Genomic DNA, 253215 nt, shown 5'->3' on the forward strand with positions numbered 1-253215 from the left:
AGAGAATTTGGTAGTCATAGGTGGTACATCTATGTTACCAGGATTTCTCCACAGACTACTTGCAGAGATAAGGTATTTGGTAGAAAAACCAAAATATAAAAAAATACTTGGTACCAAGACATTCCGAATTCATACTCCACCTGCAAAGGCTAATTGTGTAGCCTGGTTGGGAGGTAAGTATTTAGTTTTTTAAAAAATAATGATTATATAGTAATTGGTTCCTGAATGACATTACTAATAAATGTATTAGAATAGATGATTCATTGTTCAAAATTGCCTACTTAATAAACTAATAGAATTATTAAATAATTTTCTTTGAACATTGACTTTCCCTTAAATTATTAAGTTTTGAAATTATATAACTATTTCTCTTGACTTTTGTACTTTGATTTTTTTTAAACTTCTGTATCCAATTAGTCATCCTAAATAGCAATAGTGATAGCTGTGCATTTATTCCAGTTTTTCTACCATTGCTCAAAACATTCGTTTTAATTCCTTCCAAAGCTACTTTGTGAGCCTTATATGAAAATTGATCTCTTATTTTATAAGTACACTTTATTTTGTGACTGAGTTCATTGAATGTTTTAGGAAATGATAGTTTTATTGAAATAGGGAAATAACCTAATAAAGAGACTACTGTGAAGAGAAAACAATCATGGATGTGTATATTTGTGTAAGTTCTGATACATGTTTTATGATGCAGTTACAGTTAATGGGTATCAGGATCATTCAGAGAGAAAAATCAAGTCTTTCCTGAAAAGTAGCATTTGCTCAAAATGGTATTTTCATCTAGGACAGGTGGATTTAGTTACAAAGTTATTTTTTTGAGACTGCCTTGTGTGTCTTCATTAGGTCTTCAGCATAGACTCTAGGATAGTATGATTGGCGTGTTGGGTTTTGCACTTCTGTTTTGTTTATTGGCATATAATCTTAGAGTTGTGGCAAGAAAACTAAGGGTGTTATTTATTGCATTTACACAGAGTTGAAAATACTTTCTACCCTACTCTACCTCACCTGCATCTAAACACAGTAATACTTATTTTCACTGTAATCTAGCCCATTTAAGTTATTTTCAACCCAAGAGTTATGGCTTACTCTATTATTCAAAATGGAGAATATAGAACAACTTTATTTTGAAGAGTGAATATGCATTACAGAATTTTACCTGTTCTCTCTTTTTGTATAATGCAGTGGATGTATGTGTACATAAAATTTTCCAGTAAGTTTTCATCTCGGCTGAAAAAATATTTTTACCACACAGGTGCTATTTTTGGAGCACTGCAAGACATACTTGGGAGCCGTTCAGTCTCAAAGGAATGTTATAACCAGGCAGGCCGTATACCTGATTGGTGTTCTCTTAATAACCCACCTTTGGAAATAATGTTTGATGTCGGGAAAGCTCAGCCACCTCTGATGAAGAGAGCATTTTCCACTGAGAAATGAAAGTTTGATTGGAATTCAGCTTTGCTTCATTTCAAATATCTAATCAGTTACAAGCAAACTGTACAAAGTATGTGCGATGCTGTTAGAGATGACTAGTAGAAGTGAAAGCTTTTCTGTAATTATTCTTCACATTAATATTTAATTATTTTGACTCTGATTTCTCTTGTGTAGTAGTAGAATGGTAGCTGATGCTTATGAAATTAGTTGTATTTATGTCAATAAAATATAGTAAAGCTGTTTAATTTTGAAAGTTTTTTACATAGTTCATTTTTCAAAAAGAATAAAAACGTTGTCCCTCCACAATTCACATAATCTGTCCTGAGCTTTGGAGACTTCATTAATTTCATTATTTTCAGCAATTATTTCATTTAAATAATAATGTTACTATTTCCAGTTATTTCAAATATTAACATGAGTCTATTTCTTAAAACCCTTTTGCTTTGATATTTATGTGTCCATGTTATAGTAATGCCATTTTTCCAGAAATATATTTGACTTTTTGGACTGAGAATATTGGGTAACATAGTTAAGCATTTGGTAAGCAAAATATGGAAATGTTCACTTTTAAACTTTATTTTATTAATTTCTAAGAGAAAAAGATAATTCATTTTTATGCAAAGATACTTCATTTTATGCATTTTTATGCAACTACTTTATAAATGTATTCATAACGTCTTTAATCTCTTTTGTGCTTTTTATCTTCTTAAGACAGGGGATCTTTGAAATATGTGATTAGTCATTACTTAATTTTTATTTTTGTTTGTTTTTCTTCATTTGTTTTTAATGAACTACCTCTTACTAGAATTCTACTGGTTTCATTTTTTCTAAGTACCTGTGAAGATGGAAAATACATACATATGTGTGCTCAGTCCTGAAGACTGAGTAGGAATTTATACATTTTCTAGACTATGTATCCTAAGTCCGTTCTTACTCATAATTTAATCATTCTGCCTTTTTCTGTATCCTTCCTAGTTTTGCCATATGCTTTATGTATGAAGATAGCACAAACCAACACCTGAAAGAGCCAGTTCCTAGCATTAAGAATAGGAAAGGGTTCATTTTCATATTTATGTGTGTGTTACTTTTTAAAATACTTCTAGGTCTACTTTGTCACCATGTACTACTATTTTAATAGCCCCAAACTAAGATTCATTCAGTATTTATTGATTCTCTGCTGTGTACCTAGTATAGTTTTAGACACTGTAAGTGCTGCAAAAGTAGGACATGGACCTTTGCCCTTAGAGGGATGACAGGTTAGTAGAAGTGGATGTGTACACAATTGATGATACAAAGCAGAATGTGGTGTGTGCCATAATGGGCATTAATTGCTTTTTTACTGATGTAGTTAGTTCTGACCAGGGAGTACAGGAGGCTTTTGACTTTGTTCCTAAAGGATGAGGAGAATTTCAGTAATTGGGGGTTATTCCAGGCTACAGGCTGTGTGAACTGAATTCTCTACACAAAATCTTAAAAGCATTTGGCACTGAGATGTGACACTGCTAATTATAATTTAGGATTAGATCACAAAGAACTTGAAAACCATATTAAACCAGCGAATAAAACTGAAAACCCAATTTTGCCATCCAGTTTCCTAATATATTCATTCCTGAAGTGAGATGACTCCATCCTCTGGGGCTTACCACTTTTCTGCAGCACCCTTTCTCCCAAGTAAGACTTTTCCCATAAGCATATTATCTGTAATTGAAGCACTTACCAATTTTCAACTTGCATTTGTTTTTCTGCAGGTTTTATCTTTCTGGAGTGTAAGCTCCATGAGAACAAAGTCTTCCTTTCTTAACTTTGAAATCTCTCGGTGGGATGGCCATGAATAGATGTACTACTAATTATCAATTGTATGGATTCACTATTTTATTATTATCTTTTGTAGTAAACATAAAATTTTTTGTAGAATTTGGATTACTTATGGGAAGTTTTTCATCATTGAATAATACAAAAATAAGATCTCAGGCGGAATATAACTTTATAGATAGTTGTAAAGTGGCAGACACCCAGTGGCTAAGGTTAAGGAATGGGGTCCTCTGTTGGAGACTGAACTGTGTGCCTCAGAGGGATATGTTGAAGTACTGACTCCAAATACCTGTGAATGTGACCATATAAAGTCTTTGCTGATGAAATCAAATTAAGATGAGGTATTTGGGTGGGCCCTCATTCACTATGACTGGTGTCCTTATATGAAAAGGAAAATGCCATGTGAGACAGAGAAACACAAGGAGAAAACGTGTGAAAAACAGAGGCGGAGATTAGAGTTCGGCACCTGCAAACCAAAGAACACCAAGGGTTGCTGATGACACCAGAAAGGTAAAGAAGCAAAGAATAAACTCTTCAAGAGAGCCTTTGAGAGCATGACTCTGCCTACACCTTGTTTCAAGCTTCTAGCCTCAAGAATTGTGAGACTACTTTTCTGTTCTTTGAAGCTACCTAGATTGGGGTAGTTTGTTATGGCAGTCCTGGGAATACACCTTTTTCAATTCACTAGTTCAACACATAGTTACTGAACATCTGCCAGATACTGATTTAGGTGCTTCAGGTACCTTAGTGAGCAAAGAGAAAAATCTCACCTTTGTGGACCTACATTCCAAGGGTGTGGGAGAAAGTGAAGAGAGAGAAGTTAAAAGGTGATACCCTCTGTGGAAGAAATAGTGTGGGATAAAGTGGATGGTGGGGTAGTTGCGAGTTAGAATAGGGTGACTGGGATTGGGCTCATTTCTAGTTACTCAAAGACAAATTAGGCAAGCATAACAATACATATATATTTGGTCACTGCCCTCAGTTCCTGTCACAAAGCTCCTTAAAACCCTTGTAAATTCCTTAGTGATGGAGGTGTTAGGAGCATTTTATGTCTTTCTAAATCCCTTGGAATTTTTTGGGTAATACAAGTGTCTTTTATTCTAATGAGGCAACTCTTGGGCTCCTGAATGGCTTCAGGATGGGGGTTGGTCACCAGAAAGTCTTAAGCCATGATTAGAAATAGAACTTTCAGCCCCATCCTCAAGAGGAGAGGGGTTGGAAATTGAGTCAATAATCATGCCTGTGTGATGAAGCCTACTTAAAAATCCCTAAACTACAGAATTCACAGAGCTTCCAGGATGGTGACCATACTCAGTGCTGGGAGAGTGGCATGCCAAAGAGGACATGGAAGTTCCATGCTCCTTTCCCATACCTTGCCTTGTGTACCTCCTATTTGGCTATTCCAGATTTGTATCCTTTTTAATAAACCAAGAATAAGTAGTTTTCCTGAGTTCTATGAGCTATTCTAGGAAATTATCAAACCTGAGGAGAGGATTGTGAGAACCCCTGATCTACAGTGGGTTGGTCAGAAGTGGAGAGGCCTGGACTTGACATTGGCATTCTGACAACATTTAGACAAGTCGGTCAGTGTCTAGCTCAAAACACCAAATATCATCCTCTCTTAGCTAAATGAGTGACTTTTGCCAGTTTCAAGTTTATCCCTCCTTTAGTCTGCTTTCCCTATAGATAAGATTTATTAAGATCATAGGATTGCTCTCGCTTTCTGAGAACACCTAACCCAGAAGGAACCCCTACTTCTTTAGACCCTTCCCAAAATTACTCAACTAACGCCCAAATCCTAAAATAGTTTCTAACACTCTTCCTGAGACACTCCAGGTCTCCCTTGCTGCAAGTAGTAAGCCAAACTTGTTCAACCACAGGTGTTTTTTGGTCTTTGGCTGCAGGGCATTGTCAGGATCAAGAGATGGGAGGAGAGGAATCCTGAACGTAGGCGACTGTGAGGTAATTTGCTCCAAAGAGGAAAAAGAAATACAATGGTAGCCTGCAGGGAAACTAGGTCAAAGGTTTTGTTTTGTTTTAAAATAGAGAAATAACATACTTGTACGTTGAAGGCAAAAACCGAGAGAAAATTGGTCGTTTATTTAGTAGGAGGGAAGGTAGTGGGTAACACTCTGAGTACACAACTAGTACTTCAGGTAAGAGCTAGCTAGCATTGCTCACCTACACGGTCCCGGAAGTGAGAGTCTGGAACGTGCCTGGCTGTGGTTTGGCCGTTCTTTTTCAGATTACTCCAAAGTTGTCAGTGAAGAAGGGAGAAAGGCGGAAGTCCTGTCTCCTACAATATCTAATTGCCCATCCCAAATTTCACATCTCGGTTCTTTCGTGCTTCTGTTTCAAAGCGCCTCACCTTTACCAGAATATTGACTTCCTAATATCTATCCAGTTGGATGGATAGCTGCCAAATATAGTCCCAGGAACAATGGAAGAAAACCTGATTCCACCCTGGTTGTCTACATCTGACCACAGAAAGAAACATTTCTCACTATTTCTCCGGAGGTCATTCCCTCCACCCCTACCCCAGGACAAGCCTTATATCGAGAAGAAGAAAAAGTAAAATAAACAAGAAAGGAAGGCACATTCTCTTCGAAGTCCTCCTCCTCTCTGTTTTTACATCGGATCGCGGAAGTTTTATAAAAGCTGCCAAACCGAGGCTTATGATAAAATAAAAAGCCTCCCTCTATCAGCAGTTTTGCAAGTATACAGTAACACACAAAAATCAGTTTCAACTTTAAACAGTGGCCTTTCAGTTTCCTCTGTGCTTTAGGAGGCGGTGGGGAGGGAAGGAGGGATCGCGGAAAGGAAGAGGAACGAGTGATTCTTAAGCGCGCAAGCGCAGTTTGAGACCTGTTTAGTTTGCAAAATGGCCTTTTTTCCAGAGATCTGGTTAATATTGAAAGTATCTAAATTAATCTGGTTTAAAAAACTCTTCGTAGTTATAATGTTGCAGAGAAACCTCAAAACGTTTAGGGGAAGTAGAATCCTTCAATAAAAAGAGCTACGCACGCCCAACGTGGGGCTCGAACCCACGACCCTGGGATTAAGAGTCCCATGCTCTACCGACTGAGCTAGCCGGGCACCTGAGAACTCACTTTATTTTTTCTTCTCTTGATGACTGTTGAACGACATATACTTTTGTTTTCCAATTCTTTGTTTGTATTAAAAAATTGTTTCATACTATTCGATATTAACTTCCAAATTAGTTATAAGAATTCTTTTAAAATATTTTATACTTAATCTAATTGTACTTAGATTTAATAATTTTTGTTTCTTGTGTATCCCAAGATAACTGAAAACTTACACAAGTCCTTATCACAGAATAACTGAATCTTTTTTTCCAAATATTTGCTGCCGAATATGGTATCTTCTTTACATAAATTCGTATCACGGCTATTCACCTTCTATCAAATGGCATAATGGTTTCCTACAATTTTGGGCGCAGCATTTAAAAAGTCCAACCTCTAAGAGTTAGCTACGCGGAAAAAGAGTGGAGCCTAGCTATTTTCCTTTAATATGATCCAGTCAAGGAAAGTTAAATTACGGAAGGGGATGCTGGTTCAATTAAAATACGGCCTAACAATTGAGAGATAGGACCCACAGCGATTGTTATTACTATCTAACTCAAAAGACAAGCTGGGAGGAAAGTATTATAGAGTCACTGCGTCTTATGGTAAAGAATGTTAATTATAAGAGAAAAGGAAAACTGATTCTGAACAAATTATGACAACCTGGGACAATGTAATAATCTCCTGCGGAAATATATATATATATTCTGTGATGCTAGTGAAATTCTCTAGATAAGGAATTCTGCAAATTTCTGTGATGGGGTTGGTGTCCATCCTACTGCTCAGAACAGCCAACTGAAGCCTAGTTGTAAACCTGGGAGTTACAAAGAACTCTTAGGATACTACCCCTAAAACACAGTATTTAGAAGTTAAACATGTTGCGCATCACATTTCCTGAGCTACTTAATTAAAACATAATAATAAAAAAGTATGGCATTACATAATATATGTTTAGATTCCTCAAAGTGCCCCTAGGATTTAAGTAGAGTATTTAAAATTTTCCAACTTCAAATATTAACACAATTATTCACTAATACTTTTTTCTTGAAATTGCAGTCTATGGTTTATTTAGACTCTTTTATAACTTGGCAAAATGTAACTGGGAAGTGAATTTGTATTTATATGCATTTTCAACACATTTATTAAGTACTTACCATGCGCAAAGCACTGTTACATATTCTAATAGATGGATGTATAAAACAGACTCTGACAACCTCAAAAAACTTACCACCCTATAAGAAAGATATGTGTAAATTACATACCAATTTTATATGCACTACTTCCTAAAGTAATTTGGAGTAATTAAAACAAACAAATACATCCATACCCATACCTTTTAAGTTTTCTAATGAATCAGGTAAATAATCAAGAACTTCAGACAAATATAATTCATTCTATTCTTCCAAGATACAAGATAAATCAACAATCCAGCCCCCAAATAGGCAGTTCATCTGACAATGAGTTCAGAAAGAACTCCAAATTCTTGATTATTAATGGATATACAGTAGGCACTAGGCACTCAGTTTTTATCACATAAAAGCAGGAAAGTTAATTAAGAGTTTAACTGGGCCCCTAAACAAGTTAGGAGTACTTGTAATTTACCTTCAAAGTAAACCCTCCTAGGACTATACTCTTTAGCTTTCTTCAGCACTTTCTTGGCTTACCCTGGTTTGAATCAAGACCTCTTATGAAAAAATTGCAACTAGAATATTTCAGTGAGAATTAGGCAAATTAAATGACTAGTCTTCCAAGTGTATCTAAATACATTTATTCAAGAATAAAAACTAACATTTAATTATAATGCTTCATTATCAAGGAGAAGCAATTGAATTTCCTCTTTCCCCCTTACTGTCTACATCCAATTTTTCAGCAGGCCCTGCGTATCTAAAATCCATCTCCATGTTTTCACCTCCACTGCTACCACTCTAGTCCAATCACCCTCCACTACTGCTTGCCTACCGGACTGCAATAGCTTTCCAACTAATCTCTACTGGTATTCTTCTCTGTAGCTATCATTCTTCACACAAAAGCAAGAGAGATCATTTAATAACTAAATTAGATCATGTAATACTGCTTGAAAAACTGCTGATGACCTCATAGTAGAAAGCCCATAATAACTATGGAAGGAATGATAGAATTAAAAAATCATGATTTGGCAATCATCATAATAATTTATTCTAATAAGAATCTGCGATACTATAGTGAGTGAAAGGTTGAGTAGCAGGATATTTACATAGTCTCAAGGTATTTCTTTATAAGATATTAACCACAAAGGGCAAAACAGAAACAAACTGACATCATGTGCTCCTAACATAAGGTTCTAATATGATTACAAGGTTACTTTTGTGTCATTCCTGCCAAAAAAGCTTCACTTTAATCTATCATGAAAAAAGTCATACAAACCTAAACGGTGGAATATCCTACAAAGCAAATGGTTTGTACTCTTCAAAAGTGTTAATGTCATGAAACCTAAAGAAATATTATAAAACTATTGTCCTTATTAAAGGAGACTAGAGACATGACAACTGAATGCAAAGTGTGATCCCGGATTTTCTTTTGCTATGAAAAGCATTACTGAGAGATTTGCTAAAATCAAAATAACATCTGTAGACTAGAGAAAAAAGTGTTAATTTTCTGATTTTCATACTTGCACTGTGGATATGTAAAACAATGTTTTCGTTTTTGGGGAAAGACACACTTAAGTATTTAGCAGTTAAAAACATGCTGCTGGCTTTCCATTTAAAATCAGATTAAAATCCAAACCACAAGATCTGATCCCATGTCTACTTCTCTGATTTCACTTCTTGTCACTCTCCCCTACTTAGTCACTATGACAGGCCACACTGACCTGCTAGTTCCTACAACAAGCCAAGCTTATATTCCTGTAAGAACCCCAAGTTTCAGTTTAAATACCACCCATTTTGAAAGTCACTCCATAAGTAACAGGTCTAAGTTCAAACTTCCATTGTTTTTTTCTCTTTCACCACAAGGTGCAACTACTTTGCTTGTTTACTTTTTGTTGCCTATTTTTTTCCTATTGAAAATAAACTCATTAAGGGATGAGAAAGTCTCGTTCACCGTTTTATCAGCAGTGTTTAACTGAGTACTTGGGACATATTAGATCTTATCAATCTTTAGTCTTATCTTCTACTATTCAGAATTATACTCACAAAATGAATGCTAATGCTTTTGTAAAGTTCCGAGCTGAGTTCAAAGGTGATACCCTTAGTGGACAACTACCTTCCTGTGAGGTTAGGTGAATGGTGGGGATACCGTCAAGATACTCGGTTAGAACCAGGACGCCAAGGGTGGGGGGAGACCTCTCCCCTATCGTTTTCTCTGGTCTTTGTAAGAGTATGAGAATCTCTCTCCGCTTTGCTTTAGAAAGAATAAGGCAGCGAAAAAGATGGGAAGAAGATAAATAATAATTTCTAGGAAATGGAACGGAGCAGCTTCTCAGGCAACACAAAGATTCAGTCTCCCCAAGATACTCAACACCAAAATTGGAAAGGACGGAACGGCCTGCCTATCTCCACCTCATTACTTCTGCACATGCGCGTCGTCTGCCACGCGCCTCACCTCCTTTTCCCACAATCCTCTGTTCCGGAACGAGCCAAAGAGAAGAAGGCTATTGGTTGAAAGAAGAGCCAATGAGAGGGCCTGTTACTAGTCTGCGTGCTGCGGTGTAGGGGGAGCGCTTTAGGCCGTGAAGCCCCAGGCGACCCACTGGTTTGAGTACGATGAGCTCCATCGGCACCGGGGTGAGTTCGTTGTTTCTCGGTGTAGTAGTCTAGACTAAGGATTCGCGTGGAAGGGAGCGCGGACAGTCTGCTTGGGCTGTGCGACTCGGGGTGAGCTGGGACTGCCTGCGGGCAAGTGGGCCGCTTCCAGGATGCGGTGCCCGGCGGTCTTATCTACGCTGATTGCTAGGCCTGCGTCTGCGGTGACCGTGACCTGAAGCTTCTCAGCTCAGGTGTAGCGGGCTCGGGGAGGCAGCAGGGAGGTTTGGAGCGGTCTTGGATTGCTGAGTCACTTTCCTTAGCCGCTTAGGGAAACCGAAAGTGGAAACTCGGGGGACCTGAAATAATGTGTTTGAAGGGTATAGGCGACGGTTAGCCTCTTGAGAATCACTGAGGCAGGGCGGCTTGAGATTCTAAGGTCTGGACGGCCTTTGCAGTTCCTAAGGTGCTGCTGACTCACGGGAATCCTCTCTCCTCCCTTCGAGTGTACTGATGGGTCACTCAGTATGAGTCCCTTCCTGGAACCCTGTCAGAACTAATAAGAAAAATTGTCTAAAAAGCGGAATCTGAAGTATCCTCTCTATTTTTCCTTTGTCCCAGCTTTTCCTGCTCAAATTACTTAGCAGTACTTTTGAGGTATCAGTACCGGAAGCATTTAAATGATTACTTTCACTAGACTGTTCAGGATTTTCGTGTTGGATTTGTTAACTTGTTCGGGTTACTGCTTTCCTTTGTTAAGCGTACTGCATATATGAACTCTTTTGCTCACTCCTTTTATGTATTTCTCCATATTGAAAATACAGCTTTTGTTTAGAAATATTTATTGGCTGATTGCACTAGAGGCATTGAATAATGGGTTTCTCACTTTTTCTATTCCCATTGTTCACAAGATTTTGATACTCACCGTTAGGCCCAAATACTGGTTTTCTGAATTTGAAAATAGGCAACTTATGGTTTAATTCATTCAGGAATGAGATGCTAGGGTTGTCATACTGTTTTTGGATTAGTAGATGCTCAGTACTACCTGTTGTAGCAAATTGACTTTGCAACCACATTCATACACTGTAAATTCATAGTATTTAGTTCTACAGTATTTATAAATACAATACTTATAATACAGTATTTATTTTGATACTCCAGCGGTAGAGTTAAGAATCTTGGTATAACAGGTTCACATACTGAGAGTCAGAAAGCACCACTGTTGAAGGCTTATATCCTGTCTTCACTTCAAGAACTCCAGATATGAAGACCTGTCTTCTTGATATTTCTCTCCACCTGATTGCTTAATAGACGTTTCAAGCTACATGTCCAAAGTAGATCTATGGGTTTTCTTCTTCCCTTCCCATTTTGCATCTCCTGCAATTTTCATTTCAGTGACTGGTCCAATACTAGTTGCTCAAATGAAAAAAATTTATGATGCACTTTTAATTTCATTTTTGCTTTGGTCCAATCCATTGGCAAGGTTTGTTTGACTGTACCCTCAAAAGATAACGCCTTCCATCTCTTTTTCTCTAGTCTAAGCCACTACCTTTGGAATACCTGATCTCTGCATCTACTCTTACTCCCTCTAGAATTCATTTTCCAGATGAATGGTGTTTTTAAGAAATTAGGTATAACCCCTCCAACCCACTCCCCCAAACTCCAATGACTTCCTGCTGCATTTAGAATAAGAAGTTAGCTTCCTGCTCTAGCCTAGAAGACCTATGGTTTGGCCTTTACATACCTCTGATACAGTTTACTCTTCTGTCTACCACTTACAGTGCTCAAGACACAGTGGCTTTACTTCTTATTCTTGATTGTGCTAAGCTTATTTCTACCCTAATGTCTTTTATAAACTAGCTGTTTAGGATAGGGAAGAGGAGCTGTCCAAATGCCAGGACAGTTCCTCCTACCTATCTTGAATGGCTGGTTACTTGTTACTTAGGTCTGGCTCAGCCTCAATAAATATTAACTGCCCCAGCAACACCTTCCCTGATGAGGTGGTCTGTGGTAGTCCCCTTCACCCTGTCTTATTTTCATCTTAGTACCTTTTCTGGTTTACTGCTGTATCTCCAGCACCTGGATTTGTTCATGATCTGATTTGAAAATGAAGGACATGTAGAATATGTATTCTTTGCATTTCCTTATAGTGACTAACATATAATAGATGCTAATTAAATGTTTGAGTGCTCAATGATGTGTCCAAGGTCCTTAAGTTTATTAGTGCCACAGCTATGAATTAAAATTTTCTGACTCCCGTGCTATTTCTACCATAGTAATTTTGTAAAAAAAGGAGCAGTGTTCTGTGTGGGAAGAGTTCTGACTTTACCCAGGACTTACATCCATTGCTTTTCAATAGCAGAAATCTAAAGTGTGTAACTTTCTCTTAGTCACTGTTGTTGCTCTGACTTGTTTCCCCTTTTCAAAGCAAATCTTTCTTGAGATTTAACACGTTTGTAATGTGTAAGTCATTTAGGGAGAAAAGTTGTAAGGTATTTACTACCAAAGATACACCATTATAAGCTTACTGTTGTCTTTTTCCTCCTAGTATGACCTGTCAGCCTCTACATTCTCTCCTGATGGAAGAGTTTTTCAAGTTGAATATGCTATGAAGGCCGTGGAAAACAGTAGGTAAGAAACATTGTTTTACTTGAAATTAGCATGTTTTAAGCGGGTATTAATTGTCTCTTTATCTGTGTTTTTGGTAATTAGGCTTTGTTATTGTTACTTTGGCACAAAATGATATATGCCCTAAAATAATTCCAATTTATTTGTAATTTCCAGATCTCTGTTTAGGTCATATCTTTCCGTGACCCTCAGTTCTAAAATTCTAGTTGATTCCAGGATTATGAAATGAAATGAATTGGACTTCTTTAAAAATTTTCTTTTATAACATCTCATTCAGATATCTTAAAAAAATTTTTTTAGGCCTACTAAACAAATGGTATTGGGTGTTTGAACTCAGATTTTGTCATCATAATGAAAAGTTGTACATAGGGAAATGTTTCAGAATTTTTGAAAAGCTCACATGTAAATTTTTTTTTAATATCTACTAGTACCTTCAATATTTGATGATGGATGTTTCATGAGGGTAGAGACTGAAACTGATCTTTGCATATGCTAGCACACAGACCTCAGTAGTTACTGAATAAATAAATGTTCATTTTTTTGTGCCATCTTTTGACTGGTAGAAAGATATATGGATTTCTACTGGTTTATGAAATAGTATTTAAAATTTTTTGAGCAAAAATACATTTTAAGTCTTCTTACAGGATTTGTTAATGAAGCTAACTTATTTTGTGTTTAAATGTATTATTAGAGATAGTGGTACTTAGAAACTGTCAGTGTCTGATAATATAATAGAAATAAGGCTGATAAGAATTTTAGGCTGAATTGTATTTTATTACTGTATACAAAGCTTGATAGAATTCAGAAGAGAATCAAATTTAAGAAAAAGTTGACACATTTTTTCCCCTATTGATAAAGGAAGATAGACTGTAGACCAAGGAGCTGGAGAAAGACTTGAGGAAGTTACTGTTTTTCTCTTCCTCCTTTGCATTCTCGAATTTTCATTGGTGTAAAAAACTGGTAAGAGATGTCTCGACTAAGAAAAACTGGAGATATATTTTGAAACCATCTGTAATCCAGATAATTGAGACTAGGCTATGAGGATCTGTGTATCTTAGCAATTTGTTTTCCATAAAATATTTCTAAATATAGTTTAAAACAGTTACATTTAAGCAAACTTTAGGAAATATAATTTTCAAAAAATGAAACATTAAAAGTCAATGTATTTTTTTCTGTATAAAGAAAAGATACCAGCAAAATCCCTCTTTTAAAGGGTTCTATGTAACCTGGTATGGTAGAATATTGGATGAGGGTCAGAAGCTGTGAATTTTCCTCCTAGCTGCTGCTTAGTGGTAATGTTATACAGGGTTCCACTGTTCAGTTCTCTGAATGTTACTTTTTTGTCTGTAAAATTGGGATGTGGACATTTAACTTAATTACTTCACATACCTTATTACCATACAGATAGAATACATGGAAAAACATTTGAAAATTTTTGTTTTGTGGGCACAGAGAGTGGAAAATAGAAAAATTAGATTGCATATGAATTTTCTTAAGAGTGTGGCATATAAATTGATAGAAAACATTTACTCAAATAATTTGATATAAGATTATATTCTTGCATCAAAAGGAGGTAAATTCTTTTAGAGAAAGAAGTTTAATCTTGGGGTTTTAAAAGTCAAATATTTTTGAGTACCTGTTCTGTTAAGCATAGGAACTACCAAAGCAAATAATTAATGACATATATGTGAATACTTAAAAGCATTTTATTAAAAATATATAACATGATCGTAACTATTTTATAAAAGTATGCCCTTAGAAGGTAATATGCAAAAGAAAAAAAAGGGGAAGATTGAATTGTAATCTTCCCCTTCAGCCTCATTGAGGAGCCAAGATACAAAAGGAAGATTGTGCAACATGACAGTAAGGCTAGATTGTTTAGAACAAAATTGCTTGGAAAAAAAAATCACTGAGAACCTCAAAGAGCATTTATTTATGTATGCTATAGGTTCTGTCAATATTTATCATTACCCAAAAGAGCATTTATTTATGGAGGTTTTGGTTCTATCAGTATTTACCATATTAGAAGTTAAAACTGAAAAACTGAAAAATATTTATAAATTCATTAAAAAATAATAAATACAACTACATGTTAATAAGTAAATTAAATTAACATTTATTAAAATATTTGAGTAACATTAATAACACTTTTAATGAAAATTACTTTTCCAAAACATTAAAAAAATTTAATGAGAAGAGTGGCATTGTTTTACATTTTTGTAAATGTATAATTAATTGAAGCTTGATAGAAGACAGATTCTCATTTCTGCTTCAATATGTTGTTACTTTTGTTGAAGCATGTGAAGCCAGTCAGGTTTCATATAGATATGTGGTTGGAAAAGTCAGGAGTATTTTAATGGCCTTTCATGTAATTACGCATGTTGTTCTTCGATACACTAAAACTGGACAAAGGTTAGTTTCTTAAAGGTTCTTGTAGTGTGGAGTCTGAAAACATAAAAATGTACTTTTTGTACTTTTACATTAAAATCTATTGGGCTGTCTTGCACTTTGCATGTTTTACTCTTGCATGATTTGTAACACTGTGAGTTGGTCATTTGGAAAGTATTAGTTCACTGAGTTATAACAGACCTTCCAAATTTGACATGTTATAAACTATCAGAAACATTACACTTGTTAATATCACCACTAATCTGATCATGAAAGTTTGGGAAGCATACAAGCTCACAGTAGTGAATATGTTTCCTAAAATTCCAATTTATGCTTGAAAACTCAAATTTTATCACTGGCAACAAAATACTGTCAGTTATTTTCCTTGAAGTGACAGGCTCACTTTGTTCATTTTAGAAAAAAAGGCTGCCACAGATGTAAATGGAAAATAACCATAGTTGTCTGACCTTCTTTGTGGTAAAAACAGATGTTCCATGAAGAAATTCATAACTCAGTACAGTTTTATCAGTGCTTTTTCCTTTAGGTAACCATTGTATTTTGATGCACAGCAGAAGTACTTTGGCTAACTTCCATTTTATTATAATAATAAAAAGGGTGGTACTCAAGGGTTGACATCTAATAAAATTCATTATTACTGCTTTATCAAGGACATTGTTAACTAAGAATGGCTTAAAAAAGACCTGTGACAGCATAGCAATGGAGAATACAATTCTTAGCTTACTACTAACCATTTGTTGTCACTGCTTTATTTGTGTTCAAGTGCCAGCAGCTTTACCCACCAATGCTTCTGTATCATCAGTGCAAATGACCACACAGTGGCTAAGGAAGATGATGTCTCTGTATTTTTATGAAAATAATTTTGACCTCATAGACTACACTTTGAGAACTTTTAATTTGGAAAAAAGAATGTTTTAAGTGCTGAAAAGTGAGGAAGATGATGAGCTGGAATAATTGGGAAAGGCTACCTGAGGTTGTAGAGCTTGAGTTCAGGTGAACTTGCAAAACTTTGTGGAAATGTATTTAAATATGCAGTGGTGAGAAGGAAGTGTATTCTAGTACCCAGGATAACCTCAATAAAGACATAAAATAAAAATGAACGGTAAGGTATTTGAGAGATGACAATGAGGTTGAATTTCGTAGAGCACAGGATTTATAATAGGAATCTGAGTAAGCTAGATGGGCTTTGCAGATTTTCAGGGCTTTTGAAAGCTAGGACAAGGAGTTTAAACCTGAAAGGGGAGCCCCTGGAGATACCTGAAGTATGGGAGAAGGAGTGTCTGAAATTCTTTACAAAATTTGTATGTATGTGGCTTGGTTCATTTTTCTGGTTGTTTCCGATCAGAATTTTCTTTATTAAAGTGATTAGAAGATGAGAGTAATGAATATATTTTCATCTTGAAATGGCAATATATAATTTCTCTGTATTTTACTTAAGAGATTATTTTAAGATCTATTTTGTTTTAAATAGTTGTACAAAATATATATTTTATTTTTGTATACTTATTATGAGCCACTAATGGTTGTTACAGAAAAAGTGAAAGAAAAAGAATTATAATCTTTCCAGCCAGACTAGTCACTGTTAACTTTTTAGTTTGTATGTATGTAGCCTGTCCTTTTAATGCATATTATGTACCATTTTCAATGGACATGACTTTAGTCAACATTTACTAGCATATGGCTAACAATATGGTAGACACTGTGCCATTTGGTACATATTTTATTGGCATCTTTTTTCACTTATATATTAGTACCTTTCTATGTCATAATGTAGATTTTTGTTGTTGTTCACATGATCATTTATATGGCTCTAATTCATCACACTAGGTTGTTTGCCCTTTCTAGTTTTCAGATCTATTTATTTTAAAGAATTGGTATGCTTTGAGAAATGAATTTGCCTATTTTTGTTTTTTTTTAAACTTGGTTTTACAAAGTTTCTTTTATTTTCATTAAAAAAAATTGATTTTCTTCTACTTGTTTCAGTACAGCTATTGGAATCAGATGTAAAGATGGCGTTGTCTTTGGGGTAGAAAAATTAGTCCTTTCTAAACTTTATGAAGAAGGTTCCAACAAACGACTTTTTAATGTTGATCGGCATGTTGGAATGGTAAGGTCACATTTTAAATTGTTCCTTTTTTCCTTGTCCAATTTCTTGTGAAGTAACTAACTGGAATATATTAAAACTGTGATTATAAGAAACCATTGATTACTTTAGCATTGAGGCAGGAACAGAGCAGCCACAGAAGTAATCACAGAGAATTACTGGTTTGTGAATAGGTCACTGTCCAAAAGAAGAGTAGCATTCTTAGAACCTGATTGGAGATAGAAATGCCAAGCTGCCTTAAGAAAAAGGAGGGGAGGATGGTGAGAAGTATGTGTAGAAAAGAAATCTTGGCAGCATAGATCACCAATGAAGGCATATGCTTGAGAGACAAAGAATCTAGGTTTTTGTATCCCTAGTGAGGATCACTGTTACTGTTATCAGAAAGATAATACCTTTATAGTGAGGTGAAACATCCAGAAAGGATGTCTGATGAAAGGAAAAGTGAACACATCCTTTTTAGTAGCTTCATAGGCATCACTATATTTCAGTTATTTTATGCAGCTGATAGATTAAGTGAATGCTTTTGCACAATTGCAGGCCAAGACATAAATATATTACTGGTATATACTGAAATCTTCCTGTATAGATGCCAGACTTTCTTCAGTAAGAACGACAACCAAAAAAAGGAAAGAAATGATTTTTAAACCCTGCTTATTGAAAAGGCAAGGAAGAAAAGAGAACACCTGTGTGCTAGGCAGTATGAATGAGACTCTTTACATAAATTATCTCATTTAATCCTGACAACTCAGTGAAAATAATATTAATCAATATTAATCTCATTTTTTACAGAAAACACACAGCTAGTAAAGAAATATGCTGGGGCTCATACTTGGGTCTGCATGGTCTATGTCCAAAGCCCATTCTGCGGAGTGAGGTCCTATAGCTCTGTCTACTCACTCTGCTGAAATACCAGTAGCTTTAGTTTTTCTAAATGAGATGTGTTATGCACAAACACAAAAAGGACTAGCAAAATATAACCAGTAAACTATAAAGCTGTAAGTAAATTTTTTTGCTTCAATTATTATTTTTTGAAACGGTTTTCTCTCCTGAACAAACTTACTATTGCCAGTGAAACTGGTATGTTTTCATGAAACTTGTCATATTGTAACATAGTTGAATTAGTGACTCCTGCATTCTTTCACTTAATAAACAAAACTTTAGGTTAGGTGTGTTTTGAAAAAAATCATACACGCTTATAGGCACTTTGGTGATGAAAAAGATTTTATTGTTTTAGAATTTTCAAATTTGTCTCATTTGTTATTTAAAGCCAGGAAATTGATGGTATTCCTTGTAGCTGGAAATTGGCAAAACATTAGACATTTAAGAAAGCTGGAGAAAATGAACAATTAATGTTCTGTCTCCACCACTGTCATCTTCAAGTGATAAATTATTAGACTTCACAGTAACTTTTCTCCAAATCAATGGAAGATTCTTTAAATGGTGAAACTTACTAGCTGGGTATCCTTAGGAAGTTATTCTAAACACCAGTCTCACCTGCAAAACTATGGTGGTAAGAGTACCTACCTTCATGCATAATTATATAAAATGCTTAGCATGTAATAAGTGCTCAACGTTAGGGATTTTCATCATTATTACTATCACTAGGTAGCAGTAGACAAAAAGGCAGTTAAAAATCCTGATAGCACTTACTTTAAAATTCTATACATCTTCTATGCCAGTGGTTCCTAGACTTTGTTGATTCCCAGTACCCCTAAGTGTTTTCAATAATTTCTTTTTTGTTTTCATGGCTTCCCTAGATCAAAAGAAATACCTAGTGGTTCTGTTTATTATATATGTAGATCCAAACAACTGTTTATGTCCTAAAAACTTAGTAGCTGTAAAAAAAATACACAAAGAAAAATATTTTTAAAGAACCACAATTACAAATGTGTGCTGCACAATTTCATAAACTTTAGAATTAGATTAGATTCTGCCTCCTGCCCCATTTCCCGTTCCGTATTAATTTTTGTGCAGCACTTATTTATCAGAAGAACCCAGCTTCTCAACAATACGATCACATTGAAAGGAATGTACAATGATCTAATGTTGAAACTGAACTACTTCAACAATTTCCCCCATTTTAAAACATCCCCCAGTTCTTGAATTCACTATAGTGCCCTTGGGATATCTCAGCACATGGTTTGGTAACTGCAGTTCTAAACCACCAGTCTTGGAAGATTCGTGGTTTGTCATGTTTTGGTTTGACATTGTAATTTATTAGTCAGGCTGAAAAAGGAGATTTGAGGTTGTACCTTTTAGGTCAAATCTTTTTAATAACTTTTTAACACAGAAGTGCTTTAAATGAAGGAAAGTCCTGATCAGAGCCAATGGTTTTATTTTTCTTTGTTGTTGTTTATTCTTTATAATGAAGTGGTAAGTGGGGAGACATGGAGTATTTATAGAAATACTCCTTCTGAATGTGATCATTGGACAAAACAATGAAGTCACACTTGGTAAATTTCCAAACTGTAATCCTGTGCTCAGTCATCAAAATGCCAGAATGCCTTGTAAAGACCTTTAAGCCAAAAAAATTTATTCTAATGGTGATCTTTAAAAAAATAATAAGCCTACAATAATTATACTTACCAGATTTGTGATAGGAATGTGATCTATTGAACTAGTACTTTTTTTTTTTTTTTCAGGCAGTTGCAGGCTTGTTGGCAGATGCTCGTTCTTTAGCAGACATTGCAAGAGAAGAGGCTTCCAACTTTAGATCTAACTTTGGATATAACATTCCACTAAAAGTAAGTTGATAAATGTTGAGAAGCTTTTTGAACAGAAAGAGAAGTTTATTAATAAGCTCTTCTGTTTTCTCGCCCACAGCATCTTGCAGACAGAGTGGCCATGTATGTACATGCCTATACACTCTACAGTGCTGTTAGACCTTTTGGTTGCAGGTATGAAATTTTGTGAGATATTCAGTCATATTTGTACTATAGTTATGTTTTCCCAGCATCTTTTATTCAACTTTTATACCCTTAAAAAATGAACTATTATCAGGAAGTATTCACTGACTAAATAAAATGGTGTGCATAAAAATACTTCGAAAAGTGAAAGACTATGCAGATTTGATAAACACAACTCAGTGATGTTTTAATCTGATTATAATAAATTCTCTGAAGGAAGGTGGTCAAAAGGTGTAAACTTTTAAGGTTTAAGATAAATACGTACTTGGGATGTAATATACACATGATGACTAGTTAACACTGCTGTGTGATTAAAAAGGAGAGTTTTTAATAGAGTAGATCCTTAGAGTTCTCATCACAAGGAAGAATTTTTTTCTTTTCATTGTTTCTATATAAGATGATGGATGTTAACTAAACCTAGTGTGGTAATCATATTACAATACATGTAAGTCAAACCATCATGCTGTGTACCTTAAACTTATACAGTGATGTATGTAAATTATTTCTCAGTAAAACTGGGGAGCAATTTTCTCTGGAATTAGACCTAGACATTTTCAGGAAATTGTAAGCTGGTTTTAAATATATTCCATCTTGTCATTATTAGGTAGCCAACTATACTGACACTTGAGTTTTCTCATTAATTCCCATCTGATATACTTTAAGCAATAGGTAAAATCTTCTTAAATGGAAGTTGGCTATTACAGTATTCCGCACATAAATGATAACATAAGATGAGGCTGGTTTCTTTTCTACTTACAATTTCAAAAAATCATTCATGATTACTTAATATCCTAATTTTAATTTGTTGAGCATAAAAAAAAGTGTTGAACCATTTTGGATTATTGCAGAAAATAAATGGAGGAGTACTGGGGAATAACCAAAAAAGAATGAAGGGTGTCTGAGGTGGATTCAGTGTACTCCCTTCAGGATTTGTCCTCTTAGCTTTTTCATGTTTATGCCTTTACCTGTTGGGCCCTGTTATTAATTGTCCTTCTATCTACTGATGTCCATCTTTCTCCCTTGTGTGCACTGCTGTCCTCTCAGGGAAGTTTCATCAGAAAGTTTAATACAATAAAGCCACATGAATTTTGAAGTTTCAAGTATATACCAGTTTTTATCCAAACTACCTTATCAAAGTGCTTACTATGAGTTATATGGGTATTAGTAGTTTATCTTAGAAAGTGTAATTGCATTTTTATCACTGTATATTTTTAATACTATTAAATTAAGAACCATAGTTTAAATTATTAATTTACTTGTATGCAGTTTCATGTTAGGGTCTTACAGCGTGAATGATGGTGCACAACTCTACATGATTGACCCTTCAGGTGTTTCATACGTGAGTAGTTTTGAATCATCTGAAATTGTATTTCTATTTTGCTGGTATCTCATTAGCACTTAAATGATATTTGGATTACATGATGTTTCTTTAAAATTCAAAGAAGGCAACATTTTCTTGTTTAATATTAGTAACAACAGCCTGTGGATATGAAGCAGAGCAGACATTTGTGGCTTTCAATATGCTATTATAGAAACTGCATAGTGAACATAAAATTTGAATGTTATTTCCTTTATAACTACAAATATTAGCAATGTCAAAACAATACAATACCTTCCTTTCTAAAAAAGGATTTTAAATGAGATTTCTTGGACGTTTCTCTAATTACCTTTTCTTAACTGTCTTAATACTTTAATGGTTTTTATACTTGCGAAAAAACTAAGGCTATGTTTTGTCATACACCAATATAGTTGTTACACAAGTAACAAGTATAAAAACCTTTACAATATAAAAAAATGAAGGCTTAAGAGTATTGGACTCAGGAATTATTTATTTCAACTTCATTTTGTTACAATGCTAAAATTTTTTTATTCCTACAGACAAAAAAATGTCTCTAGTTCATGAAGAATATATAATGACATAATTTTTCTTTGGATATACCTCTTGAAAATAATCCAGATTATCCTAGAATTAAGTTTTTTAATCTTTTGAGTCCCTTCATATTCATGTTTTCTGACTATATTTCTCCATACGTGCTTCTGAATGTAATTTAACATCTTTTCATTAACCTTTAAATAGAAACAGTAGTCATTACTTATGAAAGTATATTAATTTAATAATACATGTGTATTTTTGGTGTGTGTTCTTTTTAAATAGGGTTATTGGGGCTGCGCCATTGGCAAAGCCAAGCAAGCTGCAAAGACAGAAATAGAAAAGCTTCAGGTAACATGTATTTATTGCTTAAATTTCTGCTATAACATTATCCTTATGTAGTGATGTTTTTATCACCACAAACTAAACCTTTTACTCCAAGTGTGGTTGGCTGTTTTCAGTAGTTTTCTGAAGGTGGATAAATAGGAATGCTGGCAACATATTTACCTGTAGAGTTGTATCATGGATCCCTTTATAACTTTGATGGCTGCTTATTATAAGCTCTTAATCCAGAAAAATATAAGCAGAAATTTTCATATACTTTCACAAAATCCCTGAAGGTCATTCATGGAGCCCTCTGAACCTTAGGTTAAGAACTTTGGTGTTTTACTGTATCATTTTTTCTTCTCTAGAGCACAGCTTTTGTCTATGGAGCACATTAATACTCTGCTCCTTTGCTTCCCTTTCCTTTGTTCCTATCTAAATGAGGCATGGAACCCTGCCATCTATTAGTGTGAAAATTTTCTTAAAAGCCTACTGGTTTTTGTTTTAGCCATAAATTGATCAACTTAATGGTGAAACAGTATCCACCTGCTTATCAGAAACTTCCCAAAAGACAACTATGTAACTTAGAGTATTTTGGTAAATTACAGTCAGAAAAAATTTCACATACGTTTAATATTAGTGCTGTATTGGAACCTTGCTCAACTAATACTCATTCAACTTATTTAAAGCCAGGTTGTAGAAAACATTTTTTCAGTGCCTGCAACTAATGTCAAGTTCTAGACATTTAAAAGCCTAATTCATGTTTGGTATTTTAGTAAAATTGACAAAAGAACCTTAGAGATCACTTAGCTCAAATCCAATCCAGGGTTAAACACACTGGCTAGAGTCATAAAATACTGCTTATGAACAATTCACAGACCTCACAGTTGTTAAACCAGTGTCCTTTTCCATCATACAATTCCTGGTGTTGTACTAAGTTCCTGTCTTCTATTCTTTTTCCTTTTGCTTTCATCTCTCAGTATTATGTGGAAATCTGAAAATAGAGTATTTAGAACAGTCAACTATCTTTTTGTGCTCTGTGATTAAATCCTAGCAGGGAAAAGGAATACCAACCAATCATAGCTAAGAACTGAGGAAGAGCATTTCAACTGAGGAACATGTACACTTAATGATGAAAAATATGCTCTAAATCAGAGGTTAGCAAACTGTGGCCCGCTGCCTTCTTTTTAAAGTTTTATTGGAGCAAAGCCACATTCAGTCTAGCTGCTTTTGCACTAGTACAACAGTTGAGTTTAATAGTTGGAACAAAGACTGAAGACCCTATCCCATTGACTTCAGTATTACTCTGGTCTGTTTTTTTGCATATGTTCTGTTTAATAGGAATATCATTTTATGAAATAAAAACTTCAACATATGTAAAAATGTATTTGCTGTTTAAGACATACCTTTTTCAAGTTTGCCTTTGTACATTACAATTAATTTACTAAATACAGAGCTTAACTTGTAAGGGCAAAAGTATGAAGATTGGTATTTTCCTTTTCTTCACCCCCAATTTAACATGAAAATTCTAATCATCAGAAAAGATCAGTACAACAAATATCTCCATCTAGACTGAAGTTATTATTTTCCAATATTTTACCTTCCTGAACTATTTGAAACAAAAATTGCAGACATTGTGACATTGCATCTCTAACTGCTTCAGCATTCATCTCCTTAGAATATCATTATCACACATCATCTGATGTTCAGTCCATAATCAAATTGCCTTAATAATCTTGTGTCATTTGTAACTGTTTTTCAAACCATGATATAATTAAGGTTCACATACTGAATTTGTTTTTCTTATCTAAGAGTCTTCCTCTCACCCCCATATTCATTTTTTGAAGAACCTATGCTGGTTGCTTTTGTAGTTGGTCCCACAGATTTGTCTATTCCCTAATAAGACTGTTAAATTCTTGGGGGGAGTGTATAGCTCAAGTGGAAGAGTGAATGCTTAGCATGCATGAGGTCCTGGGTTCAATCCCAGTTCCTCCTCTAAGAATAAATAAATAAGTAAACCTAATTACCTCCCCCCACCAAAACCAAAATGAAAAAAGTATGGTTTAAAAAAAATTGTTCTTCTTAAACTCAGTATTATGATTTTTTTGTCATTGTTTGTCATGCAGCTGTACCAGCAGAAGGCAGAGCTAGAGCATCGAGATTTCTACATACAAAAAAATAGGAAAAATATTAATAAACCTAGTTTAGAGATACAGTAATTGAATCACCTCAAGTCTAAACTGCTGTATGTAACTTTTATTTTTCACCATTTCCCATCCTCCTTAGCATATCTAGAATATGAATACCAGTTTGCTCAAACTTCTTTTAATTTTGTCATGTGTATTCAGAAATGTATATATCTTAAAAAAATCCTGTATCGTTTACTTCCAATATCTATAGTACATAGACTTCTTTGCTGGGCACCTAAGGACTATTTTTCTGCCTGATTTCCAAATGTTCACTTCTGCTTTGTGCAGTTTATTTATCTTCAAAATCCAACTATGTTCTAAGAATCCACTCAAGTCTTGGTTCTTCAAAGCCTTCCTTGACATTTTTGCATTTTTGTCTTGAATAATTTCATGATGGACAATTTATCTCATTCCTTCATCCCTCTGTATTTTGTATATAGAAGGTATCATAGTATATTTGCATTTTATTATCCTAAATTGGCTATAAAGAAAAAACACATTTCTTTGCCAGTCTTTTAAACATCAGGGTCTGCCTATGAATAGGTGCATAGAAGAGTCTGGGTTTTTATAAATTTTAATACTTATCACAAAATTTAGTGGTGTCCACGGGTTAAGACTATGTTTTGGTATAATCATTAAAAAACATTAAACTGTAAATAAAAAGCATATTAAATTCTGGTCATTTTGGAAATTTGGTTATTTTCCTTGGTTTTATTTCTGAGAATCTATCTCAAGAGCATGGGTTACTAATGAAAGTTGTGGGAAGAATCTGAAAAGTTACACAAGTGGAAAGTCTTCCTTTGACTCATAACTTAATGAATATATATTTTTTCTGCAGATGAAAGAAATGACCTGCCGTGATGTTGTTAAAGAAGTTGCGAAAATGTAAGTTGAAATTTTCTTTAGCATTGACAAAAATATTTCACTTGACCTTACCTTATACATCAATTCTAAGAGGCTGTTTTGTTTGGAAATAACTCAGTGCATGATTTTTAGAAAGTGAATCCAACATTCTAAGAAGCGTCATTAAGGAGAAATGTCCATATTTCAAGTGACGAGTGAGATGGTAAAAAATAGCTTTTGACAAAATATATTCCTCTTAAGGTGACAACAGAAGAACGAAAGACATGGTGAACTTCTAGGGACTTCACCTGATGGCTCCCAACGTCTTAAATCTCAGAAATCCCAATAGCCATAATCTTAGCTTGTAACTTTATTTTAGGCCTACTGCTAATTCTTTCTATATACATGATCCATGAAGCTGGCTTATTTATAGCCTCTATTTCTTTAGGCAAGATATGTTAATTATAAAAATTCTTATAACAAGATGAGCAGTATTTCAAAACATTTAGAAATAGCTTAAGAAAGCCTAAAGTGGTTCACAGCGAATGCTATACAACAGTAATAGTAAGCAAAGCCAGTAAACCTGAGTGGCAGTGCTTCAAAATTCGTGATTCCTTTTAACAGACTCACAGATAAACACACTTGTGGTTTCTGAAAGGGAAGAGGGGATAAACTAGGAGGATGCTATTAACAGATACACACTACTATATATAAAATGGATAGACAGTGGGGATTTACTGTATAGCACAGGGAACTATACTTAATGTCTTATAATGACCTATAATGGAAAAGAGTTTGAAAAAATATATATATGTATGTATAACTGAAATCACTTTACTACACCTGAAAGTAATGCAACATTGTAAATCAGCTATACTTCAATATTAAAAAAATCATGATTCTTTTAGATCAAAGAATGCAGGCATTTGGTATTCCAAAAAAGATGTAGTAAAATGCTGGTTTTGCAGCCAGCTTTTCAGATTTTTAAAAGTAATAAATATAATATTCCAGGGAATTCACAGCACCTCTAACTATCACGTGTTAGAACTATATGAACAGGGCCTAGTCAGTATTTTGTGCAAGTGTCTCAGGTTTTACATTTAATACATGGAAGGAAAAAAAGTCCTAGAGGGCTCTGTTATATAATAATAAATATACTATTTGAACGGTACTCTTTATCTCTAAACTGATAGCTTAACATGTAGAATATTAAAATCAAGTGTTTTATTATTTTGTACCAACTGTCCAGCACTCCTGCTACTGTCATCTCCCCCTACCCTCCCACCATGAGACCCCTCTCCTTTCCAGTTTGTGAAAAAAACAGAATCCATTCTATGATTGTCAATTAATAACAACCTAAGGAACCTAGAAAGTAAATATTCCTCACTGAATTGTGCAACATGATAAACTCATGAGTTTATCAGTTTCCTTCACTGGAAAGTCTTTGGGAAATCAGCCCTTACCACACCTTTTGTTTAGATGTAACAGTAGTATAACAGTAGACACTAATTTGTTCTACATAAGAAAGCCATCTGTTCATCATTTAATAAAATGGAGCACTGTGCATCTCCTACTTAGTTCTGGAAAATTAAGATGCTTTCTCATATTATAGCAAGGCTTTAGGAATACCCTCCAAAGGTGTGTAAGATGGTGAAAAGTATAAAATAACAAAGCTTTGCTCTGATACTATTTTTTTTTAACTTCCCTTTTACTGTAATATGTTGTGTGATAGTGCCTCCTTGTTTATTGCAATTTGTCACGTACTATTTGAGGGCCAGGTTAAGGGACATGTAGAATGGTCAAGAGGTTTAAAAATATTCCTGTCAAGAAGGTGCAGACTGAAGAGACCACTAATTGTAAATTAATACATATGTTCGTTTTTTAAAAAATATCAGTTAATGGAAAAAAACCAGATATTCTGTAAAGGAACAGGTAATAATGCTTTTTCCCATTTGAAAATCTTCCTTATGAGGCATCTTTAAGTTATATCTCTCAAAGAATGTATCAAAATAACTTGGGCTGTAAAGGTATATAAGGTATGTTGAATCCTTTGTAATGAGTATTTAATTTTTTACCAGTCCTTGTGTAATTTTCATAATATAGACTATATATAATATGGCTGTATAATTTTATAAATACATTAGGGATGAGTGTTCTAATTTGCTGAGTGCATGAACAAATAGTAGATGACCAAATGAATATAAATTTTTCCTTTTCTGTTCTAGAATTTACATAGTACACGATGAAGTTAAGGATAAAGCTTTTGAACTAGAGCTCAGCTGGGTTGGTGAAAGTAAGTTATTTTTTTCTACATTTATTTGCTCTAGGAGTCACCTGTAGCAAACCTAGTTTACTACTGATTGCCTTTTTCCCTCTCCTTTTAAATTTTTAATGGCGTACACACACACACACACACACACACAAATAATGAATTGATGAAGTATCACAGCATGGATAGATACACTCATGTAACCACTGCTCTGGTCAACAAGTAGACCAGCCCAGTACAAACCACTGGGTGTAACAGGCTACAAGGATAGACTGTACAACATGGGGAATATAGCCAATCTTTTGTAATAATTGTAAATGGAATGTAACCTTTAAAAACTGTAAAGAAAATAAGTAAGAATTAAAAAACCAGAAATTAAAAAAAAAAAAGCCTCCCAGATCACCCCTTAGGCCTCCTTGAAATCACAGCCTTTACCTTCTCCCCAAAGGTAACCACTGTCTTGAATTCTCACTGTAGATGGTTTTTGCCTGTTGTTGAATTTTATTTAAATGGACTTATACATATTGTATATGTATTCTTTTGTTCCTGATTTCTTCAACATTTTATTTGTGTAAATTAATTTTGTTGTTAGGATAGTAGTATTTGTTCATTTGACTTGCTGTATAGTGTTCTGTTTTCTGAATACACCACACTGTTTTCATCTCTCTGTTGCTAGAGAGTTGGGCTCCTTCCAGTGTTTGTGTATGAATAATGCAGTTGTGGACATCTTGTACATTTATTTTAATAGACACATGTAGCATCTCTGTTGGAAATAAACTTAAGAGTGGAATTGCTGGGTCATGAAATACGCGTATGTTCAGCTGCAGTAGGTATTGGCCAAAAGGTGTTCCAGCCACTGGGTGCCTTTCCAATACAAATAAAGCCAGAACAAATTTAGCTGGTACTCTTGTTTTGAAGGAAAAGTTCTGCTTAATAATTGACTAGCAGGGAGGGTATAGCTTAGTTGGTAGAATGCATGCCTAGCATGCAAACATGGGTTCAGTCCCCAGTAACTCCATTAAAATAAATAAAACAAACCTAATTACCTTACCCCCTCCAAAAAATTGAAGTCGTATTTGCTTTTTCCACACATCCATTGCTTATTTTTTAAAAACTGTTACTGGGAGCCACCCTCCTCCCTGCTCTTTTCTTTCTGGTATGGCAACCATAGGGCTTCAAGGACAGCTTTTTAATTCTAATCATGCTATGAATGAATGCTAAGGATTTATTACAGAATCAGGATAAATCATGACATAATTTATTCTTTGTTTCTGTAAGAGCTAAATTTGGGCAAATTTAATCTTACATAGAGAAAACACAAAGATGAGTTTGAAGAATCTAGTATTAACCTGTGGACTGGCTAGACTGTATGGTATTGCAAATCACAACATTGTCTTTTGTTTTTAATTCATATATTCAAAAATATATGGCTTATTTTACAGTAACTAAAGGAAGACATGAAATTGTTCCAAAAGATATAAGGGAAGAGGCAGAGAAATATGCTAAGGTAAGCCACAGCATGAAAACTACTTTAGCTGAAAGTATCATGGGAAAATGTTGATTTCTGTTAATTAACACTTAAGAGTTGAGCTGAACTAAGGATAGAAATTTTCTAGGTTATACTCAATGGGAATAAAGTTGCCCTTGTTCCAAAAAAATTTTTTTGTGTTTGTGAAAATGGTAAGGTGTTTTCAGGACATTTAATGCTTTCATATTGTATGTGTATTCTATCAAGAATATCATCACTGATTTGTTAGAGCAAGATATACTTAGTTATCCTTTACTTGGATGTCTTATTCTAAACCATTGTTCATTTTCACTTAATAAAGAATTTTTAATGACAGGTGCTTAAGTAGATTCAGGTTGTTACAGCAATGATAAAAACTGATTTTAAACACCATTTATCTCTTATAACAGGAGTCCCTGAAGGAAGAAGATGAATCAGATGATGATAACATGTAACATTAACTTCAGCATCTATTTTAAATTTCTAATACAGTCCCGTGTAACTATTTAGCCCTGTGGATTATTACATACTCACTGACCAATTTTCATTAAATTTTTGTCTTGTAACAACTGAAGTTTGGTTAATATCTGCTTGACAAAATTGTGGGCGTAATTGGGCACATACTTATTCAGCACTACAATGTAGATTTATGTCTACTTTAAAATTCCTTAATTAAAATACTGCAGAAAGAGGCTTTGGAATCAAATTAAGTTAAAGCTCCATTTCATCACTCGTCTAGAATCTGAATATCCTGCTGGGCCGTTGTATAAAAACTACCAAGCAACCTAGTAGGCAATTAATTGATACCACTGCCCAGTTTTGTATATAGTGAGATGATTGCTGGTCATCAGCTACTGGTAACCTTTAGGTGTGATGCACAAGAAAGAAGTTTCAGGTTGGAGAGTCAAGAATTTTATTTTTCTTTTGAGTGGATTTCAATAAGGATCCACAAAGTCCTTATTCTGTCACTTAAAATTTTTCTTAATCTGTGAAGTTCAAATAAAAATACCCATAAATTTTATGCTAAAAAATAAATCAGAAATATGTGGAAGTGCTCTGTAACCAGAACTGTTACCAAGTGGAATACTCAGTATCACAGCCTTCAAGGAACAGTAGCACTCACAGCAGGAAGAAACAATCTGAACTCAGGCCAAGTATGCCAGTTACACACACACACCCTTTACTGGGCTCATGCCAGTGTCACTCCACTCAACTGTTATGCTTTCCTAAGAAGGTAATCTAGTCATTGAATTTAGCAGCAGGGTGTTGCTGGACTTTGAGCATCTGTATAGTTGAAATAGCAAATCATTATACGTAAATAATTAATTACTATACAAACAACTCAAAACCAGTATCTCATTATCATGGCTGCTTTTACGTAAAATTACCTGCTATATTTTACAACTGATACATTTAACTCAGAATGACACCAGTGGCCTTGGACAAAACACCTAAACATTAAGTTAGATTTACCTACAGACAGATAACTAACTATCCTAAGCCAGTATCTATCCATTCTTTACTTTTCCAACTTCCAAAGTATAAAAGGCACATGAATCGATGCTGTTTTACAGTGCTGTAACTCTGTTCTTAAATTCACGTCAGTATATTTAACACTCTTTAAAAGAATAGACGATGGTTCTAGAGAAACCTAAATTTGAGCAGCTAAGCCCCCTCAAAACATACATCAGGTAAATCTAAAACTACTTAAGCAGATATACCTAGCTTTTCAGCTATTATAAGAGGAAAGCAATTTATTTTCATACATGCTACACACAGGATTAAAAATAATCTAGGTTCATCTGTAGGAGCACTTTGTAACTACACCATTAGGATATGATTAGTCTGTGAGGGGAAAAAAAAAAAGCTGGTACATTTTACTTTGACAAGATTACAAATTTATTTTCAGAAAAGATTGAATACCTTATTACCATGAACGTTCTTGATACTGGTACCTAAAAAAAATAGTAAAAAAAATTTTAATAAAGTTTTGGCTTAGAGATTATAAATAATAGAATATATTTAGACTATAAAAGCACTTATCTGATAAAACTATCCATTTGCTTTCATTTCTGTTATTTATAAAGGAACCTGAAAAATAAATGAGAAAAATCATGTTGTAGGCCATCAGTATGTTCAACTGATTGAAATATTTAAAATACTCTTCCAATTAAGGTTTGAAGAGCAAATTAAGATTACTAATTAGTACTCATTTAAAAAAAAATCCCCTTACCAAAGTGCTGTTAAGAAATCAGAAGAAATCCACAAATGAAAAAATCAAGTCTTAATGTAAAACACTCAATTCTAATATGGTTTCTCTAACTTTGGAATCTCTCACCTTTGGAAATGAAACCTAGACTGGACCTCTTACTTTCTCGCACTCTACCATATTCATATTGTATTTGCCAAGCCTAGGCTATTTCTTAACTGGTCTTTCCTAAGGACTCCCACCACCTGCGGAAGAAGGGAATGCATATGGTAGATAACTGTTTCTCCATCTGGTTCAGAGACCACCTGCATAAGAATTCTCCATAGACTTGAATTCACTAGATCTGAAGCGAGGCCCAGGAATCTGTATGTTGAACAACAAACTGATGTAATGCTTATGAATACAGTGAAATTTAAGACTTGCTGATTTTGACACTGCTTGTTAAAAGGAGAATATAGCAACAGAAATAGTTACTTTATTACAGTGTTTCAAGAGAATGAAGGATGAAGCTGTAGGGCATGATGGGTATTTGGGAAAATTTTTTTTTTCTCCATTAGATTTTTAAAGAAATACATATCTCAGAAATAGAAGCACATACCTACATGATAAAAAGGGAAGTATCTGGTAAAACCTTTATAGATGGTTTCTAATATCTGATGATTCAGCATCAGCTCTCTAAACGTTTCCAACATGAGGGACAAAGAGCCAGGGTGCTAAGGAAGAAATTTTGCAAGTGTTCAGAGATTAAAAAGCATCTTTCATATTTTACTGACACGACAAAAAAAAAAAGAAACAGCTCTGATTAAGACAGGTCAGGACAATATGGTCAAAGAAAACATCTAAGGGCTTGGTTCCAGCACTGCAAAAATCCCTTAACACAAGATGGATTCCCTTACCAGCAATATGAGGTGATTTAGGTTTACACTGAAAGTATGTTCTACTAACATCTTCTATTAACACCTAATTAGAAGTTCATTTCATAGGATAAAAAATGTGACAGATAATTATTAATTGTTTATATCTAAATGTTACTAACAAAAGATTAACATCATTTTACTGCAATCTTTCCCCGGAAAATATTCACCATTCACTCCATTTCTATTCTAACCACCATTTGACCTTTCACCTGTCCTACTGAAAATAAGAGTAAATGTGGCTGAATGCAGTTCTTACATATTTCTAAAGGAAAAGTCTACTAGAAATGAACAGATACACTTCCTTCACAGGCGATGTAATGAATGACTCATTAAAAAACTAAAATACATTTGACACAGAAAGCCTAAAAGGCATGCCACCAATGCTGGCAAGTCATACACTAATTATTTCTGACAACAAAGTTTTTCTTCCTTCTCCATAACTCTTTCATGATACGAAGCCAAATGAAGCTTTCTGACGAATGACTTAATGTGTAGACATGACATGTCACCCCTCCAATCTAGATTTTTGGACAGCTTCCAAAATGAATTTCAGAAGAGATGCTTTGAACGTGAAACTCAGGCTTGTCTACTCTAAATCCATTCTTTCCCCTAAATGGAAATCTGACAAAACAGGAAGTACTTAGCAGCGTAGAGAAGCAAGTTTTGTGGCTTAAGTATTTACTGGTAACAGTAGTTCTTCGTAACTGTAATAAAATGCAGAACTACAAATTTGAGAAGAAAACAGCAAAAATTTCCCTTGGTTACCAAGGTTCCCTTGACAATTTAAAGGCCTTAAAAAGACAGTATCGTATGATGCATGGAGGAATAAAAAACAGGAAGATGACTTTTCTTTTTGTTACGTTCCTTCACATAAGAACATCCCCCCAAATTAAACAAACACTGAAAGGAGTTTTGTGACTGCATGTGAAGACACAAAGATTCAAAACAAAACCAGAATTCTGGTTTAGTCTGAAGGAACCTACTTTGTGAAAATTTTTTGTTTATGCTTGCTGTAGAATTTGAATATAAATACAATATCCTATCTACAAAAAAATATAAATATACACCTCTAAGTGGGCCATTAGGATTAGCAGTCAGTAACACACTACCAAACATATCATAAACTTACAAAAGGAAAAAAGAATGCCTCCTCCCCCATGACTTCTTCCAGCTGCTTTCCCCACTCTCAATTCCACTGCTGTTGAAACAACTAGAAGCATTTTCAGGTAACAATTACTTTGTATCTTCACTTTAAAACTATCACACCTAAGGGTACAGCAGTATATCAAAGTGCCTAGTAAATGTTAAAACCACCAAATAAATAAAAAGCATTATGATTATCTAGTGCATTTGCCTACTCTGCAAAAGCAGGTTCAGACCCAGAGTAAATCATGAAATCAACTTTGTGGGTCACGACAGATTAAAAAAAAAAAAGACTACAGGAGAAAACACTTGAGTGCACTGTACTTGCATTTATTCTTTGTACGAGCAGTACGTAAACACACAAAATAGAAACTTCACTATAATGAAACTGATCCAATGATCTTGCTTAGCTATTATGAAATACCTGTTTTACCAGAACACTAATATAAAACAGTGAGGTAGGTAGGACATTAAAGTTTCTGTCAATTTGATCCTATGTGTTAAGAATATCAGGAACTTCTTTAAGTGCTAAAATTACCAAGTCAATGTCTGATACTTTTGATTTTCAGGGGTTGTTAAGTATTAATTAACCTTTCTGATACTTAAATACCAGAAGTATGCTTAGGAATTCTTTGAAAAAGATGGTGAAGGGGACTGTTAAGTATTAAGAGTTGTAAATACCTAGCTGTGAATGTTTGTCCCTTATACTCTAAAAGCAAACACTCATATAGAGTAATGTATCCCAACCAATGAGAACAGGCTTATGATCAGAAGACAGAGCACTTGGTCTTCAAATCCAGTGTTCTGTATTAGGACACTAACTCAATCCAATATCCCACTGAACTACTGTAAAATTTCTGAGAATTTTTGAGCTAAGGGAACATAGCTGCTGCTCTACCTCTATGAATGCCCACTATGAGCCTGATATTTTCACTTATGTTCCTATTTCCCACATTGCCATTTCTTCTAAACCTAGAGGCACTCCATTACTATTACAGTAACCAAAGATCAAGTAAGTGTCCTCATGAAATATCCCACCCTGTTCCTATTCTGACTATTCCCACTTTTATGCCTAGAAGCATTATGGTATTGTGGTAAGAAAAAGGTGCTTGTAGAGTGAGATTATGGCTTCAATAACTGAACCAGGTGGTTTGTATATTCTGTTATTGGCAACAAATGTACCCTTAGTCCTGGCCAAACTTTTCACAAATTTGGACCACTGTGGGTGAGGAAGATCAGTGGGTGGGCAGATCTAAGAAAAATCAGCTATGGTCAGAAAAACAATCCCTCCTCTAGTGGTTAATTAGACATATCATCCTTTAAAAAACAGTAAGAAATCATTCTAATGAAAATTCTTAACCTATGGATAGTCCCCAGAGTTATCTACTCTCTATACATTATGGAATCTGACCCAATTCCTAAACCGCAAGTGATCTCATTTGAAGTAACTGATCAGGCAAGGAGTTCCTGGTATACAAAAACTGACAAAGCACATTTTACTGGCAAGCACTTGTCCACTAAATGTCACCTTTTAGCTTGCTGTACCTTTTATAAACCGTGAGTCCACAAATGAGTGCCTACTAAAGCCAAGGCCTATGACAGATTCTAAACTTACAAAGGTGAATAGGTAACAGTTCTGTCTGTAAGATGTCATAATTTAGTGAATATAAATGGACAAAAAGCTAAAATATACAAAGTGGTAGGAATCATGTAAAAGGAAATACAAAAATTCATATGGGCAGATTACCTATAGTTGCAGAGGTATTAAGGAAAGCTTTACTTAAAAAGCAGCTTTTGAACATGTGGTAATAGGGCAACAATACAGATGGCTGGAAAAGTATGAATGAAAACAAAGAGGTGAGAAAACATGGAGCTTGTACAAGAGAGCCATGATAGTTTTAGTGTGACTGCAGCAAATAATACCTGAAAGGAAGAAGTAGAAAATAAGTTTGGGGAGACGTTGACAATGACCTTCTGGAAGTTCTTGAATAGGAGGCAAGATTCTAGATGCTTTACTTTCAGTATATAGGGAGGTATGGGCGCAGAGGGTGGGACAGGAAGCTCTGCTTCTAGTGGCAGGGTCTGGGGAAGGGGTGGCAAGTGCCATGCCTAGCTGCGAAGGTGTCAAGGAGTCCCTGAAGCAGCCCAAAGAGATGAACGACAGAACCAGTTCTGCCTCTCCCCAAGAAGATAAGGCATTCAAGCAGAAACAGCAAAGAAACCGGAGGAGCTACAAGCTGTGGGGAAAGGCCCCTGGCCACAGGTGGAATTAAGCAATCTGGCAAAAAGTAAGCTGTTCCTCATGCCTGAGGCAATGATGATCCTTAATTCCAGTCTTGTTTAAACATTTGGAGTCCCTGCTATAACATCTATTGGCCACCTATAGCTAGGATGAAGTCTTGTCTTGGAACCTATTATACACCTATGAATGAACTTTTTGTTAAAAAAAAAAAAAAATGAACTTTTTGTTAAAACTCTCCTGGAATGAGAGACATTATGTAGCAACACTATACACACTACCACCACCACCTAATACCTGGCATCATTCTAAGCACTGTACATGTACTGAACTCATTTACTACTAATCCCAACCAGGTCCGTTCTATTACTATCCCTATTTTACAGATGAGGCAGAGGTTAAGAAATTTTTCCTAAACCACCCATCTCCACAAAAAACCCTGGCCACACCCACACATTCTAAAACTAAGTATCTTTTTTTGCTATCTCTGAACAATTTTAAAAGTTATCATTCTAATGGGGGTTTGGGGAAGACCTAAATCCTGTAATTCAAATGACTTAATCTTCGAAAAATAAAAGATATCAAGGTAAGAGATTAATAAAAGAGAAGCAATGAAAACACACACAACCACATATTCACTAAAAACTAAAAATGCTGAAAAATGCACAAACGTTATTTCTGAATGTAGTAATTATTTTTCCCTCAATCTGTAAATCTCAACCTGTAAACAGATTATAGCTTTGTAACTCAAAGCTAGTGTTAACGATAAACTTTTTAATACCTATTTAAATGATATCAATGATGGTCTTAATATATGTAACAAAGTAGCTCAAATTTCATAAGCTCATATATTACCCCAAAAGGGTTATTTAGGTTTTATAAAAACAGATTAAAAAGCCAAATCAAAAAGAGAAAAAGGAAAAAAATAAAGTATTACCTAACATTAGTAACAAAATCATAAACTCTCCCTTGCTAAAAAGCAGAGAAGAAAACATTTTTAAAGCCCTAGGAAAAAAAGAGCAGATGGGACTACAGAAGGTTAACTGGTTAAACTTAGCTCTTCCTTGCAAGAAACACTTGCAAGTTAGCCTATTCCATGTTTTGATATTCCTAACTGTTAAAGGCCTTTCTTACACTGAACATGTCAATTTCATCTGCTGAAATAAAAGTGGTTTCCAAAAACAAGACAATTAACATCTTTACTTAGATGTTTGAAGAATCTTAGATAAACATCTGTGTTCCACAAACATACATCTCTTGTTACTTTCCTATATTTTGTTAAAATCAGACTAAAACAGAACATACAAAACTCAGTTCACTGAGGAAGAGGGAAAGATATTTCACCCTATAAACAGTTTAAAAGCACACATATATTTTGTAAGATACTCTCTTAAAACTACATATTTTTTTCAAGAATGAAAAACTATGGGAACTAGACTTATTAATTATCAAGATGCTGGCTTTGAACTGTACAGAAATATCAAATGCTATGTCATATACCAGAAACTAACACTGTTGAAAGTCAATTATACTTCAAACACACACACACACACAAACACACACACAGAAAAAGATCAGATTTGTGGTTCCCAGAGGTGGGGAGTGAGGGAAGGGGGAATCAAATGACAATACAAACTTCCAGGTATAAGTACTACGGATGTAATGTGCAACATATTAAAATATAATTAACACTGCTGTACATTGTATGTGAAAGTTGGTAAGAGTAAATCCTAAGAATTCTCATTGCAAGGAAAAAAAATTTTTTCCTATTTCTTTAATTTTCCATCCGTATGAGATGATGGATATTCACTAAACTTAGTGCGATAATCATTTCAAGATGTAAGTCAAATCATTATGCTGTACACAAATTTACACAGTGCTATATGTAAATTATCTCAATAAAACTGGAAGGAAAAAAAGAATGAGAAACTAACCTCTTTAACTTCGTTCGAGACTCATCTAGTTTTCCTGCACCTATTTTACTTACTAATCCACTATAACTATTTTTTTTCAAGTTGTACTTTAAAAATCAGAAATAAGAAAGCTCTAATAAAAGCACAAAAAGTCTACTGGAAGAATGGAATTAAAAATCAGAATAAAGAAAACAATGTAAGGTCCGGCATATGCCTTATCCCCAGGTAGGGACCCCATAGGCAGTATGACGAAAGAACAGATGCTTACTGGACATTTCAAGCTCTAATTAGAACGTTTAAAACTGTTTTCAACTTCTTTACCAATCAAGGGCCTCTCCTAACTTTCCAAATTAATTAACGGCACAATCTACTTCCCATTTTAAAAAATCTTGAATATCTTGTTTTCTTCTTTACCTCTATAATCAATTAAAGATCAAATGCTATTAACTTTTTTCCCCTCACCATCTCTTGCTCACCTGTTCCTTCCTCTCCAGGTCCTACTCTAGTTTCATCTCATGCTGACACCACTTCATTATCTCCCAAACTCCAATTCTTGTGTCATTTCTTCAGTCACACTAAACACTGCTTCCAAGTAATTTCCTACTAATACATTTTGTGTCTATTTAAAAGCCTTCAAAAAAAAAAATTAAAAGGAAAGTCTTTATGGAAAAATATCTGCAGCAATTACTACTAAATATTATACAATAAAGTCAAAGAATTAGGGAATAAAATATCAAAGCTACTACATAAATGAACCTAAGTCTTGAATAGACAACTTGTCAATTACTAAGAATCATTCAGTGAAATTATGGAAAGAGGTCCCATTTCACTAGTTAACAAAAATATTACAAAAGAAAAAGAACATATTTTGCACTATTAACTTAACAAAGATGATTATAATTATAGACCAACTAATGCTGGTAGCTAAACTCCCATGGAAGGTGACAGAGTAAACAATAATCCTTTTGGAAAATAATATGGCAACGTTTCAAGAGTCATAAAAATTTTCATACAATGACCTTTTAAATCAATCCTAAAAGAACAGTAAATACTGTATGTGCATAAATGATAATTACAGCACAATATTTAAGAACTAGAAACCTGAACAGTCAAGCAAAAGAAAAATGAAGTTAAAAACAGCTTGATGGAATATTTTCAGACATTAAAATTACTGCAGAGACTGCAGGTATTCTAAATGCCAATGACAATGTTAAGGAACAAAGAAAAATAAAAATCTCTCTAAGTCTAAAAGAAAGAAGATGCGTACAGACAAGGAAAAGGGAAATTTAAAAAATTTAATGTTGACAGGATTAGAAATGATTTTTTGTTTGTTTAGTTCCATTTTAACTTATAAAATCTGAAAACAAAACAAAACAAAAATCTTTATTTTCTGCTCACATCCCGGCTTTCAGGATCCTCTAGAAGCTCCCTAACCTATAAAGGACAAGCATCCCCAATAATTCGGATGCACAGCTAACTCTAGAAACCTTGACAAGTTGGCTTCACACAATTTTCTCAGTGTTATCTTTAATCAGCCATTTTTTCCAAACTTGTTTACCCACTGTCCCAAACATAGCTTTCTTATAACTGCATCCTTGCTCACAACCTTCCATCCACTTATAATGACTTCCTTTCTTCTACTTTTACATGTTACATATCACTAACCTTGAAAAGCCTTCAACTATGGCTAAATTTCTTTTTGTTCTGTATTATAAAATTTGTCCTTCTCAAAACAATTAGATCCAACTGTTTTTTTTTCTAAATCCAAATGTATACTAAACTTACTAATCAGTTTTTCTTGTGAGCCATGATTTAAAACTTTAAAAAGTTAAATCAATCTAAGCTGACTGAATCTTTTGAAGTAACTATTTACGTTAACTTTCCACATGTTTAATTATGCTCTTCCTTTATTGACAATAAGCTCCTTAGCACAGGCCCTTGCCATGTAAAAATGCCACTAGTAACCTATTATCGGCTTGAATCTAATCCTAAAATACGCTCTTATTTGCGTTATGTATGGAAGAATATCAGTATTTATGACTTCATGTGACCATTAAGAAAGTAATGACATTTAATAAGGCATTAGACTACACAGAAATTGCAAAGGTTGATTTGGTTGCAAATAAGCAAATTATGTAACTTTCCAAAAAATAACAAAATCACTAGAAAAGCAGCTACATTCAACGTAACAATCTGTTCTACTTCTCCAACACAGACATTTACAGAAATAAACTATACAATGGAACAAATTCTATCATTTTTCAAAAGATACATATAATAGTAACATGGCCAATCTTGATTACTAAAGAATAGTTAAGTAAAACTGCATCCCTGAAACAGAATTTTCAACAGATAGCAGATCCAGGTCTTTTTAAGACTGGGACACCGTTTCATTTTTTCACAAAATGAGGCTTACGCTAGAAAACAAAGACTTTTTTTTGTTTTGAGTATGCTATATAGTCCACACACTCAGAACAGACTGGTCTGCCTCACTTCTAAACATTTTTCCTGATGAGATCTCTGTATGTCAAGTATTTTACCATGGATTAAAATTTTAAAAATCATGAAAATGTTCAGTGTTCTGTAATTAAAAATCCAGAAATGGCAACCACATGAATGGGTAAAAAAAATCCATAGGTATGTTCTAATTTTGAGGCTTGTCCAAAATATCATGTTGGGATGCTAAATATATAGCCTCACTTGACCCTTTACCAAATAAAACATTCTGCTCAAAACAGTTTTTCTTCATAAAAAATTACTAAAAATTTAACAACTTTGATTTTGTAGGAAACATTATTCTACCAGTTTGGGCTCACTGAAATAGGTTACAAAATTCTATGAAAATTTTCCTTCATTTATTCCTAAGAGATGATTTAGTGACTGTTCAATTAATATTCATCTATGGTTGCCTTCCATTATGGTATCATAAAATCCTTAAAAAAATTGAGAAAACAATCATCAATAACTTCTTAATGAGTTTCATAAATCTACGTTATATTAGCGATTACAAGTCAATTCAGTATTAAATCAAGTTCTGGAACACCAAAAAATTTTTGAAAGTTAAGACAGCATCTGCAGAACATCATGAATTTTCAGGAGAGAACTAGTATGAAGGAAAACATAAGTTAGCTTATTTCACATATCTTGTATACTAAAGGTGCATAAAGATTGATAAGAAATATTGATAGAGCATCTATCATGCATCTGTTGTAGGGAAACATACAGTGATTAAAACTGCAATTGTTACCCTCTGGGAGTAGAGTCTCAAGACCGGGAAGAGCCAAATACAAAACATTGTGAAGAGAGGGACGTAAAGGATCCTGTGAAGGTACAAGAGCGCCAAGAGAATGCAGGTAAGAATGGAAAACTTTAACGCAGGCTATGAGGAAACACAGTTAAACTCAACTAACTCTACCATAAAAAACAATTTGTTTTTAGTATCCTCTAAGTGCACTTCTGTAGCAAAATACTTCACCGTATAAATGCCTAACTATTCTAGAACAAAAAATAAGTTTTAAGAAATTACTCCTAAGGTCTAAATAAATTCTCAAGTTTATTTCACTCTATGTGTGATTTAAAAGACTGTAACAATTTTACTTGGATAAACTGAGACCCAGGAGAGAAAGTTCAAAAATAAAACTAAATTAAAAAGAAAGTTGGGGGCAGGGAAGTAATAAAAAGAAAAATGACAACAAATGCAAGTGCAGTAAGAGCAAAAACTTTCTGATGGACAACAGTATAATCCCTTTGGCCTTGTATTTCTGACTTCTGGGAATTTATTCTAAAGAAATAATCAGGGATATGAGGAAAGATCTAAATGCCTAGAAATGTTAGCCATAGATGTCAGTTCTTAGATAAAATATTTTGTAAGACACGAGCAAGGATATTCAGACATATTACTGCTATTATAGAAATATTAAAAGGTCAGGTTACGTAAATTATGGTACATCTATGCAGAACACAATGAGGCCATGAAAAATACTTAGCATGCTCCCAATATTTTCCATAAAGAAAAAACCAGAATGACAAAATGAATACAATGACAGAATGATCTCTATTTTGTAAAACAAAACCAGAGAAAATGAGAAACCCCTCTATATAATGTACAACTACATTATAAATGGTAATCACCTTTTGCAGGAGGCAATACAAGAGATTCTGTTTTCTTCTTTTGGCTTTTTGGTAATTTCCAAATGCCCACTGACATGCATTATTTGGATCAGATAACAAAAGTTTTAAGTTGGGTTGTAGAATTACAGGTGATTACCCTTGCCCTAGCTGGGACGTTCAGCAGTATCGTTTTATAATTTTCTTAAGAGAAAAAAAAATCGCTTCACTTCTAAATTCTTACTTAAATATTTTTCCTACATGCCAAATTTTTAAATAGGGAGGAAAAAAAAATCACTAAAATGTTCGTATTATTCCTTGATGAAAATATTAAGTACTTAAAACCCCAGAAATGGGAATGGCATGAATGGATAAACAAATTCATTAAGTATGTCCTAATTCTGAGACTTCATTCTAAAGTATCACATCAGGAAGCTAATTATACACTCATTTGAACCCCTGACCAAACACTTTTCAACTACTTCTCTTCCATTTTGCTATTTATGGTTTTACTTACTGATCCATACAAAAAACTTGATCAGGCAGTCTCACGAATTCTAAAGATTTTTTTTTTTTTTACAGATATCAAAACTCACCTCAGTAACTCTTTCGGATATTCGTCTCTGAAACTTTCCAGTTTTCTTCAGACCAACTGTCAAAAAAAAAACAAAAAAAAAAACCAAAACAAAACCAAAAAAACCTCAACCCAATAAATTCTTAAATCACTCAATCATTTTCTAGTGTGGAGCCCCACCAATACAGCAATAGGTTCAAAACAGAAATATGAGGATAATTTTAAGCAGCCATTCAGATCCGTATGACTAGGTCATTTAACAGAAATACCAACATGCATTCCATTTTCTTAGTTAGTAACTAAGAAAATTCATCGCTGAAATGAAAAATTGACTCAATTAGTTAAGAGGTTTTCTTAACGAGTAAATTTGGTCAACGTGGATAATGGTCCATGGATTTATTTCACTCTTTAAAACAACTTGTCAACTATTACTCTATTTTCGCCATTTCAAATGCATTTTTGCTTTATTTAACAGAGGACAAGACTTTGCTAGTAGAACAAGATTAATGGCTGCCCTGAACAAAGTCCTATGGGGGAGGTCCTTTTATCTAAGGTGTTTTCAGTCCTCGCAAAACCACTGCCATTTCCTTTCAAATAGCAGCATAAGCCTCATGCAGTGTGGCAGTCTCCTAAGGTCAGAGGAGCGGCATCTGTGCGAGCAAGCGAATTCCTCAGCACCCCAAAACCCAGCGTTTTCTTTCGTTTCCTCATCGCTTAACCGCGTGAGGAGCACGCGGAAATACCTCTCCCCATGCACGATGGGTCTAAGAACCTCGCCTTCCTCTTCTTAATCAAGGACGCGCCCACAGCCGGTGGCACTTGGTTGCAGAATATGGCAAGCTCCCGAAACCCACTTCCAAAGGGAGAAAGCACTGCTCTGAGATGGGCAGAATCCAGAAAAATCTCTCACAGTCCCGAGAGGAGCCAAAAGGATCAGCCCTGGGAAAAAGACGCGCTCGTCCCCTCCGCCCCTTTCTCTGGGGCAGCGGGAGAGGAAGCCTCGCCCCCTTTCAGCCCGCCCCCTGCTCCCCACCCAGCCGCAGACAGAACTCCCTCCGCCATGGCTGCCGCGCGGCCCCCTCACTTCCGGTGCCGGTGCCGCTAGAGCTGCGCCATCCCCCAGTCCACCGGACAATCATAGCTTCCAACTGACCTTTTTGACAGACCCACGACTCTTCCAACCTTCACTAGGTGCTGTCCTGGCAGGAACGGTGGATGGGTGCTGCAGTAAAATGAATCTACAGGATGAAGACTCCGCTCTCGCCTAGCCAGAAACATAAAATGCGATAGTGCTGCGGCCACCGCTGCCCAGACAAAATGGCGCCGAGAAGCTGGTTCGGCGCAGGCGCCTTGGAAAGACCCTGCCCCGCCCCCGTGCAAGTCCTGGCCGCAGCTCCGGGTTCGGTTTCCATGGGACATTCCATCTCCAATCCTAGTGCGGAACTGCTCTTCCTGACCCCTCAATTGACCAATCAGTGCTCAGTCAAGCACATCCGGAGTCGTCTTTACCAATCATTTCTCAGGAATTGCTTACTCAATACCTGATTCTCCAGTAACGTTAGTCTTCGGAGACAGCCAATCACAAGTGGAAGATGTCCTACCTGCTGTTTTTCGCACCAATCCATGAAGTTTCAGAGCTACATCCAATGAGGACGGCAGGTAGCGAGCTCCAATCCGAAACTCTTCGGCGTCATGAGCAGCCAATAGGAGTTCGTGTAGAAGCGAGTCTGCTCAACAGCTTGTTATTTGGTGGATTGTGGCAGTAAATCGGGCGAGTGGGGAACCGGGCGCAGGAACTGCCGCCGCGGCCGGGAGTGGTACTGCCCGGACGGGGGCTCACGGGGGTCAGTGGGGCGGAGGACACGGGAGCTGACAGCGCGCACTTCACCCGCAGGTAATAGGTAGGAAGAAGGGAAGCGGGGGATACTGAATGGACGAAGCTGCACTAGCATCTGGTGCTACTGCCCGGGGTCCCGGTGCAGTTGGAAGCTTTGGAGGTGGGGAGTGGGATGCTAGGCAAGCGGGGCGGCGAGCGCAGGGGAAGCGGCAGGTCGTGGGGCAGCGGCAGCAACTGCAGGAACCGCCGCCGCAGCTGCCTCCTTGGCCGCTGCCCCGGGTTCCCCGGGAAAATGGCTGTGGGGCTGGCCGCGCCGCTAAGTTTGCTTTCGCGCGGCGAGGAGCGGGCTACTTGGGGAAGCCGGTCCCCAACTCGGCGGCGCGTCCTCCCCTGTGGAGTCCGTGGCAGGACCCGGGAGACTGGGGGCTGGTATCGCTCGGGGCTGTACAAAAAGTTGAGGCGGGCGCGGGGAGGAGGCGGTGGCTGCCGCTGTGCGGCTCCCCTCCCCTCCCACACCCTGTCCGGGCCACCTCCCCTCCTCCTCTCCGCCCGCCCCCCCCCCCCCCGCCTGCTCCCCCTTGCGGGTCTTTCCTCCCTTGCGCGCCTCCGGGCTGAAGGCCGCGGCCCTTGCCCCTTCGGGTGAAGAAGCGCTTCTCCTTCCTGACATGGTGCAGAGCCGAGGAAGGAGAGCAATGGCGCCGTGACACTCCGCTGCCGCCACCGCGGGCCCGGGGCGGGCCGAGGGGGCCGAGCAGTGGAGGCGGGGCGCGGGCCGAAGTCGGGGTATCCGGGGGGCGGCGAACCTGAAGCCCGGAGGCCGCGCCTGCGGGGGGCCCGGGGAAGCCCAAAAGGTGCCCTGCCCTTCTCCAGGGCGAACCGTCCTGGGGCTCTGAGTTGAGCATTCCGGGTCAAAGTGGAGAGCGAGACAGGGGCGCGGTGGGCCGCTGGAGAACTCCGCGGCGGAACCCGCTGCCCTTTGGCGCCCGTGGGGTTCTCGCCGCCCCCTCCGCTCCTGCGTCCTGGCTGCCCTCCGGGGGATCTTAGCCCTTCACTGGTGAGGGTTCTGCCCCTCCCCGCTGGCGTTTGTTTACTTTCTTTCTCCGGGTCGCTCCCCTCTGTTGATTGATTCTGTGCCTGTCTTTCCCCGTGTTTCTAGCGACGGAGAAGATAGCTCGTTGAGCTGGAACCCCACAGATCACCAATAAAAATGAAGGTAAGTGGAGTCAACGCTGCTCTGAAGCTCGCGCCCTGGACACTGCCTGGCGTGAGGCTGGTGCTGTGGAATGTCATTTCCTTTTTTCTTTCTTTCTTTTTTTTTTTGCTACTCAGAAATGATCTCTCTCCTAAGCAGCGCTTTCTGAAAATGAGGACGTGTTGAATGGGTGAGAAATGATCATTGTGTCTAAATGCGGTCAGTTCAGCCCCTCTTCGAAGCAGTTAGCACTTTGGAAAGGCTGGTGCAGGCTTTCCATTGTTGTCCATTGGGCTAGTATTTTTAAACACTTCCTGTGTTGGCAGCAACCTTTGCAGAAGTAAATCTTTTGTCCTGCTTTGGTTCTTTGGGGGATTTTTTGAAAATTTTTTTTGTCCCCAGTGCCAGTGCGATTTTCTAAGGAAGGAATGTGTGGATTGTATAAGGGAGATACCATTTCTTCTGGGGATAAAGTGAAATTCTGTGGCTAAAATATTTAAAGGTGAACTAAAATTAAGTTTTTAAATATTATAACTATAATTAGTAATGCTTAACTTTAGTTCAGTCGTTATAGTAAATATTTTAAACATATATCCGATCTGAAAATACTCTTCAGAAGACAACTAATACTGCAAACATATCGTATGTGATGTTTAAAGGGAAAGGAAGGTATAGCATCCTACATTTCTCTGGCATTGAATGTTTCAGGTCAGATATTTATTTGCCAAAAGTATTTCTCTTCGATTTGCATTATTTGTAAATGCATCAACTTTAAAAGATGCTTGATTCCTTACTGTTTCAATGTATTAAGCTCTGAAATGCAGTATTTTTCAAATTTTCTCTTCCGTTCCTGTTTCTTTGGAGTGACACATGTAACCTTCTTTAACGTTAGTTGGGAAAACTTAGAAACTGAGAAATAATTTTCTACTTGAAAGTATTTCTCTAAAGTGTACACTGTCACCTTTGCACTTAGCGATGTTGATTTGAGCTTCTATGAATACACTTAAATTTAAAAAACGTTGGTAAAATGATGGATGGCAATCGTTCTGTTACTGTCAAGATTAAAATGAATGGTGGAGTGAAATGTCTCACATCTTTCAATGTATCCTTCTTGATCGTGGCCATTTGTTAAAAGTAGATGTTTCTTTGTGAAGCTTTTTTTTTTTTTTGTATACTGAGATTAGTGTGGTAAATGAGGTATGGATGCAATTTCTGAGCCATCGGGTCATATCTCTGTGATCATCAGCTAATTTAGACAAAAACCTTTAAAATGCAGCTTTTGGCCAACGATTTTTCTCAATAATGCTTCTTTATCAAAGGATCGGCTTCATTTCCTTTCTGTACAGTTAGTGTATCTAAAAAGATGTCTTTATGTAGCTGTATTAATAAACATTTACTTATGTAATATTACTGTTAATTTTAATAGCAATATTTCTTTTAGTTTGAAAACAAAAATTTCAGGAGGCCATCATTAAATAATTTAGCTTTATGAGACACTTAGTATGAACGTACCTTTTCTGATTTTTCTTATTTTTTCATTTCTTAAATAAATTGTAAAATTGTTGAATTATTTTGTAGCTGGAAGAAAAACATTATGTTTCCCTACTGATACTTTCAAGTTACAATTTAAAATGTTTTATTTTAGCAAGATACAGTTTATAAAATAAAGAATTGTTAATAAAGTGTTTGCTTTAGGGGTATTTTTCAAATTATGTAATGATATTAATAAGCAAATACTATTAATTTTCCTATTACTTTAAATACAGAACCTTTTGATGAGACTTGGGGTTGGAGCAGGGGAAATAGTAGTGACATTGACGTTTTGTGTTCCTTTCATCAGGCGGCGGATGAGCCTGCCTACCTGACAGTGGGAACTGATGTCAGTGCCAAGTACCGAGGTGCCTTCTGTGAGGCAAAAATTAAGACTGTGAAAAGGCTGGTAAAAGTTAAGGTAATTTTTCTTTTTTAATGCAACAGCTTTATTAACTCGATTGAAGAGAGTTGGGGGTGGGGAGACTGCAAATCAACATTTTATTTATTGAATCATTAATTACTTCACTTACTAAATCATTACTGTATGAAAGCACTGTTATATATAAAACTATAGGAATAGCACATTAAGAATTGAGAAATAACTCAAAATGAGAGAATATTCCAAAGTGCTTCTATGAAAATATTGTACTCATGATACTTCCCATCATTTGGATCTTTCCTGTTTGTGGTAGCATGCTTACTTAGGCTATAATTTATCTTCTCACCTTTCACATTATGCAGGTAGAGACGATTTCAAGTGATTAGGAAAAACAATACAGTGTGAATGATAATTTCAAAGTGGCATTAAAAATGATTTAAGAATTTTATTTTTAAGATGATTTTATGGCTAGAAAAAAGTTAATGCATTATTCCTGTACACTGTTTGGAAACTGAGGAAAGTACTGAGGGGTTAAAAGCCCTTGTTTACAACGTTAGAGAGCTGTAGAATAAAGTTCATGCATGTCCTCTTTGATACTACTCCATAGAGATTTGATACGTTCTACCAGATTTTGTGTGGTGCTTTCTGTAACAGTGTTGTTGTTGTTATTGTTTTTGGATCATGCTGTACTTTCAGTTTGCTTTTCACTTACATATGAAAGGAGGAAGTGTTTGCCTTGTTCCATCCCCAATACCTGGAGTAGTGCCTGATACACACTTGGCATTCAGAATATGTTGAATGAATGAATGAACAGTGATTGTCAAAGTGTGGCCCAGGACCAGCAGCATCAGCCTCAACCTGAGAACGTGTTTAAAATTAAGCAAATTCTGATAGGGCCCAATGATTGTGTTCTAACAAGCCACCCAAGTGTTTCTGATGCATGTTGAAGTTGGAGAACCACTGAACCAGAGGATTGTGATTTGTGTTGTAGACAAGTAGACAAAATCTATGACTACTTTAAACTTTCTGTTTAAATTTTCATCTACTGGTGAAACTTTTCAAGTATTACTAAGACATCATTTGACATTCATTTCTTGTTTTATGTAGCCCTTTTACTATGTCAGCCATCCAGGATTTGATTACTACATACTTATGTGGAATTAACTTTTTGTTAGTATTGTGGCTCTTTATAGATTTACTCATTTAATTTAAAGCCAGTACAGTGATTGGGGAGGTCTTATCATACATAAATTACCTAGAATTTGATGTTTCTCCTTATTTGGGTATTTGCTCCTCCACCGTATGTGGGGGAATCTGTAGTAGAAAGGAGCACCTACATGTGATTGAATTGCATATCAGATTATTATTCAGGTATATTTAATAAAGGACCAGAAGAGCGCTAGTTTTAATTTATTTACCTTGCATGTAGACAATAAAGTTTGATACTTTTTGGTTTGTTTTATATATACTTGGTGACAACTTTTTATAGGTTGTTAATAAAAAGCAGTGAAGGCAGTTTTAAGGTGTTACAATAAACACTACAGATTATAAATCTTCTGTAGTTAATTCAGCAAACATTTATTAAGTGCCCTTAATACGCATAGACACTTGCTAACTGCTGGGGATATAGTGATGAAGGAGGACTCTAGCCCTCAAGGGGCTCACAGTTAATGAGACAGTAAACATAAATACAAGACAATGTAAAAAGTATAATACCAAAGGTAACCATAGAATGCTAAGAAAACAGACATTTTTGTTACAGTGTTACCATAAATGTATTCTTTTAAAAGTAACATGCGAACTATTGTGCAAAAATGTTTTTTAGGTACTCCTGAAACAGGATAATACTACACAATTGGTGCAAGATGACCAAGTAAAGGGTCCTTTAAGAGTACGTATGTTGTACAGTTCAAAATCTGAAATGATGAATCATAAATTCATACAGTGATTTATTGAATTTTACATTTGTAGACACACTTTAAAAATGTTGTAAGAATGTTAATCAGAAAACAAAAATATAAGTGAGGTTTTGAACAGTTACTATAAGTTATGATATTGCAATGGCTGTATCCTTAGTGTAAGAATGTTAAATGAGTTTCAGCTACCTTTTTTGGAATTCTTGGATTGGAATACTTCATTTTGTTTTTCATACTGTTGCCACAGATGTTTAGCTTACTAAGTAATATATGAGTTTCATAAATCTGAATCTTCTGTTGTTCTAACTTACCAAGTAAACTATGTTGACTTAATAATTCAATTTAATGAATACCTATATTATGTTTTCCATCCATTTCTGGCCATTTGTTTATGTAATAAATCTTTGTTATGTCAGAGTACCACTTCAGTTAATATCTGATATACAAAGGTCTGGAAGCTGAAAGAAGGTCAACTGGTCCATCCCTCTGTTTCCAGGTGAACCTTTATCTAAAAGGTCCCTTAAATACAAATGCTGAATCCAGTATTCAGTATTTCTGTGAAAGAAAATTGAAGCTATTTTTTCTATCTTGTGGTTTTTCGGTTCTTACGTTCTACAGTTTTCTTGAAGTCAATATAATGTAATAAAAAAAATTATTAAATAAGACTTAAAAGACTGGGTTCTCATCCTGGACTTTTTTGCAAATTATTTTCTCTTACTGGGCCACAATTTTCAGTGTGTAAAATGGGGGTAATAGTGACTATTTTATCGATGCCTAAGTGTGTGGGGCTTGGATTGCATGATAAATGTATAAACACTATAAAAGATAGAGATTTAAGCCATTAAAAGGTAGATTTATCATAAATAGATTTTTTTGTACTCAGGTCATATAGTTGGTAGGAGTGATTTGGTTTGTTTATTGGTGATGAAATTTCGATTTTGTGTTTTAGGTTGGAGCTATTGTTGAAACAAGGACATCTGATGGATCCTTTCAGGAAGCTGTTATCAGCAAGTTGACAGATGCTAGTTGGTATACTGTGGGTAAGTAGTTAAGAAATTTAATTTGGGTGTTTCATAGCCCTCTTTTTTGTAAATACATTGAATTGTTATGTTAGCAGAGAAATATGTATTTTTTTCCTGTCATTTTACTTGACGTAAATGGCTAAAATTTTAATGACACCCTGGTGATAAAAACATACTTACCTTTTAATGATTGCCATAGCCACTTATGGCTGTTTCATCCAAGAATATACTTCTTTTTTAGGTTATCATGATAGTTCTCTTAAAGAAAGTAAATTATATGGTTTTCTTCCATTAGAAAATGCAATATAACTTAGTATTTTAAATAATCAGACTTTTAAACTTTTCCTGTAATTACAATTAAAATTGCATAGTTGCAGTCTTTTGTTTTATTGCTGCCTATTTTATATATGGGTAATGTAGATGTTACCACAAAATTTATAGAGTAAAAAAATTCTGACTAGAATAGATTCAGGCCTATTGCACTGGCTTTAAAAAACTTTACTGTGGTGAGTAGCAACAAGTGTCATAATACATGTAGATTGAAACCTAAATGTAGTACCTATATAGTTGCTATCATTATGTTGATGAGAATAGCAATGATTAACATTTCCAAATCTCCTCAGTCTTTTCAGACCACACAATCCTGTGAATAACATCCAGTCCTTTGCTTTACACTGAACACCTATAGCATTGTTTGATTTTTACATCTGTGTCTTGGTATAAGAGATGTAATTATAGTGTTGTGGTTTCCTTGTAGAAGGAAAAGAAATGACCCTTTAGATTTATTTTTAGTGTACTTGATTTTTTGCTTTGGGTAAAAATCATTCATCTCTAGTTGATGCTCAAAACTGTGAAGAACATGCTTTGGTTGAAAATTGTACTTCCTGTGTCTTACTCTGTGCCTTCTATTTATAGTAGCAGTTTTCTGTATGTAACTACTATTTTCTAACCTTTTTTATTCTTCTTGGACCTCCTAGAAGTTGATGTTGGTTCACAATGGTGCTATTATTCTGAACGATACATTTTTAGGAGGCTTAGTTGTCGCTCTTGACAGTTGTTAGAGATTTAAAAACTAAGCCTAATGTTAACTTTTAAAGATTAAGTAAATACAATTTTGCTATATTAAATAAGGCAGTGATAAAAATGACAGGAGTGGATGTGTGCAGAGTCATGGGAAGTTGTATGATGCATGTTCAAATAATACTATTAATGCTATTTGGTGCTCAGTATCAAGGCTGCATTCATGATACTTGTGAAATTTTACTGATACAATGCTTATGCTTCTGCAGAAGCAATACTTTTCAGGTCTTCACATTTTAGATTTACAAATAGCAATCTGTATCCTTTACATAAATGACATTTTAAAATTTCTAAGAGCTAGTTGCTACTGAGCCTTCTCTATGATGATTTTCTGTGGTAGGTAATTACAGAAGAAATAATAATACAATTTTTGTTCTCAAAGAGCTTAGAACCTTAATTGCACATGATTCATACATTAAGCATTAGTTCACATAAGAATCACTTGGTGCTTGTTTAAAAAAATGAGGATTTGAGGACCCCAAATCTTTCCAATTTAGGAGGTGTGGAATGGCAACCCAAGAATCTTTTTATAAGCACATTGAGTGAATCTAATGCAGGTAGTACACACTTAGAAAAAACAGACCATACTTTGTAGAAAGAGACTAATACAGGAGAAAAATTCAAAATACTTAGGATTTTTTTCTGTGTAATGAGAGAGTGACTACAATTTTTTAAGATGTTAAGAGGCACTGTTCTTTCAAGTATATTCAGTATTACACTAGTACAGCACTCTGCTGTAAAGAACATTTAAGTATTGAAAGATGTAGACCACATAAAGAATGATCAGTTTTAAAGATACAAAATAAAATGTGTGATCTCTCACAGGTCATGAACTTTCTGTATTTTTCTTTAATTGAGCACCTACTACCTACTGGGTTTAATCGCTCTTTTCTGGAGTTTTTCTTGATTTCTGCTTCTTAGAGAAGTGTTATGTAGGTAGTATCAGAAAATTATCTCGAGTACTATTAATGGTCTCACCGACATTTTTTGATTTTAAGGGATCTTGAAATTATGTCAGATTACTAAAAATGAAACACAAAGGGATACCACTGCTGGTTTAGATCAAATATGAGTTATGATCATTGTTGATTAAAAGTTATTGGAGTCAGTGATATTAACTCCTTATATAATGTATGTATGTATTTTTCCTATAATAGTTCAATAAACAACTTTGAAAGACATTATGTATCTAATGTAACTCAATTTAAAAAAAATCTGATAATACCTTGCCCTGTAATGTTGAACAATAAATAGCACCAGTTCTTGGATATTTCTTGGTTTTTTTTTTTTTTTTTTTTTTTTGAGACTTGGAACTATTTCCTCTTCCTATCATAAAACAGTTCCTCCAGCATAGTTTATTCATTTGATAGTTCTTATCCTTGCATTGAAGATAAGGAATCTGTAATGTATGGAAGTGTGTTGTTATCTGTCCAGTCATTTAGAAGATATCAAAATTGAGATTAGAATTCCTATCTCCACTTGTATGTTGCCTTTAATTCCTGGCAAATATGACTGTCAGTAAGACATTCTGAAACTGTTCTTCTTTTGCTTTTTTGGAATATAAAAATAACACATTGTATTTGAAAAATAAGGAAAATGTAAAGGAAAAAGTTGCCATTAATTTAAATAATTTTATATTTAAATGTACATAAACCTATACTTCACATATCAAGTTTAACAATAAAATCTTTTCCATCATATTTTTGCGACAAATGCTTTTTAAGATTCGGGATTTTTCATGCCTTATAGTTAGTATTTTGCACATCAGTTATGTCAACTCTCATGGAAGTTAAAGGAGTAGAGCAGGGTTAAACTGGTGAAGGATTGACTTTTGTAGAATGTGCTGCAGGCTTCCAAGGTTTTTTAATTTGGTTAGAACCTCTTACGACAAATGTTGTTATAACCAAAATCAACCACAAAATCTTTTCAAAACCAGATGTTTATTCTGCTGATTAGAAAATCATTCATTAAGAAAAAAGTACTAAGTAACAAAAAAATCTGTTCAGTCCTGTGATAGACTCTAACCCATTGTTTAAATGGTTTTCCATAAGACTAAGCATTCCCATATTTTAAACATATAATTATACATTTGAATGTTAATTTCTTAAGTTCACAGATTCCTCAAGTTTTTCATCTTAGCTGCTGAGGGACTTATACAGGTATCACAGGTGATTTTATGAGTAACAGAACTAATGGTTTTACCTAGGGTACGCATATATTTTTAATTTTAAAGGTTTTACTCCATTATGGGAAAAAATCATAACTGCTATAAACAGATAAAACAGTAAGACTTATTTTTACAGAGTCAGAATTCTTAACTTCCTCCCCAGTGTTCATTTTATGCCTCTGCTTCTTACCTATTTATTATGTATTTTGATTTCCCCCCTTTACTAAATTGTAGCTCACAGATTAACCTTCTAATTGTCAATTTCTTTATCTATAAAAGGAAGATAGTGATTCCTACCTTGTAGAGGCTGCTGTGAGGATTAGGGACATGGTAGAAACTTAAAGTATGTCTTTGGATAGATAAAGTTGATGTACTATTTTTATTATCTTACTGTTCTCCAGCATCTAATAGGCCATGATAACAGGAAGATTTTCTGTATTTAGTAGTTAGAGAACAGATCCCTGTGGCTTTTGTTTCTTTGAATTCTAACAATTTAGGGGTACGCTTTGTATAGGCTTTGTTTGAATTAGCATTATTTTGTCTAGTATAACTAATGTTATGGAGAGAGTCTTAACTTTGTCATTTTCCTCAAACTAGGTTTTAGTATTTATATGTAATATACTAACAGATACTACTTTTGTAGTATCTGTTCTTTTGCACTCAGTGAATAATCTATTCAAATGCCATTTTTGGCAAATATAAGACATTTCATGCCTCATAATTACTAAATCCGTATAGGCTGACTTTTTTTCTCTTGGCATGCTGTAGTATATGTCTTGAACCAAAAATAAGCTACATTTATTATATACACCAGGTAAATATTTAACTCTTATCAAAAAGCCAGAATCACTCTTCAGTACCTACAAATTTTGTGTTCTTTTAGATGATACTTCTAACATGGAAGTTACAGAGGAAACTTCTTGTAAATGGAACTTCTTCATGATTTTTTTTTAATTTTTTATTGATTTATAATCATTTTACAATGTGTCAAATTCCATTCATGATTTTGATAATCAAGGATGTCATGATTAAATAGGTCCCCTGTGTTACTGGGCTTCGTCTATGTTTGTGGAAAAGATTTTGTTGCATAAATTTGATATTAGTGATTGGTCTTACATTCTCGTTTTTCTTCCTCCCACCTCCATCACGTAATGATGTGGTGTATATGAGTGTATGTGTGCGTGTCCAGTGTCACCATCTTTGGTACTGTAGGCATTAAGGAAAATTAGAACTTTTAAGGTGTTATTCTTTAGTATACTTGTGACATTAATAATAAGATGAAGAATTATTTAAAGTATGGTATGATAATTTCATGATTTTGAATTTTTAAAAGAACAGTGGTTTATTTAACAGACTTGATAATATTATATGAATCATAATTTTGATACAGAGGTTTACAGTACTGTTAATTCAGTGTAGATTAGTGATGTCACTGTTGGAGGATGTTGTGTTTTATCCTGTCATTGTGTCTGCAGGTGGTCCTTAATTTCTGTATCATTGACAGTGTGTAACACAGCTGCTTTTGTGGAATCATTGTGGGACTTTAAGTATGTGCTTCAAGAGCTTTTAATTTTTTCTGGACTGTTTCCTACATGTAAGAGGATCTAAACTAGGTGTCTTTAGTCTAAGAGAAAGAACTGACTGCGGTAGATAAATATTGAAGAAGTTGAGCACTCTTATGTAATTAAGTTTCTAACGTGAAAAAAATTAAGTTTATGATTTGAAGGCAAGGTGTTTACTTATGAAACAACCCTTTTTTTCAAAAAAAGTGAGGATTCTAACTATATAGATAGATGACAAGGTAAAGTTTCTAAGATACTAAATCAAGATAATGTAGAATTTTCCATTCTTAACATTAACCTATTCTGTTAGAATGGGAAAACGTCTGTAATTGTAAAAATTAGGATTAAATCTTAAAGTAATAATCATTTTCTTGTATGCATTCCTGTGTATATGTTTTTTCCATGATTTATACAAACATTTGTTGATGTGTATATGCATTTTAAGTGTCTGAGGTGAGGCGTCTGTCTTTTTATTTTTTCATAATGCTTGGTGTCAAGTGTCTTCTGAGAGCATTATCTTTGTACATCTTAGGTATCAAAACCAGAGTACATTTCTGAAAAATTAAACCTATAAAAAAGTTATCAAAATAATATATATAGCTAGATATATGGAGAGCACTGGTGATAAATTGTTAAATTCCTTATCCCCATTTCCTTGAAATATTTACATATAGTTTCCAAGTAGTACGATTTTTTTTTGAAATGTACAAGTAAAAACTTGAGAAAGCTTCTGTGCAATTATGACTTATGTTTTAGAATTAAAAAAAAATCATCCTTCTGATGTTTCCTTTCTTTACCTTTTGTACTTAAAACTTCTTGCACCGTCTTCTATAAAAAGAAACAAGTTCAATTTTATGACTTTAGAATTTGGCTGCCAGTACTTCTGTTCCAGCAGGTTATCATGCACATAAGTAGAAGCATTAGAGTAAACCAGCAGCGTTACCAGAAATCAAGCAGTTTCTGGACATTAGAGATACTCCATTGATAACTGTTGCGAAGAAACCTGTAATACGTCTTTTTTTAAACCAGGTTTTTGTTCATTTTTCTAGGATTAAAGATTATTTAATATCTGTGCGTTGACTAAGTTGCTGATGGTTTAAGAAGGTGGTTCTGTAGTGATATAAACAGAAAAAGTGAATAGAGACACTTACACAGTTGGGGCAGCCATTAACCTGTTTGGTATCTACAGAATGAAAAATGTGTGTATATTTTAAAAGGTTTGGGGGCATAACTAACAAATAGTGGATCTTATAAATATTAAGCCCCAGATAAACAGCAATGATAGCATTATGTGCAGTTAAATTTTATTAATATGCATAAATTCTCTGATCTCTTTTGCTTATTGCAGTATTTGATGATGGTGATGAGAGAACATTGAGACGCACCTCACTTTGCCTGAAAGGAGAGAGACATTTTGCCGAGAGTGAGGTAGGGTGACATGGATGGGCTTTCTGAGTTTGAACAGCAGCTACTGATGTAGAGGCGAAAAGTGACTTAATCTGTTTGTTTCTTATCCAGACACTTGACCAGCTTCCGTTAACAAATCCAGAGCATTTTGGAACTCCAGTAATTGCAAAGAAGACAAACAGAGGAAGGAGGTCCTCTCTGCCTGTGTGAGTGTTTTCATATACAGTGACATTACAATTATTACAACGTTCTACAAATGGTTTTTCTAGGGTGGCTAAACTTGTTTGGGTAACCTTTCCATAGTCTCATATCTGTGTTTTAGGCACTGTGTTTTAGCAGAACTTGTTCTTAATTCTTAGACAAAGTAATAGGAATAATGATCACAATCCCTTTTTCAAAAAGGCTGTTTTTGTTTTGAGTTACTTTGCCAAATTCCTTAATTGATATGATGATTTTCCTGTTTTAAATGAGTATATGTGTTTTTTAACCTTTTTATTTCAAAAACATTTCAAATTTAAAAATTATAAGAATAATACAGTAAATTTCATATACTCATCATCTAGATTCACAAATTGTTAAAATTTTAGGCACATTTGCTTTATCATTTCCTCTCAATATATATAACTATTTCTAATTTAATAATAATAATTTTAATTGGCTGAACCATTTGAGAGGAAATTATAAGCATCATGACCTTTTACCCCTAAATAATTTATTTAAGAACAGGGACATTCATCGTATATAACCAAAGTATGGTTATCAAATTTAGAACAGTTAATATTGATAGAATGCTATTATTTAATAATAGATAGTTCATATTTCAAATTTTGCCAGTTGTTCCAATAATAGCCTTTATACTATCCCCTTATTCCAGGATTCAATCCAGGATCATGCATTGCATTTAGTTTATGTGATTCTTAAGAAGTCTCCTTTAATCTAGAAAAGTTCCTCAGCCCTTTTTTTTTTTTTTTGCTTCTTCATGGCATTGACGTTTTTGAAGAGTACAGGCCAGTTGTTTTGTAGACTTTTCCTCACTGTGGGATTGTCTGACTGTTCAGTTATGCAGCTAGGTTATCTAAATAAACCTTCTGATGTGTTTTATGAGATCTTTTTCATTACCTGTTAGAAAATTAGAGTTATATTATCTGGCATTCGGCATACATAAAAAGTAGAAGGACAGTCTCTTGAAATGTATTTGGCACAGTAAGTACTTTATGGTGGTACAGCTTTTCTGTCCAAGCCGATGGTTGGCATGAGTCCAAGTCCAGATCCTCAGTGATGTAGTGAAGTGAACTCATAGTTCCGTGGACAGCTCAGGACTGCTTCTGTGGGGCTAGGGAAGTATCCACTTCTTCAGTTCCAGTATAGATGAAGAGGCTACTACTCTGGGGTAATGCAGATTAGAAATTGAATTGTACACACTAAAATTCACACCACTTTGACTAAATAAAAAATGCTTTATGTTCAGATCATGATAAAGTTATTCTTTTAGTAATGAAGATGAAAAAGAAGAAGAAAGTAGTGAGGAGGAAGATGAAGATAAGAGACGTCTCAATGATGAATTATTAGGAAAAGTTGTAAGTGTGGTATCTACATCTGAGAAGACTGAATGGTATCCTGCTTTGGTAAGTAAGGTTTCTTTGCACAGCTAATTCACCATTTAAAATAGTTGTGTAGCAGGGATTTTTAAAAAGCATTTAAAATATTTTGAAAGTGTTACACAAATTTAATATGGACTTTATTGCAAAATTGAGCAGTCCTACTCAGGCCCCACCTACTTCACTGTCTTCTTTTGTTATTTCCTTTGTTTAATTCTCTGTAACCAAGTATTTATTGGGATCTTTCAGTTTGTCTTTCAAAACATGTCCAGTGGTATATTTTTATGCTGTTTATATTATCATTTTACATATGATATACAGGAACTACCTCCAGCTTCCCTTAACTTGATTCCTGAATGCCTTCTTTATTAAATCCAGACTAATTTTCTAGAAGTCACTTTTATAGAGAAATCTTTAAACATTGAATTAATCATGATAGTCCCATTCTCAAAAAAAACCTGCATTGACTCTGCCTAATGGATCAGTTCTGCATTCTTTGGATGGATATCTGAGGTCATCCCTAGCTCTCTACTTAGGCTCTTTCTTAACTGTTCCTTGTGTAAGAAACTTCTCTTCTCCAAGCTTTTACACCTTATATCAATTCGTATTTTCTGAGGATCTGAAGTGAGTTCAGCTTTTCTCTAAGCCCGTTAGAAGAGAGAAAAGTATAAGACTTGTAACACATTGCCCTCAAGAAGTTTACTATACATACCTAACAGATTATGCCATAATTAAATACTATATAGTAATTTAAAAAAATTTTGGTGTAGACACTGGAGCAGGACAAGTATTAGGGAAAAGAAGGGTATACCTAGGCTTTAGAAATGGCAAATATTGGATAGGTTGGTAGAGAAAACTAATCTTTGCTTACTTGGGGAAGTGATGAGAAGGGATGGGCAAGAGAATTACTTCATGAGAGAAATCAGTAGTACTTGGTAATAACCTGTCTCCCTTTTCTCCTCTTCCTATGCCTCTCCTTTTAAACATCTCTTAAGGTTCAGCTCAAGTCCTACCTTTTATGCGGAGTCTCCCTTAACCACTTTAACATACGTGTGCTCTTTCTTCTCTGAGTTTTGATATCACTTATTATCTCCTATGATAATTTTGGCACAAAATGTGTCCCAAAATAGATTAGACTCCTATAAAGAACTGACGCCATTTTTTAGGTTTCTATGTGCATGTAAATACATTACTCAATTCCTACTTAACAGACTTACTTTACATAGGAGAAGTCTGAAAATCCTTTGAACCTTTCAGCTATACAGGCAAACAAATAAATGGGTTTAGATTCAGAATACTCAGGTCGTAATTTGCCAAGAGATTTAAAAATAATAATAAATCCCTTTATTGATTCAACAGGTTTATCATTTCACAGGTGATACAGAAAGTAAAAGATGAGTAAGAATCAGTTTTACACTTGATGATTTTATAGTGTAATGCAGAGAATAACCCAAGTAACTGTAATATAAAATAGTATACATTCAGTATTAGGACTTCTTGTCCTGAGACACGGCATTTATTTGAAGGAAATCCAAAAAAAAAAAGACTTAACCTTTCCCCCTGAAAAAAAGCCTTCATGAAGCCAGTGCTTTTGAGCTGAGCCTTGAAGGATTTAAAATTAGTAAGCAGAGCTTCACTAGAGGACCTTCTTAGAGGAAATAAAATAAGTAATAGCAAAAAAGCAAAGGGTTTGTTCATGGAACTAAGTGCTCTGGGAATCCATTTTGGCTAAATACTAGATGTGAGTAGGGACATGATAGGAAATAAGACTGGGAAGATAATTTGGATCTATGGCAGAAGTGTCTTTAAAATTCTGTCTAAAGGATTTGGACATGATTCTGCATAGTATTTTGCAAAAAAGTGACATTATTTGAGCTGCATGTTTAGGAATGTTAATGAGCAGTGGTACAGTGGATGGATTGTTTTTGGAAGGAGTGGAGGTGGCAGGAATCAATTTGGAGGCCATAAGCATAAGAGTGGTTCGCATGTGAGGTGACTTAAGTCTTGGGTTGTGCCTACTCATCCTATAAGACTTAACCTTGATCCTTTACTGCCACACATTATCCTTCCCCAGTTTGGGTTAAATCTTCCTCGTATGTGCTTTTATTTTATCTTACGCCTCGTTGTATCACTGTACTTCCCCTCCATTATGTTCTTTCTGTGTATCTTTTTGTATTTACCCCTCCATTACAGTCTTAGCTCCTTGAGGGCAGACACAACTACATTATTAGCCTAGTAATTACCAGCATCTAAGAAACAAACATTTACGACCATCTGATGTGAAGACAGTTGATAGGGCTGCCAAGAATTTTTAATTGTCTGGACATATGCTGTTTAATACTTTAGCCATTAGCACATTTAATATTAAATAGAAATAAGATTGAGTCTCTCAGTTGCACTGGGCACATTTCAAGGTGATCAGCCCCATGTCATTGCTACTGTATTGATCAGTGCAGACAGAGAACATTTCCATCATTGCAGAAAGTTCTGTGGATGGTGCTAGATTATCGCAGGGGGACTAATGTTTAGCAGGTACATTTCAGCAATTTATTAGTAGACTTTAATTTTTTAATATATTCAGTTCTATAAAGAATATACAGAGATTGGTTAGTTACTAATGTTAAGATATTTTATCTTTAAAAGTTAAGAAATTTAAAAGTTCTTTACTCAGATTTTCTCTGATTATTTTTATTTAAGTACTAAAAATTCTGCATGCCTTGGTAAGTATGGGAACTATAGGTGCATATTTTAAACAGATTTCAAAATAGATCTGTTTCAAGTATATTTAAAAAAATTATAATATGCCATATTTTCATCATATCATATATTTTTTGTACAGTAAATGAGTTATTATTTATTGTAGTATGAATCCTAACATTTAAGTTGCCACGTTCTAATTTATATTTCATTAATTATTCATTTTATAATCTAATGACTGGATAAATTAAATATCTAGAAAATCAGTATGCTAAAGAAAAATTATAAGGTGATCTTTTATAAGTAATTCATTAGTAATGGAAGCTATTGACAATGAACCTATTTCTTGTCAAATATAATCCTTTCAAGAAGTTAGGAATCCAGAATTGTTATTTTAAAAAAATATATTCTTTTTTTGAGCAGAGGAAATAGATATCACTCTGTTCTTATTTTATATTTCAGGTAGTATCTCCCAGCTGTAATGATGATATTACCGTGAAAAAAGACCAATGTTTAGTTCGGTCATTTACTGATTCTAAATTGTGAGTAATGAATCTCTTTATAGTGTTAAATTGGGAGGAAAAAAAATGGAATCACAGTCATAGACTCTTCCTCACTCCAAGACTTTGTTTTTAAAAGTTTAATCATTTCACGAACTGAGTTGTTACCTAATAAGTTTTGAGTTTCTGTAACTGTAGGTGGTTTTTCACTGAAAATTTTTATATAAAAACTGAACAATATGTGAGAATAATATTTTACTTATTTACTTATTTTTTGTTTAGAGGGAAGGTAATTAGGTTTATTTAATGGAGGTACTGGGGATTGAACCCAGGACCTCGTGCATACTACGCATGCACTCTACCACTGAGCTATACCCTCCCCAAAAAAGTTTTTAAATAAAGCAAAGTATTGATTTTCTCCTTAATTGTAAGAATTCTGTATTTTTATCGTGTGTATTATTTTTTATGAAATGAAACATGAAATTTACTTTTAATAGAATTTACATTACTAAAATAACTATTTTGACTTTTTTCCTGATTAAAAGTCAGATTTTTACACTTCTTTAACCTTAACTTTCGTTTCAAAAAAAAGACGTAAGATTATATTTTTATTGAGTTGTAATTCTTTGTAAAAAATTGGATATATCTTACAATGATAAAAATGTTTTAATATTATTTCTATTAATTTTTTTTACTAAACTGAATAGTAAATTTGAGAAATATGAAAGATCAAAATAGACACTATAAAGAAAACATCATGCTGATACAAACTACCCCATACTGTGTATAAAGAGCTTTGTATAAATTGAAATATTATGAATGTGAGGCTCTCATATTAGTGTACTTTGAGTATGTGACTCTTTATAATTATTAGCTTTGTGTATAATACTTCTTGCCATTTATTAAGGATTATGATATACATGGTCTTTTTTAAATAATTTATAGGCAAAATAATTTTGAGTTTTTGAGATTTACATTTTCTGTGTATTAACATGGACTGTTTAAGTGATCATTTTTATTTAATAATGGTTTCCCTCCCCTTTATTCTTCTCTAAAATTAGTTATTCTATAGCAAGAAAGGATATCAAGGAAGTAGACATTCTCAGTCTACCTGAATCTGAGCTCTCTGCCAAACCAGGTAAAAATAAGGATGAATCAATCCATTATTTCATGATGTGGCTCTTAATGTCAAATTTAGTGACTCAGACAAGACTGAATATTCTCTGGTGCTGTTTTACCTGTTTAGAATCGTTTTTAATGCCTTTTAAAAATATCTAGATAAAGTATTTGATTTGTAATTTTTAGATAATTTTAACTTTCTATGTTTTACCATTAACATTTCTGACAGTATTCCCTAAAGAAAAATAAACATTAATATGTTATAACTTATGAAATATGTCCAAATTTACTGTATCATCTTAGAACTGACAGCTGAATTTGAATCCAGATCTTTTGACTCTGAATGTCATGCCTTCCTATTCTGTGCTGCTAATTCCATAATAACTGCTGAAGTACCTTTTACCCGTAGGGCTGCAGAAAGCAAGCATCTTCTTAAAAACAAGAGTTGTTCCTGATAATTGGAAAATGGATATAAGTGAAATCCTTGAGTCATCCAGTAGTGATGATGAAGATGGCCCAGCTGAAGAAAATGATGAAGAGAAGGAAAAGGAGGCCAAAAAGGAAGAAGAAGAGATGGTAGGTGAAATTTCATGTTTGTAACATATAAAAACATTTTAATACTCTAAAAATAATACCTTTGTATATTTTCCCTGTGTTAAGATTCTTTATATTATTTGTTTCTGTCTTTCCTAGCTCAACTTTATTGGGGAAGGGGGTGTTTTTTTGGCTTCTAGCTTAGTGAGCAAATCAGAACTAATTTAAGGACTTTTCAGGTTAAATGAGCAACAAATGCAAACTTTTTTTTTTCTTTTTATGTGTTTTCCAAACAACTAAGTAGGAAGGGAATGTAACTTTTAGGTATATTACATGTGTTCATTTAAATTATTGCCAGATGGAGTAACTTATTATTCTACTTTAAACAGGAAAGTCAGGGTCAGAAAGGTTAAATAACTTTACCAAGGTGGCACAGCTCAAATGTGGAGAACTGGGATTTGAACCCAGGTTTGGTCTGACTTCAAAGTCTCACCTTTCAGATATTTGACTTGTTTCAGACATTTCACAGTATCTCAAGGATAATGGGGATTCAAAAAATCCTATCTAAACAGAAAGAATATTTCATTTGGCAGTTTGATAAAAGATTTAAATTGCATTTTATAAGTGCTAATAGTTTTCTTTGTAATGTCACTGTGTCATTGAGAATATATATGTAATTGTAGGAAATCATTCATGAGGTACCACATAATTGCTTACATGAATATTGCTGTCTATTTATTCAGCAGTGTTTTGTCAAATGGGATAAATTGTCGAGTATATTTTTGGTTGTTATGTGGTAAAGGAGCTTAGGGCCAGACAAAGAGAATGAGTTTACTGAAAAAGAAGACCTATTTGAGCATGAAAAATATTTGCTTGGAAAATGTGGAATGCTTGTTTCTTTTTTACACACACAAATATAAATTTATGAAACAAAATGAGTATACTTGTATGTGATGAAGGGCATATGATATTTCTTTCCTTTTACTTCCCCTGCGGTATTTGGTTTTTTGCACTCTGAAATCAGAATGGCGGTTCATACTTACAGGCTGCCTACAGAGTTGCCATAGTAACGTGCTGTTGGTTTTAAGTGAGCATGCTCGGAAAGACAGGAAGGTTTTGCAGAGGCTTGGCAGGTTGCCAATGGAGGTTTGCCAGATGCTTTGAAATGGGCTGTCTTTCTTTTCCTTTCATGTAATGTCTGATTTTTATGTGGAAGAGAATGTAAGTAGTGCTGTATAACCCTGCGGATGCTATGCCCTAAGAGGGAAAGCAAATATTTGCAAGTCAGACTGAAAAATGTTCAGACACTGTACTGATTAAGTAGAAGGGGAAATCTAACCATTTTGCATGTGAAAGAAAATGCAGCATATAGGTAAGATTTTTTTTTCATATTACCATTTTGACTGCCAAAAGTGAGGTTAAATAAGAATTTTAGGTGTTGATGATGTGGCTGATAGGGTAGGACTCGGAACCAAGCGTAATTGTTTCTTGTGAAAGAGACAGTAGGAGTCTATTTTTAGAATATCAGAGGATAAAGGCTATTTTTCTGAAATAGAAGATAGATTTTGAAATGAAAATGATAATGACAGTTTGGCAACATTCAGGATTTAAAGCCTAAATATTAAATGTGATTTTTGTATTTTATTTGTATTTATTTATAGACATGTTTTCAAGGTAAATAGGCCACATTTTCAGGGTGTGAACTGTTGCAATCTGGTTTTGCTTTTTTTTTTTTTAATTAACATTAAAGTTGGGATCTTACATTGCCAAATATTGAAAAAGATTAGTCTCTTCATTTTTGCTTATACTTTTAATTGGTATCCCTTTCAGACTGCATTTTCCCTACTCCCCAACCCCCCCAGAAACCTGAAATTTTAAACAAAGAGGGTAAAAAAAGCTTTGGAGTAGGTTAGAGAGGATGGCTATAAAATAGTAAGTAGTAAATAGTGCTCTTATTATGGGTATTAATTTCATAAAAATCACAGTGTTTTATTCAAGCTGTGAGTAAACGTTGGTAAAAAAATAAGAGCAGAGGGAAGCTCTGTTACCTATTGTTTGAAGGTAATAACTAAAGGAATTAAAAAGGTAAGGACCATTGTAAGGATAGTGTCTTCTTAAAATGTATTACTTAATTTATGAACCTGTTAAAATTAGGTGAACCAAGATGCTTTTCATCTACCGAAAAATAAAAGCAAAATCACAAAATGTAGGTATTCGTTTATATTATGATGATTTGAGATTATTTTTCAGATACTCATTTTCATAGCATATACTTTGTTGAATAACTTGATAGAAACCAATTCCTCTTTTTCTCTGGCCATACAGTAGATTCCCTTGGGTGAGATTTTGGTTGCTTTAGAAAAAAAAAAATCAGCTGCATTTCTTGCTCTTGGATTTAAGATTTAGATGCTGAATCATTCTAACCTGCCTTGAATAGTAATTTTAAAAAATTTAATATATTGTAAAGCTGAAAAACAATTTAATCTATATATAGCAAAGAAAAAAATGATTATAGTATAAAATGAATTAAAATCTGACAAGCCAGGGCCTGCCTGGCTTAGTCATTATAGGCCTTTACTACATCAGTGAGGCTAAGCTGTTGTATTACATTATAGATCATATTCTTAACAAAATGTAATGATGTTATGCTTTTCATAAAGATTTAATGTTGCTTGACAATGATCAAAAAGAGCTTTTATAACATTCTGTAAACCACTATACCCAGTACTTTAGCCTGTCATTTGGTGTTTGTAAATTTTATGCAGTAGAATCGTACAAGTGTTAGATACTTCTGCAGTGTTAATGGGCAGTGAACATTGTTTTTGTATTTGATGCTTTGAGTACCCTAACATAGCCTTAAGAGATTTGAGATTCCATGGCTTTACCATGGAGGAGCTTTACCATCCTTTTTATTTCATATTGTTTTTAATTTCTAAGCATTGGAGTTTAGGATTTGAGTACCAGAAATATATTTTATACTATTACTGGGTTGGAAAAGCCTTGAGAGTCTGCCGTGAAGTAGGTCCTATCTATTTTGGTGGCTTTAAATTTTAACTCATTGACAATTATATTGAAAAAGATCCTGGAGAATATTTTTGTGGGTATTACTTAAATGTCTTTTGTTAAGACATTTTTATGTTAGAAAAGATATGTTAATTTCCCTTTGAGCTTTGAAATTGAGAAGTCCATGTAAACATAAATAGTAATGTGAATTATTCATTTACTCCTGACTTATATTTAATTAGGATGAATGTAGGAGTTTTGTCTAAGGATAAAATAAATACGGGATTGTTAGAAGACTGAATATCAGGTAGGAATTTGACTAGTCTTAGCTCTTTTATCCTTTTGATTTACTATAGGTAGGCTTATATATTGGGCCCTTTCAAAAATCTCTAATTTCATATTTTGCTATGAAAATTAGAATTTAGTGAATTTTTATAAGAAATACTATTTTTTGTTTAGAAGTATTGACACCCATTTCTCCAATCATTGAAGTTCTAGGGATCACTGTTACATGCAATTCCTAGGATTATATTCCACTATTATAAAAATAATAAGTGCTTGAACTTTTTAATTCATGGAAATGCAAAATTTAAAAAATGCTTAAATCAAGTGTTATTTGTGCATATCTATGCCTTTTTGTAGATGAACCATAAAGGCATTTGTTAGTGATCATTCCAGATCAGTGTGGGTATAAACCTATAGTAAATGTTTGATAACTCTGGAAATTATGTTAAGTCAATAAAATTTACAGGAAAATTTAAAGGTTATGTTAGTATTTTAGGTGTATCTAGTAACTTCAGCTGCCAATCAAGTGTTTCTAAGTAGGCCCTATAAAGCCAACCTTTAATGAATAATTGAGACTAGCTTGCAATTCAAATATAATAACTTACTTGCTAAAATCTTAAAGTGTAGCCTGTTAAATAAGCAAACAAAAGTCCTAATGTGTTTTAGCAAAACCTTTCTTCAAAGTGGTAGCATAAGGCTCTATCCAAATTAGGATCATCTAATCAGATTAATGAGGATTGCACATTTGTACACACAAATACAGCCACATTTTTATGGTTTATAGGAATACACTTCTCATATCAAAGTATTTTATAGTTGTGGTAGGATGACTGATTTTAAAGCCTTAGATTTGATAGCATCTGAACCACAGCTTGATTAAAAATGGGGTGCGTGTGCCTTTTCAAATAGGGGGAAAATTACTTACTTGTTTTAGGCATGTTGTTAAGTTTTTTCGTGAAATTTCTGAAATTGTCTTACCACATGATGACTGTGTCATTCATGGCATCTTATGTGATTTCTGAAATTTTCTGTTTTAATTGTACACAAAAGAAAAGAATGGTACCACTCTAAATTTTATAATTAACAAATTTCATTGGGCCTTCAACACTGCTGGTCAATTCTTGGGTTTCTATAATCTAATCATTATCTCCATTAAACCAGCAGCCCTACCCCAGCTCCAGTTCCAACTTCAGAAAAAAACTATGAGCTTCAGATTGGGAGCATGCTCTAAACCCCACCTGCCGGTTCTCCTTCCCTTAATGTACAATTGATGATATGCTGTCTTCTATAAGATGAGTCCCTTCTTTTATGCTCCGGACCTCATTCCCTTATTTCATGTTTTAGACTCTGAACTGTCTCTTTTCTTTCCAGCATCTTTCACCTATTCTTTTCTGTTGTATCCTTCTTAACAGCTTTTAAAAAAATACTTGTCTCTCTCCAGCCTTCCAGCAGTCTGTCCAGATTCCTTCCACCAACTCCTCCCCTTATAGCCAGATTGCTCAGAGTTATATACACTGTTCTATTTCCTGACCTCCCATTCACCCCTAATTCACTGTCGTGTGTCCTGTACTCCCACTACAGTGCAAGCAACTTTACTAAGATCACTAGTGACATCCAACAAATTTTTGTGCTAACTCCAACAAATTTTTGTGGTAAATCCAACAAATTTTTGTTATGATCTCATTTGACTCCTTAGTAGTACTCAGCATCTTTGACATGCTTACCTTCTTAAATCACCTGACATCTGTGACATTACTCTTTTTTTTCTGGTTTACTTCCTAACTAAATGATGTAATGATTCCAAATCTATATGTGCATCAAAGATGTCTCTTAGGTCTCTTCTTAACTCCAGACATTTATATTAAACTTCCAATAATGATTTTTTCTTATTTTGTAAGTCCTCAAACTTAATATGTGCAAGATTGCACTCATCCTTCCCCCAAAACCTATCCTTTCCTTGTTTGTTCCTAATTCATTTGAATAGATGCCCCATCCTCCCAATTACTCAAGCCAGATAGATGGAAGTCGCCTTAATTCTCCCACTCGTGCCCTGCTGTCTAATGAGATACCAGATCCTGTCTCTTCTATCTACTTTATTGCTCTCAAATTTGCCCAGTTCCTCAGTTTCTACTCTCTCTGTCACCCTGGTTACCAAGCCATTATTCTCTCCCTGGCCAGCCTAGCACAGTAGCAGCCTGCTCTTCCCACGTAACTGCTTATCCTCCTCCAATCTATTCTCCGTTCTGCAGCTAAGTAGGATTTTTAAAACTAGAAATATAAAAATGTGATTCCTCTTGGAATAAATTAATTTTAGAGCACAAAATGAAAGTAAAACTAAATGCCAATCATTGATGATAAAATTATGACCAAAATAGGCACATCTCTAACCTCATGGAACTTATTGAGCACTTATATTGTAACATGTTGGAACTTTGAAGACTACAAACATGACTGACTTGACTTAAACTTAAACTAAAAAATAAAAATCTCAGCATTGACGCCTCTCTCTCACTCTTGCATGCTCTCTCGCTCTCGCTCTCTGGGGGAGGGGTCATCTTTTCCTCACCAGGTGGCAGGGCTAATTCAGGCACTGACCCTCCTTGTTGTGAACTGTGACAGTAATTCCCCTTTCACTTCCAATCCATCAGACTCATTCTTGGCAGAGAACTTTTAAAAACACAAATCTGATCTAATTCCTCTCTAGCTCTCTCAAGCCTCACATCTACCCACAGTATCCCATTCTGATTCTCTAACATATCATTACAAAATCCTTTGCCAATCACAGCCTGCCTTTGCCAGCCTCATGTTTATGCTCTTTGCTCTAGGTCCCGGGCAGTCTGTTCTTTACATTCTGAGGCTTTCCCTGATGTTACCACCATTACCCCATCCCCAGCAGAACCATTCATCCCCTCTCCTTGCTCCTATATTCTTTCATATATTTTACAACACTTATTATTACATTGTGTCAAATTGGCTTGTTTTACATTTCTGCACCTCCTGCTAGACTTGAGGGCCAAAAGTAGAAGGTACCATGTCTTCTCATTTTAACTGCAGTACTTAAGCAAAAATCTGTGATTTGTGGTTACTACAAAAACTGTTTGAACAGAATTTGAAGACATAGTGTGCATAGTCAGAAAATTCGATCTAGTAGTGTAAACAGATACACAACTACCTATAAAACTGGGTAGTGTGTTAGTGTATTTAGTCCTGCTAACTAAAATGATAAATTTCTTGAAACTATGATCATATTCATGTCTCTTCTATATCATTAACCCACTTCCCTGCACTGGCATTTTACTGGGTGCATAGTTTACTCATCACATGCTTGCTTAAATGAAGGGAAGAAGGCTCATCAGCAGTCTAGTGGACTCTACCTCCCATTATTAAAACCCTCTCCCACTCTAAAATCCTTGAGGGATGCAACACCCTCTGGCTCCCAACCAGGAAATGCTATAGGTACGAAAATACCATGAACAGAGAAAGCACACTGTGATAGCCAATACAAGCCCCAGTACAAGTCATAAAGGTAGAGTCTTTTTGTTGGCATTTTCTACCATATGCAATTTTACTCTAAGGTGACTAATAACACAGCTATTTTTTTAAAAGATGATGGTAAAGAATTACTTATTGTAAGAGATTAAACAGTTTTGATTTTTGCAAAGACTATCAGCTAAATTTAAAGCTTTGTTTATAGCCTCATTTCTTCCTTTTTTGTCAAAAATAAACTTCCTCTCAAGCAGGCAGTTGTTTTTATGTAGAATTCTTTACCCATTTGATTCTTGTTTTTCACCTGCTAACTGCATCTGAACTTAAAGTTTTATGGCTATGGTTTCTCATGACACTCAAAACAATCTTGGATCCTCTAACTTTTAATTCCAATGAATTTAAACTACCAATTTTTATCTATAAAACTATATTCTTAATCATTAAGAATTTATCAGATGTTTGGTACACCTTAATAACTACCTAATTTGCAGTTGATGGATTCATTTTGTTTACTTGTTTTTGGGAGAAACTGATTTCAACTCTTTTAAAAGAAATTGTTTTTACATACACTGGATACAACAGTCTTCTTTGAGCTTGGTAAGATGATAAATACTAGAAATGAGGGGTTAGTGTGAGGAGAGGCTACGATTAAGAGGGTCAGGCACAGCATAGAGTCAGTCTGGCATAAACTGTTTTTGTTCTTTCCTCATTCCAGAATTCCTTAAAATTAATATCTGAAATGATTCTTAGGCTACCAGATTCCTTTTTTCTTGCATTTACTCATTGGCAGTTGTTTTAATAGCCTTACAAAAGCAAGATTTTTTAAATTCACTTGGGGAAAAGACTGCCATCTCCTGATTTAAGCATTTGGTAAAGACCTCTGTTAACTCTGCAGTGGTTATTAAGTCTGTATATTGCTAAGTTTTGAAGCTTACTAGAACTGAAACTTAAGTTTCTTTGTATTTGGTTAAACTGCAATGTTATAAATCATTCTTACTGAATGTACTAAAAGGAAAAAAAAAGACTGTTACTTAAAGATCTTACTCACTTTCCCTTGATTGCCTCATGCTTTTATTATATATTTTAATCGATCTTGATTGCCTCATTTTTTATTATATATTTTAATCAACTACATGTTTATTGATCATGGCTATAGTATTACCTATTAAAATTCTTTAAAAATACATAATTTTAATGGGACTACTGCCCTCTGGACTGTGAACACTCAGTATTTTTTGCTTGACAGTTACCTTTGCTTTGAATATGGTTTAGAAAGACAAAAGTCTGAATTCTTCTTTTAGAATATAGAAAAATAGTAGTACTCTGAAATTAAATTATGATACTTTATATGGAAGAAATATATCAGTGTTTTCTTTGTTTCTCCATAGTATTGTTAAACTTAAAGGATTTTCCCAAATATTAGTTTATAAGTAGTCTATCAGAAAAGGAAATATTTTATTAAAACCCATAATCCATTGGTTTGACTAGAGCCAAGACCTTGGCAGAATAAGAAGAAATCATTAGGTTTATATAATTAGTAAAATGTAACACATAAATAGGTGTTCATGGGGATAGTTTTTCTACATGAATATTTCTATTAGTTTTTTTTTCCCCCATAGAACTAACTTAGTAGTTATGTATCTAGTTTACTTCCCTAAGAAATAATTTTCATTGTCTTCTTTTTAGGGGTTGCAAAGTCAACTGCAGAGGCCATGCAAGAAAGGCAAATGAGAAAAGTAGGCTAGTGTGATACAAGAGGGGCTAGTGGAGTCTGGACAAAATAAAATTTATTGACTCATTTAAATGCATTTAAATTTCTTTAAAACATTGTGCTAAACAAACAAAAACCCTTTGCCACATGACTTTGCAACCTCTGGTTTATAGTCATTCAACAGTAACGAAATTTTAAGTGGATTATTTTAAAATAATAAGTACATTTGTAATTATTATACTTATCTATAAATATATTTTTATGGGGCCACATAATATGTTGAGTGTTTTTTAAAAAAAATACCAAATGAGGTCGGGGGAGGATATAGCTCAGTGGTAGAGTGTATGCTTAGCATGCATGAGATCCTGGGTTCAATCCTTAGTACCTCAATCAATCAATCAATCAAATTACCCACTCCCCCAAAACAAAACAAAACAAACAAACAAAAATTAGAAAAACAAACAAAAATACCAGATGAGGTGAAAACACTCACCCCATTCCTGAACGTTTTCCTCATGGCTAATCTTAGTCCCAGTGGTGTTACTCAAGGGGAAGTTTCAATAGATAAGTGGGGTGAAGAGTAGAGATTATATATCTTCACAGTTGTTTCAAATCAGCTCTATGAAAATATGAATTAAAACCTGACATTGGAGGATTTTGAGAAAATTCATATTTTATGGCTTCATTAAAATTTTACCCCTTACCTTGTGTTCACAAAACAAAAAAACAAAACAAAAAAGAAGACAGTGTATCTCCTGTTCATTGTTCTATATGTTCGTATATCTTACCTTTACAGCCTGAGGAAGAACTTGATCCTGAAGAGAGGGACAACTTCCTCCAACAGCTTTATAAGTTTATGGAAGACAGAGGTATTTTCATGCTCATTATTAAAAGTAGTCATTCCTTTTAGAGTTTTATATTCTAGGTTTATGCATTATTTTTGTTAGAATTATGGGTATATGGATTTGGAGTTCAAGCCTAAGAATCAGTTACAGCTGATAATAATAACTATTTGGACTAAAAACAACTACTAATATTTATTTTGAGTAGAAATATAGAGGAAAGTAGTTCTGGTATAATTAAATTTTATCTCCTTGGGAAAATATTTTAATAATATTCCACTAATAAGAAGTGAACAATCATGGTGTTAATCTGCATACCCCTAATGCTCTTTTTGTGGCAAGTAAACTAGTCTGATTCTTGGTCTTAACAAATCAAACATAATCAGCCTCTATGTAAATAGAGTAGGATCTCTAACAGAGTTAGAAGAAATAGAACCTTTATAAGTCATCATACTTCTTGACATTATATTAGTCCTAGAAATCCTCAGATGAATTGGTTTAGGCATTCTGTCGCCTTCAGAAATGATCCTTCAGATTACTGTCAGCAGTCTTAACGTTTGTGTTAAAGCAGTGAAAACGGAACTGTGGCCTAAAATGTGCCCTTTCCGTTAAATGTGTTCTTGCTCAGGCTTCTTGAACCAGAAATATTGTTGGCTACACTTTGCAGGCCCAAGGTTTGATTTAGTTTTACCTAGTTCAGTGGCAGTTATAGAGGTGATTTTGTTAGTTGTGGAAATAAATCTAAAGACCATAATGCTGCATAAAGAATATAGAGAATATTTTGTGTTGTCTTATATAATTTGAGGTTGTTTAAATATACGCCTCTGATTAACAAAATTTGGGAAATTAGAAATTGATAAGCTTTGTTTTCAACTTAATATTTTCCATTTGAATTAACATTGTATTTCTGCTCTCTGATACTAAAAAGGTACTCCAATCAACAAACCACCTGTTTTGGGCTATAAAGATCTCAATCTCTTCAAACTGTTTAGACTAGTTTATCATCAAGGTGGATGTGACAATGTAAGTAAGACTGTAATGAAAAGTTAAATTGTCTAATGTTGCACTGTTAAATGCACTTCAGGTAATAAACACATTTTCTTAATGAACATAGAATATTAGTGTAAAGATTATTTCCCTTTGCAAATGTTAACAAATAAAAACTTAATTTTCCAGATTGATAGTGGTGCTGTATGGAAGCAAATTTATATGGACCTTGGCATTCCTATTTTGAATTCAGCTGCTTCCTACAATGTAAAAACTGCTTATAGAAAGTAAGTAGTATAGTTTATTCATCAAAGAATATATATTTACAAGGAGTATTTTCCATTTAATTTGTTAACAATTAAACAAGAACATACCAATCAAAAGAACATTAAAGTTAGAGAAAGTATAAAAAGGTTTAGGTTAATAGTTACTTGTGACTAAAATTCATTTCAGTGCACTAAGTCTGCTTTACTTCATTTTTCATGTTGTTACGATTTTCTTTTCAAAATCAAAGATGCACGCAGTATTTACAGTATGAAATTACAATACATGTTTTATCTGTGGTAAACAGCCTTCATATCAAAACTGTAATATCTATGGTTAGTTATCACAAGCACAGATTTTTCAGGAAAGAAATTTTTTTATGATCAATATTCTGGCTATAATCCTATATAAAACACCAAGAAATTAGTAACAGAAAAAGTACTTTTTTAAAAAAAAGGCTTGACTTTCACTTTTCAAAAATATATGTGCGTTTAATAATGTAGTATTTAGGTTAAATGTAAAGACTAAGATTTCTTAAAATGACATATTGTTTGTTTAGGTATCTCTATGGTTTTGAGGAATACTGCCGTTCTGCAAATATTCAGTTCAGAACTATTCACCACCATGAACCAAAAGTAAAAGAAGAAAAAAAAGACTTAGAAGAATCCATGGAAGAGGCTCTCAAAGTAGATCAAGAAATGCCTTTAGTCGAAGTGAAGAGTGAACCTGAGGAAAACATTGATTCAAACAGTGAAAGTGAAAGAGAAGAGATAGAATTAAAATCTCCAAGAGTAAGTAGTTAATACTAGTTTTATCTGGTTTGTTTTAAGCATTATTTTAATATGGACATTTTCAGATATACACAAAAATACCCCATGAACCTAGTTTAATTTGCAGTATTTAGCTATTTCAGCCAGGCTAACTAACCTAGCTGCCTTTCTTCTCCCTGAAAAGCCATTCCTCCTCTTCTTCTGTATATATGTCTGTCCCAGTCATTCTCATCTGGGGTCCATCTCAAATATTCACCACCTTCAAGTCTTTTGCTAAAATGTCACCTCACTGAAGCGTATCCTGGTCACCTTATCTAAAATTGTGATCTACCTCCTCTCTTTGGCACTTGCCATCCCTCTAATGTTGTCCTTTCTATCTGTAGTTTACTTCCTTATTCTCTTTATTATTTATTGTTTCTTTTCCCCATTCTGCACTACAATCTCACTCCACAGGGCAGGGATTAGTGATGATTCCATTTGTTGACAGATCCCAGGCATCTAGAATAGATAGTGCCTGGCACATAGTAAGGATATTATTAAATAGTTGTTGAGTGAATGAATCTGCTCTTCATAATACTTCTGACCTCAACCAAGTGGGATGTTTTCTTTCTCTTTACTCCACAGCACACTGAACAGCTCTGTGGCAGCTTTTCATGTCTGCCTTGTTTCCTAGTCATGTGTACAGTGACTGGTTTTAGCTTCTAACTCTACTCTTCTCCCTATTAGTATATAATTCAAAGCAGGAGTTCTCGGCCACTATTTTGATCATTGTCTGATCATGTCTACATAATAGGATTTATCAAATTTTGGAAGTGGAAAGAAATTTTATCACACTATCAAAGTTCAGTTACTGTAATGCATCTTATTTTTTAGTGAAATCAAATGAAAGAGAAGATGAAACTACCGTCTCTTTTATTTGCTCAGAAAACAGTTTTTAAAACTGTCCATTCTATCATCTAGTAAATGGACTCTTCTGGTGAATTTCATGAAACATCCAAATTGGTTTATTTTATTTCTTTTTTGAGTTTTAAAAATTATGGTAAATACACATAAAATTTATCATCTTAACCATTTTTACGTGTACAGTTCAGTGACATTAACTACATTCATATTGTTGTACAACCATCAGCACCATCCTGCTCCAGAACTTTTTCATCTTGCAAAGCTGAAACTATACCCGTTAAACAGTAACTCCTCATTCCTTTCTTCCCCAGCCTCTGGCAACCACCATTCTACTTTCTGTCACTATGAATTTGACTACTCTAGGTACTTCATATAAGTGGAATTATACAGTATTTGCCCTTTTGTGACTGGTTTATTTCACTTAGCATATAAGGTCTTCAAGGTTCATCCACGTATGCATCAGAATATCCGTCCTTTTTAAGAATGAAAAATATCCCCATTATGTGTATTGTGGACATACTTCCTTGTCATTACATAAAAACCTTCCTCATCTTTATGTAAAACATCTGCAAAGTAGTGCATAGTATTGATGTACCATAAATTTCACTTCCTCAAGATTTTCTCCAATTTTTTATGATTACAAAAAGTGCTGCAATAAATATGCTTGTAAAAATGTCGTCCCCATTTATCTAAATACAGAGGCTTGTAAAAATGTCCTCCCCATTTTTCTGAATACAGAGGCCAGACTTCTAAAAATGGGATTTCTGGGACAAAGGTGTAAGTTATACAGACCTAAATTTGGTGGATAACAGATGCTTTCATCCATTTATGTACAGATACTAAAGAGCACCTACTACATGCTGGGCACTGTCTGGATTTGAGGACACAGGAGTGAATAATACACAGCTCCTGTCCTTGTGGAACTTACATTTAAGTTCTTTTTTTCTACTTCCGATGTTTAAATAGCACATAGTCATGAACTAGGGAAAACGTCTGTTATACTGAGATACTAACTGTAAAGCATTCTAGTGCTCCCAAAGTTGTTGGCTCCTTTTTATCCTAACTTTATCCCAAGCAGAGAGGAATTCTGTCAGTGCGTAGAGGCTGACTGGGAGGAGAATTTAGCAGGTAGTGAAATGGCTCACAAGTTTCATGGTCAGTTGAGCATGCAACAAGAGGCTGGATTTTAAAAGCTGCTGGGGATATAACAAGTTACTGCTGGCCTGGTGAGCTCTTCAGATACTCATTCAAAGAAATCAGCTCACTTTTTAGCCACTGAGACAATTCAGTTCTTTTAAATGTAATCACACAGAATTACAGTGATACATAAATTTTATCTTCAACAGTGGAATTAGAGATGACAGAGCTTTTAAAGAGTCCATAACTTAAGGGATTTATTTATTATTGTTATTTATTTATACCATGGACACTTAGATAATTCTTTTAAAACCTTTATTGTTTTCGAGAAATAGTAAAAATGAGATAAAATAATATAGTGGACAAAGGGGAAAATTTTTGTGTTATGTAGGATGTAGTCCAGGATCATAGTAGACCTGGATATAATTAAGTAATTTACATTTTCTTTCGAGAGGAAGAGACATAATTAAGTAGTTTACGTTTTATTTTCGAGAGGAAGAGAAAATTACACAAGAGTTAAATGGTTGTCAGCGTCTCAAGCCAGAGAGAAGACTAGTCATTGCTGTAAAGGTTTAAGGAAAAGATAACATTTTTCTCCTTTGTGGTGATAGTTATTTTAAAGCTCCTATCCCCTCTACTAGGGACGACGGAGAATTGCTCGAGATGCAAATTCAATTAAAAAGGAAATTGAAGAGGAGAAAACAGAAGACAAATTAAAAGATAATGATATAGAAAATAAGGATGTAGATGACGACTATGAAACTGCAGAGAAAAAAGAAAATGAGCTACTACTGGGGAGAAAAAGTACACCAAAGCAAAAAGAGAAGAAAATTAAAAAGCAGGAGGATTCTGACAAAGACTCAGAGGAAGAGGAAGAGAAAAGCCAAGAGAGGTACATTATCTTATATTTGCTCTCCAGAAGTACCTGTCTGGGGTACAGCAGCGCTCTGTTCCTGCTTAGAGATTCAGGTCTGAGGGAATGTTTTCTTATTGGGACTTCCGTTCCTCTTGTCTAATGAAGGTGAGACACATTGTGAAGATGATGTGTATCGCCTTTCGGAATTGGAGAATATACTGGTCGCACCATTTTAATAGCACTTGTGCCCTAAACAGTGGCCTCAAAGAAGGCTGCGCCACCCAGTCAAAAGAAAGGTCCTGCACTTGACAGCAGGGAAGGGAGCTGGAGAAAAATGGAGGAAGTGGACAAGAGGAAACAGCGACAGCAAAAATTCCATTTTAAAAAAGGTACAATGTGGGAAAGCTAACAAACACATGGGTGCACAGTACTAGCAGACGTTTCTGTGTGTTAGCTTTATCTAAGACATTTTTCATTTTCAAGTTACTGTATTAGAGTAAGTGGCATGCACCCCTGATTCTAGCCGGGAAAATACATTCTTGCCCCACATCACAACAATTAAATTTCAGCTTTTTAATGTTCATCCTGTTTGCTGTTGAGTGAAAACTGTTTCTGTTTTGGGTTTTTTTTTTTTTAATGTATTATACATGTATGGGCTGAATTGACTTAAAAATAACCAAAGATTAGGCAGTGCAGCTAGATCAAGGTAATATCCAGCTGTGTTCAGTTGGCCATTTCTGTGTTGTCAAATGGATTTACTAATTTTTAGACATTACTAAAAATATGAATTTTAATTCAGCAACAACAGCATAACACACTTACTTGTAATACAGGCTCTCCTCCACAGTTAGTTTTCAATTATTATCTGGTGCTACATTTTCTACAAATGTGAGTTAAGCAAAATGAGCAGAAGTGACCTGCTGCATCCAACTAGTGGCTGACGCCCATCTGAAAATTAACCACTGAGAAAATATTTGAAAAAATAGGAATGATCAGTGAGTAGGAGAGAGATAACTTTATGATTTAATACAAATAGGTATAGGAGCTGTCACAATTACATGTGAATTAGATTAGTGAATAAAGTTCTCTAGTGAAATATGATTAAAATTAGGGAAAGTGGGTGGAAATAATTGGAGTTGAGTATAATGATATGAGTGCAGTATTTCAAATATTTGGAGAATAAATTTAGGCAAATGTAAACCACTTAAAAAGTACAGCCTAATTATAGTTAGAAGAATCGTTAAAAATAAGCATCAAAATATGTATATTTTATAATACCTATAATACATAAAACATGTAATACATATATATACATACATTATGTGGTTTTAAAAGCCTTTATAATTGATATGTAAATAGAACAAATGTTTATTTTAGAGAGATAAAATTTCACAGACTTGATTACGAAGAACAAAATTTCCTTTTGTTAAATAAAAATTGAATATACAAACGAAGTCTGTATTCTCATTCAATTGCACGAATCATGGAAATGGGAAACTTTTATCTGTAGAGATGTCTATTTTAAGTAGTTTCTTATAGTGTTTTGAAATTACTTTATCAGGATATAATTGGAAGTTCCCTTGGAAAGAAAACATTCCCACTGCTAAGAGGGTTGTCAGAGCTTCTTCATGTTGGGTCCCCAGTTGGTCCCTAAAATAATAATAGAGCACAGTACCTCTTCTTAATCTTTTGAAACTCTTGTGACACAAGAATGATCTTTGATGCAAATCTCCTCTGAATCCTTACAGGGCTAATGAAGAATGTTTTATTTGTAAAAATACTAAAAAATATTGTTGGACATCCCTATGTGAATCTCCCTCATACCTGATAATCAAAACAAAGAAAAACTGATGGTAGATGTGTAAAATCCAGTAGAAATCAACACAAGATATGCAAAGCTTTGTTCTCCTGATGTTATCCCACAGTTATAACAAGAGATGTAATTCTCAAATATCTATTGTTTCTTTTTAGGGTGGGGAAACCTTTGAAGTATAAACTAGTTTAAAAGATATAGTTACTCAGGTATTTAGCCCTTGCCCATCAATTTGCCCACCAAAAAACTAGTCTTGGTTAAGAACCATTCTGAACTGAGCAGAAAGCAGTAGTCAAGAAGATTTAAGACAGCCGTGGGAAGTTACAAACTATCTTTAGATCATTTTCATGTATAAGGTGGCACTTGAGTATGAATCCTAAACACTTTTTCAAAGCATGTTGTTCTTACTTTGTTTTATCAAAAGTGACTCCACATCCTGATTAACTGATTATTGACCTTTAAGAAGTACGGATTTACTTTTGGTACAGTGCACCTTTACATAATAAATAAGTTCCTTAGTAAGTAGTCTATAAATATCTTCTCCTTCTCCTCCTTCTTCTCCTCCTCCACTGACATGTTATTAAGGTAATACTCATCTACATGTTGGACTCTTTTAGCATATGTTATTTTCCATTAAGTTATAAGTAGCATTATCAATGTTATAACTTACCACAGGGAAGAAACTGAAAGCAAATGTGACTCTGAAGGGGAGGAAGATGAGGAAGACGCAGAACCCTGCCTAACAGGAACCAAAGTGAAAGTAAAATATGGACGAGGGAAAACGCAGAAAATCTATGAAGCCAGTATTAAAAGCACTGAAATTGATGATGGCGAAGTTTTATACTTGGTACATTACTATGGATGGAATGTCAGGTAAGCAAGAAATGTATTTTCTCTTTTGAGATTTCTTTCATTGGTTCAAAAAGATCGATTTAATGTTTTGAAGAACTAAAGCAAATAGTATATATGTGTATATGTGTTTACTATTTGTATCTGAATTTTCCAAGATTTCTAACATTCCCACTGTTCTGTTAGCTACGTCAACACTTCCAGCCAAAGGTTACCAGAATCATACATACCTATAGTTGAACAAATTGGGTTTATTACTCATTTGCAGTGAGGAAGAATGCACGGCTTGGGGAACCACATGGCACCTCAGTAAGAGGGTGAATAAGTGAAAGCTTAGGGTACCGCCTTTGGGAACAGCAGTAGTCCAGGATTCCACGCAAACATTCTTCAGGGAGCCAGGCCTGTAGCTCCCAACAGTACAAGTCAGGTTTGTTTTTTGTTAGTTTCTTTATCACATTTATCAGAAATCAGGCCTATATCAAACACTGTAATAATTTTAAATTGGCTAATTAATAAAGAAAGAATGTTAGGTAGGACTTAGATCTAAGCTTCTATTAGGTAATTTTGGGGAGCACTTAAGGAAATGGGGCTTTGCTCTACATTGGATCCTGTCAAGATGTGGTGGGGTAATTCTGTGATTGGTTATCTTAATTTTACCTATAAGGAGAGAAGACTAGACCAAGGTTAATTCTGTCAATGGTAAATCAGCAGAGAAAAGGGATGCTTGGTCATTTTTGTGGCTTGGGCAGTGTTCCTGTTTTTTCTGTGTTGAGACATGATTAGGAAGTGATCTTGTTTTTATCTTGATCCATCATGGTCATTGGATAGACCTATCTGGTGTTGACGTTCTGTGAAATTTTTCGTGTTCACCAGGAGAACAACATGCCTCAGCTGTGAGAGGCAGGACAGCTCTGTAGCATCAGCACGGTCCAGCAGATAGTACCAGGCCAGTTCTTGAGTGTCAGGGACTACTTTTCTTTCTCCTTTAGAAAGTCTTGTGTGTTCAGTATCTGCTTGCCCTGTAGGTGACTGGCACCAGAACGCTTCACAGTTTCCCTACATACCCAATGTATGTTTTGTTACACCTCAATTCCCTCATCACCAAATTGGGGAAGATAAAGTACCTACTTTACAGAGATGTGAGAAGTAGTGCTAATGCCTATTTTAACATGCAGAGTTAACATAGTGCCTGGGACTTAATAAGTGCTCAATAAACATTAACTTTTTTTTTTTTTTTTAGTGAGAGTGAGTTTGGTTTCTGTTGTCTCACATCATTTTAAAAGAGCGTGGGTTTAATGGATAGCATATAAAACTTTAATTTTTTTTCTCTTTTTTCATACCAGCCCCTGTGCCCTTCACATTTATGCCAACACTAAAAACAAGCTTTTTCATCCATCTGACAGTTGTTTTGTATGTATGTATGTATTGACCTGAGGGGGAAGGACTACACTTACCAACCTTGAGTCCCTGACTTCGCAGCTGCAGCCCGTTGTAGCCTTCTTTCTCCTTAGATTCTGTTTAGTTCACAACCATCCACTCTCACCTACCGTCAGTGTGCCTGTTGTACTTTCCAGAATTTCCCCTTCCTGTCACCCGTCTCTCATCTTTTTAATGTTTCATCATATGACTCTTCTTTCAGTGATTTTAGTGTATGCTCATGTTCTTCCTAACTGGTTATTCGCATGGTTAATGGTTTTTCATTGGCCTTCTGTACTTCTAGATACTGGGTAAATCCAGGAGGAGATTGTTTTTAAACCTCAGTATAGGTGCTCTCGGTACTGTGTCAGCTGAACTTGTGCATATTGGAACTGTGCCCTTCTTTTGTGTGGCCTCATGGTAATTGGGTTACAAAGAAAGGGTATGGTTTCCATCATTGTGGTGCAGTTCAAGGCAAGGCCTGCCTGTAGTTTTTTTGTTTAAATGTTCAGATTAAGGTTTTTTTGAGCTCTGTAAATACCTATATATTTACATATGGTAAGAACTATTATTTAGTTCTCGAAAGTTTAATTTCTTATTTGCCCCAGATTAGTAACTTTGACTGTATTGAAATTCAGAGTGATGTCAGTAGTTTTGGAAAGGAGAAGTTTTCAAGTTGAACTAAACAGAATAAACTTAGATAAAGGAAATATCTCTTAGATAAAGGAAATACTTTTTTAATTTCAGTCTTAGAGGTGACATACTTTAGAATAAGATTTTATTAGAAATACTGGAGGCTAGAGATAGCTCTGGGAGGAAGAGAGTTGAAAAGAACTTCATAAAACAATCTGGAACTGATCATATTACAGATTTGAATTTACCTGACTTATTTTTGTATTATTTGGTCAACAGAATTTAATTCCAGTGCAGAATCAGCTTATTTCATCAAGTTCAGATGTGTGGGAGTTGTGGAAAACAAGGTGGTTCAAACAATCTTGAATCTATTTAGAGTTTGCATACCCTGCTCTCCCTCTAAGCCTGTTTACCCTGAGAAATTCTCCTGCCTTGCCCTTTGGTGGCAGGTACACAAAACACTTAGTATGGCACCTGCCTGGTACATGCTACCAGCAAACTAGCACCTGTGCCTTTCACATTTCTGCCAACACTATAACCAGACTCTTTAGTCTGTCTCACTGTTGTTTTTCTTTGGTGAATACATTTCAAATAAGGTATTCTTGTGAATTTGTAATATATTCTTTATTTTAAGGTATGATGAATGGGTGAAGGCTGACAGGATAATCTGGCCGTTGGACAAAGGTGGACCAAAGAAAAAACAGAAGAAAAAAGCTAAAGTATGTACATAGATTGATATCCTTTATGATAGGTACAGGAAATTATCCATATTGTGTTTTTTAATAAACCTTATTTTGTCATTGATTCTTTCAAAGTAATTGTGATTTTCTCTCTTATAATCCAGAAGCTTAAAAAGTGAAAAATTTAAACACATTACCACACTGTTTCACGCAGGAAAGGTGTTAACCAGTGACCCCCAGGGCATAGGTTTTAAACGCAAAGGCCTATAGAGTCTCTAGAAAAGGGGTAAAGTAGGACTGAGAGCAGCACAAAAGAGGTCACCTTCCCTATCTAGAGAGAGTAGAACTAACCACTCTGCTGTGGGATGCAGGTGCAGGGTTGCCAGATTTTAGGACTTTTCAAGACAACTGTATTTTTTAAAATGTGAAATCTGATCTTTAAATGCTGGAAGCTAATACTAAAGTTTAAAACATATCGCCTGGCCAACTGTACCCTCATCCACACCCTCAATTCTCAGTCTTTGCTTTAGAGATGAAGGCAGGTATCTTTCTTTTCCTCAGGGAATAATAAGAAACATGGGGGTATGCTGAGTAGTTATGTATCTCTCTAGTATATATCCTTGGTTGGAGAAGTAGAATGCTGATTTTTCATAAGGTGTTCCTTCTCATACATCTTGTTCTTGTTACCCAGAATAAAGAAGACAGTGAAAAGGATGAAAAGAGGGATGAAGAGAGGCAGAAGTCAAAACGGGGACGACCTCCTTTAAAATCTACTCTTTCATCGAACATGCCATATGGTTTGTCTAAGACTCCAAACAGTGAAGGAAAATCAGGTACCAGAAGTGCTCGCAGCAATATGCCAGACAGCTCACCTCTGTCAAATGGAATGGAAGGTGCTCAATTTTGAGGATCATTGATTTTTTTAAAAATCAATAATATAAATAATAAAACTTCAGTTATGTGAGAGATTCACAGAAAGTCATCTAGGTTTTTAATCTTTCTTGATTTAAACTACAGAATTTGACTTGAAGATAGTGTTTTTTTAGCTATATCATGTTCATTTAAAATTTAGTGGTGTTTTACTTTAATTAGGAAATACCTTTTTTTGTCAATACCATAGGAATATTCTACTTTAATAGAGGGTAGGTTGACAAGCCATGCATTCTCTGTGTGCTGCCATGCCCTACAAAGCATGCACCAGTGTCTCCTGTAACCCAGTGCTGTTCCCCTAGGATTGCTCAGTAAAGCTGAAACTCTGTTGTTCAAAGAAAGCACAATCTAATGTGGTAAAGGCATGTTTTGTGATGAATATAGGTGAACAGATTTTATTCTGCTTTTACCTTTTCCCCCACTTTCCCACTTTTCTACCTTTATATGTAGAAATTTTGTGATTTAAGAAATGTTAAATAGTCATCTTATATAAGAATTTCCCTCTCTTCAAGAAAAATGCTTTTCTGAACCACAGGATTATCGTTGAATCCATGTGGAGCTTCTGTGCAAATTAGAAAAGGGCACCTCCCTTCTTTACTGCCATCTACTGGAAGCTTGTCATAGTACATAATTGCGACATTTCCACAAGTGGAAGATACTCTTTTAGATGCATGCCCTTGTGCAGTGTGCAACTTACGAAACTATACGTAGTCTTGCTAAACTACCTTATTAAAGCAGTTCTTTTTTTATTACGAGAAAAAATTAATTGTAAATTCTGTATATAATAAAACCACAAAACTGCATACCTCTTTATTTAAAAAGTACATTGAAGCTTGCCTTTTTGCACCTCTTTAGAATATGAGCACCATGTGGGCAGAATTTTTATATTTTACAACTTCTATACAGTATTAGAACCCAACTTTATTATTTTAAAAATTCTCTGACTTAAAGAAAATGATTTCTTTTGCAAGAAGGTAACTGGCCTATACTTTTATGTCTGTTAATCAGAGGAATATTTAAAGTTTTGAGAATTCAGACTTCTTATTTTCTACATATCTTTTCAGAATTATTTTAAGTAGAAGTAAATGTCATGTTCTTTTCTAAGGACACAAAATGGGCATTACTTTTATTAATCAGTATCTACTAGATTTCAGATCAAACCTCTTAATATATTAACGTCATATTTCAATACTAGTCTTTTGATTTTTCTAAGTGTTATAGCCTAAATGTGATGCTAGTAAAAATTGCAAAATAGCTCTTTTACAGAATTGAGATAGTAATAGTTTCTACGTAATGTATTTTCACATGAAATTTGAGATCATCCCCCTCCACTTTTGGCACAAATGTATTTCATAAATGTCTACAAGGAGGTATTCAGAGGTACATGATTAAGAATTTTGTCTTTGGTAGAATTTTTTTTTTTTTACAAAATTACATTAGTAATTAAGATAGAAACCTTTGTAACACAATAATTTCCCCTTGCAGACTCCTGTTCATCTGATAGTGAAGCAGAAGACCTTTTAGAAAAGAATTTGATGAATGAAGAACTTTCTCCTGATATTAAAGAAGAATTAGAAAAGAGTGAAAATTTAAATGATGATAAACTAGATGAAGAAAATCCAAAGATTGCTGCACATACATTAAAAGAAAATGATAGGACTCAAATGCAACCTTTAGAAACCTTGAAGTTGGAAGTTGGAGAGAATGAAATAGTACAGATTTTTGGAAATAAAGTGGAACAAATAGAAGAAGTTAAGAAAGAGGCAGAAAAATCTCCCAAAGGAAAGGGAAGACGAAGCAAGACAAAAGATCTTTCTTTAGAAATTATGAAGGTTTCATCGTTTAGCCAGGATGAAGCAGGAAGTGAACCCCATACAGATGCTCAGAGTCTAGAATTTTCTTCGTTAGATAGTAAAAACGTTTCTTCTGCTACTGAAGATGAAACCGATCAATGTGCAAAAGAAAAAAAGTTGAAACGGAAAATACTGGGACAATCATCACCAGAAAAAAAAATAAGAATTGAAAATGGAATGGAAATGACAAATAGCATATCTCAAGAAAGGACCAGTGATTGTGTTACATCTGAGGGAATGAAAAACTTAAATTTTGAACATCACTTTGAAATAGAAAATGAAGGAATGCCATCATTAATAGCAGAGCCAAACCAGTGCATTCAAGAACTGACTAATGAAAAATTTGATAGTCCAGCTGAAGACACTGTAAATACTCCATTAAAAGATGAAGAGGATGCAATGCCTCTGATTGGACCTGAAACTCTGGTTTGCCATGAAGTAGATTTGGATGATCTGGATGAGAAGGATAAGACCAGCATTGAGGATGTAGTCGCTGAAAGCTCTGAGTCTAACTCTCTCGTTTCTGTCCCACCAGCCCTACCTCCTGTAGCACAGCATAACTTTTCAGTAGCTTCACCACTTACTCTCAGCCAAGACGAGTCTCGAAGTGTAAAAAGTGAGAGTGACATAACCATTGAAGTTGACAGTATTGCTGAAGAATCTCAGGAAGGTCTCTGTGAGAGGGAATCAGCAAATGGATTTGAAGCCAGTGTTGCCTCTGGTCCCTGTAGTATAATTGTTCAAGAAAGAGAGAACAGAGAGAAGGGTAAGGACTTTCTAGAGAGAAAATGAGCCTTTATATTAAAACGAAAAATTAGTAAGCTGAAGAGTTTTAGGAACTGTTGATCTGTTGAGTACTCTTCCTCCCTCCCCTCCACCCCCTCCCTTTTTATAAACATAGACATAGAAATTCATGTGGAGTAGACAGGTGAATACATATACTTGCTCTCAGTTTTTTTTCTAATTCTCTCTTTCCCTTTATTTCAGGTCAGAAAAGGCCAAGTGATGGAACTAGTGGATTACTGGCAAAAAAGCAAAAGCGAACCCCAAAGCGAACAAGTGCTGTAGCCAAAAATGAAAAGAATGGAGCAGCAGGTTGGTGCTTTTCGATGCTGGCTTTGGTATGGTGTTAGGATTTTCGGCAGTTTGCTGGCTTAGTTATTTGCGTCAGTGTAAAAATAAGTTTGGTTTATTATGTTCTAAAAATAGCAGTTTTTCCATTTATAATCTGAAGGTGTTTGTAAATTTTATTTAGAGCTGGGATAGCTGTGATTTTTTTGTGCTTATTTCACTTGTATTTCTTATGTGAAGTGATTTAATATTAGAGGAACATAACTGGGAATTTTGAACAAAAGAAAAACAACATTTGCTGTTGTAGTAAAAGCAGATTATGTTTACATTTCTGAATGGAATGTTTTCCTTTAATCTAGAAAAACTTTTTTCTAAATAGCATCATGGTAACTTTAAAACATGGGGAAATAAAATTCTTATTGAAATAAACAAAATTAATAAATCAATAATAATAGAATAGATTACATGAAAAACAGACTTCTGTACAATCAAGAATAAAATTAAGTTATAGAATTTAATAGAAATAAACATGGTTGACTCTGAGGAATTAAAATGTTACCTCCAAAACATGCCTTTGTACAAGTGTGAAAGGGAAATTCCACATTACAGTAGCTAGATATTCCAAGGAAGGAGTATGTAATTTATTTAAGATAAAAGGCGTTTCAAAGAAGCTTTTGAGTCATAATTCAGGTTCTAAGTAGCCAGATATAGCTAGTGACAGGACAGTACAGGTCTAGAGTACAGAGAAAGAGTGATGGGAGATGAGACTACGAAGATAGCAGGAATTACAAAAGGAAAATGGGTAACTTTACAGTGGATAAACCCACCGCACACCACCTTAATCAGATGATCAAGGTGAACACCATCAGTAATGGGACACCACCTGCCAGGATACAAGAACACAGCTGCACATCTGTAATATTCCTGTCAAAGATGCATAACCTGAATGTAATCATGAGGAACCATCAACAAATTCAAACTAAAGGACATTCTATAAAATAACTAGTCTGTAATTTAAAAAACTGTCAAAGATGATGCAGAATAGATAAACAAGATTATACTGTATAGCACAGGGAAATAAATATAAGATCTTGTGGTAGCTCATAGCAGAAAAAAAATGTGACAATGAATATATATATGTTCGTGTATAACTGAAAAATTGTGCTCTACACTGAAATTTGACACAACATTGTAAAATGACTATCACTCAATAAAAAAAGTAAAAAATAAATTAATTAATTAAATAAAATAAAAATAAAAAATTGTCAAAGATGAAAGTCAAGGAAAGAACTATTCTAGATTGAAGGAGACTTACGAGGCATGACAACTAAATGCAGTATATAATTCTCAACTGGATCCTTTTGCTATAAAGGACATTATTGGGTCAGGTAGAGAAATTTGTATGGGATCTGAGGATTAGATGATAGTAATCTGTGTTAACCTCCTGACTTTGATGGTTGTGTTATGGTTCTTTAGGAGTGTGGTTGTTTTAAAAACATATTCACAAATATGTTGAAACTCTTCCCTTCAACAGACAAAACCTAGTTTCTTCCTCTTGAGTGTGGGTTGAATTTAGTGACTGAATTCTAACTGATAAAATAAAATGGACATGATGGAATATGACTTCAGAGAATAGGTCATAGAAGGCACTGCGAATCCTCCCTGCTCTTCCTTGGATCACTTGCTCTGGGAGAAATTAGCTGCCATGTTGTGAGGACACTCTAGCAGTCTCAGGAGAGGCCCACATGATAAGGAACTGAGTATATCTTGCAATGAGCCATCAAGGAACTGAGGCCTCCTGCTAACAGCCGTGTGAGTGAGCCATCTTGGAAGGATATCCTCCAGTTCCAGCCAAGTCTTCAGAGACCAGAGTCTTGGCTAAAAGCTTGACTGTAGCCTTACAAGATTCCCTGAGCCAGACCACACAGCCAAACTGCTCCCTGATTCTGACCCTCAGAAACTGTATGAGGTATTAAACATTAGGTTTAAACTGCTAAGTTTTGGGCTAATTTGCAGGTAACTAACACAAGGAGAATGTTCTTATTTATAAGAAATAAAGTACTCAAATATGGCAGGGGAACTTACCTTCAAATATTAGAAAAATATTCTTTGGTAACTTTTCTTATAACTTTTTTGTAAGTTTGAAGATTATGTCTAAATAAAAAGTTAAAAAGATTAAGAAGGAAAAAAGATGATCAGTTTTACTTTTTGGAGAGAATCTTTGGTTTAATTAAGGCAGTGAAAGAAGGAATGAATTAAAGAGATTTGGGACAAAAATCACTGGGACTCAATTATTATTAGTTAGATATGAGGAACTGGTTAACTGACAAATGGCATACAGGAGTAGCAGTAGGTTTTGAGAGAGTAATTTAGGGAATGTGTAGTTAGCGGCACCCAGTATTAGAAAATAAGGGTCTGGAGATTAGAAGAAAGTCTGTTTTTTAGAAGATAGTTGTCGAAGGATTGTAAGATAGATGATAAAGCTGCTATTGGAGAGTCATAAAATGAGAAGACAAAGGACCAGAAGTACAATTAGGTGGCAGATCCCTTTACGTGGGCCAAAAAGAGTACAGTAGAAACTGATCAGAGATAAATGAAAATGAGTAAACACTATTTGGTTTGAATAAAAAAGTTTCAAATGCCACAGAATATTCAAGTAGGATTAAAATATTTTCATTGAACAAAGAATTTCTCTTTCAGGAAACTTGACCCTAAAGAGAAGGAGAGAGTTGTCAGCTAAAAGGGGAAGTTTTCCTTTCCTTCCTTCCCTCTCTTTCTAAGGGTGGAAAAGTTTTAAGCATGTTAGTAGACTGGGAAGAGAAGATAAAGTGATGTTGGGATATTCCAGAGGAGCTGGGAATAAATGCTTTCAAGAGTATAGTTGAAGAGATTAATTTATCCAGAATAGTCTCTTCTTTTTGAGGCCAAAAAAGGGTGATAGAGACAGATACAGTAGGGGAGGGGCTGGGAAATTGTATAACCCTCAACTTTGCCTCTTCAGTAGAAGGCAAAGTTGGCTGGTAAGAGCGAATCAGGTGGAAGTAGGGTTTTCAGCTTGGAAAAAAGGAAATTAAATTGAGAGAGAATACTCATTTGTTATTAAGTAAAAACCAAAAGCATTTCTAAATACAGATTTGGTGAGGAGGGATGTAGAGTTGCAAACAAATATCTGCTCTCATTTTCTTATACATATGTTTAATGTATATGTTATTTTATATGTTATGTATATGTTATATTTTATATATTATATAATATAATTTATTATATATATATGTTTAACAAAAGTTGAATGTGTATATATCAAGGTTTTTTTAATTATATATTTTGGGTTTTTTTTTTTTCTTTCAGTAAAGGTACTGGGGTTTGAATCAAGGACTTTGTGCATGCTAAGCATACTCTCTACCACTGAGCTATACCCTCAGCCCCCTATCAGCATCTTTTGTGGATTTTCATACATATAATTTGGGCTGGTCCCATTTTGGGTTGTTTTTATGTTTTGTTTTAATCATAGATGGGGCAATACTATGCTTATTGTTTTATTAACTTTGCTTTTTCATTTCACAATATATTTTGGATGTTTTGCCTTTTTTTCCTAAGGAATGCTGGCTCATTCTTTTTAACAACTTTAGCACAGTATTCAGTAGCATATAATTTTTAGCCACTTCTCTCTTGGTAGGCATTTAGTTTATTTCCATTTTCTTTTTTTTTTTTCTATTTTTTTTCTTTTTTTTTATTCTTTTTTGGCAGGGGAGGTAATTAGGTTTATTTATTTATTTTAGTGGAGGTACTGGGGACTGAACCCAGGACCTTGTGCTTGTGCATATTAGGCATGCACTCTACCACTGAGCAATACCTTCCCCCCTCATTTTCTTATTGTTATAAACTTAGCACATTTGTGCATGTATTTCTTTAGGATACAAAAAAAGGATAATTGCTGGGTCTGTTACATTTTAACATTTGAGACTTTTATCATTTATAATCTGAGTCATTTTTTTTTATTATAGGACAAAGCAGTGATAGTGAAGATCTTCCCGTCCTAGACAATTCAAGTAAATGTACCCCAGTAAAGCATCTTAGTGTATCTAAGCCACAGAAGCTTGCACGATCTCCTGCAAGAATATCCCCTCATATCAAAGATGGAGAAAAAGATAAACACAGAGAGAAACATCCGAATTCATCCCCTCGGACATATAAGTGGAGCTTTCAACTCAGTAAGAAGCTTATAGAAAACTTGAGCATATATTATAAAGTGGTATATATTTTAAAATGTCAAAGTAAGGAATAATGATTAGCCATTTTATTTATTTAGATATTCCAAATACTGTCTTTATCAATAATCAGTACTTATTATCTTAAATACAGATCTGTGTCTTTTCATGGTACTGACTTGATAAATATTGACTGACAAAAGATCTCCAGTTATGGAATAAGACATATATAATTTATATAAATTGATAAAACTTAGACACGCTTTCTTGCATTGACAATTGGAAATAACTAATAAATGAGGAAAACAACAATACAAAGGAACTATTTGGATAACTACAATTATAGATCAGGGTGGCCTGTGTGTTGATTTTTATTGTATTTTTCTGATCATTTAAGTAATACAAGTTTAGTATAGAAAACTGGGATATATATAGAAATCTTATTCATGAATTAATATCTTCCCTTTTTATAGAGCCTTATTTAGTTTACTGTTAAGTTGTAATAAACTTAAGCTTTTGTTGATTTCTGAATTGGACTTTTGATAGAACTGCCATCTTTTTTTCTCATAGAATTATTTTATAATCCAAGTTATCCTTTTTTCTCTTTTAGATGAATTAGACAATATGAACAGTACAGAGAGAATCTCTTTTCTCCAAGAAAAACTACAGGAAATCAGAAAATATTACATGTCTTTGAAGTCTGAAGTTGCAACCATAGATAGGAGGAGAAAAAGATTAAAAAAGAAAGACAGAGAAGGTAATTTGCTTATAAATTTTCTTACCTTATTTTTCAAATATATATTCTATCATTTTAGAAGATTTAGTTTTGTCACTCTTTGAGTACAGTACCTATTTATTATTGTTTTTAGATTCCTAGTGTTTTCTTCTTTGTTGTTGTTGAAGTGGGTCAACAACTGAATTAATCAGAATGAAACTATTGAAAGGAACTATGGACTGTTTTACAAAATGTGTGATTTTACTAAATGTGGGTTCTCAAGAAGAGCCTGCTTCCTCTGAATTTCACTTAAGGCTCAACAGACATTTATTGGCTGCCTGTTAACAGGCACTGTATTTTTTATTATGGGATTCATGAGTAAGCATATGGCTTATACTCAAGGAGATTATCTTGTGGGATAATAAGTCAATTCCTAAGCAACTGCTATACAAGATAGTTCAGCTCTACAACATTAATGCACACGTACCAGATGCCAGGCCCTCTTTCAGGTGGTGGAAGTACAAAGATGAATGAGATATATACCTTGATCTCAAAGTCTTAACGTCTAGTGGAGCTGTGTGATGAGGGCCCTGAGAGAGGGATGAACGAGTCTAGGAGTTGGTGGAGGGAGAGATGACTGGAGTAATCATGGAGAGAGAGTAGTGTCTGACCTAAACCTTTAAAAGGTATAGGACTGATTTCTTGTGAAACTTTGACATGCTCATGTCTACCCCAAGCCACACTAAAATAATAGTAAATTAAAATTAAAAGCCCTGTACCCACAAGGAGAAGATAATGGGACAGCAAACTATGACAGACAAGAAATGTCAGCAGCATATCTTTTGGAAGCTGAGAAGCACATGGACTGGAACTGTCCCAGCAGATGAGAGAATGCTAAAAAACCTAAGCTTGTTTTATCCTTGCAGTTGGACAAAACAACGAGGAACAAGCTAATTCATACTACATCACCCCAGAAAAGCACTGAAGGCAGGGATACAGTGTGAGGCTGAAAAATGAAGATTGGTTGAAAATGGAAAGAGAAATTGGATCCTTTCATCCCACCCTGTGAAGCAAACTGCCTTTTCCCCTAACTCCAGCAGAAAATAGAGATTAAGTTATTGGAGGGGGAGAGGGATCAATAGGCTTGTAGGTAGACTCAGGGACACCAGCCATAACTGAAGGTGAGGGTCAAGTGATAAACCGAAAACAATGAGCTTGAGTGAAAGCTTGTAGTACTGAATGATGAGACTCCTATTCCTTTTCCAACCAAAGATCTTATCCTCTTGGCTCTCTGAAAGCTGGTAATCAAGCTTATGTTCATTCCTGGGAGGAAATTGAAAGATTCCTCTGGAGAAACTGGTCAACTCAAGAGAAATGATCTAACATAGATATCAGCATTTGGAGGTTCCTGAAGCAAAAAAAAAAAAACGATTTTTCAAATCACTACATGTGCACTGCCTAACATTTAAAAGCCCTGCATACTCATGTACAGCTTCCAGTTAGCTTTTTAATGTTCCCCTCTGAAATATGGAAGCCACAAGACGAGATGTTTGAGGAAAGCCTCTGCATAAAGACAGAAACCAAAATAGAAAGTGAGAATAAAAAGGAACTTGGAAAAAACAGTGTATCATATAAAAACAACAAACTGTAATTAATATCCAGAGTTATAGGAAAGATACTGCAGTCTTGAAACAAGAATATGATTCTATTAATAAAATTCAGAAAACATGAAGAAGCTCTTAAAAATGATAGTGGGAATAAAAAATTTAATAGAAGTATTAGACAGCACAGCTAAAGAAATCCCAGCAGAAGGTCAAGAAGACAATAGGAGAGAAGAGAACTAAGAGAAGTATAAGATCTGGCCAGGAGATCCAACTTCTGAATCGTAGAGTTACTGGAAAGAGCACTGAATAAACAGGAGGAAATTGTCATCAAAGAAACATATAAGAGAAATTTCCAAAACTGAAGGATATGAGTCAGAAGATTGAAAAGACCTCTATTAAAAACGGGGAGATAAATCACACTAAAGCACATTATGAAATTTCAGAACCCGGTGGTAAAGGTAAGATTCTAAAAGCTTACCATATAAAGGTACATATCGCAAACTGGGTCTCAGAACAGTGTTGGATTTCTCACGTCAGATTTCTCAGTGGTGACACTAATACTAGAAGCCAAGCTACAAAGGTAACATGAGATCGCAAACAAAGAATCCCACACAGGAAAACAGTAAGGAAGATCTCAAGGTGATCGTGAGTGGAAGCCCTAGGAAGACCATTGCAAAGCTGGCCTACAAAGCATCTATTTCAGGAATAGGATGGAACAGGAGAGGGGGGCTCTAGGAGGGATGTCTCTTTAAGGAGAAAAAAAAAAAGATATATTAACTGATTGGCTTGCCCATATTGAGAAGAGTGTTCTGCCTATGGCAGAGAGTTAAGAGGATGAATAACTGATAAGAATGGCTTGTTATACATGGTCTTAAATCATCCTACTCCAAGTCTAGCAGTTTTTAATTCCTGGAAGTATGATGAGCAAGTGGAAAGAGATCAGACTTTCCATGTTTGTCCTTTTCTATAAAAACTGTAATTTTTTAATACGGAATTTTTAAATACAAAAAGAAAAAAAGAACAAATTAACAAATTGAAATTTCTTCAGAGAAAGTTCAACTGCTTTAAGGTTTCCTTAGGTTTCCTAAGTTTCAGACAACCAAAAAGATTCTTTTCTTACAGTCTTCTTTTTTGTTTTCTTAGTTTTCTGTGTGTGAAGTGAGTTACTAAAGTGAGACATCTGACTTCTAGACATTACATAATAGAATTTGTAATAATGAGTTACATGTCATATTGGCAGTACAAACACACTGAGGGAGATATACTTAAATAAACAAAAATTAAAGCTTTACGTAAGATAGGATTAATTGGGCAAAGATTGACAGGAGAGCCCTGCAAAGAAAAGAAGTTAAAAGTAAAAACTGAAAAATGGCAAAGCACTTGATGCTGAGTGGTGATCCTTAATCCACGTTATGTGCTCCTGCAGAGTTATGTTAAAGTCGTTTGACGGCTATTTTCTAATCTCACACCCACATTTCCATCCTGATCCCAAGATTCTGTACCTGACCTAGATTACTGCCCTTTGCTTATGAGGATGTTGTGTCCATTGAGTGTACTGGGGCAGGATAAAGATAGGAAGCCAATGATTAGCTGGTTACGAGAAATTCTCTAGGATAAGTGAATTCTTTTATGGTCCTATAAGCCAGAGATAAAGCAGGAATTTGCTATAGTGAGCATTTATCTCAGGTTGACCTTGTTTCTGATTTGGGGCAAGGTGACTTTTTTCAAGGATCTTTGAAGTCTTTAGTCTTTACATTTTATGCTACTTTTTTTTTTTTTTTAATGGAGTTAGTTTACCAGAGACTGATCCCATTCAATTGAGCCAAACAAAATTTTTGCTGACAAAGTTTTGTTATTCCTTCATGCACCATTTAAGAGGACTATAATTGAAGTAAATAATGTTAAGAAATGTATTTCTAATTTGCTGGGGGCTGGGTATCTGTGTGTGATAGTTTAAGTCTGATGTAGTTCTTTTGATTCCACAGTGTCTCATGCAGGAACCTCCATGTCATCGGCTTCGTCAGACACTGGCATGAGTCCCTCCTCGTCGTCTCCCCCACAAAATGTGCTTGCTGTAGAATGCAGGTGATAAACGTTTTCTCTGCCTCCCTAGCAGTTTGCTGCCATGGACATAAATCCCCAAACCCTAAAATACAACCACAGAAAGCACTCAACTGGTTTGACATTGCTAAGTATATCCTGTACACTTTTCCAGGCTGGATTGTATCTATTCCCTTCTCTTTTCTTTTTTTCTGTTGCCAAAAAAAAAAAAAAAAGCTGATTAATAATTGAAGTTTAGGCAGCTTGCCATATTTGTCATAATTTTTCCTTTTTAATTTTTTTTTTTTCATTTTTTGTGAAGATAGAAAAAGGGCACTTAGCAAATTTGAATTTGTATAATAAAGCTTTCAGGAGTTAGAGAAATCATAGACAAGCAAGTGCACACGATAAACATCAAAATATTATCCAGCTGAATAGTTACTGCTGCACTTTCACTAAGATGTATATGAACACTTGGTGAGTTAGGGGGTTTATGTTGTGGTTTTTTTTTTGTTGTTGTTGTTTTTTTATTTTTGTGGAAGCACTTGCTATTTAGAACTGCCAAAGTATATGTTCAGCAGTGTGCCCAGGTTTAAGGTGTAAATCGGACAAAATAAATTGTGAAAGGAAGTGTAGTTGACTGAAAACTACAGTTGTAATAAGTCTTCCACTTTTTATAGGATTTTTGAGCACACAATTATGCAAATATTTTAATGTTTATTAATGTTTACAGTGGAATTGTGAATAAGTTTTCAGTGGACTATCTTATCCCTTGACAAAAATATTTTGTCTTTTTTCTATGTAATTTCAGAGTTTTTATTTTGTTACAAAAAGACAAAAATGAAATATATAACAACAATGAAGTTATTTAACAAGATTTCTAAAGCTGAAAATTTTGTGTAAAATAAGGTATTATCTTGCAACTTGTTAAATATATTTATTCAGACATTGGATGTTGTATTTTTATGTATTTTTTAAAATATTAATAAAATTGAAAAAAAGAAAATTCTAGGTTAATTTACTCTTCAAATGACAATAGCTCTCAGCTGTCCCTTTTACAGGCGGCTGCATCCAGCAGCTTTCCCTGTAGTGAAGGGAGTTTGTTTCAGTCCTTCAACAGTGTAGAACTATAAATGGGCATCTGGATCATTAAAGTATGTCCTCATTTAGAAACTTTGGCAGTCCTAGTATTTAAACTGTTTTGAGGATCAAATTTTTGGTTGCCCTTAAGATATTCTGTCACAGTTTTTATGTTTGCTATACTGCCGAATAAATTTATATCTCCCAAAGTTGAGATGCAACAACTAAGTAAAGCAACTATGTATGCTTTGTTTGTGAATTGTTTCACAGACTGATACATTTTGTAAATAATTCTTCCAAAATCATGTATTTAAAGCAGTTTTGCCATATACATTATGTAAAAAGGTGATTTTTTAAAATCAGTTTTTAAAGTCATGTTTGTACATTGAAAGGGGTTTTTTTTAAACCTCCTTTTCTGTGTTTAATATGCTGTAGAGTAATAACCTAGATGCTCTAGACTGTATATCAGGATCTGATTTGCAAGAACAGAGTCAGAGCCAAACACTAGTGATGGCATAGCATTACTGAAATCATTGTTTCTTAATTTCATTTTACCACATTGTGAACTTGTGATTCAGATTCCTTCCATTTTCGCAGAGAATTAAAAACAAAAAAGTACTCTTGTAAAATGCACTTTTCTGTCTTTTCTTTGCAAAGCAGAGTATTTCACTGTAAAATAAAATGGCGCTCAGTGGGCAGTATTAATAAAGGCCATGTTTTAAACATAGGCTTTATATTTTTAGTTTTCATTTAAGTGATTGTTTTTTTCCTAAGTGCCAGTAACTTACAGTTGGAAAACTAGGTTTCATAAAAACAAAGCATATTCAATATATTCTTTAGTCTTTACAAGAAAATATTTCTAGTACTTAATTGTAAAAATTTAAAAAGTGTGTCATTCAAATACAGTTGGAACTTGCAGGCAACCTTAGATTCACACATTAGATATCTTAATGGTTTATCAGCTTGAATATTGTCCCTTGTAATCAATATAAATCTGGTAATCGAAGTATTGGGACCTCGCTATAGGGAACAAAGTTATACATTCATTGAATGGGTATATGGATACTGTTAAAATACTTTTTTGCTTGAGCTGGAAAAGATTATGAAAGTAACTGAATTCTGAAAGAATACTGACTAGGTATTAAATTCAAATATTGGGCATATTTTGAGTTTAGCTAAACTTTGAGTAGATAGCTCTTACATGTGATTTAAAAAAGTAAAATATAAAGATAATCTTTAATATCTAAAATGGAAGATGCTATCTATACAATCAAGTTATTTGAAGATTATGGAGATTTCTGTTTCAGTATTCCATTGTGTGCTTTTATTGTTATTTATGTTAAATTTCTAGCTTTCTTGTCCTTCACTAAGAAGGATGTTTGTACTTAGCACATAGATGCTATGTCTTCTGTGAAATTGCTTTAAATTATGGAAATCTATATGCATCATGCTATTCATTTGCTTATATACCTTTCTTAAAAGCCCTGTAATTTACCTATCAACACTGAAAGCATTTGAAGCTTATTTAACCACACATAAAAACTATTACCAGAAATCATTCATCAACAATTTATTGAGTATTTTCTATGTGCCAGGCATTGTGTTAAAGCCCAGGAGACACAACAGTGAACAAGACAGAAAAAGGTCCCTGTCTTCATAGCGTGTATAATCTAACGAGCTAGATGTTAAACAGTTAACCTGTGTAATTCTTAACTGCAGGTGTGATTTAGCACATCAAGAGAAGAGAAAAGGATACAGAACCCAACTAGTTTGAAGGCCAAAGTGGTTTGGGAAGGCTTTGCAGAGAAAGTAACAATAAAACTGAATCCTCCTCCCCGGTGAGGATTGTAAATTGGCTAGACAAATGGGAGGAGAAATACGGAGAGTCGAATGCTCAGGTACACTGGGGAGGAGAGATTGGTGGTAATAGAACAGAGCTGAGGCAGAAGAGACAGGAGCCAGGTCAAGCAAAGCAATTCAGGCTGCCCATCTCTGCCTCTTGCTCCTCTTCCCCTCAGCACTCTCATCCCTACTTGTCCAGAGCTATTTCAAGAGCCATTTTTCCATGAAGCTTTTGCTGACTTCTCACCTCAGAATGTCACCCTCTTTTATAAATGCTCTGACGGCAATCTCAATCTGTATTATTCTACCTGACGGCTTACCTTGTATTGTGTTTACTTATGCATGTGTCTCTCTACCCTGCTAGGTGTTTAGTTCCTAAGTACTCCTCAGTCACAGGTGTATCCCACAAAGTGCCTGGTCCAGCATCTAACAGAGTAAGACAGTCAAAAACTATGTTTACTTAAATTGATAAAAATTACTTTTGAATTGTTTTTGTTTCTGTTTTTTACTAGTGACCCTAGTGCACAAAGTCAGACATTTAAAAGTTGTCTTTGGTGTTCTTTTCACAAAGTGATGATAAAAAATCATTTGAAAAGTATAGATTTGTTTAACAGTCTAATCCTCAACTTAAAATATTCTTAAACTTTTTCTCCTTGTTTTGTCTTCCCTCTTCCATTGCTGGGAACAGAGATTTTTATCCTATTACAGGAAGACTACAGTATGTGATGGCATTTATCACTAATGAAGGCTGAATGATTCTTACAATGGAGTTTGCACTAAGGGGGAATTTCTAACAAATATATGCTTAGCATTTTCAGAGTAGAAATTTTTTTTTTAGTCTTTTCCATTTTATTAACAAAATCAACTGAGGTTTTTCCTTGTTGAGAAGCACAGTAAAACCTTGCTTATTCATATAGATCCATTATAACTTTTTAAACAATAAGAAGGGCAGTGTTTATAATTTTGGAATTTGTAGTTAACATCATTATGAGGACAGTTTCATTTTGTAATCTGTACCATGCAAAATTCATCTTGAAAAGTTCTGTGAAAAGCTTAAATAACTTCCATGTAAGTATAATAAATGGTTATTGTGCACAAGTGATTGGATTTCTTCTCAAGGTTAAGTTACTTTAAACTAAGACAATCTGATTTTCAAGAGTCTCACCAGTTTAGGATTGTCAGGTTTAGCAAATAAAAATACAGGATACCCAGTTAAATTTGAATTTCAGATGAACAATAGATTCTTTTCAGATAATTTTTTTAGTATACATATGTCCCATGTAAAAATTATTTATCTGAAATTCAAATTTAACTGGGCATCCTATATTTTAACTGCAAATCCTACAACCAGTTTCTTTCTTGTTATATTCCAAGACATATTTATTATCCTCTAGAGAATCTTGGTCCCTGGTGGAGGATTATAGACAGCTGAAGTTTCCCTTGGTTACCAAGGATGAATGAGCCTAGGAAGTCCATAAGAGATTTCTTAGAATTAACCATTTCCTCTATGCAGTCATTGTCTCCTACAATAGCTAAGCTTTGACAAGATAGTTGCGAACACAGATACTGGTAGTATTCCTTTGATAGGGTACCTTTGTCACCAAGTGCTGACTGTTCTCCAAAATTCCCTTTGATCCCTATCCAGTCCTGCTCTCAAATAAAAATCTAAACTAATTCTGACTGTCAAAATAAAAAACTTCTCTATGACAGACATTTAATAATTATGAATAAAGCCACTATAAATAGTTACAAACAGATTTTTGTGTGGATATAACGTTTTCATTTCCCTTGGGTAAACATGTAGGAGTAAGGTATATGTGACTGTACCATTTTGCATTCCCACCAGCAATACATAAGAGTTCCCAGGGGCACTATACATCCTTGCCAGGACTGGATATTATCAGATTTTTTGTTTCTTTGTTTTTAGCAATTCTAACAATATTGTCTCACTTAGAAAGACAGAGTGATTTGCCCATGTTCAGTTAGCTAAGTTATAAATGACTGCTTATAAATTCTACTAAGGAGAATCCTAGACCCCATAACGTTCTCCTTAACCATACCAAGTGTTGGGGCGGATGTGGAACTAGAACTCTTAATAGTCTGCTGGTGAGACTACAAAATGATACAACAACTTGGGAAAATTTTTGGCGATTTATTAAAAATTTAAACATGACCCAACCATTCCACTCCTAGGTCCTCACCCAAGAAAAATGAAAGCATGTCCACACATAGCAACTTTATTAATAACAAAAACTTGAAACAACCCAAATGCCCATCAGCTGGTGAATGGATAAACTGTTGCATAACCATCGAATGGAATACAACCCAGCAATAAAAAGGAACTCATGATGTAGGCAACAAATTAAATGAATCTCAGTTATGCTGGGTGAAAGCAGCCAGTCAAGAAAGAGTATACACTTTATAATTTTATTTATATAAAGTTCTAGAAAATACATACTAATCTATAGTGACAGAAAGCAAATCATTGGTTTCCTGGAAACTTGGTGGTGGGTGTGAAGTGGGGAGTGGGGCGGGAGGGAGACATTACAAAGTGGCCAAGAAAACTTCCGGGGGTGATGGTTGTGTTCATTATCTTGGTTGGTTTTGATGGTTTTAGGGGTGTGCATATATGTGATAATTAATAAAATGTATACTCTCAATGTGTGCAGGATTAACATAAAACAGTCTTCTAAAACAAAAAAAGCTTAGGAAGCATGCAAACCCAAGTTCACTGTGGTTGGCTAGTGTGGAACTCAAGTTTAATCAAGTGAGTGATTTTTTTTTTTTAGCCTGGTAAAAGCAAGGAGAGATTTGTGCTTTTTCCTACCTACATATGTTATGACCCTTTTGAGGTTCCTTTGACCCAGAAATCTTAAGATCTTCCTGCTAAAATAGGTATATGCCCAGTGTATTATTTTTCAGTGTTGAGTATAAATAGAAATACTATGTTTCATAATTTAGCTAAGCTAATTTATGTACTCTTTTTCTTTTTCCTCCAAATATATGAACACTTCTTAAATATCCTTTGAAAAAGTGATGCTCTTGAATTGAAAATTTTACTGTAATGACTTCGGGTAGTCTGTCTTGAATTAGATTTTATGTGACCTTCGTTTCTTATCATTAGAGTTTAAACTCTTTCATCCTGTCTAAATTGCTAGTTTAATATCCCAGGATTCCTGCCTTATAGTTTTATCACACTTTCTGATTCTGTGTCTTTAGTCTCTGTTTTCTTTATTGCCTCAAGGTTCCTTCCCTCCTCAGTGCTTCACCTCCCTTTATTTAGCCTTCTCTTGGGACACGTCCGCAAGCATTTAACCTGGCCTCTGGAGATTCTTCTTAGTTATATCTTCTTAGTACTAAATAACTGACATAAGTAAGAGATGAGGAAATGGCTAATGTCTAAAAGAGAGTAATAATGTTAAAAGGACTTTATATGCAGAAATCAGTGGTTCCTTTTTTTTTTTTTTTTTTCATTCATTGGTTCATTTGGCAAGTATCAGTAGGTTGTTTTCTGTATACCATGTACTGCTCTGGTAGAGTAGGATTTTAGGACAATAGATTCAACTTGCCAAGAATAGACTTAAAAATAAATAACTGTCTTTAAAATTGATAAACCTCTAGTCAGGCTGATTAGGAAATAAAGAAGACACATATTACCAACATTGGGAATGAGAGAGGTGGCATTGCTGCAGATTGTATCTATAGCTGTTACAGGGATAATAAAAGAATATCCTGAATATCTCTATGCTAATAAATTCAACAGCTCAGATGAAATGGAAAAATTCATCAAAAGACACAAATTACCAAAATTCACTCAAGAAGAAATATATACCCTGAATAGCCCTATATCTATTATCAAATGGAATTAATATTAAAAAACCTTCCCACAAAGTAAACTCAAGGTCCAGCTTCACTGTGAATTCTACCACCAAACATTTGAGGAAGACAAAATATGAATTCTACTCAAACTCTTCCAAAAAGTCAAAGACAAAGGAATGCTGCCAATTCACTCTTTGAGGCCAGCAAGACACTTCAGAAAAGGCAAAACTATGGAGACACTAAAAAAAATTAGTGGTTGCCAGGGGGTTGGGGAGAGAGGGGTATGAATAGGTGGAGTGCAGAGGATTTTAGAGCAGTGAAACTATTCTGCATCGTGCTACAAGGATGGAGACACGTTATTATATCCTTGTCAAAATCATTATACATTTATACACCACCAAGAGTGAACTCTAACATAAACTATAGACTTTGAGTGATAATGATGTGTGAATGTAGGTTCATCAGTTACAACAAATGTGCCACTCTTGTGTAGGATGTTGATAGTAGGGGAGATTGTGTTTATATGGATTCAGGGGGTCTGTGGGAACCTTCTGTACTTTCCACACAATTTTTCTGTGAATCTAAAACTTATCTAAAAAGATAGTCACTTAAAAAACATGTTCAATATCATTAGGCATGAGGGAAATGCAAGATAAAAGCACAGTGAGAATCCACTACCTGCCTATTAGACTGTTAAAAAAGGTTGACAATACCAAGTGTTGGCAACAATATGGAGGACCTGGAACTCTCATATACTGGTATAGCCATTTTGGAAAATGTTTGGCAGTTTCTTAAAAAATTAAACATATTCCTCTATCATATGATCCAGCCATTTCACCTTTAGCAATTTACTTAAAAGAATAAGAAAGATGTGTCCATATAAAGACCAGTATACAAATGTTTATAGCAGCTTTATTTGTAACAGCCCCAAACTAGAAATAATCCAAATGTTCATCAACAGATGAATGGTTAAGCAAAATGTAGTATATCAATAAAAATGAACTACTGATAAAACAATATGGATGAATCTAAAGTTATGCTGAGTGAAAGAATCCAAACAATAAAAGAGTACATATATGATTCCGTTTACAGTTGACCCTTGAGAAACATGGATTTGAACTGCATAAGCCACTTAAGAAGATTTTTTTAAACAGTAAATGCTCTAGTACTACATGATCCAAGGTTGGCTGAATCTGATGATGTGGAACTATGGGCACAGAGGGCCAACTATAAGTTATATGATTTTCCACTGCATGGAGGGTTGGCACCCTAACCCCCACATTGTTCAAGGTTCAACTATATATAATAATATAGAAAATGCAAACTAATGTATAGTGACAGAAAGCAGAGGATGATGGGGGAGGCAGGGATGGATGAGTGGAGAATGGACTAAAAAAGGGGCTGAGGAAACTGGGGGTGATGGATATGACTATTTTGATTTTGGTTATGGTTTTATGGATGTATACATACATCAGAATGTGTCAAATTTACACTTTAAATATATGGAACTTATTGTATAACAAGTATAACCTCCATAAAGCTGTTTAAAAGCAAGAAAGCTATCAGGTAGGAGGGTATAGTTCAAGTGGTGGAGCACATGCTTAGCATGTAGGAGGTCCTGGATTCAATCCCCAGTACTTCCTCTAAAAGTAAATAAATAAACTTAATTACCGCCACCCCCAATAAGAATTAAAAAAAAAATCAAGAGAGCTATTATCCATCATAGAACCATGCTTGTGGGACAATTATTAATGTTACCTCAATTTGGAAAATGACCAAAGCATTGCAGGAATTCTTATCACCAAATTAGCAAGAGTGGTGTCTTTATTTGAGAAGAAAAATCTACCCTTACCATAGAAACTTGCTTGATAATTTTTCATTTACTTTACAGTATGGTCTCTGTGACAATTTCAACTTCAGTAAGTTGTTTTTGCTATAATAATTCTCCTACCTTTACATGTCACTGTTTATTTTGTCCCTGAACACTCAGCTAGTCTCCACAGTTTCCGTGGCGCCCACCCCTCCCCATGCACTACGCGGATTAACTATGAGCTCACTGTAAGTGAAGGATGGGAAGAGGCGGGGCGGTAGAGTGGTTTTATTAGAAGACAAGAGCAACCAGCCTAGAAAAAGACGGTCTGGAGCCAGACTAAACCCATCTCCAAGATTCTGAACTAAAAAGCACTCCCAGGTCACCAGTAACAGTGGATGCTGATACCGTCCTCTCGTCTGTTAGTGTTTACAATCAGGTTTTGACAATAGCCCAGACTCCTAAATAGAAGAGTAACTTATCATAGGAAGAAACATAACAGTACTCTAGAAAACAATTCTGTAATTGTGACTTACATCTGCTAACTTTTAAATACTACGGGTGGCTTCTCAGCCCCAGGGGTGGTCGCAGCAGAGATGATCATCTTGCTAGGTAGTACACACTAGTAATATCAGTAAACCGTAAGAAGCAGTTGAATAACCAACCAAACAAAAAAGATGAAGTTAGGTCTTAAGCTTAAGCCCTCTCTTTGGCTTAAAAATGAAAACTCTGGTGTTTGGGGCGGGGGTGGAAACTCTTCTTTCTGTTGTGCCTGCTGAATAAGGCAAATACTTAAAAAGCATCTAGGTCTGCAAGTATCCTGGGTCTCTCAGAGTTGATTCTGCTCTGGGACCCTGGGCTTTCAGGCCAGCCCAGCAAATTTACGTTTTTTCTAGGCTAAATAATAGTAATAATTTAAATAATCGTTTCTAATTAATAATAAATAATTACTTCAACACGCCTCCTTCCTCCTGCTATTGGGCTAAGGTGGCTGGGGACTTTGCACTGCTGGGTTTGTTCAGGTGACAAAGCAGACCGGGCTGGGGAGTACGGACTAGTGTTCAAGTGCTCGGCGGGCAGTACTGTGAACTAGGAGATGACCAAAGTTATGGCTCAACTTAAATCTGCCACTGAGGGAACAGAGGCCAAAGGAGGATCAGTTCCCCAGCTAACCGTAATCTGACATACCGCGATTTGCTAGAATGGGTGCCGTGGGCAGGGGGACAGGGGCGCGTTTGGGTAAGGGGTTCAGAACTTGCAGTGTGACCTACCTGGGTTCGAACGGAGCTCTGCTACTCGGTGGCTGAGACACTCCCACACACGTCCCTTCGGACCCTCGGTTTCCTTCTCTGTCCGCCCGCGGCGGTGCGAGGCGTCGAAGCGCCGCTCTTCACACCTGCGGCGCGGCGCACAGGAAGCTCCGAGGCCGGAATGGGCGCCGCGTCGGCGCCCCGTCGGCGCCCCCTGCCGGCCCGCCGGGCTCTCCGCGCTCGCGGGCCAGCGCCCAACGCTCGGCTCGTGGGACGCCCGCGGCCGGATGCCCTGCGTCCGCAACCTCCTGGGTGTCCTGGCGGCCCTGGCGGCCTGTGGCGCCGTCGCCTTCCTCGGCTACTGTCTTTACTTCGACCAGAGGCGGCGTGGCGACCCCGCGTTCAAGCGCCGCCTGCGGGAAAGTGAGTGTACGACGGCGCCGGGGAGGGCCGGGCCGGGCCGAGTCGGGCCAGGCGGGCGGCGGCGGGGCTGACTCGGCCCACGGGGTGAGACGGGGCGGCGGGGCGGCCTCCGCCGAGGGGCCCGCGGGGCGCACGCCGGCGTCGGGACGGCTCCCGACCAGCACGTGGCACGTTGTGTTTGCAGAAAGAAGAGCCCAGCAGCAAAAGGCTGAGGGACGGGGCGCCCAGGTGAAGTGCTTTAGAGACGCCGAGGTGGCGTTACAGTGAGTAACCTCTCGCCGATGCAGAGGCAGGCTCTGCCTCAGGGTCCCCGCTGCTCCCGGAGCAGCCATTGCCTGGCGCCTCTCTGCCTGCGCTCACCCCGCTCCGTTCAGCCTCGGCTTAATTTCTGGTGTCCGCTTACGAAAGCAAGGGAAAGAAGGAAGGACCTTTTGGGGCCATGAAAAGGCAGCTAAGCAGTAAAAGGAGTGGGGAAAAGCCTTCTTTCAGTATTAAAAAGAAAAAGAGGACCCTTTGCCCTTCCTGAGCCGCACCAGACTCTTAGAAAGCCAGGCCCGGCGAAGGCCAGGTGGCGTTGCTGCACCCCCGACTTCAGTCCCACAGGGCGTTTGTTCTAGCGCAGAAGCCTAACGAATCCTCATTTTCTCCAAAACGGAATTTGATTCGTCGTTTTTAAAGATAATCACAATCATCTTGGCGACCGATCCAACTTCACGAATGCACATCAACTCTAAAGCAGAGAGTTCTTAGGTTCTTCCGTGAGTTTTCATTCATTGTCAGTCAGCCAGTCATCGCGACGACTCTGCTTGAGGCCTTGTTCTAGGTCAGCAGTGGGGACCGAATATCCCCCATGTAACAGGAGCACAGAGGGCTAGGGTGTCATTTTCAGGGCAGGATTATTATGGAGGTGTTCTACTTACCTATTGCTGCTTTAACCTTAGTGGCTTTAAACAGTATCTATTTTGCTTCTGAATCTCCAATTTGAGCAGAGCTGGGTGGGGATAGCACCTTTCCACTCCACTCAGCTTTAGCCAGGTTGACCCCAGGGCTAGGTGCTGGATCACCTGAAGACTCACTCCCTCATATGCTGGGCAGTTAAATGCTGGCTGTCCACTTAGCTGGGACTGTTGGACAGAACACCTACACTTGTCCTTTCCGTGTGGCATGATTTTCCTCACAGCATGTTGGCTGGGTTCCCAGGGGGACCAGGCAAGTGGCAGGCAAGTGGATAATACATTTGTGTGTGTGTGTGTGTGTGTGTACACACAGTTGACCCTTGAACAACACGGAGGTTGAGGCAACAACTTTTCCTCAGTCCAGAATCTGAGTATAACTTTATAGATGGCCCTCTATATCTATGGTCCCAAATCTGACGATTCAACCATCCACAGATTATGTAGCAATTATGTAGTGCCTATTTATTGAAAAAAAAGAATCTGCATATAAGTGGACCCAGGTAGCTCAACCCATGTTGTTCAAAGATCAATTGTGTGTATATATTTTTATATATATATATATGAGAGAGAAAAAGTGGGAGAGTGTGCCAAGGGGTGCCACTTCTGCCCTGTTGAGGCCCACTCAGTTTCAAGGGGAGAAGAAACAGACTCCAGCTCTTAAAAGGGGAGGCAAGGCTCTGGGAGTGCATGTGGGCCTGCTGTGGCTGTTTTTGCAACATACAGTTATTCACAGAAGACTTTGGAAGAGAAGTGGCATCGAGCTGAGCTTGAAAAGATGTGTTAAATGTGGTTCCTAGTTTCGGGGAGATGAAATTCAGGATGAAGGGAACTGAATATACATAAACATGCAAAATGGGGGATCTGCCAGGCCTATTCAGTAAGTCAGTCTGACAAAGGAGTCACCGTGAGGGATGGTGGGAGGTAAGGTTGGAGGGCTAAGTAGGGGCGTGTGAGGGAAGGCTTTGAAGGCCAGGTTAAGGAATTCAAACTCAGTAGGGGAATTACTAAAGATTTCTGAGTTTTTTTAAAAAGAAGGACAAAAAAACTTTTTAGATTAGATCAGGCAGGAGTTTGCTGGATGGATTGGAGGAAAAGACATTTTTGTAGTCATACAGGTGAGAGGTAATCAGTCCTGAACAGTGGTGTCGGTGGCAACTGGTGGTGGGAGATGTGAGCCAAACTGTCCAGAAAGAATAGACACTTCCTGCTGACCGATTGAAGGGTCATAGAGAGCAGGAGTCAGAGATTTTCGGAGTTTCAAAATGGAGTCTCTTGGGAGAAAAAAGTTAAACTGACATAGTTAGGAAAGCAGGACGGAGCGTATCCACAGCTGGGCAGGAGAGGGCGATGCTTACCCTGGGGCAGAGCCTGGCTTAGCACACATCGCTTCCTTCGTTGCCCTCATTCGTGGTTACAGTTCCACTGTTTGTTTATGTGATTATTTGATTGATGCTTTCTACTTAATAGAATCTGCTCCGTGAGGGCAGACCTCATCTGTGTTTTTACTTTCCATTATCTCTCCAGTACCTGGAACAGTGTCTAGTACATTATAGGTGCCTAGCAAATATTTTTGAATGCTATTTATTGTAGACCGAGAGAAATAGCTTGTGCAGAGGTACAGACCACAAAATTGCAATATCCAGAGTGTTGTGGCCAGAGAGATAGCTGAGTGGTGGCTTGGTGTCTTATCGTGGGGGGCTTTGAATGCCAAACTGGAAAGTTTTGATATTCTTCTGTTGTGGTGGATAACCAGTAATGATGACTTTATTTCAGAGAATGGACGCAATTATTATTATTATTTTTGGAGGATGGGATGGAGGAGGGAAGTTGAAGAGAGGAAAACTAGTGGCAGTCCAGATGGGAAATAATGAAGATCTCAATTATTTCAAACGAGAAAGAGGCAGAAGCAGGATTTTTCAAATGTTATTTAATATAATCCTTAAAACAACTGTATTCTTCAAATTTTATAGATGAATAAACTAAGACACAGAGAGATATCTCTTCCCACCTCTTCTAGGATCTGTCTTCCTCCTCACCCCAGGCCCTTTCTGTTTCCCAAAGTATGGTCTATGGTCAATCTGCACTAGATTTACCTGAGGTATTTGTTAAAATTTAGATTGTCTGACCCAAGCACCAGCCATTCTGATTTAGGGGATCAGGAGTAGCCCAGGGGTTATGGGGTCAGTGATTCTCAGACTTCAGAATTTATAAAATCATCTGAGGAGCTTGTTAAAATGCAGATTCCTCAGCTCTCCTCATAGAGATTGATTTAGGAGGTCTGGGTGGAGCCCAAGAAGCTGCAGGTGTAATAGCTCCTTCTGCCCATTCTCTGTGAAACACTGCGCTCAGATTCTGCATAATCCCTCATCTCCCTGGAAGCTCCTTCCTGTCTCCATAAGTGATCTCCAGTATACCACTCTAGACCTGGGGCCCCACATTTCTCCTGCCTGCCGGACTCTGAGGCCTAGACACCCTATAGGCACCTCAGTTTAGTGTGTTTAGAAGTAAACTCATCCTTCATCCCTTGCCACTGCTCCTCCTCTGTTCCCTTGTGATGCTGCTGCTATCGCTAGCCTCCCTGCTGTGACCCCAACTCATCTGGCTTAAATATCAACCTCATCTTTCACAGTAGTCCCCAGTTCTTATTTGTCTATGCTCGGTCTCATATCCTATTCCCTTTCTGTTTCTATCGCTTCTACATTACTTCAGGCTTTTGTTACCTTTTACCCAGGAAGTTGTAATAATTTCCTAGCTTGTCTCCCTGACTGTTTTCTTATGCTATCAGTTTAAGTCCTTTTAAACTGTGGCTCTGGGTATGTAACGTTTTGCAGTAGCTCTCTACTCTGCAGATGAAAGACCAGTCCTCTTAGCTTGGCACCGTGGACTTCCATGGGTGCTTTCCGTATTGACAGGCTGATTTTCCTAAGGATTAGAAATAATATATACAAAGTCCTCAGTCCATAGCTGGCCTTCAATAATTGGTAATTATTATTGTTGCTGCATTCACTGTATCATAATCCAGCTCCGTAAGATCATTTGATATTTTCCCTGCAATTTTGGGTCACTTGTACTTTCTTTCTTTTTTTTGGTACTCTTTGTTCATCAGACTTTCACTGAGCTTCTCCACATCTCATATGCCATCTTTTCTGGGAAACTTTCCCCAGTCTCCCAGCCAGATGCAATGTCTGTACTTTAAGCCCCAGAAGACATTGGACTTCATTGTTAATGTGTTCCTGATGTAACTGTACTTATCTTTTCCCCTGGTTAGACTCTGGGCTCCGTGGGGATGAACACAGGGGTCTTGGTCTCCTTCCTCTTCAGCTCTCCCTAGAGTGTCCTGCTCTTGCTCACTAAGTATCTGTTGAATGAAACCTGTGGCTGCTACAGATCATCAGCATGTTTACTGGTAAAAGCTTAAAATATGACCTCATCTGCAGGTTCATTCCATTTAAAAAAGAGAATTCTTGGGGAAAACAAACATACAACTCTCTGCATAGAAAAGACTGGAACTGAAGCGACTGCAGTGCAGTTGATACTTTGGGCTAGGGATTGCCCACTTTACCTTTAAAGACCAGCCCTCGGCACGGTACCGTGATGATGCCATACTGTGAGTCTGGTCACCTTCATCCACCAGGGTGCAGCAAACCACAGCATCCTTCTCAGTATCACCAACTGCCCTGCCAACCCCCCACCATGGTCTCTGCTAAATCAATAAGCACTGTTAATACCCTAGGCAAGAAAATAGGTTTGCAACATATAAAGAAATTACACTAATTACAATGGGATTTCTCCTATGAGTACTTAGAAAGCTGGGTAAAATATGGATGAAGTTATTAAAAGCATCTCAACCAAACTTGAATATGCCATGTTTTTTGGGGGGGGGTTCATTTTTTTTATTATAAGATGAGGTAAATTTAAGAAATTAGTCTTCTGACTTTATTTCTCAGAGTTGTTAAAAGAGCTAAATGACAATGTAACTCATGAAAATATATTGAAAAGTACAAAAGCTGAGGTAAAATAGTCATCAGGGCTCCAGGTTTTAAGGAATTAGAGTAACTGAAAAATAAAACTGGCTGGGCTTCAGCCTGAAAGATGATGTATGTGCTTGTTTAACAAAGAGTCATCTAGGAAGGCCATCAAAAACGTGTGGTGACAAGTCACAGCCACTGCCCATCATGTATTTTTTATCTTTTGTGACCTGACATTATAACTCCATTTTAAGAAATTGTTTTAAATAATATAATGAACAACTGCATTTGTCATACTTTGGATATAGAGAACCAGGTTCAAGATGTGCTTTTTAAATAAAAGTTAAATATTTTTTACCAGTATTCATATACCTTACATTCATTACTCACTGTTAAATATTCTGTGACTCTTAGTTGTGGGATCCAGCAAAGAATGAAAAATCGCAAGAACTTTTCCTGCAAGAGGTACGAATGGGAGAACTTTGGTTATCCAGAGGTAAGAATGTAAACATTCCTTTATGAAGAGTTATTTATGATGATTTATGTTTGAGAAATATTTATGGATTCGTATTTGTATGTCAAATGTGTTAACCAACTTGCTTTAGTTAAACTGTCCCAGTGTTTTTACTTCATCACACTGTCTAGCTCCACTGTGTTACAGGTAATGTTCAAGCTCACGTTGCAGTCTTAGAAGTGGGCAGATGGAGAAGCAAAGCCAAATACAAGAACACCTTGTTTGTTGTCAGATGAAATTCTAAGTGAATGAGTTTTCCAAATGACTAAATGTTGTATGAATCAAAACCTAAAAAAATTTTAACTGCTTTACAAAAATTTTCCTGCCTTAGAGTATTCTTAATAAAATAATTACTTGTTTTTGATGATAAAATTATTATGAATGACCACTCTTGTACTGTGTCTAATGTAGTGATGCCTGTAGGGGTACCTTGCACTTAATGGCCAGGAGTTGTATTTTGAATGATAATTTATCCCTACCAAATTCCAGATTTGAGAAAACGTCACAATATGGTCGGGTAAAATGATAGATAGTGTAAGTATTTTACAGATATTGTATATAATAATCATGTCTTTATTCTGGTGTTAAACCTTAGAAAGAAAAATAATGTTTTGAGGCTTCTTATGTAAGGGATAAATGAGCATTACACCAATTTATGTGTCTTTTTTTTTGAAGTGTTGAAAATTCCCTTGCATATCACAGTGCCTGTAGCTGTTTTTGCTTCTTTTTATTGTCTTTTTTGAAAACATTTTTTCAGTCTGCATTGAGAGAGTAGCATCCTCCAGAATTTATAAAAATGAAGAGAAAGTCAAAATCCTGGACAATTCATAGTGATACCCAAGAACTTTACTTTAATCCAGTGGCTTAATGGTTTTGAGAAATGAAAAAGCCATTCAAAGGGACTGCACATTAATCACTACAATTTGAAATTTTAATACTTTATTCAGTACAATATTTTCTCTTGGTAGTTTTATAAATGGACTAAAAGTATCTGTTAAGTATTAATGACACAATGAATAGTTAGGACTTAGATAATATAAACAGAAGTGATTTTACACAAGTTAATAAAGCGTAAGTTTTAAGGACCTTCATTTGCCTGGGCCTCCCTGAAGGTTCTGGGAAGGGTCTTGCCAATCTTGTATTTTTTTGTATAAATTAATTAGCACTTTTAGGATTATATAAGTCTACTATATTTTACTTCTAATGCAGTTCTCATTTTGGTTGCTTTTCTTTAAGTCCCAACCAAACCCCAAGCCAATTAAATAACAACCTCTGGAGTGGGACCCAGGTGTCAGTATTCTTTAAACCTCCCTAGGTTATTACAATATACTGGTTGAGAACCAGTGTTTGGATGCAATCATTTTTAACCCAGAGTATCAGTTTCCTCTGCTCCTTTCTGCCACCACTCCTAATTAGCACTACTTTGCTGATGGTTATAGGACTATCTCAGTTGTGTTTATGTCTGTATAACCAGAGGGACTATACAGCCAAAAATTTTTATTGAAATCTGATTAGCCAATTTGATTGAATTTATTGTTTGATTGACTTAATCGACCAAGTTGATTACTGTTTTTGGGTCACATTAGCTCCATCAACTTGAGAGCAGGCACTATTATATCTTTTCCTTTTTCTTTAAAAGGTTCGATACAAAGTGTTTATTTCCTACCTAGTTATGTTAAACATGTCAAAATTTCAACTCTGTTATTTCATAACACCTGAAGGGAGGCAGCACATAGTAGTCCCAGGGTTCAGAAAATTAGGTTCTATTACTAATTCTGGCATTAAATAGCTTTGAAATCTTATTTCATTTATCTTTGCCTCAGTTTCCTAAAACAAGGTAGTGAGACTAAGTGATTCCATGTTTTAACTTAAATAGAAATTCTATGATTAGTTTCCACTCTTCACGAATTTTCATTCTACTTTACAGCCAATCATTCTAAAACTCATTTTAAAACCACTTAGAAATCAAAGTTCATAAATCTCTTTTCTTCCCCTGAATATGTAATTCATATTACACTAAATCTTGTTTCAACTCTTTGATAATACAATCTATTTTTAAAAAGTCTCATTTAGCTAGAACATCAAGATGTTTCATCTGTTACATCAATTACACATGCAGAGTTTAAGGATAACTTGTGTCAGTAACACCACACGACAGCCTTTTAAAAAAACTCAGTACCTCCCTCTTGCATACCCAAATTGCAAAAAATGAACATTTCCAATGCAGGAATACAGTCTGAAATAATAATCTGGGTCATAAAGTTACTGTATGGCAGCCTGACCACAGTGAATCTAATTGGCAGCTCAACATTTCCCCTTTATACACTTTACTCTTTTTGAGACTTGTTTAAATAGTCTTTAGTTTGATATGCTTTTGTAGTTTTAATGTTGGTGCTTACTTGGTAATCTGTAGAATGTATATTTTGAAGAGCTTTAAAATCTTGCTCTAAACTCTGTTTCAGGAGAGCATCGAATGGGGGTTGAACATCTCAGCAATGCCCTTTTGGTGTGTGGGCAACCACGGGAACTTCTGAAAGTTTTCAAACATACACTTCCTCCCAAGGTATTTGAGATGCTGTTGCACAGAATTCCCCTTATTTGCCAGGTAAGCATATAGTCAGTTATCTTTGTGAAACAAACACAGCAAATAACCATGTTGGGCTTGATTACACAGAAATAGCAGTGTGTATGTGAATGGCCCAAAGTTTTAAATGAGTGAAATCTCTAAATTTTTGTTTGCTTTTCTTGCTGTAAGATGAAACAAGCTTATTCTTTCATGTTCCTTTGACTATAATGAATTTTATATTTTGTTGAATATTATACATGTTTCAACATTTCAACTTTAAAGATAGCATTGTTAACATTGTTTATCTTTGTACTTTCAAAGACATTAAAATTATTGACTGCAGTGTCAACAGAGGCCTATAAGTTAAATGCTACTGTTAGTTAAATGACCTAATGGCTTAAAAATTAGATGTAATACAGAAAAATGTAAATTATCAAAGCAGAATAATACTTCTACTTTCCAATATGACAAAACATAGAAATCACTTCGGTAAATTTAAACATACAGGCTAGTTAGTGTTCTCTTAAGTACAAGTTCATAAGAGTATCAGATAAAATCCATTCATAAGTCAATTTATTAATAGGCGTTAGTCCACTTGTACTTACCAAACTGCTGGGTGTACTTATGCATCAACTAGAATTTCCTGCAAATGCCTGAATTTGTTTTAGGATTCATTTTGTCATAAGACACAACTTTAACTTTGGTTTATTTTTTATTACACTGATCAGATGCAATGGCTGAGAATACACTGTATATTGTTAGTCTGACTTTGAATCATTCATGTTGGATTCTCGGCTTTTGAACAAAACACAAAACAACACAGTCTCCCCTAAAGTGTAATAATCAACTCTTAAACATTCCCAGGGTAGTCTCAAATGGGGTGTTTCCTGAAGATACATGAAAATGTCGCTAGCATAAGAATATGTAGTGCCCACCCTGACATAAGAAGGGAGGCAAGAAAAGGATTGTGCATTGAAATGATTAGTAAGTAACTATTTTATGTATTTACCAGCAATTTGAGGCAGACATGAATGAACAGGAATACTTGGAGGATGATCCTGATTGAAAAACATTTCAACGTATCCACAGTCCAGTCAGAATACTATGGTCCCACATAGAATAACAACTGCTCAGTGATATTTCCATTTATCTTTCTCTTAGTAATAAAAATTTTTTTTCCATCTCATACATGATTGAACACATAATTTGCTTTAAAATTAACAGTCACAATTGAAGAAACAATGTTTTATTTTTCTAATCAAGTGACCAAGCTGCTGAGTCTTAAGGTCTCAACAGATACTATATCTTATTATTTTCATTGAACAATGAGGCCTTCTATTTTAATTATTTCCAGTAAATAGCAATTTTGTTTCTCCAGTGGTTTCCATTTGCCAAACAGTCATGACAGATGGTTTAACATGGTGGCTACTGCTTTCAGGGGATTCTATCAGGGGAATCCTCATTTCCAGTGCAATAGCTATTGGCAATCTTTCATCAAAAGTCCATCCATCAGGACTTCTCTATCGTGGTTGGCCAAGGAGTCCTGCTTTAGCAGCCAGGGCTTCATTCTGCTGAATATGATATTCCTGAAATCTCATGGATATTCGTTGAGTCATTTTTAAATATTTCTGTAAGCAATGTTCTGAACAGGTGATCTAGAAATAAAAAGACCCAAGAGGCAACCCCAAATATTAATTTTTTTAAAAAAGATGCATGTGTTCTAAAAGATAACTAATGGGCACTTTTCTCTAAATATATCTGAGAATTAAATGGTATTAGTGAGTAGCAAGTGATCATAACTTTCAATTGTTAACTTTCATCCATTTACAAAAATATGTATTGAATGCTTACCAGTTTAGAGGCACTAGAAACAATGGTAAGTAAGTCCCTGCCTTCTGGACTAGATTTTCTGCAGGTATGTTTCAATATTAACTGAAGACCCACATTCCCATCCCTTATTCTAATTGTTAAAATGTAGGTCCAGTAGCAGGTTTGTTTCTTTTTATAAGAAACTCCATTCTCAACATTCTTAGTTTTCAACTTTTTATTAAGAAGACTACTATACTTAGCATCTCTCATGCTTCGTCATTTATTTAACGAGAACTTATTGATTGCTGGCTATATGTTTAGTTCTTGTTGTGAATGTTTGTCAACATCTTCCACTGGAGGAAGTTTATGTCACTTTTAGCCAATATATAAATGTTTTGAAGAGGATATTAAAAATTAATACTTCTAATAGGATTGGGTTTTCAGAGTCCACCTGTGCGATATGAGCCACTGAATTCAAGCTCTGCTTTTTCCATAATTAACCTGAGTTCTTAGGGTCAGATAGGAAAGCCATCTCAAGTTTCTCTAGCCCGGCCATCTTGACTGATTCTAATTATTAAGAACCTTTGATGGAACAAAATATTCAGCAAGTCTCAGGCATCTTCTCTAAAAAAGGCCGCCATAGGACAATGTGACCATCATTAAATTTAGCATTGTTAAACTCAATTCCATGGGCCCTGGCCTGCTTCTGTTCCTGAGCTAAGGAACATATAAAAGGTAACCTAAATTCCTGTAATAACTAGGAACAAGCAAAAGGCATAGGGAAATCCTATTTATACTGTTTCTGATGAGCTTAGAGAATTTTTAGTGGGCAACGCTTTTCATACCTCTTCAGGTTTTACTTCTCTTGTTGTGAAGTCTTTAACACAGTCCAAAAAGCAGGTTTCTGTAAGTTTATTGTAGGTTCCAAGAAATTCCTTAAACTACAAACAAATCAGAAGGTTCTTTAATATTTGGTTTTTAAAACAAAGATGTTTTGAAAGTTTAGTTACTGATATATTTAGGCAAAATATCCTGTAATAACTTGAAATCAAAGGTTCTTTTGCTTAACTTAAATGGGTATAATATGATATACAAAATATAGTCAGACTTTCTAGTTGAATATTTATTCTTTCCTGGATTATCTTTAAAATAATCTGAAAAATAAATATGCTTCATATAATTAACTGTCTATTTTTGGAAATGAAATATAAACAGTTATTTTGTGAGATCACTGACCAACATGGTTGTATCCAGTAGTGCCTTAAATTTTTTTGCAAAATCCCCTTTCCTTAATTTTGATAACTTACCTGTTTTATCTGATCAGATTCTGGTATTTGTGCAGCCATATTCTTATGGTATGTGTGTTAGTCACCTGAATTAAAAGTAAAAAGTTTGTCAGTCTGTATACAAATGTTTTTAGGCTAGCCAAAGAGTTAGGTAATCAAAGCAAGAATAGATTATGAAATATAACCGAAACAAGTCTACCTAAAATTACCGTTCATATTTTATAAATTTCTAACTGCTTATATAATTATATGTCATATCCTACCCCCCCCCAATCTCCCAGGTCATTAATGACAACAAAGAACCTTACAGTTTAGAATTAGGTTTTTTTAAATGCCAGCTATGAGATCCAAAGGCCCTGTGTATCTCAACCTCCAGTTTTAGACAGTTTGTTACCTTGCAAAGCCATGTGTTAAAACCTCATTCATAGTACGGTTTTATGGGAAACCAAGAGATCTCTGCTGTTTTCCTATAAGAAATTAAGTTAACTATTCCATTAGCTGCTAATGTAACTTAGCCTGGTGCTACACAAGATCCTTTTACTATCTCTATGTAAATAAAAAGGTTCTATTAATTTTTAAATGCCCTCCACTTATAAATCAACACTAATGAAAGATTCAGAGTTCTGAATCTAAAAGGAAGTTACAGGAGTTGTATGTTCTGCAGTTGAAAAGGGTAATCACAGAGACTTACCAGAAACTTCTGAACATGTGACAACTTGTGATCTAACTTGGGGGCAACAGAGAAGTGAAGATAAGGAAGTCAAAGAGCCTTTCTAATTGACTGTTATTTTCATATATCCTTAATGGAGGACCCAGGCTTAGTTAATTCTGATACAAGAATGTATCATATTATTTACTTACTCTATCCTGGCTAGTTCTAAAGTGATGACTATCTCATATAAAAGATTTATATAAAACAAAACTGTTCAGAATATAAATTAAACAGTATATATTAGGAAGAATAAATACCAATCATGTACACTGTAGACTAACAGAATTTCTATGCATTATATTTAGCTTTGAGTTTCCTGATAACCAACAGATAAAACTGGTTTGATAAAACTGGGTTTATCAAAAAAGATAAACTGGCTTTATCAAACCAGCTTATCAAAAACTGGGTTTATCAAAAAAGATAAACTGGATGAGTATACCATTCTTATTAGCTCATCAATTATTATATAAAGTGGCTGTGAAAGGCATGCGATTTTCATGAAGCTTATATGAAGACTAAGTAGGCAATTCAAGCTTAGGCCAAAGTATATATTACTATCATGGAAAAAAAATTAATTCTCATTTTGATTAACAAATACAATCAATGGTAATTCCATTTCAGCATTCCCAACCATGTATATACCTCCCCCTCTTTTGCATATTCTTCCCTCTTGTCCTTATCATGTAAGTTCATGAGTATTACTGACATTTTCAAAAAGTTATGTTTTCCACATGCAAGGGAAAGCATCAGTTCTTTTCTGTTTGCTATGCCAGTCTTACTCCAGAAGTCTAACTCTTTATATTTCAGAGAGTCTGTGGTTTAGTAGTAACAGGATATAAACTATCTTTTCTCCTAAAGCTCTCCTATGTCTGCTACAAACAATGCAGTAGAGGTTTTAGGTTAGCCCAACATTCAGGCATCAAGTGTTCCATAAACACTAAAAAGTTAACAAGAATGTTCTTTACTCCCATTTTATGTCACAGCTTTATAAACAGTATGTATATTTTAACCACATAAACTACCTGAAAAATACCGAGAATTAACTGCAGGTCACAATTTTTCAGGTATTGCTGTGACTGTCATCACTAATATGTTCCAGGGAAGAGACGTCCATAAGTTACTCTTAGCGCACTTAAATCATGAAACACTGATTCCGTACCCTCCAACTACTGAACTGCACACAAATCCAAACCTCATTATTACATCATATTAACATCAAACTTACTTGTAGTTTGAGATCTTAGCAGTTACCATTCTGCTAGGTAGATATTGGTAGATAATGGTAGATATTCATTCAGTAAACATTTATTGAATGTACCAAGTATTGTGCTAGTTGTTAAGCCAGCCATGCTTCTGAGGTAAGATGCATCCTTATGGCTGCTATAAAATATCACTAACCAGTCAAAGAAACAGAGGATTTTGTAAGTATGTCATACAGTGAGATTTAGGACTTGTGCTTCTGGGAAGATGGGGTAAATGTACTTTTCCCTACTCCTTTTACTAAGTACAACTCAAATCCTTGGACATTACACATGAAACAAACATAAGAGTCTAAAAAGTGGAGAGAAGAAAGTATACTAGCTAGGGCCCTTGGGACCTGAGAAACAATACAGTGGTGAATTCTCTCCTTTTTTGGGCTCTTACATCACTAAGTTGGAGCTGAAGAAATTGGCAATCTGCAAATGCGAGTGGAGGCAGTCAAAAAAAAGCCCCCTATCCCCCCTAGCCAAAAGCCTGCCCTCTCTAGCAAAGGGCTAGGAAAGCGGAAGCCCATAGAAAACTTTTAAAACAATAACTGCAGTACTCCAGGCAAACACAGAAAAAACTGTGGACCTCATCCTCACCCACATTGGCATTAGCCAGGTAGACTTCCACCCTCACCAGGCTGTAATGAGACACTCCAACTCCCACACCAGAGTAGTGTCAGAGAAGCGTGACTGGGGAGCAGGGTCTTGACTTCTTGCTGGGCATTAGTAAGAACCCCTCCCCTAAGTGAGGGGAGCCTTTTCAACAAATGGTGCTGGAACAACTACATCCACAGGCAAAAACATTTAACCTCAAAGTCAGCCTTTCACTTCATATAAAAAATCTTTCAGCTTTAGGGCAAAGAGTTCTTGGACTTGACATCAAAAGCAAACTACATATCTGATAAAGAACTAATAACTAGACAGTATAAAGAAATCTGCAAAATTCAACAGCAAAAACACAAATAATCCAATTAGAAAATGGGCAACACTTCACCAAAAAGGATATACAATGGCAAATAGGCACATGAAAAGATGTTCAACATCATTAGCCATTAGGGAAACACAAATTAAAACCACAATGATACACAGCATTACACACCTATCAGAATGGCTGAAAAAATAAGTTACAACACCAAATGCTGATGAAAATGAGGAAAAACTGGATGACTCAGATATTCCTAGGGGTAATATGAAATCATTTACTTTGGTAAACAGTTTGGCAGTATGTTAAAAAATTAAATATACAGTTACCATATGACCCAGTAATTGCATTCCTGGGCGTTGATCAGAAATGAAAACTTATGTTCACACAAAAACCTATACACGAATGTTTATAGAAACTTTATTTATAATAGTCAAAAACTCGAAGTAATCCACATGTTCTTCAACAGATGAATAGTTAAACTGGTACACCCATACCAGAGAATACTATTCAGCAATAAAAAAGATGAGGTACTGATTGACGCCAGCCTGGACGAATCTCTAAAGGATTATGCTGAGTGAAAAAAGCCAATCTCCAAAGGTTATATACTATATGATTCCATTTATATAATATTCTTAAAATGACAAAATTACAGAAATGGAGACAATAGTAGTGGTTGCCAGGGGTTAAGGAGCGGGCAGGGGAAGAGGAGAGTAGATGTTACTATAGAAAGGCAACATGAGAGACTTGTGAAATGGAATTTTCTGTATCTTCACTGTATCAATGTCAGTATGCTGGTTGTGATATTGTACATAGTTTTGTAAGATGTTACCATTGTGGGAAGCTGGGTAAATGGCAGAAGGGAGCTCTGTTTTTTCTTACAGTTGCATGTGAATCTACAATAATCTCAAAATAAAAAGTTTGAGGTTGTCCAGCTTTCTAATCCTTGCCAAAGAACAAGATACAGTCTCCAGTGTGGTAAATGTTAGAAAATGTTCAGAACTAGAAACCAGCCTGAAAAGATACAAGAACTGGTAAGATAACTTTCGTGGAAATAGGTGCTAAATGAAACCCTTGTTTTGTGGGAACTTAAAACAAGAATTAAAGGAACTTGGTTTACCAGCAGGCCTCTAGCTGAAAGCACAGAAGGTCATCCAAAGACCCTGAGCCTTCTGAACTGTAAAGCTATACAGTATAGTTGCTGTACTTCAGGAGGACGTGCAGCACACTGGACTTTCTACAGGTGGCACCAGAGAAGAAAGATCTGATTTCCTTATTTACAAAACCTTAGAAATTTACTAGTTCACTAATTATAACGCCAAAATTTGTTTCTTTTCCCTATTCCTATCCTAGTATTTCTTCAGGCTAAAATTCACTTATAATATGACTTTTCAACCAGAGGTCAGAGAAGCAGAAAGTATGAAATCTTTAAATGCTGTGCAAGTCTCAGAGACTGGTAACACTGTGCTGACTCTGCCTTACTTCCCCTTTGGTATACAACTCAGTGACAAATGATGATTGTTATTGGGAAGTCTTTGACAAGATATTGAGGAGGAGCACCTCCAAATGTTTGTATGAATTTTCTTGGTATTGTCTTTTAATATACAGTCCTTGACAGTGTATCTCCTCTTTTAATGAAATAAAGTTTATCCTATTACTACAGTAATATAATCTATTTCTTGAGAATTTGGAAAATAAAAAAGTAGTAGTCCTACTACTCAAAGATGACTGTGTTAACATGATTTTCTAGAATCATTCAATTGTGTATTTTTAATATATCTTCCCAGACCTACAACTGAACTCAAGAAGTAACAGTCAGCAATCTTAAGTCTGCCTATATCTCCAAAGCTCTTCTCTGTAGTCACCAATATCAAGATTATGGTATACCTAACTGTAGGCAATTCTTCCTAGAAAATATGGGAGATAACTGAGTGAATAAATGATTTTCAAATTTCAATTTGCTAGTTTGGGTCTTCTGAGTCTCTCAGCTTTCTATTTTGCAGTTATTTAATTCTAGTTTTGCTGATTGACAAAGTCCAACAGCCACACAAACCATCTGATAGAACAGGTAGAAGCAATGTGGCTGCCCTTTTGCTTGGTCCTAATTTTCAGATACCACAAGCAAATGTCTGTTATTGTAGAGGCAAATATCTGATTTACCTTCTTGTTATATCCCTGAAACCTGGAGAAGGAGGGAAGGATAGAGTTCTAGAATTTCTGTCCTACAAAATATATCATAAACCCAGGGAACTTAAGAGTAAAAAGATATTAGTCAAGCTCAAACCTTTTCTGATGCATGAGTTTCCTTTCTGTTCTGGAAAAGTAGCTGTCCAACCTTTGCTTGAATATCTCCAGTTGAGGCCTGATTTCTTACCTGAAAAATGAGGGTATTACAATATAACTTTTCAGGCCCCTTCAAGCTCTAAGTTAATTCGATGAAATCTAAACTTCTGCTGGCTAAATTTTCTGAAAAGCCTTCTCCTTTTCAATAAGAGAAATTAGTTTCCTCAGTCGATTCTAAGGTTACAGTTCTATAGCATATGTGTTATTATATATATTTAAAAATACTTGATACCCTTATCTTTCCAGGTAGTATGTATGTACTGGTGAACACACAAGGTCAAACAATTCCCAGGAACTTGAGTATTAGAAAAAGAACAACAAAACAAACCTAACTAACCAGGATATGATGGGGGAGATAAACTTCTACTTATTTTTTAGAATCATATGCACATTTATACCAAGTCTAGAGTCAATTTCTAATTCTTTTCAAACTTAGTTTATAGTAAGTGATTCATCTTATGTCCTCAGCCACTATCACTATAATTGATTCTGGTCTCAGCATGATTGGTTCAGGTTATTTGTAATCTTGTGATTCAGGCAAGGATCACAGATAGATGATAAAACTACTGGGTAATGGGTTATTGGAAAACAGGATGTGTCCATGGTCTCGATGCATCTCCATAGGTTACTTATCTCATAAAGAAAACTGTACCTTTACATTGGGAAGATCTGTCAGTCACCACCTTAACCAGTGTGGTACCTTTGTGGTATTCTTGCCAAAAATGTTTGATGTGACTCTAGTCATGAGGGAATAATTATGGCCATCCACAATGTGGGACAATTTGTAAGACGACTATACTGGTCTTTTCAAAAAGTTAAAGGGAAAAAAAAAAGTTAAAGGAAAGGGGTAGAAAGGCCTGTTATAGATTATGAGAGTAAAAAGTCATGACAACTAAACACAATTATAAACTTTGATTGGATCTTGAATGGAAAAAAACCCCATTTTTGTTAAAAATAAAGACATTTTTGGGACAATTGGAGAACTCTGAATGTTCTTAGGTGTGATAATCATTTTGTGGCTATGTAATAGTATGTTCTTAAGGAGATACATGCTGAAGAAATTAGGATTAAAGATCATGATGTCTGCAACTTGTAAATGGTTCAGCAAAAAAACCCCTACATATATCTAATGTGTATATTTAGAGATGAGAGTGAGAGAAGTAAAAATGTTAACAACAAAAATAAATAAAAGATAACAATCTTCTGAGCCATATTTTTTGTTCCAGGGCTATACATTCTTTATTTGATAGGTCAGATGTCTAAATTGATATGAACTAATTAGTTAGATTGACAATAAAATAGGATTCCACCATATGTCCCTTTACTTTAGATTGTTTGCAGCAGATTTAGGAAGCTATGCCCCATTAACTGGCAACTCTAACTTACTACTAATCAGAGCAGAAAATAATTTTGAAAGATTACTGCACACTTGGTTTAAAGGATGACTTCAAGATCTAGAGGATGAGCTATAAGCACTGAACTAGAAGAGGGCAAGACTACTTGGGTTTTAACCTTAGCTTGGATAGTAAAGGGGTTGTAAGATCCAAATTAAGTCATTTATTCAAGTCCCTTTAATTAGTTTCTATGCCTATGCGTACACCTTAGAGAGTAGGGGGAAAGGTCACTTTTTCTTTCACATCTAAGTTTCACCTAGAAAATAAGGGAGTTAAATCATCTCCAGTCTCTTACAGCTCGACACTGTCATATCATTAATTTACATACACTATAAAACAGTGAACAAACGGGTACTAAATGATAATGAAGGAAATGTAACTGAAATAATTACAGAAACGCATCAAGGTAGAAAGAATAAAAGGCTATCCAAAGTTGAGCCCTTAAGGTCCCTTTTAATTCTAGGATTTCTTCTATCAAAGTAGACAGCTGAGATGTAAAAATAAAATTTGTTATTTAACTTTTACATCAGATTAATTTTTTTGCTTTGATTAATCTTTTAAAAAGCTTTTAGTAAAGGGAAACGGTTAAGTAACGCACCCTCGAAAATTAGCAGATCAGATAAGGTATGCTGGCCCTAGTATTCTCTGCACAGAGAATTTTTCAGTTAAAGGAGGGTGTCCTGCCTATCAGCTCAAGGTCACGGCGTGGATTCCTTGCAGTCTAACTCAGTGTCTCAAAACAGGACCCTGACTCCCCAAGCCCGGGTTGAAAGTGGCTCAGAGCCTCGAATTACGACCCTCGCCCCAGTGACACGGTTTCGAGGCAGGTCCCAAGTCAGTTCTGGGAACGCGTTCCTCGGCCCGCAGCCCCCCACAGCCCCAAGTACCCGCGGGGGCCTCCTTCAGAGACCCCTGCCACCTTTCCGAGGTATAGCTTGCCGCCCCCGCCTGGGAACCCGGGATTCTGCGGGCAGAGAAAAGAGACCATACTTAAGCACAGGCTTTCGCATCCGACACCAGTACGAGGCTAAGTGGGGCTGAGCCGCCAGTCGAGTCTGGGGGCGGAGGGTCAGGGTCAGGTTGAGCGCCGCAGCCGCTGGATGAAAGAGAACACGTGGGAATGGCGAGATGACAAATAGCTCTTGTACCTCTCGACGCTGATTCGTTATAAAGCCGGGAACTCTAGAGGAAAAAGCCGGTATCATAAGAGAATTCTAAAAATCCCTCGAGAATTAATTTTTGTGATTATCTGCTTAGACAAAGCTCTCTATTTCTGACTTCCTTGCCAATAACCACCCGAATCTGTCGAAACTCTTTGTAAAACTAATTTACTTAATCTCACGTCTGTAACGGTCTCCAGGTGCTACACTGTAAATAGTCCCTAATAAACAAGAGCGGTATTACCAGCTAACTCTGGAGCTCTGCAAGTCTTCGATGAGACTTTCGGGTGTTAGTCAATGTTTAAATTTTGTGGGGCAATGTATTCCTTGAAAAACGACAACGACAACAAATTCACACCCGTGTTAAGCCTTTTACGTTGGGAGTTCGTTTCCACCCGGAGAGGGATGGAAGAGCACCGGAGAGAATCTGGCTTTTTGGTTGGATGTTTTGGACGATTTTCCTGGTGTGCATGCGTGTTGTGTGTCAAGGGCGGGTTTAAAGGAAAGTGGGTGTTGACCCGCGGGCAACTGAAGTTGTTGTCGGCTGAGACTTGTGACTGCGCGGTTGCCGAGCGGCCGGGAGACGCAGAGGAGTAAATTTAGGTGTCCGAGGGTTGCTTCTGGAGGAAGAGAGCTCTTAAGGTTCCTTTGCGGGTGATTTAAAAAAAAATAGCATTTTAGTTTTACATGTTTCACTCCCTCTTCTCAAATTTTAACCCCGCCTCCACATCTGGTTGCTTTTACGCTACCATCTCTCGGGTTGGGGTGGGGGTGCCCTGTGTTACTACTATTTTTATCGCTTATGCGGTCATTCTCTTGTTATCCTCTTTCAGATTGATTGGCACGATGCATTAATAGAGTGAGTGGGATTGTTGGGTAAATGTGTTCTAGTCCTCTCTTATCCTGGGTTAGATCCCAAATTGAAATGTCTAGCTTTGTGGTTAGTCTGTTTAGACATTGTTTTATATAAAAGTTGATGATTGCATGTTTCAAAATCACTTGAAATTCACCTTTTCTTTATCATACTCCCTCACTCCTCCCCCCCCCCCCCCCCGCTCCCCAACCCCTAAAGTCCTCAAAGCGGTGAAAATTTTGTTCTGAAGCTTTATGGACCCAGAAGAAAATTCTATTCAGAACTGTCGGACTAGTTTTGTTACCAATAATATGAAAGGCTCTGAGTTTAGCCCGGAAAAGAAAAAAAAGGTTAAAATACCAGCGAGGAGGCTTCGTGAGGTAGTTTCTCCAAATCAGGGAGATAATTTGGCTTTGCTGAAAGATGAGCTGTCCTGTGTTCCTCCAGCGTTGTCTGCAAATAAACGTCTTTCTGTTAGAACGGGAAAGAACTTGAATGGAACGTTGCATGGTATGTGATTCCAAATAGTTTTGAACCAGTTTTCACGTCTGTAAATCTTTAGTCTTTATTTTCTATTTTTTTTTTTTGTATTTCAAAATTTAGAGGATTTTTTAATGTTTAAATTCCTAAGCATAAGATATGTCTAGTTTGTACAGGAGTTTGAAAAGTGACCCCATTCCCTGGGAAAATGGCCAGGCACATTCTACATTGAATAATATTAAGTAGATGGAATGAATAAAACATTTCCTTCTTTGTTTTTTCTTTGTATGGTTTTTGCACACTATTCTTGTTCACATCTGTGGTGGGCACACTTAACCAGTGTGATGTGTGCTTACTTTTCACCAGTAGAGCATTTTACCTTCTGTTTGGATAGTGCTATCCAGTTTGGCATAGTAGAAAAATCACAACTTCTGCCACTAGATCGTTTCCATGTTCCAATTCACTTAACCTGTCTGGAGCTTCCTGAAAATGAAGATAACATATGCTCTACCCACTTCACTGATAATCAAATTAATGAATATATGTGCAAAAATCAAACAAAAAAGCAGCTTTTATAATGCTGCTTTTTGGGAGTACAGCATAACATAGGCCTGCTGTTAAATCAGGCTTTTGTATACATAGTTTGTCCAGTATAAAGATTTTATTTTATAATATTTTATTCTTAGCTCACTTGACTATCAGTTCTGACCCCTTATTTTTCAAAATATCTGGTGTAAAAATCTTCATCAGGAATATTTAGTTACCTTTTAAGATTTTTGCATGAAGAGTGGCATCCAATTTAGGTCTTGAATTAATAGAGTTTATAGTTCTTGAATCATGCCTGTAGAGTTTCTAAAGGTAACATTTCTGATTTGAAAAATCACTAAAATTGATTCCTTTATTTTGTTAGGTTCATCAGACTTAACTTCTGCTACAAATTATCAGCAGCCTCCATTAGAAAATCCCACTGTGTCTGAAAGTGTAAGCAAAAGAATTCTTAATTATGATCATGTTAAAATTTTAAGTGTTATCACTAATGTGTTTTTAAATTATGTTTGATTAGCAATAGGCCTTGTTTTTATTTAAATTTCACTTACGAAAGACATGTTATTACAAGAAGGAAGGGTATAGGTCAATCGTAGAGTGTGTGTTTAGCATGCATGAAGTCCTGGGTTCAATTCCCAGTATTTCCATTTAAATAAATAAATAAATAAATAAACCTAATTGCACGCTCTCCTCAAAAATAAAAATAAAAAAGAAGAAAAGGAATGTTTTTATATGCTATGATTTTGGCTTGAAGTGTTTGAGACTTTTGAAACAAAAAAAAAACCTTCCATAGGATCAAAAATACTCATTAGTAAGATAATTACCAGCAAGAGAAACATTATAATTAAGAGAAGCTCATCTAAGGAAAAGGCATTCTAGACCAGAGACTTGACATACTGTTAGGTGACGGTAAAGGAGCTGTAACAAAAGTGAGGTGTGAATTTTATATCACTCAAACTGTTGTGAATTCTTTTTTTTAAACATTTTTTTTATTGAGGTACAGTCATTTTACAATGTTGTGTCAAATTCCAGTGTAGAGCACAATTTTTCAATTATACATGAACATACATATATTCATTGTCACATTTTTTTTCGCTGTGAGCTACCACAGATCTTGTATATATTTCCCTGTACTATACAGTATAATCTTGTTCATCTATTCTACATATGCCTGTCAGTATCTATAAATTTTGAACTCCCAGTCTGTCCCTTCCCACCCCTCTCCCCCTTGGCAACCACAAGTCAAAGTGTTGTGAATTCTTTTGGGTGCTTTTGATTTTTTTGAGGAATCTTTAAGAAATAATAACATGAAATTCTTAACATTTTTTATTTATAATGCTGAAAAAATTTTATTGTAAATATCATATTCTGGTCATGCAGTCTGATTAGACATTGACCACTAGTTACAATGTTGGCTTATGTATTGTTAGTTTAACAAGTAAACAAGAATAATATTGAAACTATTTACTTATGAACTTTGTCAAAAACGCACAAAAAAAATTTATGATTTGTGCTGCAGTTGGTCCCTGAATACATGCCTAGCCTTTGGGTTGGTGTTTTTTGTTTCTTTTTTGAGCAGGCCTTATCTAATGATCAATGGTATCTGCATTCCATTATCGAAATGATTTCCCAGATGATCTTTGGAAGATTATCAGGCAGGATTTCATTAGATTTAATATGGGCTCACAGCTTATTTTGTGTAGTTTTCCCTAATATAAAATATGCCTGCAAAGCAAACATAGCTCATTATCATAGCTCATTTTACTGTGAATGCAAACTGCAATCTCTTTGCATTATGTTTTTATTTCATAAGTGAGTGCTAAGATTGCAGTGTGTATTAATGAAACCATGCTATTCAATGAGAAAACTAAAGGAGTCTGTGCCTAATACGTTCACATTTTTAAGCTTATTTGTGTTTGGTCCTGTTCATACCTATTTCTCTCTACTACCTTTTCCTATTAGGGGCAAATCCTTATGCATGTTCAGAAAGAAAACAAAAACTTTAAAAAAAATTTCACTGTAGAAAATACAAAGGAAAAAGGAAAAAAGAAATTAACTAAAATCAACAACTGTAAACATTTGAGTATTTTTCTGTACATATATATTTTATAAAGTAGGACTATACTGCTTTATATCTAAGTAGTAAGATTATCTTTACATGCCATTCATTTTTTTCCCTAGAAACTTTTAATAAGTTTATAGAATTTCAGTGTATGTATTGACTATAGTTTGTTGATATTCCTGTCATTTAACACTAAGGTTCCCCCTCCTCCAATTTTTGATAATACATACAGCCAGGAGATGAACATTCTGGTATATATCCCAGGGCCTTAGATTAGTTTCTACATTTACCATTATTAGAGAAAGGATTGCACACATTTTTTGCAATCTTTCTAAACTGCCTCCAGAAAAACTGTATTAATATAAGTTCTCTGGAATTCATGAAATTATTTCCCCTCATCTTTACTTATACAGAGCATTATAATTAAGCAAAAAAAAAAATCTTTGCCATTTTGATAGATAAAAAAGGCATCTCATTGTTTTACTTTGTATTTTTTTTTTATTACTAGTGAAGGGGAGATTTTTCTCATGTATATTGTTACCTGTATTTATTCTTTTGTGAATTACGTATTTATGTGCTATGCTTTTTAAAATAATGATTTAGCAGGGAAAAATGTATGTTTAAGGAAGGTGACTCAATATAGAATGAACCTAGTATTTGAAAAGTTGTGGTGTCTTAGAACTGAATAGTATCTTAGAGATGAAGTCTAGGGTTATACATGTGAGCAGAAAGGTATTTGCTAGTAGATGTCAGTTATATAGAGAAGTCTTCTGAGAGCACATATGGCTCAGTGATAAGGAATACTGTGATTAATTTGTGATGTTGTGCCGTGCATCCTTACATACTTCATTCCACTCATAGTGAATCACATTTTCACATTTAAATATAGCCACCAAATGTTACATGAGTTGCTCTGCTGGAAGTAGCAAATCAGGATTTGAGTCTGAATTTCAAGGCCACAGTTGTTTGCTTGTTCATTTACCCATTCATTCACTTGTCTGACAGCTCATTACTCACTCAACAAATCTTTGAGTGGCTTCAAGTTACATAAGCATTGTGTTGGTGCTGGGAGTTAAGTATATAAAAACACACAGTCCTGTCCTCCTGGAACACAGTAGTCACATAGCTAGTAAATGGTACTTGATAAATAGTAAATCATAAAGCTTATTTCATTTCTTCCTTTCATATCCTAAAGGGTTTTTCTAAAGATGTTACAGTGCAAAGGTTGCCTTTGAATAAAACGGAGGAGAGCAACAGACAAAAAGGTAAAAGTATAGATTTTATTTTTTTGTATGTGGTAAAATATACATAACATAAAATTTACCATTTTTACCATTTTTAAGCATACAGTGCTGTGGCATTAGATACATTCACATTGTGCCGCCATCATCACCATCCATCTCCAGAACTTTTCATCTTCCTCAACTGAGTCTCTGTATTCTCAAATACTAACTCCATTCCCTTCTCCCACCATTCTACTTTGTATCTCTATAAACTTCACTATAACTTCTCTGTATGGAATCATACAGTATTCGTCCTTTTGTGATTGACTTATTTCACATAGCATGTCTGCATGATTCATCTATGTTGTAATGTGTCAGAACTTCCTTGGTTAGGATAGAATTTTAGATTTTTAGATGTTCGTTGATTTTTTTTTTAGATATTCATTAAATAGCCTTATAGTTTATTCTTATTATTTTCATTTTAAATTAATTTTTTCTTCCAAATTCAGCTACTAATGGAAATCTCTAATGTCCAGAAAACAGTTTATAATGATAAAGGTAATTTTATTATTGCCAATCTGTTGAATAGTTTTGGTATTAGATATCTGTTTACAAATGCTGAATTCAAGTTTTGAATAGTCTTTGGTAAGAGAATAGATTTAAAATATGCTTTGAAAAAATTTATTTCATGACATTTTAAAATTAGTTGGTTTTATTTTCATCTAAGAGTTTGAACAAATGTCCCCAGTTTGACCCCAGGTGTTTTTACAGAATTTTTTTCCTGCAGAATAGGGACTGTTATGACTATTATTACTCAGTCACTTAATTTGTTCCTTGCCTTTTTTTAATTGAGAAATCATATTGCTGAATTCCTAAACATTTTTCTTTAGTTAAAAAGTTTTTCTTTGAATAGCTTAACAAAATTTAATGAATTTTCAGGTGTCTAAAGTATATTTTTGTGTCTTGATTTTGCAGCAAATGACATATTTATTTCTCAGTACACCATGGGACAGAAAGATGCTCTAAGAGCAGTTTTAAAGCAAAAGTAAGTTTCATTTACAGAAAATAGATGGGCCATTTCTTGTGTTTCAATATGGTTCTGTAAAATCAGCTTCATATATACTCTGGACCTGGCAAAAACTTTCTTTTTAATATGTGAAATATGTATTGTGTGGTTAATCTGTATAAAGCATTTTTCATAGTGCTGAGCACGTGTAAAATACTCAGTGGCTGTTAACAATTCTTATAGAAGAGGTACTGTTCTCAGCACTTTATATGCATTAATTTATTTAATTCTCTCAAAGTCCAGTGAAATAGATTCCATTACCATCCCAGTTTTACAGAACCCCCATTTTATATATGAGGAACCTGAGGCCCAGAGAAATTGATTTTTCCAAAGCCATTTCCAAAGCCTGGATTCAAACCCAGGCAGTCTGTCTTTAGAGCTCGCTCTCCTAGTCACTTCATTATACTACTTACAGCAGTGGTCAGGTAGTTCCAGGTATACGATACTTGCTATATACTGTCAAAGGACATTTACACTTTTTCTGGTTATGATTTGAAACAGGGACAGGCTTAGCATCTGGATGAAGTGAAGGGAAACCACAGCTACCACTTTATCTAAATGCTCCCTCCCAACGTTTATCTTAAATACCAATGAAATACAAAACCAACTTCAGAAATAGCAGCATGATAAACATGAAAGACTACATCGCTGGAGGCTTTTTTTTTTTTTTTTTTTTCTCATTAGTGGGGATGGAATGAGATACACATTCTTAGCCTAAATGTATTCTGCTGCTGAACCAGAGCAGTGTGGGCTGGGAAGCCTCTTAGAAAAGAGGAACATTTTTACTTACTTTTGAACTCTCATTTTATTCATAAAGGAAATTTTATATTACTTTTGTAAAATGGAAAGTCAATATTTTGAATAATACAATTAAATATACAACTCTTAAAATAAAGTTTATTCTTTTTTCACCTATAGTTATCTGTGGTGTATGTATTATACTCTAGGAAACACTGGACTAACAAAAATGAATACTGCCTGTAAGCCACAGGAGTGTGATCTGAGCCAGCCAGTTTCACAACTGGTTGTTTGACATAATCATGTTTTTCCTTTCTACATTTGATCAGCCTACAATTCCCAACATGTGATATGGTGGTTAGAAGGGGAATCTGGGTGGTAAATTGTATCCTGGGGTTTATAAATATATAAGAAAAGGCAGAAGTATGGACATGAAGTGTGGTGCAGTTTCTCAAATTCTATACTTGAACTAAAAATTGCAGATTACATCTGACTCATTTGGACAGAAAGTGATTACCACTTCCAACCAGCTAACCCCCAGTAGAAGTGGCTGCTTGCAGCCACAACAGGGACATTATCAGCTTGCCTTCAAGTCAGAACTCTCTGAACTGAAATCTCTCAAACTTCTCAGAACTCTCAGACTGGAGAGGGTGAGGTTGTTCATAAAGAAGTGGAGAGGTAACTGTGAACACTACCCTTCTTACCCGTTGACTGTAGAACTCTTCCCGTTTCAGGATGAATGAAAAGAATTAAAAAGCAAAACAACTATAAGGGCCTTCTGAGAAGGTAATTGCAATGTAGAGAATAATAATTGAATCAGAACTATGAAAATGACTCTCAAGTTATTAAAAGAAAAGTCTGATTATGTCTCAAGATACAGATTTTACTGTAGTCAGTGTCACTTGATTTTTTTTTTTTTTTTGAGAATGGTAGATAGAATCTGGCAAAGTGATTCTAAAATTTATGTGGAAGGACACACAGCTAGGAATATATATATGTACTTTTAAGACTACATATGGTTGAGTATAGCTAATTTTGGAAAAACAAAAGCAGAATGATGGAAAATTTACCCTATTTGATATTATAATATGCTGTAAAGTTGTAATAAAAGGTAACAGACTGGAGCCTTTTAGGAACGAAGAATCTGCCCAGAGTATCTAGAACAAGGGTAGAATGTTCCTACATATGGCTGGAGAGGTGAGCAAGGGGCTAGGTTATTAACTACTTTAAAGAAGTTTGGACTTTAAGGGAAATGGCAAATCATTTAAAAGTTGTAAAAGTATGATACATATTTCTTAAAAGGCTCACACAAGTAGATATAAAAAAAAAAAAAGAGGACTGGAGTCCATGAAACCAACTGGCTATAAATTTTTCAGGAATTTTTTTGAGAGATGAATTAGATTGGCCCTGAATACACTAGGGAGTGGTGGAATGAGGGTCAGAATCATGCTGCGTTGGAGAGAAGTAGGCAGACTTGGAAGGTGATTTGGAGATTGACAGGAATTAATGATTAGATGTGAGAGTGAGGAAAGAGCTAAGGATGAATTGTAGATTTTTGGCTTGTATAAATGCATAATGAGTAGTAGTATTCATTGAGAGAGGGAATTCTTGGGGGAAATGAATCTCATTTTGAGCATGGGCAGGGGTTTGAGGTACCTGTGAGAAATCCAGGTAAAAAATACCGAATAGGAAACTGAAAGTAAAGGTCAAATTCACAAAGGGGGGTTAAAACGCTAGAAATCCAGATATAGAAGGCATCAGGTGTAGGTGGTAGTCTAAGCCCTGGAAATGGGTGAGGTGATACAGTGAGAGTGTAAGTAAGTGAAAAGACAGATGTCATGAGGTAGGGTTCTGAGGAAACCAGACCTTTAAGAGATGTGCAGAGAAAGCAGTCTGGCTTCTAAATGCTACTTAGGAGGTTTATCCAGAGACATCAGACAGTATGGTATTAACAAACCCAAGGGAAATGAGGTTCAAAGTTTGATAGCTGCTTAGAGGTAAAGAAAGATAAGGACTGAAAAATGTCCATTGAATTGAGCAAGGACTCTTGGTCTTGGTGAGAACAGTTTTGCTATAGTACTGGGGTAGATGCCCGATTCAGAGGATTGAGGAATAAAGGAAAAAGTTCCAGAGAAAGACTAGAAGGAAATAGTTTCTTCTGAACGGGAGAGTTAGGTGCATTTTTCTAGCTCTTTACACTTAGAAGCTCTTTACATGTGCTACTTTGAGCATTTATTAATTTGATAATTGGAAATAAAAATTTAAAGCCTATAATGAAGTTGGTCTCTAGCCTTATAATGTTATTTTTCTTGTTGGTTAATTTTATGTATTAATGTAGAATTGAGAGCTTAGAGGGTAAGTCCCATTCAGGCTTCAGACAGGAATTCTAAAAGATATGGATTATCTGAATTGTATTTTCTTAGTACACCAGTCAGTCATTTATATATATATATAGAGTACCTACTGTGTTCTTTTTCATAGTTGTTATTTGGTATAAAAGAAATCGTGTCCCCTTCCTAACCCCCTCCCAGGTTGCTTAGAGCTTGTTGGGGAGAGAATATGTACATATATTGAGGAATGTGTGGCAGAACTGTGAGAGGAGACATTCAGTACATCATTAAACTGTTCTGTACAGATGTTTAAACCATGGGATGGCTGACTATCAAGCCTCAATTGTGTGGTGTAGGCAGGAAATGCAAAAGGAATTAATGAAGGGAGAGATCAAGAGGGAGTGTTGTAAGAACAAGCTTATTGAAAAAGATAAAGCTTGTGTTGGATCTTAAGGAGAAGGGTAGGGTTAGCTGGGTGAAGAAGGCTGAGAGACAGAGTGAGAAAAAGCTGTGGGAGTGGTGCAGCGTAGTCTGAGAGCAGTGTGACTTGGGAGAGTTGTTTTCTGAGGGAACAGAAAGTACAGTGTACTTAGGAACTTAGGGCACAGCCAGAGGATGGAGCGTGTGGAGGGCCAAAGAGAAGAAATTAGCCTATTCAGGTGTCTTTAAGGAATGCTTTTAGACTTTTGAATGGTGGAAAAATGTGTGTGGGAAGTTTTTAAGAAGTAGAAAGTGGAAGAATGAAATAGTTGGCAAGAGACGATGAAGTTTTGTACTGGAGCAGAAGAAGCACGAAGGGAGAAGTGCTCTCTTGAGAGAGAAAGCTTGGTGTCATGGGAAGGTCTCTGGGAGTTGGCCCTGCCTCTGCTAGTTACTAGTTCTGTGACTTTGATCGAGTAAATCCATTACCTCTGTGTGTGACAGTTGCTTCATCTGGAAAATTAGAAGTTAAGAAAGATAGCCTATTGGGTTCCCCTGCCTCTTTAATTCTGTGACACTGTTCCTGCAATTGTGATGAAATAATTGACAAAACTTGATGACTCGGTTGGGTGTGAGAAGGTAAGATAAGTAAGTAAGAAGGTAACTTCAAAATTTTGAGAATGAAGGAAAAATGATGCTCTTAATAGAAATGAGGCAATATCAAAGAGGAGTGAGTTTAAGAGCTCTGGGCCTTCTTTAAAAATCAAAGGGTGGAAATTCAGCAGCCAGAGATGGAGCTCACACCGGCTGATTTTACTTAGTCTTACCTAGGGGCTGTTCATGTTTGTCAGTGTTTCATTGTTTTCTTTTAGGCCAAATACAGAACAAAGTTGACCAGTACCCCCGCCCCTTTTTTTAGGGGTTTAGTTGAATGTCTTATTGTGATAGTATCTATTTGCTGGACTCATTTTTAATCCTGACTGCTCAGTAGTGTGTTCTGTGCCCATTTTAATAAACTAGGTGACATTTATTAAATCTAAATGAGGTAGAATTAAGAAAATTATTTTCATCAGTGTTAACAGCAGTTCCCTCTTGAGTTGTCATCCTTTGGGAGTAAAACTTGATACCTAAATTCTTAGAGCTTTTTCTACATGTTTTAAATTTGGGATTCTTGACTATAAATCACTGTAATTGTGCCCATGTCTTTGGCATATGTGTCAGCCTTACTTTCTGATATGTCATTGTCTTTGGGGAATTATCTTTTTTATTTCTTTAGTGTTTAGTGACTTTGTTAACCAAATGACTGATGAGATGCTGACAGCGAAAAACAGGGATTTAATTTTTTTTTAAATGGAGAAAGCTCACCTTCAGCAGATTACCACTTGTAGATAGTTCTTGTAATGGTTCAATGTAGCTTACTGAATAGATTGTTATTCCTTTTTAATTACAGAGCCCAAAGCATGCCTGTTTTTAAGGAAGTAAAGGTACAGCTTTTAGAAGATGCTGGCACAGAAAAGGATGCTGTCATTCAGGAGACTAGAACTTCCCCCAGTGGAATAGACTCGGCTACAACTGTGGCTGCAGCTACTGCCGCCGCCATTGCAACTGCAGCTCCACTGATAAAAGTATGTATTTCTTCCCAGGTAGTCGTAACTGCTTGGTAAAATGTAAAGATATTTATTAGAAACTGACTCTGAAATTGTGTCCAGCCATAGCCTGAGGACATTCTCATTGCTCTCTGTGGTTGTGCATCATTTCTCAGGAGTTGTGAGACTTCTCCCTCATCCCTGTGTTAGTGCTAGGAAATCCTGGATTTTCTCAGTTTTAGCACCAAAAGTATCTCATCTTAGGAACCCTTTGGTCCTGGCACCTGGGGTGATCGGTCATCCTTATTTTAGAGCTAGAAGAGACCAGAGAGATGATCGATGCCAAAGTCTTCAGTTTGTAAATGGGAGAATCGAGAAAGAGGTCAGAGTCGGCGTAAGGTCTTAGAGCTAATAGGTGGCAGAGCCAAGACTTCTGTCGTCACTCAGTCTTAATAAGTGAAGTATGGAAAGCTACTTTGTTTTGCTATTTCCTTCTTTTTAATTTCCATTAAGTGTTTAATTTCCATTTAAGAGATACAAATTCTGTGTGACAAATTTGGCTTTTTTTTAAATGAGAGAAAAGATCTATTTAAGGACAGCTATCCTCTGCCTTTTATTCTATGGTTTTAAAAATAAAGGCATAAAATCATGAGAAATTTAGAGGATAAAAGCTCTGGTTTGATAATTTCTCAATAACAGTTGCTTAAAGTAAGTTTTCTAGTAACTGTATTTTTGATATCTTTGGATATTTTTATTGTTTTAGGTGCAGAGTGATTTGGAGGCAAAAGTCAATTCTGTTACAGAATTACTCAATAAGTTACAGGAGACAGATAAACAACTACAACGTGTTACAGAGCAGCAGACAAGCATTCAGAATAAACATGAGAAACTACATTGTCATGAGCATGAAAAGCAAATGAATGTGTTTATGGAGCAGCATATTAAGCATCTTGAAAAATTACAGCAGCAACAAATAGATATTCAGGTATCTGTAATAAAGCGAGAACATGTCCCATGACCTTTTATCACTTGTATCTCTAAACTAACATTTATTGATTATTGTGATAGCTTATTAGATTGTAACCATTTTAGTTCTTAAATAATGATTTTCTTGCTCATCATTCTCTGTGTGGAGAACTCTGCACGTTCTAATTCAGATGTTCTGTGAGACCTCTTCTTATAATTAGATTATCCTTCTTTTGTGGTTACCATTTTTAAAGGTTTATATCGCATTGCAGTTATTTGTTTACATTAGTGGTTCTTAGTTTGGGAATGTGCATCAGAATTACTGGAGAGCTTTATACATACACATGCCTGTACCTTCCAGAGATTCTGAGACAGCAGGTCTGAGATGAGTCCTGGGAGTCCTTAAAATCTCTCTTAGATGAGAACCACCTGGTATACATACATATTTGCTTCTCCATTTAATTAATTAAAAAGAATGCATATTTTTAGTGCCTTTTAAATATGAGGCTTTGGGCTAGTATAAAAAAGAAGAGTTAGCCTCATAAGGAGGTGGTGGTATAGTTTCTTACTTATTTTGGAACTTCCAAGTCCTGGGACACTGTCAGCGCCGCTGGTGTAGTGGTATCATGCAGGATTCCCCCCAAGTCCTGGGACACTCAGCACTCAGGTATTCATGTACTTTTTTTAAATGTGTTAATGACCAGCATTGTAAGTACATTGATTTAACTTTTTTCTAGTTAATATGCAATTTTAAAAATGATTAAAAATTAAAATACAATATTCAGAAGAAGATACAAAAATAAATTTATTATAGTTCAAAATGTTATCACAAAGTGAACACTAATGACCTATATTTTTTCAAGACTTCTTTATAAGACTTGTCTTGAACTTTTCGTGTGATTAAGATAGTATTTTTATTGGAATGATTATGGGCATATAAAATAAAATTTTAGTAAGTACTCAATACATGGCTGAAATTGAACGTGCAGCATGTTATCTGGTGAGAGGCAAGGAGTGGGTCTGTCAGAGCCACTGAGTGGGTCCACATCCTACAAATAACTTTACTTCTCTGAGTCTTGAGTTCTTTACCTAGGAAATATTTTATTTTTTTGTTCAGGATAAAATAAAATGACACACTTGAAAAGCACATTGATTTCTTAAAGTGGTCCTAAGTGCCTGGCTGCCATTCATCCTTCCTTCATAACTAAACCCATAATTTATTAACTTTCTGATTTGGAAGAATGGAATCTTTGCTAATGCAGGCATCTTGTTTATAAAGCTTATAAGTACAGAGAAAAGTGATGTTTCAGTGACATACTAGGTGTATTTGTAGTTCAGTACAATGAAATGAAATTTGTTGAGCCTGTCCATCTGTTTTATATAGAGAGATTCTGACACACTTTTAAGGATTTTGTAAAACTATAAATCTTTTTAGGTTTTTCTTTGCCTGGCATAAACTCTCTCTTGAAATCAGTTTTATTAGGTATTTATACATTTCAGATATTTTAATTAGTAGTGCTAGAAACTGTTGTCACTAAGCCTGGCTTCTGTTTTATTTGAATGCTTACTATCAATGGTTTTTAAACCACAGTTCAAATGAAATCTTACCATCCAGGATATAAAAGATGAGATGTTTTAGTTTTAAATTCTTTTTTTGCAGTAGAGGTCTAGGCTGAGAGCCCCTTCCTCCTGGTCCTCTCACAGCTTGCTTCACTGACCCTGAGCTGTCTCTGAGATGAAAAAGAGGAAACGAGATTTATAATGGTTAAATTAAATGACCAAGGTCACACCCCAAAGCCAGGCTTAACCCTGGTCTTTGTGATACTATATCCTTCCAGTGCCATTGCTGCTACAGTGGATAGTTAACATGTAACATATGCATTTTCATTGTTTATTGAATCTAATAGATTGTTTTCAAGTCCTGTAATAAATGTGAATGTATTTTGTCATCTCACTCTTTCAAATGATATTTGAAATTAATAAAGTCTTTTTACATTTTTCTAGACTCATTTCATTGGTGCTGCACTCAAGACTAGTAGATTTCAGCCTGTTATACTACCTCCTTCTAGAGCAGTGGAAAAGTATTCTGTAAAACCAGACCATCTGGATTTTGGTGGCAGTTGTCTATCTTCACAGAACACTTTTGCTTCCAAACAAGGTAAAAATTTGTAGTTCTCTGTGAATGAAAAATGCCAGCTATGAATGAATGTTCTTTGCAGTAAATAAGCTGTAAACTTTCTGACTAGATTGTAGGAGACTAAATCTTTGTTTTTATAAAGCTAGTTCTTTTTTTAGGTCAGATAATTTTTAGGTCATTTTGAAACTTGTTCAGTCAAGTTATGAATTATGTCCTAGTTTATGGTTTTAATTAATAACCTTTTTCAGAAGCACTGATGCATAAATTTAGAAAAATTTTTCTTGTCTAACATCAAAAATCCTTGTCATCAGTTCTCCAATTTTCTGACAAACTGCATATTTACTATTTTTCTTCATTCTGTCAGGAGAAAAACCACCTAAGTACAATTATAAACTATTTCTAAATGTTTTCAGAGAGTTAGTAATGCAAATCTATTTTAATGGAATTTTTTAAATCTCTTTATAATAGCAAAGGAAAACATAGCTTACTTGTATTATATCTTTGGAATTTAAAGTACATGAAAAAATGTATCTCCAAATTATTGATATTTAAATAATGAACTAAGGAAAATTAAAGGCCTATCCCTTTAATGATATATCAGTCCATGTAGTATGGTTTCCTGACATTTGATTTGTTAGAACATTGTTGTATTACAGACATATTAATGATTCCTTATGCTTATAAGGTGCTTTTCGCAGAGTGGGCCTTAAAAAACTGTTGTGAGGTAATGTGAGTCAATTTTTAAGTCATAAAGGGATGAAGATGAAGCACAGAAAGGTTATGACTGCCTGCTCAAGGTCACCTGACTTGAGAGTGAGAATGTCAGAGCCACGATCAGAATTCAGGTTTCCGTGTTCACAATTTATAGTTCTCTAACATGTCTTATAATAACTAGAGTGGGATCTCTATTTTCATTATTTTTCTTTAAGTGATACTTACTAGGCAAATCAGTATGACACAGCCATGTGCCTTCTATAGAAGTCTATATTTGTTTCATACTCAGTTCCAGATAATTACTTGCTCCTAATTTTGTTTTTTTAAGACTTGAGCTTTAAAGGAGAAAGATGTCTGTTTTATTGGTTGTATCCTGAATTTATTTCTTTGTGTATTTTAGTGATAGTAACAGGAATAAAACAAAAAATGAGTAAACTAAAAACTCAACAAATCAAACTTTTTATTTTTCTATGCCTTTTCTTGAGTGTACATCATTTTTATGTGTGTATAATTGTAGCATAAATATAATTCTGTATTGCTTTTTACTAGCATCAAAAATATTTCCCATGTTTTATATAGTTATATTCATAACATTAATTTTTAATGACTAAAGGGTAGTATGTTTAATAACTACTTCACAATTTGCTTGAAAATTGTTGGTGGACATTAAGGCAGTTTTTAGGGTTTTTCTTTATAAATAATACTATAGTGAAAATCATCATATATTGAATGTTTTTTCTTTTAAGTTATTTTCTTAAGGTAAATTCCTGAGAGTAAGATTATTATCAAAGTATATAAAAATGTTGATACTTGCTGTACTTAGTGCCAGATGGCCTTATCAGTTTTCATTGCCATGAGCAGTGTCTGGCTCTGCCATTTTCACAACAACTCAGCACTGAATATTGTCATATTTTTTCTTATTTTTTAGTTATAAGTGAAAGTGTTTATAGTCTGTATTTTTTTTATTTTTAGTGAGGATAAAGTTATTTGTATATATTTGTTAATAACTTGTGTATGCTATATAATTTTGTTTTTATTTTTAAAATATGGGTAAGAGTAACACTGCAATTTAAAATTTTTTTAAAAAGCAAGTTAAATTTATAATTTTCTTTATTTTCTATTAAAGCACCTTCAAGAGAGGTTGAAGATCTGGATTTTAATAAACAGAAATCTCCTTTGGAGACACCAGCACCTCGCAGGTTTGCTCCTATACCTGTTTCAAAGGATGATAAAATATCAAAGAGGGAGAATCCTATGGAAGAAAAAGAAAATATGGAGATGTCACATCATACAGGTAATAAAGCAGTGATAATTAGCACCCACTACTTTTATTAGACCTGTTCAAATTAGGACCAGATTTCTTCACTCCTGATTTATAATTCTCTAATGTGCTTCGTAGTAACTAATGTGGGATCTCTATTTTTAATGCTTTTTTAAGTGTTAAAGTGGTCAAATCAAACTTATTTAGATTCGTTGTAGAAGGAGTTGGAAATACACCTTTATAACTATTCTGACTATCTTCTATAGGTTATTACTTAAACCTTTAATGAACAAATTTTGTTATTAATAAATAAAAAAATAATGTTTTGCTGAAGGTAAGGCTGATCATCATGGTTATTTACATTATTTTAAAGTGTGAATTTCAATAACAAAACTCAGAAATTTAACATTTTTATCATGTATGTATTGGAGAAAGTGCTAATAAACTTTATACATGACAGAAAATTATAATTTGTTACAGACTCTTGAAATAATAGCCCTTCTATAAAAGTAAGTGAAAAAATAAGTTAAAAGTTAAATATAAGCTTTTATTTTTAGATCATTTACATGATTTCAACACTTGTCTTGGACACATTTAGAGTCTTAAGGTATTTAAAAGATAATGAAAACCTTAAACAAACCAACTTCACCAAAAAAAAAAAAGTTGTTATGTATTCTCATTGAAGATGAGGCCAAAGGGAATATTCAACCAGTAGTTGCTGTGAAGAAACAGTTCAATATCCCTTTTACTATTTATAAAATTAGTTCAGTTTACTGTGCTTTGTAATAATGATACTTCATTCAATTCCTTTTTTCTGTAGTGAAAATAAATTCAGGCCTAAACTTTTATCAGTATCATTTTATGAGTTATAAATACTTAGTTTTATTTGACGAATATATTTATAGTCTACATTGTAGAGTGAATTGAGTAGATCATCACTGTAAGAGACTAATTTAGTACAAATATGTGTGAGATATTTTATAAAAGATAAATGAATTAGTACTTGAAAAATGATACTGTGTTTCTTCTCTTGTAGGAAATGTAAGGCTGTTGGAACAAATTTTGAATAACCACGATTCATTGACAAGAATAAGTGAATCTTCAGACAAAGTCTCACTAACTAGATCAAAAATAGGGTGGAATCCTGAGAAGAAAGAAAGGTAAAAACAAGAAATTAGTTTAAAAGCTAAATTGAAAAGAGCTTTGTTCATATTTCTAAAATTTCTTTAGGAATTTTAATAAATTTATTGCATTACTTTAAAAAATTATCTTAGATTTAGTTATTTCCTGCTGCTTATATAGCTTCTTTTTTATAATATAGTTATGAAATGAATATATATAATTTTCTTAAAATATAGATGATTAATTTCTGTTGAATACAGATCATTCATTTTTGATGAAATGAGATCTGAGATTTTCTTCAATGATAATAAATTGCAGGGCAAGGGAAACTGGGTTAGAAATATAGTTAAAATGAAGATAACCACAAGTTAATGATTGTTGTAGTTAAATACAGTATGTGGAGGTCGTTATACTATTCTTTCTACTTTTGTGTATGTTTGAAATTTTACATTATAAAAAGTTTTTTAAAAATCAAGTAGGTGTAGGCCATGATAATTTTATTTCTCCTGAATGTCAGGAGAACTACAATTGTGAAAACTAAACCATAGTTTGAATAATTTCATATGGAGACATTGTATAATTTTACTCTATTACATTTAATGAATTATATGATAAAGTGGGATTTTTGTCTGTCATGTTGCTATATGTTTTATATATGTCTTAGGTCTTTTTTTTATTTCACTATTTCTCCACAGTGCCTTTTTTTTTTATTAAATTATTTTCCAGTATAGTATTTTATTTCCCTTATTGCTTCTTTTACTATATTTTTTGAGTTATTTTCTCAACGATTGCCTTAGGAATCAACGATTAATACCTTAATTTAAAACAGTCTAGTTAGTATTAGTACTAATTTAATCTCTACAGGATTCAAAAAGTTTCATCCAATATAGTTCGATTCCCTCCTCCTTTCTTTCTGTTATTATTGTCATACAAATTACATCTTTATAAATTATAAGCTTGTCTATACAGCTTGATAATTATTGCTTCATGCAGTTATCTTTTAAATCAGATAGTACCAGAAAAGAGTTATAAGCAAAAATGCATTTAATACTGATTTATTTTACCTATATAGCTAACCTTTACCAGTATTCTTTATTTCTTCACATGGATTCGAATTAGTGTCTAGTGTCCTTTTATTTCACCCTGAGGAATTCTTTTTAGTATTTCCTGTAGAGCAGGTCTGCTAGTGATGAATTCACTCAGTTTTGTTTAGCTGGTAATGTCTTAATTTCTACTTTTAAAGGATGGTTCACTGGAGGTAGAATTTTTGGTTGACATTCTTTTTCTTTTTCTTTTTTTTTACGATGGGGTGGTAATTGGGTTTATCCATTTATTTCTACTTGGAGGGGTTGGTGGGGATTGAACCTTGGACCTCATGCACGTCAAGCATGTGCTCTACCACTTGAGCTATATTCTCCCCTCTCTTCGTCTTTTAGTACTTTGAATATGTCATCTCACTGCCTTCTGGACTCAATGGTTTCTCATGAAAAGTAAGCTGTTAATCTTACTGGGGAAACTTTGTATATGATGAGTTATTTTTCTCTTGCTGTTTTCAAGATTCTCCCTTTGTCTTAGGCTTTTGACAGTTTGACTGTGTTGTGTCTGTGGATCTCTTTGAGTTTAAAGTTTGTTGAGCTTCTTGGGTATGTGGATTAATATTCATTAAATTGGGGACTTTTTTGGCCATTATTTCTTTACATAGTTAAATAGTGCACGTGACCTTTCTCTTTTCTCCTAGGGCTATGTTGTATGTTGATATGTTTAGTGGTGTCCCACAGGTCTCTGAGGCTCTTAATTTTTGTCTTTCTGTTTTCTCTCTGTTCCTTAAACTGGATAATCTCAATTAATCTATCTTTAAACTTGCTGATTCTTTCTTCTGTCAATCTGAATATGCTGCTTAGCCCCTCTAGTGAATTTTACATTTCAGTTACTATATTTTCAACTCCAGAATTTCTATTTTTTAAAGTAGTTTTTATCTTTTTTGATATTCTCTATTTTATGAGACTTTATTCTTATACTTGCCTTTAATTGTAATAGCTAATTTATAATCTTTGTCTAGTAAGTTCAATATTTGGGGTTCCTCAGGGACAGTTTCTATTGACTATGCTTTTTCCTATGTCTGAATTATACTTTCCTATTTCTTTGTGTGTCTCATCACTTTTTTTTGAAAATTGGACATTTTATTTAATTAATTTAGTTTTAAATTGAAGTATAGTTGATTTACAATATTGTGTTAGTTTCATACGTACAGCAAAGTGATTCAGTTATATATATATATATTTTCAGATTATTTTCCATTATAGGCTATTATAAGATATTGAATATAGTTCCCTGTGCTACATAGTAAATTCTTATTGCTTATCTATTTCATATATAGTAGTGTTTATCTGTTTATCCCATACTCCTAATTTATCCCCCATCCCTTTTCCCCTTTGGTAACCATAAGTTTGTTTTCTATGTCTAAGTCTGTTTTGTAAATAAATTCAATTTGTATTATTTTTAGATTCCACATATAAGTGATATCATATGAGATGTCTTTTTCTGTATGACTTACTTCACTTAGTATGATATTCTCTAGGTTCGTCCATGTTGCTGCATGTAACATTATTTCATTCATTTTTATGGCTGAGTAATATTCCATTGTGTGTGTATGTGTATATATGTGTGTGTGTGTGTGTGTGTACATATATATATAGATATATCTCACATCTTCTTTATCATCTGTCGATGGACACTTAGGTTGCTTCCATGTCTTGGCTATTGTAAGTAGTGCTGCTATGAACATTGGGGTGCATATATCTTTTTGAATTAGAGTTTTCATCTTTTCCAGATATATGCCTAGGAGTGTGATTACTGGATTATATGGTAGCTCTAGAAAATTGGACATTTTAAATAATAAATTGTGCCAATTCTGGAAATCAGATTTTTTCCAACCTTTCCCCCCTCCCCCGCCCTTGGGTTTGTTGGTTGCTGTTTGTTGTTGTTCTTGTTATTACCATTTGTTTAGTGGTTTTTCTGGAATAATTCTGTAATCTGTATTCTTTGTCATGCCATGTGCAGCAAGTCTCTGTTTGGTTAGTTAAGTCTGCTAATGATTGGAAGGAGATTTCCTTAACTACATTGAATGAGTAAGTCTCCCTCTCTTTGCCAAGGGACTGTGTGTTTGTGTGTAAACGCTGGAGCACACCTTCAGTGCTCCAGCAGTTAGTAAGTCTATCTTAACCTCAACTTCCTACTTGCACAGAGCCCAGGGTCAGCCACATGGGAAAGATTAGGTGCTTCTTAGACGCTTACATAGCCTTGTACATGCACATGACCTTCTAGATCCCCTTAATGTGGTGGAGCTTTTCAGAGCTCCACATGGACATCTCATTCTCCAGATTTTTAGTTTATTGGCTGCCCTCTTATTTGCATCAACTGTATCACCACCTCAGGCAGCTAAGATGTTAAATAATTGCCATTGTTTTTGAAAAATGACCTGGGGATGGGATTTCTCACTGAGGTACCTCAGAGTCAGTTCTAAAAAGAAACCCTGTGAAGGGGACTTTTTGGGGTGCTTCAGACTCGTTCTGCCCATTTTAGTGGTTGTGAGGCTGTTGATTTTCACAGCTACAACAGAGTTGAAGAAGGGGCTCTGGGAATAGAGCAAGTTAAAAATGCCATAAAGCTTGCTGTTCTTGCCAGCCATTTTCTTGATTAAATGTTCCTTGGGTTATTGTAAGCTTTGTTTAATTTCCAGAGTTCTGAAAAGCTGATTTGACTGTTTTTCCTTGTATTCTCTTTGTTGTTATACAGGAGTGGATTTTTAGAAGTTTTTACTCCATCCTTCTGGAAGTGCTTCTGCATGTTAGCTTCTTCAAAGAAAAACCTTTTTCTGCTCTTTTCCTACTAAGCCTAAACCAATCTGGTCAGATTAATTTTGGCTCTTGTGATTGCCTATGTTTCATATGTTTAATTATATAATTGATTAATTCTCTTGTACAATTTTGATGAGACATCGTTTAGAAATCATATAACTAAGAATATATCAAAGATTTATATAATCAAATGTTTGCTGAATTTTTGACAATTTAAAAAACTTAATTTTTAAAATGTTTACAGCATTGACAATCTATCCACTCAAAGATTTCCTTCATATGAAGAGCTAGGAACAGCTGAACTGACTGTGCAGAAGTCTGATGACATTCTTCATGATCTTGGCCAAAAGAGGAAGGAAACAAATGGCATACTCCAGGTAAAGTGGGAGCAAGATATTAAAATTAATGATTAGTAAAGATAGAAATGATGAAGAAATTAAAAAGTAATCAAGACGGAAAGCAAGAGGAAGGGTGAAGGAAGACAAACTGAAGAAGACATGTCAGCCCCGGCTGTTCTCCGTATAGAGCTTTCCTAAAGCCCTCAAGGGATTTCTTCTTAATGCTTCTTGGCTAAAACCGAGCCATGTGGCCTACCTCTAGCTCTCCAGCAGAAGCTGGAGAGGAAGTAACGGGGAAGGAGAGCTGTGAATGGCCCTTGTTTATTCAGTCTACATTGTCTGCCACGCCTCCCTGGAACCAACTTGTTCTTATTTTGTTTTAGCTTTCTTCACCAGATACAGTTTTTATTGACTGCTGGACTGCCTACCAGTGCTGTGGACTTCCCAGCCCATTTCACTGAACATTCACATTAGTACTTCTAAATGGAAAGAGACTTTAATTGCCAAGTGTTCTTTTATAGCTCTTCAGTTTTAACAACTTGATTCCTTATATTGACATATAGTATGCCCCCAACTACAGTAATATCTCTTGTTTAGATTAAACTAATTAATGTGAGTTTTACACAGTAACATTTTTCCTTTTTCTCTTTTAAGCCAAAAGAATCTCTGATTATGTCGGGGCTTGCTGATCTTCCACAGAATTCCATTAAGCTTCAGACAACCAATATGAGATCTGTATTGAAAGATGCTGAGAAGATTTTGAGAGGAGTACAAAACAGTAAAAAAGTGCTTGAAGAAAACCTGGAAGCTATTATTCGTGCAAAGGATGGAGATGCCATGTATTCAATTATCAACGCCCTGTCTACCAACAGGTAGGACAGGATGTTGGCATCCCAAGGTCATTTATGAAACTGCTGGTGTAGAGGCTTTATTTATTTTTTTTTCTAAGCACCTCATTTTGCTTAATGTGTTTTAATGTTTAGAAAAGGTTCTTCATTGCCTTTGGTGATGTGGACTTATTATAAAGTTGGAATTGGGGTATATACATGTTGCTATTTTTCACAGTAAATTTTCCCTTTAGCTTTTTTTCTCTCTTTGGTACATATTTTCTGGAATCTACATGTGCTTTTCAAGTATCCTTCAAACGTTTGATGAAACTAGTATCATTGGTTTTTCCTTTTCAGATGAAGGATATTGGGCAATAGATTCAAAATGGAATGAGAGATCTGATCCAGGTTCTGTTCTCAGGACATTAAATGTTAACTTGAGAAAATGGTTTTTTTTTTTTATAGAGAGATGTCAGAGAAGATTCGGATCAGAAAGACGGTGGATGAGTGGATTAAAACTATTTCTGCAGAAATTCAAGTAAGTATTGGAAAAAACAGAATTAAGTGAATTCTCAGGAGATAGCATTGATTCTAATTTATAAAAATCATACTTATTCTCAGAATATTCCTTATGTATGTCCACATATAATGCTTAACCTTACTCTTTCACTCTTTATATTTACTTATTAATAAATTTCATTTTCCTTAACAACTGCTTTGTCTCATAAATTATATTATGGCTCTTATCTGGCAAATTGTGGACAATAACTAAAATATGAGTAATATGAGAGAAAATTTAGCAAAAAAAGCATTTAGAAAAAAGTATACTTACAAAAGAACTGTTCTTAAAAAAAAAAAGAAAGCAGATTTAAAATCATTGGCTTATTGAAGTAAAAACACCAAAGTTACTTAAAGGAAAACTACTCTGGAAGATTTTTACGGTTACCAAGTTTAGCAAAGTGAGTTCAAGATGGAAGAACCGCCACTTTCTCATCTCCACACAGCTCATGGTGTATCTTCAGATATTAGCATTGCAGAACTGCAGGAGAGTTGTTTTTGTTAGGGGGTCGGTAATTTAAAGGCAATTCTTAAAATTTTATGTATTTGAGGGAGCAAAACTAGGCAAGGTAACTCATTTTTGTCTTGGGGTGCAAAGTGTTTTTTTCCTGACTATGTGTTGTGTGTATATGCTTACAGTGGCAGCAAGATGAAGTGTCAATTTCCATAACAATAAACACTAAAAATATAGTGCTAAACACTATTGTCTTAAGGAGATATATATCTCTAATGTGGGTATAAAGAATGTATATTAGCTACTATATGATGCACCAGAAAAAAATGTTGTGAGTTGAGTCAGAAGATGTGGAGTTCATATCTGGCTCTGTAGACAGCTAGCCATACATGTAAGTCTGTAACTATGAATTTCATGCAAAATATTCAAGTAACTTTAATTTATAAATATTTATTTCAGGATTTATTACAAAATCATTTACTTTTTGGACACTTATTTTTAAGTTTTTGAACAGTTACTATATTCATGGTTTAAACATCAAAAAATGTAAAAAGGTTTATAATTAAAAGTTGCTCTTCTACCCCTGAACCTCATCTACTATTTCTTATTCCTTCTGCTACATGAAACATGTCTTTTTGATTTTGTGTTTATTCTACAAAGAATTTTTATTTGTATATAAGCCTATATCATTTATTTATAAAGCATTTAAAGCTACTAAATTATATTTATGTAACAGCAGAAAATAAATTCTAATACTTTTGATGTGAAAGCATGACTACTTAGATTTTAAGTAATTTTAATCTTGGTTGTTAAGGATGAACTGACAAGAAAAGATTATGAACAAAAGAGATATGGTCAGAAGAATCAAAGGACCAGGAAAGCTCAGATTATGAGTAAAGATATTAAAACCAACACACAAGATAAAACTATAAACAATTCTGTAATTCCAAGAAAACATTCTCAAAAACAAACAGAGGAGCATTTTAGAAATCCACCTACAAGGAGCATGCCTGCTTCAAGCTTACAGAAAGAGAGAAAAGAAGTAAGATCCTAATCTGGTTTTGTGATGTGAATGTTGCATTGTAATTTATCTTTTTTAAAAGACATAAATAATGAAATGACTATGAAAATGTTTTAAAGATATGAAGGACTATACAAATGTAAACCATCTTTAAACTGTTGATATTTAGGGTTTTGGTTATCTGTAATGTGGAAATCACTGCACAAAATACATAATTCCTTCCTTCTGAGATCTCACACTTATAATCACCCATTTACAGTGGGTGTATCTAGAGATCATCTGGTCTAAAAATTAGATTCTCTAGTTCATGGTATTCAAAACTGTAGTTTATCTTTGTATGTATATATATATTTGTTTGTTAATGATTGTGAGGCATGGTACTAGATGCTATGGCGGGCATTTTTTGCTACTCTAATTAATCTGTAACTTTGCAAATGCCCAACGTGGATTGTTGGGCAGATTAATAAAGCATCTAATTCAGTGCTTAGCGCTTAGTGATGCTCAATGAATGCTACCTTTCTGTAGCCTTTAGATTATGATTGGAGGTGGGATCAGGAATGTAGAAAATTATTTAAGTACTTGGTTTATGTTATGATATTTGAATGTAATACATATGTTAAATGCATTTGAACCTTACTTTTTGGTGCTGAAAATATACTTAGTAGTGTAAGAATCTTCATGTTTCTTGAATGGATGATTTTTGTACTGAATTTCCATGCTTCTCAAAACTATAAAACTTTAAAACTATAGTTTAAAAACTATCTTCAGAATTTAAGAGCCATTTAAAATAGGGGACTTTGTTAACCTGATCATTCTTACTATATATTGAAGCTGACAAAAGGAGGCTTAGACAAATGAGATAAGTGTTTGATGACTATTTTGCTGGTGAGTTGAATAACTTTGTGTTCTTAGGGATTTTTGAAAGCACCTCCGGTGGTAAAAGACAAGGATTATATGTTACAAATTTATGGAAAACCAGTTTATCAGGGTCATCGCAGCACTCTTAAAAAAGGGCCATATCTCAGATTTAATTCTCCATCTCCTAAGGCCAGACCACAGAGGCCAAAAGTAATAGAACAAGTTAAAGGTAAGGAACCTCATTTTTGTGGTAAACCTCATTTTTATGGTATCAGTTTAATAGGTAAAGTTTAATTTTTGCTTTTTATTTATTACTTATAGAGTTTAAATTATGTAATGGCTTTGCATTATATTATTATATATTAAATATATAATTTTTTTCCACACACAATTTACTTCACTATAACTTGGTGTTTTCTTTTATTCAGTCATGCAGATTTGAATGCGGATTCCTGAGTAAATCTTTCACTTAATTTACCTTTGGCAGAAACAATAGTTTTCAAAACATTTAGTCGCTTCTCATTTATATAGCTTTTTCTCTTTTCAAGTTGTGTAGCATATTAGTATTTTCAAAACAATGCTCTTAAACAGATGTGCTTTGAAAGTTAACTGGTAATGATTTGATTTATATGATAGGTTTATATTATAGCTTATTTAAGAGAATAATTACTTAAAAAGGACATACTAGACATAATTATATAAAGCCTTTGGAAAAAATAAGGTTTTAAAATACTTTCAAATCCAAAAATCACTTTATTGAGTAGCCCTTTTAATGGTAGGAGAGGATTGAGAATTTTGGACACAAGCTCGTCCTTGGGCCTCTATGCCTGTTCATTCCTCTACCTGGAGGGCTCTTCCCTCAGGCACTTGCACGGCTCACTTTCCATCTCTGCTCTTAGATGTTAGCTCCTCAGAGAGGTCCATCTGGACCATCCTATCCAAATATTATCATCTAACCCCCTCTGTCTCCTTGCTCTGCCTGATTGTTCTTCATAGCACTTTTCACTATCTAATGTTATATTTTTATTTGTTTTTCAAGTTTTTTCCTTACTAAACTGTAAGCTACATGAGTCCAGTTGGTTTATTCAGTACTGTATTTCTTGTTTCTGGAATTATACAATTGAATGAATGAATACTTGAGAACAGGATGAAAAAATGTAGATGTGGTACTAAAATTTTTCTTCCTGGGATCATGAAACTATATTTAAAACTATATTTAGGTTTATAAAACTACTCACATATTAAAAGGAAAAATGTGGTAATGTCAGTAATTTATTTAGAAAATATTTTAGCTTCTTTCCTTTACACTTTTAATTTTCTTTACTTTTCTCAGGCTCCATAGAAATTTATGTTCTCCAGGGAGACAGCTAATCAGAAAAATTTCTAAATTTTTAAGAATTCAGGATTTAATGTCTATATAGATCTACTTCATAGAAATAGGAAAAAATGTACAATGATTTAATGTCTATGTAAATTCACTTTATAGGAATAGAAAAAATGTATAATGATATTAAGATTAAATGATTTAGTAAGTATCGAATATGATATGTACAGATACGTACATGATTTCAAAGATAGAGGCTGGTTATTTAGAATAATGAGAGGATGAAAAAAATTTCAATTCCAAAAATGATCAGTAACTTTTTTATACCTATAGGATAGGATATAGGTATAAAGGCATATGTGCATAAGTTCTGAATATTCTTTTGAATCTTTATTCAACATTTTTTCCTAGTCATTGTGTCTTTTCTGACATAGTTAGTTGTACAAGTTGTTACATCTGTTCAGAAGTTGAGAAACCATGTCCTGTAGGTCAGCTGCGTGTTTTTATAAGTAAAGCTCTATTGGAACATAGCTACACTCATTCATTTATGTCTATGAGTGCTTTCATGCCATAGAAGCAGAGTTGAGATGTTGCCCCTAAGACCACACAGCCCATGGGTCTAAAATACTTACTATCTGGCCAATTAAGAAACAGTTTGCCAATCTGTGGTTTACATGTTACTTTTATTTTGGGGCCCTATAACCTTATTATATACAATGAGATCTTGCTGTGAAGAAGAGTTGCTATATTTCCAGATGGCTGGATAGTAAATGTTCAAACAACATTTTAAAATACCTCTCATTGATGACTGTTACAGGCACTAAAGTCAAGTCAATAAGAACACAAACTGACTTGTGTGCAACCAAACCTACAAAGATGGATTCTAAACTGCAGCATTCCATTGCCACGCTGTCTCCTGGTGAGCAGCAGTATTTGTTCAGCCCAAGCCGGGAAATGCCTACTTTTTCAGGTACACTGGAAGGTCATCTAATTCCTATGGCAATTCTTTTAGGTAAGACCCAACAAAATGTATGGGGTACATTTTAAAATTCTAATCAGCAGCAGCAGAACTTACAGAATGGCACTGACGCAATGGTCACCTACCTTTTCCTTTATGTGTTGCTGATGTTTGTGGGTAGGGGCTCAGAATGTGTCTTACTCTGTAGGAGCAGTCTCTGAAATGATGGGTTCTTGCTACATTTTCACTCACAAGAAACGTTCTTTTGGTATTCTACAGTATGTTACTGTAGATGAAATGAAGTTAAAATAATGTTTAGACATGTCATAGACATTCATAATAATTAAAGAACTTAAGGATTTTGATTGGCTCAATATCATCCTGACTTAGAAGAACTACTTTAAATTACCTTTTATGTACTTTTGGACTAGACTGATAAGTAAAAATTGTGTAGTTGTGTATTCTAAGCTAATAGTTGGTGGTTGACTTATTTGAGGTCTCAGACTCATTGTAAAAGTTGAACAAATCATTTTTGCTCTCACATTAGCTTTTCAAATCTAGTTAGCTATTTTTTTAGTGTCATTGCTGTTTTCCTTAACTTTTATGAATTATTTGAGTTTGAATATTTTCCAACGTAAGAGAGAATGTTTTATTTTTAGTATTATGGGTTAATGGCATGTCAGGTTGTTGGCTAACGTCTGTTCAAACATGCCTTCTACCAAAATAATAGCTAATACTTACAAAGTCCTTACCATGTGTCAGGTACAGATCTAGACAATTTACATATATTAACTTATTTAATCCACCCTATAAAACACATGGAAATGTACTAATTTTACAGATGAAGAAACTGAAGCAGAGAGGGAGTTCAGTCATTTGTCAAAGGCCACATAGCTAGAGTGCAGCCAAGTGTCAAATGTAGGCAGTGTGGCTTTAGAGTCTGTGCTGCCCTGTCCTTCTTTACTTTGAAATATAGTAAACAAGTGGAACTTTTTTTTTGTGATGAAAAGTAACAAAGTTTTGACAGCTATGATAGTTATCAGATAGTTGGTCTACATGCCATTTATTGGTCCTCAAACACTAGTATTTTGTTGTTGGTTTTATTTCTTTCTGTTGTTGCTCTGTGAAGATTTGACAGTTAAAATAATACAATATAATGCAATACACTTTAGTTTTGGCTTTGCCACTTACAAACTATTATGACCATTGGCAAATTATGTTATGTTTCTGTATCTCTATTTCCTCAACTGTAAAAAGTGGATAATATTACTACCTTGAAAGCTTATTTAAGTTAGATAGTGTTGAGTACCTATGAGTGCCCAATAAATGTTAGTCGCTGCTAAAAGGATGACATGGTGGTGATGATGATGGTGGTGACAATAGAGGGAAAGGTGCTGGCAGATAGTGCTTTCCTTTCATATGAGAATTTAGCCATAAAGATCTAAGTTGTGTATTAGATTTTTCACTCTATTTCTGAAATGGTTGACTCCTTTTCTCCCCCACACTTTTTAGGACAAACCCAAAGTAACAGTGATTCCATGCCATCTGCTGGAGTCATTGTAAGCAAGCCACACCCCATAACAGTGACGACTTCTATTCCACCATCATCTCGAAAAACAGAAACTGGAGTAAAGAAACCTAACATAGCAGTTGTAGAAATGAAGTCGGAAAAAAAGGATCCTCCTCAGCTTACTGTACAGGTATGCCCGTGTGCATGAAGAGAAAATTTTAAGGAAAAAAATCTTTGGCTGAACTTTACTACCTAAAATCTATTACATTGCTTCTGAAAACTTTGCTTTCATGATGGGTCTTTTGTTCTTTAAAACTGATATTAATATGATATCACTATCCTTGTTCTGTATGATTTAAGCTACCTTTTTTAAGCCAATGACTCATATCCAGGTGCCTAGATATTCCAAAGGGAGCAACTGAACAGTATATTCAATTAATTAAAAAAAGACTTAATGTGTTTGATGTATGTAATTAATACTTTAATCTTTGCACAAACATACGAGACTTGAATGGAGGGAGAACTTATATGTGAGTTTTAATATTCAAGTTGTCAATTCTTCATAAGTTAATGTATAATTTAAGTGAAATTGTAATAAAAAAATACAAGCCATGATTTTTACTTAATTTTAACTTTAGGATCATTTAGATATTTGAAAGAACAAAGGGTTTAGAAGAGTTAGTGTTTTTGTACTGGTCCTGTTTCAGAAATAGCTTTGGTTATGAAAAAAGAATATAATATGTGATGAATACTTAGAAGGAAAATTGGATTCTTGTAAGTGAAATACTGTATGTTCTAATTGGCTAGCAGTGTGGAAAATCAGTTTTAGAGAGTAAACTTTCACTGTATAGGAGATTAGTTCCAAATAGGCAATAGGCTAAGTATAAATCTAAAATATAAAAACATAGAAGAATTAGCAAATATTACATGTAATCTTTATCAAAACTGAAGCTAAGTGTAGATATGAGAGAAGAAAACTTAGATATGATAGGAAAATAGATTTGAATGTATAAAGTCTAAAACATGTATGTAAAAAATTCCTAAATAAAAAGGAAAACAATATAGAGTGAGAACATATGAAAGAAGTATGATAGAAAGGATTAATTTTTAAATATAAAAACCTCCATAAAATAATAAGAAGGCATAAAAGCAAATCCAGAAATACTCAAAGAACATGAATAAGACTCTACAGAAGAGGTAGCAGAGTTTATAAGCAAGCAAACTGAATAATTTAAATCTTGCTAGCTACCAAGTAATGCAAATTAAAATAACAATCATATACTTCCATTTAAAAACTGCTACTACTGAAACACTTGAATAATCTAATTTGGCTGAAGGTTGGGTAAAACTTATAATTGATTACATTTTTGATAATAGAAATAGAGGTCTTTTGGATTGAGTTTTGGCGGTAATTACCAAGAATCTTAAATATGCATGCTTTGTGGCTCAAGAAGTTGGTCTGATCTCTGACTAGCATAATGAAATAATTTAAAGTTCAAGGGAAAAAATCCCTACATATATAGGAAGTTTTTTGGAGTGATGTATATCTACCTTTATCTATCTAATAGTGACTCTTCTAGAAATATCCTAAATATTTACCAATAGGAAAATTACTTAGTAATTAAAGCATGTGTATTTCTTGAAATATTACACAGTCATTTAAAGTATAATTATAAAGTCTATATGGAAGCATAATAATGTGTTTATGACCTAATTACAATGGAAAATCAGGAAGAAAACTATTTTAGATTTAAGCTATGTGTTAAGTGGATAGTAAAAAGATAAAGTGAAAATGATTCTACTTAGGATGGTAAGATTCTGTGTTTCCCCTTTATTTTCTAAATTTTGTAAAATATGCTTTCATAATTTAAATTTGTTATCCATTGACTTTGCAATAAAAAGTTAAATATTATTGATATATAGATTCACAAATATTTGAGTCAGAATGATGAACTGAAAACTGGATGTTGTGTTATTTTAGGTATTACCCAATGTGGATATTGACAGCATTTCAAATGGTAGTACTGATTTTGGTCTATCTCTGTCTTGTCCCAGAGAAGCATCTCCTCCTCCTCCTCTGAAAACCTGGATACAGGTATTGCTCAGAAGTATATCCTTTAGTTTGACTAGTGTCTGGCTATAGATTTTAACTAATATTATTCCATGCAAACTCTTCCACTATAATTATAACTTACTATAATAATTCAGGCTTTAAGGAAAAGATTCAAAACAAATCTGAAGTTGCTCATGAACTTGAAAAAGAAAGTTTAAGATCCGTACATTTATAAACATTCTGAAAAAAGTAGTAACCCTTAGTGTGACAACTTCATTGCCAGACTCTCATATGTAAAGAAAAAATTTCTCTTTGGAGAAGAATCTTGATTTAAATGGACATTAAATTGTAGTCTTCTTGAATGTGAATTTTATAATGATGATTGGAGTTCATGTTTGGGGATGTAACTGTGTCATCATACTGTTGACATGATGCAAAAATATGCAATTCTTGGGGGTGGAGGGTATGGCTCAGTGGTAGAGCACATGCTTAGCATGCATGAGGTCCTGGGTTCAATCCCCAGTACCTCCATTAACAATAACAACAACAACAACAAAATATGCATTTCTTCCTAGTATTTATTTGCTGCCTGTGACTGAATGACAAAATTATGACTTTTACTACACAGCAAAATAGCACTGTAGCTTTTCCCCAGGTTTCATTTATTGTAAGCAAATTTAGTCATTGAGGATACAGTCTTAAAGAAAGGAAGAACATCAATTTTTCACAATCAGAAATAGTAAAAGAAAAATGACCCTGAATGGCATTTGTGCCTAATTTTATTTTTTCATCAGTAATTTTTAAAATTAGAAGTTTATTAAAATATATATGATTACAAATAGTGATTTTTTAGACTGTTTATTATTCTGCTCTCAGGAAGAATCTATTGTGGTTTTGGGTGACTAGATTATATACAGTGAAGCCTAGAGGCTAAAATTGTAAAATAATTATTTTGTTTATCTTTTAAAATTATTTGATTCTGTTATCTTTTTGTGAATTTGTATATTTATATACTTATATATCTGCACATAGAAACATTTTATCTTAACTCTTAGAGAGAAATCAGTCGTGTTAACTTGATCAGTTGATTTAAGTTGCATTGTTGTGGAGTCCTTTTTAGAAAAACTGATACCTAATTTTTTCTAGCTATTGAAATGATAACCTAATAGCTTAGGGACTAGCTTGAATTTCACTTACTAGCTATATCAATTCTGAGAGGGATGTTAAAATAAAAAATAAGAGCATGTAATTATAAGCCTATGCTGTGGGTGGTATTATGATAAATTATGGATAAATTAAAATGACATTAAGCACAGCAAAAACTTTCTGAAAATCATTTCTTAGACTCCAGAATTTACGAAGGCAGATGAAGAAGAAGTGAAGTTTCCAGGAACTAACTTTGATGAAATAACTGATATCATACAGGTAACCAAGCTTAGAAACCATGAGAATTTGTTTTTCTACCAGTACTTTTTAATGTGACTATCTTTTTTTTTTTTTTTGAGACTTTTTGTATTTTTTTTTTTTTGAACAGTTTAGACTCACAGCAAAATTAAGAGGAAGGTACAGAGGTTTCTTGTATGTTCCCCACCTCCACAAATGCATAGCATCTGCCATTATCAACATTCTCCCAACAGATTGATACTTTGGTTAAAATTGATGTACCTACTTTGACACATCATAATCACTCAAAGCCCATAGATAACCTTAGGGTTCACTCTTGATGTACTACATTCTTATGGTTTTGACAAATGTATTTATCATTATACTGTCATACAGAGTATTTTCACTACCCTAAAATTATCTGTGTTCTGACTACTCATCCTTCCCCCTGACCCATCCCAATCCCTGGCAACCACTGATCTTCTTACTGTTTTCATAGTTTTGTTGTTTCCAGAATGTCATATACTTGGAATCATATGTATGTAACCTTCTCAGATTGGCTTCTTTCACCTATGCACTGAAGTTTCCTCCACATTTGTTCATGGCTTGATACTTCATTTCTTTTTAGGACTGAATAATATTCCATTGTCTGGATGTACCACAGTTTATTTATCCATTTATCTACTAAAGGACATCTTGGTTGTTTACAAGTTTTGGCAGTTATGAATAAAGCTGCTATAAACACCTATGTGCAGATTTTGTATGGACATAAGTTTTCAGCCCCTTTGGGTGAATATCAAGGACTGCAGTTGGCTGGCTTTAGTGGTAAAAGTATGTTTAGATTTGTAGGAAACCACTGAACTGTCCTCCAAAGTGGCTATACCATTTTGCACTCCTACCAGCAATGAGTGAGAGTTCCTGCTGTTTCACATCCTTGCCAGCATTTGGTATTGTCAGTGTTCCAGATTTTGGCTATCCTAATAGGTGTATAGAGGTATCTTATTGTTGTTTTGATTTGCTTTTCCCTGATGACATATGATGAGGAGCATCTTTTCAAGCATTTATTTGTCATCAGTATATCTTCTTTAGTGAGGTGTCCATTAAGGTCTTTGGCCAATTTTTTAAACTGAGTTGTTTTCTTATTATTGAATATAGGAGTTTTGGGGGGGGGGTTGTTTGTTTCATTTTTTTGTATATTTTGGATAACAGTCTTTTATCAGATGTGTCTTTTGCAAATATTTTCTCCCAGTTTGTGGCTTATCTTCTAATTCTCTTGACATTGTTTATCACAGAGCAGAAGTTTTTAATTCTGCAAACAGACAGAATTTTATTTTATTTCTTCCTTCCCAATCTGTGCACTTCTTCTTTTCTTGTCTAACTACATTAGCAAGGACTTCCAGTACAATGTTGAAAAAGAGTGGTGAGAGGGGACATCCTTGCCCAATATTATGTTGCAGTGCTTTGAGAAACTGCCCTTTACTTTTGAGTTAAATATTTTTTTATTTTAAAATTATAAGGTTGTTATTCTATAGTATTATCTTCTGTATCACCTACCTGCCTCCATGAAACTTAATGATTGTTAGCTGTTTCCTACCTGCATCTCATCTCATCTCTCTTGCTTCTTGCTTCCTTCTTTTTGTTACCTTTGGCTTCCCTCCCTCCAATGTATTCTTTCTTCATTCTATTACATTTATCTATGTTCATTTCTGGACTATTGGCAAGGTCATCAGTTAGTTCGTTTTGAGGAAAAAAGTTGTGAGGGGTCTAACATCCAAGGAAAGAGTCCATATAGCAGGAAGGGTTATAGAAATGATAGAAATGGCTAAATAGTGGAGGGGAAAAGTAGGACTAAGTAAAGTAGAAAGGATGGGAGAAAAGATCATAGAACTTAGAGATTACTTGAGTACTGATGTGTCGATAGACTTTAAAGAAGACATTTGTTCAATTTTCTCAGGCTTTTAGAACTAAGACCAGTTTTGTTAATCATAAAATAAAACCGTATTTTAAATATTAAGAGAGATGCAATACATTAAGGTTACTTGCTCACTGGTATGTCTTCTCATGTGAGCTCCACATGAATGTTTTGAAGGCAAGAATGTTGTTTATCTTTATATTCATGCCTAGCAAAGACATTAGACAACTGTTCAATGGACAAGTGAAAGAAACAGTTGTAGAAATAGCACAGAATTTGGAGTCTAAAGACAAGTGTTCCTACCCTTGCTCTGCCACTTAATAGCCATGGACTTCATTTTTCAATGGGAGAATATTACTGAGTTATAATTTTTAAAGAGTCCTAATTTTTTGAGATGCATAATGGGTTATTTACAGATAAAATGGTATAATATCTATGGTCTACTTCAAAATGGTGTGTGAAGGGGAAAGTGGATGGGGGGAAGTATCGATGACACAAAGTTGACTGTGCATTAAAAAGTATTAAAACTGGGGTTTGAACAGATAAGTGGAATTTATATTATTTACATATTACAGATATAGTACATGAGCACTATTTTATTTACTTTTAATTGTGTATGGTGTTTTTCATAATAAAAAGTTTAAAAATTCCAGAAACAACTCTTTTGGTTATGATGTGGTGGTACAAATAATATATAGGCTGACCTGACTGAATATTTAAATGTAAATTATAGATTCTGTAAGAGCAAGCAAGTGCTGTTTGGAAGTATCAGTTTTACTATGATAATAAATTAATAAATTTCTAAAGGGAAACGTTAATAATGTTTTATGGAGGAATAACCAAATTTTCTAGTTTGTTTTATGACTGTTTAAATATTGGGTTTTAAAAAGACAAAATAATTGTGTAAGTTTTCTTCAATGTGATTTATATGAAAAATGTATATGTTATACATAATATGGTACCACCTAAGTAGGAAATGCTATTGATTAGCTTAAAGTGTTGATTAATTCACCAACCTAGGTTCCCTGCCTACACTTGGCACTCAGTAAGTGTTGAATAGATATATGAATATAGTATTTTTGTTTTTTAATATTACCAGGAAGAGGAAAAATGTGATGAAATTCCAGAATACTCTGAACCAATTCTGGAGTTTAACAGAAGTGTTAAAGTTGTTTCCACAAAATATAATGGCCCTCCATTTCCACCAGTTACTTCTACTTTTCAGCCCACTGCTGATGTCCTGGATAAAGTAATTCAGAGAAAAGAAACAGTGGAAAATAGCTTAATTCAATGGTGAGTTTACAGTGGTATTGGGGTGAACAGAATAGTAGTAGCAAGTATAAATAACCAGTGTTAAGTTTTGGTTGAAAATCTTTCTTGTCTCCTTTTGTTTATTAAACTTTTCCTTTGCTGTCGTCACTGGACACTATTTGATGCTGAGAGTTTAACTGTGTTGGAGGTATTGTTTCTGTCCTTCAGTTTTTGTGCGTAGGTTGTCTATTATGACAAAAGAGGCTATTGTTAAGTAACAAAAGCCTTAAAAATGTACATATTCTGTCATCTAGGAATTCACTTAACAGAAATTTATCCTAAGGAAGTAATCCCTTCTGCTCTGAGGCCATAGGATACTTAGCACTTATGGTGCTTACTATAGGCACTGTTCTGTTTGTTACTCTATTTTTATACCTATTTTTACCAGTGAGAAACCTTAAGGAAGTTATGGAATAAACTAAACATCTGAATATTAATACAGTTATCAAGGTTGGGTTTAGAAGAATATTTAATGATATGAAAAATATTAGTAACATACTGGTGCATAAATGAAGCAGAATACTAATACAACCACAGTCTAGAAGAGCTCACTCAAAAACAAGTGGGCATGGGGAAAAATGGAAAAATAATACCAAATTGTTAACTGTGTTTATTCCTGAATCTGAGATTATAAGTAAGCCTTATCTATTTGAAAATTTTTACATATTCTCTGATTTTTCTACAATGAATATCTATTACTTGAATAATAATAATTAAGAAGTCTATTAGCTTCTCTAAAAAAATGTACAGAAACAGTCTCCTCTTGTGTTTCCCTTCCTTTTCCTCTCCCTCTTTCCCCTTCTTAAAAATGACCTTGAAAATAAATTTTCTCTCCTTTTTTAGAAGACAGCTATTGCAGTCAATATATTTACTTCCTTGAAGAGTGTACAGCTGGACTTCTTTTCTAGCTCTGATCCTGTAGGGCTTTCTATGTGCTTTCAGAGTAGGGAACACAACATTCTAGGTACATGATGTGCCAGGTAATCATTGACCTAAACCTTATTTTGAGTTTAGAAGGTCTGTTAATTCATTAGACTGATCTGAAAGATTTAAATTTGATTTAATAAACTATCTTCTATGCAGAGATTTTGTTTCATGTGATTTATTTTGCTAGGAGATACATTTGAGTTCTTTCTTCTTTCCATATTTCAACTTTCAGAATGATTGCTTTCACATGTGAATGTGTCCATGGGTAACAGTTAATTTTAATTGTGGTATTTCTAACCATTTATACATTTCAGCTAAATTTAGTAATGCTTAACATTTTCCACCCCAGGGTAGAGCAAGAAGTAATGTCAAGAATGATCTCTGGGCTCCTTCCAGTGCAACAACAGGCCATAGCTAATGTCAGTGTCTCAGTTAGTGAGGCCAGTGAGCCATTGACTTCTGACATTGGTAAGTAAAATGGAATCTTTTAGGGTTTTTTTTTTTATTAAAAGACAAAACCTATCAGGTCTGTGGATTTATATATTCTGGAGGTCAAGTAGTCCTCAGCTGACAAAACACAAGTCCTTTTCCTTTCAGCGTCACTTCCCAGTTCTCTGTAGTGAAAATTAGTTCTCCCTCGTCCCCTCACCCCATACTGCAGCGTTCAGATCCTTCTGCCAGCCTCCATCTCTCTCACCCCAAATCTGTTGCTTCCCATAGCGCTTTCTGTGTGTGTGTGTGTGTGTGTGTGTGTGTGTGTGTCTTTGTCTTTGTCTTTGTCTTTGTTATAGTAACTATCAAATTGTATTACGATTGGTTTACATATTTGTCTCACTCACTAGACTATATATTACTTAGGAGTATGGACGTTTCTCATTTAGAGCCTGGCCCTTGACTGACACTTAAGAAGAGTTTAAATAAGTATTCGCTGGGTGGGTAAATGAACCTCTTTCTTTATGGCGCCCACACCATTCTCCTCTTCTTCCTCCTCCTCTTTCTCTTCTTCTCTCTTTTCTCCTTCCTTCTTCCTCCTTTTCCTCCTCCTATCTTTCCCTCTTCTTTTCCCTCCTCCATTAGTTTCTTGAGGTATAAGGTACTTGCCACAAAATTCACCATTTCTAAGTATACAGTTGGACAAGTTTTGTTAAACACACACAGCTACACCTTAGCTACATAATCAAGATACTGAAAAATACTTCTATCATCCCCAAAAGCTCCCTCATGCCACTTTACAGTCAATCCCTAACCCTCTCCCATGCCTGCTGGGCACTTATACCCACTAATCTGCTTTCTATCATTGAATTTTGCCTAGAATTCCATATGTATGTAATCATATGGTAGTCTTTTTGTGTCTGGCTTCTTTTATTTAGCATAATGCTTTGACAATCTTGTTGTTGCATATAGTAACATTACACTGTGTAGACGTACCATAATTTGCTAATCCATTTACCATTGATGGACATTTGTAGTCTTTTAGTTTTTGGCTATTATAAATAAAGCTGTGCTATGAATATTTACAAACAAATCCTTTATACACATCTTTTCATTTCTCTTGGTCATATAATAAATAGATATTTAACTTTATAAGAAACTGCTAAATGTTTCCAACATGGCTGTTTTACTTTGCATTCCAGCCAGCAGTGAATGAGAGTTCCAGTTGCTCCACTAATGCTTGGTGTTGTTAGTGTTTTTAATTATAGCCATTTTGTAAGCATGTGGGAATATTTTTATTTGCATTTCCCCAGTGACTAATGATGTACAATTTTTCATGTTCTTATTTGCCATTTGTATATTTACTTTAGTGAACTATCTTTTAAACTCTTTTGCTCAGTGTTTAATTGGGGTTTGTGTCTTACTATTATTGAGTTCTTTATTTATTTTGCATACAAGTCCTTTATTGCATATATGTTTTGCAAATATGTTCTCCTAGTTTGTATCTTCCTTTTTTCTCAACATTATCTTTAGAAGACCAAAGGTTAATTTTGATGAAGTTTAATTTATCAGTTTTTCTTTTATAGCTTTTGGTTTTTTGGGTGTACTATTTAAGAACTCTTTGTCTCGCAATCATTGAGATTTTCTCTTATTTTTCTTCTAGAAGACTCATGGTTTTAGACAGTACATTTAGATCTATGATATGCTTTGAGTTAATTTTTATATATGGTGTAAAGTAATGATCAAGGGTTTGTTTTTTTTTATATGGATATCCAGTTGTTCTAGCATTATTTGTTGAAAAGATTATCCTTTTTCCCACTGAATTACTTTGACACCTTTGTTGAAAATCAGTTGGCTCTATACGTGTGAGTCTGTTTCTGAACTTGCTGTTTGGTCCCATTGAGCTACTGTTATACCAGTACCACTCTTCTTGATTACTGTAATTTAAAAACAAGCTTTGAAATTGGATAGTGTAAGTACATCAGATTTTTTGTTCTGTTTTTCTTTTTTACATTCCTATATGTCATTACCTCTACGTTTTTCTTCCTTTCCAGTTTCCTACTCTTCCTCTTTCCTAAGTTACCCCTTAACTGCCTAAATTCTAAACATTAGAGTCTGTATTTATTGCTTTTACTTTCTCATTGCTCACTTTCTCTTTAGTTCTTATGAGTTGGCTTTCTTCCCTCTCCCTAATGAAACTCCTCTGTCACAGCATTTCATTGTCAAAGACAACCTTTTATCAAATCCTTATTCTCCTAGATGGCTCTGTATGGGCATTGCTGACTACCTGTAATTCTTATAATGTTCTTTCTACTGGTTTTGGTTTCCTAGAATTTATCCTATTGTTCTTCCCCTTATCTTTGTAATTTTGTAAGACCTCATTTTCTCACCTTTTCTTCCCCTGCTACTTGAATAAAAATTTTCCCCAAGTTTCTATGCTCTGTCCTCTTTCTTTTCTGTTTTTCTAGTCTCTTCTTGCCATTAGTTGCTCTGTGTCAGTTGATGGCCTTTAAGCCACACATCTAGTCTGTAAACCTTTGCCTGTTGGTGAATATGTTACTTGATGCTCCACTGGCATACTAACCTTGGCATCCAAAATGTATTTCATTTTTCTAGCCAAACTTGCTCCTGCTTTGTTTCTATTTCTGTTAATCATACCACTGTTTTCCAAGTGCCCAGCCTCCAAAGCCTTGGAGTTTTTGTTTGTTCTACTTTATTTTCTTTGATCTTCTTTAATTCTCACCCAGCCACAGTCTGTATCCTGGTTCCATACAGTTTATTCTTGCATTTGATTAATTCTGTTTAGTGTAACTCAAATGCCTCCTTCACTGCTGCTGTCCCAGGTTTTCTTTCATCATCGCATTTTTTGAAGGAAGGAATAAAATGACCACCAAAGTTATGAGGAAAATTTTTTTTAACTTAAGATTAGCACTTCTTTAATGATAAAATTATTTTGCCATGTTAAAAGGCACTTTTTTTGAAGAAGACAGCTAGGAAAACAAATCAAAAAGAAAACCAAAATCAGTTCATCTAAATAATTGTCTGAGAATATTTCAAAAACCTGTTGAAAAAAGCAGCAGATGGAAAATGCCAGTCAAAAACGAAACACATTTTTAAAAAGAACTAGAAGCTAAAGAGAAAGCAAAGGACCGTGAAATGTGCCTTGGAGTAACAGATAGTCGGACTTTTGTAGCTTTTGGTCAGAATTCTAGTTGTGGAGATAGCATTCAGCAGTCCCAACATAAAGGAGACCAGTCCAGGAAAGCACTGTGGCACTCACAGAAACAAACAAGTGCCTCCGAAGATTTGTCTGGTTTATGATGGATACTGTCAAACTGCCAGGTGCTTTCCCCCCATTACTGGGTCAGATACCGCAATGGCATGTTTTAGAGTGCTTGGATTCCCCACTGCCTCTCCTGCTGGCGCAAAGCAGGCCAATAGTAGTCCTCTTAGTCCTCCACATGGGTCACATGGTGGTTTCAGTGAGAGGAAGTCAGAGTCGATAGCCTTAAGGAAAGATGGTCTAATAGAGAGGGTATTCAGACCCTGTTTGCTTTAAAAGCATGTATGTTTGCTTTTGTTTTGCCTGTATCTGGGGTTTTGGGGGCTTCATAAAAGAGATGTTCTGATTTTTGGTCATGCTGAAACAATGAATTATGGGAACTAAAAAGGAGACATATTGACATATACTTTTTGTTTTTTTTTTGTTTTTTTGTTTTTTTTACATTTTTTATTGATTTATAATCATTTTACAATTTTGTGTCAAATTCCAGTGTAGAGCACAATTTTTCAGTTATGCATGAACATATATGTATTCATTGTCACATTTTTTTCTCTGTGAGCTACCATAAGATCTTGTGTATATTTCCCTGTGCTGTACAGTGTAATCTTGTTTATCTATTCTACAATTTTGAAATCCCAGTCTATCCCTTCCCACCCCCACACCGGCAACCACAAGTTTATATTCTATGTCTGTGAGTCTGTTTCTGTTTTATATTTATGCTTTGTTTGTTTGTTTGTTTGTTTGTTTGTTTTAGATTCCACATATGAGCGATCTCATATGGTATTTTTCTTTCTCTTTCTGGCTTACTTCACTTAGAATGACATTCTCCAGGAGCAACCATGTTGCTGCAAATGGTGTTATCTTGTTGGTTTTTATGGCTGAGTAGTATTCCATTGTAAAATATACCACATCTTCTTTATCCAGTCATCTGTCAGTGGACATTTAGGCTGTTTCCATGTCTTGGCTATTGTAAATAGTGCTGCTATGAACATTGGGGTGCAGGTGTCATCCTGAAGTAGATTTCCTTCTGGATACAAGCCCAGGAATGGGATTCCTGGGTCATATGGTAAGTCTATTCCTAGTCTTTTGAGGAATCTCCATACTGTTTTCCACAGTGGCTGCACCAAACTGCATTCCCACCAGCAGTGTAGGAGGGTTCCCTTTTCTCCACAGCCTCTCCAGCATTTGTCATTTGTGGACTTTTGAATGATGGCCATTCTGACTGGTGTGAGAGGATACCTCGTTGTAGTTTTGATTTGCATTTCTCTTATAATTAGTGATATTGAGCATTTTTTCATGTTCCTGTTGATCATTTGTATGTCTTCCTTGGAGAATTGCTTGTTTAGGTCTTCTGCCCATTTTTGGATTGGGTTGTTTGGTTGTTTCTTATTAAGTCATATGAGCTGCTTATATATTCTGGAGATCAAGCCTTTGTTGGTTTCATTTGCAAAAATTTTTTCCCATTCCGTAGGTTGTCTTTTTGTTTTACTTATGGTTTCCTTCGCTGTGCAGAAGCTTGTAAGTTTCATTAGGTCCTATTTGTTTATTCTTGCTTTTATTTCTATTGCTTGAGTAGACTGTTCTAGGAGAACATTTTTGAAATGTATGTCAGATAATGTTTTGCCTATATTTTCCTCTAGGAGGTTTATTGTATCTTGTCTTATGTTTAAATCTTTGATCTATTTTGAGTTTATTTTTGTATATGGTGTAACGGAGTGTTCTAGCTTCATTGGTTTACATGCTGCTGTCCAGTTTTCCCAACACCATTTGCTGAAGAGACTATGACATACACTTTTGAATATATATTTGGGATTGTGATAGTCTTTGCTGTGGTAGCTCTGGAGTAAATTGCTGTTACTTACCTCTCAACAAGTGATCTCAAGACCCCTATACCTACCTTTTAAGAAATTCTGGATAATGCTGCCATAGTTGTACTAATTAAGGCGTACTCTTTGGAGAGATCACATCTCCATTAAGTTGTATCGATCACTGTTGACATGTTTTCTACATGGAGCTTTAGAAATACAGGCGCTTTAGGTCTAATAAAGTCTGTTTAGACTTAAGTCTTAAGTTTGTTTAGGAAGTTTTACTGAATTTTATATACATTCATACAAGTAAAAAGTACAACCCTTTTGGAAAATTAATATACCTATAGAACTCCTGATATCAAGCACCTTAAATTACTATAAAAGTTTGAGGAGGATTAGCCTGTAATGTTAGTAACTGAAGTATCTGAAACTAGAAGGAAAGATTTGTCTTCATATCTATGAAGAAACCATCATCTCTCTAGAATCCCCCCACAGTCATTGTATCCCTATGTTTTGCCAAGCTCTGTCACAAGGTTTCTTGTTGCCCTGCTCTTGAAAATGTGGATTGTTTTCAGATGAACACTTAATGTGAATGCAAATCCTTTTTATCACTAAATTTCATAGTGGTAGGGAAGAGGCTGTATAAGTAAATTTTCATCTGGATGTTTTTCTCCCACTTTTGGTTTGTTTAGAGAGGATGTTCATTATGCGAGTTACCATCTTATTCTCTTTCATTATAAGTAGATTTTATATTTTTATTTTATTCCTCCGACATCATCTCTCATATACATATGTTCACATCTCTAAAGTTTTAAGAATTAAAGTGTAGAATACAAGCATGTTTCTTTCACATTTATTCTGATATTCTTTCATTTTTTAGTGGAAGGAACAAGCAGTGGTGCCCTCCAGCTTTTTGTTGATGCTGGGGTTCCTGTGAATTCAGATATGATTAGGCATTTTGTGAATGAAGCTCTTGCTGAGACCATTGCTGTCATGCTGGGTGACAGAGAAGCAAAGAAGCAAGGTCCTATTGTTACAGATGTTTCTGAGGATGTTTCAGCAAGCAACACACACTTGCCGGTAGGTGTGACTCTCCTTCATGACTGGGAGTCATGAAACCTTTATTAAAGAACAATAAATTGTGTATCATACATCATAGTTTGTGGTACAGACTGATTCCTGTGGCTCTGATTCCAGTAACATTTCCCCCAGCAGTTTGTTTTTAAAACTTAAATCTGTATAAAAGTTGAAAGTATTATACAGTGAACATCTGTATACGCTTTACCTATATTTACCAATTGATAACATTTTGACACATTTTCTTTATCTCTCTTTATATAATATATATTATCCTTTAAGAATCACTTGAAAGTTGCAGATATTGTAACAACAAACTTCTAAAAGCATCAGCATTATCTCCTAAGAACAAGATACTTTCTTACAGAACCAAAATGCCATTATTATGCCCCCCAATTTAACATTGCTGTGTTAATACTATGTAATATAGAGTCCATGTTTGAATTTCCCCAATTGTTCCAAAGATACACTTATAGCTTTTTTTTTTTTAATTCAAGATATAGCCAATGATCACATGCATTGCTCTTGGTTATTATGTAAGTGGATATTTTAAATCTTTATTTACATCTTTATTTTAAAATGCACACCCCCAAACACATTTTTTTATTTTAAAAATTAAAAAAAATTTAACTATAGTCAATTTACAATGTTGTGTTAGTTTCCGGTATACATAATGATTCAGTTACATACGTGTGTGTGTGTGTGTGTATGTATATATACTCCTACTCATATTATTTTCCTTTGTTGGCTATTACAAGATATTGAACATAATTCCCTGTGTTACACAATAGGACCTTGTTGTTTATCTGTTTTATATATAGTAGTTTGTATCTGCAAATCCCTAACTCCCAATTTATCCCTCCCTACCCCTTTTCCCCCTATGGTAACCATAAGTTTGTTTTTTATGTCTGAGTCTGTTTCTATTTTGTAAATCAGTTCATTTGTATCATTTTTTAAGATTCCACACATAAGTGATAATCATGTGGTATTTTTCTTTATCTTTCTGGCTTGCTTAGTATGACAATCTCCATGTCCATCTATGTTGCTGCAAATGGCATTATTTCATTCTTTTTTATGGCTGAATAGTATTCACACACACACACACACACACACACACACTCTCTCTCTCTCTCTCTCTCTCTCTCTCTCTCTCTTCCTCTCCCTCCCTCTCTCTCTCTCTCTCTCCAACTTCTTTATCCAGTAATCTGTCAATGGACATTTAGGTTGCTTCCATGTCCTGGCTATTGTAAATAGTACTGCTGTGAACATTGGGGTGCATATATGTTTTCAAATTAGAGTTTGAAGATTATTTTTAATCTCTAAAAGAAAATATATTTTAGGCACTTTTGTTATTGTTTGTTTAATCAGCCTTTCTATGTTAGAGTTTCTAAACTATTATAACAACATGAAATGATACAAAACCAAAAGGTATGCTGTATTATGAACTGTTTAAAACTTAGTAGTCAATTCTGATCCTATAGATTACAAAGACTTCATTTTCTAAAGGTGAAACATTTAAACGGACTCATTTGAGGTATAAACATAAGGTTGCATATTTGAATTTTATGGAGATTGGTGTAATGTAATTGGTATAATGTGATTGGTGTAATGTGGTTAGTGTGTGGGAGATTTGGTACTTAGTTTTGTTCTGTGCTTTCTTAGCTCACTAGTAATGTGTACAGTATAGATGTTGTCTAGCTTATGGTTTCCTCTATAATAATTAACTTTGGTTTGTTTTTTGCCCATGTATTACATATATTTTCATAAGGGTGACTTAATAAGAAAATATAGAAACATTAATATAAATAGGAAGTATATGTAATTGTTAAGAGCATGGACTTTGAAGTTGGAAAGATGTGAATTTGAACCCTCAGCTCTTGTTACTTTAGTCTTATCTATATACTGTAGGCAAAATACTTAGAGTTTAAATGACCAGGGCTTTACCAAAGTCTGCTTTCTGAATATCTAGAAGGCCAGGTTCCCTTCCCCCATTGCCATATTTCCCCTTATCTTCAGAATTGCCATGGCTGTTTTTGGCCTTTTGATTTTCGAAATATATTTTAAAATTAGTTTTCAAGTTCTATAAAAGATATTGGGATTTTTGTGGAAATTAATTAAATTTTTATTGGTTTAATTTGGGGGAAATTGACATCTTTATGATACTGTATCTTCTTAGGCATCATGTAAGATTTTGTGGAAGTTTTAATGAGGTGATACGTGAAAGAGCTTAATCTAGTGCCTATCTAGTGCCTGGAACTTGGTAAATATTCATTAACTAATTGTTTATCACTATTACTCATTGCCAAGACTAGTAGAATACCTTTAAATTCTCTCATGGTGACAAGTCAGTAGCATTATTTTAAAACAGCACTCTTATGCTATAGGTTTATACAATCAAGAAGGAAAAATATGTAATGTATTTCTTTCATTTAAAACACAAGCTAAGAATATGCTTATTATTAAGCAATGCTATAGAATTTCTAATATGCTTCATGATTTTTAAATTGTATATCAATTTGCAACTCATAATACAGAAATAATAGGCCAATCACTCAATAAAAGGTTTTAGAAAGAGAAGAAAAAGACAAATAATGTATTGAAAATGGAGAAAAGACATGTCTAGACAGTTCACACACAAAAAAGAAATACAAATGGCCCACATACATATAAAAAGATAGTCTCACTAATAATAAGATAAAAAAAAATGAAATTCTAGTTTTACTGATCAGATTGGTAAAACTCTAAAAGTTTGACAATTTTTCAGCAAACTTTTGGGAGATGGAAATTCTCATACATGATAGTGTAAAATAATACAAGTCTGTAGAGGGAAATTTGGCAATATGTATTCATATTAAGAATGCATTTAGCCCTTTGACCAAGTAGTCCCACTTTTGGGAATTTATTCCATAGATAATCTGTACATATATGAAATGACTTAAGTCAAGATGACGTTTGATAATTCTGGGGAAGGGAATTTGGTAGATAAGATATGGGTAGGAAAGAAGACTTCATTTTCAGTAACATACTTTTGTAATTTTTGAATTTTGAATCATTTGAATTATTACCTATTTAACAAATTGATTTTAAAGTGTTCAGTTTTTTCTTCCCCGGTGCTTTCCATCTCCACATTGTCTTTATTTCATCCCCCCTTTCTTTCATTCTTACCCTTTCACTGCTTTTCATTAGCTCTGTTCCTTTGTGCCAAAAGGCTGATTTTTGATATTTTGTCAATTAGTTAAAATGCTTTCTTTCTGTTATGTGGTCTACCCAGCTTGTGTTTGGGTTTGATCTTCAGCTTTGTCTGTTTAATCTTTCTCTCTGTATTAAGTAAGAGAGCCTTCAGAGGCAGAGCTGTTTCAATTGCCTGAGGCTTTCTGCAGGCTGGTCTTGAAACTAATGGCTAGAAGTTCAAGAACCAGGGTATAGAGGGCCCTATTTTTTCCCTCATACATTTACATTCTATGTGACTCTGAATGAGATTTTATCATTTCAAATTACCTTTATTAGGAAATAATATGCACCATTGATCATGTTTTATTTATTTTAGGCAAGAGTGTGTACCCCAGTGGCTACTCCACAGCCAACTCCTCCTCGCTCACCTTCATCACCTCCTAAGGAGCATGTGGTGGTAAAAACTCCAGATTCTTCTCCCTGTGATTCAGATCATGATGTAGCTTTTCCGGTGAAAGAAATGTTTACTGAAGAAGGTAGAAACCTTATTTCTATAATTCAATTTTAATTTTAGCAATTATTAAATAAAATGTCATGGTTTGTTATATAAGATGCTTTGTACATTAATATTCACATACTTAATTGCTTACTAGATTTTAGTAAATCATTTTTTTCTTGCAAGGAAACTAAGGAATTGGTAGCCACCTTTTAAAGTATATAATCTAGTAGACATTTAGACCATTTTATGTTCATAGTGGCATTGAAAGTGATAAGTCTTTTCAAGATTATTTTCTTGTGCTTTACTAAACTAATTTGGAAATTTTCCCATTAATGGCCATCGTTATTATTAATTATTGCTGCCATTATTTGTATGCCAAAATGTGAAGGGATATCTGAAACAACATATCTTGCCTTCCTATGGACTTCTTACTGACTTTGTTTTTCTTTTGAAAAAAAAACCTTTAGGAAATGATGTGCCTGCCACGACACTTGTTAATACTCCAACAGTTACCCCTGTGACTACACCTCCTCCTGCAGCAGCTCTTACGCCAACTTTGTCAGAGATTTCTATTGATAAATTGAAGATATCAAGCCCAGAGATTGCTAAGCCATGGAGTGATGGAGACCTACCATTGGAAGAAGAGAATCCTAACTCTCTTCAAGAAGAACTTCACCCGAGAGCTATGTAAATAATAATATATTTGATAACTATGCATTTCATCTTAAGTTGACTTAGGTGATCCATTGAGAACATCAGAAATGTAAAAGAAGCTTTATAAACCAAAAGCTACTCTATACTTCAGTAGAAAAAAGTTTCATAAATTTTAAGTTTTTAAAATTTTTACCCAGTTTATTTATACCTTCAGCTCTCTTTTTTTAAAACAATTTTTTGGGAAACATTAAAATAAGGATATCTATAATATTGTTGATAAAATAGAAAATGATTTTTCCCCAGTGTGAGTCTTCATTTACTATGATTAGTTAACTTTTATATTACCATTTTTTCCCATATAGATTTATTTTAGGGATGGTAGAACTTTCAAGATGGTCTATGATTAAAGCATGAAGATAATTCTGGAAAAACAAATCTTGTTCATTAATCATAATAGAGATTATAGAAATATACAGATATATATAGATTGCTATAGAAGTGTCTAAAAGAGGAGACATAGTTTTTTTGAATCTTTTTTATATCAAAATTAATATAGGCATTCACTGACCTAATAAGTTCAAAATATGTTTTCTTCTTAGCATAATGTCTGTGGCCAAGGATGAAGAACCTGAGAGCATGGATTTCCCCGCCCAGCCTGCACCTCCAGAGCCAGTTCCCCTCACGCCACTTCCTGCTGGCACCAAGGCTCCTTCCCCTATACAGATGCCAAGTTCTGGTTCATCAACAATGGAGAGTACATTGAGTGTTACTGTCACTGAAACTGAAACTTCAGATAAGCCCATCTCAGAAGGAGAGATTTTATTTACCTCTGGTCAAAAAGTGGCTCCTAAGAGTAAGTTAACATGTATCAATTGATTTCACTGGTTAGATTGATAATTCCTAAGTAATACTTTTCTATCTAGACTGTTTTTACTTAATTTTCAAAATTCAATATGGAAAGAATATGGACTCTGTGCAAGTTAACTTTTCTAGACCTTAACCTCAGAAAGTAAAATCTCCCTCATAAATCCCACCCTCCAGAAATCATATCATTCTTAATAGCTTGGGGTATACCCTTCCAGTCTTTTTTTTCTTCTTTTTTCTGTGCATGTATAGATATCTAAATATATTTGTATGTGTATGTATTTTTACCTTTAAAAATAAGGTCATACTATGCACATTATTTTGAAATCTGAATTTTTTAACCTTAAATATATTATAGACACTTTTCTGTATCAATGCATATAGTCCTACTTTTTTTTTTTCAGAGGCTGGGGTAATCTGTTAACAAACAGTACCATAGTGGTGGGCATTTAGATTGTTTTTGTTGTTTTCATACTATACATAATTCTCCACTGACCATCCTTGCACATACGTGTATCTTTGTGAACTTATCTGATAACTTCCCTAGAATACACACCTGGAAGTGAAATTGCTAAGTCAGAGTATGCACTTTTAAAATAGTAATACATTGTCAACATGCTCTCCAGAAAGGTGAATCAGTTTTAATTTTTCATCAGCTTTTCATTATAGCAGTAGTATGCAAGAGTGCCTCTTTCTCAATTTCATAGTTACTAGTGATGTTTACAGCTCTTTTTAATTTCTGACAAACTGATAAGTGAAACAAAAATCTCATCTTTGTTATAAAATGTATTTTTAGAGGGGAAGGAAATAGCCCAGTGGTAGAGTGCATGCTTAGCATGCATGACATCCTGGGTTCAATCCTCAGTACCTCCATTAAAATAAATAAATAAATAAAATTTTAAAAAGAAAATAAAGGGTATAAAACAAACAGTTTAAAATTAAAATTTCAATGTAATGTTCTGTGGCTATATGGTCAGATTGGTTACTAAATCTATATTTTTTCATTTTTCTAAATTTTTGCATTTTAATCTCTAGTTTTAGGAGATGAACTGTACCTGACAAACTTAAATGATAGCTTATCTAGCACTCTGCATGATGCCCTTGAAATGGTAAGAAATGATTGACTCTATTGAATTCTGACATGAAGAATATCTTGATGAGCTTGTTGGCACCAATGAGGATTTTTTTCTTCAAGTATTTGAGTTATAGCCATAAAATTTAATAAAATGTTCATGACAGAATTTAGGATTTCTTAACATATCTCATTATCATATTTGCACATTTCATTATCATAACTGTGAGAATGAAAATTATTGCTAATCTCCATGGCTCCAGTAGTTGAAAAGTGCAGTTAATGTAATTAGGTAATGAAAATCTGACTCTGTGCATATTGTCACCTGGATGTGTTGCCTTTACAGTATTTCAAGCAGGACCTTCACTGTTGAAACCAGCTCTCTTATAATACATTTGTTATTTTTCCTTAACCATAATTATAATCTTTTATGCTAAAAAAATTAAATTTAATGGCTTTTAAAAACTAAAATAGAAGCCAGGGGCACTAACTCTTGCTAGTTATTATCTAGCTTTTTGGAAGAAAAATTGCACTTAAAAATGTCATACTATATATTTTAATATATGGTATACATACATGTACCATACGAAAATGTGAATAGGAATATTCTTTTGAAAACTATTAAGAAATAGAAATCTTTATTTTTTATGTTTTCAAACAACCAAAGCAAGGACAGGTAGTTGTATTCAACTTTCATCTATATTTATCCATAGCCTTTCTTTGCTAAGCATTACTGTTATTGTTGCTCTTTAAAAAAATACTTATTTGGTCATTTTTGACATATGTATATATCTGTAAAGCTATTACCACAATTAAGATAATAAACATATTCATCGTCCATTACTCCCAAAAATGTTCTCATGTTCTTTGTAGTTCTTCCTTATTATTTTTTAAATATTTTATTTAATATAGTATTATTCTGTTATTGTATTTTGATCAGGGGAGGTAATTAGGTTTTAATTTTGGAGGAGGTGCTGGGGATTGAACCCAGGACCTCAAGCATGCTAAGCATGCAGCTCTATCACTTGAGCTATACCCTCCCCCCTTATTCTTTTATTGTTCCTCTCATTCCCCATGCCTCTCCCAGCAACCACTGATCTACTTTCTGTAACAATAGATTAGTTTACATTTTCTAGATTTATATAAATGAAGTCATGTGGCATGTATTTTGTTTTTTTATCTGGTTTGCTTTAATTCAGTATAATTATTTTGAAATTTATCTGTGTTGTAGCATGTAACATAGTTCATTCCTTTTTATTGCTGAGTAGTGTTCTACAGTGTCACAGTCTGCCCATTCACCGTTGATAAACATTTGGGTTTATTCCAGTTTGGAGCTATTACAAATAAAGCTGCTATGAATATTTGTGTACAAGTCTTGTATGGACATATACTTTCATTTCTCTTTGGCAAATATCTAGGGGTAGAATGGATGGATAACATGGTAGTAATAAGTTAATCTTTAAGAAAAGCTGTTTAATTTTATCTGCCAAAATTTTGTACACAATTTTTCCACCTGTGTTTTATACTGCTATAAGTATCTTTGACCTTTGCTCAGGCACACGGTTAAGTACGTGGAGACAGTTTTACCCATTTGAATCTTCGTTAGGCAAGACCAGAGCAGTACTCAGTCTAAGACTATTTATTCCCCACTATGGAGTCAAGACCTTTCTATGTACTCAATCCAGTGCCTCATTAATGAGGTTTTCCAGCCTGAGCCAAAAACATGATGACACTGTATATAATAGATTTGTGAATCATTGTAACTCAGTCGCATGGGACAGAGGTTCCAATTTTCATATGTTTTAATAGTAAATCTGCAGTTTAAATTTAACCAAATAATTTTGTATGTTTATATTTGAAGCAAACATAAAGGGTAGTTAGTATAGGCTAATGGAAGTGAGAACTAAATAAAAATGAAGAGTCTCTCTTCTTTCCAACAAGTGCTAATATTCATGACTGTTAAGTTTTATTAATCATAAATTATGAAAAATGCAATTGTTTTATAGATTAATTTTTGTTGCTGTTGTATTAATTTTCTTTATATTGTATTTAGGAAGATGATCCTCCCAGCGAAGGACAAGTGATTAAGATGCCCTGTAAAAGAATTCATGCAGATACAATTCTTCCTCTTCTTGCTAAACAAAACCAGGAACCATTAGTTTCACAGCAAGCAGTCTATCATTCAGAAGTATGTTTTAACCTTAATTTTTTTGTTGTTAGATCTAAATACAGGAAAAAAAATAACAAAAATAGTCCTACTTTTAGCTAAAGAAGGCTAATACTTCAGCTTACTCAGGGATCAGCCTTGTAGTAACTTTAACCTGGAACTATAGAGCTATAGAGTTTTATAGCTGAAAGAATTTAGGCCATCTGTTTCAACTCTCTTATTTTACAGATGAAAAAACCTGAAGCCCTTTTAAATGCTTTGTGAGGATCATTCTTTCTTTCTTTCTGAGTGTCTGTTATATGCCAGACACAACCTCAGAAAAGGTATAGAGATGAAAGAGGCAGGTTCCAGTCATTCAGGAAGTTAAGGGCCTAGACAACTACTCTCCCATGTAATAACTGATCAAATTTGTTTTTGAGGAGAGGAGGGAAAACTCCGCTTGAAATTGGCTAACACTTTATACAGGATATAGGTGGGTCTTTAAAGATCCAGTAGGCTTTTTCTAGGCAGCAGAGAAGGGGAAAGACATTTCAGAAGCAGAAATAGCATATGTTAAAGGATAAAAGCCAAGAAAGATTAGGGCATATTTAGAAAAGTGTTGAAAATCTCAGTGTGGCTAGAGCTTTAGATAGAGATAAGTGTGGAAAAGTAGATTGAACCAGATGATCATAAGGAACCTTTTAGGCCATGGTGAAGCTTGGGCACTGTGGAGCCCCTTAAGATATTTTTGGGCAAGAGAGTCACAAGCTAAGATATTTAGGAAGGAGTATGGTGCCAAGGACAAGTGAGGGGAAGATGGGTGTCTTTCCGAATACCACTGGAGTAGTCCAGAAGGAAAACAGAGGCAGTTAGGGAGAAATAGAAAAGAGAGAGATTTAAATTTAAGAGCATAGAACTGACAGTAATTGGTCACTGGTTAAGGGACGTTGTGGTTGTGCAGTTGTTGGCTTAGAAATGTAGAAGATCGCCAAGTCTTGTGGGGAAGATAATGAAGTTGATTTGAAACATTAAGTTTAAGGTGCTTAAAGAAATTCCAGGTGGAAATGTACAGGATAGTCACTCAGGCTGGGTTATGACAGATGTGAGAACAGGATTCTTGATTTCTATTTAGGGTTCTTTCTGTTATATTTGGTTGTCTTGAACAAGTGTGAAACTGGCTGTAGATGAGCTGGAGATCTGATACCGTACCCAAGGAGGTGGCTGGCTTTATTTTCTATTAATTTTTATTCTTAAAAATTTAATGCTTAGGAAATGTAGGGGGGAAATCTATAAAACTTAGTAATGGGAAAAAAGGAAATTTAACCTATCGCTGCTTACTGAAAAATAACTATTGACCAAAAACTGATTTCACTGGAAAGATACTAGCTGAGATTACTGTTGCTAAACTCAAGAAAGTACTCTGTAGCTGCAAAAACCAAGCTGCTTAGTACAAAAATGAGTAAGCTGAGACAGAGAGAAAGAGAAGAGAGAATGTGAGACAAACAAATGGTACACACACAAAAAAAGAGGTAGAAAATAGAAGAAATGTCAGCATAATTTAAAGGTTCCACTAACTAGTCCCTGTTTTCTTTTTGGAAATCAGTAATACCGATTCATTTATTTACTCTATTTCAGACTTTTCCATCTTTTTAGTGCTGGGAAATTTGTTTCTATCATTTTTTCCATTTCTTTCTTCCTCTCGTTTCTTCCCCCTTCTCTCACTAGAAGTCTTATTTCCAGATATTAACACTTCACCTTCTGTTTGTTTTGTCTCTTAGATTTTCTATCTCTTCATTCTTTCCTACTGTCTTCTGGGAGAGTTCTTCAATCTGATCTGACAACCACTGATTTGTTCTTTAGCCTACTGTTTATCTGATTTATTATATTTTTTTATATCTGATACTCTCACTTTGTTCTTTTTTAAAAATGATTTTTTGCTTCAAATTATTATTATCTTTCCTTATTCCTTGTGTGCATGTGTGTGTGTATTTTTAATGTTACTCACTTTTTTTTTTTAAAAACACTTAATGACTCCTTGGGCATCTAGTTCTTTTGGTATATGAACTCATGTCCTGTGAGGGGAGAGGGGAAATCAGCTATTCTGTTTGTTTGGCTTTTTGAGAGGGGGTGGTAATTAGGTTTATTTATTTATTTGATGGAGGTACTGGGGATTGAACCTGGGACCTTGTGCATGCTAAGCATGTACTCTACCGCTGAGCTGTACCCACTTCCCAGAAATCAGGTGTCCTGTCTGAGAATTTGTACTGGATGAGAACTAAAACCAGGTCATGATTCAATGACTATAAGAAGAGAGGAGGAGATGAGCCCCAGGGACGGGTGCCCCAGGCAGCACAGAACCACGGTTGATCCTGGCCACTGCTGTTTGCTGGTACTCTACTGTTCACTTCTTCTGGGGATTGTTGTCTTTAGACCCTTAGGGAGAAGTTTCTTTGGGAGGTTTTGTAATTCCAGTCCTGGGGTGATCAGGAGAGGGTGAAGGAACGAATGTCCATGGTTTCCTGGTAGTTTTTCACCTGTAAAATTTTTCACCCCAGCTGGGCCTTTGTGCTCCCTGATGTCACTCTGGGGTACTAGTATCTGCAGTCCAGATTGTTGCCAAGGGGCAAGGCGTGATGATCTCCAGTTAATGAGGGAAAGAGGGAATAACAGCGCATATTGCTTTAGTCATTCTTCTCACAAACCCCCCTCCAGCCCCTCTCCCCTTCAGGATGCAGCCCCTTTTTTCCCCCACACACCAGGTCCAGTTAGCCAGCAGTCTTTCCTAGTGGTTTTTTCAGTTTTTACTTAGTGCTCAGAATCCATGGTTTCTTCTCACTTCTATACTTACTCTAACAGTGATTTGAGGATAGGGAGCTGGCAGCCTTTGTTAGTGTGCCATCCTGGCTAGACTAGGAGTCCAGAGGATGGAACTGTATCCTTTCCAGATCTTTTTCTAAGCATCTAAGCATGTGTGTGTGTGTGTGTGTGTGTACTCACATGTGGGTAATTCTGAGGTGTATTATTCTGCAACCTGGTTTTTTAAATTTAACTATAAATTCTAAAGATCCACCATATCCTTTTTATTTACTATGTAGTATACCATTGTTTAATTATTCTCCAATTGAAGGATTTTTATATAATTTTTTTTTATTGAGGTATAGTCAGTTTACAATGTGTCAATTTCTGGTGTACAACACAATTCTTAGTCATACATAAATATACATATATTCATTTTCATATTCTTTTTCACCATAAGCTACTACAGGATACTGAATATATTTCCCTGTGCTATACAGTATAAACTTGTTTATCTATTTTATATATACCAGTTAATATCTACCAATCTTGAACTCCCAGTTTGTCCCTTCCCACCCCACTCCCCGCTGGCAACCACAAGTCTGTGTTCTATGTCTGTGAGTCTGTTTTCTGAAATTGATGGATTTTTAGACTGGCTCCACTTTTTCTCTGTTCAAACTATACTAAAATCCTTTTCTGTACTGTGAGAAATTGCCTCTCTATATTAGATAATGAGGGGTGGAATTACTCAAAAAGCACAAGCATTTATAATTTATATAGACACTAATAAATTGATTTCCAACTGTAAGAGACTCCTTGTCAACACCACAGCAGGATATTTTTCATCTTAAATTTTTGCCAGTCTGATTAACAGTGACATTTAGTATATTAGACTATGTTCAGAGAACTATTAAACATGCTTTGTTTGTAATAAGAACAAGTAATAATGATGCATTTGTAAATAAAAATATTGCATTGGTAAGAAAATAGCAGGTCTTCTTTTTACTTAAAACTCTTTGCCCAGAGGGCACTTCAGGTCATTGAGAGTAGTCCTATGGCAGAAGTGCAACTTGTACATTTATGTAGATGGGCGAGGTGTACTACTACTGTAGATTACAGACAGCCTAACTTAGAACTGACGTGAGTCTGAGCTTTGAGTATAATATAAAAATGATGGATACTTAAGAGTATGAGAGTGTCTTGCGAATAGGGAAACTGAATCTTCCCTAGGGCCATAGAGTATTAAGGTATTAAATAATTTAGAAGTTACAAGTCCTCTAGAAAATTGGTTCACAATAGAGAAGATGCTGTATATTGCACATTTTATATGATAGTGACAGTAATATAGGCACTGCAAAACATTTCTAATTAATCTCTAGGGAAAGTGTATCTGCTGTCATTCTAAACTTTGCCCCAAAGTCTTCAAGGGTTTCATATTAATTGCAAAACAATCCTTTTCTGTTTAAAGGATGTTGAACAACTGATATTCTTAAAGAAAAGTCAGATTAGGGAATAAGAGGAGCTACAAATCTATGGAGGCTGATTAGGGGAAATTGTAGAAAATCTTGAATGTTGAGCTAAGAAGTTAGATTTTATTTTGTAGTCAATAGAGTCATCAAGGATGTTTCAGCAGTGATTTCTTCCTATATTCTAGTAAGAGGGAAAAAAACACTTAGTTGAAATTAAACTCCTTTTAAATAAAAAAAAATGAGAGCTTTCATATATTGGCATTTTTATTCAGTTCTTGATTAGTAAATGCATTAATTAGAGTTATCTCCAAGTCATAAAATGTGCTAGTGATTAAAGCACATAATTTTTAACACAGAAAGAAAATAGAAGTCTTCATTTTTAAAATTTCATATATTTAATGACCATATTTGTGCTTTTTGTGGATTTTTATCAGCTGTTTCCCTACAAAGTTCACACTAACAACTTTGGCCAGTTTTCATTCATAGGGAACAAGAGGTGATTTTTATATTCTAATATTTAAGCTGTACAAACAATGTACAATGTGTGCTAGCACTTGCTGTTTTAAATAATAAAATTTTTCTGATGTGTTTTATTGATGTCTAATTTGGAGGTTGTAAAAAGAGATAATGGTTATTTAACTTCATAAGAAATAAGATATTAAAAACAAAGCCTATTGCTTAGATAAACTAACTTTTAAAACTTGTCTTTCATGTGGTGTATATGTGGCGTAATAAGCTCTTTCTAAAATACCTCTCAAGCAGTCGAGTGGTCTGCATGATATATTCGACAAATATTTCCTGTTTTGACTTGATTGTAATATAATGTTTGCAACAATGGTTTCTACTTCTTGCAGGACTCGGAGAAAAGTATGGGTGAGCTTAGTGAAGGACAGAGGCCCAGGCTGACAGCAGCAGCACAGAACACCTCAATGGGACATGCCACCTATACGCAGCAGCCTGTCGCTAATGCAGAGTCTTCGGATCAGAAATGTGCTCCTAAGCTACTATCCCAGCGATGTGACCCAGTTACAGGTATACACCAAAACATTGCTTCTTGATGTATCATCTGTTAGAATATTCACTTTGAATCCCATCACACTTTCTTTGTACTGTTTGCGCATTGAATGCTGAATTCTGTTTCATATGCTGTATTAAAATCTACAGTAGTGTTCCTAATCTGAATTAAGAAAAGCATGACTATTTTCAACCAGGGGCTTGCAAAATTTATTTATTAAAAGGGGTATTCATCATTGAAAAGTTTGGTAATGACTTTTTTTTAGTGCTATCTATAACAGTATTTCCTCAAATGTGACTCATATAAACAGTCATATAACTCATATAACAGATTGGTACATGAATCACTGGGTGGTACCTGAGATAATTTTTTGTAATATGCGTATGTTCACTTAAAATCTTTTAACAATGATGTATTTATTTTAATATATACTGGAAAGATATAACTAACACATCAAAACTATGACATAACAGATTTTGTTCAGGACAAGGTTAAATTAGGTAATACTGTAGAAGCTCACTCTTTATGCTCTATGAATTTCTGACTCAGTACTCAGTGCACTCAGGATTGTTTTGGAACTTTATTAACTAACTTTTGCTGTAACACTTTGAGAAGAAGAGTAGAGTAGAGAATACCAATTTCTGGCATACAGAGCTGATTCTCATTATCTGCAGTATTTATATCCTGTAGTGTAACCAGAAACTGAATTAGCAAATACTGAAAGATTTCATTGCTCCTGAGGGAAATTCAGGATTAGGTTCCTGCGCACCTCTGATTGTAATGCTTTTGACAGCCAGTCAATACATAACTTTGTCTTATGTGTGTTTCTATTTAAAGAGACTTATTTAATACACATTGTTGACTCACTAACATTGAGCTCACAACCAGCAGCGCTATAATTCATGCCTGAATGAAGCTTATCAAAGACACATACTTTTTCTGGTAAGGCCAGCACAGCCTTCTTGCACTTAGGAACACTAGCAAGCACACCTGCACTGCACATGGGAGTCATTTTAAACAGCAGAATCACCAACAAAATGTACAAAAATGCGAAAAACACTAAATAGCAAAAAAGAACACTTGTTCACAGTACAGGAGCTAAGACAGCAGAGCAGCACTGTGTTCACCCTCATCTGCTTGTCTGTGTAGAGTCATTCAAGGTATCACTGCTCTACACTTGTCCACAAATGACTGTGAACATGCTGCAAGTGTTGATTTCAGGGTTACAAATAAATTTTATCAAGTAGGTGAATTTGCAAAAATAGAATCTTCAAATTAATGAGTATCAACTAAATTCTCACTGATCGTTTTCCCATGCCCGTAACTGCATTCTCTTAAATGAAGAGGACTTCAGGAGTTATAAAGATCTGCCATAAATCAGAAAAGGAAACACCTGAAGTTAGAAAAACTTTGGTGTAGAGTGTTTAGAGTGTCAGTTTTATATTGTGCAAACACCTTACATCATTAAGAACTGAGGGCAATTCAACACTGAATTTTCCATGGGAATAAATGTAAAGTAATATTTGAATTATTTCTCATTTTATGTGCATAGTAAGGGTATTAACATTTTTACATTCTTTTAACATCTAAAGTGGCACAACTGTGACTTCTGTATTTGTATCCAGCTAACCTTGCAGATTGCAGTTAAATAGAACTGACACTAGAGGGCTCTCGCAGATCACTGGAGAGCTGCTGGTACTTGGGAACAACTAGGTACTTGTTAAATTGTTATAGAGTAAAATCCACAAGGACATGTCCTATTCAGTCCCTCTTTATACCCTGGTTGCACCTTGCAGATTAACTACAGTAAAGTGCATTTTATTTGTAGGTACGCTGTAGGTATTTGTTTAATTTAATTGGAAAAAATAATAAGTAATGTGATTTAAGACTGAGCATGTAGATGAGTCAGTATAACTGAGTGGCTAAGCATTTGTTTGGGCTTTTGTAGTTTCAGGAAGCAGTCTGAATCCCGTCTCTGTATTTTTGGACAAGTAACAATCTTTCTGAGCCCAAGTTTCTTCATCTCAAGTGGGAATAATATTAGTATATTAGTTATCTATTGCCATATGACAAGTTACTCCAACGTTCAGCAACTGAAGACAGCAGACATTTACTGTGTCACACAGTTCTGAGAGTCATGAGTGTGGGAGTGGCTTAGCTGCATTGTTCTCCAGACTATCATGAGGGTGTAGTCCAGCTGGTGGCTGGGGCTGCAGTCATATGAGGGCTTCACCTCAGGCTGGAGAATCTGCTTTCCAAGCTCACTCACATGGCTGCTGTCAAGAGCCCTTGGTTCCTCACTACATGAACCTTTCCATAGAGCTGCGCATGACATAGCAATTCGCTTTTTTTTTTTTTATTTCAGGTGCCTTTGGGTTTCATACAAATGGGATAGTTTATTAAACATACCAGAACCAAAGCTGCCGCTGGCACCTGCACTTCAAGCAGACTTAGTCCTCTCTGAAAGATCACCATGGTTGCTTTTTCATAGCAGTAAGACTCTAGAAGAATAAAATTATGGATTTCAAGTTACGATTAATTAAATTAAATTTGACTTGAATAACACTTTAAGCGTCCCTCTTACGAAGGGCTAACATACATTATAACCAGTGGGCATACTTTTTAGAAGTGACAGCAAATTCAACGTTGTTGTGATTGCTGTTGTGGGCTCCTCTCCTGACCCCTGATCACCAGGTTAGATACGGTCAGTATGGTCATATGTGCTCTCTGCAGTCCTCTGATGTCGCCTGCCTAATGTTGCTTTTATCACACTGATTTGTAATCTTCCTTGACAGTGGGGACTTTATCTTGTTCCTCATATCCCTGTCACCTAGCAGAGTTTGTAGCACCCAGTGCATAGTCAGTAAATATAAATTAAATGATAGGGTGTTATATGACCTGAAAGCAATTACGCACTTTTAATGCTTTTGGGAGATGTTTGGTTGTGTACTTTCTTGGTTTCTACATTTAAATTTTTTTCTTCTTTTATCAAAATTTATCTTGTCTTTCTGATTAATTTTTTCTTTATACTCATTCATCAATCATATCATTTTACATAAAAATAAAATGGATTATATATTACTTTAAATTACAGACTTTTTTTCTTCTTCTTCTTCTTCTTCTTCCTTTTTTTTTTTTTTACTGCTCTCCTTCTACCCCTCCTCCTCACATCTTCTCCTTTTATGCCTTAACCCGGGTAACTCATGTTAAGATTCTGGTTTCTAATCTTCCTGGTTTTTTTCTTATGCATGTAATTAATATGCACACTCTCACAGTATACATGATAGGTAACTATGATGTGTATATTTGTCATTTTACAAGTTGAGATCCCATCAAGCACACTCCCCTGCATTTTGTTTTCACTTGGTAAACCCTGTGGAAATTACTCCAGGTCAACTAGTGTTGCTTAAATTCATTCATTCTTTTTTTTTAAAGTAATTTATTTTTTATTGAAGTACAGTCAATTACAATGTATCAATTTCTGATGTATAGCACAATGTCCCAGTCATGCATATACACACATATTTAAATTCATTCTTTTTAATGATTGCATAAAACCTTTTGGTGTGGATTTCTAATAATTTATTGTCATTGCTCCACTAATGGATATTTACTTTATTATCATTTCCCCTCGCTATAAACAGTGCTAGAGTAAATATTCACACATGTATTTCCTAACATATTGTTGTATTTTATTTTTATGGACTAGTTTCCCAGGAGCATTTACTGGGTCCAAGGGAAAATATATTTTTTAATTAATTAATTAATTTATTTATTTATTTATTTATTTATTTATTTTTTAGGGGGAGGTAATTAGGTTTTACTTGATAGAGATACTGGGGATTGAACTCAGGACCCCATGCATGGAAAGCACATACTCTACCACTGAGCTGTACCCTCCAAAAAATAATTTTAAATTTTAAAATAGATATACCAAGTTACTGTCTTAAAAGTTTAAACTGATTTATTTTTGTCAGTAATATATTATAACCTTTCCCCTGTATCCCCTCTAGAAATTGTATTTATTACTCTTTCTACTTTTGTCAGTTGAAATATAAAGATATGTCTCCGACTACTGGTGAGTTTGTTTGTTGGCTATTCGGATTTGCTCCTTTGTTAATTATGTACTTAAGTTTTTCCCCTATCTGTTTGGCTCTAAATGTTTCTTGTAATTTTGTAAGAACTGTGTCTATATTTTAGCTGTTTTCTGTCATCTGTATTGTAAATGTCTTTTTCCAAATTTGTACCTTCTTCATTGACATTATTTATGATCTTTTCCATACAACTTTTTAAAATTTTTATATAGTTATTTGTATCTTTTATACTTCCTTCCCCAAACACAAGCTTATACCTGTAGTCTCCCAGATTCTTTTTTGCAAGTTTATTATTAATATACATTTATTTTTAAGTCTGTCTGGAATTTATTTTTGCAAATGGTGTAAGATAGACATTCAATTTGATTTTCTTCTAGATAAATAGCCACTTGTGCCAGCATCAATTATTATGTATCTTTTTCCTACTGAACTGAAACATCAGCCAGTTTGTATATTCACTTCTCATAGACGTAGGAATTTTTTTTTTTTTTGGATTCTTTATTCTGAGTGTTCTGGACTCCTTAGGACTGAAAACATATTAGACTATTATGTCTTTATGGTACGTGCTTTTATCTTATAGGGAAAGTTTACCTTTTAAAAAAAATTTTTCCTGCTTTTCTTGACAATTCTCAGACATTTATTGTTCCATATGAACTCTGAAGTTAACGTTTTTCACATAAAAATTACCCTAATTGGAATTGTACTGATTTATGTATTAATACTGGAAAGATTTTTATGGTATATCTTAGTCTTTGTTCAGATCTTGTTTTGTGGTCTTCAGTAAGACTTCATAATTTTTTTCATATGGATTCTAAACCTTTCTTAATCATTTTATAGTTCTGGTCACTATAGTAAAGGATTCTTTTTCCGTTTCTAGGTACATACTGCATAATTTAGAGAAAGCCAGTGATTTTTATTTATTTTTTTATTAGCCAGTCATATTACCAAATTCTCTCATTAATTCTAATAAAATTCTTTTTCCTCACTAGAAACTCTTGGGCTTTCTAGGTATATAATCATATAATCAGAAAAAAGTTTTTAATCTCTTCTTTTTCAACATTATATGTGAGAATTCTTTTATCCTAATTCATTTGCCAGTCTTAAAAAAATGTTGGGAAAATGTCATAGGAATAGAAAAAGCTATATCAGAATATAAAGAGGCCAATATAAGGCCTGGAACAATAGTTGCTCTAAATGATGGATATTATTACCATTATTTAAATTAATCTTATATTACCCTGGATAATTAAATGAGAATAAAACAGATAATAATTTTGAGAAACACTTTTGTACAGATCAAATACTGGAAAGGTGAAACTTAAAGGTCAATGTGTGTAGTCTGCTTTATGCAAAACCCACCTAAAATATAGGTTAACATTAAAAAAAATCAGAAGATGATTATTGGCTATACCTAAGAAATTGTCAATAGACTGCTTTTAAATGGAAATGTCTATGGGGTCTATAAAATATCATTTCATTTCAAATAATTCAGTTTATAATGTTTTAGTTCTATTTCTGTTGATTAAAATGAGATAGACTATATTGTGCTATATTTAAAAGGTGACAATTAATTAGGAAACACAGAATTTTCTTAGAAATTATTTAGCAAGAATGTGAAATAAGGAACAGTGACTAGGAGTTGAAATATGAGGATTTTAGTTCTTCTCCACATTTTATGAGCACACTGATTTTTGGATAGTTAGTTACCTTAAGCCTTAGCTTTGTCAGTGAAAAACAGTTATAAAACTACCTGATCTGCCTACCTTATAAAACAATTGAGAGATTCAAATTAAATGAGATAATGTATATGAAAGTGTTTGGAGTATAAAGCACAATATATATGTACAGTGTTATTAGATAAGTATTTATCTCTGCTCTTATTGTCTTCTTTTTTTATTTGATTGAGATGTCATTTGGATGAGAAAAAGAGAAGCTTGATCTTTTGAAGAAAATTATCTACAGAACAGAGTTAAGCATTTTCTAGTCAGGAATTGTCCCTTGCTTTAAGATTACATTTTAGATAGAAAGCATCCTTTTGACTCTTATTGATAGAAAAGATAAGCCGGAGTGTTAGGAGCTGATGTGTAGGAGTGGGTGTTGAGTGTGGACTGCATGAACATCTTGTTTATTGGAACCTTAAAATAGTCCATAGGTTTGTTTGAGCATAGATACTTTTTGCATTTCTATGAGTTTGGTTTTCATTGCAATGAAGGCTTGGTGACAGGTATTTTTTGTTGAAGTACTTCTAATTCAGCAGGTGAGAAGTATTGGTAATTTTGGTCAATTTTTCTTTTTCTAAGAAATAATTTATTATGATTTTTTGTTTACGTGTTTGGTAACAGGTGGTGTTTATGAAGGTTCATGTGCTAGTCATGGTCCAGTGAGTTTGGGAGAATTGGAATTGCAGCCAAATCCTCACCTTGCTTTTTCGACAACACTTCTTACAGCACAAGAAAATGATGTTAAACCATCAGTAGCAGCTGAAGACTTTCCTCAGGTACCCAATTAATAGCACTTGTACTTTATTAGTACTTTATTTATTTATATCAGAATGGTGACAATATTACTAAAGCACAGTGCACTGTTGAGAGCACAGTCTGGAGTCAGACAGCCTAAATCATGCCTCCTTTATTTACTGACTCAAGCCTGGCTATAAATCTTAGCTCATCCAACTTCTAGCTGGATGACTTTGAATATGTACTTAGCCTTTCTTAAGACTCAATTTCCTCATCTTTAAATTAAAGGTTAAAAATAATGTATATAAAAAGCCTGTTACCTAGTTAGATAGCTATTATCATTCATACCTCTATATCCCCATGCAATATCTAGCTTAGTAATTTGCATATATAGGTACTCAATAAATATATATTATATTAAAATTTGTAAAGCATGTTACCGTGAAAGCATAAGATAGTTCATACTGAGTTAAGCCAATGGCCCATGCAGTTTTGTGTACTGAAAAATAGGATAATTACTCTTCAAGATGTAAAAAAAATTGATCATGTTATTAAATACACTTTTGTATCTGTGTAATAGCAATGCATTTCTCACTGTAGATTAATTTATTCAGTAATCATCATGGTATGGTATTGTATAGCATTGCATGGCATTGAGGATGAAAGCCAAAAAACATATCAAATAAAGATTGTTTATGGAATACAACCATGTGTGTTCAGCATTAGAACACAGTTCAGAACATTGTAGGATTCAGTATTAATAACCTGTGACTAAGGAAACATCAGGAAAAAACTAGTTATGAGTAAATATCTGTCAATAACTTCTGTAATAAAAGAAAAATTGTTTATGACCTTGGGTTAGACAAAAGTGATACCAAAAGTGCTATCTATGAAAGAAAAAAATTAACAAACTGGTCTTATCAAAAATAAGAACTCTTCAAGACACACTGTTAAGAGAATGAAAAGACAAGCTATAGATTGGAAGAAGATATTTGCAAATCACTTACCTAATAAAAGGCTTATGTCCAGAATATATAAGGAACTCACAGAATTCAATGTTAAGAAAACAAACAATTGAATTAAAAAAAGGATGAAATGTTTGGATAGATACGTTACCCAAAGAAGATATACTGATAGTATATAAGCACTTTAAAAAGCTTCTCAACATCAGTCATAATTAGGAAAATGCCAATTAAAACCACAGTGAAATACTCCTACATGCCATTAGAACATCTAAAATGAAGAAGACTAACGTGCCAAGTTTTGGCAAGGGCGTGGAGCAATTAGTATTCTCGTATGCTGCTGGTCGGGAATGTTAAATGACTCAGCTACTTTGGAAAACAGTTTGGCAATTTCTTAAAAAAAGTAAAACATACATTTACCATATGACCCAGGCATTTCACTCCTAAGTATTTATTTATGAAAGAGAAGCTAAAACATATGTCTGCACAAAGACTTGTATGTGAATGTTCATAGCAACTTTATTTGTAGTTGCCCGAAACTGGAAACAACACAAATGTCCATCAAGAGGTGAATATACAAATTGTGGCATGTCTATAAAATGGAATACAACTTAGCAATAGAAAGCCATGGACTACCAGTGCATACAGTAACATAGATGATCTTCACAGAAGTTATGTTGAGGGAAAAAAACCAGACCAAAAAGAGTGTATATTCTAGGATTCCACTTGGATAAGATTCTAGAAAATGCAAACCAATCTGTAGTTATAAGAGGGAATACAAAAGGTTATGAGAAAACTTCAAATTGATGGATGTAGTCGTTATATTATCTTGATTGTGGTGATGGCTTCATGGGTATGTACATATGTCAAAATTTAGGGAACTATACACTTTAAACATATGCAGATTTATACCTATCACTTATACCCAAGTAAAAATATTTTAAAAATAAAAGATTGCTCTCCTTTAATTATTGGCCTATTTTAAAATAAAATTGCAGAGTGTTACCAGAAGAATAGGCTTCAAAAAATTCATTTGTTAGATTTCCTTCATTAACAGAGAAATATAGCTAGTAATAATATTAGCACACACTTATTTATAGTGCTTACTCTGTCAGATGCTGTTCTAAGTTTGTTACGTATTTAACTGATTTAATCCTTATAACAATCTACTGAGGTAAACATTATTATTATCCCCATTTTATGAATGAGGAAATTTGAGATATTGGGGGGTTAAGTAACTTACCCAGGGCCAAAGCTAGGTAATGACTTAGCCAGATTTTAACACAAGTACAATAAATACTCAGCTCTTAATCTCTGTGGTTAAGGAAGGGAGCCAATAGGAAGGTTCTAAGTTGAAGCAGCCCATAGTCCCCACCTTAGAAACACACACCAGAATATTTCCTTCAGGGCAGAAACCTATATGACTGATAGTTCTAAAAGCAGAAGACCAGAGTTGGGGCTGGTTGTTACTCTTGCAGTCTAAAGCGACTCATTTTTACTCATCTTTATGTGTGGATAAATAGGTACCTGCCATTGGTTACAATTTTGAGTCCATGTGGACAGGTGTTTCAGATTCTTCTCTGCTTGTTTCTGTTGGTAAGAGTTCTTTTCCAGTTCCTGTCAAAGTATATCTGCTAGCTGTTTTGAGAGACTCATTGATAGTTAGGCTCATAAAACAGGAAAGAGAAGAAAGAAAATGGCAAAAGTCATCACAATTTGTAATGTGTGATTGTGAAGGAATTTGTGACTACTGTTAGTTTCAAATTTGGTTAGATTATAGGTACGGAAGAGAGATAATGGGGTTTATGGTAGAGTATACACTTCTTGAATGGCAAAGGAAGATTACAATAACTATTCAACACTGGAGAATTAAATGATGTTACTATATATAAAAGCTCTTTGAAAATTGCAGTACATTATGTAAATTTTTATTTTATGCAAAAATGATTACATTGAAGTGCTTAGAGCCAAATTAAGTTTTTATCCTGTCTAAATCCATTATGTGTATATCTAGAATAGTTGATTTATAAGTAGCTCTGAATTCTCTAGTAAAAATAGATAGAAATGATTTGAATATTTGAAATCTGTGTATATTATCCAAATCTTTCTAAAGGTTTTATTTGCAGTATCTTTTCTTTAGTAATATGTACTCTATCACCCGTTTGGCAATTAGAAGGCATGGGTAATATTCAAATTTTATATAATAAACACCTAAATAATTCAGTTGCTCAAATCTTTTTAAAGTAACTTAAAAAATAATGTTATGATTTCATGTCTTAAATTCTTTAGTACCAACAAAAGCAAGACCAGGATGTTAAGCAAGTTGAACACAAACCAGTTCAAGTTCGTTTAATACGTGTAAGAAATAAAGCTGATATTTCACTATCACAGCAACAAGGTAAGATTTGTTTTCTTGTAATAAAATAATAGTTTGATACTTGTCAGATATTGAACAAACATATAGTGAGAATTCTTTACTTTTATGTATGTCTTGTTCTTGACTCTAGGTTTTTTTGTTTGTTTTCTCTTCAGTACATTGGGATAAAGAATCTGGTATCATGTTTGAATGTATATTTGTTCTTTTTACCAATAAACACTGTTTCTAATGCATTTAAAAAACTCTCAGCTAGTATTTTTTCCTTTAATCTTACCTTTTGGTTCTTGTACAATTGAATGTGGTGTCTTTAAATCTATATATAGGTCTATACCTATGTTATAGTTGTTTTAAATTATGATAAAGGCTGTCATTATGGCTGTTAAGGTGCTTTGTAAAGGCTATTTATGTTGTGTGATGATTTGATCAACAGGTGCAACTTAAAAAAACAAAGCATTCCATGTTAAATGCTATTATATGAATGAACTCTTGTACTGTTTGGTTATCAAAATTGTGTGGTTGAATTTTAATTCTGCAGTCAGCATCACAGCATTTTGATGTTGTTGTTATGTTTCTGCAAGGCTGTTGCCTTCGGCTTCGTTTCCCTTCTTGCTTCTTAGTCATTTAAATTTTATATAACCTAAATTCTGAAATTTGACATTAGAAATTAAGATGTCTTCTGTTTAAAAACTTTCTATCTACAATCCAATTAGAAGTGTTAGGAATACTTTGAGCAGTGGAATGTTTTTCTTTGCTTCTATAATAGTGTTTTTTTTTTTTTTATCTCATTTATTGAATGCCAGTATGATTGCAAATCTGACTGGGCATTTCACAGTTTGGGGAGGACCTGCATGAGGAAGTGCTTGAGATTATGCTGTATGAGGTTTAGGTTTTTACTTTTCTGTTTGTTTTCTGTTCTTCTCTTGCTCCGTCTTTTCAGAACTTTGCCCTCCTGACTACTTTTTTTAAAAACCTTTATTGTGGTATGATTCCTGCACAGTAAACTACACGTATTTCAGATGTACAATTTGATGAATTTTGATAGATGTATACACCCGTGAAACCACCACCACAATCAAGATAGCTAACATTTCTATCACTCCCCAAGAGGTGTAAATTTCAAACTCCCAATTTGTCCCCTCCCACCCTCTTTACCAGTTTGTTCTCTGTGTCTGTGCTGACCACTTTTTTTTAACCCAGCAATGGAACAATAGTGTTATATTTTAGAATCCTATGGAAAATTTCCTGTAAAACTCTTCTCCTTGAATTTAAAAATTAATTGTGATAGTATGTAGGTATGAACAAGTGAATGTTCCTAGGGTAATATCAAGACTGACTTGATGTCCCTGTACTGAGTACTGTTAGGATTCATGGTCAATGACTGTATATTTAATTTAGTTTTTTAAAAATGTATAATCTCTTAAAATTAGAAATGAATTTTGTCTCCTTGGAGAATGTTGTATATAATAAAACAATCATTTTTCTCAACTGATAGGAGAATATCTTTGTTTGATAAGGTTTTAAAGGTAAATATCTCTCTGGAAAAGTGACATTGTTTTCAGTTTCACATAAATGAATGACCACAAGATGGCAATAGTTGAATTTTTGTTGACTTTTAACAATGTCATTAAATAATATTCAATTAACATTTAATGTCAGTAAAAATTATAAGAAAAATGAAAGAAACCAATGTGTTAGGTAGTAGGAGGAAGTTTTATTTAGAAAGAATTTAGAACAGTTGGATTTAATATGTGTAAAAATTTTTTTCATTTAATTTTCCATCTAATACAGAAGTTAGGGGAGCAGACCTATTCCAGCTTTGACCAAGACAAAAATATACCTATAGATAGAACATTTTAAATAGAAGCCAAGTGTTTCACTCTATAATTGATACATACTCCATAATAAATATTTTTTGAATAAATATTTGCCTTGGCAAATAGTGTCAGTTATGACTTTTTCCCCTATAAATTTTACGGGTTTTTTTTTTTTTCTGATGAAACTCTGATACATTGCCAAATGTTTCAGAGAACAGTACAGTCAGAGTGCCAAAATAATCCTCTAGGGCTTTCAGAACTTTGACCCTGAAGGAGTTCAATCCTATCTCTCATACACAGATAGATAATGAATATAATGAAGGAAATTCACCTTACCACAAGGGAATTAAAACCACATCTTTTCTGGCAGATAAATGCTTCTAAGAATACTTGAACCCCCAAAATATGGCCTTTTCAGGAAGAGGTATCATGTATTTCACTTTGAAATGCATAGTAAATATGTGTATATAAAGAAGTCAAGCAAATTTTTCTAGCAGTAGCAGGAGTTTCAATGATCGTCCATTTAAAATTGACTGAAGATATGATAGGACATAGGTTTTAGCACTGTGCTTCTGGAAAATCTGTGAAGTTCTTGTCTCCTCCCCTCTCCCCTTGATTATTACTTTCAGATTTTAATTTAAAAAGAGAGAAGTTGAATTGGTTTTTCTGATGATCTCTTTGGCGTCTAAGAGTAAAACTCTTTTGTTTGGTATTGAATTCATTCATATTTTGGACCACGTGATACCTCTTATCTGATTTTATGTCCTGATTAATGTATCTAAAAGTTTTATAGTGAGAGCAACTTTTCAAGTGATTTAACTCAATGAGTCCTTTTTAATTCTTTTTGCTTTTACTGAGTAAGTTGACTTTCTTCAATACAAATGAGAGACTGGTTTTAAATCCATTTATTTGTTATGAACCTAGGAACAATTGAATTCTATAAAGTGATGTAAAAAAATTCTCTTTATTTTTCTCTTAATATTTTAAGACTTTCATAATAGAGAATAATTAGAAAGTCAAACATGCTATACTAGTCAATGGGGAAAAATTAGAACATATGTTTTGTGGTTAAATGCTAGGACAGGTTGTTAAAAGTTGTTTGAAAATCACAACATTCTTCAGTTTTCTTATGCGTAGATTATATATGTTGCTCAGAAAATATGTATCAAAGTGCTAAAAATAATTAATGTAATTGCAGTAACTTATCAAAAAGCAGGTTATAGTTTTGTGGGCAATCATAGATGGGTTTTGTTTGTTTGTTTTTTTTTTTTTTTGACAATATGTCCTGAGTTTAATTTCAAGCCATTGTAGCACCTTTTGTACCTCACATACAGTGATTGTGACTTTAACTATGTGACAATTAGGAAATGCAAAGCTTATGTAGATTTCTAACCACATGTGTGAATAAAAAATCATTTTCTTTAATAAAGTGGTAATTTTTTTGCCTTTGTATTTGAAATATAGCTAAATTTCAATAGCTTTCAGAATTATAATTGATTTTAGTAATTTTAAAATCACAGTTACAAGTTTTCTAAATTGATTTTTTTTCATAAGTTATGACAGTGATTTAAAAACCATGTGTGTGAGTCTCTGATAGGGAGAAGATGGGACACAGATTAGTAAGTCTGCCTCCAGTCCACGAATCCAAATGTTAACAAGCATAAGCTGAATAAATATGTCTTTCACAAATTTGTTATTATAATTGATAAAAATAGAAAATCACTTTAAAATGTTGCTGAATTTGGCGGTTCTGTTTCCACCTAGGAGGGAGAAAGTGGAGAATGTAGCTTCTAACTATAATAAAATGTCAGGTAAACCACAAAATCATAACATTTCTTGAATCCATCAGAGAGTCTATGATGTAGAGTAACTAAGTAGCATACGGTCCATGGAAAGACAGACTCATCCAGAGACATGGGACATGAGAACTATCTCTGAGTGCCAGAGCACAGGTGCAAGAAGAGACACCAGGCACCATACAAGCAGTTAAAATGTATTTGACTAAACTTTAAAAAATGAGTTGCTAAAGGCCAAGCATAGAACCATTGGTATCTATTGGTACAGAAGGAGTTCACTCCCACTTGCAGTCTCTTCTCCAGTGACCTCTAGAAAAAGGAAGATTGGGAAGCAGAGCAGGAAACTGGAGAGATTGTCCTTCTCTGGTGCAGGCCTGGAAGAGGAGAGTGGCTGCCACTGCCAGAAACACTGGAGAACTCATCCCAGCATTACCCTGATACCAAAACCAGGCAAAGACATTACTGGAAAAAAAGATTATAAACCAATATCCCTTATGAACATAGACACAAAGTTATTCTACAAAATATTAGCACATTAAACCCAACAATATATGAGAAGACAGTAAATCATTACCAAGAAAGAGGACTTATCCCAGGAAAGCAAGGATGGTTCAACATTCAAATAATCAATGTTATTCACCATATGAACAGACTAAAAACAGAACAAAACATGTTATTATCTCAATAGGTGCAGAAAAGCTTTTGACAGTATTCAACATATAATCATGATTAAAATCTCAGAAGACTAGGAATCAAATGAATCTTTCTCAACTTGATAAAGGACATTTACAAGAAACCTATAGCCAGCATCACACTTAATGGTGAAAGACTTAATGCTTTCTCAGTAAAATTCAAAACAAGGCAATAGGGTCTGCTTTCACTACTTTTATTCAGGGTCATTCTGGCAGTCCTAGCCAATGCAATAATGTGAGAAAAAGAAATAAAAGGCACACATATTAGGAAGGAAGAAATGAACATTTCTGTTTGCTAATGTATGGCTGTCTGTAGAAAATCCCACAAGGACTACAAAGAAACCTACTAGAACTAATACATGATTTTATCAAATTTATAGGCTATACAAAAATTTCCAATGAGAAATTGGAAATTGTAATTAAAAACTATAATTTATCATACATGTATCAACAGAAACATGAAATGCTTAGGTATAAATCCAGTAAAAATACTTGACAAGATTTGTGTGCCCAAAATTACAAAAACACCTGATGAGAAAAATCAAGGAAGACTTAAATGAATGGACAGATGATAATATATTCATAAATTAAAGGACTCAGAATTAAGATGTTGATTTTCCCCAAACTGATCTGTAGATTCAGTGCAGTCTCAATCAAAATTCTAACGACGTTTTTGTTAAAAATTGACAAGCTAAATCTAAAACTCATGAGGAAATGCAGAGGGCCTAGAATAGCCCAAGTAAATTTATAATATAAAGAAAAGTTGGAGGATTTATACTACATGACTCAAAACATACTATAAAGCTACAGTAATCCAGACCGTATAGTCTTGGCATAAAGATTAATAAATAGATGAATGGAATGGAATAGAGAGTCCAAAAGTAGTCCCCACGTTTATGATCAACTGATGTTTCAGAAATGGCAAAGAATTTAATGGAGAAAGAATAATTGTTTTGATGCATAGTATTGAAACAAGTGGTCATCTATAGGCAAAAAAATCAACCTTGACACATATCTCACAAACATACAGAAAATGAGCTCAAAATGGATCCTAAATCTAAATGTAAAGCTTAAAAGAACAAAACTTCTTGAAAAAATAAAGGAGAAAATCTTTGTGACCTTTGGGCAAAGATTTTTAAAATATTATAGATAAATCATAGTTGATAAAATAATACATTGATTAATTGGATTTCATGAGAATAAAAACTTCTGCAAAAGATGCTATTAAGAGAATGAAAAAGGCAAACTACAGATTGGGGAAAGATATTTGCAAATCAACTTTCTGATAAAGAACTTGTATCCAGAATATATTTCAAAAGCTCCCAGAACTCAGTAGTAGGTTCTCTATGTCCATGAATCTGTTTTTGGTTTGTAAATGGAATTTGTATCATTTGTTTTTTTTAGATTCATTCACGATTACCAAAAACTGAAATTCATTCATGATTACGAGAATTCTTACATTTAATAAATGTTTGGATGGAGGTGGGGCATAAGCCATATGAGAATAGACATTACTTGGACACATTAACGGATTTTTAATGTAGATGATTGTTTAAATTGGTTGTTCCTACAAGAAGGGATTTACACCTTTGATTTAGGAAAAAAAATATATATATATATAATCTAGGAGATAAATGTGCATAACTAAGGCTATTCCCTAAGAATGAACAAAATTCATAGAGGATTGGTATGGAAAATCTATTTAAAAAGACACTGAAAATTATTCAAGGATTTCTATAACATTTTTACTTACTGATGCTAAAAGTAATTTCCTTTTCTGTGTAGGAGTATTTTAGTTGTGGAAATTAATTTTCTTATTGTTATAGAATTAGTCATACACTTTGTATGCAGTGCTTAGATTTTTCTCAAGTCTTTGATATTAAACCTCATTAAAATTGTATGCCAGGATTGTTTTGAAGAGTCACCAGTATTCCAGAAACCTCTGCACCCCTTTCATTATTCTTAGCTAGATTTCCTGAAACCTGACTTTAAAGTTTTTATGATGGTTTTTATAGAAATGAAGTTGATGTAAAATATCATTTAAACTATTTGATAAACTTAGTAGTCTTTTTTATACAACAGCCATTAAACAAAATTTAATCTTCCATAATAATCGCAGAGGTAAGTGTAGATTTGATAATCTCTATATTTTAATATCAGGGAAATATTGAACTAGAAGTAATAAGATCAGGTGCTACCACTAATCAGAATTATGATCTTTGGTTCTGTTGAACTCGGGGTGATCCCTCTGCTCCCAAGAACCAAAGGTTGTAATTCCTGAGTAGTGGTAGCATCTGATCTTCTTACTCCTACTGTAGTGATACTTCTGTTATACTACACTGCCCTCCTCCAAATAAAACTTAACTACAACAAGTTAGTGTCAAGTTAGTGCTTTTCTTCAAATCAACGTAAAAATCATTTAAATTCATGATTTTAGTTTTATATAAATAAAATACAAATTAAATAAACTATTTTCAAACAAGATAAAATGGATTATTCTACTAACCTAAATAAGAGAGAAAGCTGATTATTTCAATTCAGAATAAGTTAGAACAGAGAAGTGATATAGACTAATTATACTTGCAGGATACACTACTACTGCATTGTTTGTTCATCTCTAACACAGTGTCTCTCAAACTTTGACATAAGAATCTCCTGCAATACTAATTTAAAATGCAGATCTCCTGCTTCACTCTGAGACTCTTGATTGTTTGCCTGAGGTGGGGCTTGGGAATCTGAATGTTAAACTGGTACCCCTGGTCATTCAGGTGCAGGAGGAGGACCGCCCTTTGTGAAACATTGCTTAATGACTCCAGATGTTCATGCTAATGTCTGTTCTACTGTGGAATTAGAAGCACTACAGCATAGAGCTTGTACTCTGGAGTCATGCTGCCTGGGTTCAAATGCTAACTCCACTCACTATTCACTAGCTGGTGACCTTGGGCAAGATACGTAACCTTTCTGTGCTTTTCTCACCTGTAGTATATTACCTATTCTAAGATTGATATCCCAGATGAAGACACGTCGTACATGTAGATAGGAGCTGACACATATTAAGAGCTATGTAAATGTTCACCATTGTTAGCATGACTGTCTCCAGGACACCTCTCCTTTTTGAATACTCATGTTGTAATCAGCTCTTCTTTAACAGATAGGCATTGAATCTGTATTGGTCCTGAGCTTTAAGGATATTGGCAAGAAAATGCTAGAGATGGTACTTGTTCTATATAGTGTTAGGGAGAATTGACTCAACAAAATTTTGTACTCTTCAGTGAATATATTTAGGATAATTTATATTTATTAAACCTTGGATTATTTTACAGAATTTTTTTATTGTTTTGCACATTGGGCAACAAAATATATTAAACCTTATTTTTAAAAATTTTTTTGAGAGAGGAGGTAATTAGGTTGTTTGTTTGTTTGTTTAATGGCAGTACTGGGGGTTGAACCCAGGACCTTGTGCATGCTAAGCACACACTCTACCACTGAGCTAAACCCCTCCCCCTATAGTAAAGCTTACTAACCAGGGTGATTTTCAATCTATAATCCTATCTATTGGCACATGAGTGTTTTAGTAAACTGCATTTTGTCAGCAGTTCTCTCATCTTTAACTCCAAGAGAGAAACTGATAACTCAGGAGCTCAATGATCATGTATGACCTGTGGCATCCTGATTAAAAGTAAGGGTTAAAATTAGGGGCAGTATTGGATATACACAAAGGCATTAAATGATTAAATTTTTTAGGGGGGAAAAACCCTGTAAATAATGGCAAAAGGCAACACAATCTCATTGTTATTCCTGGTAACCTTCCTCATATGTTCTTGGCAAACATATTTTTCTCCTTTTTATTATATTTAACATTTTATTTTATTATATAGAAAACTTAAAACTTTATTTAAAGTTTCTTATCTGTAATAATTTTGCTTTTTACCACTATTATCACTATTATTATTGATTATATATAGACTTAGATTTTATTTGTGTAAAGTGCCCTCAAATTTTTAACTTTGGGTTCAGCCTTTTCCCCATCCCCACTCCAGACAAAGGTCTAACATCATCTGGGTAGGCTTAACACTACTAGCTTAATTAAAAAATCATCTAAAATTTTTTTAAATAGGAAAAATCTCCCAAGATTGTCCCTTGCTACAGAAAAAAAATAACATTGATGAAGTAAAGGCCATATTTTTAACCATGTAATTCAGGCCTAATGGCAGCTTTAGAAGACATGTTCTACCAAAGCAAATGTGTGGTTGTTTAGAAATAAAGTACAAATGTGAGTCACAGACACTGTTGGGAGATGGGAGGGACAAATGAAAATTTAGGAGCTTAGGAGTATGAAGTCTAGTTTTATTGAATTTGAACAGTGTTTGTGATATCTGTTTAAGAAGAAGAAATTCTGAGGGGATTGTCTTTAAACAGAGTTCTCATTGTTAACAGGATCTGGTCTAGGGAGAACTCAAGTTACTGCCTCTCCTATTTCCCTTTTCTACATAAGGTAATCTCCTTGAAGGAATAGAAGAGATGAAGAACTGGACTTTTATGATGTCATTTAGAAGTAGGGTAGTAATTAGCTGGAACTAAGTTTTCTTGGATGGTTTTCTATTGCCTTTCATCTTCTCTAGATTTTCTCTTCTCCTTGGAAGAGTTTTTGAAAGAACTTGTATGTTGGGAAATAATGAGCAACTGTGCTCCTTGGAGAATGTAGGGATAGTTGTCTTATTCATTATACAGCTTAATGCTTCTTTTCTTCTGCTAACTAACCTGACTGGTTTGGGTAATGGGACAGGAAGCAGATGTTGTGAGGTAGTTAGTGCATCAGTTAAACGGAGCCACTTTAGTCATGTGTTCTTTCTCCCACCTGTACTGGGACCTCCATTTACTCAGTCCTATTTCTCTTGGCTGGCTATTCGGGGGCCCCCTATCTTGCCTGCCCTGTATGGTTAACCCATTGTATGTACATTTCATCACCATCCAGGACTTCCATGTCTCTGATCTGTGATAATCGCCTTTCTGGATTCCTCCTACTTTCAGGAGTCTCTGATTTTGTTCCCTGGTCATGAAATACCACTGGATGATGATGTAATTTGTGCAGTTACAACCTGTTAGCAAACTGTGCTGTGGGGCTCAAACTGGACTTTGGCCATTCCTCAGTGATTCTTTGATTAATTTCCTATTGATTTTAGCTTCCAAATAGTATCTATTCCAGCCCTTCTCCCCAGACCCTTAATCCCAATTTTCTTTTAATATATGCTTTTTCTTTTCTAAGTTCTGCTCTTTCAAATATGAACATATATAGCTACTCTGGCTCTAACTTTTTATGACTCTGTATTAATCCTTTTATTTATTTTTTCCTTTTGCATTGAAGTGCAGTCACAGGGAAGTATCACCCCAACCGAAGACACGGGGGAAAAGTTAACAATTGCGAATCTGGGTGAGTGAAATATAGATGTTCTTTATACTCTTCTTGTTACTTTTTTCCAAGTGTGAAATTCTTTCCAAATAAAAAGTTAAACATTTTTAAAAGATACTGCTTTATTTAAAAAATAGTATCTGTATCAATTTGTATTTCTACTAGTATCAATTAAAAAACATAAAGCAGCGTGATGAATAGTGAAGGAAGCAAGGTAAGTGATTTGATCATTTTGTTAGGGAAGTTCTCTCTAAAGGAGTGGCATTTCCACATAGAATAAAGGGAAGGAGAAATCTTGCAAACATTCAGGGAAGAAAGAGTAAGAAGAATGAAGGTTTTAAGGTGGGAATGAACTTGCTGTGCCCCAAGAACAGCAGGAAAGCCAGCATGGCTGGAGGGGAGTGTGCCAGGGTGGCTGTGGTAGGAGATGAGATGCAAGATGTAGTCAGCAGGTCACACAGAGCCCTGCAGACTCTGGGAAGGAATTTGGATTTTATTCTGAGTGTGATGTGGATCCTGTGGAGGGTTTGAGATGGTGAATGCCATACTCTACATTTTTTTAAAGGTTCCCCCGGGCTTCTAGGTGAAGAATAGACCATAGGGAGACAAAGTGGAAGCAGGGAGACCAATTGGAAGACTGCTGCAGTATCCCAATGAGAGGTGATAGTGACTTGGGCCCTGGTGGAGGTGTCAGAGTGGTCAGGTTCAGGCTGTGTACTGAGATCATATATGCCTGATAGAGTTGCTGAAAAATAAGTTCATTTCAAAAATTATTTATTAAAGTGGATTAGATGTGGAGTGTAATAGAAAGCAGATTCAAGGATTAATTACTCCTAAGTTTCTCGTCTGAAAGTTACTGGGTGAATGATAGTGCCAATTATCAAGGTTAGGGAGACTGAGGGGAAAATCCGTCATTCTGTGTAGGGCACATAAAGTTTGAGAAGCCTAACAGATCTCCAAGTGAGGAAATCACGTAGGCAGTTTGCTATTAGAGCTCAGGGAAGAAGCTGGGACTGGAGATATGAATCTGAAAGCTGACAGTATAGGTGCTATTTACAGTTGTGAGTGTGGGTGATACCACCTAAGAACTGAGTACAGAAAGGAAATGGAAGCATCCCAGGATTAAAATCTTGGACATTTTCAAGTTTAAGGATAGAGAAAGGAGAGGGAGCCAGCAAAGGGGGCATTAGACCCAGCAGATGGTCATCTCACAGATCAGGAAACACCCATGTTTACTGTACATTTTATGGATGGAAAGCACTAATTCTTTCTCAGCATTTGCCTCTCTGTACTTCTCACTTACTGGTTCTAGTTCTCTTTTCTTGGATGTTAGAAAGAAGTCTTTTAATGGGAAAATCTTTCAAATATTTGATGACAGCATTTATAACCCAAAGTCTGCATGCTATGTGCCTTTTACTGTTACTTACATGATACTGTTTCCAAGCTCTTTATTAGTCTGATCATACTCTAGTCAGTGTATCTTGCATTGAGTTACACTAGGTTAGAACATGATCACTGCTAAGTGTGGTAAATTTGCTACTTCCCCAAACCTTCAATGATGAAATTAGTATTTGTCAAATGACAACACAAGCTGACAACACTTGTGTATTGTAGCTTTCATTCTCACAGCAAAGTTGTGAGTATATAAAGATGTTTGTATTATTGTTGTTGTTTTATTATACAGATGAGAAAACTGAGCCTCAGAGAGGTTAAGTAACCGCACTACTCTTTGATTATCTCAGTGTTCACGGAAGTTACTAAAAATTTTTATATAATACTGTGGTTTTCAGCATTCTAATAAAACTAAGATTTTTTTTTTTTACAGCAGCTTGGTATCAAGCTAAGTTTTCTACCTTCTGTAGTTGTGTAGTTGATTTTTTAAGCATAATATTCTTCCTCTTTAATATTATCCTGAGAAATTTCTCAACTGTCTCCCTATATTCATTTTTGCTCCCCTGTTGTCTATTATCTATCCAGAGCAAGAGAGAGCATTTTAAAATATTAATTGGAACACATGACCATATGACTCCCTGCTCAAAACCCTCCAAAGACTTTTTTTCCACCAGAACAAAGTCTAGACTCTTCATGGTGACCAAAAGGTTCTGCCTGAACTGGTCCTTGTCTTATTCTCTGAAATCATTTCAAGATCTGTTCATTAGATAAGAACTAGTTAAATGCAATTACTTGTTTTTTTCTTATAAAATTTATGCTAGTCCATTAGGTTGATGTCTATCTATCCCTCTACCTATCTATCCATCTATCATCTATCTACCCCCCATAAAAGTAGAAAAGGGCAATTTCTGAAGAAATATGTATCAGTATACCTAATAATAGAAATGACACCAACTCCTTTTTTTCATAAGTTAGCCCAAGGTCTAAGAAATACATTTATTAATAAATCCAAGACAAACTACCTTGTAAGAGAGTTGATTCCATGTTGAGAAAAACTTAAACTTTTGACAGAATTAGTATTGATGAGTGATACATTTGTTTTTAATTCCTCTTATGTAAGACTTTTTAGTTTTTCCTTTCCTACTTATTATATGGAAATTCAGCTTACAGTATACGTACAAATTGATTTCTTAGATTTGATGATTAAATTTAGTCAGAATGGTCAGTTATCCAGCACTGTTTTCACTAATTTAGACTTAAAAAAATAATGTATGTGTGCATGTTGAGCAGAGTGCATGGCTGGAAATGCTGAGGGCTGTGTCAGCCTCCACACCACACCGTGACTCTACTTCTGTTCCTCCGGTTTACTTCAGAATTACCTTGCAAGGGATGAAAGATTTAATGCAACAGGAAAGATGTCTTTAAGTGTTTGGCTCTCTTTTTAGGGTGGGAAGAGTCAGTGAACATAATCTGGACAATGGAGCAAATGCAAATTGGGAAACCTGAGTTGTGTCTCAAGTACCACAGTAGTCTTCAGAGTTCCACAGATAACACGTCTTCTCTGTTAGGAAACCGAGTTTTTAAATTTATTATAATGATACAAAACAAAATAGGCTCACATAATTATAAAATACATTTAAATATGTGCATGAGAAATGCTGTTGTTTCCAGAGTTTCCTTGGTGGGCTTCTTACTCATCACCTAAGAATAGTGATTACAAATGTAAGGCTTTCTTGGGTGTATTTTTAAATTGTAGTAAATGCAGAGGCCCAGGTTGTGCTGGGATTTCCAATGGAAAGGAACCTGTGAATTATTTTAAGCTGAAATGCTGTTTACTATCTTAAAATGGCAGAACAAATTACTCTGTTGTGAAATACATACCTACAACATCTTTTAAGTGAAATGTTATTGCCAAAAGTAATCTCAAAATCTAATTGTTAATCTTTGTTATAGTTGTCAGCTTCAGATGGACAGGTACTTTGTAATGTTACGAGACTCACACAGAAAGGTTATGGGGAACACAGGCACTTTTTCCCTGTGAATATAATTAAAATCACACTGTCCTCGCTAATAAGTTAGAAAAAGTCATTTAGGTAGAAATGTAGTTCCGAGAGCCTGTGATACTGCCTTCGTGTCATTCTGCTTGCATTAAAGCAAATCAGACTTAGGAAGTCACAGAAATACTATGTTGGGTATCTTCTAATGACTGTGTCAGCATGATCAATCATTTTCTACACTGGCAGTTTCTTGAAATCGCTTAACCTATGTTCATCGCACTTTACAGGAAGCAGCACAAAATTAGTTTCTATGTCCTCATGTATTTCTCTTGATGTCACAAAAAGTATATATTGTATAAGTGAAATATTTGTCTTTGGCAAAAAGGCCTGTACACCAAACTACAATTAATGAAGACAAGAATTAGAAAGCAAAACTTTGTTTAGTCTGAGGAAAAACAATTCTTTAAACTGTAACCACATGGCTGTTTCTTGTTTGGATCAACTCTGGGTGACTGTTATTGTCTTCTGTGAATTCTCTGGGGCAGGGGCCTGACTTTGTTGAATGAGCCAATTGTTTTCCTTTGTGTTGCCCATCTACTAAGTTCCCATCTGGTTTGTATCAGACTGTTTTCACAGCCAACAACTGCTGCCTTCTCTGTATCCTGACACTTCAGGGCCCCACGCTATCAAAGCACTGCTGCGATGGCCTTGCTAGCAGGGCTCATACAGCTGTGCCTCCCAGCTTGGAACTATTACCCAGAGTAATGGTCACGTAGAACTTGGGCTGGCCCTTATTCCCACTGGTGTCGTGTGTACAGTGTGCAGAAATCCCCACACTCCCCGCCTCCCTGCTCCCTTGCCCTGAAACTTACTAGTCAACAGAAAAATCTTTAAAGCTCTACTTTTAGGATATGGAATCGTGTTGTTCTTATTTCTAGGGGCTTCCTGTATTTGAAAGCTCATTTTTCATTCTTTCACTCTTTTTAAAAAGTTACCAGTTCTGGCCTTGGGGGAAGTGAACTGGTCACTATGTCACATTTAATTTTTGTTTCCAAATTTAGTTAGGAATGACTAGATACAGCAAAACCCACTGTAAAGGCTACACAAATAATACAGTGTATTTTAGTGACAGTCACAGACCATAAATTGAGAGAGGTTTTCATATTAGGAAGGATTACTATCTCAGAAGAAAATGGATTTTCTAGATGTAGATTATAGAAGCACTTAGATTCAAACTGTTTAGTAACTATTAGGGACTTCGCCTTCAGCTTTGTTAGCTATTAAATGTCATTTATAAAAATGTGATAATAGTGACCTATAATCATCTGTGGCCTCATGTAATTAAAGTTATAGGAGTTACTATTGAGTAAGAGTTACAGTTTAGTTTAGATGTAGTTATACCATTGCTTTATAGACATAAACTGAAACAGCAAACTTCTTTTTTGCACCCAAAATAAGGAATTAAGTGGCTTTCATAGAACGTATTAAAATTTTAGAAATGCTTTCAAGATTAGTTAAAACAAGATTAGTTTGTGCTTTCAGTTAAATTGAGTGGCTGATTGTTGCAGAACATCAAGTATCCTATGTAGTAAGTCAAACCAGAGCAACAACAACAACAAAAACTCCTGCTTCTGAATAATTTCAACTCACAAGTATTTCAAGATTTTAAGAAAAGAAATAGGAAGGAATTTGTCTGTTGTCAGCAGTATAGCCTGATGCTAATGTTAACTTGATATGAAAGGCTACCTAGTAAGGATAGTTATTTAGCAATTGTAGTCATTGGAAGACAGTTTGAAACTGTAAGGGAATCATCTTTTAATTGATGAAACTAACCTATTTTTTTCAACTTCAACTTTTAGTGGCAGTGTAATATATATACAGAAAAGTACACATAGAAGTGTACAACTGAAAGAATTTTTTAAAAATAAGAGTACTTGTAAACCCATACCTAGCTCAAGAAACGGAACATTGCCAGCTGCCCCCCAATACCCCTCACGGCCCCTTTCAGTCACAACTTTCATCCCTAAAAGGAAAACGACTAATTCTGACTTTTCACAGCAGAGATTAGTTCTCGCTTTTGTACTTTAAATAAATGAAATCAGACAGAATGTATGGCTTCTCTCAAGAGGCAAACCTATTGTAATTTTCAAGATTCTTTTAGTTTTCAAACCATTACAGCATGCTTTTATAAAGAATTATCTGAGAGAAATTTGTTTTAGTAGCTGTGTCACAGGCAGTTCAACCAACAGGAAGTGCCGTGTAGATAAAGTTGTCTACTAAAACATCCAGTCTCTCGGTTCTCAACCAGATTTTAATGCTGGAATGTCCCTCTAGACATTCCTGCCCCTAAAAGGCAGGAACTCTCTTTGTCATTACACTACACAGCAATACAGTCAAGCACTTAAATGGTTTTTAATGAGCTTTAATAATTAAGTGTACATTACTCAAATAAATGACGGTCTGCATTCAGGATAGGTGGATCATCCGTTTTCTGAATTACCAATCAGCTTCCTGGCAGTTAAACATAAGCTTTTATGCTGCCAAGATACTATTTCTGAAAATGCTATTATTGGCAAGAGTTGTGTACCTATTAGATATGCAGCTTTTATGTGCTTAAAAGCTGTTAACTTACTAGATATGTTTAACTGCTTTAATAATATTCCCAACATTCCCTTTTTTTTTCCTTCAGTAAATTCAACTTAGTATAAAAGCTCTAGCTATTCTGAATGTTCCTAATTTTAGATTTCTCCTTACTAGATTTTGTTTCAAATTCTGGACGTCACTCATTTAAAAATTCTTGTTTCGTAGGTTAAAAAGTTCATGTTTTGGAGACCTTCATCTTTATATCCTTGTTTTACAGTTAACAGCCCTATAGTAATACACAGTTGTCTTAAATAATGCATAAAGAATTTGTTTAAGACAGCAATATAATGATTTACAGATTTAAGTATTGCTATACTATTGATTCTTACTAAAGACAGTATTACAGTGCAGAGGATAAATTTTCAAACCAAAAATAAAACTTCTAAAAATACATGAGTAATACATTGGCTTACTTTCAAATTGGCATCATACAGCTGCAAGATTTTGAATGACCGTTTAAAATAACAGGTTAAAGTATTGAAGTAAGGTGAGTGTTTGAAAGAAGCACAGTGTGCCAGTGGTACAATCCCAGTGCCCTCAGTGAGCCCTCATTTAAAGCTTTTTCAGCAGTGTCCCTGCTTTCTCAGGCTTGGATACTATTTCCAAATCTAAGAGCACTTGTTTTTATTTTGTGGTACTTTTAAACATTTAAATAAAGATTACCACATTTGCCTTTTGTGGTAAAGATAAAAGGGTAAATTATATTCGTGGGTCATTTATGGCTCAATTTTTAGTTGGCATTTCCCACTCAGGATTTCCATGGAAATGCTAATAGATATTTATAGATCAAATATTTAGAAATGTTCTCTTTTCACTATTTGACTGAAATACCAATGAGGATTATGTTTCTTCTATTTTGAACAGCAGGATGAGGAAGTGTAAAAATCAACAAACCTGATAAGCAGTTTTCAGATCGTGTTGGCCACCATAGGTTGGATTTGCTACTTTAATCCTTACCTGCAGATCACAGTATTCACCCTTCCAGTATTCCCAGCAAGTGAGAATTATAAGGCAGCTACTTATTACAGGAGAGAATAATAGTCAACTCTGATATTGACATGGTGGCTTTTTTCTTTCTTTCTTTCTTCCCTTTCTTGTTCTTTCTTTCTTTCTTTCACCACTAGGAGAAATCACTGTAGAAATCAAGGTTCTCCCCCAGGTTTCACAGAGGGGAGTTTTGTTTATGTTTTTAATAACAGCAACAACAATATGTACTGGCTACCCTCTATACTTCCTGTTCATGATGCACTCTGCTAAGATCCTTAATCAATACAATTAGATGAATAATATTAGTCTCATTTTACATTTGAGGAACCTGAGGCTCAGAGAAGTTACATATTTTGCCCAAGGTCACACAGCTAATAAATGAGCTGGAGTTAAACCAAGTCCAATTCTGAAAGAAAAGACTATGCTCTTAAACATACTGTATTTCCTTGATAATTTTTTAGAAAGTAGAACAGGTAATTTCTAATTATTCTTACAGGTCTCAGAATGTGAGGACACATCCTAGTAGAAGAGTATGAAAAAGCTGGATGATGGGGAAAGAACTGTTTACTGTAGGTTTTAGTTCCTGCTACTAATTTGTGGCTTCGATTCCTTTGTCAGTTAACCTTCCTGAATCGTGATTTCCTTATTAGTAAGAAGATGGTCTCTGAGATCCCTTATAGCTCTACTGTTGTAATATGTGAGCAGTGTTTTCTCTTAAACAAAATGTCTCCCCATCAAAATATATTTTGAAAAAATTGCCCAACAAGAATAATTCTTTTGTCAATTGGGAAAAGTTAGAAAATAATCATAGGCTAAATAATAGTAAAACTGCCATTTATTGAGTGCCCCTGTAGGCACTGCTCTAAGTTATTTACAAATATCATTCCTGGTATGATCATTCCGATGATCGTAAGAAACCTATGAGGTAGAAGAGGAAATAGAAGCACAAAGTGGCGATACCTCACAGAGTGGCGGAGTTTCTCCCAGGCCTCACAGCGAGGTCGAGTTGGCACCATGATTGGCCACCAGGTAGCTTAGCTTCTGAGTCTGTGCTCTTAGCCACAAGCTTACAGTTGCCTCTCTGAAAAGTGTGTCTGCTTGTTATTTAGTTGCCTTTTTTTTTTTAATCTTACATATCACAGTATAGAATGAAGAGGAAAAAGTAGTTTTGTTTTGTTTTTCTATAGAGAATGATCTATAAAAGATCACAGAGATCACATTCCACATATAAGGTTTCAGAAACGTTGGTCAGCTGGATATTTCTTGAACAACTATATACAAAGAACTGAAATAGGCATCTTAGGAAAAATGAAGAAGACAATGGAGGAAAACCACTTATTTTCTTGTCCTTTAGGAAAATCTGGCATTGCAGGAATGTTATGTCAGCCTATGAAGTAGCTTATTGAAGAAGACACAAGTAGAAGCATTAGTAGATAGTCATGATGTAATGTTAAAAGGCAGAGAGCTCAATTAATTGTTGGTCTTTAAAATCTGTTATATTTTTGGTGCATTAATTGGAAGATTTGCTCACTACTGTTGGTCTGCTCTGCGTTAGTTTTGTCTTTCCAGTTAAAGAGGACTTAGACAGTATCTTGCCCTTTGTGGTCTTCGCAACATTTAGTATAATAATGATGGACACGTAAAAGGTATTTAAAAATCTTTTTTTGATTGAACCCTAGCTAGACCTAAGGTACTTGTTTGTTTTTTCTTTTCTTAGTTTTCATCCAGTTTTGTATGAAAGGGGATGCTGTTGCTTACTTCTTACTAGAACACAGCAGATAAATTTGAATTCTGGGCTTCAGGGTAACCACTTCAGAGAACACTGGCACTTAATTTACTTGCCACAAACAAATGGCTCTTCAGTAGTGGGGGCCTGAGGCGGTACTTTGTTTCCTTGTTTGTGCTGTAGGTGCTGGGTAGAATCTGAACCGTGCCTAGCAGCAACTTCTCTCCTCTCTAATGCTGAGAAACTTAGAGGCAGAGTAAACATAGACAGTGTCCAATAGTAATATCATAGTAAGCACTTTTAATGCATTTAAAGATTTTTTAAAAACAGTATCAAAGTCAGATGTTCAATTTGGGTCAGTCTGTAGATTATCAGCATATAACTTGTATTTGTCTACAAACTTACTCTTATAAAATTATATTTTCTTCTAAAACTATACTTTTTAAGCTTTAATTTTTTCTTCATTGATCTTATTGCATTCAACTTTTTTATTGAAGTATAGTTGACCTACAATATTATGTAAGTCATAGGTGTACAATATAGTGATTCACAAGTTTTAGAAGTTATACTCCATTTATAGTTATTATAAAATATTAACTATATTCCTTGTGCTGTGCACAAGATCCTTGTAGCTTATTTTATACATAATAGTTTACACCTCAACAGATGAGTGGGTAAAAAAAAATGTGTTTATATGTATAATAGAATATGACTCAGCCATAAAAAATAATGAAATTTTGCAGCAACATGGATGGACTTAGAGGGTAATACGCTTAGTAAAATAAGTCAGACAGAGAAAGACAAATACTATTTGATATCGCATATATGTGGAATCTAAAAAATACTACAAACTAGTGTATGTAATGAAAAAGAAACAGGCACAGATACAGAGAGCAAACTAGAGCTTACCAGTGGGGAGAGGGAAGCGGGGAGGAGCAATATCGGGGTAGGGATTAAGAGGTACAAACTATTACGCATTTAATTTTTTAACATATTTAAATGTATGTCTCCTACAGTGTAACTATAATAGTTAAACGTGAATGTCTGTCACCAGTGAGACTGTATCGCTCTGTTTAATGAACTATGTAATGGTTAAAATCATATTCACTTAATTATCTTTTAGATCCACCTGAAATTTTGGTGAACTAAAGGAAGCTTGAGAGATGAGTGATTTTTTTCCTAGATAAAACCAGAAAATACTGATCATAGCATAGTGTAAACTTTTTGTGAATCACTTCATCCTAAAAATTTGTTTGAAACAATGATTATCGACAGTTACTGACTGACTGTATTTCAGAGCATAGGTTAACAGCACTCTGTTAACAGGACCATACGCCTTAGACACCCAGGGTGTCTTGTTGACCTCAGAAAGTTTCTCTCTTCAGCTATTTAATTTTTCTTGGCTTCATAATTCTCTAGCCATTAAAAAGTTTGTCCCCCAGCCTATTTCGTTTTAATGTTAAGCATGACTTTGGTTTAAGAGTATAGTGCTCCTCTGTGCCCCTTGACAACTTGATTGGTTTTTGCAGATAGGTTGTGTTGGGCAGTATGCCCCAGGCTGGCCTAGGGAAAAAGGAGACCCTAAACATTTTTGTAATAATTAAGTGGTTACCTAAGAGAATCTGTGACAACCTTCAACCTTGGAAGAAATGGGCCATGAGTTTCTTTTATTGAATACAAGTTGCAAATTCTCTCAGTAACCTTGACTTCCCCCTTTGCCTAATCTCTGATGCATAAAGATGATAATCTGTTAGGTAAAGTATTATTCTGTTGAGTCATTAAAGTTCAGCTGTTTAACTTCCTTCTTTATATTAAGGCCACTAGTTGAGGCTTCTGTGTACCTGGTTTTATGAGAGTGACTGTGGGAGTACATTTGGTTCGTGTGTGTGTGTGTGTGTGTTTTAAGTGGGAATGAATCATGATTATGCCTATGCTTAACTGATTTTCTCAAGAAAACAATTTTTTTAACTGTAGCTTCACCAGGTAATACGGATTGGACACAAACTGAGCCCAATCTGTACCTCGCATCTGCATTCACAGTTAAGATTTTTACTTTAAAAGTTAAAATTTTTTTTCAATTTTTTTCTCTCATAATAATACAGTAGAGATAGTAATTCCAAATCTTTATTCTTTTAAAATATCTACAAACACCCCAGGTATAGAACTCCCTTCATGCACTATACTCAACTCTCCAAAAGTTAGAGGGAAAAAAAAATCCATCATTTCCTTTTGGAAAGTTTATAAAATGTTGAATTAAAAGGCTGCAGGTGTGGTATTCAGAGCACTGAGGCTAGTACTTGAGATAATTCCATCTGGGGGAGGTTATTTGTTGGGACAGGACACTGTTTAAACTTTGAAGTCAGTTTTAAACAAAGTGAAGCAGCTGGAACCTGGCATAAGAAGAAACAAATCTTTCACATTAACTATTGCTTTTTGGAGAAAAAAAAGGTTTGGAGTTGTTTTTACAGGTGCCGATACATTTATTCTTCCTATAGGAACTGCTGTATTTTTATCTTAAATTATAAATTTTAAAATAAACATTTGTCAACTGGCTTAAAAAACAGAAGCAATAGTAAACTTAAAAAATGTATTAAGATTTATATGTCTAAAACATATTTTGGGATGAGACTCTAGTAACATTTTAAATCACTTTTAGACATGAAAGTAAGGAAAGAAATGTTTATTAGTAGTGACTAATTCTGTAAAGCAGAGCCAAATAAAATTTTGCATACTATATACTCAACATCAAATGACCAGGCACCTTCTTCATCAAGACTTGTGATATTTGTTCTCAAACACTGAAGCTATGATGTTGCAAAATCTGCAGGGCTGGGTTAAGTATGTGAGGGGAACTGAATACAGCAGGATAGTTTAGCAGCTGCTTAAACAAGGAGTTAAAGCAAGAGTAGATGAGCCCAGGGTAGACGGGGAAAATGCTTCAAGAACTCAATAAAACACAGCTGAAACACTGTAACATTTTCATAGACAGCTGGGAAGCAACTGGGTCACAGGAACTCAGGGCTGATTTTAAAGACAGTATCTGGTCAGTGTGAATCTAAGCAAGCTGTTAGCCGTGAGGAACCACAGACTCTCTAGGTGGAAACAAATTAATTTGGTTCAGGAATCATTTCAGTGCCTACCTAGCATTATGCTACAACTTTGTAGAATGCAAGGGTAAGCAAAACAAAGTTGCTGTCCTCATGGGGTGCATTTTACAGGAGCCACAGACCCACAGGCAAATAACAGTAATTACAAGACGATAAGGTGACAGGTACTTAGCGTGTACGTACTACACTAGTTACTCAGAAGACAGTCACAGTCTCTGCTCTTCAGGAATATGTCGTCCAATGGAAGTGACAGACACATAACAAATATTTATTACAGTGCAGTTTGGTAAGTGCTGCAGTAGAGTTGCCTTCAGAGAATAAGGCATCCACTGCTAACAGGAGAGGAACTCTCGTATTTCACCACTACTGCCAGAAAAACAGAGTAATTCGCTTGCACGTGGTTCTTAAATATTTGGGGGCCGTAGACCCATTTAAGACTAATAGCTATGACTGCCTGCCTCCCTTCCACACTGTACTGACATGAAAGTAATTTCAAGGTATTCATAGATCCCTGGTCACCCACCCATGGACTCTGGGTTGAGATACTTCATGTACTCAGATTAAAGATTGCTACACTTGTTTCCTTTTTAATTTTATTTTTAAATGTACAGTTTATAAGAAACCAATCTTAATCTGCATGTAGGAAACCCTGAATCAATTTAAAGTCCTCTTACCATCTGTTCATTCCCTTAGAAGAAAACCATAAATTTATTTATGTGGCTTGTGCCATGTGCAGTTACTTAATTTGAAGGACAAGTTTGAGGCGCTACCTTCTTCTGTGAAGTTACTGAGGAAACTTTTTTTTCTTCTTTTCTCTGCTGGTCTCATGTTGTTTTAGGAAAGAATCCTTTGTTTGGATTCCTCTCAGTTTGCAAATAACAGATATAATAATGGGTTACCAAGCGTTTGAAGATTAGAGTCAGAATCTAAAACCTGCTGATGAAATGGATTATCTAAACCTAAAAAGCTTTTAGAAAGTTATGTGTATGTATTTTTTAAAATATACGTATGATATACAGGCAAATTCTTAAATGGACATTAAAAATCCTGTATTATTACTTGTGTTACTTAGAATGAATTAGTTTTAGGTTTTTTGTTCCTTAGTTTTACAATCAAAGAATAGAAAACATAAAATTTCTTGAATTTTAAATATGTTTAAAGCAAAAAAAAAATGAATTTCAAGTGTCAAAAAATACTAAAAAATAGTCTTAGGAAGCTTCAAATACATGGTCTCGCTCAACGGCATCTCCAGCTTAAATGCATGCCAGGTTGAATGACGTACTGCAAACCCATGGAATCAAGGAATAGTCTCCCTTTTTTAAAAACAAACTTGAAAACAGCTGTTGAAACAATTACATCATAGAGTAATGACATGACTGTGGAAATTAAAAAAGTCAAACTTTGAAAGCATCAAACTACGTTTACTATAGGTAGAAAATTGATGTTTGCTTTAATGATGATTTATTACAATATGATGTCTTTTCTTTAAAAAACGTTAAGCTCTGTGAGGACCATAACGGGATATGAATGTTACTCTTTTTGCCTGTTAACAATAATCAAAGTGATGCTTTTTTTAAAAAGACTTTTTTCCAGTCTAAAAAGTTCTTTTAAAGTTCTAAAACTTGACTGTTTAGCTTGTGTAAATGAACGCTTCAAAAAAGCTTTCCAAAATGTACATTAACAGACACCTTTAGGTAAAGTGATATGTTTAATTGATATAACTCATTGATTAAAACACAATTACTAGAATTAAAAGTAGCTTAATTATTTGGAGGCCTTCTAGAGCCATGGGGTCTTTTTCTTAGTGCATTTCAGTGACACCTCCTTATCTCTCTGTAAGTTGACTACGTTTAGCAGCCCACTGTGAGGGTCATTGCCTCTTAGGATAGTTTCTTTCCAGTTCCGTAAAAGTAGGAGCTAGTCTGTTTTAAAGTGCTTTCAATGTGCCAGCACTGTACAAAACACTATATGCATTGTCCCATTTAATCCTCAGAAACCCTCTGAGGCAGGCATACTTATCTTTATTTTGTAGGTGAGGCAATGAAAGTTCAGAGGAGTTATGTAACTTCCCCAAAGTTCCTTATCCCTTATCCTCCCTCTTACCCCTTACCTATTTTTCTTTATAGTGTTTATCACCTCCTGATACATATATTTATTTCCTTACTTGTTTGTCATTTGCACTTTACACCCAACTGGAATGTAACATCAGTGAGATTAGAGCCTTTGTTTTTTTTCATTGCTGAACTCTCCAGAGTCTAGAACAGTGCCTGGCACACAGTAGGTGCTCGGCTGGTATTTGCTGAGTGAACAGATGGATGAGCCGAGCTCTGCCTGTTTTGGAATCCTTGCTTTTGTTCCTCCTCCTTCTCCTTTCACTCCTCCGCACACCAGCAGTCTGGATGGGACCTTCCCCAAGTGCCTGTGCAGTAGACCTCATTCTGACCCCAGACTTGACCTCTCAAAAGGGACTGGTGCTTGAAACTTCATCACTGCTCCTCTCCTTAGCTGCCCCTGCCATTACATACCACAACTGAAGTGGAATTTCTCTCAACCACCTTTAAAAGTAATAAATTTTTATGTGGGTAATTAAGGTATTTGGTATCACACAAAAAGCAGTGAGCTGTAGTCTCAGAATTTGATGAATTATATTAAGACTCTTTTTTGAAAACCACCTCTTAACCTTGTGTGATGCTTCACTGTTGGTTCTCTTACTAATTATCTGTCTAACATTTCCCTTTTGTGTGTTCCTCTATTTTCTCTTCACCTTTCTTTGTCCTTCCCTTTATTTTTGTCATCATTTCTTAAGTCTGTTTTCTCTCCCTAGGTGATCGCTATATTCACTGCTATAATAATTATATCTTTGTAGATGACTGGTGATTCTGCATCTCCAAAACTGCCTTACACTCTTTGATATATTTGACTCCATTTGCCTACTGGAAAAGTCCATTCACACATCTCGCAGGCCTTCAAATTCATCAAGTATCTAAGTGATCCCAGTATCTCCCCATCCCTCTGTACTAACATAGCCTCCAGCTTGTTTGTGTTCTCGTTACTGACTACTCAGTCAATTAAACCTGTCATTCTGGAACCTTATTCAATTCTTTGTAAATACTGACTTTGCCTCCAGAATACGTTGAATCTGTTTCCCCTACCATGGACCATCACTTCTTGCACAGACACTTTCCATAGATCCCTCTCCTCTCCTCATTTTCCACACCGCTATTAGCATTGTCTTTTCTAAAATACTTTTGTCTTAGTTCAGAATCTTGTTACTCATCATTGTTCACAGAACTTGACCTTGACCTACCTTTAGGGCCTTCTCTCTCTTTATTCCTCTTAGCCAATCAGTACTCTGATATCAGAATACTCAGAGTTCCATTAACTTTATCTTGACTTTATTTTGTTGTTCTCTTTCTCTTCATTGCCTTCCACATCTTTTTGTTTTCTTCCAACTTGGGGGGGGGGTGTGTGGGAAGTAATTAGGTTAATTTATGTATTTATTTTAATGGAGGTGCTGGGGATTGAACCCAGGACCTTGTGCATGTTAAGCACACACTGCCACTGAGCTATACCTTCCCTACCCTCTTCTGCATCTTTTAAGTCCTAGCTCAACTGCTACTTCCACCTAATTTAAACCAAATATTCCTCTACATGTTTGTCTCCACTACTAGGTGTTAAGCTTCTTGAAGATGAGGATGCTTTCTTTTTCACCTGTGTATTCCTGGCACCATCTTAGCTTCACACATACAGGAGGCTTGTAGAGATGTTTAGTTAATGAGCATATGCTTTTGGAAAACCCCACTCTAACATCTCTGTGCTTCCGTTACCTTGTCTATCTCCCAGAATTACTGTTAGGATGAGATAAGATGATGGGGGAAAGATTTTTGCAAATTTTTAATTGCTGTATAGATAAGTTAGTAACTATAAGAAATAGCATAACTTTGCAATAATTGAATTTAACATGTTCCTTGAGACTTGGAAACTTCTTCAAGATCCCCCCAAAATAATTATAGCTCTTGTTACATCATTGAACAATTTAATCAGTAATTTTATGCACAGAGTAGATAAAGGTACATGTAAAGCTGTTTTGTGAAATTGGTTAACAGAAAAAAGAAAAATGTCTAGTATCAGTGTAGTTTTTGATAGATGTTTGAGTAACTCAAGGAGTGGAATTTTTCTTAATCAGGGAAGATAACATTTAATTAATTTTATGGGTTAAAAATTAATTTTGCTCTCAAGCATTAGTTATATTCTGTGTTAGTTTTTACTTTATTGACGAGGTAAGCTTTGACCTTGGATACTTCTCTTGTACTCTGCATCACAGGTTTGTCAAATACCAGAATATTTAAATAATGCTTATGTTCTATAAGGATTTTTAAAAGCAATTCTTACAGTTTCTTAATTTTAGTTTTTGTCATATCCTGATAGAGCTAAACTTCAAGAAGTCTTTTCCTATTTAAAAGATTTATTCTAATTAGATTGACTTAAGAACTTCTTTCTTCTTGAAGGATTATATTGTGGTACTACAGTTTATGATGTTGCTATTATGATGCCAAATCTTATTTCCCTTCCCTCTTTTATTAAAAAAAAAAAAGAAATTGATACAAATAACAAAAAGGAATGGTATATGAAAATAGTCCTTGTTAGATATCCTAATATGAAAGGCATTTGTCTTCTATAAGTAGTCTGACACCTTGGACAGCTGGGATTGAGTCATTGTTAAAATCTCCAGGACTGTCTACTTTTACTATGGTCTGTAATAAAAATTTAATGGAAAACCTCACTATATTGCTGTGGAAACTACTTTAAAAGTATAAAGGATTTTTAGGAAAACTACTGTGACTCTGAACTCAGGGAAGTCTTTAAGATGCTTATTATTCTTATGTGTATATGGTAAATCTATGAAACTTGAAGTGAGGATTTTTTGGTTTTAAACAATACGAAGTTGTCATTCTTTACATTCTTAAGTAATGTGCTTTTTAAACTTAGAGGATTGAGTTAGGAAATAGGTAGTTTTTTAAAAAAAAACATATTAATGAAATGTTTGTCTCAAACTGTGTCTCCTACTAGGTCTTACCTGGCATTTATTGTCTGTACCACAACACTGGGCATTCATGTACTGTGTTAGTCCATCCAGGCTCCTGTAACAAAATACTACTGATTGGGTGGCTTATAAACAACAGAAATTTATTTCTCACAGTTCTGGAAGCTGGATGTCAAAGATCAAGGCACCTCTTGGTTCCTGTGTCCTCATGTGGTGGAAGGGGCTAGCAAGCTCTCTGGGATCTCTGACATAAAGGCACTAATCCTGTTCATGAGGGCTCCACCCTCATGACCTAAGCACTTCCCAAAGACCACGTCTCTCATGCTGTAACACTGAGCATTAGGATTTCAACATACGAATTTTGGAGAGACATAAACATTTGGATCATAACATACTTTTTAAATGTTGTCTCTAATTGTCCAGGGATGGTAATGGAAAGGAGGATATATTTTATCTTGAACAAGTTCTGAGCACCTTGAGAAAAGAAATAGCCTTACATACAATTCTTGTTTTCATCCCCTGTGTTATTTAGGAAGGTTTAAGACACATAGATACTCAGGATGGACTGTTTAGCTGAATGAGTTTCTCCTTTTTACAGGTGGTAAGGCAGTACCACTCTTCACCTCTCAGACTTCACCTGCCAAGATGTCTGTGATGCTGCCCTCGGTGAACCTGGAGGACGGCCCTCAGTCTCTGAGCGTCAGCACCATTCGGGGGGACACTGAGTCTTCAGGAGCAGATACCTTCTGAGTGGAAAGTGAGAGTTAGTCCAGCATTTGTGCCACTGATTCTGAGGTCATTTCTCTCTGGTATAAAACCATCTCTCAAACTATTTTGGTCCTTGAACATAGTCAGAAAAACAATTTTTTATTTTTTATTAAAATGAAAAGTGCAATTTAGGTATTTAGGTAACATTTTAAAATAAAATAAATGGAAATCATTATGAGTCTGTGAGTTATTTCTTAGAATTTGAGGCAGCATGGAATAGTGGAAAGGGCATGACTTGATATCTAAGAATTTATTCTGCAGATATAATTATCTATACCTAGTTACGAAGTTAAGTTGCTCAGGGCTATTCATTCCAAATTTTGTATAAGCAAATAATTGGAAGCAATCTAATGCCTCTCAGTAAGGGACTGATTAAAAAGTGATGGTATAACGGAATACTAGGTGGCACAAAAAGGAATTTTAAAATGTTTTATGTTGATAAGAAACTATCTCTGAGATACATAGTTTTTTTAAAATTAAAGTATAATTGATTTACAATAATATGTTAGTTTCAGGTGTACAGCATGGTGATTCAGTATTTTGTAGATTATATTCCATTATAGGTTATTACAAGATACTGGGTATAGTTCCCTGTACTATACAGTAAATCCTTGTTGCTCATCTATTTTATGTGTGATGGTTTGTATCTGTTAATCCCATACCCTAATTTGTCCCTCCCCTCCCCCCTCTCTCCCCTTTGGTTACCACAGGTTTGTTTTCTGTGTCTGTGAGTCTGTTTCTGTTTTGTACATACATTAAAATTCTAGTGAGACCTATTGCCTGGGGAACTTAGGAAGAGTCCGGGGATTTTTCCTCACTGAAGATAGAAGCTGCTAGAACCTGTGGAAGCTCAGAAATGTGTCCACACATGTTTCTTCTTATGTCACAGCTTCTCAAGCATCTCTCAGATATTCAGTTACTGAAATGCTGTAGATTTCCCTCTAGAGCTTTTTTTTTTTTTTTTTTCCTGCTGTGGCCTTTCCAACATGTCTGCTTGTAATAGTTCCCATTAAATAAGTAGAAGAAAAATACCGTTCTGTGGATGACAATTTATTTTGAGGTTCACTTACAAAGTCTCTGATAGTTGAAAGCTGTGAAAATGTTTCTAAGTGCTGCTTCATTTTTAACATTACCCTCCCCACCTTGGTTTCTGGTTTTCAGGACTTTTTCTGCTTGGGAAACATGTTCTTAAAATTAACAAAAGCATTTTTTACGAGAAGGTGTTGGTAGTTTTTTCACCCGTACCATAGAAAACCTGCCTTTTCTAGTTTTAGGGTAGAAGTATGATCTTTGATGTACTCCTCTTCTTGTGTACTTGAGCTTTTCTTAAAAAAAAAAAAAAATTTGGTGTCTGTCCATTCTGTTTTATAGGATTATTTCTGGCCAAGCTTCCTCCTATATTCTTCAGCCAACCCACCTCAAATTTTTTTGGAATAAAACTATATATATAAAAGTAAATTACATGGCATTTTTGATGTTACGAGCTTTAAAAATTTCATTTTATATTTAATTTTATAATTTCCACTTTTAGAATGAACTATTTATAAGACATGCTACTAACAGGTGGGCTCTATCAAGATCAAGGCTGTTGCTATTGCTGGGCTTACAAGCCAGAGTAACAGGTATTTAAAATGTTCCTTTGGTTTAAATCCTAAAGTAAATTTGTTTTTTATGCAATTAATAGAATCTTGAGTAAATGTTTTTATTTTTAGGAGATGATTACATCGGTATGTTTATCACCTGCATATTTCTGGTGTCAATTTCTCTTTTTAAATGCTAAACATATATTTAAATCAGCTTTATAGCTTTTCTATTAAAAACTTAAAATTTTTCTGTAAAATAAATAAAGCAGCATTTCTGAGTTCCTGGTGGATTACTGTCCCCAACTCAAGAATAATTCTACAGTGGAAACATTTTTTGAAACATCTTTTTAAAAATGGCCTGAAGCTATCATTTCCTTATAGATGAGTAATTGAACAGTAATGGAGAGTAGAATCCTGAGTATTTATTTCTGTGATGTTGCTAAGAAGAAACCCACTGAAATGTTATTTTCTACTATATGTCCATATGTGTATCTGTTTAACCAAAATTAACCACAAAGCCCACCACAGTGTGCTGTGGACACTTATGGGCCAGGCCGGGAAGCCATCTCTGCCTTTGGTCACCTGCCTCCCCTGGAGAATGAAGGTTGGCCAAGGAGTTCTGTGTCTTCCTAGTATTGAATTACCATTTGGTCCTCTAACATCAGTTGCACAGTAGTTTTTAAAACTCTCTTAAAGATGCATTGGATTTTGACCTGACCTAGCCTATGCCAGCAGAATGAATTCCAGGTCTCAGACCGTCAAACCGTTGAATAATCAGCCTGTGTCTGTATTCTTCAAAGATACTGTTTCTTGTACTGCGGTGTTTACCTAGAGACAATAGGAAGTATAGCTAGAAGGCAGATAGCCCTTGGTGAGGCTGATAAAGATTGTAAAGCTGTGTGCTGGGCCGTTAATCACTAAGATAGCAAGCAAATCAAAGCTCCTTTGCTGGGTCTTTATAATTTGAATGGTCTTGTTTATAATTTCAGCCACAGTAAGGGATAAGTTACTGATACATGTCTTAAATTCAGGCACCCCTAACCAAGGTACCCTCAAGCAAATCAATGGACTCCTCTAACTTCACCTGGGAGATCACTTCTGTGAGACCTCTGAAGAGACCCAGATGGTGAAACTGAACAGGATTTAAAATCTTGAGGGATAAGGAGTCCCAGAAATAGTTCTTGGTTATGCATGGAGGTCACAGATAAAGAACAGGCTGGGTGCTGCACAACTGCTGTGATCTATATGTAGAGTTGAAAGTATATGTCTTTTTCACTGAGTTATTATGACAAACAGTGATAACTATTTCAGTCGACAATTTGTAGCCTGCTTTTCCTGAACAAAGACATTTTTTTTCTTTTCTATTTTAAACAAGGTGTACCCTAGGAGTAAATATTAAGTGAGAAGATAGTTCTACCATAGGGATAGTTCAACGGGATTTCTTGGTAAGCTTGGTAAGTATTTTTATTTCCTTTGGTTGTGTTCCTTAATGGTTGCATAGGTTATGAAAGTACCATAGACACTCAGGATTATTTTTAAGGGTGATTGGGTTGATTTTTCTTTCTGGATAAAATATTGGTTGAGTGTAATTCTGTGTAATTATAACAACCAGCCTTAGTGTCTGAGTCAGGAAATAATTGTTGTATGTTCTGAAGTGCAGAGATGTTCAGATCATGTTCTTGATGGGCTGTTTGCTAGCGTTAAGCAGAGGTATTGCCATGATTTGAGTGACCCCTGGAGTTGGAAATGGGTAACAGGCCCAGCAAGACGTCAGGTTAGTAGATAAGGTCATGGTTTGACTTATACTTAGAAACAAGGTGAGGAAATGTGTTTTGTTTCAGAAAAGGACGGGGGCAATGAAGAAAAGTAGAGTCAGAAAACACAGAGAAGGAAAGCAATAGCCCGTAGTGATGCATCAACAGTCTCACAAGGAAGGCAGGCAGTTTGGGCATAACAGAAAGTTATGGTTTTCTTTCATTGTCTTGGGTGGAATTTATATTTCTGAAGTTGTCTGCTTGATCAGAAGGTCTCCAATAACCTGTTTATGCCTTGAAGCCATCTGCTTCCGGATGCTTCTTTGGTTAGCCTCACCCTGCAGTCACTTACAGGAGTGAAAGTCTGTTGGTCTGAGCTGGAAGTTCACTTTCATTATGATGTATTACACCCTGGGTGGACTGTTGTTGCTGTTGTTAAGAGGACCTGAAGTAGCTCCTTTCAGTAATGTTCTGAAGCATTTTCGTGTCTGTATCACTTAGCGTTTTCTGCAAAACAAACCACCCCAAAACTAGGTGGCTTAAAACAACCATTTATTCATGACTTTGTGGATGAGCAGTTTGGCAGGGATCAGCTGGGTTAGCTGTGTTCTGCTCTGTTCCTCTTGGTGTGGTCTGACCTCACACGTGCATTTACAGTCAGTTGATAGTTGATGGCCTCCTTCACACACCTAGTGGTTGCTGGCCGTTAACAGGGCAGCAGAGGTAACTGGGCCACGTGTCTCATCATCTAGCAGGATAGCCCAAGCTGGTTCACATGATACTGGTTCAGGGTTCCTAAGAGCCGTGAGAGGGTGCACGCTCCATTGTGCCAGCAGTTTTCAAGCCTCTGCTTGTGGCATGTTAATGCCTTGTTGGCCAAAGCAAGTCACGTCCAAGCCCAGACTCAAAGAATAGAGAAATAGATCCATCTCCTTGGGGAATGACCTGCAGTCGCATGCAAAGGAGCATGTCTGTGGGATGGGAAGAATTTGTGGCCATTTTTGCAATTTAACACACACTTTCTTTGTATCAAATTGAAATGAAATTTGTATATTCCTATGACTTGTCAAAAAATGCCTTTCTTCCCAAACTACCAAGAGTTGGGGCTTTGTCTTATATATTTTTTTGAATTAAAGTATAATTGATTTACAATTTGTTTTAGTTTCTTGTGTAAAGTTATTCAGTTATATTCTATATACATATACTTTTTCATATTCTTTTCCATTATGGTTTATTATAGGATATTGAATATAGTTCCCTGTGCTATACAGTAGGACCTTATTGTTTATCTGTTTTATATATAGTAGTTTGTATCTGCTAATCTCAAACTTCTAATTTGTGCCCCCACCCCCTAACTCCTTTCCCCCTTGGCAACTATAGGTTTGTTTTCTATCTATGGGTCTGTTTTGTAAATAAGTTCATTTGTGTCATATTTTAGATTGCACATAGAAGTGACACGCTGATATCTTTTCTAGTGAACCTGGTCAGTGAGCTAGAAGTCATATAAAGGTGTGGAGGATGTCTCCTTTGGAAAAGTGGCTTGTGCATTTTGGGTGGCTAGTTTAACTTCTTACAATATTTAGCTAGATGCATGCACCAAAATATAGTGATTGACTGAGTTATTCCCAATCACATAGGACATCCTGTAATGATGTCCTGGGGGAAAAAAAGGTATGAGTGCTTAGGAGGTGATCATTTGGCCATTAACAGTAGTGACAAAACATTAGGCTAAGGCAGATTAAGGATTTTCCGTAGTTTAGAACTGGAGTCAGCAAATTTTCTCAGTAATGGGCCAGACCGTAAATTTTATATAGGCTTTGAAGGCCAAATATGATCTCTGTCACATATTCCATATTCTCCTGCTCCTTTTTAAAAAAAAACAAACTTTAAAAATATGTAAGAAATAATTTTTAGCTTGTGGGCTGAATAAAAACAGTCCGTGGGCCGGATTTGTCCCACAGGCTATAGTTTGCCAACCCCTGGCTTCAGCGTCTCGTTTATTCTTTCCACCTTTCCTGCGTGGAGAATACAGTTTTTGTGTTAGGGGAGAAACCCTGCAGAGTTCCTCTGTGACTGTTACAGTGAAATAAGTCCCATCCCATTCACTGGATGAGAAAGTAGGAATTCCCTGTGTTAGGAACACAAAGTCTAGCAAGTGTAATGTCTGTAACTTCTCATCAAGGAATGTGTTTTTTCCACCCTAAAAATTTACAGACTATTGATGGTATATATTTAGAGCCTAAAGACCTAGGTAGTTGTATAAAACCCATTAGTAAAGGTTCAAAGGGCCTTGGGAAGGAGTTTCCGTATTTTGTCTTGCCCCCTCCGGGTTACCTGGGTTATGTTCGCATAAGGTGAGATATAATTCTACCGCTTCCTAGTCAAACTTTGAAAAAATTTCCATTATTTATCTACTGTGGAACTTAATTTGACTTGTTCCTGATGCAGAAAACCATGGGGAGATTTAGTTAGCATCCACTGGATGGATCGTCAGCAGATTGTCAGAACCAGTCTTTATGGAGAAAGTGTCCTTGTAATTGCCAGTGTTGTTTTTTAGAAGGTTGGATTGATTGTTGTGAGCCAGTGATAGCTAGTCTAAATTGAGCCAGTTTCCCTTCCAAGTTTGGCAGGGATAGATATCAATTTGGTGGAACTCATAGTTGGGATAAGAAAAACTGCTTTTCAGCATGTGAGTTAGCAAGGGGTAATTTTCAATACTGAATAGTTTTTAGTGAATCACTAATATGTTTACCATTTTGATCAGGGTATCTTAAGAAGACAAAAATCCCCGTTGTTTCTATAGCACCCCAAAGTTATGAATAATCCCAAATTCGTATCTACTGTCTATTTGGTGTTTACCGTTTCTTCATTTTCCAGAGTGCAACCCAGAGTGATTGGTCCATTCACTTGGGCAGACTGAACAGGACGCAGTGCAGCAGCTTCGGTAGCTGCATGTTCAGTGGTGACAGTGTATCCTGCTCAGGAAACGCCTCTATCATTTTTAAGATAAGAGTCATCTACAAATAGAATTAAATTGGGATTGAGTAAGATTTGACTTGGGCATTCTTGTGTGTGTAGATTTTGCTTTTTACTAATGTACATAATTTATACAGAAAAGCACTCTTCATGGAGAGCTCAATGAATTTTCACATGTGTATACATATCTAATAACTACCTCCCAGCTAGAAATAGAACATTTCCTAGCACCTCAGAAGGTTCCTTTGTGCCCCCTTCTCAGTTGAAACACACCCCTCCTCGTCCAGAGGTAACCACCATTCTGACTTCTTCCACCATCAGTTAGTTTTGCTTGTTCTTGAATTTCATGGAAGTGGAATCATACAGAGGATAGTCATTTCTTCTTGATCTCTTTTGTGCAGTAGAATGTGAGGTTCTTGCATACATTAATGCTTTATTTTTTATTGTCATGCAGCATTCCATTATATAAATATTCTGCAATGTATTCACTTTACTATTGATGGACATTTGAGTTGTTACAACTCTTAATTCTGAAAAAAGCTGCTGTGAATATTGTACATTTATTCTCCTGGATAGACGCACTAATTTCTCTTGCGTATTTTTCTGAGTAATAGGGTAGGCATATGTTTATATTTAGTAGGACCTTGGCATTCTTAATCCCCAAGGTATCACTACAACAGCCATGGGTATGTCTTCATCTAGAAGGGGAAGTGAGTAGTGGGATTAAAATATGAATGATAAGTTGTGGTATGTAAAGTGGACAGTGAAGAATGTCATACGCACTAGAACAGCTGACAGAGAAAAGCTGAGTGTTGCCTAGAAGTATCAGGGACTGCACAGCATGTGGGATGCAGAAGTAAGTGCTCATCAGCCTGGAGCAGAAGCTTTGATAATTCCTTGCTGCTGCCCACATATGCAGGCAGGGAGGGTATGTTGTGACTCCAGACCAGGAGACTTGTTCAGATAGGCAACAGGCTTCTGGTATTAACCTGTCTGCTGAATTAACACACCTCTTAGGCAGCCTTGTCTTTCCTGAAGAATTAGTAGATTTCAGCACATACGAAGTGTAGAGTTGCTATGGGGAGCTTCTACCTTAGCATTCCATGGGAGGGGTTCTGGATTCATGTTTCAGTTTAGCTCTTATAAGGGCAATCCTGAAAATCCTTTCAGTTGTTTTTGAGTTTGGGGGCTTGAATATAATGGAATAGGTTTTATTTTGGAGGACAGAGAGCGTCTGCTTGTAGACAGATCATGACCAAAATTACGTAGTTGCAAATTTTATAGTTATTTTGTAACCATGTAGTTACAAGTTTTCAATTATGTAGACCAAAATTATATGGAGTTAGAACTTTTCTCTAGATACTTTATGTCCTTTTTCTGGCAAATTTATTAAGAGATATTTGAAATCTTCCTGTGAACAACTCAGATCGGAGGAATACAGCAATAAATTATTACTTGTTGTATTAGAGTGAATTCTCATGGGAAAATGGAACCAGTAAGATAATTTACTTAGACACTGAGAAAAATATGAGGGTGATTCCATAAGTCTCCATGATTTTTGCACATGACACAAGCAAACACCAGTTCTCCTTAACTACTAGTTACTAAGGAAGGCTGCACGTATATCCACTGCCATAAAGTATTTACTTGTGGAAGAAATAGAGGACAAGATAGTATTTGAGTAGGAATATAATGAGTCTAAGAATTATAATTCTATTGATTTCTTTGAGGTCTTAAATTAGTAGCATTTCCCATTAGGTTTATTAATTAGCAATATGAGCATTGCAAGGGCTGGTACAAGTACAACTAGTCTTTTTTTTTTTTTTAAGGCATTGAATATGAGATCCTTCAGGTTTGAGTAAGTCTTGGGTAATTTAGGCAGGAGTTTATAAGGATAAATTTGAACCTTAATAGGGTCATCATTAATAAGCAGAGCCCCTTAGCCTTTGGATATGGTTCTTTTTCCTAAGCTGTGGCCCATCTAGGATTTCAGCAGAATGTTCAGATTGCTTACCAGGCCCCTCGCAATTGGAGGGACTCTGTCTTTCCAGTATCAGGCAGCTGTTGACATCTCTACTCAGCTCTTTCAGACTTCCAGCTGTTGCTTCCCACTGGTTCCTTGGATTTTCACCCAGCACATTTGTAGTGCAGGAGTCAGCTAAGGATTTGAGAGTTTGTCTGCAAATATTGCCCCCCTCCACCATCTGTGGCTTCCTTCTTTATGGATTTACCCTGCCCAATATTCAGCCTTTCTGAAAGCCCTGAATGCTGATCCTGACTTCCCAACCCAGCAAGGCCACCCCTTTGGTGTAGTGTTTCCTCCATGCCTACGGGAAGTGCACCGGATGAATGTGAATCTCAACAAGTGTGTTTTCCTTCTTTCATAGTATGAATATTCTCTTGTTCCTGCCTGCTTCTGATTCTTCCTCAGTGCCTTCAAATGACTGGTTTTTATATTTTGTGCAGAATCTGTCATTTTTACTGGCAGGAGGGTTAGTCTATTATAAACACCTACTAGATGCTGGAATAGGAGCAGCAATAAAATGGTGAGCGAGAGGCAGTCGGACCTTCATTTTTAACCTTCCTCCTCCTCTGTACCACCAATCTTTCCACCACTGGCTTCACCTAGAAAGGCCCTGGACCTCAGTAAAAAGAAAGGAACAGAGTAGGCTATTGGCATGAAGGGGTGGCTCAGGAATTTGGAGGAGAAAGATGATCTCTGTCCTCTCGTCCATGATATCCTAAAAACACTAGAGTGGTTCCAAATCTGGCTCTGGACAGTTTAATAACCAAGATGCACAGACCCTGCTCCACACCCACTGAATCAGCAGCGGGTGAAAGGGCCCAGGTGATTCCGACGGTTCACCGGGATTGGGGACTGTAACTGGAAGAGGCAGGCCTCAGGTGCTTCATGAATGATCAAGTGAACAAACACATATGCACAACTGGCAGCAGTGAGGTCATTCACACAAGTTAAAACTGCCTCCTCTTCACAGGCCAGGTCTCGGGTATACCGAGCTGCTGCGGGCTTGTGCGGGTGCTGTGGAAAGTATCTGCCAGAGTGTGTTTTGACAGTGATATATGATGCCTCGCTTCATGGGAAATAGTTCAGGAACAGCCAGGAAGTCTGAAGTCCATTGAGAATGTGTTAAATGTGAGGTGTCCTGTTAGGTTTCTCAGTCTCTCAACAGTCTTGAAAGTTGTTTGTCCTATTTCCAGTTTATATGCTCCTGAAAAAGGCCTTTTATTGTCCTGCATCTGTCACTTAAAGATATCCTTAACTCAGGGAAAAAAACCGCACTTATCTTTAGAAGTGTTTTACTTGGACCAAAATGCAGCTGAATAGAAATGCTTTATGACGCCTGAAAAATAACACCCAGAGGTACAGTTCTAAAGTGACTTTGAAATCCTCCCCTTTTAATAAGAATGTTTCTCCTTTGGGAGGATAATTTTTTGAAAAGTAATAATCTGGTTCTTGGCATCAACCTAAGACCCTTTTGCTATTAGTTGTCTTAAACATAGCTCTTGCTTGTTAAGATGAATATACATCAAGTTTTGGGGACTTTAAGCTTCCTGATAAGAAAAGGGACAGTTCACAATGAACTGATAGCTTCATTCTGTAACTGCATTGGAGGACCTTGGTTTAGGACAGGGGGACCATCCACAGAAGGGCTTACTTGGGGATCAAAGGATGTGGTTCCCATTTTCCAAGTGCTAAAGATGGTTGTCCCCTAATAGATTTCTAAAAGCGACATATGTTTTGTCTTCCCTTTTACTGGAAGTTTATTGCAGTAATACTAATGAATGCTGAGAAAGTGTGTGTTGTGCTTTTTCTCTTATGAAGAGCAGTCAATAAACCATAGTTTTGTTTTTAGTTGCTTCTCCTTTTTCTTGCTATGCATTCACATCTGGATTTTCTCTTTTGGAATATAACTTCCTGTGAAGGAGCAATGATGATTTTAAAGAAAAAATGAATATAACACCTAGTATGAGGCCATAGTCCTTTAATATACAAAAGTTTTTTGATGCTTATTAATGATATTCATGTGTACCAATGTGGAGCCTTGTGAAGCCATGGATTACACAAGCAGAGCCCAAATTGGCATTCTTTCCTACCAATTTTTCCAACAGAAGAACAGTGAAGTCAAAGAGACTATCCATTTGGAAAGTTTATCAACATGTTTTCTTTTTCATGTTAGAGTTTTTGAAAGTTTTTGCTCAGCATTACTGTTTTATTTGATTTAATCATCCACGTAGAATAGAGAATTAAGAAGGGAAGTGGGGCAGAATTAAAATGTGTTTTGAGCAACTAAAGAATTTAAATGTTTACTTTAAATTCCAATTGCATGGCTCCTTTTCACATCTATATGAACATAAAGTTTCATGAAAGGGCCCCTAAATTGCTTGTTTTTCAGAAGTCTTCCTTAATCTTTCCCCCTATTTTTTCTTTCTCCCTTAGAATGCGAAATATCCTCCTTCCATGGAGACTAAGTTAGGTGCATCTTGAATTCATTTCTTTGAACATAAGAAATCTTTCTCTTCCCCCATAAGCTGTCAGTACCATTTATATTTTAAATGAAGGGCAACCCTTTTCCTGAAGGAAGAACTCCAACTTTCTTTGGGGATTATCTAAACAATGTCACGTGTCCTCTTTTCTCGGCTCTGTCTTCACATGAGAAAGCATAAATCACGTAACCTAACAAATAAACACAATTGACGTGTTATTTCTCTTTCTATATAGACATCAGTCCTTTAATCTCCTATTTCTGGTGAGCAGGCCTACTTTAGAGGACTGAAATCCTAATGTATACACAATGGTATTCTGTGAGTAAGAGAGGAAACTAATGGACCTGTATGTTAGAGAAGTTTAATGTGACACGACTGCACGAATACCCCTTGCTGTTTTGCTTCTCTCATCCCACTTGGCTATAAAATCAGAAAGCATTCCTGCTGAAAGGCGAAGAGCAGCTAGCTAAGAGGGAAATCTAACCGCGAAATGCTGGCAGCGCTCAGTGCCGAGAACCTGAGACTTTCTTTCAAGCATGATGTTTCATTGTTAAGGTTTTATAAGAAGTTAGCTTTAACCTATTAAGAAAAAGGTGATTTAGAAATACAGGGGAAAGGGGCAGTTTTCCCCCATTCATTCTTCTCTAGTATAAACAGGGTATGAGGCTAATGCTTTCTTGGCATAACATGAAGCTCTGAACGAACAAAAGAGGTGCAATTAAAGCTCACCTGGTCTCAGAGGTCTTCTTTCCATAAAGGTTAAACTCTAATGACTGGCGCTCCGTGGCCAAGATTAGCTCGGAATATTGGCGGCACGTTTAATTGATCCAGAACAGTTCTACCAAAATAAAAGTCATTAAACCAGCTGGAGGAAGCCTAAGAGAGGAGCCGCAGGGGGATCCTCTTTTTGTGTGTTTTGTAGGGGTGGGCCCCATGGATGGCGGTCTGCTGGTGTGAATGTTTGGTTTGTGAGCCTCTCGAGACAATCGTGGGGATCTTCTGGAGTCTGCTTCAGAAAGACCAACAATGTGAATCTTGTTCCCAAAGAAAATGGGCTGTGCCGTGATTTTATCTTGTTTCCTTTGGTCCAGGTGATTCTCAGCTTTCTACCAACAGTGGGCAGGGAGGGGAGCAAGGCATTCTGGGCCAAGGTTTGGTAGGGCAGCTACACTGATAGCGTCTGGGAGGGCCAAGTTGCTGCCTGTACAATAAAGGAAACCTCTGGAACAAGCAGATAAAATGAACTCTTTTTTCCCCAGTCCAAGGCTAGAGAATAGGTGGTAAGTATGCCCCTATTCTAAATTGAGGTACTAGACCCTCATGGAGGACCTGCAAAGGGGGTGGTGGTAACGTGACCCCCAACACCCACCTCAAAGAAGGAAAAGGCTTATGCTGGATATTAGAGAGGTTTTCTAGGGAGAGGATGGTTTGGAGCTGGTGGTGAGTTTGACGGGGACCCACTGCAAGAAGCTTCAAGGAGGCCACTTGGAGATCTTGTTATATCCTGGGAGTTTGGGGAACCCACCGGACTGTTGTCTGAGGAACGCAAAGGTGAGACGCCTAAGGCAGCAGGGGAGGGCAAGCGAGAGCGACTGTGACGCACTGGGAACCAGTTACACTTCCCAGTTAGGGGAGAAGGGAAAGTACAGGGTTACGTGTGTGCTTTTCTCTTGGACCAGAAGTGCGCAGTGGGGAAGAGAGAGCCCAGCTGGAGATAGATACTTTACATCTTCCGTGAGGACTACCTAGACGGGTGACGTGACCCCAGGATTGGGGTTGGACCACAAAATTCCCTGGGGCTGAGGGAAGAGACAAAAACAGCCAGCCAGAGGGAAATGCATTACACAAATTAAGAGAATTATAGTCTAACACTCCCACTATGATCTCTGAAGAACCCAGAAATCCACCACAGGAAGGGTGGTCAGCTTGGACCAGTTACCCAGTTTAGGGAGCATCAGCCTCAAATAGCTACACCGCCAGAGGAGACCCACCCCAGGTGATACTGGTGTCAGTCAGGTGAGCTCTTCCACGCACTTTCCACTCACCCTCCCACACCCTACAACCTTTCCAGAGCCTGGGCAGCCTGGTGAGGTGGGAGAAGCAGACAAAGAAATAGAGATGAATGTTCCCTGCCGCAGGTCCTGCTGCTGCAGAGCCCCGGGCTGTGAGAGGGGAGAGGTCCGACTGTAGATGCAGTACAGGATTCTCACAGTAAGACTGAGCGTCTCGGTGTTTGTGATTTTTTTTTGTCATTGTGAGTGATCAGAGGACTTTTTGTTAACTGGGAGTGAGTGGATAGCTGTGAAGCCTGCCTGTATTACTCATGATTTTACTTATCTAAGAATTAATAATAATCATGTTATGCTATTGCACATCATCTCAGAGTGAGTGGAGATGCTATGGGCCCACTGGAGATGTCATCTGGGGTCAAGGTACAGTTAGCCTGAGGTAGTGGACTTGAATGGGGCTTGCGCAGGAACAGAGTTTTTTTCTGGTTAATCAGCCCATGAGTCAGTTCTGCTCAATCAATGTGTCGAGGTGAATTGAGAAATTACTTTGTAAAAGAAGGTGTTTCACGTCCCTCTTCCCCACCCTGACAAGGATATTTTCTGCTCCTGAAGTGCATTTGGGTAAAGAAACAATTAAATAAATGATTTCTGGAGCAGCTGAAGATGTCATTAGAAAATTAAGTGTCCGTGAGTATGAAGGGAAATACTCAGCCTCTTCAAGGTTCACACACTGTATGTAAAATGTTACTTTGTCCACGATGCAGGCGTCTTTCATAGTGATCATTCTATCAGTGGGTAGGAATCCGGAAATATAAATTAATTGGACAATTTTTAAGCAGTAGAAGAGGCATATGTAGAGCTATTGATGGCAAGCACACCACCACTTTAATAAAGCCTCACTTTAAACGTCCACCAACACTTGATGAGATCACTTGTAGTTTTTTTAATGATGTGTTAAGTTCTGAAATTTCCAGTTAGTAACCTGTTTCTGAAGTAGGGCTCTTTAGAGCACGACAAGGTACTCAGTTCAGAAGAGTGACACTGTGCTGGTGAGTGGAGCTCTCTGAGGTCAGGTGGAACATCTGCTCTTGAAGAATGTAAATAGTGAAATAAACTAAGTAAAGATAAGGTTGCTGGTGCAGGAGGAGAAAGGAGACTAATGAAACTCCACCAAGCTCCTGAAAAGCATCATTTCCCACTGCCGTCTGGGTAGTCTTTTCAAGGAAATGGTGATTGGTTCAAAGGCTGCAGGGTGTCTGATAATGAACATTTTATTTGTGTTTTTATTTGATTAATGTCTTCTCAACCACTTAGCTTCATGAGAGCAGGGACTCTTCTTTTAACAATCATTGGACCTCTTTTCTTTCTTTTTCATTCATTGTCAAAGGTACTTCCCTGGAAAGGATATCGTCTACTGTCTCTCTCATCAGCAACTCCCCTGCTTGGCCACACACACTCCCCACATTGGCACTTTGTCTCTCAGGGGATGGGGAGGGGGCCGGTGGCTCCTGCACACACAGGCCCGTGGCAGCATGAATGGGGTTGGGAAATCCTGGCCCTTCGGGCTCTGGAGGAACTGTGTCTGTCTCCTCAAGCACAGGGCACCCTAGGTCCCCTGAGCAAATCCAGAAGTGGTAACTGAGCTCTCGTGAATATCCCTTTTATTTTGGTTGGTCAATTTTTCTGGTAAGAACATACCCCAAATTGCAGAGAAACGTCAGCCTTCTTACATTGTACCAGGGCTGCTTGGTACAGTAAAAAAAAATAAAATGCAGAAGCCAGCGCCAGCCTTTTACTTTCCTGGGCCCCGTCTCTTTTTCGGCCCTGACAACTCTGCCAGGCTGCTCTGCATTTCAAGAATAGGAAACAGACTGTAGGATGGGTGTGTGTTTCAAGCAGAGTATAGTCAATAGATGGTATTCACAGAGAAGAAACAGGATGTACCCTTGACCCTGTTCTTAATCCTGGGTCCCCATTGTATAATTTTCTTCATCAGAGTTTGCTTTTTAGCATCTTTGTATTTATAAACTATCCCTCCAACAATAGTGAGAGTAAACTATTTTTAAAAAGTCAATGACTTCCAGTTTTATAGTTTAGTTCTTGGCTTGGCAACTAATTAGAAATCCAGGCAGGCCTCCCTCCTTGGATGTATCACTAGAGGACTGGCCTTTCTTCCTTCAGAGAGACTCATGGTGAAGGGATCTTTTAACAGTTGTTCATCTTAAAATGCACTTAAAAATTTCAAGTAACTTGTATACACACACACGCACACACATTAGTTTTACTAATGGGAAGGCAGATTTAAAGCAAAAGCAATGAGATCTTTTCATTCCTTCCAGAATGCGGTCCAAGGTGAATACATTAACTGTGGAGCTTGGGATTTACCTAATGGTTTTCAGAAGCCAACTCCATAGCTTTGATTAATGCTACCTCATAATACCAATGATGTGTACCCCAGTAAATCATTAGAGCATTTTCCCTGGGTAATATATTAAAACTGTACATTGCAGGCTACTGTGGCTCAGGTGATATATTGCTTGGGGAAAAACACACCCAACTGCCTAAAGGCTGTGTTGTAGGCACTTGGGTAGAATTAAGCCTGGCTTTTCCGTGGAATCTGTTGGCAGCATTGAGCATGTTCAGAGAGCTCCCCCCACCCCCAACATTAAAGAAATGCTCCTTAACTTTACATGACTCCTTTGTTCCAAAGGACCAAAACTCTGTTCAAGTGCAAATGCATGTGAAAAATGTTGAACACAGGTTAAAAGAATGGATTTGGGAGTCATCAAAATTGGTGGGTTTGAATTCCAGCTCTTTCATTTGATGGGCTATGTGGTCTTGAGTGAATAAGTCATTTAGACTTTCTGTAAAATGGAAAGAGAGAAAGAGAGGAACTGTGTGTGTGTACTGTCTGTCTAAATTGCAGTGCCACAGAGAACTTGAGTTGAGATTCTGAATGTGAGTGGACAGTGCAGTGCTTGGCACCTCATCAGTAAGTGGTAGCTAGTTTTGAATAATCTCCTGACCAACATTCTGTACCCTACTTGAAATCTCCCCACAACAGTGCTTTATTTTGAGCTGCTTTGAGTGACTAGGTTCACATAGGAGTCAAGGTTAGTGATCCAGGTAATGGCCTTCCATTTGGAATTCGTATGGCAGAGTTGGGGGCAGTGCTAAGTACCCTGTCTGTTAGCCTCTGTCCTCCCTGGGCCACCCTACTCACCTGGCAGTAATGATCATCTCAGCTCTGCGGTTTGAGCACAGAACACCCTGTGCCACAGTGCAGACGGGGTCTCAAGGAGAGGGGAAGGAGTGCTCATCCTAGGTTTTGTCCTGTGTTTTGGCTCTTGGTGCTGCAGGTGAAAGAAAAGAAGTGAAACTGGAGAGACAACTTTTCTCACTAAGTTCAGCTGGAATAATTTGGTTTCAAGCATCCCAGATAATCTCTGCTAAACTTTGGTCCCAAATGAGGCTGCACTGGTCTGATCTCTCAATCAGCAAAACCCACGGTTACCTTTTTAATGCCCGCTTTGGTTGTTACAGATCTCTATCTGTGCCTCATGTGAACACCTTGTAGGGGGAACATCCTATTTATTGCACATATAACATAGCAGTAATAACACAAATAAGGAATTTTTCTATAATTTCACCAGTCGGACACATTTCATTTTCTAGATTCCTCTCTAGGCTTTACCCTATGCATTAATAACTTTATATAATTACATTATTGCATAGGTATGATCATTAATTTATATTAATTTTATTAAATAAGAAATATATGAATATATGTATGCTGTAAAAATTCAAAACAATAGAGTTCTATAGAGCTAACCATGAAAGTCTTTATTACCTCACTCCAACCAGTTTTTGTTCTGATTTTATTTTTTTCAAAAATGGCGTCATCTGTGAGTATTGTCTGTGGCTTACTTTTATTCACCTAATGTATCTCAGAATTTCTCATGAGGATACCCAGACCAACTGTTATAGCATCCTTTTTTGCGCTTAACATTTTTATAAACTTTTCTTCCTGTTGTGAAATATATTCAGAATTACTTTTGAACAATGGGTGTGAGTGGAATTGAGACCCATACAGCTTATTTATGGAACACGAAACAGTCTATCCACAAAAGGGATTATCCCAGATGAGCAGTGCTTGTTTGATGCTGAGTTGGTTGATGAATCATAGAACCATTCTGTGGAAAGACAATGTTCCCATTTTACAGATGAGGCCACTGAAGCCCTTCCCTACTTCTTCCTGAATGGAACACAGGGAGTAAAGCATCTTGCAAATCTGAGGATGAGGACCATGTGTTGCAAGGGCCTGGGTCCCTGATGACTTCCTTGAGCAGTTATATGGGCTCTGGTTTGCTTACATCTGGACTTGAGAAGAATAACCATCTACTTGGTTTAGTCACTATAGCAGAGTTTCTATCACATGCAGCCAAACACATTCCTAACTGACACCACTGTGTTCTCTCGTTTGCTTATCCACTTACCATTTATTGACTTCTGCTCATGTGCCTGCAATGTACAGATTATGAACATAATAGTAATAGTGTTTATGGAACACTTACTGCATACAATGCTTGTGCCATGACCTTCCATGTCGTCTCATTTTGTATTCACAATAACCCTCTAAAGTAGATATTATTTTCCTAATTTTACAAATGAAGAAACTGAAACTCAGAGAGATGAAGTAACCCTCTCAACAGCACCCATCCCATTAGCTCCAGGCCTTTCTGACACTTTACTGCAAGAAACTGCACCCTATTTATTCTTTAGGGACTAGGGACCCAACAGGCTATTTTGAGAAGCCAAACAATATGATTAAATAAATCTTTACACTGTGATGTATGTATGATTATTCCCATTGTCAAATAAGATTCAAAGAGAACAAGAGACTTCAATGCAGTGAAGTTGGTTTGACAAACATCATTGGGCCCTGGGTTCTGGAGACTTTCTCAGGTGCCTGAGGCTGCAGGGCCGGATGGGGCAGGGCCTGGCTGTAGTGAAGGCGGCAAGGGAGAAAAGACTTCTGGAATGAAAGCAGTTGCAGAAGTTGTGCTTTCTCCGGCTGGCATCAATTACTGACTTTCTGTCAGCAGAATATTCCAGATGGGCTGGTTTCTATAAAATCCCTAGAGGGAATCCCAGGGTTTAGGTTCTGGGGGGAAGGGGAAGAGACTGTTTGAAAGGGCCATTTTTCAGTCTCCCCAAATCAGGTACAAAATAATGAACTGTCACAGAACACTTTCTATTTGTTAATTGTTCTGTTCTCCAGAGCCCAGAGAGGAAAGTGAGAGAAAGGCAACCTTTGCCACGTGATTGGAGTCGGATTTGTTTACCAGATCAAAGCCCGTGGGTAATGGAAACTTCAGAGAGGGAGAGGGTGGGGGACCGTGGAGCAGTGCCCACAGTGTCTGCTTAGCTGAATGCATCATTCTGTCCACTCCGCAGCTTGGGCTGCACTACTTGGAAATGCCAGCTCTCTTCAGTAGAGTCCTGGGGCCCTGGCGCTGCTTGGGGATGCTGGTTGCTAAGAATGTTTATAGAGTGGAGCTGCTGGATCAGGTCCGCTCCTATACTGTAGACATCTCTTGTTTCTTAAGGGGAAAGTAACAAGTTCTTGGTTCCACTAACGTGTGTAGATCACTTTGAAACTATTAACATATCCTGATGATAAAGTTTTTTTAAAAATATAAACAGCAGAAATTTATTTCTCTAGTTCTAGAGGCTGGAAGTCCAATATCAGGGTGCTGGCATAGTCAGGTGAGGGTCCTCTCCTCGTTGCAAACTTCTCGCATCCTGACCTGGTGGAAAGGGGATGATAAACTTTCCAAAGAGCTCTCTGTGTATCTAATGTCTTCGAGGGAAATGTGGAACCTATACTGTTAAACTGTGTGTTTGTGTCCTTCCCAGATTCATGTGGTGGATCCTAATCTCCAAGGGAACAGTATTAGGAAAAGGTGGGATTTGGGGCAGGTGATCAGAGTTAGATTCTCATAGGCCATGAGAGTGGGGCCTTCGGGATGGGATTGGAGCCCTTGTACAAAAAGGAGGAGACAAGGAGTCTCTGACTAAAACATACACTTGAAGGATTCTACTGAGAGCCAAAAGAAGTACTTCAAGACATTAATTATTAATGTAGAGCAAAAGAGAAGGAAGGCTGCACCACGAATTGGTACCCAGGTCATCTTTGAGGGAAGCTTGGTGGGAAGAGAGTTAGCAAGGAAGGCTTTTACTTTAAATGTACTGGCTGATTTTTCTTTGTATTGAATCTATACTAGTGTGTTGCTTCTATAATTAAGGGTTTTTTTCCCTAAAAAAAAATCCTTTAAACTAGACATATTGAAAGTGGTTCCTGTATTCAGCTATTTCAAACTATGTGGATTCTCATTAATCCTTTAAAAGAACAACTCAGCAAAATGCCAAGTCTTGAAAAGTAATGTTTTTCAATGACAAGATAGTTTGGGATTAGAATTCCCTTATAACACGGAGGTTGTTTGCACGGGGAGTGGACAGATAATACTTTGCAAACAGTGGTTGAAAGATTTGTGATTGCTAAGAGCCCAGAGGATGAGCAGCCCCTGGTGAATGCCTGGTACTGTTATTAATATATCTTTCATCTTTTGCCTGCTCTGCAAATGTTAACTGGTTTGTTCTTAAGAGTGATATGAATAAACTCTTAACGCAGTTGTAACCTGAGGTATAGAGAGAGGTCAAGGGGATTTTTTTCACTATAATTTTTGTGGGGGTTGATTGAGCAGTCAAAAGAATAGTAAAGGTCTGGGAGACAAGACTTCTGTTTAATCACTCGCAGGATGACTCCCATGTTTCATGTCCACGATCTCTGCCTTGGGGCCACACGTGAGACCCTGGCCTCTTTGGTGAGGCTGGGAGTCCCTATGCCTAGGATTCTGCCTCCTTGGACCCACTGTAGGTAAAGTGTTTTTAAAAACTCTTTCCCTCTCTACCTGAGAATTTTACTTTTTGTCAACTTTCTCTGTGTTCCCTGGAAACCTAACCAAGGTACTGTGTCAACTGTGTTATTATGAGATATGGAAACTTATGGCAAAAATGACCCCTGGTGGTGAATTGGAACTGCACTGGGAAAACTAAACCCCTGCGGGTAGGTCACAGCATTGGGCTTACCTGAGGCCTGTGACTGCTGAGACTGGGCAGTCCCTTAAGGGCCCTAGGCAGCTATGCCTATGGAGCTGTGACAAGAGCTATTGGCTCCAGACCAGGGGGGAGCCCATATGTACATCATGTGGTCTCACCTTCTTACACTGGAGCCTTGAGAAACCAAGGAGAAAAGCCCGTGATGGCCACGTGGTTGCTGCATGGGCCACTCCCAGGGAAAAGGAACACTGCTATTGCCCTGCTGGCAGGACTTCCTGTCTTATATCGGGAAACCAAGTGTGGGTGACTGTGGTCTTGGGTATCTGGAAACTGAGTTGAGTCTAAGAAGCCGTCAGATAGGTTTTGCAGATCCACTCTGTGGCCATTTCCTGAGGTCCTGTGTCTCTGGGGGGTTGTTAGGCATCCAGGCCTGGGCTCCTTCTACTTCCCACAGAATCCACAGACCTCCCTCCTTCTCGATCCATTGGGAACATTCCTTATTCTTGGTCCACATCTCATTCTGAATTCCCCTTGAAGCCTTTTTGATATTCTCGTTTTCCTTCCTCCTCTTGCCACAATCTCTTTGGCAGGTATTGTCTTTAATAGGATTGGAAGAGCCATTGCTTTCAAGTATCTTTGCCTTCTACCCTGCAAAAAGTTGCTAAGACAAGGAAATGCTAAAGGCCACCTGTTAGGAATGGTCGGCAGGGGAGTGAAAATAAAACTCTAACTAGTATATGAGAAAGTCATGCTGCCACACTTGTTAATCTTAATAATAAAAACTCCTTACATTATATAGAGCATGGTTAATTAAAGAGTTTTCACAACTAGTCTTTCATTTCAGCCTGACAATAAAATGCAAGGGAAATAGGCAGTAGCAAGCCCTGGGAAGGAAGAGAGCCCTGCTTTGTGACATTTGCCTATATCCATGGTGTAAATGCTCAACCACAGCCAATTCCAAACTACCAATGAATTAACAAGTCTGAATTTCTGGATATTTAATAATCGGCTGGGGAGAGTTGATGCAGTCTGGCTCCAGCACATCACTGGAGAAGGACACATAGTCACCCTCATCTAAAGATGAGCAGAGCAAAGCTCAGGAATTTTGTCCAAGATCGTGGAGCTAGTTAAGAAGCAAAGCTAGGAACCTGAACTCATGTTTGCTATTCTGTGCCTTTTTCTTGCTGAATTCAGTCTATCCTTCATGATATTGGAAGAGTAAAACACTGAATCCATTAGCCACCAATAGGAAATGCCTAAAAATCCCTTCAAATATCTGCTTTATCATCAGTCATATTTCTCTCCCTGCTCCCCTTTAAGGAAGGATTCTTTCTATGAGCAGAATCCTGTCCCTTCCCACTCACCTGGGACCACACTCCACCAATTAATTCCTCTGACTTAGGTCTTTGAATCATCCCTCCTGCCTCTCTCTTCCTCCCTCGTCTGTAACTCCCTTTGCAATGTCTCTCATCCAAAACTGATCCCCTGCCTCTGACTTGTTCATTGTCTACTTCTGCTGACCTTGCTTCTTGAAGTCAGACTTTTATTTCAGAACTTCCACTCCTGCCTTATGTCACTGTCATTTGATTTGCACCCCCAAAGTCCCCAAATCTCCCCTCTCCAGGGTCATCTGTGCCCTTCTCATGGCCAAGTTCAGGCTTCGTTTCAGTCCTTCTCTAGTGTATCCTTCCTTTTGCATTTGACAACGCTAATGATATCCTTCTCAAAATGCATTTCTCAGTCAGTTTTCCTGCTTGACCAGACTCTACATTTCCAGGTTTCTCACCACATCTTTCCGAATGATCCTGCTCCTAAGGAAAGCACCTGGACAGAGCCTGGGGCTGATGCTTGATTATTCAGTCATTGACTCTGGCACACTCTCTCTCCCATTTCTCTCTACTGTGTACATCAAACCTGACACTTGGCAGAGCTCCCTGGCTGCCTTTGGAACCACATCACACTCATGTCAGTTTCTCTGCCCCATGACTCTGTAAAGATGCTGCACCCACTGGGTAGCATGTACTCAGATATTACCTGAAAGGAATACACCAGGAATAGCCTCTGTTTCTAGGAGAAATCCAGAACAGGTAGCCTTTAAAAAAAATTAAAGTATAATTAATTTACAACGTTGTGTTAACTTCTGGTGTACAGCATAGTGATTCAATTATACATATAACATATGAATTCCTTTTCATATTCTTTTTCATTAAAGGCTATTATAAGGTATTGAATATAATTCTCATGCTATACAGTGGGACCTTGCTGTTTATTGTTCTGCTTTATATCAGGACAGGTAGCCCTGGTGGACCTGGCACCTTGACCCACCTCTCTGAGTCTCATGGTCCCTGACTTTACTATTCTCATTTGAATGCTTTACATTTGCACAGTTTGGCCTGTTGGAAAGAGCATAGACTTTGAGGTGAGAAGACTCTGGGCTTGAATTCTGGTTCAGTTGCTTACTAGCATTGTGGCTTTGGGCATGCCATGTAATCCTGCTAAGTCTGTGTTGTCATCTGAAAAAGCTGACACTCTGTTTGCCAGGAGACTGTGGGCTGTGGGATAATGTATGAAAGGGTTATAGCCTGGCTGTCACTCCACAAATGGCAGGTGTAGTTATTATCATTGGTCTTCTGTCCTTCTAACCAGGAATTTGTTTGGTGTCTCCCCACAAGTCTCTGGTTCTTAATCTAGCCACTCGCATTCCAACCGATCTGGATAACACCCCTCCTGGCCTGATCCAGGTTGCTCCTATCTGGAGCACCTGTCCTCCAGATGACATTCCTACCCAGACCCTGGCCTTTTGCTCTTTGACCTCTACTTTATTTCCAAATTGAAGACATATAAGAAAGAAGTTTTTTACTCTGTTTTAGCCCATCTAGCTTTCCCATTCTCTCAGGTCCTCCTTTGCCTGGTTTAGGACATGGTAGGGCCATGTTTTGGTTTGGAATTTCTAAATAATTTAATGTCAAGCTGGAATGCTCTCCTTTTAGATGAGAGTCATTATGTGTGCAGGTCTCTATTTGTCCAAGTCGGTTCACTATTTCCTTGACTGTTTATTTGTCTTTTGAGATCTGCGAAAAACGATCACTTCTTGGTTTGGAAAGAAATGCCTATCTCTTCTGAGTTCCAAACCAGTGAGTTTCTGGAAGCCAGTTATGTTTAGCTCAAAGAATATTTTTGAGTTGTTTTGTTTAAAAACACATTTCCCAGTGCTGAGTACTGAAAGGACACTTTCTCAGTAACTTCTGTTTGGAGGATGAATCAACAAGTATAGAATTTCTGCCCTTAATATGATACCATCTGAAGTTTTGTTGTTTGTTCATTTGTTTATACTTCTATTCAGGACTAGAAAAGTTGTGAAGATGCTTAAATCTGATAATGATCATGTATTTCTGAAAGGATTGAAGAGTTTAAAAATCTTTTAAATTATTATTTCAAGAATACACTCAGTCTAGAATCTTTAAGATATAACACTATTAGCATAACCTTTTAGATGATTTTTTGTGCATGTATTAACAAATGTATGTAAGAAAAACATATACATCCATGTATGTGCTTTGTGTGTGTGTGTGTGTACATAATTCTCTGCAACTTGCTTTCTCACTTACAATGGACTGTTATTTCTTTCTGTGTCAAAAAATAAAAATTTGGCTCTTTTATTTTTCTAATCATCTGTATATTAATGCCATTAAACAGAGGTACAATATTAAGTCAGCTCATTCATTCTCATTCCTTACAACCAGAACTTATAAGAACTTCTGGTTCTTATAAGATTTAACAGAATAGTACCTAATTATTTAAATAGCTCTTCCCACCTGAAAATTTGTGAATAAATAATTCATTAGTAACAGGGGCTACCACAAACCTAGATTTGATAGGAAAGCAGGGCATGTTGAATTAGAAGGATTTGTATACCTATGCAGAAACAGCACGTTGTAGAGAAGCAGGCACTGCACTAGAAGCCAAAGATCTTTGGTTCTAGTTCTACTTTTTTTCTGTTGAATGAGTCACCAATATCACTGGGCTCCAGCAGCCTCATTAAGATGAGGATATTAATACCTACCCACCTAACTCAAAAATTTTTGTGAGGGTGTCATAAGATAAAATATATGCAAGCACCTTGAAAACTATCAGTTTTGCTAATAAGTGTTATCTCAGTGATTTTAGTGAGTTTGAGCAATTGAGAATAAGTTTGGCAGCTACATTAATGTAGAGTTCTCCAATTTTACCAGGTGTGGGAGAGACAATGACTGCACTTTGTCATATCTTCTATTGAGAGGTGATGTCTAATTCTCTTCACCTTGAATTTTGACCTCTACGATGCAGCAGACGTAGTATTCTTGGACTTCCAAGGCTAGATCATAAGAAGCCTTGTAGCTTATGCTTTGGTGTCTTGGAGCATTTGCTCTAGGTGAATTTAACTACCATGTAAAAGAAGGACCAAGTGTTCTGAAATCACCACACGGCAAGGAAGCCTAAGCTAGCCACCATGGAGAGGGCATGAAGAGAGAGACGCCTGTCCAGTCCTAGCTGCTCTGCCTTCCCAGCTGGGGCTCCAGACATGTGACTGAAGAAGCCACCTTGGACATTCCAACATCAGCAGACATGACATGTGAAAAGCCATCTTGGATACTGTAACACATATACAGACAAAATGCTTATAATCAATATATACAAAAAATTATTATAACTCAATAATAGGACAGGGGGCCAAATTTCTCCCCACCAGCCCCCTTAAGATAGAGTGCGGACACTTGGTCACATAGCAATCAGATGCACCTTGTCAAGTCTTTAAACCCTGAGCTGGTGATGAAAACATACAGAACCATTTAGAGTTTGTTCATGCTGATGGTTTCCAGAGTCTGCAGGCTGCAGGGCCAGCAAGTATGTCCTCACCATCTGTTCCAGTGATGATGTGGCTTTGACTTTGGGTCCTGCTGGCCAGCTTGAGTTTTGGCCATTTTCCCAGACTGATTCTCCAGCCTTCCAGATTATCCTGTGAGTCAACTAACTCCTTTCTGATAAGTTTCTGAGGTCAGTTTCTATAGTTTGCAGTCAAGAACTCTCACTAATTCAGCAGAAGAACCTTCTTGGGATATCAGTGAGAGAGGATCGTATGTGCAACTTCCTTTCCAACTCAGCAGTCTGTCTTTTTATAGGACCTTTCTTAATAATCTTTTCATGTTACCTAACCAGAGGATGAGGATGCAGAAGTTTCCATAGATTTCAGGCCATCCATAGACATTTTCTTTGTTTAATATGGTTGAGTTTTTCTCACCTTGGGAAAGAGAAAGAGAAATCACTCTGACATCTTTGGTGTCCAAATATAAACTACATTTTGTCTCAGAATGTAAGTTAAAAAAAACCCTTGTTTTGGTCAAATCCATCTGGCCAGAAGACTGTCTTGCTTTATTAATATTCCCTGTGTTCCCAGAATAAGACACAGCAATTGAGCATCAGTTAAGGGCCCCTCACAACTCTGACTGAATTTTAAAAAGAAATAAGTCAATGAGAGACAAGCCTTCTCTTTATTTTATTTTTTATTTTTTAAAAAATTGAAGTATAGTCAGTTTACAATCTGTCAATTTCTGGTGTACAGCATGTTTCAGTCATACATATATTCCTTTTCATAATATGTTACTACAAATATATTGAATATAGTTCCCTGTGCTATACAGAAGAAACTTGTTTATTTTATATATATAATAGTTAGTATCTGCAAGTCTTGAACTCCCAATTTATCCCTTCCCACCCCCTTCCCCACTGATAACCATAAATTTGTTTTCTATGTCTTTGAGTCTGTTTCTGTCTTGTTCACTTGTGTCTTTTTTTTTTTTTTTTTGATTCTACGTATGAGTGATATCATTCGGTATTTTTCTCTCTCTTTCTGGCTTACTTCACGAATGATGATTGCCAGGTCCATCCATGTTGCTGCAAATGGTGCTGTTTTATTCTTTTTTATAGCTGAGTAGTATTTCATTGTATAAATATACTACAACTTCTTTATCCAGTCATCTGTTGGACAATTAGGTTGTTTCCATGTCTTGCCTATTGTAAATAGTGCTTCTATGAACATTGAGGTACATGTATCTTTTTGATTTAGAATCCCCTCTAGATATATGCCCAGGAGTCGGATGGCTGGATCATATGGTAAGTCTATTTTTAGTTGTTTTAGGAATTTCCATACTGTTTTCCATAATGACTGCACCAAACTACGTTCCCACCAGCAGTGTAGGAGGATTCCCTTTTCTCTACACCTTCTCCAGCATTTATCATTTGTGGACTTTTGAGTAATGGCCATTCTGACTGGTGTGAAGTGATACCTCATTGTAGTTCTGATTTTCATTTCTCTGATAGTTAGTGATATTGATCATTTTTTCATGTGCCTATTGGCCATTTGTATGTCTTCATTGGAGAATTGCTTATTTAGGTTTTCTTGTTTAAGCCTCCTGCTTTAAATGTGAAGTCTCAGAGAAGAGGAATGAGTGAAAAGTTAGAAGAAGGAGCCACAAGAAGGGGAGAGAGAAGATGAGGACACTAAAAAAATGTGAACTCAGTCCCAAGCTGCCTCTGTTACCATTATGTTTATACTCTTCAGATGATGCCCTGAGACCCAGTTCTACTGCTCCAAACTGCCTGGTAACAGGTGAGTGACAGGTGGCCAGCTCAGTTAGTCATGGTCCGGGAGCCCTTAGTGATATACTGTCATCACACCCTCCCAGAAGGAGGAGCGCCCAGATCAAGGTCTTCAACCTTGGCCCAGAGGTGGGATGAGTGAATCAGCACAGCCTACTCCTCCCTTTGTGTATAAAACCCAAGCAAATTTGCCTTCTTAACATTTCTCTAATAAAAAGTCATTGCATAATACTCAATATATACTAAATGATACGTGGAACATATATCTAAGTGATGAAACACGATGATAAAATGGGTACCCTCAGTCCCACTACCCAAATTAAGAACTAGAATAGTACCAGTATTAATATTAAATGTGCCCTTTCCTTTCTTTTTAAAATTCCAAGTGTAGAGTACTTAATTGTCGAAACATATGCATAGACTGGGGTGAACTGAAATAGACTGTAAGTAAATCATGTATCAGCATCCCTGGTAAGTGGTTATCCAGTCTCTGCTTACCTACTTCCCGTGACAGGATATTCACTGCCTCATAATGCAGGGCACGCTGTTATTGAATAGCCCCCACCACTGGAAGAGTCTTCCTTATGTTGAACTGAACTCTGCATCCTGTAACTTCCATCCATTATTCTTAGCTTTACTGTTGGGAGGCACTGTGGTTAAGGGTGCAGATTCTGGAATCGAACAGATCTGAGTTCAAATCTCAGCTCAGTCACTTGCTGATTGTGCAACCTTGGCAAGTTACTTAGCTTCTTTGTACCTTAGTTTTATATTCTATAAAATGGGAATAATAGTAGTATCCATTTTATAGAGCAAGCTACACCAGACCACAAGTGCTGCATAGAGCGTACATGCCAACAATCTTTCTTCCTTTTAAGAAGCTTTCCTATAAATCCTAATCAGCAATGCTCACTTACCTGTCATTGGACAGAGCTGAGTCACATGGTCATCCTTAGCTAGAAGGCAGACTGGGAAGTGCAGTCTTTTGACTAGAACATTACCATCCTAAATAAGATTAGGATTCTGATACCAAGAAAGAAGGGGGGAAAAAAGGATATTGGACAAGCAGCTTGCAGCCCCTGCTACATGAGCAAATCAGGTAGTAAGCAGTACAAAGTGTATGGATGCGGAGTAGAGTCAGGGTTCTCCAGAGGAACAGGACCAATAGGATTCATTTTAAGGAAGTGGCCCATGAGATTGTAGAATCTGACAAGTCTGAAATCTGCAGGAAGGCCAGCAGGCTGGAGACCCAGGGAAGAGTTAACAGTGCAGCTTGAGTCCAAAGGCGTCTGGAGGCAGAATCCTTTCTTGGGGGACCTCAGCCTTTTCTCTTAAGGCCTTCAATGAATTGGATGAGACCCACTCACATTATGGAGAATAATTTGCTTTACTGAGTTGAGTGATTAAAATGTTAAACATATCTAAAAAATACCTTCACAGCGACCTCTAGACTGGTGTTTGAGTACCATGACCCAGCCAGACTGACACATAAAATCAGCAATCACATGCATTTCTAATGGATTTAAGTGGATGTGAAGTTCGGTGATTCACCATCCCTGGGGGACGTTGCCAGGTCAGAAGAACCCAGAGCCTTGGCTTGCTGCCTTCTGCGTCTTTTCAGGTTGAGAGGTGGAAGGAATGCTTCCACACTCTGGGGTCACCTGTTACCATGGAATTGCAGCCTTTGTGTCAGTCATGAAGTGTAGTTACTTTCGTGTTTTATTTCTTACCAGCTCGTAAGACCGGTGCTCACTTTCAGCGCCACAGGCCTAGTAGCGGGTGTGGCGCTCTGAGAGGCACGTGTGGTTTTCTGTCAGCCTTCTCACCTAGAACCCTTACAGCACGGTGCTCGCTACAGGCCAGGGCGCAGCAAAGCCCTACGCAGAAGAGCACATTCTCATTCCTTACAGATATTTGGTCGTCACTCTCGCCTCCTCTCTGAAGTATTTCTTCTCCACATACCTGGTTTCAGCCTCAGCACTTTGTAACCTTGAATGCGTTGGCGGGGTGGGGTGCGGGGTGGGTGAGCCAGAAATGGGACCAAAATAGCACTTTCTCATTGCACCGGATGTTGGTGTGCAGTGTAGATAAATGTAGACTTTAAACTGAACTTTTATGTTTAAGTAGAAGAATAAAAGCAGTTTGCTCATATGCACTTAAATAACTCTTGCTAGAGGAAAGGGATCCTAGGTTCACAGGGGCGTTTCTTTCGAGGGTGTGCAGCTCCCTCCTGCTTCTGATCTGATGAGGTCTGATATGGTGACAGCTCATTTTACAGACAACACAAGTGGAGAAAAGCCAGGTCCGAGAAAAGGATGGGGAAGGGTGCACTTGGTATTTATTATTTGGTGATACTCTGTAGCTAAATGATAGCTTTACTACACTTTCCCCCAGATCTGCCAGGGATGAAGTCCAGGTAGAGTGGATGGTGTAGAGGTAGAAAGAGGTCACTATGATGTGCTTGCAGCTATGTCTGGTGACTTCTTCTTGCATTCCTACTTATGCCAAATAAGTATGTCTTTATTAATGGAGACAGATAGTGGCAAGAGATGGGATGAGAGGAATACATTTCAGAACTTAAAAAAAAATCATATATATATATATCTTCCATTTGAAACTTCCCTTGGTTTCCATAACCCAGCTGCAGAAGGCCACCCAGTTAGTTTAAAAGAAAAAAAGGTTTGGAATCATGGCTGGTTGTTTCATGTGTACTAAAATAGAGGAAATGGCTACAATTGCTTTGCCAGGGGTGTCCAACCCAGCATTAGACTAAAAAAGGCATCTTACAGCATCAGACAACTTAAAAAGATGTAATAAGGAAACTGCCTTCCCTGCACATCTGTTAAGAACATCTGGCTCTGGTCTGAGCCCTGGCAACTTTGACAGTTAGCTGGTGGCCCACAAATTGAAAAAGAGGCAAACCGTCAGGTTGTCAGGCTCATCGGTAGAATTTCCTGGTGGCATAACCACCAAGCCCAAGGGCGAAAAGCGGCGAGGGCATTTGTGCAGCTGCCCACGTCGCCTGTGCTGAGCTCACTTCCTGACTACTGATTTAAAAGAGAGGGGCTCTCGGAGACTCGGGTGCTGGCCTCAGAAAGCAGCCTACATCTGCACCCTGGCCCTTCGTGAGCATCATGTGGGGAGTTCGGGAGTCTTAATCCCTCCAGTACGGCTCCATCTCTTTCATGGTTCTGGGTTGCTGAAGACATGTGCCCTGTGGCACGTTGCATCTTCTAAAGGTGGCGCCAACAACAGCTCCCATCCTTCTTGCTTGTCTGCAATGCTACCATCACGAGGCGGAGTCTCATTTCCCCCCTTTGAATGTAAGCTGGCCACAGTGACCTGCTTGCCACCAGTAATGTGCGGTGGAGTTACGCCTCCAGGGTGACTTCCGAGGTTGGGCCAGGAAGCTGTGCAGCTCCCCCCTGGCTTTCTCAGAAGGCTTGCTTTCCAGGCATCCCTCCCAAGGTGCTCTCTCTCACAGCCGCCTGCCATGCTGTGGGAAACCCAAGTCCCATGGAAAGGCCACAGGCGTGTGCTCCTGCTGACAGTCCTGGTGGAGGCGGGCCTTTGTCATTTCAGCCGAAGTAATGAACATGTGAGTAATGAAGCCTCCAGAGAATTCCAGCTCCCGAATGGGTTTTGTAGCTGAGGTCCCAGATATCACGAAACAGAGACAGTTCATCCCTATGCTACCCCATCCAAATCCCTGACTCACAGCATCTGTGAGCCCAATAAAATGGCTGTTTTAGGCCACAAGGTTTGGGGTGCTTTGTTACATAGCAATAGAAAAATCAAAGCATGTCCATTAAAGACACTTTTAGAGGAATCTGAGTGCTGTTAATCAGCATATCACATTCTCTCTACTCCCATCCCTCCTCCCCCGCCCCAGGAGACTTCTCTGCATGCCCAGCACTGCATTACACATTGTGTGCTTTGTCAGAGGTGTACGGGGCTACCACTTGCCTCTCCTTTGCAGGCACTGGAAAAAGATGCACATTCCTCTGGGACAATGCAGCTGTGCCCCAGAGCACACAGCCCGGCAGCCAAGTGCAGGCTCCTATTCAACCCCCTCCCCAGCCTGGCCAGATACCTTGTGCAGTGGCCCTGGACAAGTGTCAGAGTCGGTCTCGGTGTAGTTTACAATAGGAAAGTGTCAAATGCTAAGTCATGTGATAACACTGATTTTAGAGTTTTATAAAAATAAGAAAAAACGTGGAGTTGTAGAAAAAGATCACTGAACCTTTAAATAGGAGATCTGGGTGGACGAGCTGGGCCCCAGTCACATTCTGCTACGACTAGCATGGCCTCTCTTGGGGCCCGGGAGCGGGTGCCTGGGTTCTTTGGGTTTCCATGTCCTTCACTGGGGAGTGAAGACATCACTCTAATTGGTGATTTTCAAATGTTTCCATCAAGATGTCCTTATGGCAGAGTAGGGTCTGAGGGTTTAGTTGGCTGCCAAAAGCTGGACTCAAAACTGTGTGCACATTTTACCTGTTCATATGGCACGATTTTCAGGGTGAAAAATCACTTTAGTAGGAAAGTCTTCCCCAACCACCATATTTAAAATAACACAGTTCCTTCACCACTGGCCTTCTATGTCTGCAATGGATTAAAGGTGGCCACATACTCTTCCATACTCCTCCTGTGGAGAGACAGGGCCTCTGTCCACTTACACATAGGCAGGTCCTGTGGTTGCTTTGAGCAACAGAATGTGGCAGATGTGGTGCCGGGACAGTTCTCAGGCCCAGGCCTTATGAGACTGGCAGTTTCCACTTCCTGTCTCTTAGAACAGTTTCTCTGGGAGTCCTGGGTTTGATTACTTGAGACCCCCATGCTGAAGTGGTGACGTGTAGGTACAGAGTCAACCGTTCCAGCTGAGTCCAGCCTTCTGGTCATCCCCACTGAGGTGCCAGACGCATGACAAGGCCATCTTGGCCCCTCCAAGTCTATCTGCCAGTGGATATCACTGATTAGAAGGGCTGTCCACCTGAGCCCTGTGGGAGTGTCTGGCCCACAAAATTGTGAGATATAATAGAACAGTTCTTTTTCCAAACCATGAAGTCTTGAGGTGATCCATTACACAGCAGTGGATAACTGGAACACCAGCCCTCAGCCTGCTTTATTTTTTTGCATTTCCCACCCGTGGTGTCCTGGATCTGGCTCATCCTGGCTCGTGAGAGCAGATTGTTTAATAACTCGCTCACAGAATTTCTGAAAATTTAACAAAACCATCATTAAAAAAATAATTCAACTTACAATGAAATGAATTATATTAAGAGCAAGAGGAATAAATCCTCAAAACTCATACCTTCCTAGTTCTCTTACTATGTTTTTCTCTCATCTGTGCTCTCGAGGCTGTTTTTGTCCCTTTGGATGTGTTTATGGTGGAGCTACTTTGCAACAGTGCATGGCAGCACATCTCTTCCCAACTCCATGGTCAGCGATACCACACTGGGAGAGTGAAATTGACCATAGTGGAAGTATTTAAACTATGGAAATCGTCGAGTGCCTTCCAGAAAGCTGGTTGTTAAACATTTATCATCACGCCCTTACCACTGTTCACTGCACTCAGAACCCTCTGACACGTTAGGTATTAATTGAGTACGTATTGTTTTAACCCTGTTAGTGGAATGTAAGCTTCCTGAGAGGAGGAGCTTCACTGTTCTCCCCAGATCCTAGGACAGTATCAAGCACAGAGGAGGTGTTCAATAAATATTTTTGCATGAAGGCATTCTGCTCTGAAACATGTAAGTAGCGACATACAGCTGTTGTTCACCACATCCTCTTCTCTGGAGACAGCTGGCTTCACTCTCAGCAGCTGTGTGACGCTGCCCTGCTGGCCATAGACACATAGTTCAAGCTGGACTGGCGAGCATCCCTAAACTACACATTTGGAGTTAAGTGAGGGGACCCAAGATGATAGCATGTGTGTGAGGAGGAGAGAATGAGAGCACAAGCCAGCAATTGGAGTGACGGATACTTTAAAACTTAAGAGCTTGCCAGCTGTTGATGCCCATTTCCTGTTCATCATGAGGACTGAGTAGCAAAGAAAGCCCTTCTTCCGAGAAGATGAAGCCCTTTCTCAGAGAGAAACCCTCCCCAAAGTCTCATGTAGTCTCACCCTTGGGGTCTTCTTGTGTCCTTATAAAATGCTCTCCTGGTGAGTGTTCACTCACTTAAATTGATATCTATTACTTGCAATCCAAAATGTCCTAACAAACGCAACCTCCTTGTTTGTTTTAATGTAATCGTTTAAATTATTTATCATCAGAAAAAAAATAGCTATGGGTCTCTTTGGTAATTTTGGAAGGATAAGTCACATTTAGTCTACATAGTCTGTCTGAAAACATGTACATGAGGTTTGGCTCCCAGCAACTTGTCTTCTCAGAGTCACAATATGTTGAAAACTAGGTTAAAATATCATTGTGGGTTGAAACAGCAACAATTTTCTTTTTCACCAATTTGCAATCTGCTTTCTGGACTTGACTGTGGAAAAGACACTAAGAACTTACGCGTGCAGGCTTGCTTCGGAGGAAGTTTCACTTAAGTGTTTCTTATTATATGGTCAGTTTGGGAAGAAGGAAAGCCTGCTTTGAGACAGTCTCTTTTATTGTGTCAAAGAAATCCCAGTCAAAGGACTTCTTCATGAATAAAGATAATTCATGGTGTTATTCTATATCTTGCCACTGACCCTGAAATTTTTATCACGGATAAATGAACTAAAGGTCTTCTACAACTTGTGGTCTGCACAGTCGTACTTTATGGCTTTTCAGAATTCATTTTCCTTGCACAGACTTCTCCTGTGCAGGGAATGTGCTAACAACCTGGTCTCCCACTTGACCATGGAAAGCTGTCAGCCTCTTGACGTTTGCAAAGTAAACCAGCTCTGGGAGGCACTTTGGTGATTAGGTTGAACGTTGAAATCATTCACACTTTTGGGGCCTATTGGGGTTTTCCCTCTTTGTTTTGATTTTCTTTTTCCCTTCATGAGGAAACAAAACAATTCCATACTGAATTTGTGTGGCGGTGGTCCCTTTTCTTGGTTATGCCAGGCTATTTTTCAGAAAAGAGGGTTTTCAAAGCTACTTCCCATTTCATCACTATTTATCTAAACTGACTAGTATCCAAACTATTATTGTCTTGTTGTTATTGCCTATTTGTTAGATTATTTAAATTTATATCTTATACCTCGCTGAAGTCAGGGAACCAGTAGAGTGCTCTGTGTTGGGCCCTGGCTGGTGAGTTCGGGGCGGTGCCCCTGGACCAGGCCACCAGCCCCGAGCTTTTGCTCTTTTAACGTAAAATAGTTTGGCCTCATAAAAGGGAGTGGATATTGCTTCACATGAGCTGCACCTTCCAGAGCCATTCTGAGACTCGCATCGAAGGAAGCTTTGCGTTACTCCTCTCACTTTATTTGCTTTTCCTGGTGCTGTTCTGAGCCAAGATGTCTCTCTTTGTAGCTGCCAAAAAACGCTGCTGCTTTTGCTTCAAATGGTACACGATTATTTTAAAATGTTTCAAAATACTTTAAAACACACAGCCAAGCGTAGAGAGCGGCATAATCATCCGAGCCTCACCCCATAGATTTAACAAATACCGACATTTTGCCATACTTGCTCTAGGTCCTTTTTCTTAAAGAAATTTCAGTATTACAAATGGGAAGAAAGCCCCTTCCATAGCCTCCCCTTTCCAATTTCTCTTTCTTCCTCATGACTGGTTTTAAAATGTCACTGCCAGAGTGATGGCTTCATGTGTTATTCCTCAGGGCTTTCTCATCTAAGAGGCGCTGCGATTTAAGCCCATTTACATCTTCACAATAATAAAACTCAGGTTGGAAATGAGCATCCAGGTACGCATCCTGCGCCGTGCAGAGTGACAGCTGCAGCTGTGCTGTGCAGAGTGACTCGCTGTAGGCGGGATCGTGCTGTTCTCTCGTTTCCGGTGCGCGTGATGGTCCTCGCGTACCTCACGTCCGTCAGAACCTTACATGGTTTCTTTCAGTTTTGGATTTCACCCTTGTTCCATTTATGCTGCAAACTCTCCCACCCCACTCGTGTTTCCAATTGAAAATTACTACCCTTTAAATAAGGTCAATGGAGAATGGCATTTAAATTTACAAATCTAAGAACGTCTGGGACCTCTGTGCCACAGGAAATTTCAGAGACACTTTGGTGAACCACCCAGAGGGAACCAGCCCAAGGCTAAATCCCCCGATTCCCTTAGAAGTGTGATCCTCCCCACGGGTGGACAAATAGGTTTTAATGTTTCAGCCTCAGATCTGAGCTGCACGAGGCACCTGCGTGCTGTCTCTCCGGAAAGTGGCTCCCATTTTAAGACAAATGAAGGATCTGGAGAAAAATCACAGACAACCTGCCACAGGT

At 35.8% G+C, this 253215-nt stretch overlaps 6 protein-coding genes, 1 long non-coding RNA gene and 2 other non-coding genes across 24 annotated transcripts in view; 6 read left to right on the top strand and 3 right to left on the bottom strand.

Moving 5' to 3' along the window:
• The window catches only part of ACTR10 (actin related protein 10), a 21109-nt gene extending 19424 nt beyond the window's left edge, over window positions 1–1685 (top strand). For all 3 annotated transcript variants that reach the window (XM_010976699.3, XM_010976700.3, XM_064485984.1), the window contains 2 exons: window positions 1–173; window positions 1262–1685. The exon at window positions 1–173 is cut by the window's left edge and continues 29 nt beyond it. In XM_010976699.3, the coding sequence (XP_010975001.1) occupies window positions 1–173; window positions 1262–1443 (355 nt within the window). In that variant the 3' untranslated portion in view covers window positions 1444–1685. The remainder of the gene's footprint in view (window positions 174–1261) is intronic.
• Window positions 1686–6275: 4590 nt separating this feature from the next.
• Window positions 6276–6348, bottom strand: TRNAK-CUU (transfer RNA lysine (anticodon CUU)). Its single transcript has one exon. It is a non-coding gene; the product is annotated as a tRNA-Lys (tRNA).
• A 3612-nt stretch (window positions 6349–9960) lies between these two features.
• On the top strand, window positions 9961–29669 carry PSMA3 (proteasome 20S subunit alpha 3). Its single transcript, XM_010976698.3, has 11 exons — window positions 9961–10096; window positions 12603–12685; window positions 17072–17195; window positions 19835–19936; window positions 20016–20089; window positions 21365–21437; window positions 22254–22319; window positions 25320–25366; window positions 27550–27617; window positions 29036–29100; window positions 29511–29669. Exons 1-11 carry the CDS (start codon window positions 10076–10078, stop codon window positions 29553–29555), a joined length of 768 nt encoding a protein of 255 aa, XP_010975000.1. The 5' UTR covers window positions 9961–10075; the 3' UTR covers window positions 29556–29669.
• On the bottom strand, window positions 21908–43636 carry LOC105086237 (uncharacterized). Of its 6 annotated transcripts, none has more exons than XR_010380983.1 (5): window positions 43356–43636; window positions 42225–42280; window positions 31144–31191; window positions 31024–31051; window positions 21908–23286 (listed from the first exon to the last, which is right to left on the bottom strand). It is a non-coding gene; the product is annotated as an uncharacterized LOC105086237 (long non-coding RNA). The 6 variants fall into 6 exon arrangements; XR_010380982.1 differs by having other exon boundaries at window positions 31024–31055; XR_010380985.1 differs by adding an exon at window positions 31908–32022 and having other exon boundaries at window positions 31024–31191.
• Window positions 43637–43913: 277 nt separating this feature from the next.
• On the top strand, window positions 43914–96510 carry ARID4A (AT-rich interaction domain 4A). 5 transcript variants are annotated; one of them, XM_064485985.1, is made up of 24 exons: window positions 43914–44096; window positions 45196–45252; window positions 47072–47182; window positions 48969–49034; window positions 50009–50099; window positions 56239–56318; window positions 56409–56503; window positions 57790–57922; window positions 61055–61134; window positions 62154–62230; window positions 62621–62787; window positions 72027–72099; window positions 73001–73095; window positions 73249–73346; window positions 73883–74114; window positions 76775–77025; window positions 79478–79675; window positions 82335–82419; window positions 83072–83273; window positions 84796–85929; window positions 86151–86258; window positions 90239–90445; window positions 91053–91199; window positions 92084–92628. In XM_064485985.1, the coding sequence occupies exons 2-24, from the start codon at window positions 45247–45249 to the stop codon at window positions 92140–92142; spliced, it is 3795 nt and encodes a 1264-aa protein (XP_064342055.1). In that variant the 5' UTR covers window positions 43914–44096; window positions 45196–45246; the 3' UTR covers window positions 92143–92628. The 5 variants fall into 5 exon arrangements, with proteins under 5 accessions (XP_064342055.1, XP_031309643.1, XP_031309642.1 ...); XM_031453783.2 differs by lacking the exon at window positions 92084–92628 and adding an exon at window positions 94747–96510 and having other exon boundaries at window positions 43917–44103; XM_031453782.2 differs by lacking the exon at window positions 92084–92628 and adding an exon at window positions 94747–96510 and having other exon boundaries at window positions 43917–44096.
• An 8379-nt stretch (window positions 96511–104889) lies between these two features.
• Window positions 104890–114095, top strand: TOMM20L (translocase of outer mitochondrial membrane 20 like). Its single transcript, XM_064485986.1, has 5 exons — window positions 104890–105025; window positions 105210–105253; window positions 110364–110445; window positions 112926–113068; window positions 114042–114095. Exons 1-5 carry the CDS (start codon window positions 104890–104892, stop codon window positions 114093–114095), a joined length of 459 nt encoding a protein of 152 aa, XP_064342056.1.
• TIMM9 (translocase of inner mitochondrial membrane 9) lies at window positions 111386–124009 on the bottom strand. 2 transcript variants are annotated; one of them, XM_010976694.3, is made up of 5 exons: window positions 123733–123988; window positions 121290–121379; window positions 116146–116210; window positions 115684–115779; window positions 111386–114684 (listed from the first exon to the last, which is right to left on the bottom strand). In XM_010976694.3, the coding sequence occupies exons 3-5, from the start codon at window positions 116182–116184 to the stop codon at window positions 114550–114552; spliced, it is 270 nt and encodes an 89-aa protein (XP_010974996.1). In that variant the 5' UTR covers window positions 116185–116210; window positions 121290–121379; window positions 123733–123988; the 3' UTR covers window positions 111386–114549. The 2 variants fall into 2 exon arrangements, with proteins under 2 accessions (XP_010974996.1, XP_010974998.1); XM_010976696.3 differs by lacking the exon at window positions 121290–121379 and having other exon boundaries at window positions 123733–124009.
• A 268-nt stretch (window positions 124010–124277) lies between these two features.
• KIAA0586 (KIAA0586 ortholog) lies at window positions 124278–218421 on the top strand. Of its 4 annotated transcripts, XM_031453786.2 has the most exons (32): window positions 124278–124544; window positions 124975–125265; window positions 126146–126216; window positions 129039–129108; window positions 130042–130111; window positions 135071–135245; window positions 135970–136191; window positions 138177–138330; window positions 140150–140317; window positions 141321–141444; window positions 145508–145640; window positions 146256–146473; window positions 146894–146966; window positions 148255–148482; window positions 149374–149548; window positions 151461–151655; window positions 153114–153301; window positions 155093–155206; window positions 156509–156589; window positions 159559–159752; window positions 161047–161165; window positions 167101–167300; window positions 170845–171004; window positions 171435–171654; window positions 172221–172474; window positions 173521–173594; window positions 175611–175745; window positions 180823–181000; window positions 187420–187574; window positions 190785–190893; window positions 200540–200605; window positions 218079–218421. In XM_031453786.2, exons 2-32 carry the CDS (start codon window positions 125010–125012, stop codon window positions 218228–218230), a joined length of 4731 nt encoding a protein of 1576 aa, XP_031309646.2. In that variant the 5' UTR covers window positions 124278–124544; window positions 124975–125009; the 3' UTR covers window positions 218231–218421. The 4 variants fall into 4 exon arrangements, with proteins under 4 accessions (XP_031309646.2, XP_064342058.1, XP_064342057.1 ...); XM_031453788.2 differs by lacking the exons at window positions 124278–124544; window positions 124975–125265; window positions 126146–126216; window positions 129039–129108 and adding an exon at window positions 131605–131656; XM_064485988.1 differs by lacking the exons at window positions 124975–125265; window positions 126146–126216; window positions 129039–129108; window positions 130042–130111 and having other exon boundaries at window positions 124280–124556.
• On the top strand, window positions 155623–155695 carry TRNAA-AGC (transfer RNA alanine (anticodon AGC)). Its single transcript has one exon. It is a non-coding gene; the product is annotated as a tRNA-Ala (tRNA).
• Window positions 218422–253215: the final 34794 nt, after the last annotated feature.

The sequence above is a fragment of the Camelus dromedarius genome, chromosome 5, assembly GCF_036321535.1.
Source record: "Camelus dromedarius isolate mCamDro1 chromosome 5, mCamDro1.pat, whole genome shotgun sequence".
NCBI classification, from domain to species: domain Eukaryota; kingdom Metazoa; phylum Chordata; class Mammalia; order Artiodactyla; family Camelidae; genus Camelus; species Camelus dromedarius.

What these genes read in the sequence shown, in the direction of transcription:
- KIAA0586 (XM_031453786.2), top strand. Translation starts at nt 125,010, where the DNA reads ATGGACCCAGAAGAAAATTCTATTCAGAACTGTCGGACTAGTTTTGTT. An exon ending in GGAGATGTCACATCATACAG is followed by an intron (nt 140,318 to 141,320) that starts GTAATAAAGCAG and finishes CTTCTCTTGTAG; the next exon opens with GAAATGTAAGGCTGTTGGAA. An exon ending in GTTAACAATTGCGAATCTGG is followed by an intron (nt 200,606 to 218,078) that starts GTGAGTGAAATA and finishes TCCTTTTTACAG; the next exon opens with GTGGTAAGGCAGTACCACTC.
- TIMM9 (XM_010976696.3), bottom strand. Translation starts at nt 116,184, where the DNA reads ATGGCTGCACAAATACCAGAATCTGATCAGATAAAACAG. An exon ending in AATCTGATCAGATAAAACAG is followed by an intron (nt 115,780 to 116,145) that starts GTAAGTTATCAA and finishes ATTTGTTTGTAG; the next exon opens with TTTAAGGAATTTCTTGGAAC. An exon ending in GAGAAGTAAAACCTGAAGAG is followed by an intron (nt 114,685 to 115,683) that starts GTATGAAAAGCG and finishes TTTTATTTCTAG; the next exon opens with ATCACCTGTTCAGAACATTG.
- PSMA3 (XM_010976698.3), top strand. Translation starts at nt 10,076, where the DNA reads ATGAGCTCCATCGGCACCGGG. An exon ending in GTTAAAGAAGTTGCGAAAAT is followed by an intron (nt 25,367 to 27,549) that starts GTAAGTTGAAAT and finishes TTTCTGTTCTAG; the next exon opens with AATTTACATAGTACACGATG. An exon ending in AGGCAGAGAAATATGCTAAG is followed by an intron (nt 29,101 to 29,510) that starts GTAAGCCACAGC and finishes CTCTTATAACAG; the next exon opens with GAGTCCCTGAAGGAAGAAGA.
- TOMM20L (XM_064485986.1), top strand. Translation starts at nt 104,890, where the DNA reads ATGCCCTGCGTCCGCAACCTCCTGGGTGTCCTGGCGGCCCTGGCGGCC. An exon ending in CTGAGGGACGGGGCGCCCAG is followed by an intron (nt 105,254 to 110,363) that starts GTGAAGTGCTTT and finishes TGTGACTCTTAG; the next exon opens with TTGTGGGATCCAGCAAAGAA. An exon ending in AGAACTTTGGTTATCCAGAG is followed by an intron (nt 110,446 to 112,925) that starts GTAAGAATGTAA and finishes ACTCTGTTTCAG; the next exon opens with GAGAGCATCGAATGGGGGTT.
- ARID4A (XM_031453783.2), top strand. An exon ending in AACAGAAGAAAAAAGCTAAA is followed by an intron (nt 82,420 to 83,071) that starts GTATGTACATAG and finishes CTTGTTACCCAG; the next exon opens with AATAAAGAAGACAGTGAAAA. An exon ending in AAAAAAGAAAGACAGAGAAG is followed by an intron (nt 91,200 to 94,746) that starts GTAATTTGCTTA and finishes TTGATTCCACAG; the next exon opens with TGTCTCATGCAGGAACCTCC.